The 211,455-nt window shown below is 42.7% G+C and overlaps 2 protein-coding genes and 1 long non-coding RNA gene across 7 annotated transcripts; all 3 read left to right on the forward strand.

Moving 5' to 3' along the window:
* The first annotated feature begins 16,028 nt into the window (after window positions 1–16,028).
* cacna1ea (calcium channel, voltage-dependent, R type, alpha 1E subunit a) lies at window positions 16,029–126,442 on the forward strand. 4 transcript variants are annotated; one of them, XM_018726787.2, is made up of 48 exons: window positions 16,029–16,438; window positions 16,895–17,161; window positions 29,335–29,440; window positions 30,613–30,752; window positions 62,432–62,535; window positions 62,983–63,141; window positions 64,480–64,670; window positions 71,058–71,161; window positions 71,286–71,401; window positions 71,950–72,003; window positions 74,270–74,359; window positions 74,737–74,946; window positions 75,330–75,442; window positions 76,754–76,866; window positions 77,674–77,805; window positions 78,569–78,638; window positions 79,397–79,514; window positions 79,815–79,882; window positions 80,174–80,265; window positions 84,468–85,277; window positions 86,035–86,321; window positions 88,655–88,766; window positions 93,778–93,907; window positions 94,924–94,983; window positions 95,064–95,170; window positions 95,574–95,585; window positions 96,009–96,105; window positions 98,019–98,179; window positions 98,356–98,493; window positions 99,092–99,293; window positions 101,900–102,064; window positions 103,326–103,436; window positions 103,555–103,635; window positions 104,567–104,686; window positions 104,809–104,874; window positions 105,145–105,236; window positions 105,415–105,580; window positions 105,678–105,805; window positions 108,509–108,605; window positions 110,945–111,050; window positions 111,501–111,608; window positions 111,861–111,961; window positions 112,200–112,306; window positions 112,645–112,777; window positions 120,417–120,545; window positions 121,095–121,239; window positions 121,874–122,043; window positions 122,182–126,442. In XM_018726787.2, the coding sequence occupies exons 2-48, from the start codon at window positions 16,896–16,898 to the stop codon at window positions 122,704–122,706; spliced, it is 6,912 nt and encodes a 2,303-aa protein (XP_018582303.2). In that variant the 5' UTR covers window positions 16,029–16,438; window position 16,895; the 3' UTR covers window positions 122,707–126,442. The 4 variants fall into 4 exon arrangements, with proteins under 4 accessions (XP_018582303.2, XP_018582304.2, XP_018582301.2 ...); XM_018726788.2 differs by lacking the exon at window positions 16,029–16,438 and having other exon boundaries at window positions 16,806–17,161; window positions 84,609–85,277; XM_018726785.2 differs by lacking the exons at window positions 16,029–16,438; window positions 120,417–120,545 and having other exon boundaries at window positions 16,806–17,161.
* A 46,016-nt stretch (window positions 126,443–172,458) lies between these two features.
* On the forward strand, window positions 172,459–173,270 carry LOC108919043 (uncharacterized). The gene is made up of 4 exons (XR_001964884.1): window positions 172,459–172,509; window positions 172,684–172,701; window positions 172,798–172,860; window positions 173,193–173,270. It is a non-coding gene; the product is annotated as an uncharacterized LOC108919043 (long non-coding RNA).
* Window positions 173,271–181,269: 7,999 nt separating this feature from the next.
* soat1 (sterol O-acyltransferase 1) lies at window positions 181,270–197,501 on the forward strand. 2 transcript variants are annotated; one of them, XM_018726839.2, is made up of 16 exons: window positions 181,270–181,478; window positions 182,928–183,070; window positions 187,002–187,060; window positions 188,440–188,579; window positions 188,838–188,897; window positions 189,991–190,098; window positions 190,528–190,810; window positions 191,078–191,171; window positions 191,280–191,361; window positions 191,886–191,931; window positions 192,022–192,151; window positions 192,336–192,433; window positions 193,296–193,394; window positions 193,944–194,079; window positions 194,467–194,612; window positions 195,139–197,501. In XM_018726839.2, exons 2-16 carry the CDS (start codon window positions 182,932–182,934, stop codon window positions 195,214–195,216), a joined length of 1,698 nt encoding a protein of 565 aa, XP_018582355.1. In that variant the 5' UTR covers window positions 181,270–181,478; window positions 182,928–182,931; the 3' UTR covers window positions 195,217–197,501. The 2 variants fall into 2 exon arrangements, with proteins under 2 accessions (XP_018582355.1, XP_018582356.1); XM_018726840.2 differs by having other exon boundaries at window positions 182,928–183,052.
* The last annotated feature ends 13,954 nt before the right edge of the window (window positions 197,502–211,455 follow it).

Consider the following 211,455-nt stretch of genomic DNA (forward strand, 5'->3'; position numbering starts at 1 on the left):
GTCATTTTAGCATTTAGTGCTGGAGTGGTTAAAGATTTGCAATTTTTGCTAATTTATTCCAGTCCAAAACATCCTGTAATGTGGAATAAATGTTTCAAAGGCTTATGGGTCATTGCTGTATTCTATTTTTTTGTTAAAATGCAATTTGAAAGTTATTCGTCCGTTCATAACCATATGTCCATTGTACATTTCCATTAAAAAATATTGCTTATTACTGCAGTGCATCTTAACGTCTTGTACGTCTTGGGAGCGATGGGAGAAATATCATCCGAACGCCCCTCCCCTGCATAATTTTGTATCAGCAGGATTTTATGTGCGTTGTATTATTTAAGAGTATGACTTTATTAATGCTGTGGCTAAAGGCAATGCACAAATTACATTGCAATAGTCACTTTTTTGAAGTTTTCAATGTCAGTTCAAGAATTTTATTCACTTTGACATATCTGACATGTCTCATTGGTCAGAGGGGTTTGATTTTCTTAACCAACTCAGTCTCTCACTGTGGGACCCGTTATATAAAGGGAAAATAAAGGACCATAGTAACTCAATAATACTTGATACTATAATAATATTTTATAATACAATTAAATAAATTAAAATAATACAATAATTTTAGCCCCGTTATAGATGAGCTTTCACAGCAAGTGTGATTATTGTTAAGAAGCTTCTAGCCACATTGTTGCTGGTTCCTTGCTAAAAGGCCTTCTTGCCATACTTCTGACCTGAAACGTTACATGGGATTTATTTCCATCGCATGAAGGTTTGTACTTAGCAATTTCATAAAAATAATCACTGTAATTATCTCCAAAAGGCTGCAATGCATTGCTTTCCAACCATGCTATTAAGATGAAGAACAATGCTGTATAACTACCGGTAGTTTCCCATCTTCATTATTTCAGTCAGTTATTGTCACATGACTCTTACTGTTTATTTCTTCATCTCTCCTATTAATGTTTCCACATGCTGATGAAGGCCTATGGCCAAAATGCGCTCATGTTGCATCATTACTTTTGTGTTCACATTAAATGGGTATCTATAATATACATTATTAAATATACTTTCTTACTCAGCACTGTCAGTGTTGGCCTTTTAACTCTTTACTTCAGTCAGAATATGATACAATAAAATATATTTTCTCACTGAAAGATAGCCATATGCAGGATAGTGGAAACTGGTCTTCGTTTGAGAAACCCTGGTATCTTTTTCTGAAACATAAAGGTAATGAAAATACAGGGCTGATGAATGTGGTGTCCATCCTTTGCTGTGGAAGCACCGGCCTGCATGTTTAAAGAGCATTTAAATTTCAAAGGTAGATCTGCGTTCGGTGCTGATTTATTACCGGAAAACGCCAGATTTTGTCGTTGAGCAGCATTAACGGGGGTGGAGAAAGTCCCACCGAAGCAGGACCTCAGCATCAGCGCAGCACATCCACCGTATGACTGAAGATAGTAAAAATAAAGGTGTCCCGTGTCAATGAAATTAATTGACAGTCCGGTTCCACGTTGAGCTGCACATCATGGTGAAGCAGAGCACCCGTTTCAGTTTGTGCATGCTTCCTGTGCACAGGGCATATATCTAATGTTAGTTCTTCTGCAAATGAGCGATGTACCCAGCATGACTGCTCGGCTCTGAGGAGACTCTTGACAAATAAGTGAAACAAATGCCAGTCCCACTGACTGTCTCATCAGCATGCAATGGATAGCTCTAGAGCTTCCTCTTGCGGATGCTGTGGGAGCGGTTGCTGCCGCGGTAGCTCGTGGTAACGTCGTTCTGTAAAGACGAGCAGGGCAGCATGGTGGCGCAGCAGGGTAGTGCTGCTGATTCACAGCAACTGGGCTGTTTACACGTAGGTTTGAATTCAACCAGGGTGCGAGAAAATTGCGTTTACATTTATTCATTTAGCTGATGCTTTTCTCCAAAGCAAGTCACATTGTTAAGGGACAGTTATTTACCCATTTATACAGGGTAAGTACCTTGCTCAGAAGTACTATACCTGAAGATTCATACCTGCAACCTTTGGATCCACAGGCAGCAGCTCTGACCACTACACTACCAGCTGTCCCTAATGGCAGTTGTCCTTCATTGCACATTCTCCATGTGTCTGCGTTGGTTTCCTCCCACAATCTGAAGTCCTGTTTCATGTTAATTGGTGAGGCCAGATTGCCCTTAATGCGTGAATATTTGTGTCTGGCACCCTGTCCAGAGGGTGCCCCACCTGGCCTCACGCTGTGATTTTGGGACAGGCTCTGGACCCTTGTGACCCTGACAATAACAAATGGTTATTCAGCATAAATGAGAAAAAGATGAGCAATTGTCTTTGTTATGTTTTATACAAGGATATTATCCTTGTAACTGGTTTTGGCAGAGCGTGATATTTGTTTTCATGCCTGATTACTGTAATTCTATACTACCATTATACTATAGTGACTTCAACTGCTGTGGATTTAAAAAAATTCCACAGAATGCTTCAACATGGCTTTTTAAATGGATTTTTATATGCCGGAAATATGTGCTGTAAAAAAAAAAACTCTCCATACTTGCTCGTTTTCGATCTCATCTTATGTTTAAATGTTTAGAGATGCTTGCAAAGGTTTAATAAATTGAAACAGCTATAAGACACAGAGACACTTTGGATAAAGTGATGATAGTAATAATAATAATAATAATAATATACAGAGTCCCCGACTTACGATGGGATTACATTCCGATAAACCCATCGAAAGTCAAAAATATCGTAAGGTGAAAATACATTTAATACACCTAACCTACCAAACATCAACGCTTCTTATCCTTTAAGATGGTCCAGATCATCGATTGCAAAAGTCCAAGTACATGTGCGATGGCCATTATGGGCTTGCCGTCTTCATGCTGGGCAATTATCTTGAGTTTCTCCTCGAGAGTAATTGCCTTCCTCCTCTTCTTCTCACCAGTAGCAGGAGACACAGATGGGCGTTTCGTAGACATGATGGATGCACAAAACACAACATACAGTAGATACGGAGGGGTATCAAAAAAAAAAAAGAAAAACACTGGCAACACACAACATCATAGAGTATCGGTTGTATACAGTAAAGACCGCTTGGCACACTGGGCGACGCGGATCGCTGCTGCTGCCCAGAATCACAATGGAGTCTCGTACCGCATATTGCTTGTTTGGGGAAAAAAATCTAAATAAAAAATTCGAAGTACGGTTTCTGTTGAATGCGTATCTCTATCGCACCATCGTAAAGTCGAAAAATCGTAAGTCGGACCATCGTAACTCGGGGACTGTCTGTATAATAGAGATGGATGCTTAGGCTATCGCAGGTGTGCTGGAGTTTAATGAACCCCTCCACCCCAGTCCCTCATCCTCTGGTCCACATGTCTCCTTCCAACACGACTGTGCTCTCTGTGCCTGAGTCTTTGCAGGACTTATAGCGTGAGACAAAGTTGTCAAAGTGGATGAAACGGCCCATTCCTCTGCTCTCACCCTCTGTAGATGTACAAACAAGGAGGAACATCAGACGAATGGATTTTGGGGCTGTTGACATTCATGTCACGTCTATCATGATTTCATTCAAGTCAGGCCTATTGATTAATTCGCACAAGTTTAATTCTGCAAAGGGTGTGGCGCAAGCTCCGTTTTTCCTCTCGTTTATCACTCTGAAATGACTTTGAATTCCTCAGTCCGGGGTGAGATCACTGGGGCTCCACACTGTGTTCTGCCCGCAAACTTGGCACAGATTTCGACTGGTACAGCGGGGAATGGTTTCACGTGGCAAATCAAGCCGTCTAAGGGCGACGTCCTTATTGCGAGGCGAACGACCCACAGTCCGTCTCCTGCGACGATCCCGTTTTTCGACTGCAACGCACAAACGAGAGCAGCAACACTGCGGAGACCCTGAGTACGTAGCCACACGTGCGCAATGAACCCAGGAGCCATGGAACCTCAAACCCTGGTAAAAGCGGTTTCAGCACAAAAGACTTCCCACTCCTCAAGCGGCCAGTCTGTCTCCTCTCCGCTGGACGCTACTCGTGTGCAGTCCACCATCTGCCCTGTTTGTGTGGAAGCGGACGCCCTCTACCACTCACCCTAACCACCCCCCATCCGCTGCTCCCCCTCCCTTCCCGGAGTAGAAGGTGCTTTATTATGACTGTCTGAGTGCATGGTTCCCATGCTGCCCGTTCGACCATCCATCTCTGCAGCCGCAGGCTTGGTTGGAGGCACTTCTACAGAGGTTTATAAAAATTGCAGGTAACCCCTTCCCTCCTGCTTGCAACCCTGTGCACGTTGTGGAGACGCTGACGTAGCTTGTTAATTTTTACTGGGAAAACATCACTGTAAAGGACATTAGGAACATCAGAACTTCTTTTTTTTTTCTTTATGCCCGTTATATATGAACCGGTCCGTTGCGCGGTTCCGGAAGGTGTGCAAACAAACTTTTTGCTCTGAATAAGTTTTCTTCTGTTACTTGTCTTCAGGGTTTGTGCTTATGTTTCTTCACCAGCCCGACTCCATGTAATATACAATACTTTTTCAGCATTTTCTACATGTTTTCAACACTTATTTGTGTTATTTGTGGTATGCAACCTGGGGAACTGCTGTTGTAGGGGATCCTGAACAGAGTACCACCTCCCTACTGTAGAGTACCTCAGAGAAACTTTGCTCTTGTTATTTTCATACACCGTTAGTCTGCATCTCACGTCAGTTCCCTTCGACACTCGAGAGCAGAACCCGAAGGCAGGTAGAAGCGTGGAACAGGTTCTGCTGCCATCAGCATTACTTACAGATCCGCTGGTATTTCATCCATGTCAAAACTGTTAATCGATAAAATTCATATATGTATGGCACAAAGTTTCTTTCTGTCTGTTCACACACACGCACTGGCTGAAGCCGCTTGTCCCTTAGGGTCGCGGCGAACTGGAGCCTAACCCGGCAGCACAGGGCGCAAAGCTGGAGGGGGAGGGGACACACCCAGGACGGGGCGCCAGTCCATTGCAGGGCAGCCAAAACGGGACTCAAACCCTAGACCTGCCAGAGAGCGGCACCTGGCCAAACCTGCTACGCCACCGCATTCTCCCTCTGTCTGTTGAAAGGAAATTAATTTCATGCTGTGTTCTTCATTCCCTGTGAAAAAAGTATGTTATTCACACCAACGGGATGGTGTGTGCTTGTACGTATTCTTTCTCCTTTCCTAACACTAGTTTAAAATGTCCTGCTGAAGGCTTTAATCGTTTATTCCTTTCACTACAGTTTCATTATTTCAGTACCTTGAACTATCTAGCTGTCGGTGTCATTACACTGCATGTCTGCTTTTATTCTGCTTGGAACCTTGCATTTTTTTCTCAGGAGCACCCGAGAGTGAACGCATATTTGAAAATTAAATTATAATCACTCAAAAATTCACCCTTTGACAGGTAAGGTCACGGTTTATTGTGAGACCTTATTAGTCACGTGCCATCCTGTGATCTTGAAGATTTCTGCAGTGTCTTTCCGCCATCGGCGCTGTCCATCGGACAAGTATCCACTAGGTGGAACCAAAGGTTTGGACGTGCGCATCTGCTCAGTGATTTTCAGCATCACGGGATGATTCTTTCCTGTTTTTCCATTGCTAAATCTCTGCTAAAGAGCCTATAATTGCCTTAATCTATTTTATTTGATGAGCCCCAGGGGTGTGTCTTCATTTCCTTGAGATGGGAGCATCGCTGATTTGAATTAAGTCAGGCAGTTTTTTGTACCATGGGCCAATGGGTGGTGAAATCACCAGCAGAAATAATGTCCTCTTGCTGTAGTCATGTGGGTGTCGGTTATTGATCCTGCTTCGCAACACATCATAAATATTACATGGATGACCGGTGAATGAGTGCTGTTGAAATGTCATTAAAGCAGAGCGAATAAGTTACTACTTTTAAAATAAACTGAAGCTCTTTCCCTCTAGTGAATATTGACTCGATGTGACGTTCTCTGCCAGACGAGATTAAAAAAACTATACCTAATCTCCAGAACGTGAAAAAGGTCTGAAAAATTGACACAGCGATGCCAAATGGTGTTGCGACTCACTATAGCCAGGAGGAAATAACACCATCTGTAGAGAAGAGGTTTGCTAAACACAAGTGAACAAATGGCAGCAAATGACAATGTTTTATTTGAACATTATAACACTTATATACTTAATATAATTCCATTTATTTTTTTATTGTGATAATTATGATTTATACATATTAATATACATTAATTCAAAATACACACACACACACACACACACACACACACACAGAGTCTGAAACCTCTGAAATCTGTGCCAAGCACCCCCACTAATTCAAAATAGTCTAGTTTATATGAAGACTTCGGAGTGGCTGAGGCAGCAGCCAGGAACACATCAAGTTAATGGGATGAGATAGGAAAACACAAATACAGCACTGATGTCTTCTGTTCCCTGGTCCTTTAGGTGCTTTTTGTCTAAGAAATGACAATTGCATGTCTTAGACAAATTGTGTTCTGTATTTTAAAGATATTATGCTGTTTACAAAATATTACAGGTACTGTTGCAGGATGATGCACTTTTCTGTAACTGATGATGAATATCTGGAATTTGCACACACACACACACACACACACACACACACACACACAGACAGAGTCTGAAACTGCTTGTCTCAAGTGGGGTTGCGGCAAGCTGGAGCCTAACCCGGCAACACGGGGCGCAAGGTGGAGGGGACACAGCCAGGACGGGACGCCAGTCCATCGCAAGGCACCCCAAGTGGGACTCGAACCCCAGACCCACCAGAAAGCAGAACCTAGTCTAACCCACTGCACCACCACGCCCTCCCTCTGGAATTTGCATTATACTAAAAATTACAACCAAAGTATTAACATCTAATAAGATATGAAGTGTTAAAATGATTAAAATACTTAGATAATTTCCTACTTAATCTTAAATATGCTACATTAATATTCATAATGAATTGTGTTTTTGCATCTCTCCACATGCTCACAGTTTTGTCCTGCACAATGAAGTGATGGTGAAGGTAGACCGACTGGATCAAAACTGTACTGCGTCCAGTTCGGTTCAAACAAAACAACCGATTCTCCACAGAAATTAATATTAAAAGCTTAGTGCGGCGGAGTACTATCGATTTATATTGGGCCTCATTTACCACGCTAGGCAGTTCAACGTGCATAATTTTTGCAGCAGGTTGATTTTACAATATGAGGACATTTATCTGTCTGTCACGCTGTGAATCCTGACGTTAAACATTGGTAACTCATTGAGGTAAGAGCCTTCCTGCCGGAAAGGTTAGGCAAGGTGTCTTATGCAGATGGCTCTAAGCTGGAAAGCCACTGAACTGGTCATAAATTCTAAGGTGTGCTGTCACCATGGAAACAACTATCCAGAGGACAAAAAGGATGTGACACTAGCAACAATAGAAGAAATACTTACGGTGAATATCAGCCAAATTGTGTCAGACTAGAAGTGACAAAAAGAAATCATGGAAGTGACCTGTTCATCATCAATTACAAAGCATGTCCTGATGACTGCTTCTGTGCTCTTTGAGGTCAATTATGCATGACCTTTTAGTATATGACAAAGATGGAGAGTTCTTGCATTAATCAGTGCTTCCTGGTAACGTCATCCACTTCCTTATAAAACCCATAATTAGGAAAAGAGTTGACTATACTGTTGAGCACATCCTCGGATATGTATCTAATCCATCCATCCATCCATTTATTTCCAGGGAACAGTTACAAATTTGGGGTCCTTGGAAGGATTCACCAGAAAGACTTCTGCACACATATGATGTTTTGCAGACTGGTCTTTACATCGTGTACAGTATACAAGTTAATTAAATACCTGGACTACGGAATAATTCCAAAACATTTGCTTTATTTGCACTACATTTAAAAATCATCTTTGCTCATTGAATTTGTGATACAATGCAGATGAGGAGTTAAACAGAGAAAATAAATCCATCACCACTTTGCCAGCCCGTTATTCGAAATTCACTTAGTCCAATAGAGGATGAATTAGCAGTAGTTCTATCTCCACCCATTGTTTGGCCCATATGGTGGATATCGGCGCCCCCGGCTATTTCTGATCTTTGTTTGGCGCACGAGGACCGCGTGGCTCCTAATTGTTCGACTTTGCATTGTACGTCCCCCATCCCTTTGAGCTCCTGTCAGCATCTGTCTGTCTTCACCTTGCTGAGCCCTGTTGTTATCAGCTTTCCGCTTCCACCCTCGGCCGAGAAGCCAGCAAGAAAAACCAGTTTTCTGCCTTTTACTCCGTGATGTCTACCGGGATGTTTGTAGGCATACTTTGTTATATCTTAAATGTGATTTCCCGCGCTTATCCTGTCCCTTTCTTTATCCCTGTGTGCCATTTATTTGCACACAGCACCCTTTCTGCTTTGGTGGCCATATTCCAGTGCACTGCACACCCACACGTGAGCATCAGTTGCACTCGTCCTACTACATAGTTCCTCTATTTCCTGCTTTATTTGAAGCTGTTTCCTGAATTTGAACTGAAATAACTTGATTTGTGGCTTTCTCTTTTTTGCTTTATGTACTACATGTTTATGTTGTATACTTTTAATTAAAAGGCACAAATTTAAGTCCCACTTCTTGCTGTACTCTAACCCAACATTAAATCAGATTCACCCTCTTCCCTCTTCTGCACTGTCCTCTCTCCATTCTGCTGCAAAATTCTGAGCTGTCCACATGATATACTGTTAATGTTTCCCTTTCAGCCCTGTCTTCCTCTCTAGACTCTCTCTGCTTTCTAATGTTCGGACAAGTACGCCCCATCCCTATTAGATGTACTGTGTTCCAACAGGACCAACTGTGGGCTACAGAAATCAAACACTCTCATGGACCTGGAAGTTTTTCAAGGATCTTGTAGCAACCTTCCACTCTGCTGTTTCTTCAGCTAAAACCATGTTCTTTCACAACAAACTGCATTCTACAATTAACAAACCACAGACACTTTGCCACTTTCTCATCCCTGCTCTGCTCTCCTCCTCCCTCATCTCTCACCTCTGATGATTTTGCCTCGTCTTTCGAGAAAAAGTCAACTCCATCACGGACAAGTTCTCGGCATCCACCTTCCCGGACCTCCCTGCAAAGTCATGGTCCCTGCATTTAATTCCCTGTAAGAAACTGAAATCTCTGACCTCCTGCTGTCACACAGACCCACCGCCAACTCCCTGCATCCAACGTCTTCGCCACTCGTTCTGGACATTTCCACGCGACTTACCTGTTTAATCTTCAAGATCATCATCTCCTCGCTCTCTTCTGGCTGCTTCTCATCTGCCTTCAAATCTGCCCTCATTTCACCACTGTTAAAGAAACCCTCTCTGGATCCAGACTTAGTCCAGAACTACAGAGCAGTCTCCCTCCTCCCTTTTCTGTTAAAAACTCTGGGAACAGGTGACCCGTGATCAGCTATCTGCATTCCTCACCCAGAGTGATCTCCTCAACGGGCATCGGTCTGGATTCAAAACTGGAAATTCCACTGAGACAGCTCTCCTGGCAATGCCAGATGCTCTCCGGTCAGCTAGAGAGGTCCTCATCCTCCTCAAGCTGTCTGCAGCATTTAACCTTATCAGTCACCGGATTCTACTCTCTTCTCTCGGACACCTTGGCATCAACGAAATGGTTTGATTCCTACCTATCAGGTAGATCCTAGCAAGTGGAGACTCTCGATCATCTCCTCAGCCTCTGTCAGTTGGCGCTCCACAGGACTCAGTACTGGGCACCCTACTCTTGTCAGTTTACACCTCTTCTCTTTGTTCCTGTTATTGCCTCCCATAGATTGCCCTGTCACTACTAAGGTGATATTACCCAGCTCTTTGTCTCCTTTCCACCCAGAGCTACAGACATTTCCTCCTGGATTGCTGCCTTCCTCTTGGACATCACTGCCCGGATCTCTGCTCACCAGCTACAACCACACACACACACTGCCTGAAACTACTTGTCCAGAGTGGGGTCACCGGGGGAGGGGACACACCCAGGATGGGACGACAGTCTGTCGCAAGGCACCCCAAGCAGGATTCGAACCCCAGACTCGCCCAACTGTGCGGCATTGTTACTTGTTCCTTGTTTGACTGAGATGTTGAGCAGCCTTCCTGTTAGGTGTTCACACTTTGCCTTATCGCAAGAGATTCACTCACTGTGTCATCATTTCTCTCTCCTGTGACATTGTTAAAACAAACCTGATAGTTTTTTTTTTTTTTTTCTCACATTGTGATAGTTGTTATAAGTGGGAAAGAGTGGCATCTGGTGACATCTGCACTGCAGTATGCCACTTTGTTTACACCCCATTAAAAATGGCCAGTTCCATAAAATAAATTTCTGAACAAATTTTACACTGCGTTAAGCGGATTAGAGAAATATGAAGAATCTGCATTTCAGAAAACTCAAGCTGTCGAAACACATTTTAGGCTGTTACAAAACGGCGTCCAACACGCAGTCTGAGAAATGCATGCAGCCCATCGTTGTACATAATACAGCCTGTAAGAAGATTTGTAAAAAAGAAAAAAAAAAAATCATATTACCATAAATAGTATAAATTTGATTCAATCACATCTTTAAAGTTACACACGAACTTGAACACACACTGCACTGTAATATAATATAATAAAATGAATAATAATTTTTTAACATAGACCTTTAAAATCCAGCGTGCCACTTACTATGATTTTTACATGTGTGGCCCTCAAAACAGTTCACAATAATGAGTCGCCTTTGGCCAAAAAAGGCTTGACACCCCGTGCTTCATTTGAACACTTCATTCTGACGCTTCAATAAAGTCCTTTTTAGAAAAAATCATGACGTGACGCTCTAGTAATGAGCTTATTTCATGGGTGATCATAGTGATTGATCACAAGCTGTGCACCTGGCTTTCTTGGACAGGCAGTAATCGATTTGTTCAGGTCTACAGGGATGTTGCTTCTGTTGTCATTTGATTTGAATGTTTGGTGCCTATATTGACACCTGTGTGATCTAAGGCCGTTAACATATTAACTGGAATGTCAAAGAATATCACCTAGTACTTATCTAACGTGCATTACCAGAATATATGTAGCTGCCTCATTTTAAGTATTTCAAATTGCGAAATTAGTGTGTCTGGTTTTATACCATTATCATTTGTTTACTTTTTTTTTTCTTTGGTTGTATCAGTTTCATAAGAAAACTTTTTTTTTGTTTTGCTGTGAAAACCTCTGATTATTGTATAAATGAAACACGAAACTAGGGGGTGCGGTGGCGCAGTGGGTTGGACTGCAGTCCTGCTCTCCGGTGGGTCTGGGGTTCGAGTCCCGCTTGGGGTGCCTTGTGACAGACTGGCGTCCCGTCCTGGGTGTGTCCCTTTCCCCCTCCGGCCTTCCACCCTGTGTTGCCGGGTAGGCTCCGGTTCCCCGTGACCCCGTAAGGGACAAGCGGTTCTGAAAATGTGTGTGTGTGTGTGTGTGAAACACAAAACTTTTTTTGTAAATTTTAAGAAAAATTATTCCAGAAACATATCCACGTGTTAGGCGTCGTGTTCCGTTTGAGAGAATAGCAGTTTTTTTCTGTTTGTTGTTCCAGGCTGTCTGGTTGCCTTTCACCAGTTGCATTCATAAAGCCAGTATGAAGATGTGCTGACATGTACCGCAGCCCCTGTACAGTCCTCGCTCTCGGCACCCCTTGCGCACACCTGTTTTCCAGAACGCGCACTTTCGCTTTCCGTTTGACTGTCGGCTTTCCTCTGAGACATCTCCCTGGCTCTGGTGCCCTGTAGCAGCTCGTTTCTTAGCAGGAGTCCTTTGCAGTGAACAGTTTGTTTGCTCGGTGTGCTCTGCTGTCCTGAACCACTGCTCTGGGATCTGTGGGCTGCAGCTCCCACCACATGCTGCACTACAGCAGAGATTATTAACCTTTTCTAGGCCACAGACACCTTTATTAAACCAGTGCAGCAAAAGTCTGCTCCTAGAAGACTGTCCATAATGGGTTGTAGCAGATATTGCGCTGAGTTTATTGTAGCAAAAATTGAAAACCTTAACATAGAATTGTGCCATCTGCGAATCCCATAGGGCTCCATGGACCTCAGGTTAAGCGCTCCTGTGCCAGAGTCTGACTGTGAGATGATCAAGATTTTCAAAGGCAGCTATAGAGCAGAGCACTGAGGACAAGGACACTGATGTAAAACAACTAAAGCTTTCTACAACATGGGAATTGTATGTTGAATGAGGGTCCGTGTTTTTTGCTTGCTTTTAAACATCAATTTATTAAGTGATTCACAAAAAAGTCTCCTCTACTCTAGTTAAATATTGAGTGAAACACTGAGATTTGCTTCCTTCATTATTAGTATCAAGAATGGTGTGACCTTACGAGCTTCACCCATAGGGGCTGTAAGGGATTAACGGTTAAGGAAATGTACTTCTCATGTGCTCTGTTGTTTTGCAAGGCCTCACCAGAACATAATGTGAGAAATGATCTGATTGCCATAAGCTGTGGACCTCCGCAATCTCAGTAGCAATCCAAATTTACATATTCACTGGTGCAATTTTCCATCTCTATCTAGTGATTCATCATGGCACAGACGTTCAGAAATAAAGTTCCACTTTGCACTGTCCTGCTGTACATGCCACATGGTATAACATGGTGATTTGTTCATGATATAAAGGATATTATCATCACGTTACGTTTTGCTTTTCAATTGCAGAAGAATATCTGTGTATGTAATAGCCTACAAATGAGTATTTGTGAAAATGGGGTGTGTGTTTTCCTTCAAAAGGTCCATTCTGTGCAGTCATGAGGTCTGTTTTGTGCTTCTCTTGCACTAAACTTCAAATGATCTCTTACATCTCCACTTTTATCACTTAAGTATTATTGATATACACCTAAATTTCTCAGTAATGGGAATTTTAAGGTGGCAATGAAAATACTTTTTTCCTCACTTCACTATGAAAAAAAATATTCCCTGGCAGTGATCACCTTCCCCAGCATTCATGTCCACGCATGCAATTTTAGAATTATAACCCTCTCCACATTCTGATCTGCATCCATTAGTGTTGGTTTGAGTTTCTTTTTCATTTCAGCTGAAGCTTAATTTTTCTGGTTAATAAAATCAATAACACAGATGACTTTGCCTGTCCTCCAGCCTTTGTCAGTACTCTACCTGGCTACCTGGCACAGGAACTTTTCAAAGAGGAAGTTGTAAATGGTGAAGATATCCACACCATATTAAGTTGAAAATGATTGTTATAATTATCTGGATTTAATCCTCTTTAAAGCAGTGTAGTTTTACTGCGAACAGGGCATTGCCTTTTCAGCTCAGACTTGATGGTGTGTGACACACCATTACCGATAATAATAAAATGTTATTTATAGGGTGCTATTGAAGAAACCCCACAAAGCACCACAGTTCAAAAAGAACAGTAGTCAATATTTGCAATAGTACAAAAATACAGAATAAACCAACAAGTCACACATGTCATTTTGGCTTCGGAGCCATTTGATGAAACCTACTTTAAAATGTATTCTTCTAAACATGGTCACTTTCTATTTAATATTTTCTCTGATCTAAACATTTTTACTCATTGATCACTAAGATTGAACACAATGCAGAACCTTTATCATTTCTCATATGACATTTCAGCAATTAAGTACTTATTAAAACCTCTGACTTACTTCTCATACGCAAAATAGTAAATACTGAGAGAAGATATCAAATTATCACAGATATCAATGTGCCCACCTTGGAAATGTAAGCGCCAGAAAATAGTTTACGCTAGTACTATTAATTGGTTATACTCCTTATACATAGCTGGGCATCTTTGTTTGAGCAACTCAGGCTAAGTGCTTTTGTTGCTGGGTACTACAGCAGTATTTTTATTTATTTACATTTAACTGAAAATTTTCTCCAAAGCAACTTACTGTCACGTCCACGCCCACAACACAAGCAACAACACCTGACTCCGCACTAGCTCATGAGTAATCACTCACCCTATAAAGACCCTCTTCAGGTCCCGTACCGTTGCGGAATCTTGTTTGGGACAACCGCCCTTCCTCACGTTACTACACACACTCTTGCTCTGTTCACGCTCTCCGTTTTTTGACTCCTTGCTTCATTTTCCGACCACATCCATGGATCCTCATTCCTGTCCTGTTCGCCGATCGACCGACCCTTCGCCTGTCCCTGGTTTTGAGACCTTGCCTCTTCCCTCAACGTCTAACGAACAACGCTGCACTTGGGTTCAGCCGTCTTGGCTCCCTGTGTTCCGCGTGACACTTACAGTGTGAAGGTTTTAATTATTCACTATTTACAGCTGAGTAATTTTACTGCAGCAATTTAGGGTAAGTACCTTGCTCAAGGGTACAACAGCCAGAGGTGGGGATCAAACCTTCAACCTTTGGATCCAGAAGCAGCAGCTCGAACCACTACCGGCTGTCCCCAGTAGAACTGGGACTTGAACTGCCAACCTTTAGGTTGCATGCTATATGTACACCACGTGTTAAAATTGATTTCTTCATAAAGCAGGGATATACAGCATGTACCGGTGAGCGTGTCACTCTCAAAGATGCAGCCTTTCTGCCACTCAGCAAGAGGAGCTCAAAGCTTTTCTAATGAAATGGACAGCTGCGGGAGCTGTGCGTTGAGTGCTGCTGTACCGAACCTCAAGGAGAGCAGCTCGAGCTGTTCCGGTCGCAAGTGTTACCTCGTTTGCCCGTAGAGGGGTCTGTGTGGGTTGGTGGTGAAACAGCGTGTTACTTTGCACCGATAATGTAGAGAATGACGGGTCCGCTAATGGCCGGCAAAGAACTCTCTCTTGCTCTGAATGTCTTTTTCTTTAAGACCTCCACTTGCATCACTTAATAAGTATTATTAATATGAACTCATACTGCTAAATGTTGGGAATTTTAAGGTGGCAATGAAAACATTTTACCCATTTCATCATAAAAATAATAGTTCCGCACAGTGACCGCCAGGCCCAGCATGGATTTACACGCGCGGTTTCGGTTATGAAAGCACACATCTAACGTGCAGAAAACTTTTTCAGTTGTAAGTTTGATTTAGTTGCCTGTGTGGCAAGGGTAGTTGCAAAAGTTGTATCACGGCTGAAAAGTTTTCACTTGGTTCGGATGGGACTGGTGCCTCGGTGAAGGCTGTGTCTACACCTGCTCAGGTACTGGTGTAAAATATAAGTGAATTATTAGCTGAGTCCTTACACACAAATGTGGAGGAATTAAAACAGAGGAAGAGAACAGAAGTTGCATATAAAAATGTGGAGGAGTTATGCTGTCAAACTGGACATACACACAGGCTATCTCCATGGTTACCTTACTGTTTACTCTTCTTTAGGATGCCCCACACACACACACACACACACACACACACACACACACACACACACACACACACACACACACTGGCTGAGGGAGCTGCTCCCAAGCCGGGTCGTGGTGAGCAGGAGCCTAACCTGACAGCACATGGTGTAGGGCTGGAAGGGGAGGGGACACACCCAGGATGGAACACCAGTCAGTCGCAAGGCATCCCAAGCGGGACTCAGACCCCAAACCCACCAGAGAGCAGGGCCTGGCCAAACCTGCTGTGCCCCCCCCCCCCCCCCCCCCCAACCACTGTTTCATTTATATTTATTTACATTTATTCACTTAGCAGATGCTTTTCTCCAAAGCGACTTCCAATGAACTCTACGTAGTGTTATCAGCCCACACACCTTATTCACCGAGGTAACTCACAGATACACTACTTCCACTGGGTCACTCATCTGCCTCCTAAATCAATTTGTAAAATTATTTGAGTAGAAGAGGGCTGGAAACAGAGGGGCTGCAATTAGTGTTTTTCTCACTTGTGGTGCGTGAGTGTGTGTTGTTGTTCCGCAGAGGTGAAGGAGCAGCTTTGCCGTGTGTTTGTGTGTGTGTGTCACTCTCCCCTTGTCCCCTGCTGCGTGTCGCTATGGTGGACCCCCCCTCCTCCCCTTCAATACACACACGGTTGGGAGGAGGAGGAGGAGGAGGAGGAACGCACGCACACGCACATACACACCAGACCAGGCACACCGCAGAAGCCGCACAGGGAGGAAAACTTGGAAGCGCAGTTGCGCGCGCTTTTGCGAACTGCGTTGCGTGTGTCGCTGTTTGCGCGTCCAGAAGGTGATGGAAGCGCTCCGTTCCCTTTTGGCTGGAGGAGAAGGAGGGTTCGAGACGCGGTCAGCGCCGGTGTAGCAGCAACAAGAGACACTTCATGGCATTCGATTGCGCTCGGACCAAACGGACGCCCCCCATTGATTCTTTTTTCTTGCGTTTTTCTAGCGATCTTCGTCGCAATCGGGTGTCTGTGAATTTCGATTGACGTCCTGTAGCGCTCGGCAGATCGTGGCATTTGGATGGTGGCGAAGAAACCTGCTTCTCTTCTGTTCGGACCCGGTCCTTTCCTTCGGAGCAAAGCCCACTAGACGAGTGCGTACTACTAGAAAGAGGAAAGTTTCTCGTGTTCGCTGCCTGCCTGGAGTTTGACGCACCCGGCCTAGGGGGCGAGGATGCGATGCTCGGAAGGCGTGTTGGAGGCAGTCGCGATCTCCGCCGCCACCAGCGCTGAGAAATCCATCCATGCGCTCTGCTTCTCCCCTGGCGGCTCTCCTGTCCTCCTGTCCTCTCCGTAACTGATGCTGTGAGCGGAGTTGACGCCGGACAGAGAGCGGCTGCGTCCTCATGGACCGACACCTCCCCTTGCGCTGCTCTGTCGGACGAAGCGCCGAGGAAATGGAGATGTCCCTCATCTGAAAAGAAGGACATCGACGCGTCCGCCGTCTGCTGCCCCCCCCCTTCCCCCTTCCCCCCCCACGCCCCTCGCTCCTCTCTTGTGGGACTAACCCGTTTCCCCTCGTGCTTTCCCCCCGACCCCGCTCCTCGCAGGATGGCCCGCTTCGGGGACGACGTTCCCGGCTTGCTGGGAGCCGCGGACGGGGGTTCGGAGCGCAGCCGGAGCCGCGATGGAGCGCCGGTGTCCACAGGTGGGGTGTCGCCCGCCTTCAAGCAGACGAAAGCGCAGAGAGCGCGCACCATGGCGCTCTACAACCCGATCCCCGTGCGCCACAACTGCTTCACCGTCAACCGATCGCTCTTCATCTTCGGAGAGGACAACGTGGTGCGCAAATACGCCAAGAAGATCATAGAGTGGCCATATCCTTTACAGGCGCGGCGACAGGTGATGTCCAAGAGCGCGCGCGACACAGCACAGCAAAATACAGGTAAACAGAACCCCCTTTTAAACACAACAAAAAGAACACAACCCATCTCTGTCTCTTACACACACACACACAGTGTGTTCCTGCCCAAGTCTCACTGCTGCTGTAGTTTCCCTTCTCCTCCTGCAGCATAACACACACCTTCAAAATAAAACTGGCCATCAGATTTCCCAGCAGAGAAACACATGTTTTTTGTTTTTGTTTCCTCTTCTTTTGTGGCAGACACGTCTTCCTCCTCACAGTACATTCGTACGCCTCGAAAAATGTTATGGAAGAACAAAAAAAAAGTGTCGATGATGCAGAGAAAGGTGCTGCAAATGTGACAGTGAATTCTATGAAGTAGCACCGTGGGGCTGAGTACTGCTGAATACTTTCTAATCCAGAAGTATCTTCAGAAATCATGACGCTGTAAAAAAAAAAAAAGGACAAGTTACATATACTTATAAATAAGATATTTGATCAAATTATAAAATTTGCATTCATGTAGCTGATGCTTTTCTCTAAAGTGACTTACAGTGTTAACATATCTATACTTATTTAACCAGATTGGGTAATTTTACAAGCGCAACTTTCAGGGTGTGCAGCTTGCTCAAGGCAATAATAGCTGGAGGTTGGAATTTAACCTACAACCTTGGGGTCCAAAGGCAGTAGCTGTAACTACTACGCTATAAGCTGAAGTGATGAAGCAGTCTGGGGAAAAAAAAATGTTTAGCAAATTTTTGATTGAGATTTCTTTGATAACAAAGGGCAGATAGAGTTGTTAAAAAAGTACAGGAATTTCAGAACCACGGACAGCAGTTTCACTGCGGTTTAAACCTGATCCTTCTCCAGTCCACATACAATCAGCTCTGCATATGTTTTGCATTCGACCCCCATTGCTCACCTCATACTCCTTATACTGCCCTTGATCACACAGGTGGCTTGATACAGTTCCAGGCTGTATCTCCTAAAGCCATATGATTATATAGCTAATGCCTTTCTCCAAGGTAACTTTAAATCATCACAAACCATCATTTATTTTGCTTTTGTTAAGACTTATACATTAGTTACTATAGTGTGGAACTGATTTCAAGATTTTCTGTATGGCATTTGTGCATTAGACCATTTCCACAGAGAAGACGCGCGAAAGTCGGCCAGTGCGACTGATTAAATCGTTATGAACATAGCAGCTTCTCCACAGACATAAGCAACATGACCAAATGTAAATCAGATGACTCAGAGTCTTGAGGTCATTTGCAATGTTATGGGAGCTGTTATTGTACCACAACTTGGTTGGTGCAGCGTGTCACTGATGCTGAGGAGCAGATTTTCTTCCCGGCAGTCTGTGTACAGTTATCAGTAAAAAACTAAGAATATTAATATTGCTAGATACTGACTGAAGTTAGGCCTGGTTTTGCAAACTGATATTGTAGATTATTAGAAAAAAGGTGGTTCTTGATATTTTGTGTGATTACCAAAAAAATTAGTAATTATTGTTTTTGTTCTCATTTTTTTGAGGAGACAAATGTTGATTGGACAAATGAAGGCTTTAAAAAGAAAAAAAATCTTATCCATTCTGTCTACTAAAACATGATATACAAGCATAACCCAGAAAATTAAAAAACATAGCATAAAAAGCTTCGATTTTTCCTGCCACAAACCTTATACCTGTCCAATACCTATGGCTAGGTTTTCTGTGACTTAACCTAAACGATCTTTAACATTAATACAAGGCAGAAATTCACTAATAGGATGAGTAATAAGTTGATTGTTTTCACATTTAGTTTTAGGAAGGATTATTTGAAATAATTTAATGAGAAAATGTACAGGCCGTGCAAATGTCTTTTTAAGTGTGCCATCTGCAGATTGAACTTAAATTAGTATCACATACATTGAAGAGTTTATTCACTTGTGACTTGATGTTGCGGAAGGTTTGGCCCGTGCCTGCTGTGTGGCAGGTCTGGGGTTCGAGCTCTGCTTGGGGTGCCTTGCAGTGGAGTGGCGTCCCGTCCTGGGTGTGTCCCCCTCCCCCTTCGGCTTTGTGCCCTCTGTTGTTGGATAAGGCTTCGGTTTGCGGCGACCCTGCTTGGGACAAGCTGTTGTTGGTGTTGGTTGGTGACTTGACATACTCAAGAATGAATGCTTCATTCAGCAGTGCGTAACAGAACACAGTCAGTGCATTTATGAGCGGAGAGACAGTTAACCTAGAAATCCTTAAAAGGCAGGCAGACAAATTGCTGGCACTCAAGCGTTAAACTGTAAAAGTTGTGCTTGGCTGGGGCTCAGGGCGTCGAATGGGACTAGATGTAATGCTGGGTTGGTCGAGAGGGGGCAGTCTTCCCTCTGGTCCGTGTGAAAGGCCGGGACAAACTTGTAGATGGTGTTGTCCTCTAGGTCTGGCACGTTCTGTTCTTTGAAGGAGCCCACTGTTTTACTTATACACATCTTCTAAACTAACGTTGACGTCCTTTACGTTTCGCTAGCTTCTATAAACCTTGTCCACTTCACCTCATACATATCAGGTATTCTTCTCGCTCAGGTTTTCAGCACTGGTTAGCCTCAGGCAGCACCCTTACCTTCATTTTACATTCTTGAGAAGGATCCTTGCCATGCTTAATTAATGTTAGTCCTACCTTGTAAGATTAAAAAATATAAAGGGTAAGCTCTGCAAAAACTGACTAAAGACATTAATTTAATCCACATTTTATTCACTGTTTATCCTACAGTAATGTACTTTTTTTAAATTACTACAATATTGAGTATCAAAGACTACACATATGTTCATTGTGGCAGGTTTTTTCAAGTGTTTACTAAATGATTAAGGGTTTAAAATAGGCTAACGCTGGTCTCTTAATCAGACAATAAGTTAAAAGCAATAAACCTGATCAGTTATTGTGGAAGTAGCAGTTTTTTTTTATTGATAATGTGATCCAGCTGCCAGTGCTGCTGTGCTTCAGAGAGGGATGATTGGTGTGATGCAGGGGAGTTGTGGAATGATGTTTTTACAGTGGTACAGGGTAAATTGCTGTGTTTTTCTGGATTGGGCTGTCAGAAAATGACATATTTATATTGAACAAGCTTTGTTACACAGATAATGTGTAGAGCTCATAAGAGGAATTTTTTGCACTTAGCTGATGCTTTTCTCCAAAGCAACTTACAGTGTTAAGGTTACAGTTATTTACCCATTTATACAGCTGGGTAATTTTATTGGAGCAATTCAGGGTAAGTACCTTGCTCAAGAGTACTACAGCCAGAGGTGAGGCTCAAACCTGCAACCTTTGGGTCTGAAGGTAGTTGTTCTAATCACTATGCTACTAGCTGTCCTGAAAGGTGGTATGTTGGTGCAGTGGGTTATGCTGGTGTCTCACCATGTCTCATAGGCTATTCGAATGGATGTAGGTTCAGTCTGTGGACAATTTACACATTCTCCCTCAGTTTACCGTTCTCCGTCTTCACATTGGTTTCCTGCCACAGTCCAAAGACACGTTTCAGGTGAAATGATGATTCTGAATTATTCATAGTGTTTGTTTGTGGGCTGGTGTCCCTTCAGCTCTGTACCTCTCCTTCGCCCCTATGCTTTTGAGATTGCCTCCAGACCGTTGCAGCCCCGAAATGGAAAAGTGGTAATCAACAGTGAGTGAGAGAGCAATTTATGATTTTTAATCCGATACATATTTAGTGAAATCATTTCTGGGAAATTCTCCTTTCAGGTCTTTGTGGTTATAAGTCACGGATGACGGCTAAAGAGACAGACATGTAAATAGCAATGACCTCTGTGTCCCTTGTTATTTAATAATAATAATAATAATAATAATAATAATAATGTATTAGACACAGTGAAGGATTCTCTGGTCTCTCAGAGAAACCTGTGTTTTACCAAGCTGAAAATTAGAGGAGTTTGTATGTACCTCATTTCAGGTAATCAACTTTAATCATCCGCATCATCCCGGAGCCTCCTCTGTGGTGACTGATAGCCATTGCTGTGTTTGTGTCTTGCTGCTGGGAAGATGTCTTTGTGAGCACTGGAGGAAAGTGGATTAGATATGTTTATCCAGATTTGCCTCGATGGAACTAATGAGATTGTTTTCACAGATGCTCAGCCTGTGTCAAAGCGCAATCATTTTCTTCTGGTTTGAATTGCATCGCGGAGTTCTCACATTTTCAGCGTGGAGAGCGTTCTTAATAGCTCTGTAATTATCTGGCAGGACACCAAGACAAAGTGGACTCCTCTAATTTACCGCTTGGTAAAACACGGGTTGCTCTGAGAGATCGCACATTGGTGGGAGAGTTATTTACTGCGCTTCCCTGTACAATCAGGTTAGCTGTTCCACTGTTCCACAGTGCATGTAACTTAATCAACCCTTTGCTTTTTGTGTTGGAGGATGCAGGGTTTACAAAAAAGCAGTATTATTATTATTATTATTATTATTATTATTATTTAATAACAAGGGGGCATAGAGGTATCTCTAAAGAAGTGGCAGGCCCATCTGTGTGACTGGTTATTAAATCAAGCTGCCCTATCCCAGAGCCATGGGCGTCTCACAGCTGACACCCAGCAAGCACTCCTTTGCCTACCTCCCTGGTGGCAGCTTGCTGCGGGGCGCTGAGGCCGGGATGCTTAATCGGTGTCGACTGGCTCGTTTTCATGCCTGTCTGCAGTGCCGTTCCCCTCTCACAGCCGTTGAGGCATTTGGCGAAAACCTCACTGTAAGCCACTGTGATGCTCAGGAGGTCCCTAGAGCTGCGTGAAGGGAGAGACACCTAGTCATGACTGAGCATTTGGGTCTCTCTGGTGTGTGGTGTCCAGACAGTCCCTAGAGCTATAGTAGGGGAGAGATCCTTAACCATGAGCTGACCATACTGTTGTGACAGGGCGAGATGCTTAGTTACACCTCATAGTGAGGTTACTTCAGTGCCCAGAGGGTGCGTACTGTTATGACAGGGGAGAAACGCTTAACGAAGAGCTCAAAGTGGGTCAGCGCGGTGTCCAGGGTGTAGAGACTCAGCTGCTGGGTCGCATGGAATCACTGTGTCGCTGTGTCATTGTGCAGGGGGTAGATACGGAGGCGCATTTGGTGCCGCAAGGAATGGAGGTGTTGGGTTGAAATTCAACACAAACGTTTGAGCAATTAAAAGAAAAATTTTATTTTGTTCCAGTGTCTTGAATATACATGCTGGTTCTGTAAATATCCTGCTAAGCAATGGTGAGATGAACGATCGCGGTACCGCCAAGATTTTGTTTGGACGTGTCTCGTTTCTGGTAATTAACTTTAATCATCTGATTCATAAATGTTACATCCACGCACACATTTTCAGAATCGCTTCTCCCATATGGGGTCGCGGGGAGCCGGAGCCTAACCCAGTAACACAAGGGGGAGGGGACACGCTCAGGACGGGACGTCAGTCCATCGCAAGGCATCCCAAGCAGGGCTCGAACCCCAGACCCACCGGAGAACAGGACCCGGTCCAACCCATTGCGCCACCACACCCCCCCACTGTTACAGCTCTTAATGCTAAATAATTTTATGTACCATACCATTTTGCTTAGAGGAGAGAAAGTCTCTGTTTATGATATTTATGAGGACGTCTCCCTCTGAAGCACACCAACACTGGCAGTTGGAACACATTAGCAATAAACGGCACAAAAAAGCACAATTTGAAATAAAGTATGACGTTTTGCTCTGAAAAAATGGACGTTTCAAGCGACTTCAGTAGTCAGATTTAAAATTCCATAAGGGTTGGCAGCCAGTCGATATTTTGCATTCTCAAACTTTGAGGATTTGTGTATTGGGCTATCAGGTGTATCACCTGTATTACATTTATTTATTTAGCAGATGTTTTTTTCAAAAGTGACTTATAATGAATACCATGTAGTGTTATCAGCCCCCACAGCTTATTCACCAAGGTGACTTACACTGCTAGATACACTACTTGCACTGGTCTCTCATCCATGGAACACACTCTCATACTACAGGGAACCTGAACAGCATGTCTTTGGACTGTGGGAGGAAACCAGAGCACCCAGAGGAAACCCACACAGACACAGGGAGAACATGCAAACTCCACACACACTGAGTGGGGATTGAGCCCCCATCCTCTCGCACCACCCAGGCACTGTGAGACAGCAGCGCCCTCACTGTGCCACCTTTTTCATCTAGACTCTTTGCTTTTTCATTCTCGAGTCTCAAGGTTAGTCAACTGTTGCCCAGTTGCACACAGTAATTGCTTGCTGTAATTACACTGATTATACCCATTAATTATTTAAGTGAGGATTTAAGCATCTCTCCCTCCTATATTTATGACATGTTTCATAGGCAAAGTCTAAGTTGGGGGAGGCACAGTGGGTTAGACCTGGGGTCCTGCTCTCTGCTGGGCCTGGGGTTCGAGTCCAACTTGGGGTGCTTTGTGACAGACTGGCATCCCATCCTGGGTGTGTCTCCCTCCAAAATTTAAGTTTGTTCCCCTTATCTTCTACAGAGTGTTTTTGTGATATTTTATTAATATATACAGTTAAAACAGTTGTAAAAAAATAGATTATAGTTATAAATAAAAAACATTGTTAGTGTCAGGCATGAGGACCGGAGACGGGTGAGTGGTGCACCCAGTTGCGGGTTGGTTTTATTCTTGCAATCAGGTTCAAGGGCCAAGCATGATCAAGGTGAGGAACAGGCGAAGGTCTTTCAGGGCGTAAACATCACTATGCAGGCAATCCAAACTCGGTGGTCAAAAGAGAAAAGGCAAGGGTCAAAACACAAGAACAGGCAGGCCACAAAGCGCTTAACCGGAGATGCTGAGACTGCAAGACCACTGGGGCAATTGCAAGAATCCGCATCAATGTATGGACACGGATCTCCTTTTATCCAGGTCTTCCCAATTGGTCTCAGGTGTTGTCGGTTTGCTTCTTCCCAGGGGCGTGACACACACGTTTTCCAAACTGCTTGTCCCATATGGGGTCACAGGGAACCAGAACCTAACCCAGCAACTCAGGGCATAAGGCCAGAGGGGAGGGGACACACCCAGGAGAGGACACACCCAGGAGAGGACACCAGTCTGTTGCAAGGCACCCCAACTGGGACTCAAACCCCAGACTTACTGGAGAGCAGGACCTGGTCCAACCCACTGCGCCACCACGAGGGGCGTGAGAGTTAGTATAAATAAAAAAGATAGTTGAATAAAAAACATCTGCTCAGACAGATATTTGAGCTCTAAAGCAGCTCCTCATTGTGCTGCCAATTCTGCTAATGTACCCAGCAATTTGGGGCGAGCAAAGGAAGCCACACATTACCATACACGTGTTATGATGTATTTGTTTGACAAAGTCAGACGATCGATAAATGACGTGCGGGACGCTTGGCTGTGACTGACCTGCTCTCTTACAGCAGACCTAGTCCAGAAGTGTGTGTTGTGTGCCGTCGTATTCTCCTTCCCAGAGGTATACTTCAGTAGTTGGAAATGCAGCACAGTAGATAGATACTATTTACACATTTATCATAAAAACTGGCCTCAGTTAGACCTCTTTGAATTAAGAAGGTTGATTAGTTGAGTAGGGGGGTGCAGTGGGTTTGACCGAGTCCTGTTTTTCGGTGGGTTTGGGGTTCGAGTCCTGCTTGGGGTGCCTTGCAATGGACTGGTGTCCCCCACGGGTGTGTCCCCTTGCGCCCTGTGTTGCCAGGTTAGGCTCTGGCTTGCCGCGACCCTCTATGGGACAAGTGGTTTCAGATGGTGTGTGTGTGTGTGTGCATGATTAGTTGCGTGTTTTTGGGCCCCAGTGAGTAGCATTAGACTGGAATTTCACAACACGAGATATGGGTGTGAAGGAGGGTGGAGTGCTGCCCCGAATGAAGCCCACACGCCACTGTGCTCTACATGAGGTGAACAGCTGCTCAGCACTGAGGGTATGAGCGCAGAGGATGTGTCCCACAGTGGCAGGCAGGAGACTGGGGTGGGGCAGGGGGAGGGGCTTCATTGGGATAAATATGATGCTCAGAAAGGTTCCCCACCACTCAAAGGAGCAATAAAATGAAAATTCTAAGCTTGCAAAACATGGTTTGTAACCTTTTGTACAGCACAGACCCCTCAATTCACATTTATCTGACACTTTTCTCTAAAGTAACTTACAGTTATTTAGCCATTTATACAGGGGGGTAATCTTACTGGAGCAATTTTAGGGTAAGTACCTTGCTCAAGGGTACTACAGCAAGAAGTTGGGATCAAACCTATGACCTTTGGATCCAAAGGTAGCAGCATTAACCACTACGCTACCCACTGTCCTGAGTTTTATGAGTCCTAAGAAACCCCTCTTAAACATCCCTTAATAAATTAATGGAAACTATTGCACTCGGTTTTTTTGCCCAGAAATCTGATGACTTTCAAAGAATTACGTAATGCATAGGAACAGCACTGTAATATTTATGTGTTATTTTTAACATATTTAGCCAGTGTGATTTCCAATGCAGGGGGTGCAGTGGCCCAGTGGGTTTGGCTGGGGCCTGCTCTCTGGCAGGTCTGGGGTTCAAGTCCTGCTTGGGGTGCCTTGTGATGGACTGGCATCCTGTCTGGGGTGTGTCCCCTCCCCCGCTCAGCCTTATGTCATCTGTGGCCTGGTTTGGCACCCGTTTGCTGCAAGTGTGTGTCTTTCCAAAGCAGGCCTACACGTCACACAGCCCCTGAAACCAATGCATTGTCACAAGCCTGGGGAATTATGAATGGAATGACCATCAAGGGTGCCGTTCCAGGACCACCCAGCTTCATCAGTGCACCTGACCTGAAAGTAATTCCCAGCCCTATAAAGAGGTGCCATCATGTTACTTATTATTAGTCAGCTCCGCTGTGTTGCTGGTTGTTAACCGAATGATACTTGATACCAGTCTGTTTCCCAAAGTTCCAGTCCCAGTGTATTTCTGTTCCACACCTCAGATGCCTGCACCAATGCGCCCTGCTTCTGTCCAGGTCGCGTGTTCCAGCCGTGTCTATGTCACGTCTCTGTGTACTCGCTCTGGTCCCTTACCCCCCGTTCCACTATTGTGCTTGTAGGAAAATTCTGTACGCGTCTTCATTCCGTGTTCGTCACATCCCCACCGCACTTCCATTCCCTAAGCCGCACTGTGCACTTTTATATAAACTCTGCATTTGAACCCTCGCGCTTTATGTCTGTGTTCGGACGTTTCATCCATGGGCCCTAGGTTAAGAACCCCGACAGGGATGTTCATTATTTTTGTTAAACTCAGGTTACAATGCATGATACCAACTAGTCTCAAATTATTACTAAGATTAATTGCATTAATTTCTAAACGTACTAGTTCAACCCCAAAACAGATTTATTAATTTATCGATCCTGAAATCTTTGTTGAATACTTTCATTGCAGTTTTATAAGATCAAGCATTGTTTAATTGAATTTAAGCGATTAAGTAAAATATGCTTTATTTTTTCTTTTAACTCGAAAATATTTCTCTATCATAAAATTCTAAGCCGATTCAATCTGTTTGTTTTCTATGTGATACAGTTAAATTCAGGAAGACTGATTCTTCCCTTTGGTTTGTAAACGGTCACAAATTATTTACAGAAAATCAAATGAAATCGAGTTTAAGCGATGCCGCTTATGCTTGTACATCAAAATGACAGTACCGTACATACATAAGTACAATGACCTTGTACTGACCGTGTCTAACCAGGACTGCTTGGTCTACTCCGTTGCACTGCAAGTCACTGATTCATCAGCTGAATTCAGTGAGATCTGAGCGGAGTAAAAGAAGACTACACCTGCACACAGGTGCCCAACGCATCACGTTCCATCTTCGTGGCTGTAGCTGTTTTTCCCCGTTACAGTGCAGCGTGAGCTACAAATCCTCATTACAAGCCTCCTGTGTGAGTAAATGACACAATTTTCATTGATGGTAAGATGCAAATAATCAGTCAGGGGCACATGTGGCAACCCACCCGCACTGTCTTTACTTAGACCTGCAGGCTTCTTCCTACATGCAGATATGTCCAGATAAATCCACTGTTGCTATTTAGGCTCTGCAGTTTCCTTAAATGCCTTTTGCGTACTGGTAATTTAATAACGAATAGAATTAATAAAGGAGGCCAAGATATTGATTCTTGGGGTAGTTACAGCAAGATGGGGAGCGGCCATAGATCTGCGTCTTATTAAATTTGAGTGCTCTCTGACTTTTGGCTCTGCGGTGAGAGCCTGTTGCCGTGGATACGGCTCTTCCGCTCAGAGCGCGGCAGTCTTTCTTGCTCTCTATCAACGGTGTCTCCGCGGGGACAGGGTTGTGGACACTAACCGCGAGAGGAGGCAGACTAGCTGGGGATTAATGGAAGCATAACTGCGTTACTTGCTGTTCTTTGTGCAGCAGTCCCTGCGCAGTAATTCATTTTTAGCCTAAAGTGATGTTAATTTTTGCACCAAAAGATGCAGCAACCGTCAAACACGTCAATTTACCATAAAGGATTAGATAATAAATGTTTGATATTTCTTTCCATAACACAGAATGGGAAGATAATCAGTACATTTCTGTCAGCGTTAGTTACAATTTTTATATTTTTAAATGCCTAAAGGAAGAAACGGACAAGTTTCCAAATTCAGTTTACTAAATTTAGATAAAATCAAGTGAGTGTGACTATATTTTGGATGTACATTAATGTGCCAAAAAGCCTCAGAGAGAGGGGATGTGTCAGTGTTGGCCCTATATGCAGTGTTTCAGCCCTGATACCGCTAATCTACTTCTTTTCCCGTGTTTATTCTGTGCCATACTTTTCCTATTTGCTGCAGTTCTTTTCAGGCCTTTTACTGTGCCAGGATTTGAACTCGTAGCCTCCACTTGTACCAAAGCAACTTGAAAAAGCTTGTGAATAACACCCTCGTGTTGGTCCTGTTGGTCCTTTTGGATCTAATCGTTTTTTCGCCCCTTTTATTCCAGCCAAGAGTGCAGAGAAGAGATACATTTCTGGATTTGCTTCTCAATACTGCAAGACCTTTTCTCAATGGGATATGTATTAGGGTGGAATGTATAATACATATTCTGATCCTGCATTGGATGGACAGTTATTGATGATGGATGGATGGAAAGATGGATGGATGGATGGATGGAGGGATGGATGGATGGATGGAAATAATCTGAAGGAGAAGAGCAAAGCATCACCCAGCCTGTGTCAGCAAAATGTTGTTTTGTAATTGAGATTATGTTCATCAAACATGGTGTGCAGTATTGTGCAATGGGGAGCTGTTTCTGCCTAAGAGACATGATAAATATTTATATAGTTTTTCTTTATTAGTCCCTATTGTTCTGCACACAGCCTGTTTCATGCCAGCAGTGCTCCCCCTTTTCACCAAAATCGGTGAGCAAGAGGAAGTCACAACTGTTGCCATGCAGCATCTGGCAGGGCCCGTAATACCATTATTTATGTGAGTCACGCCCTTCTCTCGACCCCTCTTTAGCGGAATATGGCTGTCTTTGTATTCCTTTCAAGACCACGCTCCCAGTGCGTATGGCCACAGTGCTTGTACTCTCAGTAGAGCTGGAAAACAGACTTGTTGATCATTGAGGGAGATCGCACTGCTTTCATCAGGATGTGTCAGTTAATCACCAGTAACAGATCGAACAATGGAGGAACTGTACATAGGGCACTAGGAATGTCATGCAGGGTAGACAGAAAAGAAGTCCCCTGGTGCATAATTGAGAGACCTTCATTCAAAACTTCTGCTTGATTCTAAGAGGAATAATAATGAAAATGCAGCTACATAGGAGTTCTCACACACATAATGTCTATAACTGCTTGTCCCGAGTGGGGTCGCAGCGAGCCGGAGCCTAACCCGGCAACGCAGGGGGCAAGGCTAGAGGGAGAGGGGACACACCCAGAACGGGACGCCAGTCTGTCACAAGGCACCCCAAGCGGGACTTGAACCCTAGAACCACCACAGAGCAGGACCCGGCCAAGCCAACTGCATCCCTCCCATAGGAGTTCTCTCCATTTGAAAGAACTGTAAACTCAGTGTGCTGAACATTTTTTTTTTTTTCACATCCATGAAATTAAATGAATTTTTCTGACAGTGGTTAATGTCACATTTCAATGAATTCCATATCTTAATTCCTGCAAGCTTGAATCCTTAACCTTCTCCGTTCCACTCCGTTTGAGTACATGATCCTGGCCACCATCATAGCCAACTGCATCGTTTTGGCTCTGGAGCAGCATCTGCCTGAAGACGACAAGACCCCCATGTCCAAGAGACTGGTAAGAGTGGCGTGGTCTGCAGCTCACTGTGCGTTGTGTCATTGTAGTGTGTGCAATGCGTTCTTTTACAGCAGGGGTGTCAAACTTGTTTCATAATGTGGAGCAAAGAATAGTCATGGTCCCTGCCGTGGGCTGGCTTTCTACATCACATTTGTATAGCAACAGAGGCACTGACTAGCAGAGAGGGAAAGCACTGTTTATAGCCATTCTTAGTGAGCCATCAAGTTATAAGACTACACCCTTCTATACTCCTGTACTCCTGTGGTATTGTTTGATTGTTAGGTTGCATGTTTTACTCCCCTGCACCGGTGTTACCGAAAACTAAGCAATTTGGAAACAATAAACTATAGATCAATGAAGGCATCACTGTTGCACCACAACATTTTTGCAGTTTGTTTATGCGGCTGCTTGATTCCCGATGTCTGGCGCTGCTTAGCTTGGAAGGAGCAGCCGAGAGCTTCAGAACAGCTTTCAAATGAGCATTATTGTAACATCCTGCCTTGACCACACGGTCGGTGTTACTAAAGAGGGGATCTGGGCAAGAGAGTTTAGAACAGGTAATGGGTAAATCAATATAAGCAGCTTAACGCTGTAATTCATTTTGGAGGGCAGCGTCAGGTAAATGTAAATGTAAATGTGCGCTAATGTGGAATAATTAAATGCAAAAGCGCACTAGCGTAATAACCATCGGGGGTAATGTCATATCATTATGACACCTGTACGGTTCTGTGTATTCTGGAGCTTCGGCTGCTCTGTCAAGGTTTGCTGCTAAGATGTGTGAAGGTGCAATGAGGCGTGTGTTCACAGAGTCCCCTCTCCTGACCTTGTCATTAACCATGTGGGATCTTGCCAGACCGATTTCACGAGTAAGGGATTGTTGGCATTGACGGTATGGCCACATAATGGATGTACTTATGACCCAACTTTGCAAAAGCAGATTAATCTGTTAGTTTGAATCATTAATGCTAGTTCACATAGCACATAATTATAGTCTTTGGTCAAAGCTTCACCTTGTCATCAAACTGAGCAAAAAATTTCTGTGGGCTGTATATTTGATACTTCTGCTTTGCAGTGGCGCTATGTATTAATTTGTTTTTAATATGCGTATGTGGAGTCAGTCATCTTTTTTCACTCTATGAGAACTATAATCTAAGATGTTTTTTTTTTTTCAGGAAAAGACAGAGCATTACTTCGTTGGGATATTTTGCTTCGAAGCAGGAATTAAAATCGTGGCTTTGGGGTTCGTGTTCCACAAAGGCTCATACTTGAGGAACGGCTGGAACGTCATGGACTTCATAGTGGTGGTCAGCGGGTGAGTCACTGGCACGGGTGAAACAGACCTACCCTCGCCATTCACGGACTTGAAGTTGAAGCACTTAATAAAAAGCTTAGAAAGCATTCAAATACTTCTAGAGATTTATCAGCTGAATAAAGTACATTATGCTATATTAAGATCAGGATTCAAAGGTATGAGCACAGCTAGTGGAGCTTTTTTTGATGCCTTCATTTGCATCTACGTAATCAGAGCTCAGTTGCACTTCTGTTGAAAAATATTTGCATATGGTTACTCTTGAATGTTCCTAACCATAAAATGCATTTAAATTGTGATGAAATCCTGCAATAGCTGTGCTGTTCTGCTGAAACTATGGGAACGCGCTCCATCGGTTGAGCACGTGAATTATAGGGAACCATCAGGAATTGCTCCCTCTTGAGCTACAGGCAGAGTTTGCTGTACTCCAGTTTAATGTCTTTAGAGCATGAACCCTCAGAAGGCAAATAGTACCTTCTCAAAAAACACACGAGATCAAGCACAACTTTGCTCAATACTAAGAGTTACATCTAGTCAGTGGTCCTCAAGCATGACAATGCTTTAAGTGCTGGTTATACTTTGCCGTTTACACTTTCAAACCCACCATAATTTGAAGGATTTAAGAAACTAATATACTGTAGATAAAGTTTTCCTATATACTTTGCAAGATTGAGCTTTGTTGTGTATTGGAAATAGTTAAGTTTTTTTCTTCGAACGCCAAAGTCTGTATTATTCTGCCTCATCTCTCACTGGTTCATTAGCTTTTCCACAGGAAATCATTTCACTTGGGGTTCTGAGTCTAAATCAGTTAATTGAAATTTAAATCCAGCAGCCTGTACAGTCACAGAGGACACCTAGATCCCATATTACGCTGAAATGGTATCGATCCGCATTCTCAGTGGATTGCTAGTGTCAGCAGTGATCCTCAAGAAACCTGCAGCTGCAATTTAGTCAAACAACGAAAAGACTATTTTCCAGTTCTTAAGTCCAGAAAGAGCAAATTTCATATCCAAATATAGAGTGGCTGCTTTGAAGTATCATAGGTTTTTGTAACTTTCCCTTCTCCATGACTTCAGATTGAAGACTTTAAAATCGATGACTCTAAATTGAAGACACGGCTTAGTTTTCATACTTTAACAATCTACAGTTGGCTATTGACTGAATTAATTATGTCTCTGCTCAAGGGCTCTCCAGCAGAGTCCCTGCTGTGACCCAAACCTTTTGATTACAAGTCCGTATTGTTAACCTCCAAGCAACCTATTGCCCATTTATACATTTCCCGGTCGGATGGCCCTAGTACCGTATTTTCGATTTATGTGTTAACACAAGAACTGTAAATATGACTGCTTCGTGCCTTGCAGACTGGATGAGTCAGTTTCCTTTTCTCCGATGCCTGTCCTCACGCTGTAAAGCACTCGGTTGTAAACACAGCTTTAGCGGTGTGCTTTCATTCGTGTACGTGAGTTTCTGCTTTACCTCTCTCTTTTTCACACACATATGCACAAGGACAAAGTATTTATTCAATCATGCTGAAGGACAAAGGGGCCAAGAGTTCTTAGAAAATTTTACATTATTCCAGCTGCTCAATTATTCATACATCCTGGTTTGTTGTATGAGCGCTGGCTCCTTTGTTTGGAATCTAAGAGGATCTGGTCTGCCAGAGACTTCACAGTTCATTTACAGTCTGTCCTAACGACCTTGATAATGTCTTTCCCGATTAATATCGCATCATCCACATTTCCTTCATAGCCTGTGTCCAAAATGTTTCCATGGCAACAAGTACTGAAAACCACCCAGTGGTGCATTCTCAAGGCCGACACAAATGATGAAAATAATAATTCAAATAATCTGTACATCAAAATGTTCCATTGGTTAGTTGTATTTTAGCCCAATTGAATTAATAAAATATTATTTTCTGTTTGTGTCTAATTGACACCATTTCTTATGAGTTTAAGCCTGAAACTGCAATGGGGACTCTCAATCTTTGTTTACAGCCAAAGAGGAACTCCACTCATGATTTTTCTTTTCTGGTGCCAGTTTAAAGTTAATTAAATAATTCTGTCTGGGCCCGCAGCTGAATAGCATGATGTTCTCTCATACCGGGAACACATAACTTTGGAGTGATAGTAAACCAGACACATTTTGATGTGCAGCAGGTGGGAAGATTTTTTTAAAAACATTTATAGTATTTTGAAAGCAATTTTACAGTTTTGCCAGCATTAAAGAACAATATCTCATGAAAATTCTGCAGAACTCCTGTTTGTGTACCGTGATTTACAAAAATGTGACTCAGCTAAGCAATAGGAAATGAATAGAGACAGTAAAAAGGTAAAGGAAAATGATAATTGTTTGGTTTCTGCGATGTGGGATATTTTTCGTGATAACTAGTTTTGTAAAAGGTACATTGGAGGCAGAGATTTCTATATTCCTTGTTATTTGTACGTTCTTTATTTGCTAGTAATGTATGGAAGTGAGTTGTGTTATCCCTACTTCAACATAAGCTGTTTTCCTTGGCTCTCTTTTTCAGTTTTTTTCTTCATTATACTCTTTTTTGTGATTGTTTATATTTGATAAAAATGCAGTAACTGAGATGAAAGCATTCTGAATGTTTAAGATACAGTTTAGTAATCAGGACATTGATAGCCAAAATGAATTGCTTTTTAAAGCAGATTTTTGTCTAATTGAAAGCGAAAAATCTGGTAAATCTCATTTGATTAGTGTAGAGTGTGCTCCTTTCTTCAAGTTGTCCTCAGCCCTTTGACAAAATGCTCAGCGTCACATTTCCCACCATTGCTTTATTGCTTCATCGGTTATTAATGCACCTGCTGCATGCAGCTAACCAGGTTATATATCATGTGATACAGAAAGTGTGGATACCATTTCCCTCACTGCTTCCATCACTGAATCCACCCTCATTTTTGTCTCCACTTGATCCTGTGGCTTTCCTCCACAACCCAAACACATTCTCTTTATTTTTATTGGTGATTGCAAATTACTCTTGATGTGTGACCATATTAGAGAATGTGTGAGTCACCTGTGATCATAAGGGTGGATAGTTTTTTTAAATTAACCTGTCAGTTGAGAAATAAATTGTAATGTCAGCACTTACCATGTGCATTATAGTAGCTATATATTAAAAAAGTCATTTATTTGGTTGGTTATTTATTTTGTATTAAGGGCTTAATATTATACAGTTTTACATTTAAAAGAATCCACTTGTGACCACATTACCACACTAATAAGGCACTGCTACACTTTACACTGCTGCACCATTTTCAGTTAATCGACATAAACACCTCTGCGTTTTATGAGGCCAAAAAGAATCAGAAAGGTATTTATTCATCTGTTCCGAATTACAGGTATTTAGCAATACATAAGTATTATAGTGCTCACATGCCTTGAACTAAATGAACTAAACTAACACTTTAAGCAAGGATGAATAATTACAAAGCCAGTTTTACCATAGAAAAAAACATGTAAATAGGTATCTAGGACCAAGACTGAGACTTGTCTTTTGGGTAACTTGCAGCTTTTATTTTAAGACTAATGATCATGTCAGTCATTTCACCCAGGGGTTATGAAAACAATCAATAAATGTGTAGTCTTTACTAAGAAAAGTAATTTGAATCACCTTTTTAAACTGTAATTTATTGTGAAAACATCTGCACAGTGGTTATATTACGCATGCACGTTTCCTCTGTGCTGTTTGTTTCGGGCAACCTGGTCACAGTAAATAACTTATGTGCTGTGTTTCAGCTGAAAACCCACCTCTTAGACATTGAAGTCTGATAGGAGTAGTGGATCAAAAAAGAACACAAATTAAACTCAGTATTTACTAAACTATGGATTTTAAATGCATGCACAATAAGGTGAGCCTGATGACAGATGGCGTTTCACATAATTAAATTTGCTTCTTGCGAGTGCTAATTCCTAGGTAATTTCCTGCTAACAGATTTTAAAAACATGTCCTTAAAGGACTAAGGTAGAAAAAGCTCTCAGGAAACGGAGCGATACTTGAAAATAATTTTCAGCTGATTTCGTAAAGAAGGTATACTTTTTAGCTTGTGCTAAAACTTCTTAAATAGTGGTGAAATTTTTCGGTTTTGACAGGTCACTCAGCACTGTATGTTGCAAACACACTATAGCCATTTGTCCATGTTGTTTATGCAGGTAAGTGATGGATAGATAGCAGCAGCTTTCATACAACAAAGCAGTGACAGAAAACACTGGAACATCACAGTTTTGCAAGATTTCCCATTGGTAGCTGTTTATGTATGAATAAAATTCCGCTAAGAATTTGATGCAATAAAAACATGTTCTAATAAATAATCATACACACACACACACATTTTCTGAACCGCTTGTCCCCTATGGGATCGCGGGGAACCGGAGCCTACCCTGCAACACAGGGCGTAAGGCCGGAGGGGGAGGGGACACACCTAGGACGGGACGCCAGTCCGTCGCAAGGCACCCCAAGCGGGACTCAAACCCCCGACCCACCAGAGAACAGGACCCGGTCCACCCCACTGCTCCACCGCGCCCCCTAATCATGTATAGTAACTATAATACAATATAGCATATATATATACTACATAGTATTATAGTTATTATACTGTATTACAGTATGTATACTATGTAGTATATTTTTTAAAAAAAAGTTGAAGCACATTTTCTTGCAGGTGTAAACTAATTACAACACAAATATGCAATGCTCATTGCAATGCATTTTTCAGATTTTCAAATGGTGTGTTTTTTAGTAGGGGGGTGCGGTGGCGGAGTGGGTTGGACTGGGTCCTGTTCTCCAGTGGGTCTGGGGTTCGAGTCCTGCTTGGGGTGCCTTGCGACGGACTGGCGTCCCGTCCTGGGTGTGTCCCCTCCCCTTCCGGCCTTACGCCCTGTGTTGCTGGGTAGGCTCCAGTTCCCCACGACACCGTATGGGACAAGCGGTTCTGAAAGTGTGTGTGTGTGTGTTTTAGTAATATCCAGGGGTGTGAGGTGACAACTGCAACACCTGTCTTTCCATTCTTTCTGTGCTACAGCTAGATGACATTCTATTGAGGGAATACTCTTATGCTTGAAATTGACTCCGCTTATTGACTGTGGATGAATAGGTCTATTGTGTATTTGAATCTGATGTCCAGCTTCCTCACATAGTCCAAAGACATGTGCATAAGGTGAATTGGTAGTTATAATTTACCTGTAATGTGTAAATGTGTGTATGAATATCCTCCAGTAGACTAACCCAAGATATATTTTGCCTAATGTAGTCCTCTCTGGAGGGGATATGGTAGCACAGTGGGTTTGGCTGGGTCCTGCTCTCCAGTGGGTCTGGGGTTCGAGTTCTGCTTGGGGTGCCTTGCGATTGACTGGCGTCCCGTCCTGGGTGTGTACCCTCCCCCTTGAGCCTTGTGCCCTATGTTGTAGGGTTAGGCTCTGGTTTGCCATGACCCCGCTTGGGACAAGTGGTTTCAGTGTGTCTATGTATAGTGCTTTTGGGATAATCTCTGGGCTGCTGCCATCCTGCCTTAGGATAAGTGGTTAGTGGGTAAGAATGATCGATAGTTTGAAAGTCTCCATGTCTGCAACTGTGAGATGTGAAAATGTAAGCTGCATATAGGCTTTTATTGTGAAAGGTGGTGCCTCATGTGTTTCTCATGGGAATTTCAGCAACCATACTATCAGTACAGGACCTTCATGTTCATTGCTAATAAAGTATAGAGCATTGCTTGCAGTTGATGCAAGATAGAGCAAAATGCCCTCTGGAAATTACGCTATATGTGAAGCCAACTAGAAGGCCTTAAGAAACAGCGCAAAGCCAGAGAAAAGTGTATGACTCTCTCTTAAAGTTTAACTCTTGCTCATTTTTTACTCATAATTCTCTCTGCTGCTGCTTGTCCAGTCTCCCAAGTTCTGACCACTTCCACTGGGATGTGCCTCTAATTTAGTAGGTTGTGGCTAAATTCCAGTTCTACCCGCCCATAGATAAATCTGAATGTATACATGTATTTTCCTGCTTCCTGGCATAATTTCCAATTGACATACGTCCTCTACTCAAGCCCCATTTGAAAGAACCAACTGAACTGTTACTAAAACTAAACTGCCCAACCATGTACGGTGCTGATCACATCCATCAAGCTTAAAAAGTTCCTTTAATGTTGCTGTTAAAGGCAATGGAGTTAGATGTGAAATAATCAGGTGTACAATCTGGGCAGTGCAGTGGGTAGCATGGGTACCTCAGGACACTTGGGCTGAGTGACTGTTCAATCTCTCTTCAATCTGTGTGGAGTTTGAATGTTCTCTGTTTGTTTTTGTTTCCTCCCACAGTTCAAAAACACATTTAAGGTGGACTGGTGACCAAATAGCTTGTATTTGTTATGGAATGAGTAACATTTCACACATTTTCCGAACCACTTGTCCCATACGGGGTCGCGGGGAGCCGGAGCCTAACCCGGCAACACAGGGCGTAAGGCTGGAGGGGGAGGGGACACACCCAGGACGGGACGCCAGTCCGTCGCAAGGCACCCCAAGCGGGACTCGAAACCCCAGACCTACCAGAGAGCAGGACCCGGTCCAACCCACTACACCACCGTGCCCCCCAGTGTTACTGAATGAGTGACATACAAAATGTAATTTCAGAATGGATAAAATGCTAATTGTTACCATTCAGAATAATTACCTAGTTGATTTTGATATTTGCATCAAGTCTACAGCTTTAATCATCATTTAAAAATACTGCAAAAACCAGCTTTATGCCAAAAGGTAGTTGGTAGGATTTTGTAGTAGGCGTGGTGGGACAGCGGGTTTGACCGAGTCCTGCTGTCCGATGGGTCCGCTTGGGGTGCCTTGCGACAGACTGGTGCCCCGTCCTCGGTGTGTTTCCTCCCCCTACAGCCTTGCACCGCGTGTTGCCGGGTTTGGCTCTGGCTCCCCACGACCCCGCATGGGGCAAGTGGTTTCAGCTAGGGTGTGTAGAATTTCATAAAAAATTACAAGGTCCCTTTAGTATTTTGACAGTTGTTTAGATATAAAAAAGAGGTAGTTGCTCATTAATCTCGTGTGTCTGTTTACTCAGTGGTTTCAAGTATAGGACGTGGCTATGCTACGCTGTCTTTCCTCCAGCTTTTTCTCCGTGTCTTATTTCTCTTTCCCTCTCTCTGTTCCTGTTCCTCACAAGACACAAAATAGCCACTGTCTGCAAGGCTTTATTAAGAAATGGCCTGAGATTATGAGATTTGGTTGTAATGGTGGATGAGTCATTAGTAGCCGTGAGCTATTAGCGAGCAGTCATCTTCTGACGAAGGCCAGGATGAAAACTGGTGGGTCAGAAGAACCATCTGAGGACCATATGTCGAGCGAACAGTGCCTCGGAGCTCAGCTTAATTTACTGATACGACGTCTCAATAGACACTATTATCAGAAGGCCTGCTGGGCCAAATGTGTCAGCACAGGCCACGATTAAATTATTTGCCATCACATACGCCGGGAATCAAAAAAACTTGTTTTGGAAACAAGGACTTTGTTAGAGGAAGAAAGGAAGAGAAAGAGAGCGAGCAAGCCGTAGAGAGTAGAGCAGGAGAGGCGAACACCAGTCCGAGGTGTTTACACTGGTATTTGAGTCAAGTCACAAAAGGCCTTTGAGGGTCTAGTTACTAAAATAAATATTGACACAGTTGTGTATGTTGCTCAAGGTAACCACAACAGAGACCTGTTTATCATAATAATAACTCATTTACCAGGAGACTTCTGGGAAATTAGTTATTATTATTATTTATTTAGCTGATGCCTTTGTCCAAGGTTGCTTATATGGGTAGGTTAATAGTGAGACAGAGGGCAGGGTTCTAAAGGCTTTGGCGTCCTAGATGCTTGTAAAAAGGCAGATTTCCATTGTGCCAGTGGGGTGGAAGAGCCAGACAAGGGTTGTTTAGATAGCAGGAGTGGGTGGATGAGTAGATTGGCACTTGTGTCTAAAACCAGTAATATGGTAGTTCAGGAATTGTGATTTAAATGTTAATTTAGCCTTGGTAATCTCAGGCCCAGTTGCAAGAGGATGGACACCCAGTTTGTTGAGGCAGGAGAATAGCCAGTTTGTAATGACATTAATTGGTACCTTTGCCTTGGCATACTCCCTCCTACTCTGAGACACCGTGCACATGGCACCGCGGTCCCCCTTTCCAGCTTCATACTGTGAGTGTTGTTCCAGTTGCGCGGTAACCAGAGCTCCAGGGTGCAAATACCTTCTTTTGTCCCGCTTTGGTTACTGATAGCCTGAGTGTAGTTAAGAATTATGATATCTAGGAAGCCGGTGCCACTGGCGCAAATTTAGCTTCTATGTTGTCAGCCATCATTCTGGGTCTTTCTGGTTAAGCGGTCAACACGAAATATGTTTCCCATATGTTTCTTTGTTTTCAATTATGAAAACTATATTTAAGTCATATTTTATAGTAAATTCATGGTAAAACTTGTCATGTCAGTGATAACATTGCCTTTGATTTTTAAGGCATCCTCTGCTGTGAATGTGTAGAACCAAAATAGTTAGAATAGAAAGGATGCGTTTTTTCAGTACCACGTCCACCTGCTGATATTTCTTGCCGGGCTCTTCCGAAGAAAGACCGCGGAGATGGAGCGACCGAGAGCAGAAATACTCAACGAGAAACGTCCACTCCCTCATCGCTGCTTCTTCAGATGGGAGGCACGTGAGTGTGAACGGCTGGCGCTGTTGCCCACCGCTCTCAGAATGTGGCCGCTGCTGAGCCCATACATTTTGGCAGGCGGCAGAATGCGAGGGAGATGGAGCGCGGAGCCACCGCGGGCCGTCCGTGACCCACGGCGCTCCGTGTCTGCCACCTCGGCTGGGTGGCTGTAGGGCAGGCAGGCCCAGCCCGCTTTGTTTTTGCAACCGTATGCTGTTTTGGTACACTACGGTTACTGCTTACCTTTTCAGTGAGCCGCAGTGTTGTTCTCCACATATGTAGTCTCTCCTTCCTGACTGGATCCCGGATAAAGACAAAAGCAAGCTGCGGATGATTTTGTTGCAAATACATCGACAGGGAAATAAAGCATATATTACAGGCAGTCTCTGTAGAGAAAATTCCAGATCCATCATCAGCTGCAGGAGAAATGCATTGCTCAAATCAACATTTGCAATCTCAGAGGGGAAATATGAATGATATATTCAGCTGAATTCTCGGATGTCTCGATTCCCTTTTGGACCCTTTTAGATCCTGCTGTGCTGAAAAAAACCATGTGCATCACGCAGAATTTCTGCCATGTTAATCCAAAATCAAATTGGCTTTGTTCCAAGGTGTCTTACCTTGATATGTGTTACAAATGTTTATGTTTGGGTGTACGTGCATGGGAGCAGCGGGCTTGGCCAGGTCCTGCTCTCTGGCTGGTCCGGGGTTCAAGTCCCGCTTAGGGTGCCCTGTGATGGACTGGCATCCCGTCCAGGGTGTGTGTCATCCCCCACCCCAGTCTTGCGCCCTGTGTTGCTGGGTTAGGCTCCGGTTCACTGTGACCCCGCTTAGGACAAGCAGTTTCAGCCAGTGTGTGTGTGTGTATGTGTGTGTGTGTGTATGCATGGTATATGCTGACATTACATGATTACTGATTTCTCCCAGTCATTCCTGGATTAGGGGCATTTGGGTGAAGAGCTTGTGATTTTTATTTGATATGTCTGAAAACGATATTGCTCTGAGCAGGCTTGGAAGACAGCTGTCATAGTTATTAGATACATTGTTTTGTCAGGTTTCAGAATCAGAGCTATTTTAATTGTTAGGTGGTTAGAAGGGACAGAAATCTGACAGGACTGATGGGGGGGGGGCGGAGGATGGTCTCCGTTTTCACTCTGTAACTGTAACTTACTCAATAGTAAGACCCAGATTGATTGTTGGGGGATGCAGAAGTAATTATTTTTAGTAGGTAATCTGATGCCATAATTTCCTTCTTTATTCTAATGTTATTTAGACATTGGTTCCTTGGAAGTGACAGCCTTTCGGAGGTGATGCTTTTTCCCAGGCGCTCGTTGCGGTTGCCTTAACGGCCGTGCGTCCTCATCAGGGAGCCTCGTACTTTTCCCGCACTATTTGTGCTCTGCAGCTACAAGTCGGTGTTAAGCTTCGATCCTGCAGCACGGTGTGTAATTATCTCTCTGACTGGTTCTTAAAGAGCAATGGGCTTTTTGGCTCCGGTGAAACAGTACACAGAGCAGTACCTCCTTGTAACCCTGCTTTACAGAATTAATGAGTATGTAATGTGTATCTGTTCTTGGTCGTAGCAGTTAATGTTGCACCCCTAGTCCACACACAGTCCCTAGGATGTGTTGTTGTATTATTGCCTTTGTGCCCTGTGCTCTCTGTAAGATCTGTCTTCCACTGGTATTTGACATCCTTCCTTTAGGGCTTTTTCCCACCTGCTTCCTTCATGTTGAGTGTCCGTGAAGGGTGGGGGGAGGGGGGTGGACCTTCTTCACTGTGCTGCTTCTGCCGGGGGGGCACATGGCATCATGCGGTGACACACCGATACAGCAGGGCACGGTAGCTGTCCGCTGCTGTGATTTGGACAGACAGGACGGGGGCGTCTATCCCCATGGTACCGTGGCCTCAGAGACCTGAGTGTACCCACACAGTGTACACCGTTTTTCTCCAGGGAGGCTTGTCCCAAGATCTGTTTGTTTTGCACGTTATTCTATTTTAACTATTAACTTGTGCACGGTAAATCAAGTGGACAGGATTAGAAATCACACATCGATGTTTAGTGCGTTGAAGCGTTTCACATGACAATTCAGATATACACCCTGGGCAGAATGCTGGCTTTTTATTAACTTTGTCAAAAATTACTCATTTTAAATTGCTGAAGATAAATAATACAGTTTCTAAACAACCTCCTCTTTACTCGTGTTTCATGATCAATTCGTCATATATGCATGTCCAAGTAATAGGTGTGGCTTCTAGTATAATAATGTATAGAAGTGTGCGTCACACACACATTGGCTGAAGCTGCTTGTACCGAGTGGGGTGGCAGCGAGCCGGAGTCTAACTGGCAACACAGGGTGCAGGGCTGGAGAGGGAGGGGACGCACCCAGGATGGGATGCCAGTTCGTTGCACAGCACCCCAAGCGGCACTCGAACCCCAGACCCACCAGAGAGCATAACGCAGTCAAACCTGCTGCACCGCCGCACCCCCTTTTGTATAGAAGTGAAATAAAGAAAAACATTGAGCTTTTGTTTATTTTTTAATTAGCAATACTCTGCGCTTTCACAAAATTGACTCATTCTCATTAATAAAAATATTATGTTCTCAGGCAATGTTTATATAGTGAATCATTTTTGATTTAGTGACACAGCAGCTAAAATGTGGTGTGGTGGTGCGTAAGGTTTGGCCAGGTCCTGCTCTCTGGTTGGTCTGGGGTTCGAGTCCCTCTTGGGGTGCCTTGTAGCAGACTGGCATCCTGTCCTGGGTGTGTCCCCCCTCCCACCAGCTTTGCGCCCTGTGTTGCCGGGTTGGGCTCCAGTTTGCCATGACCCTGCTCGTGATGAACTGTTTCAGACTGCGTGTCTGTAACTAAAACACCTACAATTTCTTGTTTTTTTTTTTTAAAGGATTGTATCTGAAAATGCTGTAATAGCTGAAAATGCAAGATGTACAGATGAATGACCCAGTGTAAGTAGTGTATTTAGCAGTGTAAATCACCTTGGTGAATAATGTGTGTGGGCTGGTAACACTACATAGTATCCATTGTAAGTCGCTTTGGAGAAAAGCATCTGCTAAGTGAATAAACGCAAACGTAAGATGAATGTAACAGAAAAAATTTTGTAATGGAACCAATATTTCCAGACTAAACGAAAGTCCTGCCCACCATCATATTGTAGTATTTCAAAAAAGAAATTGTTTAACCGAATTAGCGCTGTCAGGCAGGAAGGTGGGCAAGATGATGAGCACATCATTCAGTTATTTCATTCTCTTCCTCACTTAGCTCACTGTCCTGTGCTCATGTCTAAGACACAGGTGACCTCAAGTCAAGAGGAAACTAGGAAGATTTGATATGTATATCTAATCTGAAATGTTGCAGTGTTCCCATATGGTCCACATGAACACGCTTTCTCCATTTTCAGCTGTTGAATATTTCTGGGAATATTTAACTATTGCATGTTCACGGGTGGTACCGTGGTACAGCGAGTAGTGCTGCTGCCTCACAGGACCTGGGTGGTGCAAGAGGATGTGGGTTCAATCCCCAACTCAGTCTGTGTGGAGTTTGCATGTTCTCCCTGTGTCTGTGTGGGTTTCCTCTGGGTGCTCTGGTTTCCTCCCACAGTTGAAAGACATGCTGGTCAGATTCACCCATAGTGTATGAGTGACAGAGAGAGTGTGTTGCACTGATGTATGGATGAGTGACCCTTTGTAAGTAGTGTATCTAGCAGTGTAAGTCACTGTGGTGAATAAGGTGTGTGGGAAGATAACAGTACACAGAGTTCATTAGAAGTCACTTTGGAGAAAAGAGTCTGCTAAATAAATAAATGACTGCAGTGAGTAAAGAAAATCATGTTTCCCAACAAAAAGCTCTGATCTCTTTACCTAGGTTACTACAGTGTTTCTTACAGGAACAGAGGAAGCTGTTATTACGGTCTCCCTTGTTTCCGATCCGACAGTTACGGCGTAGTTTGATGCGATGATTAATAACCATTATCTTTAAATCGATTTAACTTGCATTTGATTCCACAAGGGCCTGTTTTGATGACATAAAATGAGGGAGAAGTCATTCATCCGTTTGTGTGCTGTCTGGGAATTAATATGAAGAAAATGATGATCTATGTGTAATAAAACCATTCTCTTTCGGAAAAGCATTTTGTGTGACCCCAGCGAGTACCATTAAACAGTTTGTCTCATATTATTTAATCATTTAGCTATTATTATTTATCAAAGCTAATTTTATGTGTATGCTTTTATACAGCTGGATGCTTCATTACAACAATTCAGGTTAACTACCCTGACATCTTTCAGTCTTCCCTGGTTCTCATCTGGCCTCGTGCATGAACGTTTATTTTGTAATTAATTTTGACATCTATTGTACAAATTGGAAACCTGAATAGATTTTGGTTCAATTTACTGTAATACTAGTAGGAAGGAGAGATACTCTTCTTTACTGGTGCTGAATGCCATGATAAACCATAGAAATCTGCTTTATGTTCAGGCCAGGTTCCACACGCCTAATGCTAAACCTGAGCATTTCAAGAATTTGAAACTTAAAACTAAGATAATATGGGCACAGCTACTCACACACTGTCCGAAACCGCTTGTCCCGAGCGGGGTCGCGGCAAACCGGAGCCTAACCCGGCAACACAGGGCGCAAAGTTGGAGGGGGAGGGGACACACCCAAGACGGGATGCCAGTTTGCCACCCCGTGCAGGACTCAAACCCCAGACCCACCAGAGCGCAGGCAGAGGCCAAACCCTTGTTACTAGTGTAATGTAAATGTTTCCAAAAAAATATTATTAAGAATGTGATTAGGAATTGTCGATATTCAGATGAAGTTTTATGCAGCTACTCGTGTGATGCACATGGGTTCATATGGCGGAAAGAAACAAACTGCGCCTTAATCTCACACCTCTGCATCCGCGTCTTTCTGCGAATGTAATGCACACGTATTTTTCGATGAGATGTACATCGCTTTGGAGAAAAGCCTCTGCTAAATGAATAAGTGTAAACGTAATTGAATGAGTGATTTAATAAAGCACGGCAAGGTCAACGAATTTGGCCAAAACTTTTGAGTAGAAATCATCTTCACGCTTATCAGACAGTATTTGAACATTTGTTTGAAATTGGTTTTGACAGAATTCAGTTGGCTAAACAACACGCAAAATCGTTTACTATCAACGTATCAGTTTGCGTATTGCTACCAGGAATACAATTTGTAAAAGGACGATAAACTTCGCTCTCCCCGAGGCTGAAAAACTCCACCATTCGCAAACGGCTGTAGACAAAAGAAGTGTTTTTAAGGGAAGCTAATTGCAAAATCATCTGAGAAAAGTAGGAGCCAGCTTGCCGACAGGTGGTTGAAAATCAGCACCTCCTCATTTCGTAGCAGGGAGCGTTTCAGAACCTTGTTGGACACCCACCGGCTTTAGCTATGACAGGGTACAATGACATGGCCAGTGGCTCTGTGCTGCCTTTGTTGTAGATGTTTCCTTTATCCAAACACACTGCAGACCTCTCCTTCCCCTGTGGAGCCTCCCTCTCTCCAAGCCATACTAGGTGTGGTTGTGTATCCTAACTTAAGGACTAATTTCCCCTGCTGGTAAGGCGTTCATTTTGAGGGAAGCAACCAATCTTCAGAACAGCTTGAAGTTCTACATGCGAGACGAGATTGGAGTCCCGACGTGGAAGATTTTAATTATCGTCTGTAAACATATTTTTCTTCGAGTCACATCATCTAGCATGCAACGCACGTTGGCCAAACCTAATTAATTGGCGCAGCGCATAGCGTTGTTGTCTCACAGCACCTGGGCGGTGTGAGAGAACGTGGATTCAACCCCAACTCGTGTGGAATTTACATGTTCTTCTCGTCTTTGCATGGGTTTCCTTCCACCATCCAAAGACTCTAGTTGAACTGGTGACTCGAAATAGCCAACAGTGTGTAAGAGTGTGTTGCTCTGATGTATAGATGTGTGGTAGTCTGCAGGTAGTGTACCTTACGTCGTAAGTCATCTTGGATGTAGAGGTGTCAACTAAATACTACAACGTATTCATCGTATGTTGGTTCGGAGAAAAAGCGTCTGGGTAATGAACGAATTTAAATGTAATTTCAAGCATTCTGTAGGTGATCTTTCCAGAGACTGGAAACAAGATGGTGTCATACAGACTATACTGCTTGTTTGAAAGGACTAGTTTAGGTTGGGGTCGTTTCACTGGAATTTGTGCGTTCTGCATAAACACGTTAGAGGAGCAATATGCTTCTCTGAACTGCTTTTTTCAGTTCAGATATCTGGAAAATAACTTTAGAGCAGGATCTGTATTCCTTGCATTACCATTTCCGTGTTATTTCAAATTACAGTGGAACCTTGGAACTGGAACGCTTCTGAACTCGAACAATTCGGAACTCGAATGAGTTGTTTGAGAAAAAAATGTCTCAGAACTCGAACGAAATTTCGGAACGATGAACCTTTCAGGCTGAAACCTGTCGGACATGTGATGTGTCTTTTTTTCCCGTAAAACAAATGATGCGTATGAGTCAGTCTTGCCTGAAATTTCACCAAGTTTATTTAATGTGTTTTACATCTTTTATTTATGGTTTTAGCATCAGGTATGTATGTATATACCGGTAGGTTTAAACAGGCAATCATTTGGGGGTCTGGAATGCATACCTTGTCTGAACCACTTTTCCCATTCAGGGTTGCAGGGAGCCAGAGCCTAACCCAGCAACACAGGGTGTAAGGCTGGAGGGGGCGGGGAAATACCCAGGACAGGACACCAGTCTGTCGCAAGGCACCCCAAGTAGGACTCAAACCCCAGACCCACTGGAGAGCAGGACCCAGTCCAACCCACTGCACTACCGCACCTCCTGTGGGTCTGGAATGGATTAATCCAATTTACATTATTTCTTATGGGAAAAGTTGATTCAGGACTCAAACTTTTCAAAACTCGAATGCCATTCTGGAACAAGTTAAGTTTGAGTTCCGAGGCTCCACTGTATTTTTTCATTTGCCTTCAGTCATGTTGTGCTTCTATAGTTTGCCTTACAAAGAGAAAAATAGAATTTTATTTATTTTGGTAACTATTTTTGGATTGTCTATACCAGATCTCTTCTGCGTTCGAGAAAATTCCTACCACCTCAACAGTTTGAGTATTGCCTGTTTCTTTAACCCTTTCTAATGTAAATATGTGAAAATGTTATTATTGAATGTATGTTAGGATTTATGTAATCAGTATTATCACATGAATCTGAACATACAAGGTTATTTATTTCTTTTTTTACTTACTTATTTAACTGATTTGAAAAATGGGTTGTAATTATTTTTAAGACAGTCTCCTAAGGGAAACTAACTGAATTTAATTAAAATCCTTAGGGTTATAGACTAACTACATTTTCAGGTCCTTTTTATGTTGAAGGAGATTAACAATGCTGTGAAAATTAATATCAATTACATATTTATTAATTTAGACATGGTTTCGTAGGCATTTTGTTTTAATCATTTTTCCAAATGATTTGGGAAATACAGAGATTTTTCAAGGTTTATTTAAAGTAATTGATGATTCTTGGAAATTTTCTACTAATCTAGACATGAGTTGTAAATATTTCTGATTCTGTTTAAAGCCCTTCTGTGGCCCTGAGAGGCTGGAACCTAGCTTGTGCACATGAATTCTACAACTAGAAAAATTTGAACAGCAGTAAAACCAGTTCCTTTATCCAGGGGTCTAGGAGACATGAGGTGTCATTGTGGCACCTTTTAAAAGGTATGGCTGCTGTTGAACTATCAGTCAGCTTGGTGTAGCACTGCTGAAAACTCACTTCCTGTTATGCCTTCAAACGCCATTAAATCGATAATATAATCTTTAATATCACAGCAGGAAAAGGTGGAACAAGGTTACTGGGTCAGGACTCACTGGCATTTAAATCAGAAAGAGCAGTACATACACATTTAAGAAAATAAATATGTTAAGAGCCAGAAATGTGAAGTGGACTTTGATATACAAATTGATCAACTAGTAATAGTAATAGTAACACTATTAATAAAAAAATATGTGTTAAGTGTGGGGGTGTGGTGGTGCAGTGGGTTGGACCGGGTCCTGCTCTCCAGTGGATCTGGGGTTCGAGTCCTGCTGGGGGGTGCCTTGTGATGGACTGGCGTCCCGTCCTGGGTGTGTCCCCTCCCCCTCAAGCCGGGGTAGGCTCCGGTTCCCCGCGACCCTGTATGGGACAAGCGTTTCAGACATTGTGTGTGTGTATTTGTTAAGCAGTTCATGTTTTGAACCATGGGAGAAAACAATAGCACAAGAAATCCAATTTAAAGACGTTATGCAGGAGCAATTAAAGCTTTTCGTGAGCAGCAATTTCCTGCTGAAACGTAAAAGAAATGAGAAAACATGGGAAAACTATCACATATACAGTACTTACATATAAATTAAGTATTGTGAGAAAATTTCAAAATATAACCATTGCTCACCATGTGTAATCCCCCATTTCCCGCTCAGTACGTCCTTGTAACTCCTAGGATTGTTGCTAATTTTTTTTTTTTGTCCTTCAAGGTGACACACCCGCATCTTTTTCATTGTCTTGATTAGGGCAGAAGTAAATCAGATGTTCTGTTTTTAGACAAGCTCACTGTTAGCCATTTGTTCAGACAGCTAAGGGTCTGTATTCATGTTTTCCATTTAAAAAAGTTCAAAAATATCAATACTTTCATACTGTTTTGTCCAGTGTCTTCAATGGACACACTTACAGATGTTGTTACGAATGCTAAATCAACAAAAATGTAATATAGACAATAACATGAGGTAGTCAGTTAGTTTTGCTCATCACCTTGGGTAGGGTACACACACCAACAATTGTTTGCCAAAGACATCTGTCCTGTACCTTCAATAGACATAACGTGAGGCATGTGTGCAAAGACTAACTTATGGGAACTCATCCAGTGAACTAAGATGTGAGTCATAAGAGAAAACTCAAAACAAGTGGGTGGAATCAGTCACTTAAGCCAAATGTTGGAGGATCGTATTGTAGTTAAAAGGTGCAATTAAATCCCCGACGTTTTGTTTTTCCACCTTGTTTTCTTTCGGGGTCTTTCCGTAGGACGATTATCTTGATGGAGTTCTTTACCGTCGTCTGTGTGGGTTACTCTCTGAGCTCCGACTGTTCATCATACTGTCTGTCTCCTCCCACCTTCTGTATTCCGCAGTCTGCTCTCCATTTGGAGATGTGCCATGTGTCTGGTACTACAGGGAGCATTTATGCTGTTTCAGTGACGCACACTCTTTGCTAGCTTCAGTGCACACTTCTGCTGTTCTCACTGTGAAGGACAGCAATACTGTGGTCGCAAACTCTGTGGACAGTTCTGGTCAGATAATATGTCTCTCTGTGAGGGAGTGCAGTAATACCCGGGTGTTTTTAATCAAAACCAGTGCAGCGAAATTCCTTTTTTCCATAGTTCAGCATCTAATGAGTGTGACGAAACTGAAAAGAAAAATAAAGAAAATATACACCCAGTACTCGCAAGAAGGGGTACGTCACTCCATGAAATCATTCCTGAGGCAATTGAATTACCAGTATCTGTTATGTAAAGAAAATAATTGGTTCCCAGGTGAAAAATATGATTCCTAACTTCTTTTTTTCTTTCCTTTTCCTTACCGTTTTATACATACTGTATGTTATATTTTTCAGTCTTTACAGCATTTCCCAATTCCTTCTCGACTTTCTTTTGAATCTCTTAGAAGCTGTTGGAAAACTCATATATGTTAATGGCATAAAAAAGTTCACAGGATGAATGGTTATATCTTTCTCTCTAAAAAAAAAATGAGAGTGTATAGTGCTGCAGCCTGTAGTGCAGCAGTTAGAGTAGTTGCCTTTGGACCTGCAGGTTCAATTCCCACTTCTTGCTGTAGTACCCCTGTGCAATGTATTTATCCTAAAAATTATCCAGATCTATAAATGGGTTATTAATCATTGGAAAGACTCTAAACAGACCCTAAACATTATAAGTTGCTTTGGAAAAAAGTGTCAGATAAAGTGAAAAAGTCTTGGGAGACACCTGGTAGAGTAGTGGTTAGAGCTACTACACTTAGACCCAAAGGTTGCAGGTCTGATCCTCACCCCCCACTGTAGCACTGCTGAGTAAGGTAAATTTACACTAAATTGCTCCAGTAAAATTACCCAGCTGTATAAATGAGTAAATACACACACACACATTTTCAGAACCACCTTGTCCCAGAAGGGGTCGCAGGGAACCAGAGCCTACCCGGCAACACAGGGCATAAGGCCAGAGGGGGAGGGGACACACCCAGGACACCAGTCCACCGCAAGGCACCCCAAGCGAGACTCAAACCCCAGACCCACCGAAGAGCAGGACCCAGTCCAACCCACTGCGCCACCGCGCCCCCCTGCTAAATGAGTAAATATTTGTAAGCTTATAACTGAATTAATTGTAACCTTGACTTTTTAAGTTGCTTTGGAGAAAAGCATCAGCTAAATGAATAAATGTTGAGACTCTAGGCCATTGGAAGCTCTTATGGCATTTAAAAAAATGTTCAGTGATAGATCATTTTGTCGAATATTAAGGCTTTGTTTATGCTAGTGGTCATTGTGTCCAGGGTAATGTAGAGGTTAAGGCAACAGATTTAGCCTGAAAATAGTCACCTTGACACCACCGGGGACAAAAACTTTTAGGTTTGAGACATCAAGTGTGTATCTCTGTCCCTGGGTGCCTGATAATAGCGGTGATACTGCTGTCTGGAATAACATAGCTGTTACGAAAGTAAAATGTGTAACGGGCAAAACACTGTTGTGCAGAACTAAAAAAACTCTACTGTATGAAAAAGGGTTTACATTTTCATAAGCCACTGCAGCAGTCGACCAAAACTCTAACTTGGACATGTGGACAGGAAGTGAGTGAGTGACTGATTGAAGGATATTTATTACCTGATCTTGAGACAATGGGGTGAATTCATCAGAAAATTAGTATAACCTTGATACTTGATATGAAAGTGCTGAAGATGTTCATAAGACTTGAACCACAGCTGTTTTCCTATATGCTTTGTCAGATCTGTGTACTTTACTCATAAATTCTCTAGCATAAATGTCCTTTTCTGACACTTTCTTCAGTGCACTAGTGGTAGATGTTGAATGATGTATATCTAATGCTTCCTTACATATAACATACGTAGTCTTTACCATAAGACATTCTCTAGTGTGCACTTCATTTAGTGAGCACTTCCTTTTACTGGTGTTATACCACCACTTTATAGATGTTTCATTTGTTCCTTGAAAACACAGTATATAGGTTAATATTTTGTAAATGGACTGGTGATTTTATGACAACTGTGCCAAGAATATATGTGCTAGTCAGTTGATACACTGAATTTCTGGTGGGTTGAAAAGAAGTACAGTGAATGTGTTATGCAGTCGGTCACTCAGCGTTCTTCTACTTGTCCGGGAGAGAGTGATGAAAACGTTATGCATTATTAATTAAAAAATCAATGCGAAGCATGCCTAGAAGAATACTGCCCTTAATAAAATTGAATGCATGTTGTACTCCCCTCAGCTGGAAGGCTGTATTAAGACTTCATGAGTGTGAGTCATGGCAGGAATGGTTAAAGGAATTCAAAATGTTTCATAAGGGAGCTTCGCAAACTACTCTTCTTCTTCCAGAAGAGCTCCTTGCAGCATCAGGAGACATCTCCAGCTACGTGGTCACAGCTAACACCTCACCCTCTGTCTGGGTCGGTGTCTTTCGAAATGACTTGTGAGCTTTTGCGTTCTGTGAGCTGTGACTTGTTTTAAATTTGCAGTGCTGAGCAAGTGTAAAGGCAGAGTTATGAAGTGTAAATTGAGAAGTGAACAGTACTTAATTAAAAACCAGGATGTTGTTGTAATTATAGCAATGCAGTTTAATACAAATGCAGTGCGATGTTCTAAAACAGCATTTCAAGGACTATAATACAATATAATATGTAATATATAATGTGCTTTTGATAGAGTTTATTCATTAAGGAACTTAGATTGTAGTGTTATGCATGAGAGGGGGATGTGGTGGCACAGTAGGTTGGACCGGGTCCCACTCTCCGGTGGGTCTAGGGTTCGAGTCCTGCTTGGGGTGCCTTGTGATGGACTGGTGTCCCGTCCTGGGTGTGTCCCCTCCCCCTCTGGCCTTATGCCCTCCGTTGACAGGTTAGGCTCTGGCTCCCCATATGGGACAAGCAGTTTCAGAGTGTGTGTGTTATGCATGACGAAGATATGTTCTAAAGTATAGTTGAGTCTTTCAATCAAATGTGCACTAGTGTATAGATTGAGCAGACATTTGTGTATTGCTTGATTTTGTACTAAAGTGTAAAACATCCAGACCCCACAGGTTGGATAAATTATCCCATTTGTTGATTTCAGAACAAAGTGTATCACATACTGCTTTTCATTGCTCTTACTGTTTATCATCAAATAAAAAATGAACATAGTCAAATAAAATAAACACATGAACAAATATTATAGAAAGTTAACTTCCTTTGGCTTCTTTACTGGTACACAAGTTCCTTACTTTCGTCCATCTCAGTAGTCATGGAAGTCATTACATTGCCGTCACGAATCAGCAAGGAATCATACATTCATTCACATTACCTGTGAAACAAACGTTATTAATACACACACCTCATCGGTCGCAGGTGTTATAGACTTTAGTTGGTGTTTTTTTTCTTTTGTTCCTTAGCTGTTTTCATGTGTTGCAAGCTTTTGTAAAAGATCTGTAATCTGACACTTATTTCTGGTTTCCTAAAATTATGTTTCACTGGAGAAAAAGGGACCGACCGCATGCATGGTTTCACCTCTGGGCGACAGTGTTTGGGAGGTACTCTCAGACAGTGAAGGCCATATTGAGAAGCAGATGGTGTCTCGAACAGTGGCATGCCAGCTACTCATGTGCAGAAAGTTGCCAAACGATATAATTTTATCCCAGTTAAAATCCTTTGAAGGACACTGTGACACCTGGTGTACAGCTGACCCAGTGACAGTTTTTATGTTCCGAAGAGATGCCTGAGTGAGAGATGCAAAGGTGGAGGTTGGACCCCTGTTTAGAAGGATGGTACCATGGTCCTAGCCAATGAGAGGAAGCCAGGTGTGAGTGATAAGCAGAAGAGATGGGTCTTATCTCCTGTTCATGTATGTCTGTATCATATCAATAATTCAGGACCCTCTGTTCAGCTGGAGTCCCTTCTTTGGGTTTTTCCGGGTATGCAAAATGTCACGTTTGCCTCAGCCACGCCTCTGCCCCACCACCGAGGGCCTTCCTGTAGCGTTGGGTTGGCACAAGCTTCAGGATGAGCCCAGATGGTTGGTAAATTCCACCCGACTCCACAGGCTCTCCAGTGACGCAGCAGTGAGCGATGGACCGTGGGGGGGCTCCTAGGCACTATCTGAAGATGAGCCCATTGGCTCTTTTAACTCTGCATGGGGTGGTTATGCAACAGAGGGGGAAGCTGTGGATTAACCCGATGCAGGGTGGGCATACAAATGTCACTCTTTGCGCCTTGTGGTGTATAACTGACGCGGGAGGCCATCATGTGCCATACTATGTCCGCCTGCTCTGTACAGCCTATGCCTCAGTCAAATAAAGGAACCATGATTTTAATTAGGAGGTTGTATATTTGAATTCCTTAAGCAGAAACACTGTTCTACATCGCAGTTTGTTTTGGATATTTCCTTAATGGCATTACCTGTGGTACAATGGTAAAAATGCTTTGAGGATGCTTTATATAAGAAGTAAAGGTTAAAGCGCTGGCCTAGAAAGAGGGAAAGATGACCATCTGATTTACAGATACGCCTTGTTGGGAACATGCCTGATGCACTGTAGTAGATGATGCCGGACAAAGCAGCGAAACAGTGGCACTTGTGCAAACTGATGGGAAAAAATTCTAATTATCATATACACTGTAATTACTGAAATGGACTGAGAAAGCAGGTGAGAACATGCCTGGAATTCCCAGAAACAAGCACACATAATGAGTTCATTAAAAAATTCAACCATATTCATAGTGAGTAAAGCTATACATACGTGAGGGCTTCAGTAACAAACAAAACTGAAAGGCAGTGTGAACTCATAATGAAAGAAAAAACCTCTGCATACGTTCCCCTAACTTGTATATTAGCGGCTTCAAAACCATTTTAGGTCGTCTCTTAAGATAACGTTGGTTTTAATCGTTCTGGTATGTATAGCTTATGAAAAAACATAATTGCTGTCATAGTCACTGTACAGATGTTCTGAAAGTACAGCTTATAAAGAAATCTTCAACAGTTGCTTGTGCTGCTTACCATTTTTGTTCTAAAATGCTTTGCGGGTTGATGTGTAACCTTGGTATTGTTCTTATATGTAATCTATCTTCCAATCGGTCATCCGTCATCAGTGGCCATGTGGCCAGTGCAGGGTCCTGCTGGTCCAGAGCCTATCCTGTTGACATAGGATGTGATGCAGGGTACATCCTGGGTGGGATGCCAGCCAGTTTCAGTGCAATCACACACTGTCATTCTCATCGATCACACCGTCATATACATCGTGGCAAATTACGTTCACCAGATTACCTGAAATGCATCTCTTTGAACTTTGGGAGGAAAATGAGCTCCTGGAGGAAACTTACAGAAATGTAGAGCAAACATGCAAACTCGGCACAGGAGCTCTAAGGCACCAGTGCGATCTACTGTTCCATCGGGACACCCTGCGACCGATTAATCGCTATTGATTAATAAACTGGCTATTTACAGACATTAATCAGATGAATAAAGTTTCTCATGGGTGCAATTGCAGTAACATTTAAATCTGAGACCCTTTCCTTACAGATTCATGTCCCTATTATATATAGTGCTATTATGTAAAGTTGTTACATTTTTAACCCAGGTCCTCCACATTGGAATATTTTTTCAAAAATATGGATATGAAAGAATGAGTTTTTTTTTTTTTTTTTTTTTAAGGCAGCAATTTTGGTACTTATTTGTACCTGTGCCTCCCTTTGTCTGTCTTTCCTTCCTGGTCTGTGACAATTAACTAAGTGTTTGCTCTTTAGTCGCTATGAATAATTGATCTGCTGATGTTTGAATGATTCATAAGCCATCTGGCACCAAACAGCATGCCAGTGTGAGACAAGCTTTCATCAACACGTCGTTTTTGTGGGGTGTGTGTGGAAAAAAAAGGCTGTAATTAGCTAACCCTATAGGCCATTGACACAATAATGTTTTATTGTTATAAACAGTGAGTGGTATTGTTGCTGTGATCGGTGAATTTCAAATGCACTAGGTGAATTGTTTATGGCAGTCAATCCATTGTACTGATGGCTAATGGCAACAGCAGCCTTAAGTTTTTCTAACTGTTGCATCTGTTTTGTTGTAATGAAATGGTACAACACCATGGTACAAACCTGCCTTTAGAGCCAGAGATTGCAGGTTTGATCCTCACCTCCTGCTGTAGTACCCTTGAGCAAGGTATTTACCCTAAATTGCTCCAGTAGAATTACTCAGCTGTGTGAATGATTGTAAATATGTAATAATTGTGACCTTAACATTGTCAGTTGCTTTGGAGAAAAGCATCAGCTAAATGAAGAAATGTAAAATACTAAATTGGGAAATGAGAAGTTGCTAATGATCGTAACAACAGGAAAGATGTTACTTGATTTAAGTTCTTTATTTTATATATTTTTTTGGTTTCTAAAGTGTAAATATTTTTCAGATTGGCACTCTTTGGAACAGGGTTTAGTTCCAGGTTCCTTTCCTCCAACCCAGGCATTCATTGACAGTTTAATATTTGAGAAAGTATTTTTCTGGACACTAATGAGACAGTTAATGACTAAATGAATACAGGTATTAAATGTTAGATTAACTTAAAAGTAAAATTATCCAGCCTCTCTCTGAATCCACTTATGTGTCAATATCATCCATACAGAAACAATACACCGTACTCACTGACTGTATAGTCATTGTCTTGCATTCATTTAACTGACACTTTTCTCCAAAGCAACTTATAATGATTTACCCACTTATATAAATGGGGAATTTTAACTGGAGCAATTTAGGGTAAGTACCTTGCTCAAGGGTATTACAGCAGGAGGTAGGAGTCAAAGCTGCAGCCTCCAAGTGTAGAGGCAGAACTTTCACCCATTATAATAATTCATTTTACTATGATGACCACTTGTTTACTGGAATTTCCGGCAATGATTCTGGCAGAAATATTATGAGCCGCAAAACGGTTTTTTGAGAGCTTGTCATCCGTACTACTTTTTCGTACGGAGTATCCGATGACGCTGCCAACTCTGTGTGCTGTTAATGCACATGCTGTCTCAATAACTTTGTTTCACTGAGACCTGGCTTTGCTGGATGAAAAAACGTTGAACTGCAAGCTCCAACTTGAGTATGCATTACGTCCCAAGTACTCACTCACTCACTTGCAACGCTTATGCTATTTTAACTTCCACCTGCTGTCCTTGGTATGTTACCCGAATTGAAGAATTTGTATTTATTCACTGGATGATCTCCCCACCTTAAGAAGACATGCAGATGAGGAGAACAAGTATCTGGTTTAGTCACCTTGTGACCTTTGTAGCAAATGGAATCAGGTCACGGCATTGCAGGTCCATTGGAGAAGAAAAACGCTTTCACAGTCCTCATTTCCTTTCTTGTATGGGCTTGTTTCCTATTTTAGTACTATGTTCAAGACTTAATTAAATCGAGACAAGTGTTTTGACACCTTGGATGTGACTAATCTAAATTGAGACACGTGGTTCCAGCTCTTTTTCGGGGAATAAAAATAGATCCGTGCACTAGATGCAGCACGTTCTTTGTATTCGTTGTTAAAGTACTCCCAAAGCAGAGATGACCAACAAAGCTCAGGCTTTTCGCACAAAGGTTTCAGCAGCGTGCTGTCTGTGGTAGACAACGATACTTTAATAATTGAACTTGATGCAATGTTTACTATTATTTTACTCTGTATCCAATTATTTCATACAGTGCTGCTTATGTTTTGATGTTTGAAATCTTTTTGGTTATGCTGCCCGTTGAATCGAATACAACATTCTAGTACCGATCCGCCTTCTGTAGCTCTGATATGAACTGAGATTAAAAATCTGAATAGCGTTCTTGTCTCGAGGCAACTTTCAAAGGTGCGTATGTGTTACTGGAACTGTAAGTAATGGAGAAAGATGATGAGTGCTACTGACAAAGTGGACCTGTTTTCTCTTAAGAGCCATCTTATCCCCTGGTCTTAGCCTTGATGAACCAGTTGGCATCCTTCCTCACTTCAGTTTTGTCTCACTCTCTGACATCTTTAGAATCAACTTTCCAGTTATCTGACACCTTGTTAATGATCCAGTTAATGTGTGCACATGCACTCAGGTGTAAGTGTGCGCTCGTGTCAGGGCAGCGAAGTCTGGGAAATCAAAACAGAGAAGAAGGTTTTCACTTATGACCTTTGCGATGTTTGTCTCCATCAAGACTGTAGTCTTGGGGTTCTGTTAAGAATCACTGCATGATACAGCAGAGCAAGACCTAGGTAGATAAGAAATAGAGCTGAGGGACAAGAGAGTCTGTGTTCTGCACTCGTGCTGGGAGAATATCCACTGCTAATGGCTAAGGAGAAGTGTGACCTCATGTCCCGAGGACAGTGTGGAACGGCTGGCATCATTCTGTACCCGTTGACCTTATGTCCCTTTTTTGCGCATACTTAAAATCTGCAGTTTGCTTTCTTCTGCATATTGGAATTTAACTTTCACTAACAACATAATATGCCCAAAGCAAAGCACAAACTGGAACACTAAGTGCACTGAACGGGGACAGCTGGTAGTGTAGTGGTTAGTGCTCCTGCCCTTGGATCCCAAGGTGGTGGGTTTGATCCTACCCTTGAGCAGGGTACTTACCCTAAATTGCTCCAGTGAAATTACCCAGCTGTATAAATGGGTAAATAATTGTAAGCTTGTGATAACTGAAACCTTAACATTGTAAGTTGCTTTGGAGAAAAGCATCAGCGGAATGAAAATGTCTCGCCCCTAATATACTGACCTCATATGAGATCACCTGGAATAACTGCTGTTGTAGCCATAAGGAAAATGTAGTGTCATTTTTGCTTCTGCAGATTTCAAATTCAAATTTTATTTGTCACATACACAACCATACACAGTACGATGTGCGGTGAAATGCTTTATACAACTGTCCGACATAAGTTTAAAAAAAATAACAAGTAGTAAAATGTAAAAATGTATATAAAATCTATATATGCATATATGGCAAAAAAGCAAAATATATAAATATCTATAAACAGATGTGCAATGAATTATAAAAATTTGTGCAGCATAAAATGCAGTGCAATATGGTGTGCAACAATGCAGATGAATTCTCTGGGCTTTTTACAGTATGATACAGGTCTGTTCATACCATGCATGCTTACAAGCAGGACTTCCATGTGTGTACCGCAAATGCTAGTGATGTATCTGTGCTGCAAATCGCTGAGCACATCCTAATGCTGCAAATATCACCCTTGGTAAGAAAACACACTTATGTATCTGTTTGTTAGTTAACACGCAACTAAAGGTTACTGCTTTGTGTATAATTTACTATCCATTGCTAACTTTTGCTAGGTTTTTGCACTGTCATATTTTCACCGTGTGAATCATTACATGTGGACCCAAACAGTGCGATCACAAATTTTAATTGCTACTTTTTGCTTTACTAGTTCAGAGCTGTGTGTGCGGGGGCGCAGTGGATTTGTCTGGGTCCTGCTCTCCAGTGGTTCTGGGGTTTGAGTCCCGCTTGGGGTGCCTTGTGACGGACTGGCATCCCGTCCTGGGTGTGTCTTCCTCCACCTCCAGCCTTATGCCCTGTGTTGCTGGGTTAGGCTCTGGCTCCCCATCACCCTATATGGGACAAGCGGTTTCAGATGGTGTGTGTGTGTCATTCAGAGCGGTAGGACTATGCTGTTCCCATTAGAACATGGTACAGCCACAGATATTCAGCTCTCCCTTGTGCTTTCAAAGCACTAGAGTTACCTTAGCAGGAGTATTTCAGTAAAGTTGATCACAGGGAGAAATCAACAGTCTAAATAGTCACCGTCCTTAGTTAAAGCTTTATTAAAGGCCTGTCCAGGCAGAAGTGAGTGTACAGGGGAGAGCTTGACAAGGGACATTGAAGCAGTGACTCGTCTTCCCAAACAAATGCGGGGCCCTTGAATACTCGCCGTGCTTGCCGCCGTGCGTCCGCAGATGAGCCTTCCACCTAATTGGAGGTACATCGGATAAAGGACAACATTTGCATTTTATAATGAGCCCCTCCACGTGTGTTCCAGTGCTCGCTGCTGCACTAATGCTTCGGGCTGAACCGCTCTCGTAGGGTCCCTGCCGCTTTGCCTCTCTATGAAACAGAACATTAAAGCTTTCATTAAAAGAGGAGGCCTTCATTTTCAGTTTGTAACGCTAAGCTCTCATTAAAGCCATTTCTAATATGGTTTCTATGGAAGAATTTAACAACAGATGCATGGGATTCAAACATTAAACAGTGTTACAGCTTTGTGCAGTCATGGTTTATCAAGGCTGCTGTTTCAGAGGGAGATTCCTACTCATACGTAGGAAAGAAAAGTTGTCAATCTGTAGAAAATTAATACATTCAAATCTCTTTTAATTAAGCCCAATGTGTCAGTGGTTATAAGTATGGTGGAATATGTGAAACGCTGGATGGGATATGAAGGATCACTGATAAACCTGGTGAGACCAAAGAGACAAAAGTATTTACTGAGGTAGCGAACGTAACGAGTTCCTTCAGAAATGTTCTCCTGGTTGGTTCTGGATGGTTCCCTTTTATCGTTATCGTTCTTTGCTTTTTTGCTGTAACCGACCTGTGTATTTGAGACGTCTTAATTGATTCCTAAGACCATCGAGAAAGTAACCAAAACCATAAGACGTCTGTCAGTATATGTGTAACATTTCTTCTGCCAAAGGCCTCAGGACACTGCTATGGGGATTTGCAGCATGGCTAGAGAATCTTAGACCTCAGTGGAACTTCACTGAAAAGAAACTTTAACCGTCTTTACTGGTGTAGGTCCACATTGCTTTCCTTGACAGATAATTGTTACACAGAGAAATAAAAGACTGCCTGCATAAGATCTACCTATTGAGATTTTAAAAGATGCCAGCTGCCATCAGCTTGATCAGTTCATGTTCATATTCCAAACACAGGATCTGTAATGTAAATAACAAAGTAAGACTTTTCATACATATGTTTGAATTTTTTAATACATATCTGATTCAAAGTCATCAACAGGGAGCCCATTTAGTATATGAACATGATTTTTACGACAGAAACAAGGCACAACATCAACAGCCCTGCATCAACACAGAAAAAAGATAATCTGTAATTCCCAACATATTCACACACACACAAAAAAGAAAATAATAAACTGGTTTATGTTTTCTTTTCCTTTGTTATGGTATTATTTGCCTAGGAATTGGGCTTTTCGTTGTCTAATTTCTGATTATTTTTGATGCACCAAGTATATAAGAAACAATTTAAAAAGACTGCATCATATAGTAAAATAGTCGAACATTTACATGAGTTCATGGGAGAAGTGATAAGATTTTCTTGTTCCATTTATGAAATAAATGACTTTGTAAACGTTAATCTGACAGAGATCATGGTCTGATGTGATAATATAACCTCACATGCTGCATAGACACTACACTAAGAGAGAATGCTGAGATATGCACATATTTGGCCGAACACTGGTTGCAGCAGGCTGTTTGACGTGTGGAACAGCAGTGGCTCAGCACCTGGCGGAGAATGAATTCAGGAGAAATACTCTGCCACAAGAAAGCAAAACAATTTGACAGCAACAGATTTGTTGGAGTCTCAGCTCAGCTGTTCCACATAACCAAAATGATCCTTCAGAGAGCTTCCAGCAGCAGACTCTGTGTGAATTATTAGATGTTTCATCCCTACTGCTGGTGAGCTTGTTAATTTCAGCTCCGTGGGCAGTCTTCTTACTTGTGTGATACCATCTCAGGATGGAGCGTTATTGAGGCCGAAAGCCATGTGTCACAGCTTGTCCTCCTTGTAGTCCTCTAGATTGTCCTCTTCCTCTCAATTGCTTTGCTCAAGCTCTCCTTCAACCGGCATTTCAGCTCGCCATTTCTCACGGTTCGAAAGCACCAAATGCATGGCATAGTAGCTGGCATCTACAATATTTGCACAGTCGTTGGCATTCTTAAAGAGGGTAATGACATCTACTACATCACTCAAGACTTGGCTTTAATGCTGGGAGATCAATCGTGGAGCTCAGAGAGCAAAAGTTTTAACATTCTTACGAGCAGTTTCACTGACGTTTGCATAAACCAGACATTTTTTGGATACAGGCACATAAAGAGCACTCTGCATTTCACGATAGATTCTGTTATCTTCAACAAGTGTTTATTTTGTAGTTTTATATATTTTACCTTTCACTTTTAATTCACTTTCACTGCTTGTGTCTGAATGTATTGTTTATATTTTTCTGTTATAACGCTGTTGAGGTGACTACCTCTTTTGATAACCTCAAGAAAATACAGTTGTGTATAATAGTCATGAATTAAATATTTGAAGCATTTGGAGACAGCATGCAGTAAAGAGATTAGCGCAAATCCCACTTCCTGCTGTAGTACTTCTGAATTAATACAGTAAAATAAAGATTCGTAGTTGTTCATTTGAGAAAATAACAAAGTAGCTTAGTATACAAACATAGCTGTCACACACAGGGGCCGGACACCGGAAGTAGGACCCAGGTGTGGGATCTTTCATCTTGAAGTTTGATGGGGTAAAGCAATACCTGTGGTCGGGGACAGGTGTGGATACAGAATCGAGGCGCGAACGTTGCTCCGAGAGATGATCCGAGGTCGTGGTCGATGAGGCGAGATGAAGGTCGAAGCCGTGGGAAGCTGGGCTCGGGAATGAGGAGGTGGATGTGGGAGCAAGGAAGGGAGACACAAGGCAAGGGTTGAGCAAGGTGAACGTTGAGAACCCAGGTGGGGCGTTTGTCTCTAAGAGATTCCGCGACCTGGGAGCGGGTGCGGTCTTGAGCATGACAATAACATTGCAAGAATCTTTGGAGTAAACGTCAGCTCAAATTATATATAATAATAATTTACTAATAATTATTTACAAATTAAAATTGTTCACACTTTACTGCGCATTATTCACTGGGCATCTGCTGCTATCACCATACTGGATGGGTAGTTAATCCCCCCCTTTTTTTTATTGACCCAGGAAGAGGAAACATGGATGGCTAATTAGCCCTCATCCCGTCATTTTACTCAGCTAAGGAGGGGAAAAATGGATGGGTAGTCTCACCCTTTCCCATGTTTTACTGAGCTATGCAGAGGAAACATGGATATGTAAATTTACTGAGTCACGAACATGAAATATGGATGGATAGTTACCCCATTTACCTGAGTTAGGGATCTTTTTGTCTGTAATATGATGTGAAGTTTGGGTGTTTATTGTATGTATGTAATTGTCATTTATAAAGAAGAGAATGTCTTGAGCAATATAAACATTTTACAAAAATCCTGGGGGTCATGCTGTTTTTACAGTTATTTCAAATATAGTACTATTCTGTTTTATGCAGTATTATTTAATAAATGGATTTTTTAAAATACAAATAATATGCTAGCCATCCTCTCTCTCACACACACACACACACACACACACACACACACACACACACGGATGAACATACCTGAGGTGTGATTTAAAATGTTATAGTTAAATCTGATATCTGCGAGGGTTGAATTGGTGGATTGCGTAATCAGACGTATCCATTGCTTATCTGAGGATGTGAAGTTTTTATTAAACTGTACAGGGTGACAGCTCTACTTTGCCCAAGTTTTCATACATACTGCTGTAGATTTTAAATGAATTGCTGCCATATGTGGTGAATATTTAACATGTGAGAAAAGGACTGTACTTGTTCTAACTGGTCCTTTTGGGTACCCTACAGAATTCTGGCCACGGCAAGCTATGAATTGAATATCTCTTTGGACCTGCGGACCCTGAGGGCAGTGCGAGTGTTGAGACCCCTCAAACTTGTATCGGGGATCCCCAGTAAGTGTCAATATCGCCATCGCAGCCACCATGCACTCATGAGAAGCCAGCTCATACTCACACACGACTCATGAATACCAGAATAAATTTAAATTTCGATAAGCGAATCATAATTTTGATACTTTGTGAGTGTATTTATGCTCCCTGGGACTTGAAGATGCCACCTTCAGGAAAAGTCCATTTCATTGAGAAAACCAATTTGTTGTAATGAACAATCATTTCTCGACAAACATTAATATGTATTAGTTAGATAAAGACAGTACAGGAATAACCTGGGCTTTTTCAAATCACAATTCTGACATTAATACCACTTCAGTGTTGTGTTCTGACAGTGGCCCAAATAACTTCTGTCATGGCAGTAATTCAGGCCATATTACGACAGCATGTCAGGTACAGCTGAACGAACCATCTTTCTAATGTGTAACTGCTTTTATTGTGGCTCTCCAGGCCTGCAGATCGTCCTTAAGTCCATCATGAAAGCCATGGTGCCCCTGCTGCAGATTGGGCTGCTGCTCTTCTTTGCCATCCTCATGTTCGCCATCATTGGCCTCGAGTTCTACAGCGGCAAGCTGCACCTCACCTGTGCGCCCCTGCCCAACATCAGCGGTAAGAGAACGAGAGACAGGAGCAGAGTTAAAGGAGCACATTTCAGCAAGATGTAAGGCACATCGTTTTATGACCTTGCTTTTGAAGGTAATTCCAGTGCGGACTGTGCCCGTCAAAAGAGAACTTGTCCTGAATAGCTGTATATTGCTTTTATCCAGCACACATCATTTTAAAAAACATTGTAATTAAGTAAACATTAGGAGTTTTTATTTTTTTTTCCAGAAATGAAAGCCATTTGTCATTTTTATAGCTGACCACTTTTGTGGCATTTAATTGGTTGGTTTGAGCGGGAAAAAAAAAAAACAATTTCACTTTTTCGGCATTTCATGTTTCCCTCTCATCTTTTCCAGTTTAACCGTAGGTCTACCTGACATCTAAATGAATCTTTTTATTGGCACCTTCTCACAGACAATAACAGTTAAAGCAAACATTCTGGTGCAACGGTGGCCCTCTCATGCAGTCACCATATTTCTGAAATAGACTTCAGCACAAAGGGCCTGTTATTCAGCACACTTGGAGGTACAGGAGTGGTGTGTGGCTGCACCTGTAGGCTTAATCCCAGCAAACAATGCCACATATGAAAGGAAAATCTATGACAGTGTGTTGAACAATACAGGTGGATAGTTGAACGATACAGGTGTTATAGTTACTCAGATCAATGCATCATTCGGTACGGTGATGGAAAGAGAGAGGAGAATGCTACGTGAATAACAAATGCCTTTCAAAGGATTTGCGTATCAATGGATGTAACACAAACACGGACTTTTTCTAGATGAAAGTAACTGAGTCATCACAGATAGAATAATTAAATAAGGTTCCTATTCAAATGTCATTTCAAAGAGACTGTATTCTGGTGATGAATGAATGGATTCAGTTCATGCTTCTCCATCACTTGGGTGGCGTCGCAGTCCTATGTACAGTATACTGTTTGAGGAGATCGTGTTTCGTTCGGCTTGGAGAAAGTGTTCACTTATGGTGAAAATCATGCACGTATTTATAAGTTGATATTAAAAAGCATCACAGTGAAGTTATTGCTGGGAAACCTGGATTGCTGATCTTGTGCAGTTCTGTTTTTTAGTATAAGATCATAATAGTACCAGGAGAGCAATTAGATCCATTCAGTGCAACAGATACATTCATTTCGTTTGATAAATGGGCTGCACTAGATGCAAGATAATAACCGTTTTTAATTGTGGTACTATTATTTTTGCTTTTGGTACTGCTAGAATTTGGTGATGAGGATTTTGCTTCATTTCTAATAATTGTACAGTATTGCTGCTTTATCGTCACCGAGAACCAGACATGAAAATGTATGCTGTCCCTGTTGTGTTTGCACAGAAAATAATACTCTGGATCCGTCAGAGTACAAATTTCCCTGTGGGAACAGGAAATGTCCTGAGCAGTACAACTGCAGCAGTGTCTGGATTGGGCCCAATGACGGGATTACGCAGTTTGACAACATCCTCTTTGCCGTCTTGACGGTCTTCCAGTGCATCACCATGGAGGGTTGGACCCCCGTGCTCTACAATGTGAGTTTGCCTGTAAAAACTATGAACGACACAATCCTTTCCTTATATAACATGAGGTAATGATACTAGGGGGATTTTTTTTTTTTCAGTGGGTAAGAACAGCAGTAGTCAGTATACCTGGGTAATCTTCATCACAATAACTTTTTTGCTGAGTTTTCTTCAGATCTTCACTGTTATTTTTATGTGTGATTTTATGAAGAAGTAAAATATATGCACTAGGCCGCAAGGATACACGGTTTTCCAAAGTGAAATTGTACATTTAATGCACTGGAAGGTATTGTCTAGCTCAAATCAAAATTAAATCAATGCTCTTTGTAACTACACTGCTCTTGAGAACTTTTGACAGAATTCATGTGATCAAAAAGGTAAAATATGACTTCTCAGCCTTTTACCTACTTATGGTTTACATTAAATAAAAAAAATTAATGAGACTAAACAAAAAAACTAATGTATATTAGACATATGTTTATGAGTCACTATAAATGGGATGGGGTGGCACAGTAATAGAGTGGGTAGAACTGGTGGCTCACAGTGCCTTAGCTATGTTGGATATGGAACATGTCTGTTTGGACATGGGTTTGAATCTGGCTCAGTGGGTGTGAAGCTTCTATCTTCCTGTATTTGCTTTGGATCCCTCTGACTGCTCTAATTTATTCCCATAGTCCAAAGATACACATTTCAAGTGATTCTACACCTTCAAAAGTGACTGTACGTGGGTAAAGGAGTGTATGTGTCACTGCCCTGTGATGGATTGTTGTCCCATTCAGTTTGTTCTCTGCCTAAGGCACTTATGCTTCTAAGATAGGTGCCAAACCACTGTGATCCTATAACAGACAAGCGGTTGTTAATGAATGAATGAATGAATGAATGAATGAATGAATGAAATATACACATGTAATGCCTGTTTTCTGATGTGATGCCAAACGATTGTTTTAAACGCAGCCTTTGTATGTGTGTCAGGTCTACATGGATGTGTGAGTCAGTCAGTAGTTTAGACTTCAGTCAAATGAAAAATTTTCCAGTTGCAGCAACTTCAGATATTCATCCAGCAACTTGACAAAATCAGTCTGTAATGTTTTCTCCTCTTTCACTTAATGATGACAAATGGAAAGAGTTTTATATTGCATTTCTTTGCAGCTGTTTCTTCAAGCAAAGACAAATCCAGGAAAGTTTTATAGAAAATACAGCCCGGCACGTGATCCGTTTCAGTTTTGGCTCAAATTGAGTTTTATGCTCTCTTGATTCTTGCATGTTCTTCCATGTGTTCCATTTTGGGTGATGCATTAAAAGCGCTATTGCCTTTTATTTCTAGGAACCATGCTGTTCCCTAGTACAGTTTCTTTTAGCACATAGTCCTGCTAGAAGCACAAGGCCTACAGCAAATAGTTGTTTTGAGCAGGGTGTGAAGTCACCAGACAGCTTAACCCTTCGTGAACCACAGGGAAAATTGTGATTTACAAAAAAGCTTCATGTGAAACACTTAAAATGTGAGCAGTGAAGCACATCAGTTTTACCTCAAATGAGGGCTGTATGTGGAAATTACTTCCTCTGAACTGAATTATGAGGTGAGAATCTGGAACTCACAGCACAAATTTTTCTGTACATATTCCATTCCAATAAAAATACCATCTGCTGATTTTCCATGGTGTGAGCTGTGACACCCCAAAGACACATATGTTGTCATCGCTAACATGTTAGAAACAGTGACATTTCAAACAGCTGTTCTTCCTGCGATGCCAAGTGTCCCGAATCTGGCTTATTATATTACTAGCTGCATTAATCATTTAAAAATGAAGAGAAACTTCCTTCATTTTTTATTAAAACAAACCGGTCATTTATCTGCTTGAAAATGGTTTCGGTCACTGAAGCCATGGAGAGAACACTCTTTCGTGAAATAGCTGAAAGAACCGTGCATAGTGCACCTGACGACTTCTAATTAGATTTAGTGAATAAAGCATTAAATGTCCATTACTGGGAGTTGAAAGCTCTCATTTTTTTTTCTCAAATTAAGAGAATAAAATGATGCAAAGAGGAAGAAAGTGATCTCATCTCCGATGAGGTCTCACACGCAGCCCACCCATGCCTGCTAGCGTCTTCTGCTCTCGTGTCTAGTTTCTAATTTTTCCAAGATAATAGATCATGGAGGATTATTTCCTAGACATGTATCTAACCCTTTGCAACACAATGTCCTGTTGTGAATATTTCATTTATAACCATGTCATATTAAAATGACATAATTGTACTAATTAGTAGTATCAAATGATACCAGGACATTTGATCTGTAACTTTTTTCTTCTCACCTACTGTCGTGGATCTCGTGGATCTCGCTGGGTGTTTTCTTTGGGGAAGGAAAGGCTCTCCGTCATTTTCTGCAGAAAAGTCAGAACCTGGGCATGGATTTTTAATTATGGCTGGGTTCACACATGTCCCAGCACTCTGTTCCTCTGCCGAAGGTGTTAAATTGGACCAGGATCTGTTACTGGATTCTCGGGAAGTATTTCCCTACTGTGACAGTGCGTGAAGCTCAGTTCAAACACACACTTTCACCCCCATCCATCTCTATGGCTGAAAGCTATACCACTTCTTATTTCTAACTCCTGTCTTCCCTCATGAAGAATTTTGCTTCATATGGCAGCAATGGTGATGAAAAAAATCCAATTTAGATTAGTGTGCATCTATGTCAGTGTTATGGAGACTGATTAGTTGGTCATATGCGATAAGGGGGAGACATATAAATTAAAATTAAGCAACTACAATAAAGCAACGGCAGGGCTGAGGGGCTTGTGGCCTGGAGAACTAAGCTGTTACCTCACATTCTAGAATCTGCTTGCAATGCAGTTATAGCTCCGTTGCTGCACATTCTGTGGGTGTCCAGTTTGAGACTCTCTGAACTGAACTATTTGGGTGAATGTGTGTGTGTGTGTCTGTGTGTGTGTGTGTGTGTGTGTGTGTGTGTGTGTGTGTGTGTGGCTTATATGCCTTGGACTGGACGCCTCACAATATCCCGGAAACCCTCATTCAAAAGTAGTTATTAATAATAAATGTATAAAAACATCGCTGCCTCTTGCACATCCCTGCAGTTGTTATAGATGTTTGTAATTTATCAACAATACATTTATTTTAATACCGCAGTACTGTGTTTTATTGCACTAGTGAAGGAAGGCTTCTCACAATGACAGAACTTTGTTCTAGAGTATTGACACGAATGCGAATTTGTTGTAAAGAAACGTGTGATTCTCCCTTTCTGGTTTAAAAGTTGTAGTTCTCTTTATTTGTGGCAAAATAATGTTGAACTCACCTGACTGATGAGCACTGATGGACCATACTGTAAAATGTTTGCCATCCATTTCTGCTTTTTTTACCTTTTCACTATGCAAGCCAAAGCAAATAAGAGCTTTTTTGACCTTCAACCTGTAGATTATGGCACAATGTGTTCTGCCGGGTGAGGATGATATTGTTTTTCCCCTTGACCTCTAGCTGACATACATCTGCCAATTAAAATTCAAAAGCTAGGTACTTTGAAAGATCCTTGAGTTAAATTATAAACCTTTTAAGTTTTTTCTACTGATAATTTAATACCCTGCTTTATTCCTCGAGACGAACATTTACCCAATTTTAGCCTAATGAATAACAGTCCACACCCTATGTGCATGTCCTTTATTACAGATACAGGATGCTTATGAAGGTAAATGTATTTAATTTTGCTTTACATATAGTTTCGGCAGCCTGATATACAGGCCAAATAGGATCAGGAAGGGCAGGGTTACTAGAATGGCTGTCAAGTTTTCATTTAGTCTGAGATTTGCAATATCTGCTTCCAAGGGATGGCGCAAACAGCCTCTAAATCAATTTGAAAATACTTCTCTTTCATTTCCAGAGTCACTTTATAACAGACCCTGTTTTCAGATGGGCAGAGAAAAAGGTTACAATTTGATCATAAGGTGGTGAGGGCATCTACACTAAGGTTCACCAGGAGGTGGAGGGGGAAAGGGCTGGGAGATATGAAGTGTTAGATGCTACTTCAGGTCTGAGAGCTTCTGTGATAAGGATTCAAGTCATCGTTTGCATCCATCACAGTACAGGAATTATTATGCCTATAATTATAGCAGCATTTGTGAATGGTGCTTAGAACAAAATCTTTTGAATGACCAAAAATGTAATGGACTCTTTTGGAACAGACATTCTTATTTTAACTCTGTTCTAAACAACAGACAGCAAAGCATTTCCTAAAATATTTTTTCAACATTTCATGAATGTCATATGGTGCTTCCAAATACAACCAGGGCTGTTGCAGCACAGTGCAGGCTATAAAATACGGTACCTTTTACCAGTTCGCACTGCTGTCATTAAACAGTGAAGCAATGAACCATCAGCTTTTCTATTTCCCTTTCTAAAGTATAATATCCTTCTGTCTTGAGTTAAGATATAAGAGCACTTGCTAAAGAACTACATGATCTCACTAGTGAAATTACAAAATAGTTTTTTTAGTGTGGCCATTGCTGTTTGTTCTAAAAATTAATGCGTGGAGACACTCTGCCTCCCACTCCTGTGTAATTCGAAACCGTTTATTGGATTCTAATCTAAGATGAACCTGTCGAATATTTGCCATGTTTCAAGTCATTTCACTCTGTTTTTTCTCACACAGAGGTTTTATGCTCTGCTCTGTTGATATACAAGAAGGAGAACGTGCAGATTTCAGATGCTGCTCTTCCGTTGTCGTTTTTCAATGTGTGTTTTCATTAACGTTGCCAAATACCTGAAAAGTGTGCTATGGTTTTTACAGATTTTTTATTTTTTTTGGTTTGTTTTATGTTTTTTGCTTTCCTTCGATGTCGTCACAGTGTTGGGTCGGTACGACAGCTCAAAATGTGTTTGCTAGCAGTGCAATGGCCACTATTCATAGAGCCCCAGCTGAGCCTGGGGGTGTTGCCGTTATAGCTGGTCCTTTATGTCACTGTGTTACTGAATATCGTGACACCTAATAACTCTGAAAAGAGCTAAATCATGCCACAGAAGCTGTGGTTTAGTGGTTTGACAAAGTACAGATGGAAGTCAGTTGAGCTGATATTGGGTTTCTTTGCAGTGGATCTCAGTGAATCAGCAGTGACATTATGATGATGAGCTTGTTTGTGTCAAACATTTCCTTCCTCTCTCCCTCCATGGCCCCAAACCCAATTAGACATCAGTTCCACTTCCACACATTGAGAAAAGCAGGTTCTTTAGGGCAGGGACACTGTATGGCGCATTGAGATAACACAAGCGTGCACAGTGAACGATTCCTTGCTTTCTTAAACCTTGCTTGAAGTGTCCTTTTCCTCTATATGAAGCGTGTAATGACTGCTTGCTGTAGGTTTTATTTTTCACCGTCAACATACCTCTCTTTTCCTACCGAATGTAGCTTAACGTGTAAGTGTAACCCTAATATGCAGGCTTGATGTAAACATCAAGCATAGATTCATAATCCAAGCTGCGAAGAAGAACCCTTTTTTTTTGTCACTGTCACTTTAAACATGAACCTATGGGACAAGAACATGGGTTTTTAGAAATGTTAATGTTAAAACCAGTTCCCACTGGTGTAAAAGGTGCTATTTGGTATTTAATAGAATTCCAGCACTGTAGAATGTGCAGAATTATGCACAGAAATTCAGTATGGCCACCAGTCATGGTTATGTTACAGAAGATCTTTGCAGCTAATATCATCCCTGTAAATGATGGTATTTCATAAATGTATGAGAACTTAGATAATATATTTTAATGAATATGCATAAATTGATTTAAAAATGATTAAAAGTGGTGTTCTTTCATGTTGCTTGAAAAATAAATATAGAGGGTCTGACAGGCTGTCAAGCAAAACATGCTTTTACCTTAGCTGTAACTTGTAAGAAGTTCTTATTTTGTGATCTGCCTTTTTTAGTTTTTATTTAATATATGTTTTCAGAACACATAGATTAGGAAACAGTAGTCCAGTGCTCAGCTCTACATTACCTACATTATATTTTCATGTATTAGAATTCACTGATTCATCCCTCCATTCAGTTTCCATAACTACTTGTCCTCTGGAGGGTCACGTTGAACTGGAGCCTATCCTGGAAGCATTGGACACAAGGCTGGGGGGTACATTCTGGACAGGATACCAGTCCATTGCAATGTAGCCATTCACATACTACAGGCAAATTTTAGTGTGACCAATCCACCTGAATTACATGTCTTTGGAGTGTGAGAGGAAACCAGAGCACCTTGAGGAATCCCACACAGGGAGGCAGGGCTACTCACTGCACCAACATGCCTCCCTTTCAGGGATTCATGCTGTGTCAAAATACTTATTTGGACTGCTATCCTAGGCTCCATCGCAGATAACTTCTGAAATTTTGATCCATCTCTTTGCAGACCAATGATGCCTTAGGCCCTTCATGGAACTGGCTGTACTTTATCCCCCTGATAATAATAGGATCCTTTTTTGTGCTGAACCTGGTGTTGGGAGTTCTCTCAGGGTGAGTGATTTACATCTGCCCCATCCAGCCTGCATAGGAACCTGGTGTTAGACACAGGATGACGCAGCATGTGCACAGACCAAGTGTGAAGGCTTGAAGTGACTTTCAGGTGTCGCACTTGCAGGGAGTTTGCCAAGGAGAGGGAGCGAGTGGAGAACCGCAGGGCTTTTATGAAGCTCCGCAGGCAACAGCAGATCGAGAGGGAGCTCAACGGCTACCGTGCTTGGATTGACCGTGCAGGTACAACTGCCACAGTAAAAGTTGCTTCATTTGTACCTTGTCTATCCTTCCCAGCTCACGTAGACCACCTTGATCCTGACTGGACATAAAATAGAGATACACAAACAAATATGTGGAACTGAGTCGTTTAGAAATGTTGTATCACCAAAATATTGATATTTTCGATTATCCCATTTGTGTGATTATTGATGGGCGCAGCTGGTAGGGTAGTGGTTGGAACTGCTGCCTTTGGATTCAAAGGCTGTAGGTCGAAATCTCACTTCCAGCTGTAGTACCCTTGAGCAAGGTACTTAACCCTAAATTGCTCCAGTTAAATTACCCAGTTTTATAAATGGGTAAGTGATTGTTCATAGCTTAACATTGTAAGTCACTTTGGGCAAAAGCATCTGCTAAATGAATACAAGTAAATTCACAGGAGGTGAATTTCACACGGGTGTGTTATTTTACGTAGTGCTATGTTTCCAGATAGAATTTTAAAACCAATCGTAAAACCTTCACTCAGTGTGTGCAGCGAGCTGTGATAATTGATCTCGATTGTACGTTCGCAGAGGAGGTGATGCTGGCAGAAGAGAATAAGAATTCTGGAACTTCAGCTTTAGACGGTAAGACCTTTAATACCTTGCGCTCTGTAAAACTGGTCCTTTTCCACTCATTAATTCTCAGTCTTTACTCTCTGTGTAGAAAAAAATATTGGTATGGCATTATTTCTCATTTATGTCACTTCCCATGTGAGCATCCTGCCGTTGTATCTACTAAATTGCTGCAATCTAACGGAAGTGTTGTTTTTAATACCAAACTATTCTATTTAAGTCTTCATTTGGGGAACTCTCCTATGGTTATAACTTTAATTTTTTGCAAGCTAGTAAGGCAACAGTATAACTGTACTGTCTCCATTTTATTAAAATGAATATCATGTACAGTATAGTCTGGTATTATAAGTGTGTATGAGTCTGTGAATTACTTAATGAGCTGAACGTAAATGTCCAGGCATTATGAAACCTGTATTATCTGTAAAAATGGTATGTTTTTCAGAGAGCTTAAATTAACAATACATAGTATGGCTTTTCAATTTGCCAGGAATTAAATGTCTCTCTGCATGAAATTTATTATATACTGTATGTCTCCTGGGGGTGCGGTGGTGCAGCGGGTTTGTCCTGGTCCTGCTCTCTGGTGGGTCTGGGGTTCGAGTCCTACTTGGGGTGCCTTTTGATGGACTAATGTCCTGTCCTGGGTGTGTCCCCTTTACTTCCAACCTTCCGCCCTGCGTTTCCTGGTTAGGCTCTGGTTCACTGTTACCACGCTTGGGATGAGCAGCTTCAGCTAGTGTGTGTGTGTGTGTGTGTGTGTGTGTGCGTGTGTGTGTGTCCCAAGCTGATTACAGTGCCTGCTCTGCCACATTCAGCAGTGAAACCCTAATACTTAACAATGTCAGTGGTTGCATAACTGTCCATACTAAAGTTGGGCTTTTCTGCCTCCATACCTCACCACTAATACAATTTTAACAAAGCATATACACACAGTAGTTTTTTATGATGTGTTTTTAGCAGAGTGTTTTTCAGAGATATACTGCTGACCTGGCGTTGGTAAAATCAGATTTCTCCACTGTTTCTCCAGCATTAAGTTGAGAATTCTGATACTAAAACATGTGCATGCTCACACATACACACATTACATGCCATGAAGCTATGGCTCTGTAACCTAAGCCAGGTTTTTATTTCCAAGAATCAGCTAATTTTTAAATTACATTTTGAATGATGGCCACCAAGAGCCTGTCATGGGGGGAAAACAGGGAGAAACCATGGTGAGGAACATCTCCTATTTTAAAATCCTCACCTTATCTTTTTCATTCCATATAAACAACCTCTTCCTTTGGCATCGCAGCAAAATTTAGCTTGCGGCTGTTTGACTAATGGCTGGTGAAGTTAAAAATGGAGAAATCTTTGGTGACCTTCAAAATGAAATGTGTCCATAGAGGAAAAAAGTCACCCCTAAGAAGGCTCAGCCTGTGTGGTGGAAATGAATGCATGAGAAGTAATTTCTCTGATTAAGGAGTGTACCACTGTTGCCTTGGTAACTGCTGCAGGCTGGTCAGTTCTGCCGCCTGTCTTCTACAAAAGGCTGTTTTTATTGTTGTTTCTTTGCATTATTTTAATGGAAAAAAGCGTCAGATTAATAAACCAATTAATGTTTTAAAAAATTGTCTGGATGAATGTCTTGTGCTGATGTCGATAGTGAATGTGTCTGTTGCAAATGAATCTTCCACGTTGGGTCATAATTGTATGAAAATCACAATCTGTAACGTAAACCAGAGGAAGGATGTAAGCTTGGTAATTATATATGATACCGGCTGCAGTTTGTATATCATATTAACAATTAGGAATATGATGTTGTGTCCAAACAGCACTTTCTAGTTGAATTTGTACTCAGGATGTAAAGATATTTCATCTGCGCTTTGCTCATCTAAAGGTACCTACTCATTTAGTGGTATGTCTGTTAACATTCTGAGCATTTTATCATCGCTCGTATAATTTCACACCAACTAATGAATGACATGACTCAGCAGGTATTTGGGTGACTCGACCATGGCATAGATAGGAAATTGGGGATTTTATGTGTTTAGGGGCACAGGGTAGTTTAATGTTTTATTGCAATGTGATGTTATTAATTATGATTTGTTTATTTTTTCCAGTAGACTGAATTATGTTGTATGTTTTATTATACACGTTTGAGTTTCGGTATGAAATGGATGCATAAAGGGTAATTATCTACCATGGTTTTCAACAGTACCTTTATAATATTTATGAACAGGTCTGCCATGTGTCCTTTTGTTGGACTTTTGTTGGCCCTTTACAATTTCTGTGACTTCAGTTTTGAAAAGGGCCACCATCAAAAGGGGCCGCATGGATGCTGTCCGACACAGACCGGGAGAGGACCAATACGCCGACATTTCTTCCGTGGGTACGTCACAAGCATAACCCTTGGGCTCCCGCAACGTAACGTCAACTTCTTGCACATATCAGCCAGAAGAAATACTTCACTGTATTGTTGCACAGATGTTATGCTTTGCACCTCAACGTGAATTCAGCTGAAAGGTTGAGATTGACTAGTGTTACTTCGTGATAAGTCGTGGTTGGTAGTTGACTGATGCAGTTGTACAGATTTTACCTGTAACCTGACCGTGTAAATGAAAGCATTGCAGGGTAGATTTATAAAGGAGCAGAACTGAAACGGTTTGTTGGAGGGTCTCCGCATTGTCTCTTCAGTCATCGATCCCTGCCTATCGCTCCACCACATGCACTCCCTGACTTCCATCCCATTTGCAATCCTGTTTGCAGGCATTCCGATGACGAGGGCCAGCATTAGGAGCACCCGCCGGGGGCCCACTGCCTACCTGCGGCGCAAGGAGCGCATGCTTCGCATCTCCATCCGACGCATGGTGAAGACGCACACCTTCTACTGGACCGTGCTGGGCCTCGTAGCCCTCAACACACTCTGTGTGGCCATCGTGCACCACAACCAGCCCCAGTGGCTCTCAACGCTCCTCTGTAGGTCAAATGCTGCTTCGGATGTGGAACTCAAACCCACATAACACCCATTGAATTTAGATCAGACATGGTGGACACTTCAGTCAAAGCTAATCAACCAAAAGAAAGGAAGTATAGGCCAGCAGATAATAGAGCTCATTATCCTTAATGTGTTTCAGTCATGCTCAAGACTGAACCGCATGTGAGCATTAACGATCGGGTAGTAAGTAGTATAGTGGAGTAGGGGCTTCCACCGACTTTTAGACAACATATCCTGAATTACTCTAGTAAAACATAAAATATATGAATAATTCAATATGAACTGATTATATTTCAAATTGTTATGGACTAAAAAGCAATGGCTAATGTAAAAATAATAATAATAATAATCTTTTTTTTTTCAGACTATGCAGAATTCATTTTCTTGGGTCTGTTCCTCTTGGAAATGCTGTTGAAAATGTACGGCCTGGGACCCAGACTTTACTTCCACTCCTCCTTCAACTGCTTTGACTGTGGGGTGAGTTCAGTTTCTCCTCCCCTTAATGTTTGAAACACACGGGGAGAGAAAAACACAGAAAAAGTGACTCAGAAGGTAGTCAAATGTCACATCAGTAGTTTTATAGCCATCTGCCAGTGGATACGATTGAATGACGAGGAAATCAGAATTTTTATCAGCTCGTTTATTCAATTTAAGAGGGGAGCAGCTGTAGTAGTAATAATTTTGCAGTCATTTATTTAAACACTTAATGCGCATCTTTCGATAAACATTTACGTTCACTGAAATCTGAAATGAGATTTCAGAAGAGATGAACGAGTGATGTCAAGGGTTTTACTTTTTATATTTCATTTAATAGCTAACTGTAAGTTTCAGCTTTAGGAAGGAGGTTACACCCTTAACCTGAATTACTAATAAAATGAAAAGTTCAGTTATAGACAGTGTTGCGCTGTTATCTCTCCTGTGATTTTTGTCAGCTAGTTGTGTCATATACTGCCGAGTAATGATTCTAAGTGCAGATGCACTTCCTGAGTATAATTTTCAGTAAATGGGGGGTGCGGTGGCGCAGTGGGTTGGACCGGGTCCTGTTCTCCGGTGGGTCTGGGGTTCAAGTCCCGCTTGGGATGCTTTGCAATGGACTGGTGTCCCATCCTGGGTGTGTCTTCTCCCCCTCTAGCCTTACGCACTGAGTTGCCGGGTTAGGCTCTGGCTCCCCATGACCCCGTATGGGACAAGTGGTTCAGAAAGTGTGTGTGTGTGTGTGTGTGTACACTACCCATTGATACAAAACAATGTTCATGCTGCAGTGCAACTATTTCTGTCAAGAGAACTATATTTCTACTGAAAATGTAACTCCTTTTTCCCATTGCCTGTTTGACACAGTCATGATTCCTTTGGTGTTCCATTGTTAGAAACAGCCTGTCTTTTACTGTTACTGGTAATAGCCTTGTGAAATGATTTCTGTTTTGGTTCTAATCTATGCCTTTATTATCTTTCATAATTAGTTAATATGTTCAAATTCATTAGGCCTGGAAACTTAATATCATTGCAGAGTGCAACATGTCAGGTTTTCATTTAGATAATCTGCTGACATTTAAATGATGAATGATGTATCCAGCCTTTATATGTATTTCTAATTTATGCATATTATACCAAATTCATCCATTTTTTTTATGGAATACATTTTCACTTTGTCAGACGATGGAAGTGGAACAGCGACTTCTGCAGCAGTCCCGTCAACACGACTATTTGTTAGTCATATCAAAAAAGCAAATAATTGATTGTATCAATGCACCCCTGACACAGTTGCAAACAGGAGGGATTTCTCTGCAGGTGATTGTAGGCAGCATCTTTGAGGTGATGTGGGGAGTCTTCCGACCCGGAATGTCCTTTGGGATCAGTGTGCTGCGGGCACTCCGTCTGCTCCGAATTTTCAAGATCACCAAGTGAGTGCCGTTCTGAGGCCCTCCTGGGGCGGGGGTGGTCGTCCTTAGCTGTGGGTAAAGCATCACAACAGGCAGTGCAAAAAGAATCATGGGCAATTCCCATCTGTAGGAACAGTGAGCTACAAAATTTCTGCTGCTCTATGTGTCTGCGCATGTCTGGCGTGAGTGTTTCTGACTTGATGGTAGTGTAAGAGTAAGTTCCTACAGGTGTATTTATATTTTGGACTTATAAAACATAGGATTACATGGGGTGACTGGAGAGTGGAATGGAAGCTTATTATGTGGTAGAGAAACTGTACTATGAAAACGGAAATAAAAGGTCTTTCTAAAGAATGCAGTTATTGAACATAATGGCTGTACTCAAACTGAAAAGTAGTGTTTTAATTGCTATTCCTGCTGGTGCTGCTGGCCGTTAAAAGTTAATAATTGGAACATAACTGCGTAACTTGTCAGGAGTTGTAATTACCATTAATTAACTCCGTGGTTTCGGTTCATATTTGTGTAGAAAAGGCAGTTGAAATGGTTAGGGGTGCTGGCATTTGTAAAGAGGACAGAAACGGTATTTGATTGTGTCGATTGTGTTTTTGTGTCTATGTAAAGCTATGAAATAAAACTTGTAAAAAACATTTATTATATGGCCTTGAAGAGAACAGGTGTTGCATTGCATGAGCTTTACCCTGGTAGCCTATAAGGACGTCCTCTCAGGCTCAGTTCTTTCTTTAGTGCAGGTAGAAAGATGTGATATGTGTCAGTATTGTCTGTAGGATCCTGTAAGAAATTATTGATGAAGGAGGGTTGGTTTCACAGGTACTGGGCTTCCCTGCGGAACTTAGTGGTGTCCCTCATGAACTCCATGAAGTCCATCATCAGCTTGCTGTTCCTGCTCTTCCTATTTATCGTGGTCTTCGCTCTGCTGGGCATGCAGCTCTTCGGTGGCAGGTGGGCAGCGTGACCGCTTGACTCCATTCCCCGTGTTTTTGTTAGACCGCCTGACCTGACATTTCAGTGGTATTTGTGCTGCCAGCTGTGCACTATCAAGACAAATGCCTTTAATATGGTATCAATAGAAACGAATGCTTCTTCATACATTTTTGCATAAGACAGGATTGGATTTTACTTTTTACTGCCTTCTTTGTGAGCCTGGAGTTATATTATAAATTATATTACATTATAAAAAGTTTGTTTGGTTAGGAGGGGGGGCGCAGTGGGTTGGACCGGGTCCTGCTCTCCTGTGGGTCTGGGGTTCGAGTCCCATTTGGGGTGCTTTGCGATGGACTGGCGTCCCGTCCTGGGTGTGTCCCCTCCCCTTCCAGCCTTTCGCCCTGTTTTGCCGGGTTAGGTTCCGGCTCCCCCCAACCCCGTATGGGACAAACGGTTCAGACAATGTGTGTGTGTTTGTTTATGGCAAAATTCTGCAAAACTCTTACTGGTGTTTTTTTGTCATAGTATTGCATGTCCACTTTTAACTTTGATTTCCTTCGGGTACACAGCTTCATCTGTGACTTGTCACATGGGTGAAGATCAGATTGTTTTGAGGTTTACTGTGCCCTAAAATCATAATCACAGACTTTGTATTATGGAAGGGGGAAAAGGGTCTTATGAAAAGAACTTGATGCTGTTGATGTGTTTTTCAGACCGACCCATCATGTTGAATAAAATCTGTCCTCTTCAAATGTCATCTACTCTCCTCTCTGACCTCCAGGTTCATCTTCGATGAATACACACCTACTCATTTTGATACCTTTCCAGCTGCCATCATGACCGTTTTTCAGGTCTGACCAGAAACATGTTATGATTCTCATTCCTCTCAGCATTTAACAGTTAAAGAAAATGTTCTCTCTCTGGTTTATTTTGTGCATGTGCATTTATACAGTGTTCCATCATTGAATGGCATGAACCTGTATAGTGATGTTACTGCAAAAAAAAAAGGTTCAAGAGGTTCATGTGACATTTCAAATTACTGGTGAAAATTAATTCTTGTGCCTCGTCTGTGTAACACTGTTCAGTTGTCACTGGCAGGACTGGCAGGACACACAACTGACACATAATTGGACAACAGAATGCATCATGAATATAAAGTAGTACCCTTAAGTCCTTGTGCAAAGGTCTTAACCTCTTCAGTTCATAGTAATTTAATAAATAAAGTTTGGGGTTGGGGTTGGGGTAGGGGTAGGGGTAGGGGTTGGGGTAGGGGTAGGGGTAGGGGTTGGGGTAGGGGTTGGGGTTGGGGTTGGGGTTGGGGTTGGGGTTGCGCAGCAGGCTTGGCTGGGTCCTGCTCTCTGGTGGGTCTGGTGTTCGAGTCCTGCTTGGGGTTCCTTGCGATGGATTGGTGTCCCATCCTGGGTATGTCCCCTTGGCCTTGCACCCTGTGTTGCTGGATTAGACTCCGCTTCGCTGCAACCTTGCTCAGGACAAGTAGCTTCAGGCAGCGTGTGTATCTGAGTTTGGGGTTATTCTGCCAGTACTCTGTATCTCTACACCTTTCAATGGTTGACTGGTGCTTCTATGGGGTGGGGTTCTTCTCTTATAGATACTGACTGGTGAGGACTGGAATGAGGTGATGTACAATGGAATCCGCTCCCAGGGCGGAGTGAGCAAAGGCATGTGGTCCTCCATATACTTTATTGTGCTCACACTGTTTGGGAACTGTATTCTTCTTCACTTCTGAAAACATCGCACTACCTAATTTGTTTCGCAAACACTTTCTTTATAAATGGCTGAAGAAGGGAATATGGCCAGCTGGTGGCATAGTGTTTAGGCATTTGCCCCTACAGCTACAAGGTTAGGGTTCAACTCTCACTGCTATACCCTGCTGTACAAATGGATAAATAATTGTAAGTAACTTAGTATTGTCACCTTGGACAAAGGCCTTGGCTAAATAATGAATCACAGGTATATATGCTGGTCTACTCTTTGGGTGGTTTTCTTCCTTGATAGAACATGGTCAGATACTCTACTCAATGTGTTCTTGGCCATCGCCGTGGACAACTTAGCCAATGCCCAGGAACTCACCAAGGTAGGAGCTTGTCGGCACAGCTCTCCTCTTTGTGATTCACCCCTTTATTGTTGCTTGGCTGTCTGCTGCAGCAGTGCCTCCTAGAGGCCTTTCTGGCACCTGTACCCTTCAACGTTTCCACAATAAGACATGCCTGTTTTACAGCGCGCTCCCTCTCTTCTGGTGAAAAGATGAGGTCATGTGCTGGGGGTGTAAAAACTATGTTTTATGCTTGCTAGGAAATTAGATCAAAATGCAGTATATTATAGGAGTACTTAATTGAGGAAAATAAAGCAAATGCCTCTTTGCTAGGATGAAGAGGAAGAAGAAGAGGCTTTCAACCAGAAACATGCCTTGCAGAAGGCCAAGGAGGTTGGCCACATGTCCTCTCTCATATCTTCAGAGTAAGTGGTCTGTGTGCCACTCCCTGCTTGCTTCTGTGTAACTCCCACCAATCCCTCACCCACCCCCAGTGCTGGGGGCTCCTACTCTCACTAACACTACTAACAACCACAAGTGCCACTGAGGACCGACACAGAGGCCCACTGGCACCGTATCAGAGCACTTGACGCAAGGGCTAAAGAAGCAGCTGTATGAAGCTTCTGAATTTGTGCTCAACACATAAATATCCTTTACCTTTAGGATTGTTGAGTTTATGCAGTATAGCCGCTATTAAATTAGACAATCTGAGTGAAGCAAATGTGATTTTATTGCCTCGTTTCTATAAAAGCGCCACATAAAACATATTTGTGAACTCAGCAGAGCATCGTGTAATAAAAACATTGCGTACTGTAAGGGCAAAGAAAGCAAAGTGTTATGAGTGCATTCTGCCTGACAAGCTCTGATTAAGTTTGCTGCTGCTGCTTCTAAAATTTCATCATCTTTATTTCTCCATTTAATCAAAATGTGGTCCAAATCAATGCATATTGATGATTGCGTTGCAGTACAAATACAAAGCTGTGACATTCACAACACTGGAATGATGCTGTAAAACAGCCATCCGTTCTCTGGAGGAGGGCTCTAAAACATATTAGAACACATATATTCTATACAAGCGTTTTTGTTAGATATTCCATGTAAAGATACAGTTTCTCTGATGCCTAGGTTATTGGCGCACCAAAGTGATCAACTGTCTCAGTTACACACAGAACTGATTTTTCCATACTGTGAACAGAGCAAGTCAGCTGAGTTAGTGTGTTCTATGGATGATATCTCTGCCCTAAATTCAGGGTTGGAATTTCTGAGACATGCATTGTGAAGTGGTGCTTTTGTTTTTCAGCATTGGATATATGAGAGCCCTGAGACTTATCATTCAGTATCATACACAAAAATCAGAGTACAAATCCAAGTCAGGGAGCCTGTTTGTTAAATAATGTAAAAAATATGAGTGCTAAAAGTGGAATGAGCAGAATCTGATGCTTAATTTTATCCTGTTCAGCTTGCAGTGCAAATGTTTCTATGTCGCTGTAAATGGACCAACGTGTTGCCATGGCTGCTAACAGGCTTTCCAGTAAGTGCATAGGAAGGACCAAACCAATGTCAAAGAGAGAACTTTACAGACACCCCAAAGTCAGATATGCTGACCATGGTACTGGTACCACTGAATAGCCCTTTAACTTCCATTTTATAGTTCCGTTTACACTTAACATTCCTTTTAATACTTTTGCACTGCAATTATAACCAACATTATAATGCCATTAAATCTTGAAGACCTAGACAACTGAGCTTGTTATTATGATATCAGTGATGTTTTGCTAATGTGACCCAGTACACATTCATCACTTTGCTGACACCTCTGGAATAGAACCTCGTATTTCTGCCACTTACGTGCTGTGCCAGCTTTCAAAAATGTAATTTCCAGAGATAATTTTGAGAAATTATTGCCCCCTCAACTTTTTCATACGAAGGCTATTTGACACCCCAATGGCTTCTATTAAACTTTTGTATAGCTTGATATAATATGTTAATAACCATACAAAGTATTTCCTTTGTTTTAATCCATCAAATAAAATGGGCAGCATAAAGCTGAAAAAATCATCTTCAGATGCTCTTTAGATACCCTTATGTTTATTACTAAATGTACACATGTTTATACAGAATGTACAGTATGTCCACTTACTATACAGTAAAAAAATATTATGGCCAAAGGCATAGGGACAAAAGAAAATCACAAAGCATCCCTTGCAGGAGGCGGTGAGACTTTCTGGACCTCTGCTTTTTACTGTATGATGGCATAAAAAAAAAGAAAAGAAGAAAATATATATATTGTAGTCTGTGCCTCATTAAACCTAAGTCTCCTGCATCATTTCAACAAAATTTTAGCTTGGTTGAAACGATATAATCCTTATAGACTGTGGGATTTTGATATATTAAACAACCAAAACCTCTCCAATTAATATCTAGTGGTATCGATGATCATGTTCCTTTGTATCATTTAATTTATGATAAAGTAGAAGGGATTATTAACTGCTTTATGAACCCATTTTGCAAAAAAATATTGTAGGCGGTGCAGCAGTCTTAATGGTGTTCAAAGGAAGGTCTTTAAGTGTCACTTGAAGCCCATCTGTGAATGAGAATGGTAGAGCATGCCCATGCATGGGGGAGTCCAACTCTACCTGTGTTTGTCCTTGGCTTTGACTCAACGTTTATGCAAGCAATAACATTTGTCTTGATAAGAAATGTGTGGCATGTGATGTTTGAGCAAAAATGGAGAATGGATCCCTTATTGAAGTCCATCAGTTCAAGCTAAGGACCAAACACGTAGTGAACTAATGGAATGTCCTCCAGAGTCAGATGATATGCATGTTTATTTTATGGTATTTTGAAATAAACAGGTATCAGTGCATTGCATGAGCATGCAAATTAGTTGAGCAAAGTCTTAAACCAAATCATACCTTTCAGAACAACGCTGAGTCGTAAAAGAAAAGGCAGGGCAGCAAATTTACTATACTTATGGTGTTTGCAGTAAAGTATGATAGCTAAGGTGTGAAAATATATTCCAAATTGCAATGAGCAAATTACAAACATGCATTAATGCAAGTGCATTATTTAGGTTAATTATTCCTTTCGTTCTTTCATTTTCCTATAGCTTCGGAATTTTGCTAACATCAAAAGTTATGTAAACTGAAAGACGAAAAATGTAATATTCAAAATGTGACACGTTTTACAGCATTCTTTGAGTTCTTCATTTACAATAAGGTGCCAAAAAGGAACAAATGTCAGGTCTGATGCTGTCAGTATTTGTAGGAACACCCTGAGCTTTTGCAAAATATTTTAAGAAATCACGTGAATTCAGTGTTTAGGATCAGCAGAGGACACACGGAGGCATGATTTACCACTGTAGACCGCATGCTGTCGTATGCCACAAAAACAGCTTGCACAAAGACGCATGTCTGACACACCCTGGTCCACCCTGGAATACCAGTGCATGTATCTGTTCAGCATGGGAATGTTCCCTTGCCGCAACAAACACTACACCAGTCGACTATCTAGAGTAGGGTGCAGTTTGTTTCTGCTTAATCCCTGCATACCTTAGGTTCCCAAATTGGGCATCTTTTACATGTTTTATTCTTGTTGTGTTTCTAAAAGTCTTTACATCTCCAAACTCTGAATATTTTATGTGTTTGCACCTGTTGATGTTGTTCTGATCTAATACTGCTACCATCTTGTTGTCATGTGAGGCTTTGCCTACCTAGTGACATAGACCAAAACATTCTCCTACTTTCTTTTGCGGCAAGAGAAAAAAAAAACATTACATTTTGAAAGTCATATCAGAGGATTTTAAAAAATGCCCATAGAAAGCACAGCTGGAAAAACTATGGAAAATATATTTTTTCATTATAATTATATGCATATGAGTATGTGTATAATTATTATGTATATACGTACATATTATTGTCAGTAAAGCCTTAGCCTAATTTGAACTAAATTCAGTTTCTCACCTTGTTTTGGACTGAGTCACTGGGACTGTTTTGTCTTTGTTCACAAAAACACTAATGTCTTGTTTTCAACCAATCGCTCATTGATTACACGGACTACACAAGAGTACAAGTACCAGTAAGTAATGCTGTCTGTTCACTTCTATTCCAACACAATCTACCTGATTTTCTTAACTCGGTAAATGTTTTGCTTTCGGCTCATTTTTATTCTGCTCTTTCAGACTTTCCAGTCTGAGCACATATACTCAACATTTGTTCTTGTGCTGTCAACATTTCCTATTCCTTTCTCCTTCTTGCAGCATTATCCTAAAGTTATTTTGCATCATTCACCACTGAATAGTTGCAATACGTCCGTAGGCTAATTTTTTATTTTATTTCTGCAGAGTTGTGGACCTTTAGATGTCTTCATGGTGATTTACCAAGCTCTGAAAATCAGATGACTGTTTCTCAGATGTGCTTCAGCAGTGCACTCTCCCTTCATTTGTTTGATAAATATTAATTGTCAAAACATTTGCACAGGGGGTGAACTGCTGTTAAAAGAAGGAACAGTATGGATTTTTTTTAACGCGTAAACCTGATTAGCTGTTTAAATTAGTGGCAAAAAGTATTGTATATTTGGAAGCCCCAAGCCTGTACATACTGATAGAGTGTGTATTCTCTTTTTCCAGGAGGAGAAGGAGGCCCTATCTGTACAGAAAACGAGCCATACACAGGAGCAGGCCTGCCTACATTATGGAGGCTGCAGTGGAGAGCCTGTCACGGGAGCCACACAGCAGGGCATTCAATGCCTCTAACTCTTTCATGTCCAGGAGGGAGAGGAGAAGACGAATGACCATGTCCGTGTGGGAGCAGAGGACCAGCCAGCTGCGTAGGCACCGGCAGATGTCGAGCCGCGAGGTTCTCTACAGCAACCCCAAGGAGGATCTAGATTCATCCCTCAGCTGCCACCATCACCACAAGCCTACACAGACAGATAGCCTGCGGTGCTTGGCTGAGCCCCCTGGGCCCATGGCCGCGACGCTTCCGGAACCTCCACTGCCGATTGACATGCCTCTGGCCGAGAACCGCACCTCCACGCCCATGCTCCTTCCAGAACCCCCTGTGGACACGAGCATGCCCCTATCTGAAACACCAGAGCCAGAAAGACTATCTCTACCAGAGGCCAAACCGGGAAATCACCGCCACTCAGCACTGGATGGCCCAAGGAGCCCCCGGCTGAATGGGGATAGGAGGCAGCGAGTGGCACGCAAGGTCCGGCCACCTCCAGGAGACACCCTGGCACCTGACACCGGCATCCGGCCAAGGAGGTATCGCCACCGTGAGCCCCAGTCTGAGACAGAAGGACTCTCCCCACACAGCGAGAGCAGCCGTTCTATCAGTCGGGAGAGGGGCATCCCTGGTGACGCAGAGGAAAAAGAGAGCAAATCTGGCAACCAGGGGGAAAGCAGCCAACCAGAGAAAGTCGAGGCGAAACACAGGTGAACGGTGTCCAGGATCATACCATGCACAGTAATCCCCCCCGTGAGCTACACAACTGTGAAAAAGAGAAACTGGGTTCTGTCCACACTAGTAATACTAGCCATCAGCTGCCAGAGGCTCAAAAACCTTTAATTTGCATTAAACATTTGTATAAAAAAGGAAACTAATTTTATTACAAGAGATGTACAAGCCCTAAAAATTAGGTCTTTGTGTTTTCAGTGGTTTTGAGGACATTCATTTGACATTCCCTGCATTCTTTATCCATTGAGTTAAAGGCCTTGGTGTCCTTTTGAATTTCTGTTCTTCTCTAGCATACAGTGCATTAACAGTAGGTGCACATACTGAACCTTTGTTAACGTTTTCACATGAAAGGAAAAACGCCTTCAAATGTCTTCAAAAAGTCCACATTGCAGAAGGATTTATTTTATTGACCGTGTGACTGGAATCATCTCAATGAATGCTAAGGTGCCTTCAGTGACTTAATCTGCGGTGTTGTGCGACACTACAAAATTTGTTATGAATTTAGTTTAAAGTTTATATTTGCTAAGTTTTATAACCATGCTGATGGTCTAAATCTCTAAAGCTAATGACTTCTGATGTTTTGCTAATAATGGAATCTAATTCTGTAATTTTTTTTCCAGAAGGAAGCACACTTTGTACAGATCATAACCACAACACTGTAATATTTTTTATCCATTTTTGCGGAAAAAAAGGGTGAAACGTTCAATCACTTGAGGCTCCTGTACCTGTTTGCAGGTTGAATGGCACTGAGTTCCCAGGTTGTCCCGAACCTCTCGACTCCAAGCCCGTGGTAGACTCTCCCCCAGAGCAGGACAAGGAGCTGGCAGAGCCCATAGCTGTGCACCCAACTACTCTTCAGCCCCTAAAGGACCCCACATCAGAGGTTCCCAACGTGACAGGAGGCAAAGCTGATTCCCAGGATCATCCTGCATCCTTGAACCAGGAGAAGTCTCCCCTAAACCCCAGCATAGTGATTGAGGTGACGGATGTGCAGTCATCCATGGAACTGACTCCAATCACAGGTATGTGATAGCTCACCTTGTCCGACTAAGCCAGAAAAAACTGGAGACAACAGTTTTTTCAAGTCCTTTCGTTGCACTGTGTGCATATGTGTGTTGAGCAGCTGTTAATTTCAGTATTTCAAAACTGACAAACATCCTTGATGGAAAATACTGAAAGTATTTCTTTTGCATTCATGATTAAAATAACTAGCAAAGTTTTTTCAATGTGACAGCAGCAATACTGCTGTATTGATACTGTATTGTAGAAACCACCCGTGTTTATATACTTATATAGTACAGTCTTCCCCTACTCTATGAAGGTAGTTTATTCTTGAAAAAACCTTTCATAAGGTGAATTCTGAAAAAACAGAATATTTAATTCCATTGGTTTCAGTGACAAACATTTTTACGCATTCCTGAGCCCAGAACTGATACGTTTATGCTAAAATATCACCAAATTCCGTTAATATGGACAGTCATTTCAACAGATAACATTAATTATCCTAACAGAGCACAGCAATATTGTTTCCCTTCATTAATTACTTTATAATGTTGTATGCCTGTTTATCAGTAGCAGGGGTGCGGTGGCACAGCAGATTTGGCCTCTGCCTGCACTCCGGTGGGTCTGAGGTTCGAGTCTTGCTTTGGGGTGCCTTGCAACGGACTGGCGTCCTGTCCTGGGTGTGTCCCCTCTCCCTCCAACCTTGCACCCTGTGTTGCCGGGTTAGGCTCCGGTTCGCCGCGACCCTACTCGGGACAAGGGGCTTCAGCCAGCGTGTGTGTGTTTACCAGTAATCCTTTAGCTCTTCCACAGCTATTACGGATGTTGGATCTGGGTTTATACTGCTTTGCTGTTGGAAGGGCCACAGAATTCAAACTGGGTTCTGTAATCCATAGACTCCGTGTCTCTATGTTGTTGCTGAATTGTTCACTTATTCTTTTTGTGTACCTGTGTTTGGCCCCCCCGGATGCCATGGGACAGGTTGGTCCTGGCTGTTGAAGCAGCTCGGTCCTCTGATTTGAAGGCAGCATCTGGGGTTCTCAGCAGTGTGTGTGCGGACCTCCCCTGTCAGCCATGGTTTCTGGTTAGCCAACTTGGTGATGGTCTTGGTGACCATGACATCATCAACGCACTTCCTGATGTAGGCAGTCATTGTCTCGGCGTACTCTTGAATGTCTGTGTGATGATCGTAGGTTGCTGCTTCCCTGAACATAGTCCAGTCAGTGGTGTCGAAGCAGTCCTGCAGTGCAGCTGTGGCTCCCTCAGGCCACACTCTGATCTACTTTAAAACCGGTCTGGCAGCTTTCACACGAGGTCTGTAAGCAGGCAAGAGCAGAACGGAGATGCGGTCAGAGAAGCCCAGGCGGGGCAGGAAGGTGACCTTGTATGCACCCTTTATGTCTGTGTAAACAGAGTCCAGTGTATTGTTCCTTCTTGTCGGAAAGTCAACGTGTTGGTAAACTTTAGGCCACGCTGTCTTTAAGTTTGCATGAGTGAAGTCCCCAGCGAAAATAAAAAATCTATCAAGGAGGCCCGTTTGTTGCTCGCTGGTGGCGTTATAAAGTTCACTAAGTGCCTCTCTGGCGTTGGCGCTCAGAAGTATACACACAGCCACAAGCATGATGTCCGTGAATTCCCTCAGCAGATAGTATGGTTGGTGCTTAATAAACATGAACTCCGCCAATGATGAACAATGTTTATGAACCACTACAGCATATTGACACTGTCATGGCGGCAGACGGACTGGAGACAGACAGGTAGGTCGAGGACCCAATCGCGGGTTGGTTTTATTCTTGCAACCAGGTTTGAAGGAAAAGACAAGATGAAGGTCAGGAACAGGCAAAGGTCTTTCTTGGCGTGAACGTCACAATGCAGGTAATCCAAACTCAGTAGTCGTAGAGAACAGGCAAGGGTCAAAACAGGAGACCAGGCAAGGTACAAAGAGCAAAGACGCTGAGACTGCAAGGGCACAAAAGCGATTGCAAGAATCCACATCGTGTCGTTGTCACAGAGCTCCTTATATCCTGGGTCTCATTGATTAGACACAGGTGTTGCCGGGGGCATGACAGACACCAAGCTTTGTTGATATAAACACACGGGCCACCCCTGCGAGTCTTACCGGACAGCGCCATGCCTCTGTCTGCCCTGTACGAGGTTAGCAAGTGCGGCTGAATAGCAGAGTCGGGGACGGTTTCGTTTAGCCATGTTTCCGTGCAAATAAAAACACAGCAGTCTCTCATGGTTTGCTGAGTGGTTATTTAAAGGATGTTCACTGTTGTTAATTTTTACCATTTTTCCACATTATTCAAGTTAAGTGAAATTTTACATGCTGAGCACATTGCATTTTCTGCAGCAAACAGTAAGGATGTGGAAGCCAGCAAGACTGAGAAAGAGGAAGAGGATGGCCCTAAGCAGCCCACAGCAGCTCCACCAAACAGCATGTTTATCTTCAAACCCGACAATGCGTAAGATCACACTGAAAAGGAACCCTGTGTACACCAGAAACACAGTACATTATACATTGTACATGGAAACTCACTGTAGTATACAATACTTACAGTCTTGGAAAGACTATACAGTGCTTGGCAGTAACGCTGCATTCTGTATTGTCACTGAATTCAAGCATGCTCTCACAGAGAAACAAGATGTTCAACTTAATTTGTTTGCAGCTGCTCAGCAAATATTTTAATCTACAGCATCCTATATACTTTATGATTACTTAATTAACACAGTTTAAATTAACACAATTTATTCATGAAATCCAAACACCCTCATTTGCAGTCAATAAAAGCTACACAGTCATCCCTTGATTTATTTACTGGTTAGGGTTTGAAAAAACCTCAGATAAAGCTTTTATTATTTTTCATTACGTGGGGGTGCGGTGGCACAGTGGGTTGAGCCACAGTCCTGCTCCCTGGTGGGTCTGGGGTTCGAGTCCCGCTTGGGGTGCCTTGCGACGGACTGGCGTCCCGTCCTGGGTGTGTCCCCTCCCCCTCCGGCCTTACGCCCTGTGTTGCCGGGTAGGCTCCGGTTCCCCGTGACCCCATATGGGACAAGCGGTTCTGAAGATGTGTGTGTGTGTGTGTGTATTCATGAAATCCAAACACCCTCATTTGCAGTCAATAAAAGCTACACAGTCATCCCTTGATTTATTTACTGGTTAGGGTTTGAAAAAACCTCAGATAAAGCTTTTATTATTTTTCATTACGTGGGGGTGCGGTGGCACAGTGGGTTGAGCCACAGTCCTGCTCCCTGGTGGGTCTGGGGTTCGAGTCCCGCTTGGGGTGCCTTGCGACGGACTGGCGTCCCGTCCTGGGTGTGTCCCCTCCCCCTCCGGCCTTACGCCCTGTGTTGCCGGGTTAGGCTCCAGTTCCCCGTGACCCCGTATGGGACAAGCGGTTCTGAAAATGTGTGTGTGTGTGTGTGTGTGTATTTTTCATTAACTTCAAACTACACTGAAATTAAAAACAAATTTTTAAGTTTTTTAAAATAAAAAAACCCCGATTCAGTGCTGAGTGTTGTTTGATTCAGCCCATAAATATGTGTATTGTTCATCATGTTATTGATTACTGACGTTCACAATGTTTTAAATGAGCTTTAAACACTGAGGGACCCAGTTAAATCACTTCATCCTCTGACTCCTATTATGTTTGTTTGCCCCTGAGCCCATAGCATTTGGATGCATAAATACAGTACTCAGCTGCAAACAGAAGTTTTAGAAAATCCATCCATCTTCTGTCCCGCTTGTCCTAAAGGGTCACGGTGGCAGCAGGGAGAGCAGAGAGGCCCAGCTGCCCCTGTCCCCCACAACTTCCTCCAGCTCAGCCTGGGGGATCCCCAGCCGTTCCCAGGCCAACCGTGAGATATAATCCCTCCAGCGGGTCCTGGGACTCGTCCCAGTTGGCCGTGCCTGGTATACCTCCAAAGGATGCCTGAACCACCTCAACTGGTTCCTCTCAATGTGAAGGAGTAGCGGCTCTACTCTGAGTTCCTCCCGGATGTTCGAACTCCTCACCCTGTCATGGAGAGTGAGTCCCAGCACCCTGTGGAGAAAACTCATTTCGGCTGCTTGTATCCGCGATCTTATTCTTTCGGTCATCACCCAGAGTTGATGACCATAGGTGAGGGTAGGGACGTAGATCGACCGGTAAATGGAGAGCTTCGCCTTATGGCTCAGCTTCCCCTTCACCACTACAGTCCGGTACAGCGACCGCATTACTGCTGCCGCTGCTCCCAGTCTGTGGCCGATCTCACGCTCCCTTCTTTCCTCACTCATGAACAAGACCCCAAGATACTTGAACTCTTCCACCTGGGACAAAAACTCTCCCCTTACCTGGAGGGGGCATACCATCCTTTTCCGTGAGAGAGCCATGGACTCAGACTTTGAGGTGCTGATCCTCATCCCCACCGCTTCACACTTGGCTGCAAACCGTTCCTGTGTGTGCTGGATGCAGCCATGTGACGGTGCCAAAAGAACAACATCATCCGCAAAAAGCAGAGACGTCACCTTCCAACTCCCACACAGAATGCCCTCCTGACCTCGACTGCGCCTTGATATCCTGTCCATGAAAACCACAAACAGGAGTGGAAACAAGGCACAACCTTGGCGGAGTCCAACACCCACACTGAACAGGCCTGACTTAATGCCGAGTATGCGGACACAGCTTTCATTCCATATGTACAAGGACTAAATGGCCCACAGTAGTGGCCCCGGTATCCCATACTCCCGAAGCACCTCCCACAGAATTTCTCGGGGAACACGGTCATAGACCTTCTCCAAGTCCACAAAACACATGTAGACTGGATTAGCAAATTCCCATGCTCCTTCAATGATCTGTGAGAGGTTAAAAAGCTGGTCCACTGTTCCACGGCCAGGACAGAATCCACATTGTTCCTCTTCAAGCTGAGGTTCAACTATCGGCCGGAGCCTCCTCTTCAGCACCCTGGCAGAGACTTTCCCAGGGAGGCTGAGAAGTGTGATACCCCGATAGTTAGCACACACTTTCCGGTCCCCTTTCTTAAAGATAGGGACCAACACCCCGGTTTGCCAATCCAAGGGCACTGTTCCCGAGGTCTATGCAACATTGCAGAGGCGTGTCAATCATGATAGCCCTGCAATATCCAGGGCCTTAAGCATTTCCAGGCAGATCTCATCCACCCCCGGTGCTTTGCCACTGTGGAGCTTACCAACTACCTCAGTGACTTCCACCAGGGAAATGGACTCTGACAGCCCGAAAGCTTTTGGCCCTGACTCCTGTAAGAGAGGCATATTACTCGGGTTTATTAGTTCTTCAAAGTGCTCCTCCCACCTCCCAACAATGTCCTCATCAGAGGTCAGAGTTTCTCCACTCCTGCTAAACACAGCCAGAGCAAAACTCCTCCGACCCCTTCTGAGCTACCGGATGGTTCTCCAGAACCTCTTTGAAGCCGACCGATAGTCGTTTTCCATGGCCTCTCCAAACTCCTCCCATGCCCGGGATTTTGTTTCTGCAACTGCAGCTGCTGCTGCCTTTTTCACCTGCCGGTACCTGTCTGCTGAGTCAGGAGTCCCCAGAGCCAACCAGACCCTAAAGGCTTCCTTCTTCAGCTTGACGGCTTCCCTCATCTCTGGTGTCCACCAGCAGGTTCTCGGGTTGCCGCCGTGGCTGGCACCAACAAGCTTTTGGCCACAGCTGTGCCTGGCTGCTTCCACAATGGATGTTTTGAACAGGCTCCATTCAGACTCCATGTCCCTTACCTCCTCCTCAACATGGGAGAAGGTCTCCCAGAGGTGTGAGTTAAAATCATTCCGGACAAGGTCCTCTGACAGTCATTCCCAGCACACCCTCATTAAACGTCTGGGTCTACTGGGTCTGTCCATCAGTTTTCCCCGCCATCTGATCCAACTCACCACCAGATGCTGATCAGTTGACAGCTCAGCACCTCTCTTCACCTGAGTGTCCAGAACATGTGGCCTCAAGTCAGAAGAAACAACTACGAAGTTGATCACTGACCTTTGGCCCAAGGAGCTCTGGTACCAAGTACACTTATGAGCATCCTTGTGTTCGAACATGGTGTTTGTTATGGATAAGCCATGGCTAGCACAGAAGTCCAATAACATTTCACCATTCAGGTTTAAATTGGGCAGGCCGTTCTTCCCAATCACCCCCCGCCAGATTTCCCAGTCATTGCCCACGTGAGGGGTGGTGTGGTGGAGCAGTGGGTTGGACCACGGTCCTGCTTTCCGGCGGGTCTGAGGTTCGAGTCCTGCTTGGGGTGCCTTGCGACGGACTGGCGTCCCGTCCTGGGTGTGTCCCCTCCCCCTCTGGCCTTACGCCCTGTGTTATCGGGTAGGCTCCGGTTTCCCGCGACCCCCTATGGGACAAGCGGTTCTGAAAATGTGTGTGTGTGTGCCAACGTGAGTGTTGAAGTCCCCCAGCAGGGCTATGGAGTCTGTAGGTGGGGCCCTGTCCAGAACCCCTCCCACCTTCTCCAAGAAGACCAAATACTCTGAACTGCTGTTTGGTGCATAAGCACACACAACAGTCAAAGTTTTCCTCTCTGCGACCTTAAGTCGCATTGAGGCGACCCTCTCGTCCACCGGGGCAAACTCCAACTGTATGGCAGCCAGCTGGGCGCTTGTGAGTATCCCCAAACCGGGCGCCTCTCACCTCATGCAACTCCTGAGTAGGAGAGGGACCATCCGTTATCGAGGAGTTTGGTTCTAGAGCCAACACTGTGAGTGGAGGTGAGCTGAACTCTATCTAGTTGGTATTTCTCTACCTCCCGCACTAGTTCCGGCTCCTCCCCCCCAAGTGAGGTGACATTCCACGTACCAAGAGCCAGTTTTCGTCACAAGGGGCTGTGACACCATGCGCCACCCCCCCCCCCCACCGCCAGGTATACATAGCACCGGACCCCCCATGCTGGACCTTGCAGGTTGTGGGCCCACATGGCCCCCCCACGATGCCTTTTTGGGCTGAGCCCGACTGGGCTATGTGGGCTGCCCGGCCACCAGGCGCTCGCCTAGGAACACTACCCCCAGGCCTGGCTCCAGGGGTAGGTCCTGGTGACCCTATTCTGGGCAGGGTAAACGTTGTCTCGTTTACTTTTTTCATGGAGGTTTTTGGATCGTGTTAGTCTGGATCTTCACTCCAGACCTGTTCGCTTTGGGAGACCCTACCAGGAGCATAATGCTGCCGACGACATAGTTCTGGAGATCCCTAGATCACGCAAGCCCTTCCACCACACCAAGGCCCCGATCCCGGAAGGGAGCAAAGAAAATGCATCTTAAAATAGTCTGGAACACATTAGTATCTTCAGAAGTCTCCACCTCAGATGTTCATACCATGTGCAGTTTAATTTCGTTGTTCGAGGGTATAACCACATGGGTCCTTTGGGTTCAAGAAGCAGCCTTCAGGATTAAAAGCCTGCATCATGCCTGCTTTGAGATACTGTCCCTGATATTGTTTGCTTTCTCTTGTGTTTGACCCACAGCATTCGAAAGGCATGCCATTATGTAGTGAACCTACGATACTTTGAATTGTGCATCCTCCTGGTGATTGCTGCCAGCAGCATAGCCCTAGCAGCAGAGGATCCTGTGTCCACCAACTCTGAGTGGAATAAGGTGAGACCCTTGTATGATGCCTTTAGTTGTGGGAACACAACGAGGCCTCTGTGGGGCATTGTCAGTGGAAGGAGATGGTGCATGGTGAGACCAGATACTGCAGAAACTTCATGTAACCCTTGCATGAAGCTGTCTGTACACCAGCAAACGGCATTAAGCTTGCTCCATCATTGTCCAGAAGTATGCTGTGTTTGCTCTTCAGATTTTCTACCTTTCTCAGTTAGAAGGTTACAAGAAACAATCAACTCAGAGAAAGTTTAATTGTGCCAATTATTGTATTAAATGTGCTTATGGTAGTCCAATTCTCACTGTGGAACAAGTATTAAACTATCGCATAGTGCCTTCGGGTGGCGCGGTGGTGCAGCAGGCTTGGCCAGGTCCCACTCTCTGGCACGTCTGGGGTTCAAATTCTGCTTGGGGTGCCTTGCGATGGACTGGCGTCCCATCCTAGGTGTGTCCCTTCCCCCTCCAGCCTTGCGCCCTGTGTTGCTGGGTTAGGCTCCAGTTCACTGCGACCCCGCTCAAGACAAGTGGTTTCAGACAGTTTGTGTGAAATAGCACCTCCCCAATGACATTAAGCAGGAAAAGTGGGAAACATTGTAACTGGTTCGTATATCTCTGACAGCGGCAGTTTTTTAAGAATCATTAAAGAAATCCCCTGGAGTGAAAACTAATTAGTTTGGATTTGTGCCTTGAGCCTTAAAATCACTGCATTAGTTGAGCTACAGTAGTAACAGTTAAGTTGAGGCATTTTGTCGGAAGTTCCATATGGAAACTTAATGAGACTCACCTTACGACTAGATTTAGTCAAAGAGGGAAATGAGAAAAATAGGGCAAAACATGTCATCTGCTAATCAAAATGGGGGGGGGCTTAGAAAGTGAGACAAAATGTGATATCAGCCAAAGAGAAAAGGTAGATATTTCACAGCTAAAACAGCAGCAGTAAAGACCACTTCAGAGCCTTGACACTGAACTTACCAAATGCTTACTGTATCATTTTCTTTTATACTTTGCAGGTCTTGCGTTACTTTGATTATGTATTCACCGGAGTATTCACCTTTGAGATGATTATTAAGGTCAGTGGTTTTATAGGATTATTTACAGAAAATTTAGTTTGCCTGGTTTGGAAAACTCTGATATTTGTATCTTTTCACAGATGATTGACCAAGGTCTGATATTGCATGACGGGTCATACTTCCGTGATCTGTGGAATATTCTGGACTTCATTGTGGTGGTGGGAGCTCTTATTGCCTTTGCCCTCACGTGAGTTTCAGTGCCAGGTTAATACCTCTGTATGGAATTAATGAGCTCAGGAGACTCCCTATATTATTGACATATCCCGCAGTGGCAGGGTACCCTTTCCTGTTTTTGGTGTGTTTTCTGGGAACACAGCTACCAGTTGATGTACAGTATGAGTCAAAGGTTTGAGGATACTTGGACTTGTATGAAATGAATTGGGCATATGAGTCAAAGCAAACAAATGAAATGTTACTGGACCATTGAGTATATGAAGCAGTTGATATCACCAAGCAAAAAACTGTTGATGTGTTTGTTCTCCGTGTTATGCATACTGTATTTGTGTTTTCTCTGGAGGCACACATATCCACTTTCTCTGTCTATTTCTATTTCTCTGTTCCTGTGGATTATATCGCTGTGTGGCTACCAGGAATGTCATGGGGTAAAATACTTATTTTTTCACTGTGAAATTATAATGTTCTGTTTAACTCTCCCATATTTGTTGATTTTCTGTCAATCTTTTGTGATTTCTTGAGTTTTGTCCATTTTAGACTTCTAAATTTAGAGGGTTTTCTTACAATGGCATGTTTGGTATTTTAGGCGTAATAATACCATATCACTCATATTGTTCCTTTTGATAGCAACACCTTTTTACATTTATGTCTATTCATTCACCAGATGCTTTTCTTTAAAATGATGTACATCTCAGAGAAAAAATACAAAGAGTGCATTATATCAACATGTTTGTGTTGTCCCATAGCTGTGTTTGTGAAGAACATGATGGTCTTTGGTTAGCGGACAGTGTTATTTTAGAACACATAGTGGACATGGGGGCATGGCTCACCAATTGTGTTGGTGTATGCAGAAATAACAAAGGCCGTGATATAAAGACCATCAAGTCCCTCCGTGTTCTCCGGGTCCTGCGTCCTCTGAAAACCATCAAGAGACTTCCGAAGCTAAAGGTAATTGTGTTAAACATGTGTGGACCATAGCCTGTCACACTATAATCTGAAGTGCAGAATTCGCATGAGTGAATGTGTCCATTGTTATGTAACCTTTCTTCACACTGACAGTAAAGAAATAAAACTTATTGGCAGATTCTATATTGCTCTGTACTTTTCCAGAAGCAGAACTCCCCGTGTTCCTAACTTGTTAGTCACTGGAGCCCATCAAAGCCTCACATAAAGGTTCCAAATTCAGTGTAACTCCATATTTACAGACTGATTTTACACCTTCATGACAAGAAAAATCCATCACCGAGGAACTGGTACCCTGAAGGGTCTAATATTACTGTATGAACAGTGAATATTCGTTTCAGTTTTAAATTCTAGGTTCAAAAATATAAATCTGTTATTTTAATGAATAGATTTTGTTCGTTCCACCAAGGGTGGTGATGTGGTGGTGGGGCTTGTGTGAACCTCAGAGCTTTGCTGTCTATGTTGGCTAGTCTATTAAAAAACCGTCATGGGCAGATAAAATACCCAGATTAGAGTTACGGAGACTCACTCCTGAAACTAGGCCTAAGTGATATTTGCCAAGCAATACCTGGTGCCCTGGCAGCTCAAATAACCTGAATGAGCTCAACCCAAAATGGCAATGTAGAACCATCTTGTGGGCTAACCACCTTCAAGGTGTATGGTGGGGGTGCTGTACAATGCCAGCCAGCTGGCACGCATGAGTAAAATGGGCTTAGATGTACTGGACACTTGCAGTGAAAACTGGTTTTATGAAGGTGGAATATCATCTGGCAGAGAAGGAGACTGTAAGGGTGCAGGAGGTGGAAAAGTACTATTTAAACCCTGTTGGTCTCATCTCTGTGCGTAGCATGGGCTCTGGAACCAAACTTCTTGATCGGGGGTGGTGAGAATGATAGAGTCCCCAGATGGGGGCTGTGCAGTTGGAATTCTTCCCAGTGGATGAGAAGGTTGCCTCAAGGCAGCTGTAAGTCACAGAGAGGAAAACTCTGATGGTTGGTTGTACATAAACAACAAAGAACTTCTCTCTTGTCCTGAGTGAAAATGGGGACATTGAGTCAGAATGGACCATTGTTCAAGACAACATTCATGGATTCAGCAGATAAGCTGTTGGAGGTCAGTCTGTGTCCAGTGGCAAGCCTTGAACCAAAATGAGCAAGACTAGTAAGGGAAGCAATTAAGATGAATATCCTGCAGGCTGTTTTCTGTTTAGTTCATTGACTATTTGACAATATCAATTTTCACTAGTGCAGCAGATTCACTATTTTGAAGAAATGTGTGATTTTTTTTCTGAGTTAGAACTGTATTATTGAAACTGTTAGCACTATTTGGAATTTGTATCATTAAAAACCTCTGTTGAATCAAAGTAACTTGATAGTTGAATTTGTTTTTTGATCTCATACTATATTATTTTAACCCAAGGAAATTTCTGAATGAGTGCTTAGACTGTTACCTTAGTATTTTGTTAAGTAACTGTACTTGTGTATTGTTTTTACTACCCACCTGTGTTAAAAACAGAAAAGGGATATAGTAACTGATTCATTGGATCTGGTAGACCTGGAACCAGTTAGATGATTCAGTTATGGGGCTGTGTGGATATTGACCTCTGCTGATGAAAAGGAGAGACTCAGTGTCTTGATAATTTAAATGACAACTTCTTTTAATCTAAGATGATTTATCAAACCTTTTTGTACAGTATGTCTGGTGTTTGGCACCATCCTGAATTAAGACTGAGTCTGTGAGTGGTCTTATTTGATATTATTTCTGTGAGTGGGTGTAAATTGACTTCCTGTCCTCCCCTTAAGATGATATCACCGTTTCCTGTTATGATGGTTTTGAGGGTGGAGACTTGCCCATCTCTTTTTTATTCATTGTTTTCCTATTTAATCTTCTCTGTCCAGGCTGTATTTGACTGCGTGGTGAACTCCCTGAAGAATGTCTTCAACATTCTCATTGTCTACAAGCTCTTCATGTTCATCTTTGCTGTCATTGCTGTGCAGCTGTTTAAGGGAAAGTTCTTCTACTGCACTGATGGATCTAAGGACACACAGAAGGAGTGCCAGTAGGTGTCTGTCAAGCCAGTCCAGCCTTTTTACCTTCTGATTTTCTTACAGTTACAAAGTGTGTTCAGATTACATCTCACGTCTTTTCTGTCGACAAGAAATGCATTATAGAATGTCTCGGGCAGTTCATAAGCTACTGTGGAAGGCAAATGATAAGCTACTCTGTGCCATGTAGGGGCTTCTATATTGACCATGAGAAGGACAAGAAGGAGGTGAAGAAGAGAGAGTGGAAGAGGCACGACTTTCACTATGACAACATTATCTGGGCCTTGCTCACCCTGTTTACGGTGTCAACGGGAGAGGGCTGGCCACAGTGAGTTATGACACGGAAGACCCAAAATGCAGTGTTTCTTGAAAGCATGTAAACCCTGTATAGGTGGTCATTATACTTGTATGAAATATTAAAATTAACTGATGACTTTTAAATCTTAAACTTAGAAAATTAATAAATGATTTTGATTTACACACCTGATTCTACTTACCTACTTGGTTTAACCAACGCAACTTGGGATTCACTTATTTTCCACCTGCACTAGTCCCGTTTTATCAAACTCATGATTTCCTCAAAACCAGCATACAGAACTGGGAACTACACACCTGTTATGTCACATGAGAAACACTGCTTCTCATTCAATAACCATTTTGTGGTAAAAATAATAGAAGCAAGTGGTTCACATACTTTCAAGCAGCACTGTACTTTGTGTACATTACATTGCCACATATGTTTTGCTTGTACTTGATTACTCAATGAGACGGTTGAAGGAATTCAAATTTCAGCTATTTGAAACGTTTTTAAGAATTTTGCCACTGCCATGTTAACGTTTAAAGGCCTAATACTGTTTGTGGAAACATAGATCATTGTATAGTTGCCTTCATTCACCATGGACTCTTTCTGTGCTCCATCAATGCAGAGTTCTGCAGCACTCCGTGGATGTGACGGAGGAGGACAGGGGGCCTAGCCGTGGGAACCGTATGGAGATGTCCATCTTCTATGTGGTCTACTTTGTGGTTTTCCCATTCTTCTTTGTCAACATCTTTGTGGCCCTCATCATCATCACCTTCCAGGAGCAAGGAGATAAGATGATGGAAGAGTGCAGTTTGGAGAAGAATGAGGTGACAGATATTTACACTTGCATTTCATATTATTTGTGCATTACATTAAGAGAAAGAGACATGGCTGCAGACATGCGATTCTTAAGTAAACCTAGTTGATTACTTTCCACTTGGTGCACTGATGTTCATCGCTCGAGCAGGTGCATAAAACACAGGATAGATGAATCCTGATGACCTCCCTAATTTTTTTTTTATTAATAAGGTACACAAACATTCACATACAATGTGATATCATACAGCTACGTACATGTACATCCAACAATTGTACACATGCATGCCGACACACTTGTTTCATACCTTTCACCATGCTTTAAGTATACTCAAGAAGCCATTTCAAACTCAGATAACCATTTAATGCATTGAAATACCTAAACTCAAATAAAGCAGCTAACTGTAAATGGTGTTTGTGGAAATATCACCACATATGCAAATTATATGCACAAACTCTCAGTTATGGTGAAAAAGGAAAAAAAGGAAATATTAACTCATTGAAATTCTTAAGTTGTACTGAGAATGTTTTTTGTCAACTCTGGCTGTAATAGTTGAGCAGATGGACACACTTAGAAGTTAATAAAAAATTAAAATTCCAGGAATTTCTGCTAAAAATATTACTCCTATGGTCTACTTCTACCAAAACTAAAATAGGCATAAAGTACTGTATGAAGTATAGAACAAAAACTGTTTCTGGTGTTGTTGTTGACCTTTTCAGGGGTTATTGTTCCTCCTCTCCTCTCTTACTGTGTTGAAAGTAAAACAAATTAGAGATGTGATTATCATTATCTTGCGGCTGAGATTTTTGTCCCGTTTTCAGTAATCATATGGAAATGGAAGGCACTGTCATGCACTGTTCCAAGAATGACTTGCAGGCGTAATGTCTTCATAATAATCAAATCTTTTTAAATCAGTGTGTTACTTTACATTGGGAGTGTAAAAATAAGGCATCCAAAAAGAAAATATATGCAATCAAAAATGAATAAATTGAAATGGCACCTTGCTATCTCATTAACCGAAGAAGACCTTCAAGGTATGCCCAAGGCTGAGTGGACTGTTACTTAGTCCTGTGAATTTTTCCTGTAGAGTATTGCAGGAGTGTGACATTTCTAAAGTTATATAGACAGACACAGGTAGTATTCAAAGTAAAGCCCATCCAACTATAGCTAAAATTGTCTTCATGGCTGCAGTAAATGCAGCCAACAGTCCTCATATGGTGAATGGGAAGTGAGAGAGCCAAACCTTCTTCTAACAAGGATTAGAATCACTATAATGTTTTACAGTGATACATAAAGTTTTGACCATGAGCAAGTAATTGGAGAAATTAGAGAGCCTTGGTGTATGGCTTGTGTCAGTGGTTCAAGCCATTAATGAAACTCTAATAGGAACAAGGGACATCCCTGCTGAGCACCGGATTCATTTCGAAGCGTGGGACTGACTAGAGCCCATTGCTAAAGATGTATTCAGCGGAAAACACATTTCTGAGCATGAATGCAGATGCATTTATGAATCTCGATCTTCAAAGGACAAGCCATAAAAAAAGCCGTGGAGTGTGCATGCAAGGGTATGGTGTGCTGGTGGAATGTCACACATGCATTAGAGTAACCCTGATGGCTTTGAGGCTAAACTCGACCTCTGTTCTGACCTGCTGACTGTGAAGAGGCCTGTCAGCTTGTGGAAAACTCAAGCAAACACACAGAAGAAGAGAAAGACTTCTCTCCAAATCACAGGGCCCACCCTTGCATACAGTGTTTCTTGTTAAATATTGACTGTCTCCCAGGCGTTTCAAAGCACCTCTCATACCACATGCTGAATGTCACACAGAAAAGACTTGTATGATTCTGTTAAGCAGTTCTTGTTCGCTATATCTCCAGATAAAAACAGGAAGTACTCGACAAAGAACCAGCTCAGTTCAGGCACAACGACCAACTGTGGGAAACACATCCAGTCTATCCTGTCTTTTTCCTTATACTAGGCATGAATAGATCCTACTTTTAAATATTTTGCATTTTTTTGTCACAAAGACAAAAGTGTGCCATTGGCCTGCTGCATGTCCCAAATCAGGCAAAGTAGAAATTGATAAAAATTTTGTTTACCCTGTATCTCTGCTTTTTTTAGATGAATAATTTACTTTTATTTATTTAGCAGACACTTTTCTCCAAAGGGACTTCCAATGAACTCTATGTGGTGTTATCAGCCCACACAACTTATTCACCAAGGTGACTTACACTGCTAGATATACTACTTCCACTGGGTCACTCATCCATACATCAGTGGAACACACTCTCTTTGTTACTCAAACACTATGGGGAACCTGAACAGCATGTTTTTGGAGTGTGGGAGGAAACCGGAGCACCCAGAGGAAACTCACTTCAGACACAGGAATAACATGCAAACTCCTCACAGACTAAGTGGGGATCGAACCCACATCCTCTCGCACCACCCAGGGACTGTGAGACAGCAGCACTACTAATTAAGAACACATGGAAGGATGCCGGCAGTACTGTAATGCATTTTGCTATTACTTGTTGATTCTGAAGGTGCTACAGAGACTCATCTCCTGCTTGCCTTTCTCTGTCTTTCTACCTTTGTTTCTCCTTGTTTTTAAATTTCAGAGGGCTTGTATAGACTTTGCCATCAGCGCCAAGCCCTTGACTCGCTACATGCCCCAGAACAGGCAAACGTTCCAGTACAGGCTGTGGCACTTTGTGGTCTCTCCATCATTTGAGTACACCGTGTTGGCCATGATTGCTCTCAACACTGTAGTCTTGATGATGAAGGTAATGCTGCTTGCTTTGTAACTTTTAGTTACTTGTCTTTGCTGAATTTTGCATGTTAATGCTAAGAGATGCTTTTAAATACATTTAGCCATGTTCCTGTCTGAATGCATTCCTATATTTCTGAATGTTTGCATTATGTGTTCCCTTTTTACTATTTCAATACACTTTAGAGAATCTGAAGTATGCAGTGAAGTGGCTCAAAATTCCAAAATGCAAGACTTAAATAACAGTACAGTAATAATGTAGCAATAACCAAGTCAGTTGTCCTTGCAAACCATCAGAAATGCAGTTTTTTTCTGTCCAACCCTTAACCAGCCTATTCAGTTGCTTTAAACCAAACATAAATTTCAAAAACCCATTACCTATGCTGAATTAAATATTTTGTCTTTATTTAATAAATTTTTTTAATTACATTACCTTGTCTTTTCAGTTTTTAAAAGGTTAAGAACAATTAAAGTCACTGACTAATTCACAACATAAACATTTATTTTTCTAATTGTGCAAATTGATCTATGGTCAACACTAATTTGGTTAATTACAAATATTGGGTTCTCAGAGAAGCCATTCTGGATAACCTGAAACCCGATAAAAGTTAAAAAGAATAAGCCAGAATACCTGCAGTCTTCGAGAATCTCTGTTTTCAACCCCTGATTGAACATTGTAAAACATGGAAATCTATAATGTTGCAAGTCGTGTGATCCATGATCAACTAACTTTTCTTCTTCAAAGAAGAATAAATTATGAAAGAAGGTTCTTTGGATTCATAGCCATAGTCCATGTCAATATAGATGTTTTGTCTCCATTGGGCAGTTATTCCTGTAAATGACACTGCGTGTGACAGCGTGGTCAAACTTCAAGACACTGTGACTCAGCACCTATTAAATATTGATCTAAATCCACCATGCAACATTTTACCTGCCCACACTAACTCTCCTTTGGGTGCAGAAAGAATTATGGTTTGCATAGTCTGAAAGATTTTCCTTAAATCTTTCCTGAAAATGAGCTCATTGGAAGTTTTCCATGCAAATCCATACCGACAATTTAGTACCTGAGCCGAGGCATTTTTATATTAAGTTGGGCAACAATTTGACTTCCCTAAATATTTCACTATAGCAAATTAAAATATTAAATATTTTTATTATTATTTTAAATAAAATGTTTAAAAATTTTATCTGTGTTTTATTTATCCCATCATAAAAATGAAACGTTGATATCCCTCTATATTTTTGTCTCTTTGTACCACTGCTCTTCTTATCTCCAGTACTACTCTGCACCTGCAACTTATGACACAGTCTTGAAGCACTTGAACACAGCCTTCACCGTGCTCTTTTCCCTCGAGTGTGTCCTGAAGATCTTGGCCTTTGGTTTCATAGTAAGTCACTGCACATTTCAGAACCTGCTTACCTACCTGTTTCTTTGTGGCTCATGGAGAGCTGGCTTCTATGGATTACAGCATCATACCTAATCAGTGCTTCCGTTTTGTTTTACAGAATTACTTCCGAGACACTTGGAATATATTTGACTTTATTACTGTCCTAGGCAGCATTACAGAAATAGTGGTTGACCGTTTGGTAAGTATTTCATGTTGGCTAGCTCAGAAAGAAAAAAAAAAAAAAGGAACTCCCATACTGGCTTCCCTCGCATAATAAGCTTAATTTTTTCCTGAAAATGTGCTCTTACGGTGAATTCTTGTAACACTCACACACACACACACACACACATTTTCTGAACCGCTTGTCCCATATGGGGTCGCGGGGAACCGGAACCTACCCGGCGACTCAGGGCGTAGGGGACACACCCAGGATGGGACGCCAGTCCATCGCAAGGCACCCCAAGCGGGACTCGAACCCCAGACCCTCCAGAGAGGAGGACCCGGTCCAACCCACTGCGCCGCCGTGCCCCCCATTAATTCTTGTAACACACGCTCTTAATTATATTTATCTAAATTGGTGGACAAAAATCATGTGTTCCTGAGAAACAAAGAGTTTACTCATTTTCTACCAAGTATGCAAAATTCCTGCCTGGTCTTTTAAATACAGAGAAAAGCATCCATCCATCCTGAGATGGACTGGTGTCTCATTCTGAGATGGACTACAGACTACCAGAAACATGCACTGACATTGATGTTGGTTATACATTATGATGAAATATCACTAGATGTTTGAGAGATGCTTGCAAGCAGGCACACACCTATCAGACAGCAGAGGTGCTCAGGAGGTGCTATACTCTACATGAAGGGGGAACACTGCTGATGTTTTGTGGTGCTTGACATCGCCAACATTTGTTTCTTAATTGAAATTTCTGTTTTAGAGGCATTTCTTGTAAGTGGGAGTTGACAACTTGTATTGCAAATTTTAAGGTACATATTAAAAGTACTTGTAAGTCCTAATCTAAGACCTTCAATATGTGACTCTACTTATTGGATAGTGCTCTTTTCTGCCTATACTTTCCAGCTCAGTTGTTCCACTGATTTAATTCTCCTCCTTCCTCTTCTGTCTCAAGTCATTGAAAATGTTCAACATGAGCTTCCTGAAGCTCTTCCGGGCTGCTCGACTGATCAAACTGCTGAGGCAGGGCTACACCATCCGCATCCTGCTGTGGACTTTTGTCCAGTCCTTCAAGGTCAGCTGTCTTCCCTTTGGGTCTCACAGAGGAAATGACTACTAGCTTTTCTTGATTAAATGACTGGACAGTTTTCTGAAAGTATATTTTGCACCTTATTGTGATCTCATGGTTTCTTGTAGGCATTGCCTTATGTGTGTCTACTCATTGCCATGCTGTTCTTTATATATGCAATTATTGGGATGCAGGTAAGCAAGTGTCACTTTGCACAATTCTGACCTAACTTTCTTGAAAGTAAAAAATGTAAATTACACAGCATGGATGTTGCCAAATGGATGCATGTTTGACACGTTTACACTTGTACTGATTAAACATAGTGTCATATCCTGCTGGCCAAGTAAATAGATGAGTGCTCTTGTAATTCAGACCCACGTTTTTTTTATCTTGGCTTATACTGCTATAACGACTTTATCAAGCAACAGTATCTCACTTCAGTTTCCTTCCAAATATGGTTGAAGGTGTTTGGAAACATCAAACTGAGTCATACAAGCCACATCAACCAGCACAACAACTTCAAAACTTTCTTCGGTGCCCTCATGCTCCTGTTCAGGTGTGTTGTACCACAACACTTTTTGTGTGAATCTTCCAAAAATAATGTAACACATGTAGTTACTCTGTCTCTAACACTTAGGGATTATGCCAGAGGAAGTAGTGGCAACAGTGTTAGCGGTGAGTTTTTGATGGCAATTAAATCACTTGCAATACCTGACATCTACCATTGTTTACAGGAGTGCCACTGGTGAGTCCTGGCAGGAAATCATGCTATCTTGCCTCGGGGGTCAAGACTGTGAGCCAGACCCCTCCATTGAACAATCTCCGGATTCTAATGAAGACTGCGGCACCGACTTTGCCTACTTTTATTTTGTCTCCTTTATATTTTTCAGCTCTTTTCTGGTGAGCATCCAGTCAGGGATTGTTGTGATTGACATGGTGGGTAGTAAAACCACACCTTTTTATAAAATTGTCCTTTCGACTGTGAACTTGTTTGCAGATGCTGAACCTCTTTGTGGCCGTGATCATGGACAACTTTGAATACCTGACCCGAGACTCCTCTATCCTGGGTCCGCACCACCTGGATGAGTTTGTGCGGATTTGGGGGGAATATGACCGTGCAGCATGGTGAGGAAGAGCAGTGGTATCATCATTCATTCCCAAAACTGTCCCACTCACCCATCCATCTTTTTCTGTTCAGTGTAGCATCCACAACTGAGTTAACGCACAGACATGAAAAAAATCAGCTTAATTTCTTCCTGCACTCTAAGCATACTCCTCTTTATACCTCTCCAAGCTTCACATGTCTGCACCTCCTTATAAATGATAAACCCCTCCAGCATTATGTGTCTGCACTTTCCTATACACTGCCCTTCATAGCCACCAAGTTTTTGTAATTGTTACCCCAACTTAGCTCAAAAAAGGTTCAGTCTAAGTGATAAAAACACCAAATGTGTGTTCTTTAATAAACTATTCACAAAGGTCAACTGTCAACTACCCAAGGTAGCCATATGCAGATTAAGACTGTAGATCTGCGCAAATCTTGTTAATGTTTATGCCTAATGGAATATGTTTCTCTGAGACCTTTTGTAGACCCTGAGGATTTTCCATTTCCACAGTGCTGTATTTCCTTTAGCATGAGTTCTTTACATTTTATCCTGATGTTATATATTGGGGGGGTGCGGTGGCACAGTGGGTTGAGCCACAGTCCTGCTCTCCGGTGGGTCTGGGGTTTGAGTTCCGCTTGGGAGGGGTGTGTTCGGATGGGGCGAAGAAGGACGCAGAGGCAGCGTTCATCTCAAACGGTTTATTTGCACACTGGTATACAGGGAAATAAAGCTCTGGGTCCCAGGACCCGTACTTCTAGCCAACCTTCCCAGCCTGATTTGTGCCCCAAGGCTCTCTTTCAACAGACTAGCAAACACGGTCACCCCATCATTCCCACTAGAAGTGCCCCCACTGGTTACACACTTAAATTCCACATTTATCCCATAATGCAACTATTTATAAGTGCATTCCCCGCTCAGACAACAGTAACACGGGTCGTTAAAATATTAGATTCAACTTCCCTGATGTCTTCTCAAATGAAAATAAATATTAGGCAATTAAATTCCAGCAAGATACATAAGAGGTAACTTTCCAGAAGAGTAACTGCCAGTGAAAGTATAGTAACAACTAAGACAAAGCAGATAGAACACATGAGGAAGCACATGAAACTGAGAAAAAGTGAAATGCCGTTCAGGTACCTGCATACCACACCTGTGCACACATTTTTCATGATTTGTGTGGTATTTGTTTGTTTGTTTGTTTAGCCCACTCATTAAAAAATGCTGTCTTTCCCACACATAATCCTTTACATCATCTAGTATATGTATGTTGCACTTGATGTTCCTCGAGAACTTGCTCTTCAGTAACATTTTCTGTAAACATCATGCGTCTTGTTTTTGGTTGTGGTCACGTACTGATCTGCATCATTTGTGGACATGAGTAAACTGAAGTGTGGAGTTAATGATGTGCTTTTCTTCAGGTATCATAGGCTGGGCTCCTATGTGAATCTGCTCGCAGAGCCATGACATTTGAATTACTGACATTTGACTTGGTGTTACACCCCTGCAATTGCGTCCACTTCAGTGGCAGTGTCATGCAGCCCGCAGTCTGCTCTGCCCTTCCTGCCTACTTCTGGGAGTCTGGAGTGCTCCATGCCCTGTCTTTAGTGGGCTTGGGCACCGAAGTGATGAATCAGTGCTTGTCTGTTTGGTGTCTGTGATTTGTGTAGTGAATCCTTGATCCTGCTCTTTATGGTACTGTGTTTTTTTGTGAGCTGCTCATGTGCACAAACAGAAGCTTATGTCAATGTATCCCATGGTTTGTGCTCCCCGTTGGCTTTCTTAATGCCGTCTCTTTGTGATCAGTGCTGATGTCCACAGAGGTGGAAATTATTACCTTTGTTTCCTGCAGAGACTCTTGATTGGCTGCCTCTGGTACGTTGAGCCAGTGAACATGTATTTAAGCCATATGGTGCCACAGTTCAGCTTTCATGGTAAAATGTTAGTGATGCTACCTTACAGCGTATTTGCTCTTTCCCCTTGTGTGGAGATGGACGGTTTATCTTTCCATAATAAATGGGTAAAACATGGTATATACAGTATTTGTAGGTAAAAAGGTATGGCATTTATGTGTTTGTTACAACTGTTTAAATTAGTTTTAATACACAGAATTAATTAATTTACCATTAAACTTTTCAGCTTGCTTTAAAGCTCTATTTAATGGTTATGATCTCTGTGACAAGTTAAACTGCAGTATGTCGAAATTTTTGCTTGTGATAAACTAAATGTCTTTCAGGAATACTATGAAAATTCATAATATTACAAAAATATTTCCCTTAGCCAATATTGTAGTCCTGAGGAACATACTGTACATACTTTACCATCTTTGTTACATCACTTCTTGCAAATTTTGTCATTTTATATTAATTTCTTTGAAGATACCAAAATCTATTTACCACTCCATACTCATACATCACACTATTGCAGTAATACTTTAATTTATTTGCATTGTTATTATGACTATTGCCATCTCTTTATGGAGTAACTGTACTATAGACTTGGTAGTTATGAATGCAATGTGATCTGCATGCTCCAGGCTCCAGACTACTTCCCCTACACAGGTTATACAGGTGATGGTGCCCTGTTGTGGTTTGGACCTGCTCTTCCATTCTGACACTTTGCAGATCCAGCCATCAAGGAGGAGTCTGTGCTTGCTCTTGTGTTGCCCAGCAACAGGGCACACCCCCTCCCTTGTGTTCCTAACACCCATGTGTTTTCTTTCCAGTGGAAGGCTTCATTATAAGGACATGTACAAAGTAGTGCGAACGATTTCCCCTCCTCTGGGCTTTGGAAAGAACTGCCCTTACAGGGTGGCGTGCAAGGTTTGGCTCCCCACTCCGCCCATCCCCTTAAACCCCTCAACCATTTCCTCCAAACATCTCTTCTGTTCCGTCTCCTAGCGACCTGCCAGCCACAATCCTCTCATTAGCCTACCTGCACAGACTGGGCATCCTTCTGCTCCAGGCCAAGGAATGACTGACATGGCCCTATGGTGCAAAGAGATAAGCCCTCCAGTCTTATCTGTCACCAGTGACTCACTGGGCACCTGTATCTCATTCAAGTAATTCGTTCAGTAGCAGCATTTTGGAGCATATTTTCAGAAATTTAGAAATTCAGCTGTTTTGTGAATTTATATTTCAGTCTTGTTTTCGGTGAAATTTTGTACTCAAACTGCAGATATATGGTCCCTGCTCTTGCAAGCATCCCTGCATGATTTCTGCTGAAGATTAACTCAAGAGTGGTCACGTGACCCAGACACTGGAGTCCCTCTCTCTTTGTGCCCTCTTCCCATCTAATGGTTGAAAGGGGACTATGGAGACACCTCTGGCATGAGTGTTTTCATATGCAGATTAAGACGGTAGATGTGTGTCTGCATGCAACACCCCCCACCCCCTCCAGCCCCTTTCTCTCTGTTTGTCTAGCATGTTTGCTCAAAGCTGCCAGGACACAGGAGCCGACCAGTCATTCCTTTGCTTGTCCGGAGATTGCTCTCTTCTTTGGTTGGTTTCTATGCTAAGACTGCATAGAAGGGCTAAGAAAAGCTGTTTTGGTTAACAGCTTCCTGTCCCTCCTTTTCTGTATAACTTGCATTGAATAACTTTCTTTTTGTTATTTCTTCCCTTTTTCAATGATTCCTTCCTGTCCCTGTCTTCCCCTCCATCTCCTCTCCCCAACCTCTTCTCGCCCCCTTTCCCTGCAAATGCCTGTCCGTACCTGTCCTTCCTTCCTCTTCCTCATTGCCCCTTGGCTCCCTGCAAGTGGCCGCATTCATTACACTGACATGTATGAGATGCTGACCCACATGTCGCCGCCACTAGGCCTCGGCAAGAAATGTCCACCCAAAGTCGCTTATAAGGTAGTTTGAAGAGTGATATGCTTACACGTAACGTCTGGCAGTTTAGCTCTGCTTGGTGAAAAATGGTCGAAAACATAGACAGATGAGTTGTGTTTCTGAACTGTTCTTGTTCACTGTCCATGTCTTTAGTCATGTATTTTATTTATGAAGAGTGTTTTGTTTTTCTTTTTATTTTTCCATCTAACTCACATTGTCCATGAAGTTTTAGAGTGATGAGTGGTATACATGTTTATAAAGACAATGCTATTTGGAAGACTAAATAATAACAGATTCTGGCAGTGCGCCGCACAAGGGAACTGTCATTTTTTAATATGTTTGTGTCTTTTTTCAAAAAAAAGTCTAAAGTTATTTTTCTTTCTGTTGTGCCATCACCTATTAATTACATGATCTTTGTTGCTTTTATCAGTTTCTGTCATCCATAACTCAAATGGTGCTTCATTACCACTGGTATTTTATTTATTTTTCATTGGTTAAATTTTTGCTTTATTTTATGTAAGATGTTGGTTAAATGGATAGTCTCCTCATTTTTTTCCTGATGTGTGAACTGCAGCTAAGGCAAAGTGTTTGAGTGAATCTCCACTTGAAAGTAGAAAAGAGGGGCACAGTCTTACCCCATGGAACCATGCAATATTTTCTCCTTCACATCCACAGTGTTGCTTCATTCTTGTGAACAGCATGTATTTCCTGCTTGCCTTCTGTTTCTCAAACCTACATTGCTTGTCTTCAGTCTATCTCATGTGGCTGTGTGCATAACTGTGCTGGCTGTCAAAGACAAAACATGCTTCTGTTCAGCATGCAAAGTTCAAGTTCCTTAGCCTCTGGTATGATGCTGATGAGAAGAGTGCGGTTATGATGAGGTCTGAAATTTATGTGTGGCCCTTTGAACTTACCTTTTTAGTTATAACGTGCTGTTCTAGATAAATACCAGAATGACATGTCCAGTTTAATATTCTGTGGTAATATATTTTTGTATAAAAATTTCCACAAAATTAATCCAATCTGACAGCAATCATTCTAATACTATGGGAAATCATTGACGCTGTGTGAGACCTTACAAAAAGTAAAACATTACCTGAAAGAAAAGGGCAATCCTTCCCTAAGCTTCATGAAGAAATCATGAGGATTTAATAGAAGCAGCTGTAGCTGTATTGAGATGAACCCAAACATTTTCATAACTATGCAGCTCTGATCCATCAGTTGCTTGCTCTTCTCCTTGACCCTGTACCTGTCAGCAGCTGACTTAGATGTTAGGTACCTGTCATGTTTGTTGTAAACATGATTTTTCCTATGTATGAATGACCCCAGCGATTGGTGCTCATGAACATGCCTGTGGATGAGGAGATGTCTGTCCATTTCACTTCCACCCTGATGGCTCTGATTCGGACAGCCTTGGAGATCAAAATAGCCAGAGGTATGAGTCAGTATCGAAGGGAAAATGGAAGCCTATCTTTCTTAACTGGGTTTTAATAGTCTTCATTGTATTGATTGTTTTCACAACACCCTACTGCTCTACTAAAGGAGATTCTTCAGTATTTACGTTGATTGTTATGATACGGTATAAGCAATCAGATCAAGCTTTGAAAACACAAAAAGTGGAACATGAGATGTCCATTGCTGTTTATGAGAAGTGTGGCTTGTTCCAGTTAGTCTGTAAATTGAGGGGAAAACACAATTAAATGCCTTTATCAGTTTATTCATACTAGATTTTTTGCAATTTGTGTCTTCACCTGTATGACACTACGCAAGCTGACCAACGACATAGTCTTTGTGGCCCACAATATTGCAGTCAGTATTTTATCATCCTCAGTGTTTTTAACAATGTGTTTTGAATGTTATAGATATTTATGTATTTGACATCCAGGTGGTGAGGACCGAGGCCAAATGGACATTGAGCTACAGAAAGAGATCAGTGTTATTTGGCCACATCTTTCCCAGAAAACTCTGGACCTCCTTGTTCCCATAAATAAAGGTGAGTCACAGAGACACAAATTGTTACATACAAAGAGGTTTTACTGAGTAATTTACATGCAAAAATGTAAAACAGCCAAACTAATTTGTACAGATGATTGGCAGAGTCCCTTAAAAATTTAATGGCCCAATACACAGATATGTGGTCAGGCACAGCAGTGTTTTCAATCACATGCATCACTCAATACCTTCATTTTCTTAACTCAGGAGGGTTTTATTGAATAACATAATTAATAGATTAATGATCTTTCAGCCAGTGACATGACAGTTGGGAAGATCTATGCCGCCATGATGATCATGGACTACTACAAGCAAAGCAAAGCCAAGAAGTTAAGGCAACAGCTGGAGGAACAGGTAGAACTCACCTAGACCCCATTTATTGTAAAGGATGTGCTGTCCTGTCCCAGCTTTTCAGGTTCAACTTCTGATATGTATTTCAGGTTAGGTTGATGTATTTTTATGCTTAATAACAAGTACAATGGTGGAATCGGTGATGAAGCTTTTCAGAATTGTTTATGGGTTGGGTTGGTCTTGGCTCTTTATTGATGACCCTAGAGAACCATCTGACACTAACCACAACTTTCCTTTGCAGAAACATGCTCCAATGTTCCAGCGGATGGATGCATCCTCACTCCCTCAGGATATCCTGACCAATGCCAAAGCCCTGCCTTTCTTGTCCCCCAGTGCTGGATCAGCCCTGTAAATCTTGCTTAATGAAGCCTCCTTAGGTTCTGTAGAGGTAGACAAAAAAATGACAGGGTGTAATTATTGCCTCTTGTACCAGTTTGGTATAATTTGCTAATATTTTTATGGTTTGAGCTGGGTAGGAAGACATTTAAATGATCTATATCCAGTTGTTCCACCTCTGTGTGTTTGCAGGTGAATGCCACCATTTACATACAGAATGGCACTTGTATTGTCGCATATCTGTACAGTATGTATGAAAAGGAAAACAAGACATAAACAGAGAGAGACTTGATAGCAAAATGTCAACAAATAATACATCTACACTCCTTTGATGTTGTGTTCTCATTTAGAACAAGGGGAGCATTTATGGCCCTCAGTCCAATCTCCCCCCAGGATATGTTTGTGCAGCCTGACAGGACGCCTGACATGGAGGAAAAGGATGACTTCCACTGCCACCATCACCGTCTTCATCACCACTACCTGGTAGGGAACAGTCCTGCGATAACTCTGGAAAACAGTAGCAGCAGAGTTCCTACCAGTTTTACTGAGCACGTCTAGAATGGCTCCTGCATGCTGTTGGTTTTGACCGTATGCATAAATGCTTAGACGCTTACTGTTTTTTATAAAAATCATGCCTTCAGTGGTTGTCACTGAGAGTGTGACATCAATGCTACACGACTCAAGATCTGTTCCAAGGGGTCCGGAAGCTCTGCTGTCCCCTGTGGCTCCCGCTGCCTCCGCTCTGACTCAATGGCTCGGTCACTGTATGTGTTCAACATATTCGGTTTCCACAGATCAGCACCTAAAGATTTAACAACCACATGCAGCACATTGATTGACTAGAGTGGATTAGATATGATGTTTTTCCTGACATTTGATAGGTGTCCTTTCCTCTTTATATCAATCTCCCATTTCTAACCACACTATGAAAAGAAAATAGCAGTGGCAATCATTGTTACCAAAGTATCATCTTCACAGCTCCATCATAGCATCGATGTAAAATAAATCTTGTCATCTGTCGACACTGTAAGTCCCTCAGCGTGATTGCAGAAGAGAGGCAATCAGCTGTACTTGCTGCATTTAAATTGTGGCTCCCCAACTGATGAAGAAGTATGCAACCTTCATCAGAACCCTGTGTTTATTCCCGGCAAACAAAGTTCTCACCACCTTCCCATCATCTGTCATCACCTGTCCCCAAAGGTCTTCATTCCTTCGCACTCCAGATCATCTTTGATAACACTGGAAATCTTTCTGATGTTTCCTTTCTACCCGGCACTTGCTACTGGTGGGGAAATTCTTCACACTTTACTATTTGTGACAGGGTGGCACAGCAAGTAGTGCTACTGTCTCACAGTGCCTGGGTGGTGCGAGGGGACATAGATTTGATCCCTGCTAAGTCTGTGTGGATCCCCGTGTCTGCGTGCGGGTGCTCTGGTTTCCTTCCACACTCTGAAGACATGCTGTTCAGGTTCACCCGTAGTGTGTGAGCGACAGAGAGAGTGTGTTCCACTGATGTATGGATGAGTGACCCAGTGCAAGTAGTGTATCTAGCAGTATAAGTCACCTTGGTCAATAAGGTGTGTGGGCTCATAACACTGCGTAGAATTCATTGGAAGTTGCTTTGGAGAAAAGTGTCTGCTAAATTAATGTAAATGTGGTACTCTTCATTGTACAAGCTACTGTTTGTTAGATGGTTTGAAGGATCATTTTTTAATTTATTTTGCATAAATCTTGTGATTCTATTCAATTTAATTTTATAAAGCTCTCCTAAACACAGTAATGCAGAATGCTGAACAAGTGAATACATACAGTTAGAAGTGATTAACAAAAACAAAGCAACAACAAAAAATGTTTGCAGTCAGTACATAATAAAGCCATCTGTCCACCGAGGGGAGGAAAACCAAAACTCTGAAAACTACAGTGCTACTAGGTATTTTCAGTCTTAGAAGCAAGATCTTTGCAAGGTTAGCATTAAGGAAGACAGACCGGGAATCCAAACCTTAACCTTAAAAAGTCATGTAACCCGGGGTCTTCGGTTTTTACAGTTTTTCAGTATTAGGCACCCTTGACCATGTCAAATCAGACTGGTCGCACTACATTGAACCACAGCTCACTTCTATGGATCCACAACTATCTAGATGTTCATTTCACATCCTTAGTTTTGATGTTTTGATAGCCTTCCTCTGCTGACTACTTGTGTTGCCCAGAATGCTTGTAGCTCTTTTTCATTCACTTTCCTGCAAAATCCCTCTAGCCTCTTCAGTGGGTATGAACCTCGTCCTGAAGACTTTTCACTGGTACTGTTACAACAGTTCCTCATACTTCATTGTCTTCCTCTTTAATGCATTCTTCTCAAGAAATCACCAACTCCAGTAGTATGACTTGTCTAGAGGTTTCAGATAGGAGGACAATGTTTGGCCTTAAAGGTGTCTCTCCCATGGTAACTGGAAACCTAAATTTCCATCAAGTGCTAGCCTCACATTATCACCATGAGCCCTGAACTGGAACTGGGTGCTGATTGTTCCCTCTCACCTTTCTGACAAATGCTATAGCCTGCCTTGCCAGCTAGCAGGTCCTAATGTTTGCTGTTTCTGCATTGAAAGACACTGGTATAGTCTTCAGTACCTGCTAGTGGGACCAGGAGCATTTACTTAGTACTTTTGTACTTGGTTGCTTTTTTGTTACTTGCTCATCATTCTCTTTGGATACAATTGACTGGATGGAAAAATAACTGTCTCAAACCTGAACCGGTCTAATGGACTTGGTGGAATGTCATAGACTGCCTGGATGAAGAATTTGATATGCTGAGGTTCTTCAAAGTTCTGCCTAAAAGGTTTTATTTCCACCTTATCTAAGATGTCCATTGCTGCATCCCCACCATCCTAATCACACAATCTTATTTTTTTTGCAGTGGATACCTCTTCCAAAATTACCATGTGCTTCTCCATCCCCTAGACTTATAACATTATGATGGAACATTGTCTAAATCAATTCTTCCAGAAGTAGCTTTTCCCACTACTATGTTTTGCTGAAGCTATGACCTTGCCTGCCTTACTGCAGTCACTGCATTCCGTTTCCTGATCCAGCAATTCTAGAATCATGCGAGTCTCAGAAGTGTAAACCTTTCCTCATCTCTGTCATCCTAAACTCCTCATCTAGGCTTGAGAGGGGTAACCAGTTTTTACTGTGCCCATACAAGGCACAGCTACCCAACCTTTGAGGAACTCCCAGCCACCTGGTGAGGTAACTTATTCCAGCTTATGCCATACTAGTATATCTGTGTTTTTTACATACCTGGAAGGGGGCGCGGTGGCGCAGTAGGTTGGACCGGGTCCTGCTCTCCGGTGGGACTGGGGTTCGAGTCCCGCTTGGGGTGTCTTGCGGCGGACTGGCGTCCCATCTTGGGTGTGTCCCCTCCCCCTCCAGCCTTATGCCCTGAGTTGCTGGGTAGGCTCCGGTTCCCCGTGACCCCATATGGGATGAGCGGTTCTGAAAATGTGTGTGTGTGTGTGTGTGTGTGTGTGTACATACCTGGAAGTCCTGTATTGTCAGCTGCTTTTAGATACCCCTCTTATTCCTGTCACACTGTTATAGATAATAGCTCTTATGTCTTGCAGGCTGCTATCAAACAATGTACCTAAACCTAATGGCTTGTCCAGAATTAATAGAATCAGCGTATATTTCACTGGGCTTTCCACCAATCAGTGTTCTTATCGGTGGGATGTAACTGGCTTTCCTTTCCATAGCACCTTTTTCTTTCCTTTCCCTTCCTTAGAGTTTAATGGCATGAAACACAAAGTAGCGCACATTATGAAACTTCTAAGCCCCTACAATGTCCTTCTGCATCCTTGGATGGACAGTGAAGGCTCTAATGGGGATTTGCCTGATTACCTGTCTTAGATGAGGAGAATTACAGGTTGCCCTGTCTTTGTGATTCTGTATTAATCTGTCCATGAATATGATTGGCCAGAACAGATGGGTTGACAGATAGTGAAACCTGTGATTGTCTTCTTGTCTAGCCTATTCCACTCATTTTTGACCTCTTCCATCAAGACCCTAATGATGACATCATTGAAGTAATTCAAAATGAACTCTTGATCTTGCTCAGACGTGATACAGCATTCTAAAGCCATCTCTACCAGCTTGCGTTGTATTGAGCTATAGATGTTTGTAAGCTAATGTCAGAATGCTGCAAGATCTACCTTGTTCCAAATGCCTTTATTATCAGTTGAGTCACCACACATGTACAGTATGTTCCATACACCCTGGTACTCTGGAGACGCTCCATTTCTGCACGATACGCTTTCTTAAGAAGAAATGCTATTAAATCCTTAATGAGAATCCTGAAAACTTACTTACCATGTATTGTGAGCCAAGAATAATTCTGGACTTCTCAGTAATATTTTAGCTCTCTTCCTTAGGGAATTACATCCCTTCAGTATACCTCCACTGCTGTGTCACTGCACCAGATTGCATTCATGATCCTCTAGAGCCAATGTAACGTTTGTGTATTTGTTTATATTGCTATTTGTAAGGAAAATATAACTATAAAGTGAGGGCACTGTAAGTTGTTTTTGGCAGTTTTTCCAGGAAATATGGCATTTTTGCAATACATCCTCTGGTGTTCATGCGCATTAGTAAACCACGGTTTCACATGCTGTGAACTCCAAACACAACAGTCATAGCTTTGGACTACATTTATAGACTTTATAGGGGACTCAACTTGGGCCAAGGGCACAGGTTGATCATGTCTTCCTAACAGCTTCTCATACCTGCTTCCAAGTAGGTTCCTCCTTGTCTTTGGTGGTCATTAGACATTGGTGGCTTTAACTAAGCCCTATGCTGCTTCAGCTTCTGGTATCTGGTTAAGTCTTGGTATATGGTTTTGAAATAGTGCTCATTGTCCATCTCAGAGTAAAGAAGGTTCCCTTTGCATCTTTATACCAGGAGTCATATCATGAAACCAAAGGGATCAGCTAGAAAGTTTTCTCACTTTCTGTCCCTCTCTTTCCTTCTTCTCTCATGTCACACTGACCTCCAGAGAGACATAATTTTCTTTCTTGGAATTTACCTCGTCCTGTCAGTGCTGCTCTTTCCTCTTTCTTTACTTCCATGCTCTGCTAACGTAATGCCTTCAGTTCTTGTCTTGTGTTCTGGTATGTCCTGGCTTGGCCGTGTTCTGCTCACTATCAGTGGTTGTCATAATCTGAGCCCTGTGGTTAACTTTGGTTGTTGCCTTGAACATCTCTATATTCGCTAGCACTTCTCTTTCCTCTTGTTACCTTGAAGACATTTAGCCTGATACCTTTTTGCTGCTATGCTTTGGAACAGGCTTTCCATCACCAGAAGGGTCATGCACTGTGAGTATCCTCTTGGCCTGACCCTTGCTGTGTTTTACAAAGTGGGCTGTGCACATGTGACACATCCTCTACATGCAAACATTTCTGGTTAATTTTCGGTCTTTGTGGGTTCTTGCAGACCTTTCTGCACACATTTAACATTCATGGTTTGTGCAAAACAGTTCCCTATAACATTTGGTCCATGCTTCTAGCTCACTTATTCTTCCTCTTCCTTGGGTCCCCTGGGGGTATGGTTGTAATGATCTTTCAATAACTTACAATTGTTGTCCTCACAGAAGGCATAGGCACATTTGCCATGTCACTGCAGTATCTGCTGTCTTTCCAGCTGCAACAAAATTATTATTTGTTTCTAACCATACAATACATTGTATTTTCTATGGGATGTACTGTACGTTGCTTTGGAGAAAAGCGTCTGCTAGATGAATAAATGTAAAAGTAAATTTCGCCAGCCTGTTCCGGGTTTTGACTGAACAACCCAGCTCAAGCATTTGCTTCCCTAATCCTTTGACAAAATGGATTTTTACTGCGGGATGACAATTCTCTCCACTCATTTCCATCTTTGAGTGGTTTCTGTGCTCTGTAAATATTGACCACTTTTATGTTAAGAGTATGACTGTGTTATTAGAGTCTTATAACTAAACAGGTGCCATTTAAAGCTTAATATCACTAAATGTGTACAGGTATTTCAGCTACTGTGATGGTTTGGAGATATATGGGAATTTTTAAATCAAATATTTGACATAAATATAATCAAAAAATAAACTATTTTTTGCAGTCATAGTGTAGATACCATGGAGGAGCAACAGTATGATATATTGCAGAAACATGAAATTAATTATGCACATGATTTAACTTTAAATTGATTTATTATAGAAAAAAAGCATTTTAATAATCAATTTTCTGGTATAAGTAATTAATTGTTCTACAAGGGATTTTTAATTTTTTATCATGTGCTATAATGGGTAAATTGTAGTTTGCTAACTGTAGGTGCCTAACATTATAAATCATCTTGGACAAATAAATATCTAAATAAACAATGCTAATAATAATTTTCAAATTGTAAAAAATAATTTAAAAAAATGCATTTTTAATTGTGGTAGAATGACCTCCCCTCTCACTCAAAACTGCAGAAACTCTGTCTACATTGAAGAAGGGTCTGAAAACTCATCTTTTCTGGACCCACTTCACCCAAGATCTCTCCAGCTCATGTATGGTGTAAATGTTCATGCACCGTAACTTTATGATAATGCCCAGCTAAACTTTTACACAACTGCTACTCTTTTATTGTATGTAAATGTGTACCTTAAAAAAAATTGTAGCAAGGTTATCAGGATTTGTCTATCCTGCGTTTTATGCACCTACTTGAGCGATGAACATCGGTGCATCAAGTGGAAAGTAACAAATTAGGTTTAATTAAGAATCATATGTCTACAACTATCTCTTTTTCTCTTAATGTAATGCACAAACTGTATTTTCGCTGAGATGTACGTCATTTCGGAGAAAAACGTCTGCTAAATGAATAAATGTAAATGTAAATTATTTACAGATGTAAATGAATACCTTAGGCTTGATCTGTGGAAGTTCACTTGAACACAAGCCTAGGTACTGCAGAAAGACTTCAGTTAGTCTCTATGCCTTGGGTCTCAGCACAGACAGGTGACATGGGGTGGTACAAGAGGTAAAACCAGCCTTAGTACCATGTTGTTTGAAATCTAAACACTTGTCATATTGAATGATACAGATAAAGTCCCTATATATGAAATATGGAAGATTTCAGAACTTCAGAGCTATTCAAAAGCTAATGAGTGAAGCTAAAAGCCAATTTAGGTTTGGTTAAAACTAAACAAAATCACAACTGGAAGTATGTAGAAGGTGCTTGAAGCTTCAAGTGAGTACTTACTTAATTTTAATTAGTATTGTTCAAGACTAAATCATGCTGAATGTTTGCAAAGCTTTCTGGACATTTAAAATTTAAACAGATATAAGGAAAAAATTTGAAAAGTCAAATATATTTAAAATGTGAAGAAAATGCATGTAGTTCAGCAAGTGTTTTTATTGCTTTTCCCAACAACCAAACAACCAGTCGAGAAGTTTTCATTTTTTTTAGTTTTACATGTAAATGTAAAGGGTTTAGAGTGTGAACATGCACACATCTTTGCCATTAGGTGGTCAGTTTCATCAGAGAAAAAAATACATATGGAATTTATGCCTTTGGATGATGTTTGGTGGTCTTTGTCCTCTTTTGTACACTCTGTGTACAAAGATATAAGTCATTACATTATGTTGCTTTGCTTAATCACTGCATCCAAATACGGAGCTGCATGTATGGTGTATGCATGCATGTGCACGTGTGTACCATGGTACATTATGCCCATTCTCACCAAGAACCTCAAATGTCCTGGTCAGAAATCGCTTACCCGAACATTTACTCCTCACTCGTACTGCTTTGTGTGTGGATGTCCCCTTGATCTGAGACGTTCTGTATGAGCAGCTGTGATGTCTGAACAGATGATGATGGGCATGGTAACAGGAAGCATAGTGAACATCACAGCAAGCTGCATTCCCGGCTCACTTAACTCACAGTCTGTGCTTTCTTGTGAGTTATTGGAGGTGTTGTGGTGTCCTGCATCAACACATTGCATCAGCATCAGTCACTTGAGGATGCCCCCTATGAGGCACGTAAAATTAATACTGCACAGCCTTTGTGTTTCATTTCCTCAGAACTCTGCTATGTTTCTCTCCCTTTTTCTCTGATACCATAGGTGCCGGAGAGCAAAGACTTTAATCGCATCCTTTGCCCTACTGTCAGGCAGGGTGCTCCACTCGAGGTACCGCTGAGGGGGGTGTCTATCCGAGCCTCCTCTATGCCTCGGCTGGCAGTAGAACCACAGGTACAGCTTCCCATGCTCTCCTCCAGCCCTGCTCTGCAGGAGGTGGGCATCTAAGGCTGCTGCAACAGTTGCTCAAGAAACTTGGGGCATCTGTTTGGTGGAGGTGTTGGTGTGCAGGGAAGAGTTCCACGAATCACTCGATCGTTCAGAAGTTGCTAAATAACTTAACCACTGGCAGTGGACTGATGATAATCATTCCTGTGTTGCACGAGATGCTGGAATTCTATATATCTTTGGTCCTTGGCGATATGATGTCTTGTGCAGTTTTTCCAAAGCTCCTTCTGTCTAACATGCAATTCTGTGTGGAAGAAATACAGTCATGAACAATACGTATTATATGGGATGGCTACAGTGTCAGATTTCAGAAAATCAAAAATAAAGAGGTGATTTGCATTAAACTTTGTGTTTTTTACTTCCTTAAATAAGGCTATTCTTTTGTTTCCAGATTCAGTCTATTCTTCAGCAGACATGCAGAAGTTGTGCAAATGGCATCTAATTTGTTTGTATGCACACACTCTGTTTGCCTCTGTTTGTGTCTCTGCCTCACAGATGACCAACAGCAGCTCTATGAAACGTTCCTTTTCTACTATTGGTGACCAGTGTGCCAACGGACTCTGGCAGGACGAGTTCTCCCTTGAACGAGTCAGTCCTGACAGACTGTATAGACCACGACAAAGGAACTACACAGGGGCTGGTCAGTAATTGCGGTGTTTCTATTAATAAATGCTGAAACTTTTAGTACTGTTGCTTCCACAGCACAGAACTTACTGGAAAAACGTAAACAGCTTCATGCATAGAGTATAGTGTGGCATCAGCCCTTGTACAGGGCTGTCAGGTCATGTGCTTCTAAGTGAAGTTTCTTAGTTTGTGTTGTGGGAAAAGCATTGATTTGACAATGAAAATGGTAAAATGTCCAGTGGTATACAGAAAATATGCAAATCTGGAAGTTGCTGAGAGGGGTACACTTTGGATGGGACATTTTGGCTAATGAGCTCAGAATTATTAATTGGAAAATGTCTGCAAACAGTTGGCTGCAAACACTTTGGTTTGTGCAGCTGGGGCAGCTGTTAGTGTAATCATTAGAGCTGCTGGCTTGGGATTCAAGGTTCCAGGTTTGAATCTCACCTCCAGCTATAGTACCCTTGAGCAAGGTACTTACCCTAAATTGCTCCAGTAAAAATTACCCAGCTGTGTAAATGGGTGAATAAAAGTAAGGATTGTCACTCGCCTTGGAGAAAAGCATCAGCTAAAGGAATAAATGTAAATTTGTACAAATTTGTTTTCCTGTGCACGTCCTTCCTGTACACACTGCTGGTCTCCTGCTCCAGACCTCCAGGATCATGGAGACAGGGAGCGAGGACGCTCCAAGGAGCGACGACACCTTCTCTCTCCAGATGTGTCACGTTGCAACTCAGAGGAGAGGAGCCGGCACCAATCGAGGGAACGCAGACAGTCTCGGTCGCCCAGTGAGGGACGGGCTCCTACCTCACACATACAGGTGAGTGTTGACTGGCCATTCTTCCCTCTCTTCAACGCCCCTTGCCTGTTGTAGTCACTAGCTCCTTCCCAAATGGCAGCCTCACTATTACCCACTCTAAGCTCTTTCTCCTCGCTGGGACTCCCCTGCTTTCTGTAGGCAAATAGCTCAGACAGCCCAGTGCCATCCATCTCAGAGTCCGGTACACCCCGCAGCAGACGTCAGCTGCCCCAAACACCCACTCGTCCTCGCCCCCACATCTCCTACTCCCCTCTGGTGTGCCGTGCCCACCCCACCACGCCATCGGACAATGGGGGCAGTCCACGGACTCAGGACGGCAGGGAAAGTGATTTCTCCTCCTGGGAGGTCAGGGGTGCAGCGTCTGCTGGAGGCCATGGAAACAGGGGGAGTCAGCACTCCACTCCTCAGCACTACATCTCTGAGCCCTACCTTCCCTTCCATGAGGAGTTCCACAGCCCAGACTCTGGTGGGCAGGAGGAGACTCTCACTTTTGAGGTGGCAGTGGCAACAAGTCTGGGACGTTCTACCGTCACAAACTCGGCACCACCATTCCGACACGCCTGGCAGGTGCACAATGGCCACTTCCGAAAACATCTTGGACAGTCCGGTTCAGCAGTCGGCCGCGAGTTCATCAGTGACAGTGATGAGGATGACCGCTGCTAGGATGTGCAGTGAGGTGGGACGCTTAGCGAAAAAGAAAGAGAAAATGCCAGAAAGGAAGAAAGTTTTCATGGCCTCCGTGCACAAGTGCATGCTCTGTGTTTGCCAGAATTTCCAGGAAATACAAAGGGTGAAGAAAGACAGAATGATTTTTTTTTCCCAGTTAAAGTAACACCCCTGTGCTTGTTGCAGAATTAGAAAAACACATTGTAAACAGAAAAAAAGGTGTATCATCAGGCCAGAAATACCAAAGGGTCAATTTTCTGTGCCTCTCGGTTTGGTTTCTGTGCCAAACTAAACCGGATGCAGTATGGTCATAGAGTTGGATCAGAAAATGCAATGCTGTTTAAGCAGGGCACTTAACCTAAACTGCTCCGTTAAAAGATCCATTTAAATGAATGGCGATACTTTTAAGTCACTTTGGATAAATACGTCAACTGAGAAATCAATTCGCAGTTGAAACTGTAGTCATGGTTATTTTATTATAATTTAAATTTAGAATGTTTTACGAAAAGTTGACTCATGGCAAAAATAAATAGTAAAACATGTGCAAATAGGTATGCTGAGATTTTCAAGTAGCACATTTTCCAGGCCACTGATACGCCATAAGTTTCATCGCCGCAAAACGTGCTCATAAAACAGTGAAAGTGTAGCACGGCCATAATTTCAGTTTTAGGAAGCTTATATTTTCAGATATGCATTGGTCGCCCCAGACACCTTCCATCTTGCACTTGGAGCTCCTCCCAGACTATGAAATCTATCTAAAAGTCATTGGTAAGTCATTTGTGGGAGATGTGTGTAAATTGAAAAATGGTTGCTGATTCAAAGCCCATGGGGGTCTCCTTTTTCATCTTTATGAAGGTACCTGAACCAGAATAGCTTCAGTAAAAGTCCTCCTATGTAACAACTGAAGTCTGCTAGACAAAGGAATATTATAAAATAATTAGGTGTGAATTGGTGCACACCCCACACCCCATGTCGCTCTGAAAGGAACAACTATTGAAGAACAAAAGAGGAATTAAAACTTGACTGCAGTAGCATAATCATTCCAAATGGAAGCAGTGCCTGATTTATTGACTGTGACGGCAAAGGCAAAACAAATGTACTGTTATCAGGCTGGATCGCAGACACGAAATTCAGTGCTCTGTATGTCATTGCAGCGGAGTTATATTTTGTTAGTCTTGTATAAGAGTCATCCGTCTTTCGCACACTTTAAAACAGTCCTTTTGTTCAAGTTCAAGTTGTAGCTGCAGTGCTGAGAGCCAAGTTAAGAGCAGCCTTCCTCCTCCTGCCCCCATCATGCTGATGTCCGCCTTGCACCGGTTCAGTAAATGAGCAGTATTGGCGCTTCTTGGCGCGTTACTTTCCTCTAGTACTTCTGCGCTGCCTTCTTCACTGAAGTCCGGTTTTGTTCCCAACCTGCTGAAAACATATTGGGCTTCAGTAGGAAAGAGACCAGGTGTTTGTGCAATGTGTAAGCAGCCACAGTTGTGTGTTCATGTACTGGATATATACATATAGTTTTTGAAAAAGCCATGGTTTTTCCTGTATATAGGATACAATGTTTCAGGGGTGTGTTGATTTTTCTGTAACAATAATACCAGTATCTGTCCATATAATGAGAGCAATTTTGAACATTTACACATACAAGGAGGTTTAGAGACATTATTCTTCTGTATCAAATCCTTCACCACAACAATTGAATATTTACAGTTCAAAAACCAATGGGTAAAAATGGAATAAACATTTGTTATTGCAGATGATTATCTTGAATCAACATGTTGGCTTCTGATATGTTTAAAAGACAAATCCCCACATATAAACATGAAGAACTGTGCAGCTGATTGAAAAAGTGGAGGCATTATTATATTTCCAGACCTCATCGTCATATCGTTCATTGAAGTAACCTAATTCACTTTCCATAGTTCAAAGTTAGGATAAAGAAGAGCTGAACAGTAAGAAATCATTAATTTTATTTCATTTTGCTGGCATGGTGTTTGTAGCAGCATAATTATAACTTTAAAAATCTGTAATTATTTAGGTATTGAAAATGTTGCAGCGGTACAGTACAAAACAGCCCTTGTCTCAGATAGAAACTGAATATTAATCCTAGACCTTTTATAGGTAACAGCCAACTGGGCTGGCTGATCCATAATTTTTTTAATTTCTACTGGAACGTGGCTAGTAGAGATACAGAATAATTGTTACAGTACTTTCAGAGGGAAGTCCAGTGTCTGTGATTTAGAACACTGCCAAACAAGATGTCATAACTCAACATTAACATACATGACACAGGCTATTTGTAGCAAGAAGATACTCGAATTTCTGCAAAATAATGCTGTACGTATTTGGAGTTGGTTGCAAATGCCGTTTGTTAATAAAACATGCAGCCTGACGTGGGAAAATTGTGACCCTGAAAATATTTTGTTTATTTTTTCTTTCAGCCCTCTAATATTTTGTAGGTGGAGTAGTTTTAATAATTGTTTGCTAAATGTGAAATGTATGTTTAGTAGGGTCTCTTCATAAGTGTGTAGTTTGTCTTTAAATCATATACATTAATATTATAATAATTCTGTGCTGTGGGTCATAATTAATAATAATAATTCATTTGTGTGAATAGAGGCCCTAAAAGTTCCCAGATCATGGCAATGATAAAGAAATGCATAGGTTACCCACAAAAGGACTTGGTAACACTCACTAAATTCCTGAGTACCAGTGTAACTGCTTTTGTCGATCCAGTATCTTATTTTCATCTGGCTTTTGGAAAGTAAATTAAATTTGTGATTGTTGTTAAGCCTTAATAAATCATGGTCATGTCAGTCCATCTCTGCCTAAATTAAAATTCAAATCTTAAAAAATCCATGTAATTCTCACATCATAAACGTGGATTTTTGCAATTAACTATGCATATCTATACAATAATATTCATGTAGTGCTGTTGAGGTCTAAACTGGACCTGTTGCTCTTTTCCTGCTAAATTCCATTAAGTGAACAAAAACCTTGCCATGATTTAAGAAGGTTATTTAATTTGACATTAATCTTATCATACCTTTTGTGGGGACAGAAAGCATACAGAGAAGATAAAAGTACCGGAACGGGTTTATGCAGAATCCTTTTCTCCACCAGAAGGCCTTTCTCTACACATGGTGTCACCTATGTATTTACTGCTTAATAGAGTAAATTAAGTTCATTTCAGATTCTACCCTTTTCCATGTGAAATTCAATCACACGGAGAATGAAATAATATTACATTTAGGTGCTGAAGCCTTTATTTTTAATATCTCAGCTGATTACTGTATATTTTCTATATTTAAAATTACTGGGTTATATTCAATATGGTTAATGGTTAATCAGTAGACTCTACTGCCTCTGCTCAGAGTTCATTTAAAATGTTGTATTGAAAACATGCATCAAAAAATAACGTTTTAGGACATGTTATTTAAAAAAAAAAAAGGTTTTAAGTTTTCAGGTGGAAGCCCACATTTTATCACTTCAAAGTCCATAATTCCCAGGAATCAGTTATATATCACGTAATGTGGAGTATTTTGTTTTGTGAATGTTTCTGAGACGTTTGAATAGGCAGTACTTGATTCATGTTTTATACGAGGTCACAGTTTTGTGAAACAAAAACATAAAGTTTCATGTTCCACCTAAAATTATGGTACAGAAAAGCTTATTGGTTCATACAAACACACACACACACACATAAAATGTCAACAAATTTTCCACTGTTTATACTCCCACATAGATGTTTGTGTATATCTTTGACAAAATAACACACTTTGTTTTGTGAAGAAAATATGTTTTACAATTCTCTGTGTCAAGGATCAATAAAAGACTACTGCTCTTTTAAAACGGGAATCAAGGTTTGGTCTTATTCTCCACATTGTGATACTGTAGACCTGTATGACTGAGTGCTGTATTTTTGATTTTCCCTTAAGCTATTGGCTTTATCTTTTTAAGACTAAATTTTTAAAATAATACAAACAGGACCTCTATACTCTGATTATTGATAAAAACACAGTAAAATGAAGTTAGCTAGTGCCTTTCGTTCTGTTAAGAAAATAGTGAATGCCCTGTAGTGTATCTTCCAAAGTATCAGAGCAGTTACCGAGAAGAACAAAATATGAGGTGTTTCATGTAACCAACCAATCACGTCCAAGCTCCAGGCAATCCCACCCATCAAACCATATATAAAGGAGGAAGCATCCAACACCAATCACACAACTTGCGCACTGATGATGTCACCTCGAATGGTGACGAAACGTTTGCAACGTAAATGCCAAGCTCGGCGAACAACGGAACACCTCAACCATCTACTCGAGCTACAAAGACCACCAATATTCTCTATGATCCTCAGAACAAAATATGCTTTTTTTTTGCTGTCTGAGGCACATGCATGAATGCACAAACACTTTTAATTTTCCCCCAAACCTGGATTGTGCAACCCTTCTGTTGTTGCTTGTATTCTTCAGGACTTTTGTGAAGGAACCATATTTCTTGCGATCCTCAGCAAGCCAAGTACAGCAACCCCTCCATAACAACAGAACTGAGTGTGTGATGTGTTGCTGCATTTCAAAAAACACTAGGTAGAACTGGGGAGGATGTTATTTCGTAATCTGAAGGTTGCGCGTTCAAGTCCAGGGAAGTCTCCTTCAATAATACTCTTAAGCAAGGTATGTAACTTTAATGGCTCTTGCAAAATTGGTCAGTTCAGATAAAAACATTGTTGAAGCAATAAGCATATTCAGTTAATACCTTTATTATTCTAACTTTTCACACTCACCTGCGCATGATGTAATATTATACATGGAGCAACAATGTGTCAAAAACATTTTTATATTAGCACTAAAATCATGATTCGGCCAGAACATTGGACACTTATGAATCACAGCTGACTATGCATGTAAATTAAAACATAGCATTAATTAAATGAAAATATGGGAAATTTTGGCCAAAGGGATGATGAAAGGAGCCCTGTTCTTGCTGTAAGTGTCCTTAAAACAAAGCATGACTGCAAAATGCTAGATGAAACATAAAGCAATGTGGGAATCTTTATCCTTGAAAAGTATTTGTACATACACACTACCTGTCATGTGAGGACCTCCATGTTTCACACAGTGACTGCCTGTTACTGTTTGAATTACATTTACATTTACATTTATTCATTTAGCAGGCGCTTTTGTCCAAAGCGACGTGCATATCAGCAAAAGTACAATTTGTGCATTACATTGAGAGGAGGAGACATAGCTGCAGACATGAAAGTCTCAAGCAAAGTCTCAAGACTTAAACATCTAAACGATCTAAATGACTTTCAATGTGACTCGATTGTTGGGACCTGATGTATTGATTCTAGCATCTCAAGAAAGACCATCCTCCTTAGATTTTCATACATTGTAGAGTTAGGAGTTTATGGTGTGAGGCAAAATCATGGCAGTGATAGCTCTGTCAGTGAAAACAACATATGGATTAGAGAAGTCAGAGGAGAATGGCAAGACTCATACAAGCCAACAGAATTGTCACAAGTAAACAAATAATACCTCAGTACTGCTGCAGTGTGCAGAAGGGCATCTCCTAATGCATAGCTCATCAAACCTTGAAGCACATGGGCTACAGCATTGTTTTAACAAATCCCAGTTTGTCTTATGGCATGATACTTATTTCTATAATGTCTGCTTTTTCAAAGACTGTACACAGGTTTTCGTTGCAAAGCTTCAGGAGTACTCACAGACAAGGGCTGAAGGAAACACCCAGGGCACATAAGTAAATGTGTATGATGTGGATAACTCAAAGGCCATAACCTGTATCATATGCCCTTATTAAGGAGTTACCATGCATGAACAGAACATTTATTAATTTTATCCAAAGCGACTTACAATGTCACATTACCTAGAGTTATGTACCCATTTATACAACTGGGCAATTTTACTGGAGCAACTTAAGGCAAGTATCCTGCTCAAGGGTACTACAGCAGTAGGTGGGATTCAAGCATGCAGCCTTTGTGTCCAAACGCAGCAACTCTAATTACTTCACTACCTGTAACATGCCGTAACACAACATAATGTAAATCTGCCTTTCTTCCTTCCTCCAGGCCAGTTAGAAGTTCCTAATCCATCCGCCTCTCATTCTAGGAGAGATTTCTCTGCTCACCGGCACTTTAGTGGTGTGAGGGTGTGTCCTGAGTTCTATGGGGAGGGGGTCAGCTCCCTTGCCACAGACCCTTTACCGTAAGTGAGTTGCTTTTCTAGCCTTTGTGTCACATTCCTCACCTGAATCACAGGTGCTCTCCTCTCCTTGAGGAAAAAGGAAAAGGTACGGGGTAACCCTGGAGGAGTCAGTTCTGTCACACGACAGCACTGTTACCCAAATGACTGGGTTTGGGGAAGATATTGTAACGACCCGCGTTACTGTGTTTGAGCGGGACATGCGTAGATTGTAATTGGTTGGATTTGGGTGACGTACGGGGAATGTAAGGGGCTGATTGCGTCTGCTAGAGAGAGAAAGAAGAAAGAGACTGGGGGCACTAAGCAGGCTGGGAAGGGTGGCTTGAGGTGTAAGTCCTTGAGGAAACGGGGTCCTCGGACCCGGAGAATTATTTCCCTGTGTGCCGGTGTTCAAATAAACGTTCGAAAAATTAACGCTACCTGTGCGTCCTTCTTCGACCCGTCCATGACCACAATATGCACATTACGGTGACTGTTCCATTTCTTATAAGCTTCTGTTATTGAAATGGCTTCTTAATTTGTACAGCTGGATATTTGTAGCGAATGCAATACTTATCTTCGCTGTATTGGCCTCCCATAATACGTACACGTGCCATCTTGGGCTATTCCTAACCTTAGTTGTAACCCAACTCATGAATAGCTGAAACCAATGAGTAAAGGTAATAGTACAGTGAGACAGTAGACGGTAAAAAATTTTAAATGAAAGAGAAGATCATACTATCGTGACTTTTTGCCCTCTGTATTGAGGCTGGCCTCCCGAGCAAGTGTCTGGACAGAGACGTGTGGGTGTTGTCTGACTGAGAAGTGACGATGTTCCATGACCCAGCCCACTGTTCTGAGGTCCATGAATGACGGCATTGCTCTGACGCTGCCTATAAATTCCTCTCCAACTCCATGTCTTCAATGTGGCTGTGGAACAGAGAATGAAACATGTACCTAATGTTTAGCAACAGCAGGGCCCAGTTAAAAAACTAAAGCAATAATGAAAGACTTGCTACAACATTAACATTTCTAAGTAATTTATGCTCTAAGTAGAATAACAAGAAAAGGTAGAAGATGCATGAAGTATGACTACATAGTTAACGCAGGTCTGGATATCTGGATATTCCTTAGTTTTATGGAAAGAGGTGAAAGTGGAGATTTTACCTTGTGGATCCTGTTGTGGTGACAATCACTGTTCTCTTCTGGGACAATTTCCCAGTCTTGTCTTCAATGTGAATGTGCTTCTTACGTATGAACGACAATCGATCGTTGGCTGCTCCGTGGTTTGGGGTCTGTTTTCACACTCGTTCTGGGCTCTTCAGAAGATAACCTTGGCAGCAAACCCTCCCTGCCTGTTCTACACAATGCAGGCCTTGACAGGGATCCTTCTGTTGCTCTGCTGGGTAAGTTCCACTTCCTGTTCCGATCTCGTTGCGGGAAATACTGATGCTGAACATTTACAATGTTTTGTGAGCGCGCTCATCTTAAGCTTCGCAATATTTAAATTACATTTACATTTATTCACTTAGCAGACACTTTCTCCAAAGCAACTTCCAGTGAACTCTATGTAGTGTTATCAGCCCACACACCTTATTCACCGTGGTGACTTTGCTAGATTCACTACTTACACTGGGTCACTCATCCATACATCCGTGCAACACACTCTCTCTTTCACTTACACACTATGAATTTCAACAGGCTTCAGCCTGGAATTAATTAATCGACTTTTTCTCTGGATTTTTATCACATTTGGCTTTTCAGGAATCTCCACCCTGTTGAGCTAAAATTTTTGCCTCCGTCTTGTACAGTTAAGTCCCTGGTAAAATGTGTCTATTCCATGCCATTCATTTCTGCAAACACACATATTCAGAGCTGGTCCCTCTGTATTTCTCTGTGGTTAGCGCTCAGCCAGTGACTTGGAAAGAACCCGGATCAAAATTAAGAGCTTTTGCACATACCTCGAAACCAACAAGAGTGAAAGAGAAAACATTGCATCACAGTAACAGCAGTCTTTTAAAGGAAACAATGAAAATATCACTGTGGGGCTTATGCAAGACACAACCATATTGTAAAAGTTTGTTCTTTACAATAAGGATTATTCAACACCATAGATTTTTGAATATATAGTGAATCTCTGCTACTCTTCTTATTTGTGGGCAGTGAACAGAGTAGCAGAGAGAGCTGCCTTTTGCACTCGAAGGACCGAGGTTTGAATATCACCTCCTGTTGCAGTACCATTGAGTAAAGTACTCACCATAAAATTGTGCCAGTAAAAACTACCCAGTTGTAAAAATATGTAAATAATATTAAGTAACTTAAGACTGTAAGCCACCTCTGAGAAATCAGCAGCTAGATATGGGAAAAAGAAAAATATGTCAATAACATATGCATATATGTTTTTTAAAAAAATGATATTCCAAGATAATTTCCAAAAATTGACTCTTTCTTTTCTGTCTGTACAGTGGTCTAGGTACAATTTGAATGAGAGCAGATTATTTATGTTATCATTAGAGTGTACAGAAACACTTCCACCCATAATGTTCGCTGACCCTGTTCCAATGTTTTGGGGGCATTTTTCTAAGCAAAGCCAAAAATGAGAATATGGCATTTTGGAGCTAATTTACACACCTCTGTAAGACTCTGTAGGACCTTGTTCAAAGTTATGTCTGTACAAAGCAATTGCAGAAAGAGGAGAAGAGGAGGGCAGTTAAAGGGTCTGCGTGAAAGACAAACAAAGGGCATGAGACAGCCAGTATAGACAGACGTCACGAATTACTGCTAAACACAGCAAACCTGCAAAGGGCAGCAGGCAGCATAGCAGGTAGGATCATTTTTACAGATACTCTATATAAATGGAAAGGTTCTGCTTCAGGTTCCCTGCAGAAGTAAAAAGAACAGATAAGCAACAACATCATAATGGAAAAATAGTGAAGCCAAATTCGTAACATTTGGAAACTGTAAATTCAAGATTCAAGATTCAAGAGTTTATTGTCATGTGTGCAGTAAACAGTGTGTTACACCATACAATGAAATTCTTACTCTGTGAATCCTCTTAGCAGCCTATGCCATAAATTCTAAGGACAAGAGGGAAGAAAAACACAAGGCATAAATCACAAATTTACAAAAATTACTATTAGTGCAAAAAATCCAAAAAAGAAAGTTATATACATATATAAAGTGTGCGGTGTAAATGTTTGCTTTGGATGAAAAAGTTTCTCTTAGTATGAAATTATGCAGAGACATTCATCTGTATGGGGGCGCAATGGCGCAGTGGGTTTGGTCGGGTCCGGCTTTCTGCTGGATCTAGGGTTTGAGTCCCGCTTGGGGTGCCCTGCAACGGACTGGCGTCCCATCCTGGGTGCGTCCCCTCCGCCTCCAGCCTTGCACCCTGTGTTTTCAGGTTAGGCTCCAGTTTGCCGCGACCCTGCTTGGGACAAGCAGCTTCAGGCAATGTATGTGTGTATTCACCTGTATTTTGGAACCCACTTTGAAGAAGACAAGACACACCTCAGTAGGACCCAGGTTTGAGCCTTCATTAGACTATGTTAGTTATTTGTGGCAAGGAAGCTTTGAAATGGATCCATATGCATCTTGGGTTAGTATGATGGCTGAGGTTCTCTTTGCCATGGGTCACAGTGGCACTAACAGTCAGCCTACAATGCTGAGGGTGAACTTGTGTTACACACACACACACGCATATACACACACACACTATTTGAAACTGCTTGTCCCAAACGGGGTCGCAGCAAGCTGGAGCCTAACCCGGCAGCACAGGGCGCAAGGCTGGAGGGGGAGGGGACACCTAGGTCGAGATGCCAATCCATCGCAAGGCACCTCAAGCGGGACTTAAACCTCAGACCTACTGGAGAGCAGGCACAGGCGAAACCCACTGCGTGGCTGCATCCCCCCACTTGTGTTACAGTGTCAGTGAAACCTGCAGTAACTCCAGCACCAAAAGAAGTGAGGAGCTCACCTTATGCACATCACAGAAGGTGTGTGTCTGTATTCACTCCCCGAGTTGGCCAGGGTGCAGTGATTCAAGAAGAATAAAGTGAAACAAAACAAAAGAAAATAAAGTAAAGCACTGAAATCTCTATATGTGGGAGAATATAATGTTTTTACATCTTGTTTCTGACACCGCATCAAACAAATAGTTTTTGATAATGATAGAAGTTTTACAGAGTATTTTTTTTATTTATTGTAGCTTTGTCTGAGGGGTCCACAGAACCTAATCTGTTATGGACTGTTATATGATTTATCCAGCTTTTATTGATTGTGACATGGTAAAAGCATGGTAGAAGTAATTTTTAAGGAACAAATCATGTTATAAACAGACTTGTGGTCCCAATTGTGTTCGTAAGGTGAAGACCCAGTGTAGAAATATCTTTTTGAAATTCAGCTTAAGATGTGCACTCCACCTTGTTCAGGAAATAATGGATAAGGAATTCTCCTTAGCTTTGAATTGATTGTTGACCCTATAAAGGTTCCTCTTTGTTTGGCAGGAAGGCAACATTTACACTGCGGTTCACAAAATATGTACTTTAAAATGTGTTCCAGAGTATTTCAAGTACTGAACATAAATCAGTTCACTAACTTCATTGACCATAATTACATTAATATGGTAACACTATTTTACTTGATGTTATGGAACATTTTGATCAAGTATATAATGTGTATTTAGCAGTGTATACCCTACATCGAACCTGTACTTCTAGTTAGTGAGAATATTAGTATTAGTGATGCTGAAAGACCTAAAACAGTACATGACCCCAGGTTACATCAACATGAATGTGTTCCCCTTGCAGAATCCTTTGCTCACTTTGACTTTCTCTCTTGATTGATTGATTGATTGTACATTTTAACTCTTTATGAAAGCAAAACAGCCGAAATATTCATATTGTCTTGTGAAGGTTTTTTGTTCATTAGAGACAGTTCTGTTGCTTCAAAACTCTTTTAAAGAGCTTTGTTGTCACTTTGTAGGACAACCTCCAACATATGTCCTTTGTGATGGGATCCTCCAACGCTGCCTGGCTGCCCTGTCAAGGCCACAATACAAGCTGTTTTCCTGACCCAGCCCTCCAGGTAAACGAAAGTAAAACTTCTACATCCAGAGATAGACTAGCTGTAAATGTATCAGTACTTTTTACATTTAATCCATTTTCACATACCAATGACTGAGGAAATAAGTATAAAGAATGTTTACTATTACTTATCTTATTACTATATAATGCAGGTCAGCTCCACAAGTCTAAACAGCTAAAATAATAGTCTAGCAGGTTTTTTTAGCATTTTACAAGCGGTACTTGTAATAAATAAATTTATTTTATGTAAATATGCATTATGGGGGTGCGGTGGCGCGGTGGGTTGATCCAGCTCCTGCTCTTCGGTGGGTCTGGGGTTTGAGTCCTGCTTGGGGTGTCTTGCAACGGGCTGGCGTCCCGTCCTGGGCGTGTCCCCTTCCCCTCCGGCCTTACGCCCTGTGTGCCGGGCTAGGCTCTGTTTCCCCATGCCCTGTCTGGGGCGAGCAGGTTTGGGTGGGCCTTGCTCAGGGTTACTCCATCCATCCAAATATGTATTACATGTTACATGATTAGGTACTGTACTAAAATGCAGCCAGGAAAGTGGAGTTCATACCTGAAAGAGGCTGTCAGGTCAAATGACAGTATTAATACTGTCTGATGAGCCAGGTTAGGTTAAAAGTCAAAACTACATCTGCGTGTGAGGTTTTATGACAAGATGAAAACAGATTTGTTTTTGTCTGTGGAAAAACGGTCAACTGAATGTCAAGCTACACAAAAAAGATTGTTGTCTTATTTTTTTTTGTTTTTGTGTTTGCAAGCTTGAAGAGAATTGTTCACCTCTCTTCCAAGAAGAACATTACTGTAGTATCTATTTATGGCTGAGTAATCTAATTTAATGGTACTTTCTGCAGAGCCAATAGAGTTTAATGCATATGTTTTTATTTGTGTCTGCTTAAAGGGCAAGTTGAGTGAACAAGGCAAAGAGGCCAAAACTGGGGCATCATCCAGAGATGGTGACTCTTCAGACAATGAAAAAGTTGGAATTGTTCAAAGACACCAAACAGTAAAGTTATTTCCACCAAGTTCAAGCAGTGAAAAACCAGAGCGCTCTTCTGACTCTTCTCGCATGGATAAGACCGGTGATGGCCAGGTGATGCTAAAGACTGTGTCAAACATTACAAAGAGTTCTAATGAAGCAAAGAACTCAACAAAAACACACCAAAGAACAACATCAGTGATACCAGAACCTGCAGAGAAGACAGTACTTCAACTGGAGACTCAGGACCTGGGTGTTACAGAAGTACTTGTGGACAAACTGGAATCTGTGGATACTGCACCTCTCTTAGCTCCAGCAGTTGAGGCAACACCAGAGAAAGTAGAGAAAGAGGCCATTAAGATCACCAGTGAATGTGTGGAAATGACCGTTACAAGTCCTACTGCAAGCTCAGGAGGTCCTATTAAATGGTTGAAGAGAACTGCCAATACTTCGGGGGAGGATATTAAGACCGATATTGATGAAGCAAGAAATTCATCATTGAGAAGATGGACAATTGAGTCAAATAACACCACAGAGATGGCTGTGCCAACAGAAACCTTAGAATCATTGGATATAAGTAATCTTACAACTGTTTCTACTGACAGACCAAAGATAATAAATCCCTTAACACTGCAGATACCATCATCTCAAATTCAAACCAATGAACCATGGGAATCTACAACCAAAGGTTCGCTAGTTAAGGAAATACCGAGAAAAGAAACTTCAGATGAATCAGGAAACACCAACAAAACAGAAAATATCACTGTGCCTACACCGAAAACACAGTTAGAGCTAATATTTGCTGTGAAAGTAACCCAGGCACCAGCACTTGAGTTCCCAGAGGAGACAACAGTGGAAGAGACAGAAGCAGAGACAGAAGAGGATGTCACAGTCTCAGGAGACTGCACCACACCACCCAGCAGGTCTATGGGAGAGCCTACAAAGGGGAGTGGTTTTGTGAAGAAAAATGACCTTTTGGGGGAAGCTCAAGATCCAGAACAGGACCTATGTGGTTTGATTGCGAATAGCACTACATTCACATCTGCCAAAGCAGTCGACTCCCCTAAAAGTGCAGGCAATATTTCAGGTAAAGTATGGAGCAGATCGACCTTCAAAGTGAGTTGTCACAGAGGCATGCCCAGTGAAGCCAAAATACATTTTGGAAGTGAGAGATTGCAATCCTTCAACTGGGAGTCCTTTTTCTGTATGGTCAAAGGCTCTGGGAAGGGCTCAGTAGTCCTTTGGAGATGGCAGAGGAAGGTGTTCAACATAACTATTTTGCCATTCAGTGTTCCTCCCATGACAATGAGATTCTCTCTCAGTCCTCTGAAGATGCGGTATACTCCCCAGATGAAAATCTTCTTCATTCCTTTCATTTCAGCAAGTTTTCCTCAAAGGATCAGCAAAGGGTACAGGCAAGTGGCCCAAAGAGCAGGTCCAAGGGGACCACAGGTAACAAAAGTCTCACTCTATACCTTTCGGGTATCAAGAGTGTATAAAACAAATGTTTTAATGCATTATAGGGCATGAGTAACTGTATTATACTGACCAATCTACACAGTACAAATCGAATTTGCATTTATTTATCAAATGCTGAATTTACAAAGAGGAGGAACAGTGGCACAGCAGGTTTGTCCGGGTCCTGCTCTCTGGCAGGTCTGGGGCTCGAGTCCTGCTTGGGCTGCCTTGTGATGGACTGTGGTCCCATCCTGGGTGTGTCCCCTCCCCCTCCAGCCCTGCACCCTGTGTTGCTGGGTTAGGCTCCAGTTTGCTGTGATCCCGCTCGGGACAAGTGGTGTTAGACAGTGTGTGTGTGTGTGATGGGCTAAGTCTAGATATAAACATTGCATATAATACCAGAGCAAGTACTTAATCAGTTAAGTGTTCAGTAAATCATGAAAGAATGTCTTTTTGCCCAATTGTTTATACATGGCACAATTTAAATGAAACTGAAAAGTAACGGATGTCTGCCATTAGAGAGCATAGAGAGAGCATAGAGAGCATCCTCAGTGACGATATATGGAGAAGCACACTAAGAGGAGCTTTCTACATTGTTCTAGTCGTTTTGTGCACTTAGAAGGTATTGTACTCATTAACAACCAAGTCACAGGAGCAGCGTGTCCACGAGATGCTTATACCTTCTGAGCAGCCTTCCGGTTGAATTCAATTTGTTCACCATTTATTGAATTAAGATTGGAAAAGAGGAGGAGAGGACGCATTTCTAATATACAGGGCTGTGACTTGTCTCACTTTGTGTTATGGCAAATATTTTGAAAAGGAAGTGGGGGCACAGGGGGTTGCCATGGCAGAGGTATACTGATGAGCTTGCCATGCACGTCCCCATGTGGTGTTTTTGCTCCAGTGCAACATTTTTTGACTGAGTCTTACGTGACCTCCAAGTGACCCAATTTTTGTGTATTTTACTTCGGTAAGTGCACATCACAACAGACAGCAAAATACATTAAAAAGAATCTAAATTAGTTAACACTCATGAAGCAGAGTACGATATTTTTTATGATTCATTATTTGATTTCAGGATATATGCATTTAGCTGATGTTACTCTCCAAAGCAACTGACAATGTTAATGTAAGTACATCACTCAAGGGTACTCCATCTGGAGGTGAAATTCAAACGTGCGACCTTTGGGTCCAAAGGCAGCAGCTCTAATGACTATGCTACCAGCTGTCCTTATTTAATGCTGGAAACATAAACACTAACCAATCTTAAATTGTATTAAATTTTAAATTGAATGTATAGCTTCAGGGGGTGCGGTGGCGCAGTGGGTTGGACCACAGTCCTCCTCTCCGGTGGGTCTGGGGTTCGAATCCCGCTTGGGGTGCCTTGCGATGGACTGGTGTCCTGTCCTGGGTGTGTCCCCTCCCCCTTCAGCCTTACGCCCTGTGTTGCTGGGTTAGGCTCTGGTTCCCCGTGACCCCGTAAGGGACAAGCGGTTCTGAAAATGTGTGTGTATAGCTTCATAATGACTGTGATGGGCAAATGTCTCACCCAGGATTTACCCTGCTTAGCCCTGGACCCTGTCCTCTTGGGACTGGCTCAAACCACCACATTCCCGATTCAAGCACTACAAATGGGGAAGGACTGGGCGATCTTAGCATAACTGTATGGGGATGTGGTGGTACAGTGGGTAAAGCTCTCTACCTGTGGGTTGTGTGGAGTTTGCATGTTTGTCCATGTGTTACATAACTAAAGGAGAAGGCACTCGCACACCACTTCCTTTCCTCCCTTGCTTGGCAAACCATGCAGGTGGTAACTATGAGTTAGGGATGGCATGTCCATCATCAACCTGACTACATAGATCCTTTGTTTCCTGTAACTGAAATACTTTGATTAAAGAGAAAAAGATTGTGATGTGGAGCTTTTGACCCGATTGTGGTCTTTTACAGGGTTACCGTGGCCCTCCAGGACTACCCGGGCCACCTGGACCTAAAGGAGACAAAGTACAGTAAATTGTGTACTTTATTTGTTTGTTATATGGCTGGTTTTTTCCACACTGTTAAGTAATAATCTGCTCATGTGAAATTGTGCTTTTCGCATAACACACTGTGAATTAACCTTACAGTAATTTGACTGAGTTTTTCTTCATCTCCCAATGTTACTATAGTAATTGAAGCAATGTTATCTTGAGACACGTTTCTTTTACCCAACAAGATGTTTTGTGTGATCCAGGGCGAGGCCGGGGTCATGGGACGAGCAGGGCGCGCAGGAGACCGAGGCCCCGTGGGTCCGCCTGGGATGCCTACCATCATTCTGTGGCAATCTTCAGAAGAAGGCTGGCAGGTATCAAAGGTGCCGAACTACATATAAAAAAACTTTTCATGACACAGGTTTAATTGTAAATATGAACTTAGAAAGCTGTCATTTTTTTGCCAGTAATAAAGAATTTACGCAGTCTAATGCTAGATGATTGTTTCTGAAGCTGTAGTTCAGTCTTTTCATTTGTTTCTTTCTACAGAAAAAGAAATTTTACAAAAAGCTTATTGCAGCCTGGCCAGTAAGTGCATGTAGCATCTTACTCCTGTGTTTTGATTTTTGTAGCTTTCAGGTATCAAATATTGATTTTCTTTCTTCATGCTCAGACTGCATAGTATGTTATTGTTTGGTATAATAAGACATACTGCTACCAAGTTGTATGTTTTAGGGACACAACAGCAATTTTGACTCTGGTATGACTCTTTAATTACTGAAGGACTGAAATTTAGCCGCAGTTTAAATCAATGTCAATGCATTATTCAATTATGTTTTTGAACTATTTTCTGCAACAAGTAACTACACAGTCGTTTTCAGTTCTCAGGTGGAGGACATCATTCTAATGAAATGGTTAATTATTTGTGCCTGTGTCCCTTTCAGAGACTAAAGGGGCCACCAGGGCCTCATGGACCTCCAGGGGATCCAGGACCACCTGTAAGGGCATATAACTTCTACCTCTGTGTTCGAGTGCAGATATTTTTCATTTTAATTTTTTATCTCAAGAAAATAAGTAGTTTTAAAACAATATGTAGCACCGCTGCCTCACAGCTCCTGGACAGGACATGAGGGCGTGAATTTGAGTTCAGGGTGTTCTGTGTGGAATTAGTATGTATCCCTGCTTTTTCATACAGTCCCTCCAGGTACTTTGGTTTCTTTCCTGTTACTAAACGTATGTGTTGTAGGTAATGAAGAATCCCAGCTAAACACAACTTACCCATCATTGTATGCTGCTTTGGAGGAAACCATCTCGAGAAAGAAAAAGCATGATGTAAATTGAAAGAAACAGCTATTTTTTCAAATCTATAATGTCATAAACACAATTGTCTATAACGTACATGTAGAAAACTGTAACAAGCTCAGGACAGGTCCTCACAAACTGTCTCAGTTTTAAGCAGCATCAGCTCTTGCTCGTTGAAATGCAGAAAATGACAAACTGGACTGTGAAAGCAAAAAAGAAGAATTTGGCTTATACATGGATAGAAAACCACACAGGGTAACGCTGAAATACAACCCACATGCTGGGAGCACTCAGCACTTCGGTGATGTGGAAGGGCTGCCCTCCACCGGAGGGAGGAAGGTTGAAACACAAGTGGCTTTACAACCGCTTTCAGTCCATGCTTTTTTTTTTTGTCCAGGGACAACCAGGGATACCTGGAAAGCAAGGAAGAAAAGGAGTCGAAGGGACTACTGTAAGTATCACCATTTCTTCTGAAACCAAATCCATTATTTTTTATATTTGCAGAAATTCTCAGAGCCTAAGTGATATAGAAGCAAAAAAAAAAGAACACACATTGGCTGAAGCCGCTTGTCCCGGGCTGGGTCACGGCAAACCGGAGCCTACACAGGGTGCGAGGCTGGAGGGAGAGGGGACACACCCAGGACAGGATGCCAGTGACAAGGCACCCCAAGCGGGACTCGAACCCCAGACCCACCAGGGAGCAGGACCTGGCCAATCCCGTTGCGTCACCACACCCCCGAAGCAAAAAATACATACTAAAAGATAGGATTTCTGAACAATACTTTCCTACTTGTTTTTCTAGCTACTTTTGTTCAGGATTCCAGAGATCTAAGCATTTAATATTATTCAATTACTATATTCTCATTTTTATTTAGCAGAGTAATGTTGACATGGATTTTTTGCAGATGGCATGCTTTGTACCAGCATTATGTCTTCTTTCCCAGCAGTACAGCAGAGAGAACACATTTTAAAAATGTGGTGTTAATACACACACACACACACATTTTCAGAACCGCTTGTCCCTTACGGGGTCACGGTGAACCGGAGCCTACCCGGCAACACAGGGCGTAAGGCCAGAGGGGGAAGGGGACACACCCAGGACGGGACGCCAGTCCGCCGCAAGGCACCCCAAGCGGGACTTGAACCCCAGACCCACCGGAGAGCAGGACTGCGGTCCAACCCACTGCGCCACCGCACCCCCTGTGGTGTTAATAAATTAAGTTAATTTTTGCACTCTGCAGTCAGCTGTGAAATATAAACACCACAATAAACCCAGTTGAACTGTATGATTGCTGGCACCATGATTGGTGGTAGACAATGCAAGATGTCTCAAGTCTGAGTACCAAGGTTTTATGTTTAGAAGAGTGAACATCTGTGATTGAAAACATGAGGCCATTTAAGCACCGCATGTTTTCACATTGTGTCATTGAAGATGTCCACTAACAAACTCTGATTTGTGTTTTAGGGCCCCCAAGGGTCTATAGGGATGCCAGGCCCCCTAGGAAGACCTGGGAGAGATGGAATCCCAGGATCCGATGCTGCTGATGGCCCACTTGGACCACCAGGAATACTGGTAAGAAACTTTTACAGGTGACTGAAAACTAAACACAGTTTTCATTATATCGACCACATTTTACTCTCCTAAGAGTATTTACAGAAGTCAGTACAAGACAGTTTAGCACAAAATAAAATCAATAACAAACTAACAGCAATCAAAAAATGACATGCCACAAATGTACAAATGTACAAGCTTTTTATCAGAGTCAACTTATGAAATTTTTGTTAAGTAAACAGCAACCAATTACACAGTCATGTCCACATTTCATAAGAAGCAGATTTCCACTTGGGCCAAATGGGGATCGAACACATATTTTCGACCAATGCAGCCTGTCCACTGTTTAGGAAGACAGGAGAGACCAAATGCAGATCAAGTTAAACGTAACAAAGAAAAAGACACCAAAGACAAGGGGGACTAAAAATTCAAATGAGGAGCAAGAAATTTATAACCAAGAACCCAACAAATTTGTTTAAATGAATAAAAACAGTACGTTCATACACTCTCCTATATGGTGTGAACATCAGTAGCTGCCATTGATGCCACTTCTTTGCACTTAAGTTTACTGTTCTTCAGTCAGTAATTATTTATAATGTGACATTATAGGTTGATTTAAAACTGTCTTCCTGGCTGTTTGGAGTTATACAGAAATTTACAGGATTCATTTCACAGGATTAATGTACTGTTATCCTTTCAAATGTGACACTGCATAACAACAAATGAAGAAAGCGCTCTTATTCAGAAAGTGTCACACCCTTGTTTCTACCACTACTCCTTTTTGCTAGTCTCAAAGGGATGTGGAATGTTTTCAGATATTATTTCATAAGAAGCCATTATGAATCTAATCACAGCATTAGTAACAAGCTCCGCAAAATGAAGATACAGGTGGTATTAAGTTTATATAGTGTTACAATAAAATGTGCTCTTCAGTATTGAAAGTAGCTAGTAAATGTGTAACAGTTTATATCACATAGAAGACCTGTTGATGAAAATATCTGTTTTGATCTTCAGGGTCCCAAAGGCTATAGTGGAGAAAAGGGCAACAAAGGGGAGCCGGGTGAGTGGGTAAGAAGAGCCAGCATTTTCTCGTGGATTCTACTGCTGCCTATTGGATAAAACTGAAATAACACCAGTCTTTGGCTATGAAACTGTTATTATAAATACTTTTTTGTATGCTAGTATGACCTGATGTGGGCAGAGGTGGCTACATGGGCAGAAGTGAGCCACAGGACAGCGGATGTCATCAAAACAAGGTTTATTCATCAGCAAAAACAAACAAAAACAAGGGAGGGACATGCTCCCTTAAGGCAAAACAAAAGCAGCAAAATAAGGGAAAAACTGTCAGTACCACAAAACAACCCTATCCTTCCTCAGGGACCACATCAAGCGCCATGCCAACATTCCCCGAGAAGTGTCTCTCAGACCCTGGACCAGCTGCCTAATAAATCCTGACTGGTGAGGCTTCAATTGCCAGCAGCTGGTCAGAATTGATCTGGCAAGGCAGGAGGGGCACTTGGGAGGTGTCCATTAAGGTGTATCCCACCCCATGCCATGGCTGCACCATTCACCAGCTCATACTAGTAACAAAGTGTAAATTGGCTTACTGTGCTTAAGGTATACTGTATATGTTTATGTTTTGTGACTTCAAATTACATAAATAACAAAATATGATAATAAAAACAATCTGCTCAGCAGGACCCTGTCTACTGAATAAATCTTATATTTAAGGCCTGCTGTGTAACGTATAATAGATACAAAAATGTATTAAACCAAGTACCGGTCCTTCTATAGGGTTATCAAGGAGAAGTTGGACCACAAGGAAACAAAGGACAAAAAGGCCAGCAGGTCAGGCTCTTTGCTTCAGAGTTCTAGTCAAAAGATTGACAGACTCACACTCACCAGCCGCTTTTATTAAGTATACCTGTCGAGTACCAGGTGGGACCCTGTTTTGCCTCCACAACGGCATGGATCCTCATCTTTTAATGCAAGGTGACTTACAATGATACATTAGATATAGATACTAGATATACTACAGCACACTACTTACAGTGAGTGACTCATTTATAAACCACTGAAGCGCGCTCTGTCTTGGACACAGCACATACTGTTGGCAATAGAGTTACCAGTTCGCTTGAAATCATGTCTTTGGACTGGGTGGAAAACCAGAGCACCAAGAGCAAACCTACACAAAACCAGGGAGAACATGAAACTTCAACTCAGACTGAGCTAGGATCAAACCCACATCCTCTCACCAACTAGGAGCTGTTAGACAAGAGTTGTGATTTTGAGCTTTACTCTTCTTGTGTGTTATACTTGTGTCCATAGGGAAATAAAGGAGAAAGAGGCTTGACTGGGATTACAGGATATATGGTGAGTACAAAAATTCAACACATTGTTCAACACATCTTAGTAGAAGTGCTTTAAGAAGTGGAAAATTTGACAGAAAGAGGCATTTGTGTAGCTTTGATTCTTCTGTACTTTTGTGTTTCATTTGTATTGCTTTAGGACTGGTTGTATATTCTGTCAGGGGGTGCGGTGGCACAGTGGGTTGGACCACAGTCCTGCTCTCCGGTGGGTTTGGGGTTCGAGTCCCGCTTGGGGTGCCTTGCGGCGGACTGGCGTCCCGTCCTGGGTTTGTCCCCTTCCCCCTCTGGCCTAACGCCCTGTGTTGCCGTGTAGGCTCCGGTTCCCCGTGACCCCATATGGGACAAGCGGTTCTGAAAATGTGTGTGTGTGTGTGTGTGTATATTCTGTATACAGCAGTTAACAAAGTCTTCTATATGACCTGATAAGGACTTGACCTCAATACAAAACTCTTTTTAGTGTAAGAAAATATTCTTTGAAAGGAGACATGAGCAGATCAGTCAGAAGAAGTAAAGAAGATGAATCAGATTTTTATGTGTCACTATACTTCATGTAAAAGTCATACTTTGATTAGACATAAAACTTACATACAGAAATTTCAGATATGGGTTGCAAGTGACTAAATGCTACAGCCCTTATGAGGACTCTTCTCCATAGGGTTTGCCTGGACCCAGAGGTCTGGTGGGATTCATGGGAATGCCTGGAATTCCAGTGAGTGCTACATCTTGGTTCATGTCACGATTCCTTCACTCCAAAAAAATAATGTGTACGAAGTAAAAATAAAATGTCTTTGAAAAAAATACCTTTTACTCAGGGTGAAACTGGACCACCTGGGTTCACTGGACAGCCAGGACCTCCTGTGAGTTAGACAACACACATCCTTCTTTCTCCAATTTCTGCTTCATTGAAATTACTGCAAAAAAACAAGGGATTTGTTACCTTTCAGGGAACCATCGGACCAAGAGGCATTAAGGGGGTCCCAGGAGTCAATGGGCCCCCAGTAAGAGAATATTAGATAGCTACAGTGCCTAGATGTGAGAAAATGCTGATCTGCCACCACATCTGGAATATATAACTGAATTTTTCTTTTGCAGGGTCAGCCAGGATTTCCAGGCCTGAAAGGACCTGTTGGCCAACCTGTGAGTGCTTTCACTCTTTTGTATAGCAGTTATACCAGTGTAAATATCCACTGTTTTTTCCAGTTTAGGGGTTTTTTTTCATTAATATACTGCATAGATACATATCTCAAACATACTTAGATTTAGAAGAGTATTGTGCTTCTGTAATTTTTCTGTAGTTTACGCAGTACATGAAAGAAGAGTAATAAACACAATCTTGATAGTGGAAATGCAATTATGCACATTCATACCCGTATTTATCATTTATAGCATCCCATCTATGGTGTTCTCTGACTCTGGAACATAGTGACCTTGTATAAGATGAGCAGTTGATAAAAATGGAACAGTCTTCTGAATGGAAAATCTTCCAGAATATTTTTGTTTACCATTAATGAATCAGTCAAAAGCATTGAACGGGGCATTGTGGAAATTACATTTTTCATTTCTAGTAATATTAAACAAGTTTTTTAATTCCAATGATGTCTGAAGTTAATGCAAAATAATAATATGAAATAGAGATACTGAGGAGTGGGGGGGCACAGTGGTGCAGTGGATTTGGCTGGGTCCTGCTCTCTGATGGGTCTGGGGTTCAAATCCTGCTTGGGGTGCCTTGTGATGGACTGGCATCCTATCCAGGGTGTGTCCCCTCCCCCTCCAGCCTTATGCCCTGTGTTGCCCGGTTAGGCTCTGGCTCCTTGGACCCCACATGGGACAAGCGATTTCAGAAAATGTGTGTGTGAAATATACTGAGGTGGTAGCATCATGTCAAGGATGTGCCATGGGTAGAACCCAGTCTCCATGATGGTCTCAGAATTGCCATTTCCATGCACTGGACAAGCATTTATTCAAAACAGATGGATGGAAGTGTCACAGAGTATTTTTATTTATTATAACTTTAACTAAAAAAGTGAGTGGAGCCACAAACAAATCGAGTTACAAATGGACTTCCTTTTCCAGTTGTGGAACTGGAACTTTCACTTTCAACTTGTTTTGAAGGCCTTATGTTTTTGGTAGTAAGTTAGCAAAGCCTGAGCAGAAGTTGTTCATTATTTTTTGACATTATCTGGTTGTCTATGTCAAAAAAAACATGCTAATTTTTTTGACATAGACAACCAGATAATTATATGACTGCATCAGTGACACAAAGATGTCTTGGACATAGGGGGAACCTGGCACTGGAGGCATTATGGGATTTCCTGGAGTTCGTGGACCACAGGTACATGGATATAAATATGAATATTATCACATTGGATTAATTTTAATGTTAAGAAGCCCCTTTAACGTTTTCACCTGAGAGAATGATAGTTTCACAAAGATGGATGGGAATTTCTATTTTGATGGCTCTTGTATTTCCCTAAAATATGTTCTTACTCATTTTCAATCAGTATGCACAATTTATGAAGCGACTGAACTGGTTAAACTTTACTGAATTCTTTTCATTAGGGAATTTCCAATAAAGGTTATAAAGTCAGACTCTATTTTTCAAATGTACTACATACATATATGAAAAATGTACATGTAAATACACTCACCAGCCACTTTATTAGGTACACCTGTTCAGCTGCTCGTTAACGCAAATATCTAATCAGCCAATCACATGGCAGCATCTCAATGTATTTAGGCATGTAGACATGGTAAAGACGATCTGCTGAAGTTTAAACTGAGCATCAGAATGGGGAAGAAAGGTGATTTAAGTGACTTTGAATGTGGCATGGTTGTTGGCGCCAGATGGGCTGGTCTGAGTATTTCAGAAACTGCTGATGTACTGGGATTTTTACGCACAACCATCTCTAGGGTTTACAGAGAATGGTCAGAAAAAGAGAAGATATCCAGTGAGTGGCAGTTCTGTGGGTGAAAATGCCTTGTTGATGCCAGAGGTCAGAGGAGAATGGCCAGACTGGTTCAAGCTGATTGAAAGACAACAGTAACTCAACCACTCGTTCCAACGAGGTATGCAGAAGCACTGCACTGAACACACAACACGTGGAACCTTGAAGCAGATGGGCTACAGCAGCAGAAGACCACACTGGGTGCCACTCCTGTCAGCTAGGAACAGGAAACTGAAGATAAAATTTGCATGGGCTCACCAAAATTGGACAATAGAAGATTGGAAAAACATTGCCTGGTCTGATGAGTCTCGATTTCTGCTGCGACATTCAGATGGTAGGGTTAGAATTTGCTGTAAACAACATGAAAGCATGGATCCATCCTGCCTTGTATCAATGGTTCAGGCTGGTGGTGGTAGTGTAATGGTGTGGGGAGTATTTTCTTGGCACACTTTGTGCCCCTTAGTACCAACTGAGCATTGTTTAAATGCCACAGCCTACCTGAGTATTGTTGCTGACCATGTCCATCCCTTTATAACCACAGTGTACCCATCTTCTGATGGCTACTTCCAGCAGGATAATGCTCCATGTCACAAAGCTGAAATCATCTCAACTTGGTTTCTTGAACATATATTCAAATGGCCTCCACAGTCACCAGATCGCAATCCAATAGAGCACCTTTGGGATGTGGTGGAACGGGAGATTCGCATCGTGGATGTGCAGCTGACAAATCTGCAACAACTGCGTGATGCTATCATGTCAGTATGGACCAGAATCTCTGAGAAATGTTTCCAATACTTTGCTGAATCTATGCCACAAAGAATTAAGGCAGTTCTGAAGGCAAAAGGAGGTCCAAACCAGTACTAGCAAGGTGTACCTAATAAAGTGGCCAGTGAGTGTAAATGCATGTTACATGTGTCCGACACACGGTATAGTTGCACATTCATCACACTAAACGTACCTACTATATAAATTCATCTGTATACGTATATTGTAAATAATACATAAATGTACCTATATGGGCACTCTGATAGTCACTGCATTCTGAAGAGATGCTTAGTTACATTAACTTTAGAGCTGTGGGTGACTACATGTTTCCTTCAATCTGAATTTGGATTTCATTTACAATTTTTTTTACAGTTAATTTTACTTTCTTATTATTATTATTATTAATATTAGTAGTAGTCGTATTAATATTACTTTTGATTTTGAGCAAACTACACCACATTCCTATTATATGTATAAACTGTATATCTTGTTACTGTAGATGTACACTTCATGCTGTTTGAAATATGAACATAATGTATGAAAGCATCCTTCTCAGTTGTGCACATCTCATTGAGGTAATGTAACAATGTATGTGAATTCTTCACATTTCATCTTGACATTTTCACCCTTAGAATTTCTTTAACTCGACAGGGAAAGCCAGGGAGAGAGGGACCTCCTGGGCCAAAAGGGGAACCAGTAAGTTTCCTCTTCAGATTTTAATACATAAATAAATATAATGTTTAACATCAGCGCAGCACTTCACATGCATTTGTGAGAGAGGTAAGAAGAGGTCGAGCTGTGTCGTTACCAGTATGCGTTTGTGTTTTTAGGGAGAACCAGGAGCTCAAGGAGAAACTGGGGAGCCTGGTCTCTCTGGAGCCAATGTAAGCCTCTCCTGTACTTTGTGCAATCACATTGTCCCAGCATGGAACTAACCAAAAGGAACCTCAGGTTAATGACTTCCAGCACTGCTAGTCCTTTCTTAAGTATGATATCAATACTATGAAATACACTTGGTCAACTTACAAATGCAATTGAACTGGAAGTCTGTTTTTAACTCAATTTGTTTGTGAATCCGGCCACCACATCTGACTGGATAAAGCTATAATAAATTAAGTTCTTGCTGTCAGGCTTTGGCTTATTTATTATGATGGACTGGCATGCTGTTCAGAGCATATCCTGACTGTCCTAGGACCATAGGCATTTGGGATAGGCTCCTGACTACAGCAACCCTCATTTGGCCAGGTTTTTAGATTCACTTGCTCTCTGTCCTATTTCCTTTTTTTCAGGGAGCCAATGGACAGCCAGGAAAACCAGGGCCCTCAGGTGATCCAGTAAGATTTCTTAAAGAAATTCCTTCATGTATTTGTAATCTTTTCTTAACAGCAGAGCAATAAGAATATCTGGACTATTAATTCCAACTGACTGGTAAATGTATCCTTATTGTCGAACGAGAGCAGCTCATCAGGGAACTGCAGCGAATGTATCACGGCAATTATTTTGGTATTTTATGACAAAACCTTGAGGTCGCTGCACTGCACTTCTGATACTGACATACTCCAGCTTCTCACTATCTTCATATAATGCCTTCGAAAGATGTATTTACCCTGAATTGCTCTATTAAAGTATTCACCCTGGCAGCATGTTGGTGCAGCAAGCAGTGCTATTGCCTCAAAGGTGCAAGCAGATGTGGGTTTGATTCCTGTTCAGTGGAGTTTGTAGGTTCTGTCTATGTTTGCATGAGTTTCCTCTGGTTTGCTCCGACAGTCAAAAAATGTATCACACACACACACACACACACACACACACACACACTGAAGTCACTCATCCCAAGCAGGGTCGCGGCAAGCCGGAGCCTAACCAGGCAACACAGGGTGTAAGGCTGGAGGGGGAGGGGACACACCCGGGATGGGACGCCAGTCCATCACAAGGCACCCTAAGAGGCACTCGAACTCCAGACCCATCAGAGAGCAGGACCCGGCCAAGCCCGCTGCACCACCGCGCCCCTCACAAGTGAATTAGTAACTCCAAATTGCCCCCAGTGTGTAAGAGTGTGTTGTTCTGATGTATAGATGTGTGATAGTCTGCAGGTAGTGTATCTAGCATTTTAAGTCATCCTGGATGAAACGGAGTCAACTAAATACTACAGAGTACTCATTGTATGTTGCTTAGCATAAAAGCATCTGCTGAGTGTGTAATTATATAGGTAGAATTCTATGATACTTTGGACAACTGTAGAGATAAAAATATCAGTTGCTAGGTTATTGAAATTTTGCCTTGTTTCAATTTATGATTTAAAATGATGATTCCTTGGATGAAATCGAGCATTTTCTTTCTCTGTCACATCAGTATGAGACTAGCTGATGTCCTTGACTCTCGTGGCCTTGCTCTGTTCAGATGATAACAGCAACTCTTACACAGGGTAATTACAGACAGTATAACTGTGGTATTTTACAGCAGTCACCACCTCTTGTAGCTCTGAGGATGTCTGCTCTAATATGTGGCATATTTTCCATATATGATACAAGCCCCTGAATCCAGGTATTTACAGGGAATTTACCTTATCTCTTTTGACACTACATATTGTCAGAGCAATTCAGTCATTGCACTGTTCGCTGCATCTTTCTGTTACAACCTTTTGAGTTATGAATTTTCAAAGAAAATGAACATTTTTCTTTTTTTTTTTGTTTTTGTTCTTATTGAGCAAAGATCACCTCTGTTTCTGCATTCAGTCATTAGCTGGCAGTAAAAAAACAGCCAAACAGAGTTAGAATGTGGGATCAGATAAATTCAACTCGTGTTTCCAACTTGTCTGGTGTCCGTGATTGTCTGTGATGATCAATACTGAAATGACGCATTGCACGTTTTCTTTGTCGTTTTATTTTCTTGAATTTCTTTTTGTTGCACAATCGACTTGTGTGTCCATGTCCATCCATTAGTTAGCAGTAAAACACACTCAGACAGAAAAGAAATAGGAATGTGGGTCCACCTTCATTCAACTTACTTCCACTGCGTTTACACCTTGTGGCTATAGAGTTTGTCAGTGATGGTAATCAAAAAGATGAGTAGCATTGCATATTATAATGTAGTTTGAAGTTGCTAGTAAAAATCATATAATTAATAAAAATGTAGCAGTATCAAGTCCTGCGACAGACTGGCATCCCATCAGTAGTGTTCCCTACCTCACAACCTGTGTTTCTAGGATAGGATTTCATCCTGAATAAGATGAGCAGTTTAATAAAAAGTTTTCATTTTTAATTATTTACAGTTTTGTCTGAGGCTTTTTATAGAACCTCAGGTGTGGATGTATTGCTCAGCTTTTATTGACTGGGACACAGTGGTTGCATTACTAACAAATCAAGTTTCAAACAGACTTTCAGTCTCTATTATATATAAATGCTTGTGTACCTTTTAAAAAAATGTAGGAAGGTGATGAGGATTCATCTATCCTGCTTTTTACGCACCTACTTGAGCGATGAACATCGGTGCATAAAGTGGAAAGAAACAAACTAGGTTTACTTAAGAATCACATGTCTGCAGCCATGTCTTTTTCTCTTAATGTAATGAAAAATTGTATTTTCACTGAGATGTGCGTTGCTTTGGAGAAAAGCATCTGCTAAATGAATAAATGTAAATGTAAATGTATTGTGTTCATAAGTTGAATTCCTAATGTATCTGTACTCATTTAATCTTGTCAATGTGAACTTAACTTTTACTATGTGCCATCCCGTTTTATTTATTCGTACAGACCAAAAAAATTCACAAGTTACACAAGTATGTCCTGTTGCTACCAGTCTTTTAATTAGTTTTATGGAGAAAATAATGTTTCACTTTGACTTTCCTTGACCACCCAGCTTACAGCTCGGTGTTCTACTTCAGGTTCCTGCTGTCATTCTACTGTCACTACTGTACTCCAATATGCAGCAGTCGCTTGTATTCCAACACGCAATCAATTCACCAAACCGAAAAGCGGAAGTTTGATTTAGTCCACAGGGCACTTCTCCCTCATTAATAACTCTGTATGTATATATCTGTGACTGTTCCACAGGGACTCGAAGCTCAGAGGGGTGAAAAGGGTAATACTGGATTAAAGGGAGACCAAGTGAGTGAAAGAGAGTTATCTTGTTCTCTATGCATTGCACTCTTTTATTTACACTAGATACTTGCAGTTTCCCTGGGTGAAACTTATTGGAATAAGTAATATTCACATTTTTTAACTAAATAGTTAAAACAGTTGTCGAAAGTATTAACTAGATATCAAGCATTTATTGAGTAATTCAAGTGTTTTTAAATGTTTGTCGCATTGTCATGTTCATTGTTTTTAAGGTTCATGTTCACCACGTGAGGAAACCAGGTCCTGATATGTTACATCCACTTCATAACACTGATTATTTTTTAAAAAGGGACCTCCAGGCCCTCCAGGCAAAAAAGGGTTTAAGGGCAGAGGGGGATCATCTGGCCTCCAGGGAGAAACAGGCCCAAGAGGTGCCCCAGGACCCAGAGGGACCAGAGTGAGCTATGTTGCCTTACTATGGCCCTGGAAAGGGAGATAGGTCTTCTACTTTTTCAGTTAAAATGTGGAACCTTCTTCTGAATCTGAGAGAAGCACACTGTTATTGCAAACTGCGATCAACGGAAAAATTAGTTTCAGTTGATTTTTTTTGAATTTGGCAGACTGCAGATGCACCAAAATATTTCAACTCAATTCTCATCCGCTCACCAGGGCTATGATGGGGCAATGGGGGACCAGGGAAAGCAAGGAAAAGATGGGCCAAAGGTCAGTTGCAAACAATGAAATTCTCAAAATTCGAGCAAAAAACGTGTTTAGAACTGTATTGCAAAATTTGAAAAATACCTGTTGTATCAATGTCTTACAAAAGAAATGTACTGTTTCAGTAGTAATTGCTTCCAAAAAGATTGACAACTTTTAGTTTCACTTCTCTTTGAAGGGTGACACAGGTCTTCAAGGTACACAAGGACTTGCGGGGCCTCGAGGAGAAAAGGTACCGACGTTCTATTTCATTCAGCTTTCGCATGTTGTATTATTTCGGGAAGGCATTCACATATTCCATTCACTGAGGTTCTTACAAGGATTTAGGCCCATTTTCATGAAAAGCGTAATTCTAGTGTACATAGAAAAGTCTTTGGGTCACTTTTGCTCTTCTGAGCAGTTTGTGCATTAATGGTTTAAACAGTGTGTGACCTTGGGGGATGTATTTATGTTTTTTCCCTGAGGGTCGTCCTGGTCGTGGAGGATTTGCTGGTTTGCCAGGCCCTGTGGTAAGAAGAAAAAACAAGCAAACACACACACACACACACACACACAGGCTGGAACCACTTGTCCCAAGCAGGGGTCGCAGTGAGCCAGAGCCTAACCCGGCAACACAGGGCACAGGGCTGGAAGGGGAGGGGACACACCCAGGATGGGACGCCAGTCTGTCACAAGGCACCCCAAGCAAGACTCGAACCCCAGACCCACCAGGGAGCAGGCCCTAGCCAAACCCGCCGCACCACCACACCCCCCAAAGAAGAAAAAATGCTTACACTTTTTGGGGTTCGCGCACAGAAATAATTTTAAATATTTTCATACACTTGTACTTTGCATTACTGGCCTCCAAATTATGAATTATAAAAGGTATGAACATTTCATAGTTTATTCCCATTTGAGTTACTGCGATTCAAATTCATGAGGAGTTTCATTTATAATACCCTACTTTGGCTTAAATTGCACTTCTTTTCATTTACAAAGAACAAAGTTGTATGCTGTGTACCTTACCATGGCCGAAAAGCAGGAGACATTTGTATTTTCATTCATTCATTTAGCAGACACTTTTCACCAAAGCAACTTACACACACACATTTTCAGAACCGCTTGTCCCATACGGGGTCACGGAGCCTACCCGGTAACACAGGGCGTAAGGGACACACCCAGAACGGGACGCCAGTCCGTCGCAAGGCACCCCAAGCGGGACTCGAACCCCAGACCCACGGGAGAGCAGGACTGCGGTCCAACCCACTGCGCCACCACACCCCGTAAGCAACTTACAATGATTGTTAACTAGTATTAAGATGACATCTCTATTTCCAAAGTGACTTACAGTGATAGACACACTAAACACCCTCCAGTCATTCTCTAGTCTCTACACCAAAGCAATGTGATGAGCGTGCACGCACACACACACACACACACACACACACACACACACGCGCACAATGAGCAATTCTGAGTCACAAAATCGGGGCACCGAGAACAAACCCTCACTTTAAGTATACTGTATACAGTATTCACATTTACAGTAAGTGGTTTTCCAGGAGCTCTTTACCTTCATACACTATTTTTGATTACCTTCATTGACTATTTTTGTAGACTAACTTTGATTGCATTTTCTTCACTGTATTTTCTTGAAGTTCTCCGTTGCAGATAAAAACGGTCTGGGTTTTCGCAGTCCACCACGAGATGGCAGCAAGATGTACTTAGAATAGAAATTGAAATGGAATTATCAGGGAAGGGGGAGGTGCAGTGGGTAACATCACAAACCAGTTTCAATCAATATATTTTTATTTATTATACCGATATCTTAGACTTTTACAATAACTACAAAATTAATAAATAAAGGTTCCTGTTTATTATGCTTTTTTATTGGAAACTGAAAGTGACTAATTGGGGGTGCATAGGCGCATCGTTTGATGGGTGCCTGCACACCGGTGGGTCTGGGGTTTGAGTCCTGCTTGGGGTGTCTTGCGATGGACTGGAGTCCCATCCTTGGTGTGTCCCCTCCCCCCCAGCCTTGCGCCCTGTGTTGCCAGTTTAGGCTCTGGCTCCCCACGACCCCACTTAGGACAAGCAGTTTCAAATGTGTGCATGTATGAAAGGAACTATAAGCTGACAAACTTGTTTATGTAATGTTTTGTTTGCTTTCGCATGGCCAGTTTTAGTCCTTTTGAAGCAGACTTTAATGTTGCTTTATGTTAATAAAAGATAATTAAATAAAGTGGAGGGGGACGCGATGGTGCATCGTTGGACTGGGTCCTGCTCTCCGGTGGGTCTGGGGTTCGAGTCCCGCTTGGGGTGCCTTGCGATGGACTGGCGTCCCATCCTGGGTGCGCCCCCTCCCCTTATGCTCTGAGCTGCTGGGTTAGGCTCCGGTTCCCCGCGACCCTATATAGGACAAGTGGTTCAAAAAGTGTGTGTGTGTGTGTGTGTGTGTGTGTGTGTGTGTGTGTGTGTGTGTGTGTGTGTGTGTGTGTGTGTGTGTCTAAATAAAGTGGTGCCTAGTGTTGCATCCCACCTGTTGCAGCCCTGTACTTCCACTATACAGGAACAGAGACCCTGCGTTAGAGTTTTTCTAACAGTACAATAAATAAATGTTGCTGTTAACATAAATAATAAACTTTTATAACACATATTCAGTTAATTTTAACTTTATTTGATTTTTTAGTAGAGCGTAATCCAAGAGTAAATTCAGAGATTTAGATGTATTTTCAAAATTTTCTACATTTTATCATGGTGGTGAGATTTACAAATAATCTGAGTTATAAACTTCTGGTCACAATTGTTTTAATAAATTCAGTTAAACATACAGTATATGTATTTCCTAATGCTATAATGAGAATTAGTTTTTTCACTGAAATATAAACACTTTTTATAGTCATTACATAGATGTAGCCTTTTTCTCCAGGGGAACATCCAAAGTTTTTAATTTGGCTTAGTTTAATTATGTTGTTCACAGGGGGAGATGGGAAAATCGGGAGAAAGAGGACCTGAAGGAGAACCCGGTATTAAGGTTCCTGTGTACTTTGGCTTTTTATTTTTACCACCTGAATTTTTAGTGTTCACATCGGCTTCATCGGCTTCATCAAAATTTAACTTTCCATTTGCAAGACCATTTGCTTCTGATGATAGTTAGAACTGAAAGCAGAAGTCATAAAGTACCACTTGGAATTAATGATAGATTTCAATTTACGGCATCTGTTATGACATCACTTCCAATTATTATGTATTGCGAAAATAAATTTTAATTTATTTTTACGTTGCAGCTTTTTGGCAGTGACTAAATGTTTACTCATGTTCGATTTCTTAGTATTGAGCTCAAACTAAACCTCTTGATTTGTTACTCGCACACCATTTGTTTAAGATAAATTACAGATATTATAAATTTTTATAATAAATTATAGCATATGTATATTCTTCTGAATTGTTTTGTTTTGAAACTACAGCATTTGAATATCAAATACTGTAGTATCTGTAATTATTTAGTTAATCTGGAATCTACAGTGCATTGGATTTCCAGGATTAAAGTGTTTGTGCTCTTGTTTCATAGGGAAGGCAAGGTAATCCAGGAGTGACAGGACCTCGAGGCCTCAAGGTGCAATCTTCTTTCTGTTTTTTTTATTTTTGCTCCTGTTTTCTATGGTTTTTGCTGGCAGAAGGAAGCAAATGTATCTGTACCTCATGTCTGGGAATAACTGTGGGATTTTATCACGACAGAACTTCAGCTCAAGTAGGGCTGTGTTTTTAAAGTTTCATCATTTGCTTTTGTTTGTTACGTGCTGTCTTTATCTAGGGTTGGCAAGGCCTCCCAGGAGTTCAAGGAGCTGATGGGACACATGGAGCTCCAGTAAGAGCCAGTGTTACTCTGCTGTGATACACTGAAAATGACTGCATATGTGTATCTAATAATGGAGTCCGTCTCGCTTGCAGGGGCCTCTTGGAATGCCAGGCTCAGATGGAGATATAGGACTCCAAGGGCCTAAGGTACTCGTTCACACACAACTGGTACAATCCTCGGTCAACTCTGTTCAATCAATTCTTTCTGTTCAACTAATAAACAATTTTTATCTAAATGGATTAGAAGTTATCCCACTGTTAAAGATTTATGTAGAGGGAATGAAATGATCACCACATTTGGTTTAAACTTTTACTGCCCAAACAATTTCTGTACATAGAAGCGATTGTATTTTTACAAGCACAAAATGTTTATTTTATATGGTAAATATAAAAATTTATGTAATGGCATGAAATCCAGGTGGCACAGCAAGTGGCGCTGCTGTCTCACAGCGCCTGGGTGGTGAGAAGGGACATGGGTTCGATCCCCTCTCAGTCTGTGTGGAGTTTGCATGTTCTCCCCGTATTTGTTTGGGTTTCTTCTGGGTGCTCTGGTTTCTTCCCACAGTCCAAAGACATGCTGTTCAGGTTCCCCCATAGTGTGTGAGTGACACAGACAGAGTGTGTGCTCCACTGATGTATGGATGCGTGACCCAGTGTAAGCAGTGTATCTAGCAGTGTAAGTCACCTTGGTCAATAAGGTATGTGGGCTGATAACACTATGTAGAGTTCACTGGAAGTCACTTTGGAGAGAAGCATCTGCTAAATAAATTAATGTAAATCCTATTAAGAATGAATGTGTCTAAAAGTAGGGTAAATAGTATTGGCTTGCTATATTATTTTCTGCTAACCCTTATTAATTCTATTTGATAGGGTTTTGAAGGAAAACTTGGAGCTCCAGGAGTTCAAGGTCCTGTTGGAAAAACTGTGAGTTGCCAATCTTCCAACTACCCGAAAAGATTTCCTGACCATAAGTCATATGTTTATAAGGGGTTAGAAAATTACATACATATGGTAGGGGAATATTTTTCTTTTTATACCTAGTTCATTGGCTATAACTTGCAATGACATGAAGGAAGATCTAAAAATTTAATTTACTGTATATGTTTTATATGCAGGGGGTGCGGTGGCGCAGTGGGTTGGACCGCAGTCCTGCTCTCCGGTGGGTCTGGGGTTCGAGTCCCGCTTGGGGTGCCTTGTGACGGACTGGCGTCCCGTCCTGGGTATGTCCCCTCCCCCTCCGGCCTTGCGCCCTGTGTTGCCGGGTAGGCTCCGGTTCCCCGTGACCCCGTATGGGACGAGCGGTTCTGAAAATGTGTGTGTGTGTGTGTGTTTTATATGCCATATACTGTATCTTAACAAAACTGTTTTACCAGTTACATCACAGGTTTTTCAAGAACCCTGACACAACTTGCGTGTTTATGCTACAGCCAGTTACTGTTGAAATGTGATCTTATGTTACCACTGTCCAACAGGGAGAATTGGGAATTAGAGGTGAAACTGGCAGTCCAGGAAAACCAGGAATTAAAGTGAGTAACAGAAACTCAAAAGAGCATAAGCTCTGCAATATTCAACAACTGCCATTTTTCTGGGACAGGACTGTTAAAAACTAAGGAAACCATCCATTAAATGCGTACCAGGTGACAATTTTATTAAACATAAATGAAGGTTGTCCTGGCAAGCACATCACATGCAGATCATATGGGCGGCAGCCCCCATTTGCCACACCAGATCAAACATCAGATACACATAAGGAAAAGGTTTGTTAGAATTGAAAAAGTGAAAAAAACATCAGATGTGATGATTCATCCTCAATCAAGACTTTTTTTAAGGACAGGATAGGCTAGGGGAGGATAATACTTTATTAATCCCTGCAGGGAAATTTACACACAGCAACTTAACATGACAATTAAAAACAGACACATAAAAATGACACATAACAAAATAGTGGAGTTATACCAACAAAGACTGTAAATCAATAACTAAATAAATATCAAAATGAATATTGTAACGACCCTGCGTTACTGTTCTGGGAGGGAAACTCCTAAATGTAAATAGGTGCATTATGGGGAATAATGTTAAATGTGGGTCTGCAACCACTGGGGGCACTTCTGGGAAAAATGGTGGGGTGACCGTGTCTGCGAGGGTGTTGGGAGGAGAACCAGGGTATGCTAAGCAGGCTGGCTTGAGATGCAGGTCCTGAAAGAAGCGGGGTCTTCAGACCATGAGCGTTATTTCCCTGATGCTAGTGTTCTAGAAAACTATTCATCATGAATGCTGTCTCTGTGTACTTCTTTGCCCTATCCAAATCCATGATGCTATGTGCCACAATCTTTACACGTTTCAAATATACTAGAACTAAAGTGAGAATGGTTAAATCAGTGCAATGACTCAGACAACCTCTGAAACACATCACTGAGAAGCTAACAGGCCCTTGAGTGTCATTGTGGAGGTAGATGACTGTCGGTAAGAAGGACCCCCAAAGACGCCTCTTTGCACACCGAAACTGAACAATCTGGTGACTGAAGGAGTTTATGGTGATCACCTCGTGAAGGGGATGTGAGCGATTGCCCATTATTGCATTATGAAGGCTTCCTCCTTTTTCCTGGCCTCTGCCACTGCCTCCACTGAATCAGGGAAGAAACTCATAACAGAATCAGTTTTTTTCATGAGCTTGTTACATCCCCAGGTCTCGCCAGCAGGGATGTTCCCCCAGCACACAACAGCGCAAAAGATGACACTGTTGACTACAGTCTGATAGAACATGACAGAGCAGAGATTTGGGGGATAGTTTTGTTGAATTAAGTTGCTGACTGTGAGTGTGTATCTTTCAAGATTGAGAGTTTGTGGTGCTCTTGCTCTTCGATCCCCACCTATGGCCGTAGTACCCTTGAGCAAGGTTCTTACCGTAAATTGCTCCAGTAAAATTACCCAGCTGTATAAATGGGTAAATGATTGTAAGCATGCAGTAACTGTGACCTTAACATTATAAATTGCTTTAGAGAAAAGCATCAGCTAAATGAATAAATGTAAATGGAAGCCAGTTTAGGGCTTTTTCCTTCTCTTGCTGTTTAAGCCAGAAGTCTATTTTCTTTCTAGGGAATTGACAGTGATAATCTGGTTATTACCCCTCCGCAAACCGCCACCTTAACGTGGTGGAGGGGTTTGAGTGCCTGAATGACCTCAGGAGCTATGTTGCCTGGGGCTATATGCCCCTGGTAAGGTCTCCCATGGCAAACAGGTCCTGGCTGACAGACGAGACTAAGCGCGGTTCAAAAGCCCCCTTATGACTGTAAAATCAAGGCTCTCGTTCACCCCGCCCGGTATGGGGTCACCGGGGCCCCACCCTGGAGCCAGGCCTGGGGGGAGGGGCTCGCATGCGAGTGCCTGGTGGCCAGGTCTATGCCCACGGGGCCTGGCCGGGCTCAGCCCGAAGCCAAGACGTGGAGCCACTCTTCGGTGGGCTCACCACCTGCTGGAGAGGCCGTAAGGGGCCGGTGCATTGTGATTTGGGCGTTGGTCGGGGTCGGGTGCCCGGCCAACCCAAACCTCAGGCGCCAACTCTGGCTTTTGGGACTTGGAATGTCACCTCACTGGCGGGAAAGGAGCCTGAGCTAGTGCAGGAGGTTGAGAGATACCGTCTAGATATAGTCGGGCTCACTTCCACTCACAGCTTGGGTTCTGGAACCACTCTTCTCGACCAGGGGTGGACTCTCCACTATTCTGGCGTTGCCCAGGGTGAGAGGCGGTGGGTGGGTGTGGGCTTATTAATAGCCCCCCAGTTCAGCCGCCATGTGTTGGAGTCTACCCTGGTGAACGAGAGGGTCATCTCCCTGCGCCTTCGGGTCAGGGAACGGTCTCTCACTGTCGTTTGTGCTTATGCGCCTAGCGGCAGTGCAGAGTACCCAGCCTTTTTAGAGTCCCTGGGGGGCGTGCTGGAAAGCGCTCCCACTGGGGACTCTGTCGTTCTACCGGGGGACTTTAACGCCCACGTGGGCAGCGACAGTGACACCTGGAGGGGCGTGATTGGGAGGAACGGCCTCCCTGATCTGAACTCGAGTGGTGAGTTGTTATTGGATTTCTGTGCTAGTCACGGTTTGTCCATAACGAACACCATGTTCATGCATAAGGGTGTCCATCAGTGCACTTGGCACCAGGACACCCTAGGTCGGAGGTCGATGATCGACTTTGTAGTCGTTTCTTCTGACCTTCGGCCATATGTCTTGAACACTCGGGTGAAGAGAGGGACTGAGCTATCAACTGATCACCACCTGGTGGTGAGTTGGATTCGATGGTGAGGGAAAAAGCTGGACAGACCTGGCAGGCCCAAAGGCATAGTGAGGGTCTGTTGGGAACGTTTGGCGGAGGCCCCTGTCAGAGAGGTCTTCAACTCCCACCTCCGACAGAGCTTCAACCAGTTCGATTAGCTCAATTGAGTCCGAATGCACTATGTTCCACACCTCCATTGCCGGGGCGGCGGTTCGGAGCTGTGGCCATAAAGTCTCCGGCACCTGTCGCAGCGGCAATCCCCAAACACGGTGGTGGACACCAGAGGTAAGGGATGCCGTCAAGCTGAAGAAGGAGTTCTATCGGGCCTGGCTGGCTCATGGGACTCCCAAAGCAGCTGACAGGTATCGGCGGGTCAGACGGAACGCAGCTCTGGCAGTCGCCGCGGCAAAAACTCAGGCCTGGGAGGAGTTCGGTGAGGCCATGGAGGAAGACATTTGGTCGGCCTCAAAGAGATTCTGGCAAACCGTCCGGCGACTCAGAGGGGGGAAGCGGTGTTCTACCAACACTGTTTACAGTGGAAGTGGTGCACTGCTGACCTCAACTGAGGATGTCCTCGGGCGGTGGAAGGAGTACTTTGAGGATCTCCTCAATACCTCCGACACGCCTTCCGTAGAGGAAGCTGAGGCCGGGGACTTGGAGGGGGGACTCGTCCATTACCCTGGCTGAAGTTGCTGAGGTAGTCAAAAAACTCCTTGGTGGCAAGGCTCCGGGGGTGGATGAGATCCGCCCCGAGTTTCTCAAGTCTCTGGATGTTGTGGGGCTGTCTTGGCTGACATGCCTCTGCAGCATTGTGTGGAGCTCGGGAACGGTGCCTCTGGACTGGCAGACCGGGGTGGGAGATTGTGTTCCAACTATAGGGGGATCACACTCCTTAGCCTCCCTGGGAAAGTCTATGCCGGGGTACTGGAGAGGAGAATGCAACCGATAGTCGAACCTCAGATTGAGGAGCAATGCAGTTTTCGCCCTGGCCGTGGAACACTGGACCAGCTCTATACCCTCACTAGGGTGTTGGAGGGTTCATGGGAGTTTGCCCAACCAGTCCATATGTGTTTTGTGGACCTGGAAAAGGCATTCGACCGTGTCCCTCGTGGCATCCTGTGGGAGGTACTTCGGGATTATGGGTTTCAGGGCTTGCTGCTACGGGCTGTTCATTCCCTGTATGACCAGAGCAGGAGCTTGGTTCGCATTGCCGGCAGTAAGTCAGACCTGTTCCCGGTGCACGTTGGACTCCGCCAGGGCTGCCCTTTGTCACCGATTCTGTTCATTATCTTCATGGACAGAATTTCTAGGCGCAGCCAGGGAACGGAGGGTGTCTGTTTTGGTGGCCGCGGGATCTCGTCTCTGCTTTTTGCGGACGATGTGGTCCTGTTGGCTTCATCGAATCAAGACTTACAGCGTGCACTGGAGAGGTTTGCAGCCAAGTGCAAAGCGGCGGGGATGAGAATCAGCACTTCCAAATCCGAGGCCATGGTTCTCAGTCGGAAAAAGGTGGATTGCCCCCTCCGGGTTAGGGGAGTTGCTCCCTCAAGTGGAGGAGTTTAAGTATCTCGGGGTCTTGTTCACAAGTGAGGGAAAAATGGAGCGGCAGGTTGACAGACGGATCGGTGCGGCGTCCGCAGTAATGCGGTCATTGTACCGGTCTGTTGTGGTGAAGAAGGAGCTGAGTCGTAAGGCGAAGCTCTCAATTTACCGGTCGATCTACGTTCCTACCCTCACCTATGGTCATGAACTCTGGATCATGACCGAAAGAATGAGGTCGCGAATACAAGCGGCAGAAATGAGTTTCCTCCGCAGAGTGGCTGGGCGCACCCTTAGGGATAGGGTGAGGAGCTCAGTCACCCGGGAGGAGCTCGGAGTAGAGCCGCTGCTCCTCCGCATCGAGAGGAGCCAGTTGAGGTGGCTCGGGCATCTGTTCCGGATGCCTCCTGGACGCCTCCCTGGGGAGGTGTTCCGGGCTTGTCCCACTGGGAGGAGGCCTCGGGGCAGACCCAGGATACGTTCGAGAGACTACGTCTCCTGGCTGGCCTGGGAACACCTAGGGGTTCCCCCAGAGGAGCTGGAGGAGGTATGCGGGGAGAGGGAGGTCTGGGTGGCTCTGCTCGGACTACTGCCCCCGCGACCCGGTCCCGGATAAGCGGAGGAAAAAGATGAAGATGAAGAAATTTGGTTATTATTGACTGTAAGAGTAATATCTCAGGTCCACCCATTGCCACCACAAGCTTGGTTATTACTGGAGTGAAATGTGGCCAGTGTCACCATACACTGGTTCTTCTTCTTATATACAGCTGGGAATAGAAGGCTGTTCATAATTGAAATAACCTTTACCTCCTAAATCGCAATCAATTAAGAACATAATACAGAGCTGCAAATTATTCAGTGTAAGAAGTGCAGTACACACAAGGACATGACCAGAGAAGGAACAGAAGTGGATCAGTTTTAGAATATGACCTCTTGGCTCCGAAAGGTTCAAAAAACTAGTTCAAACAAACTAAAACAAGCCTTCCACTAACCAAAATCCAGAGTCACATATCTAAATTGTCCTCATTTGAGATTGAACTACACACACACACATTTTCAGAACCGCTTGTCCCATACGGGGTCACAGGGAACCAGAGCCTACCCGGCAACACAGGGCGTAAGGCCGGAGGGGACACACCCAGGACGGGACGCCAGTCCATCGCAAGGCACCCCAAGCGGGACTCGAACCGCAGACCCACCGGAGAGCAGGACTGTGGTCCAACCCACTGTGCCACCGCACCCCCTCATTGAACTAATTATTCATATATTTTTGTAGTTTTGAAGTGTTTCATTTATTTATTTTTTTTTATTTCAACTTACGCTTCTGGCATTTTATCTTCTTCATCTAGATTTACCTTAACTGTCATCGCTTTAGTCTCTGGACTCACATTCTTTGTTTACTCAGGGTGTTAAAGGGGAACCTGGCTCCAAAGGAATTTCAGAGAGTGCTGGTCAGAAGGTAAATAAGCAAAGCTAGAAATCAAGCAGAGAAAGTCGTCATGAGATAAAAAGAAAATGTACCTCTATTACCGGCAAGATGACACTACCCTTCTTTCAGGGGAACAGGGGGCCGGAGGGTGTCAGGGGGCCACCTGGGAGTCCAGTAAGTGTTTTCATTTCTCCAGGGTTTTAAGTAATCTCCTTTAAGCTTCCTGATCAGTCAGCGGTCCCTCATAGTACTGTCTCCTCCTCACCGCAGGGTCTCCAAGGCATGCCAGGACCCCGGGGATACCGCGGACCCCCAGTAAGAAAACTACACATTCTGTCATTTTCTTCTTTTACTGAGTTTGTATAGTTGAATTTATCACATGTAAATATATTACATTTTGTAGCCTTCGTCTGTAGCTCTATATTATACGGCTTATTTGGAAGGGTCTAACAAATTATTCTTTACAGGGTCTACAAGGTAATATTGGACCCTGGGGGCAGACAGGCCTCAGAGGACCACCAGGAAATAAGGGGCCACCAGGACTAATAGGTCCACAGGGGGTTGCAGGTTATCCTGTGAGTGACTTTCTTGGCATCTTAGTGGAATGTTTTCATGCTGGTAAAGGGTGCTGGCAACTAAGGAGCAATATATGCAAAATAAGTAGTGGAATGTAAGTGGTAGGGGGGTGCGATGGCACAGCGGGTTTGACCTGTGCCTGCTCTCTGGTGGGTCTGGGGTTTGAGTCCCGCTTGGGGTGTCTTGCGACAGACTGGCGTCCCGTCCTAGGTGTGCCCCCTTCCCCTCCAGCCCTATGCCCTGCATTGCCGGGTTAGGCTCTGGCTCACCGCAACCCCATTTGGGACAAGCGGCTTCAGACTGTGTGTGAGAGTGGTTTTGATTGAATCAGTTTACATGATGCATTTAATGTGTTTGGTGACAACTATAATGCTTCCAATGTGAAGGGAAAGGATGGATCTCCAGGGCCAAGAGGACCAAGGGGGAGTAAAGGAGACAAGGTAACAATCTGCGTTTAGAGAGTAATCCAGTACTGATGTGACAAAGACAATGTTAAATCTATATATGGAGTTCTCTTTCTATTAGCATTTCTTTGTATTTCACATTTTCATCTGATTTAAATGACTCTTTTCCTGTATAATACTGCTTTCCAGGGATCTAAAGGGCATAAAGGGCAGAAAGGACTTCCTGGTGTCGATGGTGAGGAGGTACATTGATTTGCATGTATTAATTGATTATATCACATATTAATTAATACATTCATTAATTCATTATTACAACATATGCTTAACCTAACATAAATGTGAGAGGTTTGTGTTGTGAGGGTCACAAATAATAATGCTAACTGCAGAAGATTAACTGATGTGAACTTAGGGCCGAAGTGGAACAAGAGGACCCATGGGGCAATCAGGAGAAAAGGGTCATCGTGTGAGTACTAATTTCATTGGATCACAGCGTATTAAATAATAATGTTCGATTACCAGTGTACTCAGCGGTAAACAACGGTTCCAGTTGTTTTGGCTCTTCTATTTGTCTCTTTCTTACTTTTGTGCTTCGTGGACATAGTGAACAAAAATTTAATGTAATAATAAGTATTCTTTGGTCTATAAATGCTCCTGGAAATGTGTTGTTCAGAAAATCTACATTCCTAATGTAGGGTGACAAAGGAAGTACTGGGACTCCTGGTATAAAAGGGGCAAAGGCCTTTCAAGGAGAGAGGGGGAACAAGGGACCACAGGGGGCAACAGGCCCTCTAGGCAAAAAGGTGGGTTTAAATGTTCTTATGTAGTATAGTAAATTTGTACATTGATTGCTAGATTCTGCCCAAGTTTGTCCAAATATGCCTATGTCACTCAGTTATAAAATATGATAGTAATACTTTACAGTATTTGTGGCCTGTGAAAAACAAACACTGAGTGTCTTGTTTGACTTCCAGGGCCACAGTGGTGCTCCAGGACAAAAAGGAGAACCAGGACTCACTGGAGAGAAAGTGAGTTACAGCAGTGCAGCAACCTGATGGGCAAGAAGCTCCTCCGACACCACATAAAAAGCAAACAAAAATTTTGCCCTGATAGCAAGGAATTCTGGGTAAGGTCAAGCAATACAGCAGGTGTCATTTACTAAGCCTGCTTATCTTTCTACAGGGCCAGAAAGGTTTTCAAGGTCCACCCGGACTGACCGGGAGGTACGGTCCTGGGGGCAAAATGGGACGTGGTGGAGCCAGGGGAGAAAAAGGTTTTCGGGGGCTAATTGTAAGTTGCCTCAGAAAGGCAGTGATTATGTTACTGTGGATGATAAATGGTACATTTAGATTTTTTCTTTTCACTTAGTATTACCTTTTTTTTTTTTTTTTTATTTCCCAGTGTTTTTTGACATGTTCGTTGTATTATGTTGCTCTGCATTCATATTTTTGCTTTCTGATTGTTTCGAACAAAATGTATTATTGGGTGGCAAAATATCTGTTACTATTTCTCTTCTTGCAACTCGTATTTAATGTAAGTCCAGTGGTTATGTCTCCATCATCATTTCTTTCATTGCCGATAATAGCACATCATTTAATTATTGGAGTCATTATTTCGACGTTTTGTTTTTGCTAAGACAGAATAGTATCATTATGTCTGAGAGGCTGCAAAGTGCACATCACTGTGGGAAGACCAATCAATCATAGTTATAACATCAAATGCGTAGCACATGAATCGAAATCGTGATCCTCTTCACTTGTCAGGAAGAAAACTTAGACAAACATAATAAATAGAGACCGGCTTATGTTGGCATGAGCTGATACATGTTGGAATGGGTTGTAAATTGCTTTCATACTGATTTCAGGGAGAGCCAGGCAGGCTTGGTCCACGTGGCCTACTGGGACCAAAGGGAATGCAAGTGAGTTTACCATTTCTGTTCATGTATAGGGGGATGCTTTGTATTGTATAATGGTGTGAAAACATCCATTAAAATGAGCTTCTCTTGTTTAAATTAAAGAGAACGAGAACTTTGTTGTCTCCTGACAGGGTTTGCCCGGAAGCATAGGCCTTGCTGGAAAAGAGGGACCTCATGGAAAGAAGGTGCAGTGTGTCATTTAAATATATTTAATTTTTCTGCATGAGTCCTAATGAGTCCATGAGTATTCCATGGGATTCCACAAGCACATAGAACACCAGCACCTTTTCATTGAATGTTTTGTGTTTATTGGTACTGTTATGTGAACCAGTTTTTGGGTAAAAATAACTGTTCTTCTATTTTGTGTGCACCATCTGCATGCATCCTTTAAGGATGTCCAAAGACATGCTGTTCAGGTTCCCCCATAGTGCGTGAGGCACGGAGAGAGTGTGTTGCACTGATGTATGGATGAGTGACCCAGTGTAAGCAGTATATCTAGCAGTGTAAGTCACCTTGGTCAATAAGGTGTGTGGGCTGGTAACACTACGTAGAGTTCATTGGAAGTCGCTTTGGAGAAAAACACCTGCTAAATATATAAATGTAAATGTATGGATGACAAACTTTACTTGGCATAACTGAATTCCCCTTTTGTTGATACCAGTAAAGTATGTTGTGATGTGGACCCACAGGGAGATTACGGAGAAAAAGGAAATCCAGGGATCCGCGGAGTTAAAGGACAACAGGTGTGTTTAACCCCTGTTTACTTCACATTGCGGCAATATCCTGCTGATGACACTTTGACAGATTTTGACTATTTTGACCATACTAACCCTTTCTTCTCAGGGACCTAAAGGCTCTAAAGGAAGTAAAGGAGACTCGGGAATACAAGGCAAAATGGTGAGTTGTTTAAGATAGCCATACCTCTCATGATTTCTGTTATAATTTGGTGTTACTGATTAATCAAGCTTTATTCTCGCAGTTCATTATAGTCACAGATAATTCAGATGCACAAAAACATTTTGAATTTTCTTTAAGTGCAGCTCTGAGCTTAGTGTGTTTTTTTGGTGTATGTGTGTTTAGGGTCTGGAGGGAGATGAAGGACGCAGAGGTGCTCAGGGTCCCAAGGGAAGGCCTGGACCCCCAGGACGAGAAGGAGACAAGGGTCCCAAAGGAAGACAAGGGCCAAAAGTCAGATTTATTATACCTTTCAAAGTATTTATCATGTATTATTTAAGGCATAAGTGGCATTATTTTGCAACTTTTGCAGCTAAATCGTTTTTCTTTTTTTAAATATTATGGAGAGATTGAAAGGGAGCCCAGGAAAGAGAGGAAATAAAGGGAACAAGGGCAAGCTGGTGAGTGTTTGGTGAAGAAATTATTTATTATAGAAGTTGTTCAGTGGTCGTTTTTGTCTAAACACACGGTTTACAGTTTTGCAGACATAGCTTGCAGTTTTAGATGTTACTGATTTACATAAGTTGATCTTTTCTTAACTGAAGTGACATAGGTTTTGCACCATTTTTAAGTGTTCAGCAGCTGGGCCTTTCCTGACATTTGACCTTTTAGCCTTTTGATTTTGATTCCTGTTCCTCTCATTAGGCAGCCTACTGTCCTAATGTTTTAGCGCACATTACACAAAGTCTAGCGGAAGCATTTCTAATATTAAATGTACAGTAATGTTTTTGTTCAGCAGTATATAAGAAGCCACTTTATTTTAAATAAAATCATTTTCAGTTCAGTCCTAATAAAGTTCAAAATATTGTGTAATGTAGTGGGACAGCTGGTAGCATAGTGTAGTGAGCTGCTACCTTTGGACACAAAGGTCACAGATTTGAATCACACCTCCGGCTGTAGTACCCTTGAGCAAGGTACTTACCCTAGAATTGCTCCAGTAGAATTACCCAGCTGTATAAATGGGTGAATAATTGTAGATAAATTAATACTGTACGTCGCTTTGGAGAAAAGCGTCGGCTAAATGAATGAATGTACAAAGTGTGACTTTTACTGGCATCTTTTCTGTAGGGCATTCAAGGTCCAAAGGGAAGACGTGGCCCATTGGGAACACGTGGAACACCAGTAAGTTTGCAGAAAATCATATTTCAAATACTCTAGCACACTTCTCTTTTTCCACTAGTCTAACATTTCACACCTGGACTGTGTCTTGAAAATGTCCCAGACAAAGCACTGTTGATGGCATGTATGGAGTTTTCTCTAGTTTACTAAAGTTAATTACACTGAGATTTATTTTCTTTGTATGGTTTCGCAGTAAACGTGTTTATAGTTTCAGAACATGTTTGGGCATTTAAATCCCCTAAGTCAAAAAGAATCAAATATTTCTGCTTTTGTTTCTTTCCACTGTTTCAGGGTCCTGCTGGACTGGACGGTCTCCTTGGAGTTGTGGGAAACGAAGGTGATCCGGTAAAGCGTTTGTTGCACTACCACAACCTATAACTCGAAAATGCTGACGTCACCAGTTATTGGAGTGCAGGAAATGAGCCTCAAGTTAGAATGCTAAAGATATTGCTGAAATAAGTTTTCAACAGTTGTCCATTTCCAGATTGCTATGTGAAAAAAATGTACGTGTATTCCACGAAAAACCAGAGATTTGTTGTCAGCTGTGATTTGTTGTCAGCATAATTATAGTTTTTTTACCTCAATCACCCTTCTTTCAAATCAGTCAGATAGTGCCATGGGAGTAGAGTCACCCTTAGAAAAATAGTTGTACTATAAAACACCAGCAAGGTCACTACGTACAATAAGAAGACCAGATCTTTTATTAAATCACACTGTCTTCACTATTCACTGACAGAAGGGTTGTGCTTACAACAATATAACCCTATCTGACTTTTGTGTTATAGCCCCTTTAATAAGTTACCCTGTATTTCCCACCTTTATAATACTCTACTGCATTTTCTTATGAGAATTTGACTTACACCCAAATCTCATTTAAATTTATGCCCTTAAAGTCATACTTGTGAAAAAAACATCTTACAAGAGCAGAAATTTTAATTCAAAATATGACCCTTACAGACATCCACAACCACACAAGGTGAGCACCCTCCTCCCTACACACCCCTCAGTTATCTCATAATTCTGTATCAGCTCACATGCATTTTATTTTATCATTGTAAAACCATCATCTATCACAATACACACACACATTTTCAGAACCGCTTGTCCCATACGGGGTCACGGGGAACCGGAGCCTACCCGGTAACACAGGGCGTAAGGCCAGAGGGGGAGGGGACACACCCAGGACGGGACGCCAGTCCGTCACAAGGCACCCCAAGCGGGACTCAAACCCCAGACCCACGGGAGAGCAGGACTGCGGTCCAACCCACTGCGCCACCGCACCCCTCTATCACAATAATGACCCCTAAATTAAATGTTTTAAAGAAAGTGCCCAGATAAGATGAAAAGACAAATTTAAGCCTTACCTATCGATTTAAAAATCAAAGCTTAGCACCTCTAGAACTCTCTTCAAAGGCAATGCCCTAGGAATGACTTCACCATTCATTTTGATACCATTCACTTTACCATGATTTACCATTCATTTATTGCAAATGATACTTCTTGAATAACTCAGCAGAGAGGGATTCTGAGTGTTACAAATAATTACATAATTCCCAAATTGCCTTTTTGGGTATTATTATTATTATTATTATCATCATCATCATCATCAGAACTTTTGTTTAAACAAGCAGCACATCTGTAATACATATTCAATGGTTGCAAAGTGTAGTGGGAGAGCTGTACTACAGTGTAATATAAAGAATGCTTTATGTTGCATGAATTAAGAACCTGTGTGTTTCTAGGGGGATATTGGTTACAGGGGGTACCCAGGAAAGCCAGGTCAGAAGGGGAGGAGGGTGAGTATACATTACTACTGTGGCGTTCTTTTTCCTTTAACTCTGCAACTTAAAGCACTACTCAAAGTGGACGTTACACGATTTCAATACATCCCAAGTTGCCCCTGCATTTCTATATGTTCATATGCAGTCAGCTTCTTTTAATGTAGGAAATATAGATTGAAAATGACCTGTTACAGTAATAATGATCCTTGTAGTGATACAGCGCTTTGTATTCTCAGGGTCCAGTAGGACTACATGGTTTGAGAGGACTTCGTGGAAACCCAGGTCCTAAAGTATGTATCTGTATTTACTTACATATTACAAGCAAATTGGAAGGCTGATATGGCCATTAATTAAAGACAACAAAGCAAAGCATTTATTTGTCACATGGTCTTGTCAGGGTGTCCCTGGCCCAAAAGGAACGCGTGGCCCTCCAGGGCCCATGGGGCCCAAGGTACTATTATCTGTCCACTTCTACTGAATGCACAAGTCCTTTTGTAATTGCAAACAACAAGGTCTTTGTATTTTTTCTACAATCTAATATTAAATGCTTTGACCAATTATGTTGGGAACTGCACTGCACAAAAACGGAATATACTGAATTTAATTATAATTTAATAAATTATAATAATTTAATTATAACAATATATAATTTAATTAATTGGGGACAGCTGGTAGCATAGTGGTTAGAGCTACTAGCTTTAGAGCAAAAGGTCACAGGTTCAATTCCTACCTCTGGCTATAGGACCCTTAAGCAAGGTACTTACCCTAAATTGCTCCAGTGAAATTATCTAGCTGTATAAATGGGTAAATAATTGTAAGTCCCTTAACACTGTGATTCACTTGGGAGAAAAGCATCAAGTAAATGTAATTACTGCATAGATTTCTCAAAGAGCATTTCTGTGTGTGTGCTAAGGGCCTCCCAGGGCTCAGAGGAGAGAAGGGACATACAGGCAATCCAGGGCAAAAGGTACTATTCATCTCTTTTTTCAGATTAAAAGTTAGTATTTAGTATCAGATTATACAGTATACAGGATATAGTATCAGATTAAGAGTTAGTCGGCAAAGAATTGCCTTTACCCTATGACTTCTTGTAAATGTTATAAATTTCATTATCCTTGTATGTTCTCTGAGCTAAGTAGAGTAAACCACAGCACACCCTGTTTTTATTCACATTTACTGTGTCTACAATGCCATGCAAAAACTAAAACCGTTTTCAGCACATTGCACTTCTGGTCAAAACAGAGAACCATCAAAATGTGTTACAAGAGCTACAGATTCTTTACCTGTGGCCTTGTTTTAATTAACAATATTGTCCACTTTGTAGGGATTTACTGGTATCAGAGGGTTGCCGGGGTCTGTTGGGCCACATGGGCCCAAGGTAAGCCAGTCTGCTTAAAGTAATTAGTAAAATTTGTAGCGCGATACAAATATACATTGCGTACATTGTTGCGCATCATATTGCATATTGCACTGCATTTCATGCTGCACAAATATTTATGATACACTGTTTATAAATAAAGGAGGTGGGGTGGCGCAGTGGGTTGGACCGGGTCCTGCTCTCCGGTGGGTCTGGGGTTCAAGTCCAGCTTGGGGTGCCTTGTGATGGACTGGCGTCCCGTCCTGGGTGTGTCCCCTTATGCCTGTGTTGCCGGGTTAGGCTCTGGCTCCCCGTGACCCCGTATGGGACAAGTGGATCAGAAAGTGTGTGTGTGTGTGTGTGTGTGTGTGTTTATAGATATTTATATATTTTGCTTTTTTTGCTGGGGGGTGCAGTGGCGCAGTGGGTTGAACCACAGTCCTGCTCTCCGGTGGGTCTGGGGTTCGAGTCCCGGTTGGGGTGCCTTGCGATGGACTGGCGTCCCGTCCTGGGTGTGACCCCTCCCCCTCTCGCCTTACGCCCCGTGTTGCCGGGTAGGCTCTGGTTCCCCGTGACCCCGTATGGGACAAGTGGTTCTGAAACTCTGTGTGTGTGTGTGTGTGTGTGTGTGTGTGTGTGTGTGCGCGCTTTTTTGCCATATATGCATATAGATTTTATATACATTTTTACATTTCAATACTTGTTATTTTTTTTTTACACTGTGTCGGACAGTTGTATAAAGTATTTCAATGCACGTCGTACTGTGTATGGTTGTGTATGTGACAATAAAATTTGAATTTGAATTTGACATACCAGACACGTACAGAACCGTTTTAATCATCTTGGTAAGAAAGCTGTTTTCACCGTTTAGGGGAAACAAGGGCTGCAAGGTTACAAAGGGAACACGGGTCCAAAAGGCCAGCAGGTAAATCATGTATTGCTCCGAGTTTTTTTTATTGCTCCCCTTCTGCCATTCTACAATAAATACTATTGCTCTGCAAAGGCATAAAGAAACTGGAGCAAGAAGTGTCATTTTTCATACTGTAAACATATCCTCACCTCCAGCAGAATCTGTGAACCTGTTTTACAGCATGTTTCATTATGGCCTCAAGAAATTGTGTGTATTCCAGCTATTCCAGCAATTTTACCCCATTCTGTGAAAAATCACATTTTTTGACATTCTTAGGGTGTTTTTGGTCTGCGAGGTCCACTTGGACGTGAAGGGTTCCCAGGTCCTCCTGTAAGTTCCGTTTTGTCAGTGTTTCCTTTGGACCGGTTACGACATTAGGAAGTCAGGGGAAATAATAGAACCCCTCACAATAATAATGATAGCAAGCATTGATTAGTTTGTAGTGAAAAATATCCATGAACTATATATATGTTAATTAAAAAGTGATCTGAATTTATTTTCCAGGGTCTCTTTGGGAGAAAGGTAGGTTTCCGATTAAAATTCCAGGGCGGATGTGGTTGGCTGAAGGATTTCTGAATGCCTGCAGGACCTTCTTTTGCTCTCTGTTGCTGTTCACAGGGTATGAAAGGGGTTCGAGGGCCCTCTGGAAGAAAGGGAGTGAAAGGACGTCGAGGACCAAGGGTAAGAACCGTTTGCTACTCGCCACACATGTTAATATGGCTGTGCGAGCAGGAGACTTAAGCCTCAGATTTAATATTCCTGGTGCCAACTGTCTCTGGGGCTAAATATATCGCTTCACATTCGCTAAAGTAAGAATTTTACGACAGAAAGCTGAGCAAATAGCCATATTTCACACAACATGTAATTGATTGCAATTATTTTCACTTATAATTAATGTGTGTTTGGAATACAGAACTGGAATTAGAATGTATATTTTAGTACTTTCCTGAATGCTTTAGTGATGTGTCAGTAATGATTTAGTAATTTGTTCAGAAAGATTTCTTTTCTTACAGGGAAAACCAGGTCCTCCAGGAGAATTTGTACCAAGAAGCCAAAATGTAGGTGCACAGTTTCATTGTAAACTTTTTTTATTGTCACCTGAGATTGTTAGGGTTTCATCATTCGCACTGGTCAGTGGTTGAGGACTATTTGTTTTTTTTTGAGAGTGAATTAACACAGGAGGAGGGTGCAGTGGTGCAGTGGCGCAGCGGGTTTGGCCAAGTCCTGTCCTGCTCTCTGGTGGGTCTGGGGTTCGAGTCCTGTTTAGGGTGCCTTGTGATGGACTGGCATCCCATCCAGGGTGTGTCCCCTCCCCCTCCAGCCCTGCGTCCTGTGTTGCCGGGTTAGGCTGCGGTTTGCCCCAACTCCCCTTGGGACAAGCGGTTGAAAACATTGTGTGTGTGAGTTAACACAGTTGAAGCCTTGTAGTCATAAACTGAGATTTGAAGGTTTTGCATGACCTGGTTTTCAACAATGGGGGCGTGGTGGCGCAGTGGGTTGGACTGGGTCCTGCTCTCCAGGGGGTCTGGGGTTCAAGTCCCGCTTGGGGTGCCTTGCGGTGGACTGGTGTCCCGTCCTGGGTGTGTCCCCTCCCCCTCTGGCCTTGTGCCCTGTGTTGCTGGGTAGGCTCTGGTTCCCTGTGACCCCGTATGGGACAAGTGGTTCTGAAACTGTGTGTGTGTGTGTGTGTGTGTGTGTGTGTGGGGGGGGGGTTTTCAACAGGATCAGGGTGCACTGGAAGATGAGGCAAATTTTGGCTGGCCTAAGGGCACCAAAGAGAGTCCTGCTACTACTTGCTCAGAGCTCCATCTGACTCATCCCCACTTGAAAGACGGTGAGCATTATAATCCCACAGCATGGCACAATTACTGCAGCACAATGTTATATAGCTTATATAATAATAATAATAATGTCCGAGGTGGTTTGCAGTATCAGGACATTGTTCATGAACCATACCCTTTAATGTGGAGATACGTACTTTTTTTTTAACAACAAATTCTTGTTTCTAGGGTACTTCTATATGGATCCTAATCAAGGTTGCCCTTTTGATGCCCTATATGTCTACTGTAATTTCACGGCTGGAGGTCTGACTTGCGTGTCTCCTGTCAAATCACAGGTACTTTGTTACACTTTTTGATAGCCGCATAAACACCAGATTTGTATACATTGATTATACTGTAAATGAGTATACAAAAATTGTCTATACATACAATCATAAACAGGATATAAATTTGTAATATCATTCAATTTGTTCAAACTTTAAATTTGCTCAAAAATAAATTTCAACAACAATGTTGCAGTTGATTGCTTTGAATGAAAACAGTGGAGTGGCGTTTGACAAGTGACCCAACACCACTCCTGCTAGAAATGAAATGACATGGCCTAAATTGCACAGGCTGGGGGAAGTCAAATATTACAACTGTTAAAATGTTTCATCTGAATGTATTTTTAAAATCCTTTGAAAAGCATCAGTGCTGAAAAATATAAGATATAAAGGAGTATATAGAGAAAATTAAGATAAGGGTAATAATGTTTGAGTTCCAGCATAGCTGTAAGTATTTTTTATTATGGACTGAATATAACATAACTGAAATTTTTACCCAGCGCAGCTGAGATGTACTGTTTCCACGAATGTGTAACAGTTAATATGTTGAAACGTGTTTCGAACCATATTCCATGTATGAATTACAAAATGTGAGAATTCATTCTCCTCTCTGCAGATCACAGTAAGATCAGAGTCGGAGAAGAAGGTCACTAACGCCTCTATGCACTGGTTCAGTCGGCTTGGAAATGGCTTCAGGGTAAGATACACACCAGCATTAATGCAAAAATGGGCCTTACTGTAGTAACATGAATATGTAACATGTGTGATATAGCGCAGCCCCATACCGCAAGAGAAGAAAGTCCTGTTATGTTAGGTAGACAGTATAAGGGAAGTAGCCCTATTGTGTTAGGGTAAGTTTTAGTGTTAAGAGAAGTGACACACACACACCAACTGAAACCGCTTGTCGCAAGTGGGGTCGCAGTGAGCCAGAGCCTAACCTGGCAACACACAGGGTGTAAGGCTGAAGGGGGAGGGGACACACCCAGGACAGGACGCCACTCTGTTGCAAGGCACCCCAAGCAGGACTCAAACCCCAGACCCACCGGAGAGCAGAACCCAGTCAAACCCGCCACGCCTCTGACTGTTACTAATTAAAAGAAAACATTGGCTTAACTTTTGGGTTTTCTCTTCTCAGTTTGAATATACAGACCTCACTACAGTACAGCTCCGGTTCCTGCGCCTACACAGCTACTCAACTTCGCAGCGTTTGACCATAGCGTGTCCTGCATACAGCGCCACCCACAACACCACATCCAGCTGGAGAAAAGCCGCTAAAAGAGCTATACATCTCCTGGGAGACAACGGAAAAGATATCAGACTTTCAGGCTCATCCTGCGGTACCAGCTCACTGCAAAGTTGCAAGGTATCAAGTATTGTTAGTTAAGGGTCCAAGGAGGGTATGTTTGAAGTTTAGCATTTGGGGCTACACCTGTTTCCATGACAACCGGTGCAATGTATTTATTGGCCACTTGATGTCAGCATAAACAAATAAATTATTGGAAAATGTGTTATTAGTTATGGGGTGCGGTGGTGCAGTGGGTTGGACCGCAGTCCTGCTCTCCCGTGGGTCTGGGGTTCGAGTCCCGCTTGGGGTGCCTTGCGGCGGACTGGCGTCCCGTCCTGGGTGTGTCCCCTCCCCCTCCGGCCTTACGCCCTGTGTTGCCGGGTAGGCTCCGGTTCCCCGTGACCCCGTAAGGGACAAGCGGTTCTGAAAATGTGTGTGTGTGTGTGTGTGTTATTAGTTGAACAGTTAAGGTCAGTCAGACTGTGACCCTCACCAGGACAAGCAGAAGGAGACTGGCTCACTGTCTGGGTGACTAAAGGTCATTATGTCAAAGCTGAGGTTTGATTGCTTTGTCAGAACTTAACATAGCGTTTTTTTTTTAAATTCAGTGACGGTTTCATTGTGATATCAACGTAGAGAAGCATCTGCTAAGAGAATAAACGTAAAGGTAAATGTAAATCCATGTGCTTGCGAACACACTGCTTCCTTGTGTTTGCAGGTAGACATAGAGCTGTCGGTGAAGAACAGAGCAGATGTTCAGAGAAGTGACACAAATCTGCTGCCTCTCAGGGACCTGGGAGTGAAGGAGGAGGGACACATCTGGACAGAGGGTTTCTCAGCAACCTTAGGTCCCCTGTGCTTTTTGTAGCTGTGCTTCATAAAAGGCGGCTGTTCAGCAATGGATGACATGCTTTTAAACACTTGATTGTGAGACAGCGGTGACACCTGAGTGGCGGCACTAGGTTGTACCTCTTTGGCGGAAAAAGGGAAAAAAGAGGGCCAAGGGTCATTCAGCCGTCAGCGGAGAGAAGCGGCACACTTTGCACTCATTCAAGAGGATTAAAAGAAATATTTCAACAGCTCTTAGGCAATCTCTTAAACGAGTAGTCAACAAATGTAAAAATACATTTTACAATAAGGTTATGCCGATTGTTAACCGATGTTTTAACTTAAGTTAATTGAATGTTATTTAAGGAGTTTGTGCTTAATAATTGCTAGCATTACAACAAATGGTAATGATAGGGTTATGAGTGATTAATAAAGCCTTCTTCATGTTTAATCTCATGAAGGTCAGCCTGGAATCCATTTTTTTTTGTCCTCTGCAAGTCTTTAACTTTTCTGACACTGTCACTTGTATACAGATGTTTTTCATGCTGTTATTATGCAGTGTATTTATGCTGTTATTAGCATGGTGTATTTGTTCCATTTTGTAAGAGTGTATAAATATAGAGGGGGTGTGGTGGTGCAGCAGATTTGGCCTGTGCCTGCATCTGGTGGGTCTGGGGTTTGAGTCCTGCTTGGGGTGCCCTGGAACAGACTGATGTCCCATCCTGGATGTGTCCCCTCCCCCACCAGCCTTACGCCCTGTGTTGCCGGGTAGGCTGTGGCTTACAGTGACCCCACGGGGGACAAGCAGCTTCAGATAATGTGTGTGTATAAATGTATAAATAGTTTCATTAGGGTAAATAAGGTTAATTTAACTTATTTCTTAAGGCTGGCATAAATTATATCATAGATGTACGTACAACCACTATTGAATATTCAATGGATTCCACTCAATATATGCTCATAAACACACACACATACACTGTCTGAACCGTTTGTCCCATAGGGGGTCACGGGGAACCGGAGCCTAACCCAGAAGCACAGGGCACAAGGCTGGAGGGGGAGGGGACACACCCAGGACGGGACGCCAGTCCATTGCAAGGCACCCCAAGCGGGACTTGAACCCCAGACCCACTGGAGAGCAGGACCCGGTCCAACCCACTTTGCCGCTGTGCCCCATATGTTCATAAACACACACACACACACACACTTTCAGAACCGCTTGTCCCTCACGGGGTCACGGGAAACCGGAGCCTACCCGGCAACACAGGGCGTAAGGCCGGAGGGGGAAGGGGACACACCCAGGACGGGACGCCAGTCCGTCGCAAGGCACCCCAAGCGGGACTCAAACCCCAGACCCACTGGACAGCAGGACTGCGGTCCAACCCACTGCGCCACGGCATCCCCATGTTCATAAACATATTTTAATATTTTCAGTAAATATTTGCAAAAAGCAGGCTCTTTCTCAAGAATGTCATTATTTATGAAACACTGACAATGAAGTTACAAGATTTATGTGCATGAAGTGGTTCAAAATCATAAAAGTGTTCTGAAGCAGAAGTAAACATTTCTTACAACGCTTTTGCTGACTGCTCTGATTTCAGCTGCAACATCAGTCATTCTCTGTTTGCTAATATAATGGAACCACATTTTCCCACTGAGGTCTTCCAGGTCAGGGTGCTGACGGCCTTGTTCTCCCAACTCAGTGTGGGCTTATCATCAGTGCGGTTGAGCGGCCTGCAGCCAAACTGGACAAAAACCTGCCTCTTGGGACGTCCCTGTGAATGCCAGAGCAGGATGTGCACTTTGTTTCCTCGCTCAGACAAAACCACAATCTATACCAGCTCTCTCGGCAACATTTCTCTTCATGTTCTCAGCAGCAGTCTTGCGGTGGATGTTGATGATCTAAAAGCTGCATTCCATCTACTGTATGTGACTTGATTTGATGACGACTGCACTGGTTTGGGCTGCATCAGCTCCCTCAAAGATGTTTGACTATCATGTGCGCACCAGTCAGTATTAGTCTGTGTTGTGCAACGGTTCTAATTATGGAATTTTTGTTCAACCCCCTTGCATTAAACATATAGCACACCAGGAGGTGGGGGGGTGGCTCGCAGTAGTCAGGAAAGTCAAGACTTCAAGGTACGTTTAAGGCACGTGTATATCAGCACGGCATATCGGCATATTGGTTTTCCTTGGTATATCCTGACCTAACTGACCTCTCCTCTGTGCAAACCTCTCTGTTGCCAAACTGATGACATCGGTCGTATGTCTGCATCCTCTTATCCACGACACCCTTTGCTGTTGCCTCGAGCATCTGATCTGCACCTGCATTAAACCGGCACCATGCTTTCCTCCTATTGACTTGAGGGCACTTCAACCAACATCTCTCTACCTCTCTGCTTATGGGTTGGGTCTGAACCACATGGATTTCCCTTTGGGGCCACTGGGTAGTGATACTTTTGTGCTGTGACACCTGTTCTATCTGCTAATAATTTCAATGTATAAAAGCCTAAAATGTTTTACCGTGAGTTTTATCATGAAACATTTTTAATAGATGTACGCACATTTTAATAACACTTTTCTTACACAAAAGTATTGGAAATCAACAATATATTTCAAATGATCATTATCATTTAATGCTGGTTTTTACCAATATGGAGAATCTGTAAACTGAGCCTAATAGAATTCCACCTCGAAAAATACTCCAGAATTTTTGGTCTTTTTTGGGGAAAACTGCACAGACAGATTGACTTCTTGAGAAAAACCTGTATTTTTCACATCTCAGGCATCTAGTCTCTCTTGTCATTTAGTGCTTTCCTTATGGGATAATCTGAATGAAAGTTTGTGTTGTAACACACTGCACTCTGGGTTCAGATGGGGTTAAGAAGGATACACAGGCAGGGTTCGTTATGAACGTTTATTGGAACACCGGCACACAGCGAGAGGTATCCGGGTAAACACATTAAATAATGTTTTCGGTCCAAAAGCCATTTTTCCTCAAGAACCTGCACCTCAAGCCAGCCTACTCAGCGCCCCTCAGACTTTCTTCCTTTTTTCACTGGCCAACACACTAACCCCCCTTACATTCCCCTTGAGTTTCCACAGCGGTTGAACACAATTCCATTTTACCCACAGTTCAACAAGTTGCAATAAACTCCTTTTCCTGCTCAAACTCACCGTTACGTGGGTCGTTACAGTATGTTTACATATCTAAGATGTTCATGTACTTGACATTACACAAAAGTTTTAGTAGCGTATACATTTCCAAATATGTTTTTCAAAGATTGTTGTCTACACACACAATGCCCCAAGTGGGGTCGTGGCAAACCGGAGCCTAACCCGGTAACACAAGGCGCAAGGCTGGAGCGGGAGGGGACACACCCAGGACGGGACGCCAGTCCGTCACAAGGCACCCCAAGCGGGACTCGAACCCCACCCCCGTCCCACAGCGGGCCCCGGCCAAACCTGCTGCACCACCACGCCCCCCCAGGCCTGTTGTTATTGTCAAAAAATGAATGTAGCTCAATGTCTTTGTATGAATGGTGGCACCTGTAACATTATTGTACAGTCTAGAATGAGTCATCACAGTGTTGCTAAATGCGCTCATGTGGCATGTTGTACATCCTGTTTGGGAGTGTTGCCCGTCACGCAGCGTTTTTGTGTGACACAAGTTACAGCCGTGGGTCAAGGTTCTCGAGGAAGTTCCGAAACTGCAAAGGCGTGACCGTTAAAAAGGAAGTGCGTTCGGTCTCATGCTTACGTATTAGGGGTTCGCACTTGGAAGTGAAAGAGGCACACATCTTCCCAAGTGCTGAGTAAGATCTGTTACACAGTTCATCTTTTGTAACAAGTATCAGTTCTTAGCAAGAATGAGTTTTTCTACGCCTGACCACCACACAGCATTTACATGTATCCATTTAGCAGGCACTTTTCTCCAAAGTGACATACATATCGTATCAGAGAAAGAATATGAAGAGTTCATTACACCAAGAGTGTTTATAATCTTCTCTGGAACCTTTCAAAGTAACATTAAATCAGAATTAATCATGTTAATTTCCATATTTTTGAGGAATCAGTCTTACTATAGCTCCGTGTCTAATATGTTCCTGTATAAGTACACAAATTTCATAACTTAATGTAATGTAAATGTTTATATATCATCTCAAAAACAAATATTACTAGTAAGGTGATTAGGAATCGTCGATATTACGATGAAGTTTTATGCAGCTGCTTGTGTGATGTATTTTTGATTCATATGGTGGAAAGAAACTACTTTAGAATCGCGTCTGCATCTAAGTCTCTCTTTCGCCTAACGTAATGCACACGTTGTATTTTGTATGAGACGTAGTCGCTCTGGAGATAGGAGTCTGCTAAATGAATAAATGTAAATGCAAAGTAAACTTTGGGCACCATTTTAACTGATTACAACCACGTGATAAAACAATTAACATCAGACATGGTGGTTTTAACAAAGCCAACCATTCATCTCCACCCAGTGTACTGTACTGTAATGTTAGCGGGCCTCAGGACCATTTCGCCAGGTCCTCAAATTATGAACTTTGGAGATACATATATTCCAAAATTCTAACTTCTTCCAAGTTAAAGCATTTCCTTAAGTGATCTTTTTTTACTGTGTTTGTTTGGTGTAGCTTACACTTATGAAAAGGGTGTAAAATGACGACTACTAGACAGTCATTTTATCAGAGCTTTTAGGACACGTAACTCCAAGAGGGACTTTCGTGACTTCATGGTTCCGCGCGACAGCGGCTGCGAAGAGCCTCCCGGCCCCGCTCGCGTTCCTCAGCGGAGGCGCCGCGTGCAGTGCTGTCGCCCCCTGGCGGCCGGGCTGTCTCGGTGCGCCGACGAAGGCGGAGCGCCGAATGAGGAAAGACCAAGAAGAGCGCGTCGTGTCATACGCTCGTCTCCAAGGAGCCGCAGAAAAAAAAAAAAAAAGAGCGGAGCCGGAGCGCGCGGTCATGTCGCGGCCGTGAGGAAGACGCGAAAGTTTGGTGGAAACGCGCGAACGTGGCCGGTGTGTGCGCGTTCCCGAGCGAGGCGCTCGATACCTGCGCTGAGAGACGGGTGAGTCGGTCAGTGTGTCTGTACGGGAGATGGCCAGTGAATAATTGTGTGATCGGAACACACACACACACACACGGTGCTCGAGGCGCCGGCAGCGTCATCATGTTTCCTCGCACTCGCAGAAGAAGACGCGTCTGTTTTCTTGTTGAGAGCGATCAGGACGCCGCGCTTTTCACTCAGTGCCCTGAACTCGGGAGCTGCTGCTGGGCTTCTTTTCTTATCTTACTGAAACGGGGGAAGGCGACTTTATTGAACGATGTGGTGGTGGGGGGGGGAGTAAGGAGTAACGTTGCCCACCATGTGTCGGTGCAAGACTGCTGATGTTGTCTATCATGTCAACGACACACACAGTCAAAGTCGGCGTTTCGTGTGTGTGTTCGCGTTCCAGGAGATGCTGCCTGACAAAGGCCACATGACTGTGATGATGATGATGATGATTGCAGTCATATTCGCAAAGGGAAGTTAACATCGTCGTCATCATAAGCCACACAGGGACGTGTTTCATCTGCCCTGCGATGGAGTGGCGTCCCGTCCATGGTGTGCTCTGATTCGCAGCCTGGGATAGGCTCCGTACCACCGCCACTCTGCATTGGACCAGTTGAGTCCAGATATATGGATCAGTGTCCTTCTGCGGCAGCTCTCTCTCTGTGTGTGTGTGAGACAGAGAGCCAGTGTAAACTGAAGAGTGCTGTATACTTACCTTTCCTTGAAGAGTGTTGGATTCGCTTACGGTAACAGAGAAGAGAGTGCTGCTTCTTTGGAGGCAAGGATGTGACGAACGGAGACTTGGTTCCAAACTTAGTCATCTCTCTCACACACACACACACACACACACACACACACAAGGATTGCGACGCTCCAGGTGACACACGCTTCACCCATCTACTCTAACAACATTCTCCCTTGTCACTCATCAGTGCTCCTCTGTGTCCCTAAGTACCATCCCATAATCTGTGTCGCCGAGCAACTCGGCCGCTACGCACATTCTGTACCAGCAACAGTTTTAAAATCACAGAAAAGACGACAAACAAAAGCAAAACGACAGATCCTTCCACAATAGTGACACATGAGCATGTGGTTCCCCAAAATGACTCAAGCCTTTGTACACAAGCCTGTTCTGTTACAGCTGAGAAGATATGACCTCCGCATTTCCAGCTGTTAGGGGTAGCAGTGATTATACTACAGGAATACGTGTTTGAAATAATCGAATCGGAGTGTTGATGATAATGGGGTCTAGTTCTGAAAGCCGTCTCTGGTTAGCGGAAAGTGGCCTGCGCTGTCAAGGTGACAGGCTAGGAGGCACTTGTCAATAAGTCTGATCGCACAGTTTAATGACAGACCTGTAGTCTATAAGAGGATGGATGAGAGCTGCTGGACAGACTCTTAGGTTGCCAAATCCCAACCTGCGGTGACCCAGCCTTCGCTGAGCTCTTCATGTGTGTTTTCCAGCAAGATGGCCAGCGAAGAGAGACCCGCCGTACGCAACCGTTCGGGGGATCCGAAGACGCCCGACACACCGGAGCGTGACGGCAAATGGGTCGAGGGCAGCGCGGACCGCCGCTCGACATCTAATGGTGAGACGACCACACTGCGTAAGCCGCACGCTTCGCTTTGTCCTATGGGCTTTTCTGTCAATGTTTCACACGATCGGTTTACATTTACTTAAATATTTGCCTATTCAAATAAGCAAAATAAGGCAGGGCAAAGCCGTCCTCTCAAACGTCCAAGGAAGCCTGATGTGTCCGTTGAGCGCTATTGTCAGGACTTCTTTCTTGCCTCTCAATACTTGCCACCAGTTACCATTCATGTACCTTTCATTTTTACTGCACTAGAATAGTGGGCGGGGGGCGCGGTGGCGCAGTGGGTTGGACCACAGTCCTGCTTTCTGGTGGGTCTGGGGTTCGAGTCCCGCTTGGGGTGCCTTGTGATGGACTGGCGTCCCGTCCTGGGTGTGTCCCCTCCCCCTCTGGCCTTGCGTCCTGTGTTGCCGGGTTAGGCTCCGGCTCCCCGCGACCCTGCTTGGGACAAGTGGTTTCAGTCTGTGTGTGTGTGTGTGTGTGTGTGTGTGTGTGTGTGTGTGTGTGTGTGTGTGTGTGTGGTATAGTGAGCATAAACCGAAGGACCTAATAAATTCGCCTGCATGTCATCTCTGAAAAAACAAGGAGTTACAGTGCTCTGCAACAAGTAACTATATGCTTTCCTCGCGACATTCAATCGTTTCCGTACTGTCCATTGTGCGCTGCGTTCAAGTTACTGTAACCGTGCAATCGCCCTATTAAGAAGGAAATTCTGTCTCAAGAATAACGAGCACGTTTATTGTGCTTTAGGAAAAAGAACATGAAGGTGTAACGATGCACAGGGAGCCCAAACTCGGAACTAAATATTTGTTTTTTGTTTTGATTCCCCACTGTCATCGCTTTAAGGTTCGGTTTCGGTAATCCCTGACCTTAGGGCAGAATGAAATAACCACCAGAAACAGTGTTCTTCAGGTTACAACTCTTATGACAGTATGATGATCTGTCATGAACATATATTACGTGACCGTAACTCACACGCACACACATCGTCTGAAACCGTTTGTCTCAAGTGGGGTCGCGGCGAACCGGAGCCTAACCCAGCAACAGGGTGTAAAGCTGGAGGGGGAGGGGACACACCCAGGGCGGGACGCCAGTCCATCACAAGGCACCCCAAGCAGGACTCGAACCCCAGACCCCCCAGAGAGCAGGACCCGGCCAAACCTGCTACGCCACCGCACCCCCCCATCACCGTAACGATGAAGGTTTTTATATGAATGAATGAATGAATGAATGAGCGAGCTATCAGCAGGTGTGAAGATTATATAGATGGTCTATCAGACATGTGGCATCAGAGATACCATGGGATGTAGACAGTCCCAGATGAGTTACACAGAATTTACACCATGGTAAGGTATAAGGTAAGCCGTGGTTAATGTCGACCGAATAAAAAGCATTTTGCAGGACAGAGCGGCCCTGGATTGCTCAGAAACGGAACCGTTGCAGGTAACGCAGAGCTCAGGAGTCCATTACCAGTTTCCTGTAACGAGCAGCAGTTGTCGCCGTGCGTCGCGGTGCCAGATGTCGGTAAGAAAAGGCGAACCGCTTCCCGCGCGACATGTTTACGCGCTCATGCTCGAGCACGTCACACCGTAACGTTAACGACACGTGAGTCAGCGCTCACCCGTGTATCGTGTACAGAGAGATCGTTTTCTCCACAGGTTTCTGTGTCTTCTTGGAGCTGGTTGAACAGCTTTCGCAGCGCTTTGTTTGCTCTTGACAGGGTTGCTGTAATGTGTAATTGTGTGTAATGTTTAATGAAGTATTTTACTGAATGTGGCCGTAGTTTTGTAGGGTTCGAAAAGAAACGTAGAAAGTTAGTCCCTGCAAATGGACTAGATCTGTTTGGGGGGGAAAAGCTGTGAAAATGGTATATGCTGCCATTTACACGTTCATTCCTGCACCGCTTCCGTATAACTTGAGTTTTACGTGCAGATTTTGATATTTTAAATCTTCTACGAGCGGTCGTATGTTTTTAAATGTCCTCCCTAGCATCAGGAATAATGGCATCCCTTTTATAAGCGACTGAGCTCTGTGTATTTTGAAGTGCGGAGATTTGGAGTGATTTGACACAGAATGACACGGCTGGTTCTTTCACATTTTTCATTTGTAACGGGCCACGTGGATAATGTGACAACGTTATCCTTGTCGACAAATCGTTTAGAATGCGTGACTGCAACACCTCGTGAATCGAGGAGGTTCGCTTCAAACCCTCACTTTGCTCGCCATCGATTTGTACAGGCGGCGTGGTAAAATTAGCAGTGCAAGACCTTGCTTCATCACTGATCTGTGGAAGCTTAAAGGTAAAACCCAGAGCTCAGTATATAATAATACAGGATGGGCAAAGGTGCTGGTAACAAGTGTTTGTGTCCTTTATTACACAATAAAGTGAAATAACCTGCTATTGCATGGTGATCTTCAGTCTTATAAGAGTGACTAATCTTAAGTTGAATCACTCGTGATATAAATAAAAAAAGCTCATAGGCTGTGCAGACATGCATTTACGCACCGTGTCAGTGTGGTCCTCCTTCATGTCGTGCCCTGGATTCTTTTTTTTTTTTTTTCCTCCCTTAACTTTTTCTCAGAATGAATAGTTGCTTTTGTACGCTAACCATGACCTGCACAAAATAATCTTTAGACTTTTTTTTTTTTTTTTTGCTAGGCATCTTAATTTTTTTTTTTTTATTTTCGAAGTGTCTCTCTTCAAGTTTGGGAAGGGTTTACATTTCCCTCCATTTTTTTTGGTTTGAGATCGGTGGTGTTCCGAAGCGACTACTCATTTACCTCCCATTTACCCCCTCTTGGTGAAACGCATCTATTGCATTTACTCATGATTCACATGGGGTGGTTCTGTTATGGCAGGTGTGACCCTGCCCGTCACTCCCCAAGGCCGGTCCTTACTTACAGGACGAGTTGTGCCGGCAGTTTGGACAACCTTGAGGTTCCCCCCCCCCCCCAGCGGGTTAAAACCCAGTTCCTTGCAGGCTTTGTTTATGCAGATTTTTCCTACAGCAAGTGTCATATTATCACCATCGTTTTGTTACTCAGTTTGATATTTAGGAAGTGCAGTGTTTGGCTGCGGAATTTTAAGAGAAATGTATCGGCGGCATTAATAATAATAAATCTAGTTTACGCTTGAAATATGTATTCGAATGTCGTTTTTCCATCAGCAGCTTGTGTAACGTTTCACACTTGGCAACAGCTGGACTGAGGTTTGAAATGATAGGACGTGTTGGTCGATCTCTGGTCAAATATTAGACATTATAGGTTACTTGGCAACAGCCTGGGATCTGAAGAAAGTCACGCTAGCAAGGCGTTGACCTGCAAAGTTAGATTCGGGAGTGTTTGAGCTCTAAATAGGAAATGAACTCAGTGACTCACAAAGCAGGGTTCTTAATGCAGAAATAATTTTATATCGACATGATTACATTTATTCATTTAGCTAATGCTTTTCTCCAAAGTGATTTACAATGTTAGTCTACTTACAATTATTTTACTCATTTATACAGCTGGAGCAATTTACAATATGTAGTTTGCTCAAAGGTTAGGCAGCCACAGGTGGGATTCAAGCCTGTGACCTTTGGGTCCAAAGGCAGCAGCTCTAACCACTAAATCCCCAGCGGTCGCCTGTTTACTGCTATTTACCTGTTTATACAGCTGAGTCATTTTTACTGGAGTAATTTAGGGTAAGTACCTTGCTCAAGGGTACCACAGCTGGAAGTGGTATTTGAACTTACAACCCTTGGGTTCAAAGGCAGCAGCTCTAATCTTAACCCTACCAGTTGTGCCATGATGATAATGCATCAGTACGGCTGCTCAGGTTTTCGGAAATAATCTGGATGTTTAAGTTTTGTTTTGTGGCATATTATGAAAAGTACCCAAATAAGCTTAAACGGTGTAAGTGGCAAACAGAAAAAGTGAAAATGTTCATGTTTCTTGTTCTTTTCAGGTAAAATGGAGGTGGAACATCTTATTAGTAAGAAACAGCAGCTGAAGATGAAGGCAGAGGTAAAGACCTGGATTCTTCATCTTGCAGTGCTTACCAACAGACAAGGAAAACAGATTTTACTTTTGTATTTCAGCATATTCGTACGAATCGGATCGAAAAGCACTGACATTAAACACCTACATTTATAGTAGGTAGTTTCATTTATATTTTGCTGAAAACTAATACACCAGAGAAGATTTACCATTTATCATAGATGTACAACCAGTATTGAATATTCAATGGATTCCGCTCAATATATGTTCATAAACACACACACACACACACTGTCTGAACCGCTTGTCCCATACGGGGTCGCGGGGAGCCGGAGCCTAACCCGGCAACACAGGGCGTAAGGCCGGAGGGGGAGGGGACACACCCAGGACGGGGCGCCAGTCCATTGCAAGGCACCCCAGGTGGGACTCGAACTCCAGACCCACCAGAGAGCAGGACCCGGTGCAACCCACTGCGCCACCGTGCCCCCCTCATTTTTATAATCTCGCCACGCTTTTGTTTTCTAGTCCTTTATTGAATCTTCCGGCAGTGCTGTCAGAATTACTGTCTAAACTGGTTAGCTGTCCGCATGTGTATAATTTAGTACATTTTTCTTGTTTTAGTTGGAATAAAACTAACATGAAAGGTCACACCAAGTATACAACCCTATAGTCCTTTATAGTTACATATTGAGTTCGGGAGGCAGGTGAATACGTTTCGAAATTGAGAAATGACATTTCATTGTTTGTAGCAAACCTTTCAGTCTCCCTCATTAGAGTCCTGTTTATGGCTTGTTTTATTGTTGTCAAGATCATTGTGTGTGTGTGTGTGTGTGTGTGTGTGTGTGTGTGTGTGTGTGTGTGTGTGTGGGGGGGGGGGGGGGGTCGGGGAAGGAGCTTCCATTCTTGGTTGTGAAAGTGGAAATAGGGAAGTAAAATACAGCAGAAATAGAAGAGAGTTCTTCTATTTCATTCTTATTCTTACTGTCCTGGACAGACAGTAGAGAAGAATTTGAAAACTGTGCGAATTCCATTTTTTTTTTTATATTTTTAAACAAAAATGTTTCCAAACAGCCTAATCTCTTCCAGAGGTTTGTTCGTAATACAGCGAAAGACAATTGGGGGGGGGGTCAGTCATTCTTGATGTTGATCAATAAGAGAACCTTGTCAGCACGTAACAAAAACCAAATATGAAAAATATAAATGAGAGCTTTAAAATGCAATGAAGAAAACACCTGGATTTTTCCAGAACTGTGCCATGGCGCGCGTTGTTATTTCCGGAAGTGTTTCGGACGTTTATGAAAGAACCAAGGAGGCTCTGAAACAGTCACTGTCTGTAGATGTCCAGCTAAACCATTTCATGTGCAGAACCTTCTTTTTTTTTTATTATTATTATTCCCTGATGTCAGCACCTCAAATTGGACCTCATGAAGCAGTTTGACTCCCAGGTGAACGAGTTTATGGACTGCCTGATCGAAGAGTCAACCAGTCTGGAATCTCCGCTGTTGCTGTCTTCGCCGATGTCCGACAAGGAGAGGAGCAAAATGAGGTGTGCTGCTCCTTTACTCACTCAGACCTCAGAACCCTGCCGCCTTCCACCTCGAAACCTCTGTCACGCTCTGCCCTCGTTCGTCCCTGGACCTTCTCCGTCTCATTGCCGGCACCTCCCTCCACGCGTCTCCGAGTGCCTCCGCGTCCTGTTGCGCAGCTGTCTTTGCCCTGCTCTTCTCACGTTCCCGTCTCCACTTTACTTTTGGAACGAGTGTTTGTGCTGGTCTTCTTGGTTTTAATTTTTGTGCATCCGCAGGCATTTGCGACCCTCTCAAGATCAAGGCAAGCAGTTTGTGATCCGGCGATCTCTCTTGGAGTGAGTGCCGACTTACACCTTACAAACGCCTCTGACTTTTTTTATTTTTTTAAAACCAAGCCCAGCTTCTGATCTGACCAATAGTTTTTATTCCAATAAAAAATGGATTGTTAGCTATAATACCACAATGGATTCAGCAGTCACGAATGGTATAATATAGCCAATGACAAAGCATTAAACTACACTTGCTGGTAGAAAGGGGTTCCTTTGGGGGCCACCGTCTGGGCTGTTTGTCTCTCCGGACAACATGAGGCACAAATAATTTTGAATTGCGAGTGGCCTAAGTGGTGATGTTTATGAATTACACATTACACACACACATACACACACACACACACACACACACACACAGAGTCTGAAACCCCTTGTCCCAATCGGGGTCGTGGCGAACCACAGCCTAACCTGGCAACCCAGAGCGCAAGGCTGGAGGGGGAGGGGACACACCCGGGACGGGACGCCAGTCCATCACAAGGCACCCCAAGCGGGACTCGAACCCCAGACCCACCAGAGAACGGGACCCGGCCAGAATCGCACGCTACAGCAAAACCATTTTTTTGCATGTTGGATCGCTTGTTGACCAGGCGTCCGACTCGGCCTGGCGTTGCTTTTCTTCGGTCGTAGTTCCTCCACACATACTTTCATTTCATTAACGGCTTCAGCTTTTGAAACAAAGCCCCACAATGAAATGGGGAAAAAAAATACACTTCGCCAGAATGTTTAAGAAAAAAAGTCTCAAGATATTTCTTGTCATCCGGGGCTGCGTAGCGCCATATAATATTTAACGGAAGGCGCACAGCCAAAAGGCACGATTGCGAATGGGCTCCATGATAAGTCATTGCTATGACAGCATTGACAGTAACCAAGCGTGTGAAGGTGTTTGGTTATCTTGTGATCGTCAACTGCTTGAACCTGCCTTGTTCTCCTAATGCCGCTGTCCATAACCGAGACGGCGAGCTCCAGTTAGCTTTTTACAGCATTTTACTACACGTCTCGCACGAATTTCTCACTTTTTCCACTGATGTTTTTTATTGCCGAAAGCACAGTTCGGTGGCATTAACCTAATGGGGGGAATTGTCTGTCTGTCTCCCGACAGTGAGCTGTTTGAGGTGAACCACATCCGCACCATCTACCACATGTTCATTGCCCTGCTCATCCTCTTCATCCTCAGCACCTTGGTGGTGGATTTCATAGATGAGGGCAGGTTAGCACACCATCCCCCGCATCCCCCGTGCAGTAACAGCATCGCAGATCTTACCACGTTTCTATCATTGAATTAATCACAAAGTTATTAGGCACTTCATCATGTTAGATGTAAGTTATAATGGTAATTATGAGTTTTTAAGGAAAAAACCAGATTGGAATTGGGTAAAAGCAAAATTAAAATATTGTAAACCGAAGTGCACCTGCTTCTCGTATACGTTCCGGTTCGCCTCTTCGCAAAGCAAGCTTTAGATGAGCTCTTAACCGGATGCTGTTTGTGGACATAAGTAACTGCTGCCAAATAGGAAACGTTATTTTCTTAAGCCATTACAACTGAATGAGTTTTTAAGCGAGGTTTGCGGACTCTGCGCAACACTTGCCGCCTGGCTGCCATTGTGTTTACCCTGTACGGTCTTCCCCTGCTCGCCAGGCTCGTGCTGGACTTCGACCTGCTGGTGTATGCGTTTGGCCAGTTGCCGCTGGTTGTGTCTATTTGGCTCTGCATGTTCCTGTCGGTGCTGGTGGTGCCCTACGGCCTGTTCCACATATGGGCCAGCCACCGTCAGGCATCCCACCGTCGCACCCTGCGCTCCCTTTTGGCTGGCTTCCTCTACCTGCTCTACCAAGGAATAGGCCTGGGCTTCTTGCCCACCTATTTAGTGCTGAAGAATGGCCTTCCTCCTGCCTCACGCTTCATCATCATCCTTGAACAGGTACTCTTGTTGACCAGGCTCTGCTTAGTCGTCGGGACTGGCCACATTCATTAATTTGGAGAGGCAGGGCTTAGCCATTAAGGACTGGGCGCACTATCAGTGCCACTGTTTCTCTGCTGTTCCTCGTGTTTTGACGGCATCTTTATCTTTCTGCTTTTGGAAGAGTTTTTTTTTTTTTATTATTTTTATTATTTATTTAAATGACTGCGGTCAACTAAACACCAAAACCTGCGTGTGACTCTAACCCCGTGCGTGCTGCTCGGGCAGGTGCGGTTGATGATGAAGGCCCATTCCTTCATCAGGGAAAATGTTCCAAGAGTGCTGGCAGCTGCCCGGGACAAGAATAGTAAAGAAACAAATAGTGAGTCACGTACATGGATACAGAGTAATCGAATGCATCGCTTGGTATTTGGTTTACATCATTTGACTCACTGTTTTTTTTTACTTTTTTTTCCCCTCTTTTTTCCAGCCTCACTCGTCATTCCCCAGGTGACTCAGTATCTGTACTTCCTGTTTGCCCCCACACTCATCTACAGAGACCGTTACCCCAGGTGAGTCAGTCACATGCTTGTCATACTGTTGGACCCCCAAGTAGCCGCCAAGTATCTGCAGATTTCTACGCTCTCAAAATATGTTACATCATTGTACGTTAACGTGGACATGTTGACTCTGCACTGCTCTCACTGTGTGTGTGTGTGTGTGTGTGTGAGAGAGATAGGTCAGTTATGGATTGGCAGCTTGTCCACGCTGTACCCTGTGTCACTCTGTCATTCTCATGCTCTGTCTTACATAATAGTGAGCGTGCATTGCATGAGCAGTTATTGATAATAGATGGACATTGTTGTGTCAGCCCGTCCCAGTTTAACCACTTCAGCCTTCCATACATATGTTTTGAGGGATTAAATCTTTTCGAGCTTTTCAAATTAGTCTTGTCATGGTTAAGCGATTGCATTCTCCACCCTTTTCTCCGGTGTAATGCTGTTTTCAGGGTGATCAATGTTTTGTTGTCTTTATGATCTTTTTATTAGTCTGATTTTTTTTTTTTTTTTTTTCTTTTTGCATTTTAATTTTGCAGAAATCCCTATATTCGATGGGGCTACGTAGCCACTAAGTTCATGCAGGTACGGTTTTTACGTCAGTCTCGCACACGGGCCTCGTTTAGCAATGGGAGGAGAGTGACTGCATAACCGCACGAATGTCCTTCCCTTTAGGTGCTGGGCTGCCTCTTTTACGCCTACTACGTCTTTGTGCGTCTCTGCATCCCACAATTCCGCAGCATCAGCCTGCAGCTGTTTGATCTCCGGGCCATGGTCCTTTGCATTTTCAACTCCATCCTTCCAGGTGACCGCCCCTTCCTCAGCATGCGGTCCTCGGTGCCCCATACAGTCAAGGCTTGTGGGCCCAGTAGAAATGGGGCTTTTGTTTCCAGGTGCCTCCAAGAAGGTTTTAAAGGGTAGCCTGTGTCTTCTGTAGATGTAGTTTCACATCAGTTTCTCTGCAGCATCTTCTTGTTCTCCTCCTACAGGAGTTCTGGTCCTCTTCCTGGCCTTCTTTGCCTTCTTGCACTGCTGGCTCAATGCCTTCGCAGAGATGTTGCGATTCGCTGACAGGATGTTTTACAAGGTACGGAGACCAAGGACGGCGCGTTCATTATGTTGTTAGTTTCTCCCAGGCGTAAGACAAAGCTCAGAAGTACTTAATGTACTGTAAATCTTCTAAGTCTGTTGAGATAATGTCTGTCTGGTTTTCCTGTTCTTCATTTACATATATAATATGAATTGATTCTGAGGACTTAACCATGTTGAAATGTTATCCAAGGGGACGCAGTGGCCCAGCGGGTTTGACCGGGTCCTGCTCTCTGGCAGGTCTGGGATTTGAGTCCTGCTTGGGGTGTCTTGTGATGGACTGGCGTCCCGTCTTGGGTGTGTCCCCTCCCCATCCAGCCTTACGCCCTGTGTTGCCGGGTTAGGCTCCGGCTCCCCGCAACACTGAATGGGACAAGCGGTTCAGAAAGTGTGTGTGTGTGTGTGTGTGTGTGTGTGTGTGTGTGTGTGTGTGTGAGTGAGAAAGAGAGAGAGGTTATCCTAAAGGGAAAATCAGTCTATACATAATTCCATTGAAATTGTTCAGTCGTTTTTTTTATTTTTTTATTTTATTATTTTAATAAATTCTCTAGTATTTTCCACATGTCATCTGTACTTGCAATTCCCTTTTAAGTATGTATGGCTCTTGCTGATGAATTGTTTTGTGGGATAAAATTGTAATCTGGTCTGAATGACAGCTCATAAGTAGATATTCTTTTACACTGCGAACTTGGACAGAGGTAGCTGACCACCTCAGACACATTGTCATTTGCTATCTTACACTTGTGGGTGTTTTCGATATTACGCAGTGCTGTTGCCCTTATTTGTCTCTGTATGTCACTGTGACCCACTATTGCTGCTGTTGCGATAAAAATAATCTGAATTGATGTTTCTGTTCCTAGGATTGGTGGAACTCGACCTCTTTTGCCAATTACTACCGGACTTGGAATGTCGTGGTTCACGACTGGTTGTACTACTACGTCTATCGGGACATCCTGTGGGTGAGTTAACTGTGATTAATGCATGGTTTCGGAGCAGCACTTTGTTTACTCTTTAGGAATCCGGCTTGTAAATCTCAAATTCCACTCCTGGAGGTTCAAGGTGCTTACCATAAATTAATACAGTAAGAATACCATGCTTAGAAATGAGTAATTTATAAACACCTTTGTATTGAAACATCAGCTTAGTGATGATGATGATGATGATGATGATGATGATAAAGATTTGGGTCGGCACACTTGTTTATTTTTCTGTTGTTTGTCACACTAAGCCTGCCATTTATAAAGATGTATATTTTCTAACTAGTAACATTTTAGAATTTAGGCTTGTCCCAAATACTGCTGTGTTTAAGCCGCCAAACGTGTAACAGAATCCTGACGGATACAGTTTTATGCTTGCATGTTTCCTTTGTGATTTTTTGCGAAGGGAACAATAAGACATTAAAAGAGTAACAGTTAATCAATTTACTGAACTGGGCGCTTCGACAGTGATTGTTGCGTTTCTGCCCTTCCTTCTCGTAATTCGGTCTCCTCGTTTTGCTCTGGTTACAGATGTCGGAGAAGCGGTTCCGGGCAGCAGCTATGTTGGTGGTCTTCACTGTGTCGGCTGTTGTGCACGAATACGTCCTTGCAATCTGTTTTGGCTTCTTCTACCCGGTCCTCTTCTGCCTCTTTATGTGCTTTGGCAGTAAGTTAAAGTCCTTCCTACAGCGGCTATAATGCTTTTTAACTCCTCTTTGCAGGCACATATTAATTTTGCCATTTTATGTAAAAAGGTTAGGTAAACCAGTCTGCTTTTCAGGTACAGTATAGAATAAAACAATTTTACTGCAGGTGTGCAAATGTATGTATTAGGAATATGTATTTAATTTACATGTTTTAATTTTTTGTGTAGATTGAAGAGATAAGTTCTCTTTTTGGCAGTTCATGTAAGACATGGCCACATGATAAAAGCACAGATGTTTATTTGGCCTCACGAAGTCTATTCTCTATATTAGCCCTGATATCCAGTGATTTTGTCTGACTGACTGGTCCTTCACTTCTTTCTCATTCATTTTTTTTTGTCTGCGCTCAGTGATGTTCAACTTCATCTTGCATGATCAAAGGAAGGGCCCCATCTGGAATGTGATCATGTGGACCTCACTCTTCCTGGGTCAGGGTGTTCTGCTCTGTCTCTACTCCCAGGAGTGGTACGCCCAGCGCTACTGCCCTTTACAGGAGGTAAAAACTGCATAGATGCTTTTTTATTACACTGTCATTGTTTTTTGCAGTCATCTGGCTATTTATTACTATTACATTTATTCATGTAGCTGACACTTTCCTCCAAAGCGACTTACAATGTTAAGGTACTTACAATTTTTTACGGGGTAGGGTATTTTTACTTGAGCAATTTAGGGTAAATACTGTACCTTGCTCATGGGTACTACATTGGGAGGTGAGATTTGAACCTGCAACCTTTGGGACCAAAGGTAGCAGTTCTAACCACTACACTACCAGCTGTATGGGGTTCAGTCTCCTGGCTTTCAAAGAGAAATACTTTGTTTTTCTAGGATGCCTTTAAGTGCTCCGTTAGAGAAACGTGCTGTTTCTCTGTTGTCATGGGAGCCCTAATTTGTGGTTATCTGCTCTTGTGAGCGTTTTAGTCTTCCTTCTTGCTTTGGTACAGTAGTGCTCTCTGTGTCGTGATGTTGTGTGTTCCAGCTGTACTTCCTGCATTGGTTTAACTGAGTTCTGTGTGTCTCTCCAGCCATCCTTCCTGGATCTGCTAAAGCCACGCTCCTGGACTTGTCACCAGCAAACCTTACCTGCAGAGCACATTGACTGAGCCTGACCCCCACCCCCAAACCAAATGAATGTGACGAGTAGGCAGCAAAGACATGGACTTACCTTTTACGTTCGTTTTAATGTGTATCGTTGAATTGCACTAGGACCGGCTCACCCTAGATCCTCTCTTGTTCTGATGGGGAAAGGAAGCGTTATTCTGGGTTTGCATGCTTGAGGGGGATATTGTTGTACGAGCTCAAAAACTGAAATCTTGTGCATGGGGGCAGCCATTCTTTTTAGGTGAACGTGTTCAGTCAGCTATTTATGTTTTACATACCTTTTGGTTTTATTGTTGCCTTCCAGTTGAGTACAGGCTGCATTTATCATTAGGAACTTGTGAACACATTTTTTTTTTTTTGGACTAATTTAAACTGACTTATTTGTTAGCTACCGAAGTCATGAATACTTGTCTTTCTGTCAAGAACCTTGATTATTTTAGCTTACACAGAATGTTGGTTTCATAATTGTTCCCTATATAATAATTATGTTGCCAACTGCAGCATTTTCAGCAATGTAAGTTTGTAAACAAGTGTTCTTTGCTTGGGCTTTTAAAATTATTCCGGAGAAATAATAATGACCGTTTTTGTTTATTATTACATGTCATTAGTAGTAATATTTACTTAATTCACTTAGATGTTGAGTAAGAGTCTTGTTTCGAATCCTTTGACACTTTTGAGGTGAGCACTATTGATGTCAACTGCTGCTTACGCTTTCTCACATTTAGCCTTCATTAATACAGAGGTTCTTTTCTCTGTATATTATTTTTTTTTATTCCACTGAGTGTCAAACTACCCAAAAGTCATTAACAAGAATACCGTGCCCAGGTAGATAATGACGATGTCAGTTTACACAGTATTTTTTCCAAATGGCATTATCAGTAAATTTTTTTTTTTTTCGTTTTAGGCATTTAGAATTTCACTGCCTCCCCATTTAATTTTGTTCTTAAGTCTATAATAAACCAGATGATTAATAAAATGGTATATTTAATGCATTTAAATTATTTTGACCATTTAGGCATATATGAATGGCTAATGGTTAAAATCAAACACAAAAACTGTCACCTAACATTTTCACTTTCTGCGTCAACTTTGTCGTCGTCGTGTACAAAGTATGCAGCGTTTAACGTCTGAAGAACTAAATGTGATTTCCACTGTACTCTGAATGATTAAATTTGTTCCTGAATTCCTTGGAACCGCAGCGATTTTCACATAGAAATGTATTTTAAGGATATTTGAGTTTTTTTGTTTAAACACTGTAATAGAAAATAATGGATAACAAACCATGTATGGAAAAATATTTTGTACTGTACTTATTGCAGCTGGCTGCAGGCATACCTGTAGTAACCTTTTGAATTTGCTATAATACTCCTATTTACATGTGCCAAATCAGAGTTAACAAATGATGAGTATAAAGTTTCTTCTGTTTGCAATTCTTTAAATGTAATGGAATATATTGTTAATAATTCTATACATAGATGATCATAGTTGTTCTATTTTACAGTTGTTTCATGCAACACACAAAGTACTAATTTCTAAATAAATGTATTTCTTCATTAATTTGGAATATTTTCTGAGTGTATGTAACTTTACATGAATCAGTTTTGAACAGCTCTCCTGCTGGTTTGTGTTGTACCTGTATGATGCGAACGGCTATCTGGTGTCTCCTCCAGTCGAGACCCATTCTGAGCACAGGAGGAGTTCTGTGACTCAGATCCCTGTCTGACAGATGTTATCCATTGGGGTGGTGAGGATTTTGCTCGGATATAGTGTCTCGGCATGCTATTGTGTTCATGCCACCTAGAGACACGTTGAGCTCCTCTGGGTTTCTGAGTAGTTTTTCGGGAAAGGTGTGCTAGTCCTTGAGCTGGCACTGCCTCTCCTCCGCTGTGACTAATGGATGCAAGCTTACATTTCTGGAGACACTGGGCAGCGTCCAGCGTGTAATAGGCTATATACGTAGCCAGGTATGAGAGACGGTTGGGTCACAGAGCTGGCAATAAAATGAATACTTTAATGCCAAGTAATAAGGGTGGAATCTCAATGGGGTGATGTGTAATTTTTTAAAATTTTTTCTATTTGTATATTTGAAGGTAAAAAAACGTGGTAAAATGAAAGCATGAAAAACTGCACATGACAAATGAAAACACCTAAGCAGTGATATGTGATTCTGCTTTCCAAAGAACAGAGGTATTGTGTTATTCAAGGGAAGTGTTTACTGTTTCCATCTGCTGTTATTGAGACCAGTGCCCTTTCTAGTGGGGAAAAGGTTTTCTCTTTTTTTTTTTTTTTTTTTTTTTTTAAATTTTTTAAAAAAAAAAAATGCATTTCAGTGCATTTTAATTTTTTGCTTTTTTATACAGAGGTGGTTTAATCTGTCATTCATGCCTGAATTCTTTGGTAGAGTGGCATTTTTTTCCCTTAAAGTAATTGTTTTGCAGCAAAGGTAATCGCAAAAATATTTTGAATTAAAATGTATTTTTCAGAACATAACAGGACACTAATGTAATCGTCAACACTTCTCAGATTAGAAGTGCATTTTAATGTGTTGGTTTCTCCGTTCTTTATAGAAGACAGAGGGTGAATGTTCTTTGGAAAATGCTGACACTGGGAATGTTTGGTACATTCCTGTTGATGAAATCTACTGTATAAAAGGTTGGAATTATGTCAGCTGTACTGCTGTAGTGTATGTATTAGCTGTATTCATCTTGTTTTACAAGACTTGCTTCCAACCTGGATGTGGTGTTGAAAACATGATGCCTATCAATGATGTATTTTGAATTTAAAGACTGCAATAAACTATTTTCACAAAGTCTGTCTGTTGTTGTGAATATATTGTACAAATTACTCAGGAGTATTTGCAGTGCGATTGTTATTAGGACACTATTGAGCTTCAGCTAAATGTGTGTTAGCTCTTTCAGGAATGTTTGATGTCCCAACCACAGCACATGAAAAAACTTGAGTTAATTTATAGCTTGATTTCTGGCTGTTTTGAACAACTTGTCCATTGACCTGACTGTTGGTACCAATGTACTCAATCAAATCTTATTTAACATGCTGCATAAAACAGTGCTGCAGCAGATGGCACTGGTGCCGCGTAGCACGTGGGTTGTGCATTTAGGAGCGGGTTTGAATCTGGTACCGTCTGTAGAGTTTGCATGTTCATCCTGTGTTTGTGTGGGTTTCCTCTCTAAGATATGTATTTCAGGTGAACTGGACAATCTAAATTACACTTAGTGTGTGTCCTGCAACTGAGTGTGTTATATTGCTCTGCTATATAAATGGATGAATCAGTGTAGGGTGTTTAATTATCTACTGTTTTGGGGACATGGTGGCACAGCGGGTAAAGCTGGTACCTCACAGCTCCTGAGCTGTTTGGTGGGTATGGGGTTTATGCTCAGGGTGTGCAGAGTTCACATGTTGTTACCTGTGTCCAACCCCTCAGACATGCCTGGAAAGCACTGGCAAACCACATCCATCCCTCCCTTGCCTTGGAACTCACACAAGTGGTTGCCAAGAGTTGGCCTCCACTTGATGGCGCTTCCATCCATCTCAACATTTCAGGATGTCACAGATAAAGGCATCCAATGATATACTAGCTGATTGTATGCTCTCTAGGAGAAAACATCTAGTAAATGGATAAATGTGAATGGGAACAGATTCCCTGATTTCCAAAAAGAAAGGCAATGAAATCAGGCTTATAATGTTTAAGTATAGAAATCACAGATGGAAACTGTACATTAGATAGTGACCACTGCTAAGTAATGGCTGGGTGTCAGTGGTTGCGGTCGGCGGAGTCAATCTCTTAAAATGACACTAGGGTCAGTTCCTTTCTGACTACAAGCATGTACCTGAGATCTGGTTAAAGCGTTCCATGAATTAAAACTCCCTCAGCATATCACATAATTTCCACCACCTTGTATGTAAGGATTGGAGCCTCATGGTTCTGGTTCTGGTGATCTATGGTGTACACCAATGAGTGTTACCCCTCTGACAAAAAGATTGCTGTGAATGTGTGCTTGTGAATTTACTCTTTGGGGTAAATTGACAAGCACACGTTCACAGCAGCGTGGGCCTGTATAGGGATTTCTTTGCCAGGAATGAGCTGCCATTAGAGATATAATCAATATTGGTTCAAGGGAGAACTTTGCCAGTTTCTACAGGTTACACCTGTAGGGGGCGCTATGCAACAATACAGCTTACAGCAGTCTTTCTGATATTTGCGTACTTAACAGTTTCCACATATCAAGAGCCAGTTTCTGCCGTGAGTGGCCGTGATGCCACGCGCCATCCTGCCCCCTCCTGCTCCCTGAAAGGCATTGCACCCGACCCCCATGTAGGATCTTTTGGGTGGTGAACCTACATGACCCTCCCACGTTGCCTTTTTGGGCTGATCCCGGCCAAGTTACGTGGACTGCCAGCTTTTTACCCTCTCACAGATAAGTGAGGGGGCATGGGAGTTTGCTAATCCAGTTTATATGTGTTTTGTGGACTTGGAGATGGTTTACAACCAGGTTCCCAAGAAATTCTGTGGGAGGTGCTTTGGGAGTATAGGGTGCCAGGGCCACTACTGCGGGCCATTCAGTCTCTGTATGCATGGAGCGAAAGCTGTGTCCACATACTCTGCATTAAGTCAAGCTCGTTCAATGTGGGTGTTGGACACTGCCAAGGTTGTGCCTTGTCCCCACTCCTGTTTGTAGTCTTCATGGACAGGATATCAAGGCACAGCTGAGGTCATGAGGGCATTCTGTGTGGGAGTCGAAAGGTGACATCTCTGCTTTTTGCAGATGATGATGTCCTTTTGGTACCGTCACACGGATGCCTCCAGCACGCACTGCAACAGTTTGCAGCTGAGTGTAAAGCGGTTAGTATGAGGATCAGCACCTCCAAGTTTGAGTCCATGGTTCTCTCACGGAACAGGATGGCATGCCATCTCCAGATAAGGGGTGAAAATTTGCCCAAGGTGAAGGAGTTTAAGTATCTTGGGGTCTTGTTCACAAGTGAGAGGAGAAGGGAGCGTGAGATCGACCACAGACAGGGAGGAGCAGCAGCAGCAGTAATGCGGTCTCTGTACCGGTCTGTAGCAGTGAAGGGGAGCTGAGCCCATGTGGCAAAGCTCTCCATTTACCAGTCGATCTATGTCCCTACCCTCACCTGTGGTCATGAACTCTGGGTAATGACCGAAAGGATATGATTGCAGATACAAGCGGCCGAAAATGGCTCCGTTGTGGTGGAATGACCTTCCCCTGTGACTCAGAACTGCGGAAACTCTGTCTACATTCAAGAAGGGTCTGAAAACTCACCTTTTCCGGACCCACTTCGCCCAGGATCTCTCCAGCTCATTTACAGCGTAATTGTTCATGCACCCATAACTTCATGAGCATCCCCAGATGCAGCCTTTATTCAGCTACTACTCCAGCATTGTATTTGTTTGTTTGTGCATCCTATAATATTAAAAAACGAAAAAAGAAATTGGTGGGAGGGTATCGGGATTTGTCTGCCCTGTGTTTTATGCACCTACTTGAATGATAAACATCAGTGCAGCAAGTGAAAGGTAACAAACTAGGTTTACTTGAGTCACATGTCTGCAGCTATGTCTCTTTCTCTTAATGTAATGCATAAATTGTACTTTTGCTGAGATGTACGTCGCTTTGGACAAAAGTGTCTGCTAAATGAATAAATGTAAATGTAAATGTGAAATGAGTTTTCTCCACAGGGTGGTGGGACTCGCTCTCGGTGACAGGGTGAGGAGTTCGGACATCCAGGAGGAACTCGGAGTAGAGCCGTTACTCCTCCACATTGAAAGGAGCCAGTTGAGGTATTGGCGCCTCCCTTTGGAGGTATACCAGGCACGGCCGACTGGGACGAGACCCCAAGGTCGGCCCACAACCCGCTGGAGGGATTATATCTCCCAGTTGGTCTGAGAGCGGCTGAGGGTCCCCTGGGTTGAGCTGGAGGAAGTTGCGAGGGACAGGGACGTCTGGGCTGCTCAGTTTTTCCTATTGCCACTGCGACCGTTGTAAGACAAGCGGACAAGAAGATGGATGAATGGATGGATGGATGGATGGATGGATGGCGTACTTACCGTAATCCACTGGATAGATGTCACTCTTATTGAACATGAGGGTTATTGACTCGCTTATTTCTCTGGTTTCTCAACACTAGAGTGTTCTGGAAGCTGTGGCTACATAAATATTTTGCACTGAGAGCGTCGTGGTTCTAACGTGACAGCGTATTTGTAAATGTTCTGTTCAGTTAACCTGAGAAGAACTGCAGTGACTTGCTTTTTTAAAAAAGAGAATGTGTAAAGATATCAGTCTGATACGTTTCTTTGGAACATAGTTTTCATGCTGTTTTATTCGTGAGGCAAATACATGTAATGGTTTTGTGAGATGTGTTTATCTTTTCACTTACAATGAAGGTTTATTTTTCTGTATTGGGAATTTATGGAGGTTGTGTACATAGACTGGCTGGGATGGGAAGATTTAAGGACTTTGCGCATGTGAACTGCTCTAATTTGCCCACATTGAATAAAAACACACACTTTCCACCCTCAAATCAGTCTTAATAAAATGTGACCCATCTCTTCTAATTCTGCATTCAGCTCCTTCCAGTTGTTTTCTCTTTTCCATACTGTGATTTACCACAAATATGTGAAACATAGTGAAATAGTGTGTCCTCCCTGGGCCTGAGTCAACTGTATAACTGTACTCCAGAGTTCAGAGATGAGTTTCAGGCGATTCGTGACTTCAAAATGTGTGTGTGTTACGATGAATGACTAATCGCTGTACAGTAGTGTATCTAGCACCACTGTCATTCACTCTGGGTACCGTGGTGTCAGATAAATACGACCTGGAGCGGTAATCGTTTGTAAATCGCTTTGGAGAAAAGCAGCTGCTGAACGATTGAATGTAAAAGCGAGAAGCGCTCCGCTCTACATGATCTAAGTGATGGTCGTCTGTAAAACGTACTCGCACACAAACCGTTTCCAGTGAAAACTGTGGTAAATTTATATAGTTCCTTGTTGTGGTGCTGCGCAGATTTTTCAGCAACTCCTCAACAAATGTCGGTTTGCTGCTTTCTAGTTTCTCAAAAATGGGACTGGGAAAGGTTAGCTGGGAGAAGACAGAGGTGATATTATTTTGGGGCAAAAAGGAGCGGGAATTCATATTTGACTTAAAGCTTTTTTGAATGGGGTCTGTCTGTGCTTACACTCTGATAAAACTCCTCAGTGACTGAGTCAGACAGTCGGTAATAATGTGAAAAAACTAACACAAATGGCCTCCGACAAAGCGCCAGCTAAATGATAACGCATGTGAGGAGTGGAGGACGAAGCGCTCCGTACCGCCGTAACACTCCGTACTGTGCTGTACTCGTAGAGAGCCGAGCTCCGTACTGTACCGCACTCACTCTGTACTGAACTCTCTCTCACTGTCCGCGCCAACCGCGCGCAGTCCTGCGGTAAACATGGCGGCTGCGGCGGGGGCGTGCGGCGGTGGTGGCGGCGGCGGCGGCGACGAGACCGAGCGACGCTGAGCGACAGACACGCCGCTGCCCGCGAGAAGGACATTCAAACGCCGCCGTCTCACGAGCGAGCGGGGCGCTTCGGTTCGCCTCGGTCTCCCACGCCGGGTGGGTTGAGGCGCGCGGCTGCTGCAGCGGGACCCGCTTAGTTGCGGATGTGCAAAGAAAGAGGCGCTCGTCGGCCGGCCGGGCAGCGGTTCGCTCGTTATCCCGCTCTCTCAGGCGTGAGCTTCGGCGCTGCGGAGCCGAGACAGGCCGCCGCGCTGCCCGGGGATGTGAACCTGGGCGGGTAGTGGGGTCACGTCCCGTGGTTGAGCGCTGGGAGCGGGGAGATGGGGCAGCAGGTAGGCCGCGTCGGGGAGGGGGCTGCGGCGGGGCTCCAGCAGCAGCAGCAGCAGCAGCAGCAGCAGCAACAGCAACAGCAGCCCGGCAGGGCGAGTCGGGGCAGCGGCGCCGGGAGAAGAGCTCGGGAAGCGGCCGCCGGAGGCTCAGCGAGCGGCAGGACAGCCGGTCCCAGCGGCGGCGCGGAGCCCGGGGTCAACGTGTTCACGCAGCACTCAGGTACGAGCACCGCCGCTGCCGTGTGACGTGCAACGGAGCTCTTGGGCTCTCTGGTCCGCATCGGAGCGATCCGAGCCCGGAGCGGAGGTCCAGCCGGAGGACATGTGACATGTGTGTCCGCAGCGCTCCTCCGCCCTTCGGTCACTCATTAAACGAACCGCTAACGGACCGTCCACTCATAACAGTGTCAGTCACAAAGTATCGTGAACAAATGGGCTACCAGTAATTTAAATTCCTCCATAAACTGACAATCAATAACACATTATCAATAGTACATCGACAATAGAAATTGTCAATATCAAATGGACTACCTCAAATGATTAATCTCTAACAAATTTTCAACATCTAATGGACAGTATTGGAGATGAACTGTCAATAAACAACTGGCTATAAATAACAAATTGATAGTAAAATTCAAGTTAACTATAACAAAGTGACTATGTAGTTATTAATGCATGAAATACATTTTTCATTAAACTTGATGTTTTCAGCATCATCACAATAACACCAGTGTGGTTTTGTCCTGCTAAAAATAATTAATTCACTTTCTTCGCTCCTATATTGTGTGCGCTGGGACACTACCGGTGCATCTATAGTCAGTCTGATTTGCGGAGAAAACTATTTTCCAAAATTATAACATATTGAATGTTCTTGCTTTTGACAACCATTTTTATTGCTGTTCCTATCTGTGCATGTGCTGGAGTTCCGTTGTGCTCTGCCTTCCTATAATTCTGATTGAAACATACTGGAAATCCATAATTGTCAGGGTTTTATCACAATGTTTTCAATGATTCATAAATGAGAGCATTGGCATGACAGATGTTGTATGTGTTCCACAAATCTGCACCTAGCCCCCTGAGGACCGTGAATAAAAGACCACACTAACTGCTAATACATTCTCGTTTACGGCCTTGTAATTTTTAAATGGCCAAAAACACACAAGGTTTAAATTAGAGGGCGCTGGAACCCGTAAGGCATTGCTTTAAGTGTGATCGTGCTTGAGGTGGTGTGTGGCACCACATCTGGGGAGCCTGCTGGATGTTTAACCCAAACTGAACGGACTGGAGGACAGAAGGAGTCTTTCAGCGAGCTCATCAGTGTTCGAAAACAGAGTGACACAGTTAGTGTCTTGGCAGCGAAGTGCTTCCAGAATAATGAGCCCTGTTTCTGGGAACACACTTGACACGTCCCACCGTTAGAAGACCTCCCTCGTCACTTGTTCTCAGTTCACACTGAAATTATGTGCTCCGTATCCTTTCACTCTGACTTCTGCTGTGAATAACCATATATTCGATAAAACATTGTGTAGCTCGACTCCAGCTGCGAGTTAATACATTTACATTTACTCATTTCATATATGTTTTTCCTCCAAACTGATGTAAATCTCATGGAACAATATGGAACAGCATTACCCCGACAGAAAGAGATTTGGATGTAGACGCGTGATTTCTGAATGCAGGTAATTTATCACATACCACACTATACACTGGTGTACGTTACACAAGTACCAGCATATAGATTTTTTAAAAAATTATTAAAGGGTAATGTAGTACACGCTTGTGAAGCACATAGGAAATCGGGGAGAAGTGAGTCTGAATGAGATGTGTTTTCAGACCATTCTTTAATGTTCAGAGAGATTTGGCAGTTCCAAGTGAGAGATGGATGGGAGTCAAGCACATTGGAGCCAGAACCGAAAGCCTTCGTGCTCTTGATTTTGGACCCCTAGTAACCTCCTAGTAAGCTGGTGCAGAAAATTTAGAAATCCTTCTTTAGGATCTCCTTCAAGTATTGCTGGGTGACTATACGGTGCACCTCTGTAAACTTTTTTTTTGTGAACTCCGGATTTATAATGAACCAAATCTATGCTTGTTTATAAGCTCAACAAAGTACAGGAGTTCCGAAGCACAGTAATGCAGAGATCTCCATAGGGATGTAAGTAATGTTCTTTAACCAAAATAGTGACACTGGTGCTAAGTTACCATTATGTGTGAACCAGGCACCTTGGTCAGTTCCAAAGGTTGATTCAGTACCTGTCACATGACAGTGGTGTGTCACTATTTGGCAGCAGTTGCTGTGGTCACTGAGCCTAAACACAACCCAAATCCCCTGTAGTAAAGTTAAAGCAGTAAAGTGGATTTCTTCTCTCTGTTTCCGTAACCTTTGACATTGTTTGGACTCCCTGCTAAGCAGGATACTCAGTTTTTTTAAAAAAAATTGTATTATTTTTTATTCATTTAGCTGATGTTTTTCTCCCCAGCAAGTCGCAGTGTTAGGTTTGTATACTAAACTATTTACAGTTATACACCTGTTTATACAGCTGGGTGATTTTTCACAGTATCAGTTCAGAGTAAGTACCTTGATCAATGGTAGTACAGCAGGAGTAGGGATTTGAACCCAGGTTCTTCGAGCATGCTTCTAACCACTGCAGTACCCGCCGAGTGCAGCAGGAAAGCTGACGGGACACTTGTCCATCACAGGGTAGCCACACAGTCACCCAAACGGTGACACACTAAGACTTGTCTTTGGACTGTGGGAGGAAACCGGAGCGCTCAGAGCAAACCCCGCATGATCACGGAGAACATTCAAACACCACACAGACTGAGGTGGATTCAAACCTGCGCCCAATCAGACAGCCCAGGCGCTAACAGCTAGGCCATCATGTCGCCCAAATGTGCATAAATTCAAACCAAAGATTGAGGGCCAGATCAATTTGTGCGATTAAGGTGGTGGCAAAGCATTGAGCTCTTGTTTGCCAGCGGCACATGGAGTGACAGATTGGTTGATAAACTCCTGTTTCAGCTCTCCTTTTTTTTAACTATACTCATTTCTTTTTTGCTTAGGTATGTTTACCAAAAACATCTTGCTGTTATTTACACAATTTGAAACTCTTCCACAGATGTGATTAATTTTTAACGTTAGACGTCCTGGCAAGAACCTCGCAGGAGAAATTTTTAATTAGTTTGTTTGGATCAGTGTTTTGCAGTTGATGCACATCTGCTTCTTTCGGTTTGTTTTATTCATAATTTATCGTTGTCTTTTTGATGAGAGGACTTATTGTGTACTTTTATCCATTTTTTGTCTTTTATCTATGGCTCGCATTCAAATGCAACAAATTAAAAATTACTTCTAGCAGTCGGAAGTAGTTCTTTAAATCTGATGCTTAAGGTCTGTACTTAAAATTAAATTGGATTAGACAAATCCCTAATGTGTTTTTGGATTTGAGGGGTCTTCAAAACATAGAATACATAAGTGAGTAGGATCAGGGTCACTCAAAAAATGAGTCCCGAAGCTAGTAGGTCATGAACATGATCAACAGCTTTAAACTCCATCTGGTCCTTAGATGGTTTTTTGCGTGGAGTCTTGATGTGGCTCTTTGTGGAGATGTTTGTTTTGTCAGTTATGCTTCCACTAACCAACTTTGACCACTAGAAGGTGATAGATCCATGACTTTTTTGTCGCAAATGTTAATTGACCAGTTTTCTGCCTGTTAGGTGTAAAAAAACATTTTGAACATCATCATGATCTTAGGAATCCAGTCTGATGTTATGAATCCAGTCCAATGTTATGAGTCCTTCGTCTTTGCTTGGTGCAAAGGATCTTTTCAAAGGCCAAGTGCATTTCCTTTGTTTACTAGCCCAACCCACTGGAATGTATTCAACTCTTATTAAATAAAACACAGGATTACACAGCAAAAGCAAAACTGGTGCTTGTCCTGGTAGCTACAGATGGTGAAGAAAATGTGTATCTGCCTTGCTCAGTGTGTGCACGTGCGCTCTCCCATGTGCCTCTCGTTCGGACAAATCCCTTTCGCCGTCAGCAGGACATGCTTGCATGTTCTCTTTCAGTGTCCCCTTGTTATGATGCAACATGCGTTTTGACACAAGAAGCATGCTGAGCTCCTTAATCCTGCAATGGAGTGTAAGGTGGATCGGGGATCAACGGAGATGACCAATTAGAGTCAATTTGGGGAGCAGATTGTGGGGATGATCCACGGAGCTTTGCAGCTCCTGCTCCTTCCCCCTTGTTGGTTCTTATCAGCAGCCTCAGGCGTTCTCCTTGCTTGTCTCATACCCCCTGTGGGGGCCTTCGTTCTTGTTTGTGGTCGTGACTCGGCCCCCGTTCCACGTGCACACCCCTGGCTCAGTGCCTTCGCTGTCTCTTATTTAGTTGAATCAAGTTGAAATAGAGCAGTGCTTACGTTGGGCCATAATACCACGCAGCCTCCTGTTCATGCGGATCCACTCTAATCTCCCTCTGCCTTAACCTCCTTGTGTTTCTTTATCTGTATCTCACAGTTATCCCCCCTTGTGTTAATCCTCCATTCTCATCAGGAGGGGCAAGTAGGGGGGCTCTCAGCAGAGGGGAGTCCTGGGGCTGTAGATGCGCATGGACAGTCCCTTGGTGGGAAACCAGTGAGGAAGCTCTCCTGCTAAGCCTGAGGGCACAGAGTCCCATTTGGCCAGGAAGCCATGAGCAATGGACAGGCTATAGAGCCCCAAAAGCACCGCTGCTTCTCTCTGAGGGTGTAGCATGACCAGTATTGAGTTTTGGGATTTTAGGCACACTTTCTGTTTGTAAACTAATGATTTTATTGCACCACCCTCCAAATCCATGGTGATATTTTCTGTTATATGTTTGGTTGAAATGGTGGGTTTGGAGAAAATGAAACCCACTTGCATCTCACTCTTTGTGAGTAAGCAGTTCACTTAGACTGTGCCGAGGGGGGTATAGATTATTGCTTTGCTGTTCCACAGCTGCATCGTCGTTTCTTTGATAATAACGGTTTTAACTGTTTACCAGCCTTTGACACTGACTTGATGAGTTTTTTGACCACTCGTCCATGCAGAATTCCTTTAACTGTGACACCCTAGATTTCTGAGGTTGAAGAAACACAGGTTCCTCTGGGATACTCCCTAACAATGCTGTAGTCTTGGCACCTCATCTGGTACAACTGATTCTAATTTTGTGCATTTGAAGTTGTGATAAATGTAGGCGTGTACTTAATTTTTCCATGTAACAAATCTGTATTTTTGTTTATTTAAATTATGAAAAGAACAAAATAATGCAAGTTTGATGTCATTTTTTCAAGTATATCACCTTTATACAGTATATAGGCAGTGATTAAATGAAGATGAAATGTCTGCATGTCGAAATTTGTTGAAAAAGGCTAAATTTTCCATGGGGTGTACTTACTTTTTCACATGACTGTATATAAGTGTGATCTGTGAGTGTGATAGTTTGATAAGATTTTACCCATGTAGCTGATCAATGGCAGTAATGACAGTAAAGCACACCCAAGCAAAACGGGTGCGGTATAATCTTAGTTCAGATGGCTTGCAGTGTTTGCAACTCCTGATTGGTGTTTATAAGCGTTGCTGATGAGTAATAACCAAACTGCGGGCTGCAGAGCGAAGATGGCGTAAATCCAAAACTCCATCGGACATGGATGCCTACCAGTCACTCTTAGCTGCTTTTCAATCTGCTGTCTCTCCAGCTAAAACCTCCTTCTTCCACAACAAAATACAGTCTTCATCTAAAAAAAACCACACAGACTTTTTGCAACCTTCTCATCTCTTCTGTGTCCTCCGTCACCTCCTCCTCCCTATTCTCTCATTGCTGACGACTTTGCTTTGTTTTTCTGAGACAAAGTCAAAGCAATCACTGACAAGTTCTCAGCATCAACCTGCCCGGTTCACGCTGGACCTCCCTGCGAAGCTATCCTCTTCAAATTCAAGCCGCTCTCCGAATCAGAAATCTCTGACCTCAGGATACTGCGCAGAGCCACCACCTGCTTGCTTGACCCGATCCCATCGTCACTCCTACAGAACATTTCCCTGCAACTCTCCACCTTCATTTCTAAGATCATCAACTCCTCGCTCTCCTCTGGCTGTTTCCCAGCTGCCTTCAAAACCGCTCTAGTTTCATCTGTGTTAAAAAAAAAAAAAAAAAAAAAAACCCTCCTGGATCCCAATCTGGGTGATAATTACAGACCGGTCTCTCTCCTCTCCTTCCTGTATAAAACCCTAGAGCAGGCAGCCTGTGATCAACTGTCTGATTTCCTAACCCGGAACCGTCTCCTTGATGGTTATAAGTCTGATTTCAAAGTTGGTCACTCCACTGAGACGGCCATTCTGGCGGTGTCTGATGCTCTCCAAGCTGCTAGAGCCGCCTCCCTCTCCTCGGTCCTCGTCATCCTCGATCTGTCTGCAGCATTCGACACAGTCAACCACCGGATTCTACTCTCTGCTGTTAACCAGCTTGGAATCAAAGGTGTGGCACTAAGATGGTTTGAGTCCTACTTATCTGACAGATCATATCAAGTGGTCTGGCGGAGCTCTCATTCTTCTCCTCTGCCTCTCTTAACCGGTGTCCCGCAGGGCTTGATATTGGGTCCTCTTCTTTTCTCGATCTACACCTCCTCCCTCGGTCCAGTCATAGCCTGCCATGGATTCAAATACCACTGCTATGCTGATGATACTAAGCTCTTCCTCTTCTTTCTACCTGGTGCATCAGACATCTCCGCACGCATTGCTGCCTCGCTGTCGGACATCTCTTCATGGATGTTTGATCACCACCTCCCACTCAACCTCTCCAAAACAGAGATTCTTTACCTCGCAGCTGGCCCGTCCTCCTGTCACAATCTATCTATCAAACTGGACAACTCATTCACCTCGCCTACCTCCTTGGCTAAGAGTCTGGGAGTAACGATTGATGTGAGTCTGTCTTTCTCTCAGCACATCGAAGCCACAACCCAGTCCTGCAGATACATCCTGCATAATATTCGTAGGATCCATCCCTACCTTACAACTGACTCTGCCCAACTACTTGTCCAGGCCACAGTGACTTCCCGTCTGGACTACTGTAACTCTCTCCTGTGTGGCCTTCCTGCTACTGCCGTCAAACCTCTGCAGCTTCTACAAAACATGAGTTGTGTTTGATTTGCCAAAGCGTTCCCACGTATCTCCTCTTCTCATTTCTCTGCACTGGCTTCTGATAGCTGCCTGAATCAGATTCAAGACCCTGGTTATTATCTGCAAATGCATCAATAGAACTGCTCCCAGCTGTTTACAGGTCTTGATCAACCGCTACACCCCAGCTAGGCCCCTTCGCTTGTCGTCTTCTGCTCGCTTGGTGGTCCCACACACGAAAGATAAAGCGCAGAGGTTCTCGCTTCTGGCGCCGTTGTGGTGGAACGACCTTCCCCTCTCACTCAGAACTGCAGAAACTGTCTACATTCAAGAAGGGTCTGAAAACTCACCTTTTCCGGACCCATTTCGCCCAAGATCTGTCTGGCTCATGTACGGTGTAAATGTTCATGCACCCTAACTTCATGAGCATCAGCAGATAAGCCTTTTATCAGACACTACTCCGGCATTGTGTTTGCTTGCTTGTGTATCTTAATATTATTTTTAAAAAAATGGTAGGAGGGTCTCAGGATTTGTCTATCCTGTGTTTTATGCACCTACTTGAACGATGAACATCAGTGCAGCAAATGGTAGGTAACAAACTAGGTTTACTCGAGACTTTCATGTCTGCAGCTATGTCTCTTTCTCTTAATGTAGTACATAAATTGTACTTTTGCTGAGATATACGTCGCTTTGGACAAAAGCGTCTGCTAAATGAATAAATGTAAATGTAATAAGCTGAAGATGCTGCCGTTGTTTATGGGATCAGTCAGTCAACAAAAATGGGTTGAACAGGAGTTTCTGGAGATCACTCAGTTTTATTTTCCCCTACAGGATGGGTGCCACAGTGGGTAGCGCTGGTGCCTTGCAGCACTTTGACCGTGTATTGCGACATGGGTTCAAATCCAAGTTGGTCTATGTGGAATTTGCATGTTGCCACTGTAAGTGAATGAGTGTGTCACATTGTTCTGCGCTGTACATCTTTGAATATTTGCAATGAGTTTTGTGCAGTGTATTGAACATTGTGAGGTGTCTTGGACAAAGTTATAAGCTAACATAATAACTAATGTTTATTCTGTGTTGTTTTGGGTTAAAAAGTTTATGCTAAGTAAATAAATGTACATGTAGTTTTTAGTTTAAATTCGAATGCAGTTCAAAATTAAATACAGTGTATATTTTGGATATGTTATTGTAAGTACATGTGGAACTGTTTTTTTCAGAACATAGCCCATGAATGGAAAGCTGGCTGTATTA

This window comes from Scleropages formosus, chromosome 9, assembly GCF_900964775.1.
Source record: "Scleropages formosus chromosome 9, fSclFor1.1, whole genome shotgun sequence".
In the NCBI taxonomy this organism is placed as follows: Eukaryota; Metazoa; Chordata; class Actinopteri; order Osteoglossiformes; family Osteoglossidae; genus Scleropages; species Scleropages formosus.

Excerpts from the sequence above, each read along its gene's own strand:
- cacna1ea (XM_018726787.2), top strand. The coding sequence starts at position 16,896 with ATGGCCCGCTTCGGGGACGACGTTCCCGGCTTGCTGGGAGCCGCGGAC. Across the intron at positions 74,360-74,736 it reads CGCCGACATTTCTTCCGTGG|GCATTCCGATGACGAGGGCC; the intron begins GTACGTCACAAG and ends TCCTGTTTGCAG. Across the intron at positions 103,636-104,566 it reads AAATAGTGGTTGACCGTTTG|TCATTGAAAATGTTCAACAT; the intron begins GTAAGTATTTCA and ends TTCTGTCTCAAG.
- soat1 (XM_018726839.2), top strand. The coding sequence starts at position 182,932 with ATGGCCAGCGAAGAGAGACCCGCCGTACGCAACCGTTCGGGGGATCCG. Across the intron at positions 190,099-190,527 it reads GATTTCATAGATGAGGGCAG|GCTCGTGCTGGACTTCGACC; the intron begins GTTAGCACACCA and ends CCTGCTCGCCAG. Across the intron at positions 192,152-192,335 it reads TTTCAACTCCATCCTTCCAG|GAGTTCTGGTCCTCTTCCTG; the intron begins GTGACCGCCCCT and ends CTCCTCCTACAG.